This window comes from Salvia hispanica, chromosome 4 (assembly GCF_029641045.1).
Source record: "Salvia hispanica isolate PSC_SH4W2 chromosome 4, Shi_PSC_v1, whole genome shotgun sequence".
Lineage (NCBI taxonomy): Eukaryota > Viridiplantae > Streptophyta > Magnoliopsida > Lamiales > Lamiaceae > Salvia > Salvia hispanica.
In genome coordinates, this window is record NC_142695.1 from 10,560,801 (window position 1) to 10,847,197 (window position 286,397).

General features: G+C 36.4%; 19 protein-coding genes, 4 long non-coding RNA genes and 3 other non-coding genes across 39 annotated transcripts; 15 read left to right on the plus strand and 11 right to left on the minus strand.

The window, feature by feature from the left end:
• Positions 1 to 49,188: 49,188 nt before the first annotated feature.
• On the plus strand, positions 49,189 to 49,940 carry LOC148927229 (uncharacterized). Its single transcript, XM_089069955.1, has 2 exons — positions 49,189 to 49,804; positions 49,912 to 49,940. The coding sequence occupies exons 1-2, from the start codon at positions 49,303 to 49,305 to the stop codon at positions 49,938 to 49,940; spliced, it is 531 nt and encodes a 176-aa protein (XP_088926081.1). The 5' UTR covers positions 49,189 to 49,302.
• A 5,993-nt stretch (positions 49,941 to 55,933) lies between these two features.
• LOC148927230 (uncharacterized) lies at positions 55,934 to 57,112 on the plus strand. Its single transcript, XR_016137742.1, has 3 exons — positions 55,934 to 56,122; positions 56,480 to 56,559; positions 56,939 to 57,112. It is a non-coding gene; the product is annotated as an uncharacterized LOC148927230 (long non-coding RNA).
• Positions 57,113 to 62,351: 5,239 nt separating this feature from the next.
• Positions 62,352 to 63,327, minus strand: LOC148927231 (uncharacterized). Its single transcript, XR_016137715.1, has 2 exons — positions 63,079 to 63,327; positions 62,352 to 62,686 (listed from the first exon to the last, which is right to left on the minus strand). It is a non-coding gene; the product is annotated as an uncharacterized LOC148927231 (long non-coding RNA).
• A 13,780-nt stretch (positions 63,328 to 77,107) lies between these two features.
• Positions 77,108 to 90,884, minus strand: LOC125196665 (ferredoxin-dependent glutamate synthase, chloroplastic-like). The gene is made up of 32 exons (XM_048095270.2): positions 90,378 to 90,884; positions 88,637 to 88,949; positions 87,587 to 88,029; positions 87,375 to 87,506; positions 86,882 to 86,980; positions 86,566 to 86,636; positions 86,125 to 86,221; positions 85,220 to 85,312; positions 84,948 to 85,093; positions 84,502 to 84,661; positions 83,461 to 83,571; positions 83,137 to 83,352; positions 82,749 to 82,906; positions 82,108 to 82,237; positions 81,917 to 81,975; positions 81,730 to 81,835; positions 81,551 to 81,647; positions 81,333 to 81,448; positions 80,925 to 81,122; positions 80,568 to 80,678; positions 80,211 to 80,450; positions 80,031 to 80,129; positions 79,843 to 79,938; positions 79,512 to 79,709; positions 79,213 to 79,416; positions 79,026 to 79,124; positions 78,684 to 78,826; positions 78,402 to 78,495; positions 78,055 to 78,293; positions 77,886 to 77,964; positions 77,727 to 77,810; positions 77,108 to 77,615 (listed from the first exon to the last, which is right to left on the minus strand). Exons 1-32 carry the CDS (start codon positions 90,660 to 90,662, stop codon positions 77,457 to 77,459), a joined length of 4,875 nt encoding a protein of 1,624 aa, XP_047951227.2. The 5' UTR covers positions 90,663 to 90,884; the 3' UTR covers positions 77,108 to 77,456.
• Positions 90,885 to 101,806: 10,922 nt separating this feature from the next.
• On the minus strand, positions 101,807 to 105,215 carry PIP5K5 (phosphatidylinositol- 4-phosphate 5-kinase 5). Of its 7 annotated transcripts, none has more exons than XM_048092894.2 (8): positions 103,999 to 105,215; positions 103,706 to 103,873; positions 103,460 to 103,625; positions 103,281 to 103,388; positions 102,975 to 103,168; positions 102,799 to 102,896; positions 102,602 to 102,674; positions 101,807 to 102,246 (listed from the first exon to the last, which is right to left on the minus strand). In XM_048092894.2, exons 1-8 carry the CDS (start codon positions 105,135 to 105,137, stop codon positions 101,958 to 101,960), a joined length of 2,235 nt encoding a protein of 744 aa, XP_047948851.2. In that variant the 5' UTR covers positions 105,138 to 105,215; the 3' UTR covers positions 101,807 to 101,957. The 7 variants fall into 7 exon arrangements, with proteins under 7 accessions (XP_047948851.2, XP_088913620.1, XP_088913621.1 ...); XM_089057494.1 differs by having other exon boundaries at positions 102,760 to 102,896; XM_089057495.1 differs by having other exon boundaries at positions 102,602 to 102,677; positions 102,760 to 102,896.
• Positions 105,216 to 113,959: 8,744 nt separating this feature from the next.
• Positions 113,960 to 118,149, plus strand: LOC125197371 (amino acid transporter AVT1A). The gene is made up of 11 exons (XM_048096107.2): positions 113,960 to 114,360; positions 114,852 to 115,138; positions 115,411 to 115,625; positions 116,005 to 116,028; positions 116,119 to 116,299; positions 116,380 to 116,599; positions 116,681 to 116,816; positions 116,906 to 116,925; positions 117,016 to 117,161; positions 117,336 to 117,379; positions 117,744 to 118,149. Exons 1-11 carry the CDS (start codon positions 114,185 to 114,187, stop codon positions 117,897 to 117,899), a joined length of 1,605 nt encoding a protein of 534 aa, XP_047952064.1. The 5' UTR covers positions 113,960 to 114,184; the 3' UTR covers positions 117,900 to 118,149.
• A 637-nt stretch (positions 118,150 to 118,786) lies between these two features.
• Positions 118,787 to 121,971, plus strand: LOC125191742 (nudix hydrolase 16, mitochondrial-like). Its single transcript, XM_089069967.1, has 4 exons — positions 118,787 to 119,162; positions 119,830 to 119,941; positions 120,817 to 120,900; positions 121,395 to 121,971. Exons 1-4 carry the CDS (start codon positions 119,092 to 119,094, stop codon positions 121,671 to 121,673), a joined length of 546 nt encoding a protein of 181 aa, XP_088926093.1. The 5' UTR covers positions 118,787 to 119,091; the 3' UTR covers positions 121,674 to 121,971.
• Positions 121,972 to 122,777: 806 nt separating this feature from the next.
• Positions 122,778 to 122,849, minus strand: TRNAN-GUU (transfer RNA asparagine (anticodon GUU)). Its single transcript has one exon. It is a non-coding gene; the product is annotated as a tRNA-Asn (tRNA).
• A 1,189-nt stretch (positions 122,850 to 124,038) lies between these two features.
• HRS1 (Histidyl-tRNA synthetase 1) lies at positions 124,039 to 130,192 on the plus strand. Its single transcript, XM_048094385.2, has 11 exons — positions 124,039 to 124,388; positions 124,586 to 124,681; positions 126,312 to 126,400; positions 126,583 to 126,712; positions 127,306 to 127,398; positions 127,730 to 127,804; positions 127,973 to 128,090; positions 128,446 to 128,588; positions 129,318 to 129,446; positions 129,611 to 129,774; positions 129,917 to 130,192. Exons 1-11 carry the CDS (start codon positions 124,077 to 124,079, stop codon positions 130,053 to 130,055), a joined length of 1,488 nt encoding a protein of 495 aa, XP_047950342.2. The 5' UTR covers positions 124,039 to 124,076; the 3' UTR covers positions 130,056 to 130,192.
• A 1,010-nt stretch (positions 130,193 to 131,202) lies between these two features.
• Positions 131,203 to 135,510, plus strand: LOC125193970 (uncharacterized). Its single transcript, XM_048091942.2, has 7 exons — positions 131,203 to 131,349; positions 132,324 to 132,771; positions 133,468 to 133,520; positions 133,704 to 133,768; positions 133,855 to 133,933; positions 134,711 to 135,019; positions 135,152 to 135,510. Exons 2-7 carry the CDS (start codon positions 132,344 to 132,346, stop codon positions 135,304 to 135,306), a joined length of 1,089 nt encoding a protein of 362 aa, XP_047947899.1. The 5' UTR covers positions 131,203 to 131,349; positions 132,324 to 132,343; the 3' UTR covers positions 135,307 to 135,510.
• Positions 135,511 to 135,568: 58 nt separating this feature from the next.
• LOC125193971 (Ubiquitin-associated (UBA) protein) lies at positions 135,569 to 139,106 on the minus strand. Its single transcript, XM_048091943.2, has 8 exons — positions 138,945 to 139,106; positions 138,730 to 138,830; positions 137,844 to 137,984; positions 137,547 to 137,613; positions 136,771 to 136,922; positions 136,517 to 136,618; positions 136,231 to 136,362; positions 135,569 to 136,017 (listed from the first exon to the last, which is right to left on the minus strand). Exons 1-8 carry the CDS (start codon positions 138,967 to 138,969, stop codon positions 135,847 to 135,849), a joined length of 891 nt encoding a protein of 296 aa, XP_047947900.1. The 5' UTR covers positions 138,970 to 139,106; the 3' UTR covers positions 135,569 to 135,846.
• A 4,288-nt stretch (positions 139,107 to 143,394) lies between these two features.
• LOC148927232 (uncharacterized) lies at positions 143,395 to 146,948 on the minus strand. The gene is made up of 3 exons (XR_016129077.1): positions 146,827 to 146,948; positions 144,709 to 144,836; positions 143,395 to 143,803 (listed from the first exon to the last, which is right to left on the minus strand). It is a non-coding gene; the product is annotated as an uncharacterized LOC148927232 (long non-coding RNA).
• LOC125192242 (uncharacterized) lies at positions 143,458 to 146,836 on the plus strand. Its single transcript, XM_048089756.2, has 8 exons — positions 143,458 to 144,374; positions 144,451 to 144,583; positions 144,663 to 144,878; positions 145,032 to 145,187; positions 145,266 to 145,518; positions 145,588 to 145,967; positions 146,056 to 146,172; positions 146,239 to 146,836. Exons 1-8 carry the CDS (start codon positions 143,458 to 143,460, stop codon positions 146,572 to 146,574), a joined length of 2,508 nt encoding a protein of 835 aa, XP_047945713.2. The 3' UTR covers positions 146,575 to 146,836.
• A 1,373-nt stretch (positions 146,949 to 148,321) lies between the features above and the next one.
• On the plus strand, positions 148,322 to 150,327 carry LOC125194307 (Ribosomal L18p/L5e family protein). Its single transcript, XM_048092452.2, has 2 exons — positions 148,322 to 148,464; positions 149,765 to 150,327. Exon 2 carries the CDS (start codon positions 149,770 to 149,772, stop codon positions 150,124 to 150,126), a length of 357 nt encoding a protein of 118 aa, XP_047948409.1. The 5' UTR covers positions 148,322 to 148,464; positions 149,765 to 149,769; the 3' UTR covers positions 150,127 to 150,327.
• Positions 150,328 to 150,508: 181 nt separating this feature from the next.
• LOC125194306 (DNA gyrase subunit B, chloroplastic/mitochondrial) lies at positions 150,509 to 156,449 on the minus strand. 2 transcript variants are annotated; one of them, XM_048092451.2, is made up of 21 exons: positions 156,189 to 156,449; positions 155,746 to 155,884; positions 155,560 to 155,640; positions 155,343 to 155,456; positions 154,985 to 155,041; positions 154,324 to 154,425; positions 154,071 to 154,221; positions 153,861 to 153,937; positions 153,624 to 153,734; positions 153,390 to 153,460; positions 153,072 to 153,213; positions 152,889 to 152,987; positions 152,677 to 152,805; positions 152,421 to 152,535; positions 152,251 to 152,318; positions 151,759 to 151,872; positions 151,524 to 151,640; positions 151,349 to 151,402; positions 151,128 to 151,233; positions 150,908 to 151,038; positions 150,509 to 150,824 (listed from the first exon to the last, which is right to left on the minus strand). In XM_048092451.2, the coding sequence occupies exons 1-21, from the start codon at positions 156,368 to 156,370 to the stop codon at positions 150,756 to 150,758; spliced, it is 2,229 nt and encodes a 742-aa protein (XP_047948408.1). In that variant the 5' UTR covers positions 156,371 to 156,449; the 3' UTR covers positions 150,509 to 150,755. The 2 variants fall into 2 exon arrangements, with proteins under 2 accessions (XP_047948408.1, XP_088913188.1); XM_089057062.1 differs by lacking the exons at positions 155,746 to 155,884; positions 156,189 to 156,449 and adding an exon at positions 155,721 to 155,739.
• A 1,703-nt stretch (positions 156,450 to 158,152) lies between these two features.
• TRNAC-GCA (transfer RNA cysteine (anticodon GCA)) lies at positions 158,153 to 158,224 on the minus strand. The gene has a single exon. It is a non-coding gene; the product is annotated as a tRNA-Cys (tRNA).
• A 486-nt stretch (positions 158,225 to 158,710) lies between these two features.
• On the minus strand, positions 158,711 to 161,696 carry LOC125192555 (uncharacterized). The gene is made up of 6 exons (XM_048090162.2): positions 161,325 to 161,696; positions 160,398 to 160,490; positions 159,843 to 160,076; positions 159,635 to 159,737; positions 159,329 to 159,558; positions 158,711 to 159,083 (listed from the first exon to the last, which is right to left on the minus strand). The coding sequence occupies exons 1-6, from the start codon at positions 161,609 to 161,611 to the stop codon at positions 158,852 to 158,854; spliced, it is 1,179 nt and encodes a 392-aa protein (XP_047946119.2). The 5' UTR covers positions 161,612 to 161,696; the 3' UTR covers positions 158,711 to 158,851.
• Positions 161,697 to 169,396: 7,700 nt separating this feature from the next.
• LOC125197381 (putative auxin efflux carrier component 1b) lies at positions 169,397 to 171,945 on the minus strand. 2 transcript variants are annotated; one of them, XM_048096117.2, is made up of 6 exons: positions 170,720 to 171,942; positions 170,410 to 170,653; positions 170,231 to 170,316; positions 169,986 to 170,143; positions 169,835 to 169,911; positions 169,397 to 169,752 (listed from the first exon to the last, which is right to left on the minus strand). In XM_048096117.2, the coding sequence occupies exons 1-6, from the start codon at positions 171,762 to 171,764 to the stop codon at positions 169,686 to 169,688; spliced, it is 1,677 nt and encodes a 558-aa protein (XP_047952074.1). In that variant the 5' UTR covers positions 171,765 to 171,942; the 3' UTR covers positions 169,397 to 169,685. The 2 variants fall into 2 exon arrangements, with proteins under 2 accessions (XP_047952074.1, XP_088912523.1); XM_089056397.1 differs by having other exon boundaries at positions 170,410 to 171,945.
• Positions 171,946 to 184,619: 12,674 nt separating this feature from the next.
• Positions 184,620 to 185,948, plus strand: LOC125197366 (uncharacterized). Its single transcript, XM_048096100.2, has 3 exons — positions 184,620 to 185,049; positions 185,146 to 185,375; positions 185,630 to 185,948. Exons 1-3 carry the CDS (start codon positions 184,761 to 184,763, stop codon positions 185,906 to 185,908), a joined length of 798 nt encoding a protein of 265 aa, XP_047952057.1. The 5' UTR covers positions 184,620 to 184,760; the 3' UTR covers positions 185,909 to 185,948.
• A 561-nt stretch (positions 185,949 to 186,509) lies between these two features.
• Positions 186,510 to 188,552, plus strand: LOC125196310 (uncharacterized). 3 transcript variants are annotated; one of them, XR_016129123.1, is made up of 5 exons: positions 186,510 to 186,699; positions 186,768 to 186,886; positions 186,978 to 187,560; positions 187,656 to 187,818; positions 188,260 to 188,552. It is a non-coding gene; the product is annotated as an uncharacterized LOC125196310 (long non-coding RNA). The 3 variants fall into 3 exon arrangements; XR_016129122.1 differs by having other exon boundaries at positions 186,768 to 187,560; XR_007171860.2 differs by lacking the exon at positions 186,978 to 187,560 and having other exon boundaries at positions 186,516 to 186,699.
• On the plus strand, positions 186,609 to 186,711 carry LOC125197712 (U6 spliceosomal RNA). The gene has a single exon (XR_007172238.1). It is a non-coding gene; the product is annotated as a U6 spliceosomal RNA (small nuclear RNA).
• A 13,023-nt stretch (positions 188,553 to 201,575) lies between the features above and the next one.
• Positions 201,576 to 203,845, minus strand: LOC125192108 (serine carboxypeptidase-like 45). The gene is made up of 10 exons (XM_048089565.2): positions 203,534 to 203,845; positions 203,365 to 203,466; positions 203,204 to 203,299; positions 203,043 to 203,135; positions 202,897 to 202,967; positions 202,522 to 202,803; positions 202,318 to 202,442; positions 202,149 to 202,241; positions 201,954 to 202,071; positions 201,576 to 201,860 (listed from the first exon to the last, which is right to left on the minus strand). Exons 1-10 carry the CDS (start codon positions 203,787 to 203,789, stop codon positions 201,663 to 201,665), a joined length of 1,434 nt encoding a protein of 477 aa, XP_047945522.1. The 5' UTR covers positions 203,790 to 203,845; the 3' UTR covers positions 201,576 to 201,662.
• Positions 203,846 to 223,188: 19,343 nt separating this feature from the next.
• Positions 223,189 to 226,449, plus strand: LOC125192545 (putative mediator of RNA polymerase II transcription subunit 26b). 2 transcript variants are annotated; one of them, XM_048090154.2, is made up of 9 exons: positions 223,189 to 224,077; positions 224,205 to 224,273; positions 224,374 to 224,456; positions 224,806 to 224,858; positions 224,960 to 225,081; positions 225,189 to 225,216; positions 225,348 to 225,709; positions 225,808 to 225,895; positions 226,024 to 226,449. In XM_048090154.2, the coding sequence occupies exons 1-9, from the start codon at positions 223,610 to 223,612 to the stop codon at positions 226,143 to 226,145; spliced, it is 1,395 nt and encodes a 464-aa protein (XP_047946111.1). In that variant the 5' UTR covers positions 223,189 to 223,609; the 3' UTR covers positions 226,146 to 226,449. The 2 variants fall into 2 exon arrangements, with proteins under 2 accessions (XP_047946111.1, XP_047946110.1); XM_048090153.2 differs by having other exon boundaries at positions 223,190 to 224,077; positions 225,805 to 225,895.
• Positions 226,450 to 237,832: 11,383 nt separating this feature from the next.
• On the plus strand, positions 237,833 to 242,087 carry LOC125191649 (stomatal closure-related actin-binding protein 1). 3 transcript variants are annotated; one of them, XM_048089045.2, is made up of 13 exons: positions 237,833 to 238,093; positions 238,996 to 239,293; positions 239,468 to 239,596; positions 239,689 to 239,781; positions 239,860 to 240,000; positions 240,115 to 240,183; positions 240,270 to 240,353; positions 240,440 to 240,620; positions 240,738 to 240,854; positions 241,136 to 241,194; positions 241,293 to 241,427; positions 241,603 to 241,752; positions 241,831 to 242,087. In XM_048089045.2, exons 2-13 carry the CDS (start codon positions 239,015 to 239,017, stop codon positions 241,867 to 241,869), a joined length of 1,476 nt encoding a protein of 491 aa, XP_047945002.1. In that variant the 5' UTR covers positions 237,833 to 238,093; positions 238,996 to 239,014; the 3' UTR covers positions 241,870 to 242,087. The 3 variants fall into 3 exon arrangements, with proteins under 3 accessions (XP_047945002.1, XP_088913921.1, XP_088913920.1); XM_089057795.1 differs by lacking the exon at positions 237,833 to 238,093 and adding an exon at positions 238,194 to 238,203; XM_089057794.1 differs by lacking the exon at positions 237,833 to 238,093 and adding an exon at positions 238,657 to 238,765.
• A 3,339-nt stretch (positions 242,088 to 245,426) lies between these two features.
• On the plus strand, positions 245,427 to 247,612 carry LOC125193054 (G2/mitotic-specific cyclin-2-like). Its single transcript, XM_048090759.2, has 8 exons — positions 245,427 to 245,595; positions 245,688 to 245,838; positions 245,924 to 245,981; positions 246,074 to 246,271; positions 246,358 to 246,471; positions 246,554 to 246,961; positions 247,049 to 247,230; positions 247,314 to 247,612. Exons 1-8 carry the CDS (start codon positions 245,559 to 245,561, stop codon positions 247,450 to 247,452), a joined length of 1,287 nt encoding a protein of 428 aa, XP_047946716.1. The 5' UTR covers positions 245,427 to 245,558; the 3' UTR covers positions 247,453 to 247,612.
• A 25,390-nt stretch (positions 247,613 to 273,002) lies between these two features.
• Positions 273,003 to 276,167, plus strand: LOC125194648 (protein FAR1-RELATED SEQUENCE 5-like). The gene is made up of 3 exons (XM_089055962.1): positions 273,003 to 273,946; positions 274,580 to 275,595; positions 275,692 to 276,167. Exons 1-3 carry the CDS (start codon positions 273,186 to 273,188, stop codon positions 276,078 to 276,080), a joined length of 2,166 nt encoding a protein of 721 aa, XP_088912088.1. The 5' UTR covers positions 273,003 to 273,185; the 3' UTR covers positions 276,081 to 276,167.
• The last annotated feature ends 10,230 nt before the right edge of the window (positions 276,168 to 286,397 follow it).

A 286,397-nucleotide genomic window follows, 5' to 3' on the forward strand; every position in this document is an offset into this window, starting at 1 on the left:
AAAAATCAAACCTTTCCCGATTCTCTAGATAGTACTCAACGTTTGTTCGTGGTAGTTAAGTTGATACAAATTTGTCTCTGTGGGATACGATACTCTTGCTTGCTAATTGCTACACTAGCCCAATACACTTGCGGGTATCACTTGTGTTAAAATAAGTCGGGTCAAGTTTTTGGCGCCGTTGCCGGGGACTATTTTGTGTCGTTAGAGCTTAATATCGTGATAATAATTGAGATTACGAGTGTAGATTTTATTTGCTTTATTTTCATTTTTATTTTTGAAGTTCTCTAATCTTGGTGTTTCTTTTCTCAGGTTGTATGCGCACTCGTTCTAAAGGTCCACCTTTAGAATCCATCGATCCCGAGATTGAAGCATCCAACAGGAGGAAGAACGCTCAGAGGAGGTTGAACCAGATGATCCGCGTATCTTCACCGGGTCATAGGCGTCCACCCTCCCCCGTTCAGAGAACTCCATTACCTACTCCTTCTCCACCTCCGTCACCTATATAGTACGAGCATAATTCTCCAATCCTAATGGAGAACGAGGAGGAGAACCACAATGAGAATAACAACAATGAAAACAACAATGAGGATCCTGTTATTCGCCTACTCCGTGAGCAGATGGCTAACATGCAGAGGCAGTTGGATGAGCAGAACGCGAGACCACCAATTCAGCCCGTGCAGAATCTGTATGCATATAGATGGGTTGCTAATCCACAAATGAATAATGCCGGGATTGCGGCCACTAGCTTTGAGTTAAGGCCGGGATTGATAAACAGGGCAGAAGCACATGGATTTGGTGGAACAGGTTCTGAAGATGCCAACAAGCACTTGACCAAGTTCATACAAATCAACAACACAGTGAAGGCTAATGGGGTCTTCGATGATCAGATTCGCCTCAGATTGTTCCCTTTCTCTTTGAAGGATGATGCAAGGGATTGGTACGATAACATGGATCCTAACTCGGTCGCTACTTGGAATGCGATGGTTGAGCTTTTCTTGGATAAATATTACCCACCTAGCGAGACACTCAAGCGCCAAGCTGAAGTAATCTCTTATGCAATGCAGCCTTAGGAAAATATTCATGAGGCATGCAAGAGATTCAAATACCTGATGAAGAGATTCCCCAACCACGGGTTAAACTCGGGGCAACAGATCGTAACTTTCCACAGGGGAGCCACTCCGGAGGCAATACATGAGTTGAATATGAGCGCAGGGGGGTCACTCCTTAAGTTGGGAGAAGGAGATGCATTAGAGGTGATTGAGAGGATGGCCTCCAATGATTATAGGTGGAAGAATGAGAGAAGCAAAACCTACAGGGTGGCGTTGACTCATGCTAAATTTGCAATAAATATGTCACCCACAAGTGTATGGGGTATGTAGCACGTGGCAAGTTGAAATTATCGATGCTCGAAGACTAAATGCCGGCTTGAGTATTACAATGCAACTTTGAACACTATCTAGACTAATAGAAGGGGTTTTTGGGTTTTTTCTTAACTAAGATCAAAGAACAAGTAAGTAAGTAAGAGCAAAAGGAAATTAAGACAAGAAAAAGGATAGTTTTCACTCAAGTTGGAAAGATAGGGATATTGATCCGTTGGTATGGATCACGGGTGTTCACCTAGGGATCATGCTCATCTAAATAGTCCTATGTGTGGCTAGGAAGGTCGGGTTAATTGGTTAGACCCCCTCTCGGGTGCACCTAACGCGTTGATCGGCCTCTAATGTCGGAGTCTCCTCCCTACACTTCGAAACCAACTCCTACAACCTACGGACCCAAGCCCTCTCTCTAGCTATGTCTCTCTCGAGCACATACAACGCACGGAGTTGTTGGTCATTTAACTATCTAATTAAGCATCTTTCAACGACAATAATTAGAATAAGACATATCAAACTGGTAGCTAATCAATTGGATAATGAAAAAGCACAACAACCAACAAAACCACCACATAAGACATAGATAAGCATAAATCAAGATTTAGCCCATGAATTCCATACAAACTTCACCAATATCCCTAATAAGAACTTAGCTACTCATAATGGAAGCTAAGACAAAAGAAAATACAAAAACTTCAAAGGAAAACATAGTAAGAAAAGGTAATAGAACTCCCTAATGTAGACTTGATGTTGGGGAGGATCTTTCTTCTTCAATCTCTTGAAGATGGAAGCCTCCTTGCCTTCAATGACTTGTATCTCTCGATTTTTTCTCTCAATTTGTCGTGGGGAAGGTTAGGGTTCGAAAATGAAGAAGAACCCCTTTTATGCTTGGAGAGAAAAAGGGCAAAAACGGATACTGCGTAAAAACGCCCGATCGGGCGTTAGGCAATAGGTAAAAACGCCCGATCGGGCAACACGGAATTGTCGCGCTGCCTGCCAAAACGCCCGGTCGGGTTTTTTCTCGGACGGGAAATGCCCGACCGGGTTTTCTCTCTGGAATCCAATGCTCTTCAAAACACCCGATCGGGCTTTTTGTCGGATGCGAAAAGCCCGATCGGGTTTTCTCTCTGGACTTCAATGCTGCGTCAAAACGCCCGATCGGGCGTTTCTTCGGATGAAAAACGCCCGATCGGGCGAAGTCTCTGGAATCGTCCATTTGCTCCATTTTGCTCCGTTTTAACATGTTTTTACTTCAAAACTCCAACAAACTCATTATTTCATCTAATTAACGACTATATGGGTGAAAACCTATTATAAACACCTTAATTCAATAAAAACATGGGTTAAACACCTCTAAAACCATACGAAACTATGAGTTTGTCAGGCGTCTGCATCGGATGTTGACAAGATGGACATGATGTCCAAGCAGCTGGATTTCTTGACTATTGGCTATAGGGAAACAAAGCCAACCGGGCTCGAAAGTGAAGAGGTGAATTACGGGCATCAAGGCGACAACAATCGGAATTTCAACAACAACTACCTCCTCAATCAAGGGGGTGGTAACTTCAACAACGTGGAATTCTCACCACTAAACTACAACTTTGCCCTGCAGCCACCTCTAGGGTTTCAAGTGTCGAATGGACAAGTCGTTGAGTCGAAGAAGAATGAGCTTGGAGATGTCTTGATGGCGTTTATGAAGCAGACATGGGAAATTATGACCAATTATGATAAGAGACTGAAGCAGGTAGAGACAGATGTGTAGTGCTTGAGCATTCACATGAAGAGCATCGATACTCAGATGAGCCAGATTTCACAGGTTGTGGGTATTCAATATCAACCGGGCCAGTTTCCCTCACATACCATTGTCAATCCCAAGGACTGCAAGGATTGCAAAGCCATCAATATGAGGAATGACAAAAGCTATGAAGGTCCAACCATGCCTGCAGAGAAAGAGAAGATCTCGCAAGAAGAGGTAGTTGTAGAAGATGTGGTGGAAGAGGAGGAAGAGCCAGTGGAGGAAGTACCGCCTCCCAAGGCAAACACTGTGATACCTGCACCCCCAGTCGAAGTTAAAATTCCATTCCCACAACGTGTGTAGAAGAAGAAGCTAGATGATCAGTTCTCTAGATTTCTTGACATCTTCAGAAAGGTACACATAAACATTCCGTTGGTAGATGATACGCTTGGATTTTGCACTATTTTAAGGTCGTTATTTGGTCTGTTTTTTATGTCAAAGTCACTCTACACGTCCATTATTTGCATATTTTGTCTATTTGGGTATTTTGACGTGTTTTGTGAGAAATGTGCATAATTGAGCCGAAAAAGGGAGCCAACGCAATGTCTGGAAATCTTGAGTCAGACGGCGACCGACGACTGCCGCGGAGGTGTGCGGCGACCGCCGGCGCACGACGGGCAGAGCAATGCAGTGGTCCGCCTCGGAAAAATACGCTTGGAAGAGAAGTCTCGCCCGGCGACCGCCGGAAGTCATGCGGCGGTCCGCCGCCGGAAGAACAGACTCTCTGGACTCCAATGCGACGACCGCCGGCCAAGGTGCGGCGGTCCGCCGGAGAAAGGCGGCGAATCCGAGATGCCCTATATTTGCTCCAAGATTTACCATATTTTGAAGATCTTTTCCTTCTACAACAAGGAATGGCTTTCCCCTATAAATAAGACCTCAAGCTTCGTCAAATTAGAGAGCTTCTACTTGCAAAATAATTCATAGAAATCAAAAGCTAGAGTACTTCACTTGTGCAAGGAGTTGGAGAAGGATTTCAAGAACATCAAGAACGACAAGGATTCAACCTACGGGTTTTATTTGCTTTAGTTTTATGTTACAATCGTCTTCCCTTCAATCTATGTGTTTAGCACATTTCATCATGTGTAACTAAACTCATAGGATTCTAGGGATGTGTTAGTAACGATTTTGGTTATACAATTCCTTTTCCTATTTAATATCCATTTTGTTTTTACTTTGTTTCTTCCCTAAGTAATTCTGATGCTTCATGATTGAGTGACACAATTGTGTATGATTTAATATAACTTGCTTCATAACTGTGAGAGAGTTCTAGCGAGTTAGATCCACTTAGTAGATGCTACAGTTAGCTTCCCTTAAAACGACACTGTTAATTGAGAGTGAGGACTTTTCAAGGGTCTTAGGAGCTATTTGGAGTTACGTGTTAGGATTGACAACCCTAATCTTGTAATCAATGTTTGCATCGCATGAGCATAAGCTAGGCGACTCGTCCTATCAAAGTAATAACTGTGCTAGGGTATTGTAGTTTGGAATTTGTATAACCATAACTGTGAACGCACATCCCTGGGATTCCCTTATATCTATCAATTATGTCTGTGTTTTATTCGCATTTAGTTGTTAATTGCTTTTTAATATTGTCTGTTTTCAAAGTGTTCAAAAATCTCTTGTTCTTCCAGATAGTAATTCAGTCTTAGTAGAGGATAGACACTTTGTGTTTGCCTTCCTCGTGTTCGATATCCCGGTACTGACCTTTAGCTATACTATATATACTATGTATACTTGCCGGTTTATTTTGTGCTAATAAAAAGTGCATCAAGTTTTTGGCGCCGTTGCCGGGGAAGACAATTCACTTTGGAGTGATATCGTCAAACGAATAATTTTACTAATTTGGAATTTAATTGCTTTCAGTTTTAATTTTAGTTTTTAATTTGTTTTTGTTTTTGATTCTTGCAGGTTTTGTATGCGAACGCGCTATGGGAAGGACAACCTAGAACTGCTCGATTTAGAACTTGAAAGAACTCGTAGGAAAATAAGGAGTGAAAAAGGATCAGGATCGATGGGTGACAAAATGGAACTCGAAAATTTGCAGGAGATGGCCAAGATGTTGATGGACGAGAGAGATGCGGAAAGGGCAGCCCGAGAGGCGTTGGAGAAAAAAAACAAGGAAACTCTACCCGTGATGAACATGTTCAATCATGGGAATACTGTTACTTTTCCCGAAGGCCCTCGTATTGATGCTAATAACTTTGAGTTACGCATGACCCTTATACAAAGGGTCGAGCAAACTCCTTTTGCATGTAGGGCCACCGATGACCCTAACCGCCATCTCTCCAAATTTGTGAAAATCGCGAACACGCTCAAGTTAAATGGTGTCGACTACGATGCCATAAAGGTAAGAATCTTTCCCTTTTCATTAACTGATTCCGCTAAAGAGTGGTTTGAGTGTATGCCACCAGAGAAGGTTTCCACATGGAAGGACATCGTGGCTGCCTTCCTCGACAAATACTATCCGCCATGCACGATATTGAAGCTGAAAAGTGAAATCTTTCAGTTCATCCAAGGCCACGACGAGCCCCTCTATGAGGCGTGTGCTCGTTTCAAAGCTCTCCTCCGAAAGTGCCCTAACCACGGTTTCACCGTGGACCATCAGGTAGGAATCCTCTATAATGGATTTAATGAAAAAATTTGTGCTATGTTGGATTCAGGGGCAAACGGAGGCTTCTTGAGAAGGTCGGGAGAAGATGTCATGGCAGTGATCGAGGAATTCGCCGCCAACAGCAGGGGGTGGTCAAAAGAAAGGCACAACATCAAGAGGATAGCTGCAATTGAAGAGACTGAGGAAAGTTCTTTTGCGAAGGAATTGGCCTAACTCAGAGTTAGGGTGGACCAAATGGACACATCGAGGAAGGAGGATCCGATTCCACCAACCTCCATTATAGCGGTCTCTAAACCCGAAACTCCTGCCCCGATAGTGGAAGAAATCAACTACATGCAAGGAGGCGGTTCCAACAGAAACTACGACAATAATTATCGCCCTAATCAGGGGGCAGTAATTTCAATAATTATAATGGAAACCGAACTCATCCTAATCTCTCATATTCTAACAATAATTTCTTGCAACCCCCTGCAGGATTTAGCGTTGGCAAAAGAGGAGTAGTTGAAACAACTAAAAAGGAGGAGAAGTATGACCAAGGGATCACAAGGATCTTGGAAGTAATCACACAAGACAGGAAGGTTAATGACACCAAGATCGGAGTGGTTGAAACTAGGATAAACAACCTCGAGCCAGGAATGAACACGATCTCAACTGCCATAGCCAACATCAACACTCAAATGGAGCAAATCCAAAAGAAGCTGGATGAGGATAGGGCAAAAGCAGCCGCACGAGTAGATGACATCAACAAGAAGTGGATGGCAAAGCAGAAAACTAGGGACTGCCCAGTCGCCGGCGGACCGCAGCACACCCCGCGGCGGGCCGCCTCTGAGACGGCAGAAGAACCTTCTCAACGGGGACTCGTACGGCACAACGGGATTGTGCTACCTTTCCAACCAAAAAGGAAGTTTAAACTCGAAGAGCAGTTCAAACATTTTTTGAACATGTTTTGTAAAGTTCATACTAACATTCCTCTAGTTGAATCGTTGCAGGAGATACCTAAATATGCGAAGCTACTAAGGGAGGCGGTGATGACGAAGAAAAAGCCAACAAAAGTTGACCTTAAGCTACCGCATCATTGCAGCGAGATCATCCAAAAGGAAAGGGAAGTGAAGCAAAGAGATCCGGACCAATTCATTATCAGATGTCGGATTGGAGATGGAAAGGTTGACAAGGCCCTGTGCGATCTAGGATCTTTCATCAATCTCATGCCACTGAAGTATTACAAAAAGCTCAACATTGGGCCGCTCAAAACTTCAGACGTGACACTAAGGTTGGGCGATAACTCCTCCATCAAAACTGTAGGTATGATTGAGGATGTCTTATTTAAAGTCGATGATTTTATTTTCCCCGCCGACTTTATTGTGCTTGACATGAAAGGAGACAAGAACGTCCCACTAATCTTAGAGAGAGATTTTCTTGCCACTTGCAAAGTTTTGATTGATGTAGGTCGTGGCGAGATCACAATTAGCGATAACTATAGCCACTCCACCTACAAGATCGGGAGCGAGATGCTCAAGTTTGAGGAGGCAAAGCGGGTGAAGATGGAACGACAGTGCAGGACAATTACGAAAAAGAAGCAAAAGAAGAAGAAAGCACCCAAGGAGGACCCCGAGATATACGTTATCAAAACCAATATGGGGAAGTACAAGTGGTGGAAGAAGCTAGGGACCAAGTTGATCCCTTTGCCAATTTTCAACACTCGGGTCGCTGATCCGCCCAATTAGTGGGTCACTACAAGTCGAGCTAACGACTAAACACAAAAGCGCTTGTTGGGAAGCAACCCAATTTCTTTAATTTTGTTCTTTTCATTATTTTCGTTTTTCTGTTTAAAAAATAAAATAAAATAAATAAAAAAATTGACGAGTGGCGGTCGCCGCATTTAACACGGCGGTCGCCACACGTGTGTTCACATGTGCAGTATAGGTCGGGCTTAGGGCAGGCTTAGGACGGGCCGCCGCAGTCCACCAGGATGCGCCGTTTACGAAGGCCCGTGCGGCGGCCCACCACGCAGCGTGCGACGACCGCCGCGCGCAGTCCAGAAACGAGAAGGCCATATTTAAGGTATGTTTTCCATTCCTTTTCCCATTCCTTCCTTGCACACAACCCCCACCATTATAAATCACCAAAATCACACATCCACACTCTCATTCTCTCAATTCTCTCCAAGTTTAGAGTTCTTCTTCTACAATTCATATCAACAAAAGGTATGAATCCTAACTCAATTTCTGAGCTTTGTTTCAATTCTTTCATGGATTTTGGTTTATATTGGATGAATTATTCGGTAGAAACTCTTATTATATGATGGGGGATGATTGTGTGTGCTTATTTTCAAATATCCATGGTCAATTTGTGTTTTGGTGGTGACTTGAAGCTAGGTGAATAGTGAATCCCTCTTGTTTATACTTGTTCATATGTTGTAATCATGTTCATAGCATTGTGAGGCTATTATTACTTTCATGAATTGAAATACTTGTGATTTCTAAGAGATTGTTGATATATATTGTTGATACGTCTCTGCATGGGGATGAGTTCACGTTGGGGGATGGATTTCTGTTTCCTAGTTTGGATGATTATGCTCTACATGTTTCCATGCTACCATCTAGGATGCCATGAACCATAAACTTGCAACTATATGTTGATTCTTTGTTATTGCTTATAGGAGTGCAAGTTTGGGGGAACCTTTGATTGCCCATTGTTTGGTATACTTTTTAAGTATTGTATTCTTCTTTTGTAGGAAACTGGGATCAAAGGGAAAGCCCGAAAACGCGAAAAACTATGGCATTAGCCTTGCCTCGGATGAGCAAAAGGCTATGTGGAAGAAGTTATCGGCGCGAGAGACGGCGCCCTCGAGGTACCCCCACGATTTCCCTCTCTAAACTTTGGGGATCGCGGAGGATTTTTGGGCGTTGTGTGACGTGGGCGATGGGAACGGCCTTTGATACATGTTCTAGAGGAAGTGGCCGTCTTTTAGGAAGTACACTCTTGAGTTCCTAAGCTCGTTGAAGGTCACCAAGGACCGCCGGCAAAACATCCCACTTAGCATCGATTTCCGCCTAGGCAACCGATGACACTCGCTCACCATGGAGGACCTTTGTGGGGTGTTCCATTGCTTCGACCCCAACCCCAAGGCCGGCAATGACTACGACTTTGATGAGGTTTGCGGAGCGATGATGAATGAGCACGAGCACGCCGTGGGCAATGCCAAGTCTTCTTCGATTCGCAACCCGGTTTTGAGATACCTCCACCGCGCAATGACCCAACTCATGTTTGCGCGGGTCGATGGGGGAAGTGTCTCCCAAACGAAGTTGAATGTGATGTGGTGCCTTCTCAACAAGAAGGGATTCGATTATGGAACCTTTTTTACTATCTATGTGGACCGGATCACGAAGAAGGATGAAGGCGTTATATGTTGTGGGGGCTTGATCATGGCGATTGCCGAGCACTTGAACATATCTTTCGCCGGATTGACGGAAGATGGTGGGGAGTGCTTTATCACCTATGAGGTGCTCTTTTCGGTGGGGCTATTGAAGTCCGACTATTGGGGTCAGGAATTTTTCCTACAAGTGGCGGGTGATCACTTCCTCGTTCCCATCCCGCAGTTGACTAAGGTCGATGTTTGGGCGAACCAAGTCAATTGGAAGCTCAACACTCCGGCTCACCGAAGAGCCATTGAGGCTAACCCCATAAATGGGGAGTTTAGGAAGAGGAATGTCCCGGATCGCATCCCCATCTTTGCGGCTAATGATGACTCCGCCTTCGATGCTATTGATCACTATAATGAGGAAGGGGAGCACTCGCATGCCCAAGAAAGTGAAGTGCCGCTGCCACCACCGCCCCAACATCGCCAAGAAGAAGAAGAAGAGGAAGTGAAAGGCCATGGCTGCCGGACTCGAGCAAACCGCCGCCGCGGAAGGCCAAACCCCGATGATGAGTTCCAAGAAAACACCTCCGCCCAACTAGGAGACATCTACTCCTACATGCAAAACGTGTCCAACACTTGGGACACCCGTTGGGCGGAGCAACAAAGGGAGAACGCCTACAACCGCCAAGGATGGATGGCTCAAGGCGATTGGCGCACGGCGGAGCAACAATTTTGGGAGCAACAACAATTGGAAGACGTGCATCGCCGTTAACAAATTGAATAGCTCCAAAGGATGGTCGCCGAGGCTCGACAAGAGCGTCAAACCATGAGTGGCGACATCACTTACCTTATTGGTGCATTCGACGACCTCAACGCCCGTTTCCCTCCTCCTCCTCCTCAAGATTGAAGAAGTCAAGCTCAATGACTTTAAATGAGCATTTGTGCCATATTTTTGGATGTTTTAAGACAATTTTTTTTTTAATGTTTTTGACAATTTTTTATTTAATTTTGAGTATTTTTGGTTTTAGTTTAAATTTTGTGCTTTGAAAAATTTTCGCAGGGTCTGACCTCTACGTGGTGACCGCCGTATGCGCTGCGGCGGTCCACCACCAGCTCGCTGGATCAATCTGGAGCTGCGCGGTGACCGGCAGATATGCCGCAGCGGACCGCCACCTAGGCACAATTTCCAGCGTGATTTTTCGAAAATTTTCGATTTTCGCCCAGTCAAGCCTCGACGTGAAATTTTTCAAGGTACGTTTTTTTTTCAGTAGTTTACTCACGTCCCTACCGACTCTACAAACTTATCTTACACTTTGTTGTAAATAAGTTTGGAGGTATGAAGTGGTGGACTGTGAGTTTAGTTTTTTGTTTTAGGGTTTTCTTGTTGCTTTAAGTTTTTGTTTTTGTATTTGTATTTCAAAATCCCGTAGGAGAATTTTGTGTTCGAAAAATGTTTTCTTGAAACCATGTCGTGAACTTAACATGAAGAACTTAGAAACACGCATGCTTAGGGACGCATTTTAGACCGAGTTGCCGATGATATTACATTCCATCTATGTTTAAGTGTGGCTTAACGTTTTGATTTGATGGTTTGGTGAAAAGGTGCATAATTAGTGAATTACTTGTTCGTTTTGAATCATGCTTTATACCTTGTAAGGATTTGAGCTTTAATTTCATTCTTGTGTGATTTATCTGCATTCATGTATATATTTCTTGAACTTGCTCCTAGTCTTGCCTAAGTTTACATAGTGTTTAAGTTGATTTAGGAGGATGATTGACCATCTTTTCTTAGCCTACTTTTATCCAAAATTTTTTCCTCTCAAATTTTATTTTCTCTTTGGAGCCAATTTTGAGCCTTTAAGCCTTTTCTTTGGAGGCCAAAATAATGGGGGACAATTCCTTGGGTTAGTTAGTTTTGCTATCTTATTTTGTAAAGGAATTGGAGAGATAAGGGGGAGAGTATAAAAAGTAGTGTGTTTAAATTTAGAAAAGTACAAGTTGTGAAATAGAAAAATTCCAAGTACGTGCTTAATCTTAGAAAGGATGCCTATGAAAAAGAAAAAAAAAGAAAAGAAAAAGAAAAAAAGAGAAAAAGTGTGAAAGGTTGTGAAAATAAAATAAATCAAAGGATTGGAAAGTGAGTTGAAAGAGGAAAATAAAGTGTTAAAAGTGTCTTGGGTTTAGAAGAGTGGAGTCAATTTTACTCTACTTGGGATATTTTTATCTTTAGTTACCTTTTAGCCAAATATTCCTCACCTACCAAAGAGCCTACATTACAACCAAAGATAAAGACCTTTCAGACTTTTGATGCTTAATCACATCTAGTAGAGGAGGGATTAGACTTTGAGTAAGCCTATGGTAAACTTTGCATGATGCATGATTTGAGTGCTTATAAACACATTACCCTTATACACTCTGAGAGTGAGAGAACACTTCCCATCTTTGGAAGTTTGCCACATGTGAGGGCTTGAATTCAAGGTGTTCCACGAGTTAGTAATGAAAGTGCACTAATAAGCCTTGCTTGATTTGATTGCGTTAATCCATGCTTAATCTGCTCTTTCATCTTTTGAGACAATTATGACGTCTAGTCCTTATGCATTCCGTGCGTCTATTTTTGTGTCTTTATTGTTTTGTTCGAGGACAAACAAAAATGTAAGTTTGGGGAAGTTGATACGCTCGGATTTTGCACTATTTTAAGGCCGTTATTTGGTCCGTTTTTTATGTCAAAGTCACTCTACACGTCCATTATTTGCATATTTTGTCTATTTTGGTATTTTGACGTGTTTTGTGAGAAATGTGCATAATTTGAGCCGAAAAAGGGAGCCAAAACGCAAAGTCTGGAAATCTAGAGTCAGACGGCGACCGCCGGCGCCCGGCGGGCAGAGCAATGCAGCGGTCCGCCTCGGAAAAATACGTTTGGATGAGAAGTCTCACCCGGCGACCGCCGGAAGTCATGCGGCAGTCCACCGCCGGAAGAACAGTCTCTCTGGACTCCAACGCGACGACCGCCGGCCAAGGTGCGGCGGCCCGCCGGAGAAAGGCAGCGAATCCGAGATGCCCTAGATTTGCTCCAAGATTTACCATATTTTGAAGATCTTTTCCTTCTACAATAAGGAATGGCTTTCCCCTATAAATAAGACCCCAAGCTTCATCAAATTAGAGAGCTTCTACTTGCAAAATAATTCATAGAGATCAAAAGCTAGAGTACTTCACTTGTGCAAGGAGTTGGAGAAGGATTTCAAGAACATCAAGAACGACAAGGATTCAACCTACGAGTTTTATTTTCTTTAGTTTTATGTTCCAATTGTCTTCCCTTCAATCTATGTGTTTAGCTTATTTCATCATGTGTAACTAAACTCATAGGATTCTAGGGATGTGTGTTAGTAACGATTTTGGTTATACAATTCCTTTTCTTATTTAATATCCGTTTTGTTTTTACTTTGTTTCTTCCCTAAGTAATTCTGATGCTTCATGGTTGAGTGACACAATCGTGTATGATTTAATATAACTTGCTTCATAACTGTGAGAGAGTTCTAGCGAGTTAGGTCCACTTAGTAGACGCTACAATTAGCTTCCCTTAAAACGACACTGTTAATTGAGAGTGAGGACTTTTCAAGGGTCTTAGGAGCTATTTGGATTTACGTGTTAGGATTGACAACCCTAATCTTGTAATCAACGTGTGCATCGCATGAGCATAAGCTAGGCGACTCGTCCTATCAAAGTAATAACTGTGTGATAAGTCGTATTCTAAGCCTTGTTTACTGGTCAGTATGTCGTGAAATGCATGTATTATCTGCAAAACAGTTGCTCAAGTGTGCAGGATTAAAGGATCCAAGTCAGTAGGAGACGATTCAGGTGACGCAAGTGAAAAGGGCGCTAGAAGGGTGCAATACTGACCAGGATGCATGCCAGAGAAAAGGCTCGAGATGGAGAAGAAGGATAGCTGGGATGATCATTAACAAGGGCATAAAAGTCAAAACTTGAAGGAAGTCTACCCTAAAAGCAAGGGCAAGCCTCCCTATAAAAGAAGCCACTTGGAGAGAGAGAAGGAGTTCGCCTTTAGGGTTGGTTCCTTAGAGTTCGGTTAGGAGTTCTAAGTTCTCGGTTCTCAAAACACACTTAGTAGAATTATCTCTAGAAGATCAGTCCTTCAGCATTGTCCAATCTCTCATTCCTCGCCACAGCTATGGTCACTTGACGTCCAAGAATCTGCCGGAGAAGTCATCGATCCACCGTTCCAGCCAGTTGCCGTAGTAGTATAGCAGTATCATCGCCCGAAGTGGCCAAACAATCGTTATTTTGCTTTTTAGTTTAATCTTTACTTGTTTTCGTTGTTGGTTTTATTGCAAACACTCATCGTTGTTGCCTTTTGAAGCACTTTGTGAAGTTCCAACGCTTAAATTATGAAGTTTCTATTTCGTATGTCGCTTTGGTTCGAGTTTGCTTCATTCTGCCTAGGAAAATTAGATCTAGTTGTTGCTTTTAATTTCTAAGTGTTTTCTTACCTGGAGTTGTCGATCTGAAGTTGTAGTTATGTTTAGTCAAATTTTCGTGCATGAGTTTCTGTTCTGCGCTGTGATGACCGCCTTGCATGTTAGTCAGTAGGAGTAAAATTGCAGTTTCACCGTTTATTTTAAGTTTGAGCATTTTAATCAATGGATCTTGAGTTTGAGGTTAAGAATCTGAAGTTTAGTTATGGTGTTTGTGTTCATCTGATTTTTGTTAATGCTTGGTGAAGAAGAAAACGTCAAAATCAACTTTAGTTTGGACCACTTTACTTTTAAGTTACTTTTGCTTTTGTTCCCTACTTTTCAGTTGTACTGTCCAGACCTGTCAGAGAGCCACCCAGCCACCAGATATGCCTTGTAGTCTAAATTTCCTCTTTTTGTAACTGTCTACTTTTCATATGCCTCTGAGACACCTTGTCCCCTATTTCCACGAACACCACCACATGCCTGTTATTTTCACACCCACTAGTCAGTAGAGTACCTCCTTTATTTCTTGCCTAAGTAAAATCTCAACCCAAGCGTGGTAGCTAACCAAAAACACCCAGGAAAGTCACCGCAGTTATCCAAACGTGTCCATCCTTGTGGGATTCGACCCTTACCTCCACTATACTAATCAGTAGAAGTGGGTTGAGGAAAATTGTTTGAAGGCAGGTCCCGGTTGTCGCACCAACGACTCAGCTGGGTCGGGAATCTCTTCCTGATCAAGTTGGATACACTCCAATTTACATACAAAAACCGACTAATAGACCACCGAGAGACCCCTTCACTGTGCTAGGGTATTGTAGTTTGGAATTTGTATAACCATAACTGTGAACGCACATCCCTGGGATTCCCTTATCTCTATCAATTATCTATGTGTTTTATTCGCATTTAGTTGTTAATTGCTTTTTAATATTTTCTGTTTTCAAAGTTTTCCAAAATCTCTTGTTCTTCCAGATAGTAATTGAGTCTTAGTAGAGGATATACACTTTGTGTTTGCCTTCCCGTGTTCGATATCTCGGTACTGACCTTTAGCTATACTATATATACTCTGTATACTTGCAGGTTTATTTAGTGCTAATAAAAAGTGCATCAGTAGAGGCGTTGCAGCAAATGCCTAACTACACCAAATTTTTGAAAGATGTTATCTCCAAGAAGAGGAGATGGGTGGAGCACGAGACCGTAAATTTGACGGAAAGCTGTAGTGCTATTATCCAGAAGACATTGCCCGTTAAGATGAAAGATCCTGGAAGCTTCACTATATCGTGCATAGTAGGGGATAGCCAAGTGGGCAAGGCACTGTGTGACTTGGGAGCAAGCATTAATCTTATGCCGTTCTCGTTCTTTCAGAAGCTGAAGATTGGGACACTGAGGCCCACCACCATCACACTCCAGATGGCCGACCGATCTGTGTCGTATCCGAGGGGGATTGTTGAAGATATACTCGTCAAAGTCAATGACTTCATCTTCCCTGTGGATTTTGTGGTGCTTGGTATGGAGGAAGACCGGAATGTTCCTCTTATTTTGGGAAGACCTTTCTTAGCTACAGGGAAGACAATGATCGATGTGCAGAAGGGAAAGCTCATACTCCGACTTAATGATGAGAGCGTCACAGTCTCCATCTACAATGCAATGAAGAGGCACGATGATGAGGATGCATGGAGAGTGGAGCACTGCAACATGGTTGAAGTGGTCGATGACTGTGCGAAGGAGGTGGCCCAAGCCATCTCGCCACAAGACCAATTGGAGCGATGCCTATCGCAATCTATCTTCTCTCCTTATTATAATAATATTAATGAGCTTAATAATGAGTTGTTAAATTTTGTAGGATCTCTTAATTCGGCGGAGGAGATTCCAAGGTTTCGACAGAAGTTTTTACCATTAAGGGATCCGAATGAAGAAGAGAAGAAGGAGGAAAAGAAAGAGGAGCTGAAGCCGTTGCCGTCACACCTTAAGTATGCATTTCTCGGGGAGAATGATACTTATCCGGTAATCGTATCATCCTCGCTCACTACTAATGAACTTGATAAACTGCTTAGAGTGCTTAGGAAGCATAGGGGTGCAATTGGGTGGTTCATCTCGGACCTTAAGGGGATAAGTCCTACGGTTTGCATGCATAGAATTCTTCTAGAAGAGGGGTCTAAACCCAAAGCTCAAAACCAAAGGAGACTTAACCCGATAATGCAAGATGTGGTGAGGAAGGAAATGCTTAAGTGGTTAGATGCTGGGATTGTCTATGCTATCTCGGATAGTGATTGGGTAAGTCTCACCCAAGTGGTAGCTAAGAAGGGTGGGATGACGGTAGTAAAAGGGGGAGATGATGAGATGATAGCCACTAGGTTGGTAACCGGGTGGAGAGTATGCATAGATTATAGAGCCCTCAATGCTGCAACTAGGAAGGACCATTTTCCCCTCCCATTCATTGACCAAATGCTAGATAGATTGGAAGGGTATGAGTACTATTGCTTTCTAGATGGCTACTCCGGATATAATCAGATCTTAATTTCCCCAGAGGATCAATATAAATCTGCTTTTATTTGTCCTTATGGTGTGTATGCTTTCAGGAGGATGTCATTTGGCCTTTACAATGCCCCAGCCACCTTTCAGAGGTGTATGATGTCCATCTTTCATGACATGATGGAAGATATAATGGAAGTCTTCATGGATGACTTTTCCGTCTTTGGTAGCTCCTTTGATAATTGTTTACGAAATCTAACTCGTGTTTTGCAGAGATGTGAAGAGACACACTTGGTGCTCAACTGGGAGAAGTGTCATTTTATGGTGAAAGATGGCATTGTGCTTGGGCATAAAATATCTGTAGGAGAACTTGAGGTGGACAGGGCCAAGATAGTGGCGATTGAGCAGTTTCCACCACCATCCAATGAGGAGGCTATGAGGAGTTTCCTTGGTCACGCCAGGTTTTATAGGCGGTTTATTAAGGATTTCTCTAGAATTGCTAGGCCTTTATGTCATTTACTTGCTAAGGAAGTTAAATTTGATTTCTCTCTTGAATGTTTGCAGGCCTTCGAGACTTTGAAGAAGGCGCTTGTGAGTGCACTCATGCTTATCTCACCGGATTGGTCATAGCCGTTCGAGATCATGTGTGATGCTGATGCGGCCGTGGGATCTACTTTGGGCCAGAAAAGAGACAAGATTTTCAGGGTGATCTACTATGCAAGCCGGACCCTAGATGCGGTGCAAACAAATTATACTACTACCGAGAAAGAGATGTTGGCGGTGGTGTACTCATTCGACAAGTTCCGTACCTATCTCATTGGGGCGAGGACTATTGTGTTCACAGACCATGCCGCCATCCGCTCTTTTCGCCAAGGTGGATGCCAAGCTGAGACTGATACGATGGGTCCTGCTTCTACAGGAATTTGATCTAGAGATTCGAGACAGGAAGGGATGTGGGAACGTGGTAGCTGACCACTTGTCAAGGTTAGAGCATTGTTTTGAAGGGGAGAATTTGAAGGTTCCCATCAATGAAGAATTCCCCGACGAGCATCTCTTCTATGCTCAAGGCTCATCTCCGTGGTTTGCAGATATTGTGAACTTTTTGGTGGCGAAGATCATTCCCGAGGATTACAAGTCATATTAGAAGAAGAAGTTCTTCCACGACGTCAAGTTCTACTTTGGAAACGAGCCATTCTTGTTTAGGCGATGTGCCGACATGGTGATACGAAGATGCGTTCCCGATGATGAATGGAAACATGTGATGAGGAAGTGTCACTCTAGTCCTAGTGGAGGGCATTTTGGAGCTAACCGAACGGCAATGAAGGTGCTCCAATGCGGTGTCTATTGGCCGAGTATCTATGGAGATTGCCATACCTTTGTACTCCATTGCAATGAGTGTCAAAGGACCGGGGGAGTTTCGAAGAAGAAAGTGATGCCCATGACTACTATTGTGGAGGTGGATCTTTTTGATGTAAGGGGGATTGATTTCGTGGGTCCCTTTCCACCTTCATCCGGGCATCAACACATACTTTTGGCGATCGACTACGTTTCGAGGTGGGTAGCGGCTATTCCCACCCACGCCAATTCCTCCAAGGTCGTGATTAGCTTCGTTCAGAAAAATATCTTCACAAGGTTTGAGGCTCCAAGAGCGTTGATTAGTGATGAGGGGTCCCATTTCAAGAATAGGTGGCTCGAGCTCGTGTTGCAAAAATTTGGTGTCAAGCACCAAATCACCACCCCCTATCATCCTCAAGCAAATGGCCAAACAGAGTTGGCTAATAGAGAAATTAAGGAGATACTTGAGAAGACGGTGAATGCTAATAGGAAGGATTGGTCGATGAAGCTTGATGATGCTCTTTGGGCATATAAGACGGCGTACAAGACGACGATTGGCATGTCACCATATCAATTGGTGTTTGGCAAATCTTGCCATCTTCCGGTGGAGTTAGAGCACAAATCCTATTGGGCGGTGAAGCAATTCAATGCAGACTACTACAAGGCGGCGAAGGAGAAACAACTTCATCTCAACCTTCTCGATGAATTCAGAAATGAACCCTTTGAGAATTCCTCCATCTACAAGGAGCGTCTTATGACTTAACATGATAAGATGATAGAGAAGAGAGAGTTTGCCCCAGGAGATTCTGTGCTACTCTTCAATGCACGAATGAAGCTTTTCTCCGTAAAACTAAAGTCTAAGTGGTCTGGGTCGTTCAAGGTGAAGACGGTGATGAAGAATGGAGCCATAGAGCTTCAAGGAGATGACCGAAGAATTTTCACGGCCAATGGCCAAAACGTGAAGAAATTCCATAGCTATGAGCAGGAGGAGGAGGTGTTCGTGCTCACATTGGATCGCGCCCAATGAGCTTGTTGAAACGTCGAGCATACGACGGTAAAAAGTTTCGCTATAGGGGAGGCAACCCCTAGTAGGTAATTTTATTGTTTTTGTGTGTGGTTGTGTTTTATTGTTTTGGTGTGTTTTTCCTTTTGTTTTCCTCCATAGTTCATTTGTTTTTGTTATTTTCCACCTCTTGGCGGAAGTAAATCTCACTTGGGTATTTTGGAGTTTGGTGCAGGGACATAAAAAATGGAAGAGATGCAATTTTCGGCAGAAAGTGCCCAGAAAACAGCACACGGTCGAGTGAATTAATATTTGAAAAATCCTACCCGGCCGGGTCGTGTGCAGCAGACATTAGGAGTCCAGAGAAGGATCGAAAAAGAGCACCTGGCCGGGTGAATTATCAGTGCAAAAATACACCCGGCCGGGTACTGTGGAAGCTGCATTCGTTGTCCAGCAATGGGTCAAAAAGTGTCACCCGGCCGGGTGAATTTTCTATACAGAAATTCTACCCGGCCGGGTCCTGCGTCGCGAGCCCTAGGTTTAAAGAGGTGTACTAATTTTTATCCTCTTCTTATTTCTTCTCATACCGGACGCCTCCCACCCGACTTCCTCCCCTCAATTCCGTCCTTTTCATCACAAATTCACACACAGTCACTAAAGCCACCTCAAATCCACCCCACCCATCACCATTACTTGTGATTTAAAAGAGTTTCACCGATTATTTTGGGGGTTTTGCTCAAGAAATCAAAGAGGAAGCATAATTTTCGAAATTTCTCTACATCTAAACACCAAAGGTATGATTTTCTCCTCTAGTCTTCATTCTCCATGGATGTATTATGAAATTTTGTAGTGGGTATGAAGTTATTTTCACTCATGAGTTGGATTGTGAAGAGCTATGGTGTTAATTCGTGAATTTTTTAGCTTGAGGTGAAGCTTTGACTATGAATTGATGAATTTTGGTGTACATTGTTCTTGAAAGTGAGTTGATGCTTGATGTTGGGTGTGAAATTCATGTTTTTGTGTGAAATTGAATTGTTTGTGGTATTGTTGATTGAGTATTTGTTACATAATGGGGGGAATATTATGATTTTGTGAGCTTTAGGGATTGAGTCTATCTCCCTTTTGATGAATGTGTAAAGAAATGACATAGGGATTGAGTCTATCTCCCTAATTTGATTGAATTGTGATATATAGGTTTTAGAAATTGAGTCTATCTTTCTAAAATCCTACTTGTTTGTTAGCCCTATATGCCTTGTTGGTGTTAGTGCTTCTGATTTTAGGAATTGAGTCTATCTTCCGAATTTCACCTTATCTTGCCTACAATTAGAAATCTTTGATTATGGACTAAAGTTTGTGGAAGTTGGCTGTTTGTTGTGGTTTATTTCAAGTACAATCTAGGATGGCCAACATTGCTAACCCTCGGAGTGTGAACATGACTTTAAGAGGCAAGGAGGAGAAGAAAAGATGGGCATCACTTGCACTTTTGGATGGTATGCCCTCCCGGTTCCCGATCTTCGACTTGATCACCGATATGGGCATCCAAGCATCGTGGGAAGGCCTCTTGCACACCGTTATGGATCATACAAGGCCTTAACCTTGGAGTTCTTGTCCACTCTCCGTGTGAACAACATCAACAAAGCCTTGGTCTCCATCACCTTCCGCTTGGAAAATGTCGAGCACACACTCACGTTGGCGGAATTCAACTCCATCTTTCATTTGCTCGATGGAAATGAGGACGGGTACACTGAAGAGCCTCAAGACTATGACATGAATGATTTCTAGGGGCGCATTACACTAGATGAGGCCACGTCTAGCCAGGGTCATATTTATGCTCCCTTCCGCGCCAAGATAAACTCCATCCGAAATCCGGTCTTGAGGTACATGGCCAAGGCCTTAGTATGCTTCTCGTTCGCTCACAAGGAACTGGGTAGCATTTCTTCTAACATACTATTCATTCTATGGGGCATCATGGCCCACCTGAGGATCAATACCAGCTATTTCATGATTAAGCATATGGAGAGACAAGCAAAGAAGACGGGTGGGAAACTATGTTGTGGGGGCGTGATCACCCGTTTGGCCCTCTATTTTCAGGTCGATGTGGAGGAGCGGGCTCCAGATTCGAGGCCCATGTCCATTGATTAGGATTTTCTGAAGAAGTCGGGTATGATCACGGTAGACAGTAGGGGCGCCAGGTACTTCATTCTAGGCCCGAAGACAGTTTTCCGATTCCCCGATCCTCTGTTTACTGCTGTCGGGGGGTGGACTTATTAGGATAATTGGAAGATGAACTCAGATGATCATTTAGCGAGAATGGCGAGTGACCCTCTGATGGGTTCGGTCTGGGTCTTATGTCCTCGATGGTTTCGCATGTGGAATTAGAGTGTATCCAACTGATCAGGAAGAGATTCCCGACCCAGCTGAGTCGTTGATACGACGACCGAGACTGGACTTCAAACAAATTTCCTCAACCCACTTCTACTGATTAGTATAGCGGAGGTAAGGGTCGAATCCCACGAGGATGGACACGTTTAGATAACTGTGGTGACTTTCCTGGGTGTTTGGTTAGCTACCACGCTTGGGTTGAGATTTACCTAGACAGGAAATAAGGTAGTACTCTACTGACTAGTAGGCGGGAAAATAACAGACATGTGGGAGTGTTCGTGAAACTAGGGGACAAGGTGTATCAGAGACATGTGGAAAGTAGACAGTTACTAAAAGAGGAAAGTTAGAGAACAAAGTGTATCTGATGGCTGGGGGCTTTCTGACAAGTCTGGATAGTACCTCTGAAAAGTAGGGAACAAAAGTAAAAAGTAACTTAAAAGCAAAAGTAGACCAAATAAAGTTGATTTTGACGTTTTCTTCCTCACCAAGTATTGACGAAAATCATATGAACACAGACACCATAACTAAACTTCAGATTCATGCATTCAAACTCAAGATCCATCGATTAAAATGCTTAAACTTAAGTTAAACGGTAACTGCAACTTTACTTCTACTGGCTGACATGCAAGGTGATAATCACGGCGCAGAAAATGAACTCATGCACGAAAATTTGACTAACTTAGCTACAACTTCAAATCAACAACTCCCGAATAGAAAACACTTAGAAATTGAAAGCAATAACTAAATCTAACTTCCCTAGGCAGAATGAAGCAAACTCAAACCAAAGTGACATGCGAAATAGAAACTTCATAACGTAAATGTTGGAAAATAACAAAGTACTTCAAAAGAGCAACAACGATGAGTGTTTGCAGAATAACTAGTTGATGAAAACAAGTAAACTTTAACCAAGAAAGCGATTAAGATTGTTTGTGCTACTCCGGGCGATAATACTACTACACTGCTACGATAACTGGCTGGAACGACGGACTGATGACTTCTCCGGCAAACTCTGGACGTCAAGTGACCATGGCTGTGGCGAGGAACGAGAGGTAAGATAATGCTGAAGGATGGATCTTCTAGAGAGAATTCTACTAAGTGTGATTGTCAAACTCCGAACCGAACTCAAGCCGAACTTCTTCTCTCTCTCCAAATGGCTTCTTTTATAGGGAGGCTTGCCCTTGCTTTTAGGGTAGACTTCTCCCGCATTTTGACCTTTTTGCCCTTGTAAAATAATCATCCCAGCTATCCCCCTTCTCTATCTCGAGCCTTTTCTCTGGCGTGCATTCTGGTCAGTGTCGCACCCTTCTAGTGCCCTTTTTCACTTGCGTCACACGAATCGCCACCTACTGGCTTGGATCCTTCAATCCTGCACACTTAAGCAACTATTTTGCAGATAATACATGTAATTCACGACATACTGACCAGTAACCAAGGCTTAGAATACGACTTATCAAACTGCTCACACTTACCACATGCTTGTCCTCAAGCGTGAAGACAAACAAAAAGAAATAAGTCGAATTCGAGCCTAGTTACTCCCCTGACCGACTCTACCTAGCAAGACTCAAGACTCTGACGCAAAAGAAAAGAAAACACTAACGACACAAACACATACACATATAGTTAACTTAAACACATAGAACATGCTACATTTTCAAGCACCCTTCCCCTCGAGATCAGGTGCAATCCGGCCTTAGGCAGCCTTGAACTTCCGCCGCCCCCCTTTTCTTCCCCAGTCAGTATATCTGCTTGTCAAGATCATCCAATCCTAGGCCAAACACTGGGTTCACTCAGTCACTCATTCCTCACAGGGGATGTTAGGACTGTTTTCTCTCAATGCTAAACCACAGATGTTTCGGAATCAGATCTCACATGCAGCTCCCGAAGGTCTTTAAGGCTTGTAATGGGGCTAGTGGCTTGTAGCGTTTGGGGTAGATGTCCCTAAGGCTCTAGGTTCAAAAACTAACTATTTACTTTGATGAGGGAGAACTGTGTGCATTCGGGCTTCTGGCTAGGGCTTCTTCTTCGGCCGGACAGTTTCTGACATTGGCTTCCAACTGGTCAGTAGCTTCTTCGTGGCTTCGCCACCCTTATTCCTTCTTCTCCTTTCTCTTTTGTGGTCAAGTATCTGCGACCATTTTCTTCAATTTTTCTTTCTGTGGCTTCGCCACCCTTATTCCTTCTTCTATTTTTTTTGGATCTGGAAACTTCAGATCGATTTTCTGCTTCTTTCTTTGCTTTTCCCTTCTTCAGCTGGTTCCTTTTTGTATGTCCTCCTGGTCAGTTGCCTCCTTGCCTCATGCCTTGCACGCACATAGTTCCAGTGGCTGATGGTTTATTTCGGGGTATAAATCAGGCTAGAAAGTGGGGTTCTAAGGGTAGGTTTTTTTTTTTTTTTTTTTTTGGGGGGGGGGGGTTTCCTACTGCCTTCAAGGTTTGCTACACGCGGTCACCTTGCCCTAGACATCATGGTGGTAGCCTCTCTTCTTTTTTTTTCAGTATTTAGTGGAAAGTGGTTCCACCTTAGGCCTTTAACTCGCCTTTTAAGAGGGCTTTCGTGTCTGACCTAAGGGTTGGGTTTTTCCTTCATACTCGCATCATCTATACTGACTAGGGGTTACTGGAGGGGGTGGTTTCCGTTTTCCGGCATGTCTTATCTCCCTCAATTCCCCTCACCGTCAGTTCGAGGCAGTTGAGTTTTAAGCCCATTCATAAAACATAACACATAATTCCTAGACCTAACAAACCCTAAAAAGAAACTAACAAACCCTTAAAAGATACTAACATGCACTGACTCAATAACACATATATACATGTCATACTGGCCATTAGCTCCCCCCTCTCACTTCACAAGTGTTTGCCCCAGATACGGGCTGTGAAGTGAAAAGTGGGAATGGCTAGTATGACGGACAAACACTTATAACAAACACATATTATATCTAAAAACTTCTCACACTTAGACTATGCAATAGGCTAAGTGGGAGAGTTTCAGATATAAACATAGATGTACAAAACAGAACAAAATATTTACAAACATGAAATATAAACATATAACCTCCTCACACTTAGACTATTGCAGTAGGCTAAGTGTGAGGTAACATGCTCACGACTAAACACAAAGAAAAACATAAAAACCATAGCAAACCCTTTACTTCTCACACTTAGACTATTGAATAGGCTAAGTGTTATGAATGGGGTCTGCATAGAATTAAAACACATAAATCTACCTATTTAATAAAAGTACGAAAACATAAACAAAAGAAAGACTTAAAAAAATAAAAAGAAAACTAACTGGTCAGTTGGGGGTGGTTCGGTCAGATGTTCCTCCTGCTCCTTCTTGGGGCAGGGTTCTGTGCAGGTTGGTCCGTTGGTTCTTCCTCAGCAGGTTCGGGTTGGTTGTCATCGTCCTCCTCTTGCTCATCACTTTCTTTTTCCTCAGGTCCGGTGGGTCCAGCTTCATTGCTTGCTTTTCCTCTTGCCAACTCCTTTAGTACGCTCTCCATTAGGGCTGTCAATTTCGCCATCTCTGCCCGCGATTGTCTATTCTCCTCAGCCAGCTCAGTCACTGCCCTCTCCAGATTCTCTTGTCTCAGCCTCTGTGCTTGGTCGATCGGGGCAGCTTGCACCTCCTGGCCTTGTTGTGCCCTTCCCCCAAGGGCTTCTCCCATTGGGTAGAACTGGGGTACTTCTTCTCTATAATATACCAAGTTGGTGCGGACAAAGAAGGGTACATCAAATAGGCCAGGAGCGTCGACCATGTACATTGGAGACAGGTCCTCTGCCTCTGTTATGATGATGTTGTTGCGCACGAAAGCTCCTAGGATGTTGCAGAGGGACAAGTTTCTGGCTGGGTAGGTGGCTATTAGATGGCATTGGTAGGCTGTCCAGAATCCCAAGTGTAGTTTTCTTCCACGCTTAGCACACCACACTAGGTACAATTCTGTCATGGACGTTCTGGCGGCTGAGTTACTCTGCCCCAACAGGTTGTAGCCTAAGTAGAGCTGCACCAACCGTAGCATGGAATTGTTGAAGTGGGTGGATCTGGATTTTTTGTGGATGCGAACTGGCCAGCATTGGGGTGGGTTAACTCCTCCCAGGCTTCCTGGGGCTCAAATTCTATATGACGCCTCGGTACCCCCCTCTCACGGCTTCTCCAGTCCGGCCCTATAGCCTCCTCCAGGCTACACATTCCCAATCTGACAGTCCACTCTATCAAACTCATCGACAGTTCACCACCGAATATCCTAAAGGAGATTGACACCTCGTCTAGGTCTGTGGTTACTTGGAACCTAAACGTGGTGAAGAACTCCTTCGCTAATCTCACAGATATCTCTGGGTCCCTATTCTCTAGCAGCCATTCAAAACCCAATGCTTCTATACTAGCCAGGAAGGAATCACGAACAGACAACTCATCCAAAGAGGGTATATGGAGTACCTTTCCGCATTTGACTTGCTTGCTACTGTCATCCTTGTCGTCAAATGCGTCCTGAAGCTTTTGGGTGTCGAATTGCTTCATGTCCTCCATAAGCTCATCAGTGAGCGTTACCCTCCACCGCCGGTATACAATCCTCTCTACCGGAGGGTGGACTAGTTCAAAGTGGTTGTCTGGGAGCTGCTGCTCGTGATAGTCTTCTCCTTCCAGAGAGATATCACTCTCTGAGTCAGAATCCTCGCTGGAAGTGTAGTCTGTGTCGCTTGATCTCTCTTTCTCTTCTGGCTCTCTGATCACTATGCTTGCATTGGCAGTGCGCTGCTTCTTCTTTACTTGTTTCTTCTTGACAGGGGCTTTCCCCTTCCTCTTCCTTTCTTGAATGTACTTAGTCTCTTCGACATCCATTGCCTCTGCTTCCTCGTCGGCTTGTGTTGAAATGTCCTCCTGGGCGGTAGGCTCGACCACCATGCGGGTACTAGTATCACTCCTTGCTGCCTCCTCCCGACCTACTGACTCTGATGCGAGGTCCAGACCCTCAGCCACCTTGTCAGTATTTTCCTCCTGGTCAGTCGGCGTTGTTGATACTGTCCCTGTTGCCAATTGGGTGTCCTCCTGGCTAGCATTCGAGGGCTCCTCCCCAGGTTTTGTAGGAGTAGTCTTCTCGGCATCACTCGAAATATCCACTGCATCTGCAGCGGTGTTTGCTCCTGCCTTGTTGGACGTCCACTTTCCCAAACATCTCTGTGACACTCTTTGGGGTTTCTGCCTTTCCGCCTTGGGGTCGTTTTTCAACACTAGCCTCCTCTTTACTGGTTTGGGTTTAGTCACCACTGAGGCTTCCTCTTGAGGTGTTTCTGGTTCTCGTCTCTCCTCTTCAAGTTGTTCGGCTCTTTTCGGTTGTTCGTCTGTTTTCTCCTCTATTGACTGGTGGGCTACCTCTTCCGACCTTTCCGCTTTCTTTGTTGCCTCCTCATTCCCTACTGCCTGGGATGCGAGGTCCAGTACCTCAGCCACCCCTTCAGGGTTCACCACGATTCGATCCCCTTTACCCAAAACCGCTTGAAATTCTTCCTCTGTCATTATCCCTTGCTTCCTGGCCGTTTCGTTCAGATCTATCTCCTCCTTCTCTGCATCGATATCTGCTTCAGTGGCCCTAATCTCCTCTGCTTCATCCTTCTTGCTCTCGCTTGCCTTCCCTCCACCTCCCTTATCTTCCGTTTCTCCCCAGTTGGGATCTTGATAGGCGGAAAGAGGGCTGACGTCCAGCGGCTCTGTTTGTTGTGTGAGAGAAGGGTGTGAGGGTTCTGCTTGTGCAGCAATTGTTGGGGAAATATTTTCGGACGTCGGAATTAAGGTTTTTGGGGTGGTGGTGGGTGGATTTTCTGTGGTTATGGTTGGGGTATGGTTTGATGCCGCCGGTATTCCTCCGATTAAGCCAAATCCGGCTAGGGTTGCTGCCCAGTCTCTGTTGGGGTCCTGTTGGCTTAGAAACGCCGCCAATGCGTCTAAAGGAACCATCGCCGGAGTTTGTGTCGTCGGCGGTGGTTGTGCTTGTTGTGGGCTTGGCGGCCTTGATTCGGCTGCTGTCTGGGGTTCAGACGAGGCCCCGCCGGCGGTAGATGCTCGGTTGACGGTTGCTTTCTTCCTTGCCATGGCTGTGCCGGTGTGGTTTGCGGTAGTTTCTGTAGTGGGTGGTGGTTTCTCGGAGTGGGGGTGGTGGTTGTGAGAGAGATAGTGCAGGTAAGGGTTTGTAAAGTGAAGGGGAGTAGGCGGTGGGGTGTTTTATAGAGGGGTGGGCAGTTGAGGGTTTTGACCGGTTGTAGGCAGTCGCTCGGTTGAGACGCTTCGTGTGGGAGGCGGTTGTGCTTGCTGACAGCCGATTGGACGTTGCTTGTCACGTCCTTGCCTCACGTGCCTCCCAGCCTCTGCACTCGCCTGCAAAGCTGCAACACAGCCAAAATTCAAACTTTACTCAACTCCCTCTTCTCAATTAGCTAGAAATAGAAAAAGTAAATAAAAGGTTCTTTAATATAATTCAGAGTTTCACCTAAGTGGCATCCTTGTGGTCAGTACGAACTCCGAATTAATATTTAAGATCCGAAAAAATCTTTTTGTTGTTTTTCTTTCTCAATTTAAATTAAATTACCGAATATTTACAATATTTACATCAATATTTACATATGACGTTAACCAGGTGGAACTTCAAATCCCTTTCCTACTGGTCATTTAGATGCTCTTAAAGTGTAGTGGAATTTCTTCCACTACACACACTTCTCCGTTTTCCCTATATATTTTTAATCTATGTCCATTAACGACAAAAGGTTCAGAGTTAGGGATACTCCCTGAAATCTCGACCGCTCCATTAGCACGTAATGCAGTGATAATATAGGGTCCTGCCCATTTTGATTTGAGCTTCCCAGGCATCAGCTTCAATCTTGACTGGAAGAGTAGTACTTTCTGGCCAACTTGGAGATCTTTGGTTCTCAGATTTTTGTCGTGCCACATCTTTGTTTTCTCCTTGTACCACATGGCTGAGTCGAATGACTCCAATCTGAGCTCTTCCAGCTCCTGTAGTTGTAGCTTCCTTTCCTCTTCATAGGCCTTAGCATCCACATTAACCTGTTGTACTGCCCAGTATGCTCGGTGCTCAATTCCCACTGGCAAGTGACACATCTTCCCAAAGACGATGCGGTAGGGGGACATCCCTATAGGAGTTTTGTATGCTGTTCGATATGCCCACAGAGCGTCTTCCAACCTCATGCTCCAATCTTTTCTGGAGGGGCTGACTGTCTTCTCTAAAATGCTCTTTATTTCCCTGTTTGAGATCTCTGCCTGCCCGTTGGCTTGGGGGTGGTAAGGACTGGATAGGCAGTGATGAACTCCGTACTTCTTCATCAATGCTTCGACCGTTCGGTTGCAAAAGTGAGTCCCTTGATCAGAGATGATTGCTCTTGGTATCCCAAACCGGCTGAATATATGACTCTTGAGGAACTTGGTGACTTCTTTGGATTCACAAGTGCTTGTGGCCTTGGCCTCTATCCATTTCGACACGTAGTCAACTGCCACTAAGATGTAGGAGTTTCCATAAGATGAGGGAAAAGGACCCATGAAGTCCATACCCCAGATGTCAAACACCTCACAAACTATCACTGGAACTTGCGGCATTTCATCCCTTGCGGAGATTCCACCGGTCAGTTGGCAACGGTCACAACCCTTGCAGAACTCGTATGCATCTCTATTCAGGGTTGGCCAGTAGAATCCGCTATCTAGCACTTTCCTATCAGTCTTCCTAGGTCCGAAATGCCCTCCACATGCCAAGGAGTGGCAATGCGTCAGTACATCCCGATGCTCCCAGTCAGGAACCCATCTTCTAATGACCTGGTCTGCTCCTGCCTTCCACAAGTATGGGTCGTCCCAGAAATAATACCTTGCCTCGCTCTTGATCTTCATCCTCTGAGCCTTTGTTACGTTTGGCACCATTGGCAGCTCTCCTGTTACCAAGTAGTTTGCCAAGTCCGCATACCAGGGTTCCTGTCCCACTTTCTCCTTACCCTTGGTTGTTGCGTCCTGACCAGTAAGTCTCATCACTTCTTCCCAATTGATCTTCCTTGCGGAGAAAATTACTTCGCATAAATGCTCTTCCGGGAATCGATCCCTTACATCTTCACTGTTCCCTTCTTGTATTATTCTGCTCAAGTGGTCCGCTACCTTGTTCTCAACTCCCTTCTTGTCTTCTACCTCCCAGTCGAATTCTTGTAAAAGCAGCACCCATCTGATTAGTCGAGGTTTTGACTCCTTCTTCGCAATGAGATACTTGATCGCCGCATGATCAGTATAGACGATGACTCTGGATCCCAGTAGGTACTGCCTGAACTTCTCGAATGAATAGACAACCGCCAACATCTCCTTCTCGGTGGTGTCATAATTCCGTTGGGCTTGATTCAGGGTTTTTGATGCATAGAATATCACGTACCTTTTTCCGTCTATCTTCTGACCCAGCACGGCCCCCACTGCATAGTCACTAGCATCGCACATCACCTCGAAGGGGTGATCCCAGTCAGGAGCCTGAATGATTGGTGCAGAAATCAACTTTTCCTTAAGGAGGTTAAAAGCAGCCTTGCAATGCTCATCGAAGACGAATTCCACCTCGTTCTGGAGATGTCTGGTGAGTGGTTGGGCAATCTTGGCGAAATCCTTGATGAATCTTCGATAAAATCCCGCATGGCCAAGGAAACCTCTTATTCCTTTCTGATCAGTAGGGAAGGGTAGTTTGGATATGACATCCACCTTGGCTTGGTCCACCTGGATCCCTTTTTCCGACACCACGTGTCCTAGGACAATTCCTTCTGTAACCATAAAGTGGCATTTCTCAAAGTTCAAGACCAGACTCTTTGCTTGACACCTTCCTAGCACCATATCCAAATGTCGCAAGCACGAGTCGAAAGAGTCTCCATAGACGGTGAAATCATCCATAAAGATCTCTATACAATCTTCAATCAAGTCCGAGAATATGCTCATCATGCACCGCTGGAAAGTACCGGGGGCGTTGCATAAGCCAAATGGCATACGCCTATACGCATAGGTTCCAAATGGGCACGTGAATGTGGTCTTATCCTGGTCCTCCGGGTCCACATAGATTTGAAAGTATCCACTGTACCCATCCAAAAAGCAGAAGTACTTCCTCCCAGCCAGTCGCTCCAGCATTTGATCGATGAATGGCAGGGGGAAGTGGTCCTTCCTAGTTGCAGCGTTCAGCCTTCGGTAATCTATACACATTCGCCAACCAGTAACTAGTCTGGTGGGCACTAGTTCATTCCTCTCATTCTTAATCACCTGGATCCCTGACTTCTTGGGGACCATATGGATTGGGCTAACCCATTCACTGTCTGGCACCGAGTATATAATGCCCAGTGAGAGCAACTTCAAGATTTCCTTCAGTATCTCTTCTCGCATGTTTGGGTTCACCTTTCTTTGAGAGTCCCTATGCGCCTTGGCTCCATCCTCTAGCCTAATGTGGTGCATGCAGACGTCCGGGCTTATACCTACCAGGTCCGTAAGGCTCCATCCAATAGCCTTCTTGTTTTTGCTCAGCACGGTCAGTAGTCTTGCCTCTTGTTCTTCAGTCAACCCGTTGTTGATGATTACGGGGAATGAGTCTTCCTCCCCTAGGTAGGCATACTTAAGGGTTGCCGGCAATTTTTTCAACTCCACTTGCGGGGGTAGTGTGTCTGTAGGTAAAGGGTTCTTCTTTGAATCCTCCTCTTGTTCCTGTTCAGTATCTAATTTTTCCTCCATATTGGCCGGTACCACGGCCCCTACGGATCCTGCTAGCTCTGACTTCTGACAGAATTCCATAATTGCCTCCTCGATCTCTTCGTCAGTCAACCCTCGGCTACTGATCAGATCACACCATGCGGCTGCTTCCACGTCAGCCTGGGCATACACATCCAAGGCTTGGAGCTTTTCCTGCAATAATTCGGTCTCAAGAAATTCTTGGACTAGGGGGTCAATTACATCAACATAACATAGATTTTCAGAATCTATTGGTCTCTTCATGGCTTCGTTGATGTCAAAGACAAATTTCTCACCATTAAAGTCAATGCATATTGTCCCTTCGGCCATATCCACAATTGTCTTAGCCGTTCTTAAAAATGGTCTTCCTAACAATATCCCGCTAGACTCCCTAGCTTCTGGTTCACTCATTTTAATGACATAAAAATCAGCGGGATAAGTAAAGTTCTGTATCCTGACCAGCACATTTTCTAACACACCCTCAGGATTGATACATGACCTATCAGCCAATTGGATTAACACCCTAGTATTCGACAATTTTACCCCCTTTAACCGATTATAAATGGATAATGGCATAACATTGATAGATGCTCCTAAATCACACATTGCATGCTCGATTTTCACATCTCCAATCGTTATGGGCAGGGTAAACATACCTGGGTCGGCTCTCTTGGGTGGTAGCTTCTCCTGTACAATGGCCGATGCTATTCCCTCCACCATGATCTTTCCATCTTCCTGGGCCTTCCCAGCTATGAACTCCTTTATAAACTTCCCCAGAGGGGGCAGTCTCACGGCTTGGAGGAACGGTATAGTGACATCCAGCTTCCCAAAGATCGACATGAAATCCACCGGGTTTTCTTTCTTCCTCTTCGTCACAAACCGATATGGGAACGGTTTTTCTCTCTTAGCCTCTCCAGTCAGTCCTTGTGGAATTCCCGTTTGAGCCTCCTGGGTTGGAGGTTTCAATGTGGGCATTACTCCTCCCGGTTGCTCATTCCCAGGTTGTGTTTCTTCCTCCTTTCGTTCCACGGTAGGCTTCTCGCTTAGAAAAAACGGGTCCTCCATCTGAGGCAGAGGCCTCTTGAGCTCTTCCGCTGGAATGACGTCGCTCAGCACCCTTTCACCATTAGACTCCCCAACAGGGTTCTTGAGCTGAGGTCCATTATAGGCTGTCCCGGACCGCAGTGTAATCTTGCTCACATTTGCCTTCTCAGGTACATGGACTGTAGATGGGAGTTTCCCTGAGTTCCCCTTCATTTCGCCCACTGAGTTAGCGAGCTGGGCCAACTGCCTGTTTATCATATCCATATTTGCCCTATGCTCCTTCTGGGCACTTTGCATTCCTTGCATTGTCTCATTACTGGATTTTTAATGCTTTGCTGCGAGGCAAGCATTTCTCCCATCATGTCCTCCACGGACTTCCTCGACCTGTTTGGGTGATGGAATTGGCTCGAGCTCTGATGCTGGTTATACTGAGGTGGTGGGTTTGACTGGTAGCCTGAGAAATTTTGTTGGTTTTGGTTCGGTGGGTACTGGTTATACTGGGCAGGAGGGTTATACTGATCGTGGTTGTGCTGGTATTGACTTTGGTTTTGGTGGTGGGTGTTATGTTGAGGCCCTGGGTTAAATTGGTGCTAGTTCTGGTTTTGATTGTGGTTTTGGTTTTGGTAGTTTCGCTGATGGGGTGGCACATAGGTAGGGTTCGGGTTCTGGTTTTGAGAGTTTTGGTTCTGAGGATGCTGGTTTCTTCCTACCCAGTTAGACTGGTAGTCAGGGTTTGTTGGTCCGCGGTTGGGATATTGGTTCGGCTGGGGGTTGGGTTGATTTGGAGCCTGATTCTGTTCTGATTCTGATTCCCATCTCCCCATCGGAAATTTTGGTGGTCCCTCCACGGTGCATCTCTTTGTTTCCCCGGAATCCAATTGCCGTTGGAATTGTAATAACCCGCGGCATTCGCTTGCTCCACATCCGGCGAGTTGTCCGGCTGATCATACGGTAGTGCTGGGGCTTCTTGGCCTCTAGTTGGAGAAGGTGGTAGAGTGTTCTGCTTGATTGCAGTCAGCAGTTCCTTCTTCAATTCCTCCATCTTCAAGTCCATCCGTTCCTCCTGGTCAGTAGCCGAAGCACTCGCTACCCTTTCTCTGCTGTACCCATCTCTCGCGTTGTCGTACGTCTTCTTCGCATTCAACAGCTTGCGTAGCACCTTTTTGGCTTCACTCACTCTCAACTGGGTGAAATCTCCTCCAGATGATGAATTCGTCAGATCCTTGGTTTCCTTGTTCATCCCCTCATAGAAGGTGTGATGCACCTCTATCTCCTTCATGCGATGGTTGGGGCATGACTCCAGAAGGCTCATGTACTTCTGCCAGTACTCGCTCAGGGTTTCATCATATTCTTGCCTTATGCACGATATTTTCCTCTTCAATGCACTTGTCTTCGAAGATGGGAAAAATTCGGCTAGGAATGCGGACTTGAAGTCGGCCCATGTATTGATGGAGTCGGCTGGCAGGCGCATGAACCAAGTGTTGGCCTCTCCCTTTAGGACAAAAGGCAGGGCCTTCAGTCTGTAATCGTCCTCGCTCGCTCCTGCTGGCCGCCTCTGTGCCTTACAGATTTACGCTAGGAGAAGAGTCTCGCCCGGCGACCGCCGGAGGACATGTGGCGGTCCGCCACCGAAGGGTCAGAGTCTCTGGACTCCAACGCGGCGACCGCCGGCCAAGGTGCGGCGGCCCGCCGGAGAAAGGCGGCGAATCCGACCAGCCCTAGATTTGCTCCAAGATTTACCAAACTTTGAAGATCTTTTCCTTCTATGATGAGGAATAATCTTCCCCTATAAATAGGATCTCAAGCTTCATCAAAGAGAGTTTCACACAACAAGAACACATTCATAGAGAAAGAGAGTGACTACTTGCAACATTCATAGAGATCAAAAGCTAGAGTACTTCAATTGTGCAAGGAGTTGGAGAAGGATTTCAAGAACATCAAGAACGACAAGGATTCAACCTACGGGTTTTATTTGCTTTAGTTTTATGTTCAAATTGTTTTCCCTTCAATCTATGTTTTTAGTTTAATCAGTCATGTGTAACTAAACTCATAGGATTCTAGGGATGTGTTAGTAGCAACTTTGGTTATACAATTCCGTTTTCTATTCAATATCCGTTTTGTTTTTACTTTGTTTCTTCCCTAAGTTAATCATGATGCTTCATAATTGAGTGACACAATTATGTATGATTCAATACAACTTGCTTCATAACTGTGACAGAGTTCTAGCGAGTTAGATCCACTTAGTAGACACTACAGTTAGCTTCCTTTAAAACGGCACTGTTAATTGAGAGTGAGGACTTTTCAAGGGTCTTAGGAGCTTTTTGGAGTTACGTGTTAGGATTGACAACCCTAATGTTAGTAATCAACGTTTGTATCGCATGAGCATAAGCTAGGTGACTCGTCCTTTCAAAGTATTAACTGTGCTAGGGTATTGTAGTTTGGAATTTGTATAACCATAAAAGTGAAAGCACATCCCTGGAATTCCCCTTATCTCTATACTTTTCTCTCCGTGATTTGCTTGCATTTAGTTGTTTACTGTTTTTAATATTTACTGTTTTCAAAAGTTTCCAAAAATTCTTGTTTCTCCAGATAGTAATTGAGTTCTAGTAGAAGATAGACACTTTGTGTACATCTTCCCCGTGTTCGATACCCGGTACTAACCTTTTGCTATACTATACCTACTCTGTATACTTGCAGGTATTTATAGTGCAAATAAAAAGTGCATCAACAGGTATGAACGCCATCCATCCCCGGCAACGGCGCCATTTTGATGGGTTCGGTCTGGGTCTTATGTCCTCGATGGTTTCGCATGTGGAATTGGAGTGTATCCAACTGATCAGGAAGAGATTCCCGACCCAGCTGAGTCGTTGATACGACGACCGAGACCGGACTTCAAATAAATTTCCTCAACCCACTTCTACTGATTAGTATAGCGGAGGTAAGGTTCGAATCCCACGAGGATGGACACGTTTAGATAACTGTGGTGACTTTCCTGGGTGTTTGGTTAGCTACCACGCTTGGGTTGAGATTTACCTAGACAGGAAATAAGGTAGTACTCTACTGACTAGTAGGCGGGAAAATAACAGACATGTGGGAGTGTTCGTGAAACTAGGGGACAAGGTGTATCAGAGACATGTGGAAAGTAGACAGTTACTAAAAGAGGAAAGTTAGAGAACAAAGTGTATCTGATGGCTGGGGGCTTTCTGACAAGTCTGGATAGTACCTCTGAAAAGTAGGGAACAAAAGTAAAAAGTAACTTAAAAGCAAAAGTAGACCAAATAAAGTTGATTTTGACGTTTTCTTCCTCACCAAGTATTGACGAAAATCATATGAACACAGACACCATAACTAAACTTCAGATTCATGCATTCAAACTCAAGATCCATCGATTAAAATGCTTAAACTTAAGTTAAACGGTAACTGCAACTTTACTTCTACTGGCTGACATGCAAGGTAATAATCACGGCGCAGAAAATGAACTCATGCACGAAAATTTGACTAACTTAGCTACAACTTCAAATCAACAACTCCCGAATAGAAAACACTTAGAAATTGAAAGCAATAACTAAATCTAACTTCCCTAGGCAGAATGAAGCAAACTCAAACCAAAGTGACATGTGAAATAGAAACTTCATAACGTAAATGTTGGAAAATAACAAAGTACTTCAAAAGAGCAACAACGATGAGTGTTTGCAGAATAACTAGTTGATGAAAACAAGTAAACTTTAACCAAGAAAGCGATTAAGATTGTTTGTGCCACTCCGGGCGATAATACTACTACACTGCTACGATAACTGGCTGGAACGACGGACTGATGACTTCTCCGGCAAACTCTGGACGTCAAGTGACCATGGCTGTGGCGAGGAACGAGAGGTAAAATGCTGAAGGATGGATCTTCTAGAGAGAATTCTACTAAGTGTGATTGTCAAACTCCGAACCGAACTCAAGCCGAACTCAAGCCGAACTTCTTCTCTCTCTCCAAATGGCTTCTTTTATAGGGAGGCTTGCCCTTGCTTTTAGGGTAGACTTCTCCCGCATTTTGACCTTTTTGCCCTTGTAAAATAATCATCCCAGCTATCCCCCTTCTCCATCTCGAGCCTTTTCTCTGGCGTGCATTCTGGTCAGTGTCGCACCCTTCTAGTGCCCTTTTTCACTTGCGTCACACGAATCGCCACCTACTGGCTTGGATCCTTCAATCCTGCACACTTAAGCAACTGTTTTGCAGATAATACATGTAATTCACGACATACTGACCAGTAACCAAGGCTTAGAATACGACTTATCACCCTCCCCAGGGCGACGATTTACTAGTCTGCGCCCGATGCGTGTAGGCGCGCATCAGATCCCACGCCCCGAGATCCCCGACCAGCGCCTAACATTTCAAGAGGCAACGCCAAACAGGGAAGACGAGGAAGACGAGGACGCTACAGAGCATGAGGCAGAGGATAGCAGCCGGCCAAAGAGAAGCCGCCCAGTAGGCCACCCTTCTAGGGACAGCCGAATGGCATATATAGCTTCAGGGATCCAGCGACTGCAGCTGGGTCAAGACAACCAATGGGAATTTATGTGACGATGGCGACAGGAGAACCAGCTGTGGATGGCTCGTCAAGAGTAGAGGTAACCTCCATCTGAGTAGAGGTAACCCACACCATCCACTTCTCTTCAAACTTATTCCTTCCTTCGCATTGAATAAGTTTGGGGGGGTTTGACGTGGATTGGTGATGTTCTCCCTCCCCACTATCTTTGGTGATGATGAACTTCTGGATTGGTCGATTATTCGTGAACTATTTTGATCTTTATTTTGTTTCTATTTGATTTGTGTATGTCCCTCCTATGGGACTTGAATATGGGAATGTAATGATCGTATACTTAGCCATATTGTGAGGTGTTTATTTTTGGGCGCTTATGATAATTTCTTTTTGTTGTCTGGAAAATGCTTTGTGAAAATGGCAGGAATATACTTAATTGGTTATGATTTGCTTTTGAGTGAATTGCTTGTTTGCTTGTTCAATGCCAATTCCCAGTGAGATTTGAGCCTAACATTCGTTTCTGTGTGATTTTATCAAGTACTTGTTGTTTCTAGAACTTGCTCCTAATCATTTTTAAGTCTACATAGTGAATGTGAATTTAGGAGATGGCGTTAGGCATTCCTTGTTTTTCCCTTCACAATTGTAGATATTTTGTCTTAATCCTTAGTCAGCCCTCCTAGCTTAAAAAGTGTCAATTGTTGATTAATTGTTAAATCACTCTCAAAAGTGACAAGCCTACAAACTTAGAAGCACATATGGGGCGTTGTACGAAAATAGGGAGGTATAAGCTAGACAAATTCTAGAGTGAAAAAAAAATAAAAAATTGTGGAGGTATTGGGTTTCTAAATAAGTGGGAATCGGATGGGAGGAAGAAGTTCGACAAAGTCGCACTTATTTGAGCTTTGTATGGGAAATGGTGTTGTTTGGGAATCGTAATATGTGGGTACTTGTGCTTCGTATTCTTTTCAGCCACTTAGCCTAAACTTTCTCTACCGTCCAAAGAGCCACATACAACCTTAATAAAGTCCTTTCTTATTTTAGATTCACTTTCACACTCTAGTAGAGGAGATGTTTGATTTTGAGCAAGCCTATGGTAAGCACTACTTGTATTTTGATTTGAGTGATTATTATTGAAGCCTCTATACACTTGAAAGTGAAAGAGACATATAAAAAATTACACTTCATAAACCTGCGAGGGCATTGGAAACAAGTGATACACGAGACAGTAACTCAAGGAAAAGTTTGATTGATTTGTGTATGTTTCCATGCCATGTCTTTTAAAATCTTTATCTGAAGCAAAGCCCAATTTCACCTCTTGTATGAGTTTATTGTTGTGATCTTCTTGTTCTTATTTAAGGACAAATAAGGTTTCAAGTTTAGGGGAGTTGATAAACTCATGTTTTAGTCGGTTTATTTGGTTTGTTGAAGTGTTTAATGTCAAGTTTAATGCTTGAATTGTTTATTTCCAACCAATTATTCTATCTTTTGGAGTTTTATGTGTTTGTTGAGTATTTTAGAAAAAAATGGATGGAAAAGGAGTAAAATGCAACAGATTGGGAGTATTCTGCTACACCCGGTCGGGTGAGTTTCATGTGTAAAAATTACACCCGGCCAGGTATAATGAAGACAGCGTCATGAGTCCAGAAAGGGGTCTAAAATGGCCACCCGGCCGGGTGGATTTCCAGCAAAAATATTCCACCGGTCTTTGACCTAATCGAGCTTTTGGGAGTTAGGGGTTTTAGGATTAGAAGGGGACTTCAATCCTAGCACCTAATCTGTAGGTTTCTCACCTCAGGAGGGGGTTTAATCTATAATTGTGGTCGACTTAGTAATTCTAGAGACACCAAAAGGTAAGGCAATTTGATTGGATAAGAGCTTGGAATTGTGCATCGGATCCTTGAGTTCTACAATTTTCTTCATATTATCTTTTCACTCCATGTTTACTTTCTTTTACTTGTTTACTTGTTTATTATATGCTTTTATTAGTGTTGCGAAAAAAATGAAATCTTTCCCGATTCTCTAGATAGTAGTCAATGTTTGTTCGTGCTAGTTAAGTTGATACAAATTTGTCTCTGTGGGATACGATACTCTTGCTTGCTAATTGCTACACTAGCCCCGTACACTTGCGGGTATCACTTGTGTTAAAATAAGTCGAGTCAAGTATACAAAACAAGTATTTAAAAGTATAACTTCTGCACGTATGCAGATGTGCAATGTAATATAAAAGGTGTCAAACCCACGTGAAGGAGATTAATTGCTAAAACGATTAAATCTAACTAAAAAACGGTAAAATAGTAGTACAAATTTGTGGTTTTATTCACAACTTTCAAAATTTGTGAGCAAGTCTACATGACTAAGAAAAGTTTATGTATTAAGTTATCGATAAATGATAAGGCTAATTTCATGCATCGGTTATGTGGTGAAAAGCACTATATTTTACTGGGTCTAACACAGTTTTTAAGCCAGGTGTGTGACGGAATCGCTAGATCCAGGAAAAGTCGGAGGAAACGGACTAGCGAAGGAAATGAAGGAAAGTGAGCAGAAGTGAAGGGAAAAGAATGGCTAGAAGAAGAGAGTCAATAGCTGAGGACAACAAAGACTATCTACACAAAAAAACACACACTTGGGAAATGGGAGTTCTGGGGTAGTTTAGGGTTCTAAGGGTTTCATCTTCCGAGAAAGTCAGTCGTAACACCGTCCTTGCGAAGGGCGAAGAAACAATCTACTTACATTCTGTTTTTGCACTTTATTTCGTTCGAACTTCACATTTTGGAAGTCGATTTGGTTGTTGCTGTTACCGATTATCTATGCATTCAGTTTGTTTTTGTCATATTGGTGTTATCTTGTGTTGATCTACGTTGATTCTATGTTGTTTGAAGTTTTATTTCGGCAGTTGCATGTTAATCTCTATTTTGGTCAATTCTATTCTTGATCTGGGGAATACGGCGGTAGATCTGTGTTGTTGTTGTTGATCGGAAGTTGTTTAGTGATCCTGTAGCTATGGGTATGTTTTTGGCCGGAGTTCGTGTCGGATGCTTGGATCCGGAGTGGATTTAGCATCCGAGGTTGGATCTGAACAGAGGATTCAAGTTGTGCATGGATTTTGAGTTTTCTATTTCCTTTCTGTCTTACTTCGTCTAGTAGCCGTAGATCTGTTTAGTTTTTAATTGTTCTTCGTTAAATTGCTTAAATCTAGTCTGCTTTGTTTTCCGGTCACATTTCATCTCTGTTTCTACTGAGTTTTTATGCAATTTGATTTGAAGAAGATGATGTCGTTGTTAGTTAGTACTTTAGTTAGTTATTTTTCCAGCTTTTCGTCCGTACTCTGCTTTTTCAGCCATAGTCCCCACCGTCAGTTTATTTCTCAGGTCTAGGTAATTTAGAATAGTTTCTTAGATCTAGTGATTGTCTCAGTTTCCAGTTTACATGCATGATTTCCGTTTGCCTAGATCTAGCTGCTAGCGTAGCAAATTTCAATTCCAAATTAGTTTAGCTTCCTCAACCCAAAAATGCGTGGCAGCAGCCAACCCAAAAATAGTTCCCAAATCCATGAGCATGTTCATTTCGCATCCGTCTCTGTGGGATCGATCCCTACTTCCCTGTGCTAAATTTTAGTATACATGGTTGAGGGTTTTTGAAGTGGTATTTTGTGTGTCCGACGACCGAGATCTTCCAACGATCCGTGAGTTCCTAGACCTTGTGATCTAGTGGATTCACTGGACCTAGGAGACTTGTTATTCCTTACTTTTGGATGCTTGTCCGAATCATAGGATGATTGAAGCGGAGACTTACTATCTGTTTTACGAAGGTACAAACCCTGAGTCAAAGGACTAGATGAATTCCTCAAGCGGGGGAAATTTCACCAAAAATAAAGCAAGTGAAGCCAGAGGACTTTGGGAAGATTGATCGAGGCAAAGAAGGCCTATGCTAACCCGCGGAGCATATTGAGAAGGGGGTCAGCCAATGCAGTAACGGAACAAGATGACAAGAAGGTGGAAGATAGGATAGATAAATTGGAGAAAGCACTGCTGAATGCAATTGAGAAGTATAACCCTCATGCTCCAGCGGAAAATGAGAAACCCCCTGGTCCAGAGGAAAGGCAACTTCAGCCTTATTTCGGTCAGCCCGGTGAAGGGGAATGCCAAGCCCAAGCAAATTCGATGGGGAGCTGGAATCCGGATGGAAGTTGGAACCAAGGAAGACAAAGGGATGCCCCATGGAGGACTCACCCCAATTTTAGATGGACTGACAATGATCAAAGTCAGCCACCCCCGCTGCAGATCACGAATTATGCACACCCTCCGGAGAGGCAGTCCAACTGGTCAGGGAAAAGTCAAGAAGGACAATTGCAACTGGGGTACAGGAATCAGGACCATACTAATTAGGGAAATAGGAATCAGAACAATCCAGGGAGCTCCTATGTGCCACCTCACCAGAGGAATAACCAGGGGAACTATCAGAATTCCCAACCGAATCACCAAGGGAATCAAGGGTCTAGCAACCAGTACAATAACCACCAAGGAAATCAAGGGAACTATCGGCAGAACCAAGGTCAAGGATCAAATTTTAATCAATTCAACTCCAGGCCACAAAGGAGTTTGGATGACATGGTCCACGACCTAGTGAATTCACAGCAGTTCATGCAGAATAACTTGCATTCCAACAACGACGTTGTGCACAAATTGCAAGACGCTCAGTCGGAACATAAAGCCGCCATGGATATGATGGCGAAGCAACTGTCCTAGATCGAAGTCTCTTTGAATGAGATGCGGGGAAATGAAGGGAAACTTCCTGCCACGGTCAAGCCACCAGACCGCGAAAACGGAGCAGTAGAGATCCAGGGAAGTGCCTCTAACTCGGTCCCTTTTCTTGTTAATGGTCATAGGGTGAAAGTCTATAGGGATAATTCTGAGCTGTGTATAGTGGAGGAAGTGCCACTACGCGCACTCTCTACTATCACCTAGACAGACGAGGAGGTATTCTCGATGAATTCCTGGGTCAGGTAAATTGGTTGACATTTTTGAAAATATGCAATGAACCAGGGAATCTCGGGGATACTCAAAAGGAATGTGTAAATAGTTTAACTACTTTTCAAACAAAGGAAAATCCAAAAAAATAGTATATACAATTTAAATCTCCCAAAAATATTTTAGAAGTACCAGACTCCAAAGGACAACCAATTCTTTATTTTCTAACCTTGACCTAGGAGTCTGGCGTCTTCAAATTTTTTTTATGTATAGGGTCATGGTCAGGGAAATCAGCTAGGGAAGGAGAGCCTGGAGGAAGAAGTCAAGGAGAGCCTGGAGGAAGAAGTCAAGGAGGGATGGAGATAATTTGGATTTCAAAATTTGGCCGATATTTATGGGAGGTGTACGGTTTCTTACATCACGCCTGCAACCGCACCATCTTTTCATCAGAAAAGGCGAACCGTCGCTTCTCTCTCCAACAATCCCAATCGACGAAAATTGCATATTCCTCTTCCTTCTCTCTACTTTCGTTATCTCTCTAGAAACACAAACCCTAACCGAATTCGACCAAGTTTCTCTTTGATTTCAGATTTACCATGATGGATCCAACCCAAACCACCGGAAGTTCGCAGCCAATGGTGTATGACGCAGTTCTGTTAACAGAATTGACGCAAAAATTAGGTAGCGTCGAGAAAGCGAAGGAAGTCTATGCTCTGTTCTCCGCCAGCCTAATGACACCCGCGGCGGCCACACCACCACTGACGATTCCAGAGGATTCGGCGGCACAACCAGCAGTTCCCCAAGGAGAAAGGCCTCAAGATTCTGGATCTCAACAAGCAGAAACCGCTTCACGGGAGGCGGATACAGAAGAGGCAATGCATGAACGGCCGGCAGATGGTGGACAGAAGAATGGTGAAGCGGAGATGGAGACCGAAAGACAAGGTAACGGAAACCCTATCTCTGAGGGTAAGAAAGATACTGAGGGGGAAACCCCTGTTCGAGAAGAAAGTACTGAGGGGGAAACCCCTATTGTGGAAAAGATTGTTGAGGGGGAAACTCCTATTGTAGCAGAATTTGTTGAGGGGGAAACCCCTGTTCGAGCGTTGGTAGTTGAGGGGGAAACCCCTATGGAGACTGGGGATGAAACCCCGACGGATTTCAGGGGTGCGACCCCTGAACTCATGGAAGAGGGGGTGACCCCGAGTGATGTTAGGGGGGAAACCCCTGTGTATATTGAGGGGGCGACCCCGATGGTGGATGAAGTCGGGGAAACCCCGGAAAAACTTGTGGAAGAGACAGATCTACACATTACTAGAGTACCGGAGCCCGCAGAGGAAGGGCTAAATTTGATCGTGGACCTAGTAGATGACCAGGAGGAGAGTGAGCCCCAAGTGGACAAGAGGACAGAAAGGAGACTAGCCAGGAGGAGTCTGCTCGACGAGGTTGATGACTTGGTTGATGCTGAGAAAGAGGAGTTCCCTGCCCGAGGGACAGATGCTGATGAGGCAGAGGAACGTCGCCTGGTCAAGGAGAGGGCGAGAAAAGGGAAAGCAGCTGCGACCGGGTCTACACAGTCGAGGAAAGCTCCCTCCGTCAAGAAGGTTGCGGAGACCCTTTCCCCAGTGACCGACGTTCCCTCGACTGAGGAACAAGACAAGCCTACTCCTGAGCCAAATTCTGAATATGAAGAATCTGAAGAGGAGTTTGTTCCAGGACGCCCAGAGGTGTGGCTGACTAAGGAACTGCTGGAGTCGATGAGGCAGTTCGACGATCAGAAACGGGCCACAGTGTACAAGGAGCGATGCAGTGCAGGGGAAATGGCTAAGTCTGGGAAGCAGTACAGCCCCGAAGAACTTCGGTGATTGCATGCGATGAAGACTTCTGCGCATGTATCTATTCAATAGGGTTCGAGTGGTTGCTAAAGCATAGCCAGGAGAAAGTACCGGTGGACCTAGCACGAGTGTTTTTCTCCATATTCCGACTGAAGAACACCTCTGACCTTGACGCGGACTCCATAACTTTCAGGCTTTTTAATGAGGAACACGAGATGAGCATCCGGGAATGGTCCTTGAGGATGGGGTTGTTCACCAAGGCTGAGGATGATGAAGGAATATGGAACGAGAGGATGATCGGTGTGCCGAAGAATACGCTGGGTTTCAGAGTACAAGCAGCATGAGAACTAATCACTCACTCAAAGGCAGGGGCATTCAAGTCAAGCTATTCCAAGGCTTCTCACATCGAGGACAGAATCCTCCGTTTTGCTCAGACGTTTATCAGCTACAACCTAATGGGAACTGCAAATTCAGCTCTGACGACTACCGACCTTTATTTCACTTGGTGCATGGCAAAGGGCGTTAAGGTACATCTGGGTTATTGGCTGGCTCAAGCATGTCATCAAATGACCAGCAACCCTGCTCGACATATGTATACCTACCATCTCCTAGGCGCCTACCTCCAGCGGAACGTTGAAATGAAGATAGCCAAAGCCGCACCCTTGGTCGTGATGTGCGAGCCCCCGGAGGTTTTCAGTGTTGAATACTTTTTCAACAAGGGGTTACTTCAAGTTCACGGAAAACAAACCTTCTTCTACACGGTAGGAGACAAGGTGAAGGCGGAGACTGAGGAGGCTGCGGAGGCCGTACCAAGTGAAGAGGTCGAGGAGCTGAGAAAGGATGTCCAGGATGTGAGAAAGGAAATAGTGAAGGAGCTTGGGGGGATAAGGTAAGAATTGAACGGGAGCCGAGAAGAGATGAAGACCTTGTAGGGCAATATTGCAGACTTGGCAGTGAAGTCCGCTAAGCAAAACGAGCGGATGACGGAGGCTGTGGACCTTGTAATGAAGATGATGAAATGGTTGCAGAAGACACTCCCCTTGACCCAGTCGAAGGTAACTCCTGGGTCCAGCAGCGAGGTCAAGCAACCAGTCCAGAGCAGTCCCTCTGTCCAGCGTGCACCGCACCCGCTCAAGCAGATGGTCTCCCCATCCGTACCCAAGCAACTGTCAATCCCAACGAAATCAAAGTCTGTCATGATCAGGAAGCCAGTATCTGACCAACCAGAACAGGAAGAAGAGGAGCCGGAGCAGCCGGCAAAAAAGAAAGTGAAGATGACCCGACCCGGAATCCCACCCCAATCTGGCTCTCAAGGGAGCCAGCCCCAGAAGTGAATCACCCCCATGACCAAGTAACTTTTAATTTCTGTTTTCAGTTATTTTTCTTTGTTCTTATTGTTTATTTGATATTTGCCATCTGTGTTTGTTTTCTCCCACTTAGTCCAATGCTTGGTCTAAGTGTGAGAAGTTTATTTTTCTGTTTTGTTGTGTCTTCTCCCACTTAGCCCGTTGCTCGGTCTAAGTGTGAGAAGTTTTTCTTTGCGTTTTGTTTTATTGTGTCTTCTCACACTTAGCCCGATGCTCGGTCTAAGTGTGAGAAGTCTTTAAGTCTAGTTTTTGTTTGTGTCGCATTAGCCAGTGAATACAATACGGCATGATCTCCTTAGTGAAAGTAATTGAAAATAGGAGGTATTTCAACTTAGAAGCCTTTTCCTTTAATAAGCTAAGTCAATCTGAATGAAGTAAGAACGATAGATGATGCCTTAACTTACTTAGTTGTGAAGCCCCACTATAAGAGTGAGTTATAAGCCTTAAATAACTTTGAGCTAACACATGTAAAGGGGCCGCCACTGAATACTTAGGGAGAAGAGTCATGAAGGAGAAAAACAGGGGAATTGGGTTATGAAGGTATAAGCTGGACGAAGTCCAGGAAAAGGAGTTATAAGCTGGACGAAGTCCAGAGGAGAGAAGAGGGAAATGGAGGAATAAGCTGGACAAAGTCCAGAGAAAAAAAAATGAAAAAAAAGAAGGAGGTATAAGCTGGACGAATTCCAGGGGAAAGGTGTCTAAGGGCAGGAACAATAATAACCTGACCCGGGAAAAAGAGGAGGAAACTCTCATAACCCGACGCTTCAGTGGTATGGCAATAACTTAAGAGAGAATCGGTCCTGACATCCCTGGTGAGGAATGAGTGATCGAGTGAATCCAACAATTGGGTAAGTAAAAGACTATCTTGACGAACTGACAGATTGGCTAGGTAGAGGAAGGGAAAGGGCCTATTTGGAGGAGTGCAGCCTGTTGGATTGACCTTAATCTTGTGGGGACGGTTGCCTAAAGGTTGAAGCTAGCTCATGCATATGTGCGTCAGTTATGTCTAGGTCTAGGAGTCTGTGTTAAATTAGAGTCTAAAGAGTCGGTCGAGGGATAACCTTGCTTTGAAATTCGCCTTATTCTTTTTTTCTTGTCTTTATACTTGAGGACAAGTATGGTTTAAGTGTGAGCAGTTTGATAAGGCTAATTTCATGCATCGGTTATGTGGTGAAAAGCACTATATTTTACTGGGTCTAACACAGTTTTTAAGCCTGGTGTGTGACGGAATCGCTAGATCCAGGAAAAGCCGGAGGAAACAGACTAGCGAAGGAAATGAAGGAAAGTGAGCAGAAGTGAAGGAAAAAGAATGGCTAGAAGAAGGGAGTCAATAGCTGAGGGCAACAAAGACTATCTATACCTCGTTGGGCCCCACTTCAACGCCTATAAATAAAGGAGCATGCACCACACGCAGAGAGACGAATTTTGCTCTGGGCTCACACAAAAAAAACACACACTTGGGAAATGGAAGTTCTGGGGTAGTTTAGGGTTCTAAGGGTTTCATCTTCCGAGAAAGTCAGTCGTAACACCGTCCTTGCGAAGGGCGAAGAAACAATCTACTTACATTCTGTTTTTGCACTTTATTCGTTCGAACTTCACATTTTGGAAGTCGATTTGGTTGTTGCTGTTACCAATTATCTCTGCATTCAGTTTGTTTTTGTCATATTGGTGTTATCATGTGTTGATCTACGTTGATTCTGTGTTGTTTGAAGTTTTATTTCGGCAGTTGCATGTTAATCTCTGTTTTGGTCAATTCTGTTCTTGATCTGGGGAATACGGTGGTAGATCTGTGTTGTTGTTGTTGATTGGAAGTTGTTTGGCGATCCTGTAGCTATGGGTATGTTTTTGGCCGGAGTTCGTGTCGGATGCTTGGATCCGGAGTGGATTTAGCATCCGAGGTTGGATCTGAACAGGGGATTCAAGTTGTGCATGGATTTTGAGTTTTCTATTTTCTTTCTGTCTTACTTCGTCTAGTAGCCGTAGATCTGTTTAGTTTTTAATTGTTCTTCGTTAAATTGCTTAAATCCAGTCTGCTTTGTTTTCCGGTCACATTTCATCTCTGTTTCTACTGAGTTTTTATGCAATTTGATTTGAAGAAGATGATGTCGTTGTTAGTTAGTACTTTAGTTAGTTATTTTTCCAGCTTTTCGTCCGTACTCTGCTTTTTCAGCCATGGTCCCCACCGTCAGTTTATTTCTCAGGTCTAGGTAATTTAGAATAGTTTCTTAGATCTAGTGATTGTCTCAGTTTCCAGTTTACATGCATGATTTCCGTTTGCCTAGATCTAGCTGTTAGCGTAGCAAATTTCAATTCCAAATTAGTTTAGCTTCCTCAACCCAAAAATGTGTGGCAGCAGCTAACCCAAAAATAGTTTCCAAATCCATGAGCATGTTCATTTCGCATCTGTCTCTGTGGGATCGATCCCTACTTCCCTGTGCTAAATTTTAGTATACGTGGTTGAGGGTTTTTGAAGTGGTATTCTGTGTGTCCGACGACCGAGATCTTCCAACAATCCGTGAGTTCCTAGACCTTGTGATCTAGTGGATTCACTGGACCTTGGAGACTTGTTATTCCTTACTGTGCACGCAGTCTAATTAAACCGAAAAGTGAAGGAGCTTCAATAAACCATAATAATATTGGATATTAAGATTAAGATACATATTAAATTGTGGTATTAAGCAAACGCATAGATTATAAATTACATATTACTCAAACGAATTCTACTGATATTTTGGATATATGTATATTTGAAATGGTTCAAACTAACTAAAACATGAAATTATTCACACTTAAAAAATAATCAGCTTTTCATTTGAGTTCTTATATAAGAACAACTAAAAGGTATAACTGTTTTGGAACATTTTAATATGGTCCAACATAATAGTCTAAAGATTGTATAATATTTATGGCTATTTATTGATTGACCCGATTACGTGATCTACTAAGGTTATATAATTTATAGGGTCAAACGATTATCTATAAAAGTATAAAGACTATTGTGCAGATACTACTTTGGATAACTTTAATTTTGTTATGGGTGAAATTAAAGTTATAATAAAGTTAGGGACTTATTCTCTAAATACATGGTTATGGTCCCCAAGTGCAACTCTATAAATAGGTCAATAGATTCTCATTCCTATTGATCAGACGTAATATCAAGACCCTACAGATTACATAGAATCTGTGAGAGAGCGGTGTCACTTGGAAGACTAGTTTCCATACTTCAGAATCATCAACAACATCATGAATCCCAATCCATGTACGCTTCCGTTTTATGTTTATCAATCGTATTTGACATGTGTGATTTATGTGATGATTTATGTGAATCATTAATTTGATTCCAACCATTGGTATCAGAGCCAATATATGTTGGAACGGATTGATAATTCGTTGATTTATAATTCTGTGTTGGATTCGGTGTATGAAAATTATGTGATCAAATTGATGAAGAATTTTCGAACTAAAATCTTGAAGTTTGTTGAATTTATTCAAAAAGTTTTTCAACTCATAGTTGATTATTAATGCAAGCAAATCGAGATGTGATTGGTTTATGGATTGAGATTTCATATTTCATTGCAATGTGTTTCGGTTAATCAATTCTTTTATTGATTTTATGTAATGCGTTTAAATCTTGCAATGATTTGCGTGAAATTTGTTATGATTTGATTTTTGAATATCTGGTCTACAACTTCATTCCAGTTCCTTTGGGGGATTTTCAAATCAAATTTTTAGAGTCTGTTTACAAATTTTTGATAAAAATTTGTATTCAAAATCCATTAATCAGTTTTCAAAATTCAATTCTTAATGATTTCTGGCTGCCATCTATTTTTTTTCCGACGAACGGAGAGCCGGCAAATTCCGGCGATATCGGAGCGGTTGGCGACAGTTGGGGAGGTGAAACAGTGCCTTGTTTTGTGAAACGGCGTGATACTTCCTGAAACAGCGTGCGCCGATCTGAAAACTTAGTTCAGATATACTTTAATATTTAGGCACAATATTATGATTTAAAAACAGCCAATTATTTCTTTTGAGTAAATATAAAATATGTAAAGTGTTTTGGCCACCTATAATTAATATATGAAAAGGGTCGTGTTTAAATATTGGGGCCACCAAAATTTTTGGGCATAAATTTCCTTTTCTCTATTTATATTTACTCAAAATATCTGCTAAAGAGTCCGGAAGTATTTTTTCAAACAATTAATAGTATTTTTAATTGTTTTTGTTTTTAAGTAATTAATTAAATAATGACTTAAAGCTTTTGTTTTCTACCATTCCAAATAAATTAATTAAAGCATTAACTCACCAAAGTGGGCTTTGATGTGTAGATTAATTTTATTTAGAATGTAAAGATTATTTGTATACTTAAAATACATGCGAATAGTTAATCGACCCAAAGGAAGATTGTTATTTGGCCGTATTTTTTGTGTACTTTGTGGTAATAATATGAGATTATCCTTAAGTCATTGTGGACACTAAGTCGGCTCAAAGGAAGACTTATTGTTTGACAGGAGATGATTATCTATATTTGATTACTACGTATTAAGATATCACTTGCAAGTTAATTATTTTGTCCAAAGATGAAATTTTAATGTTGTGTCGGCATCTTGAAATGGGAATTGTCATTATTTAATTTATTTACATATTATTTACGTGAGCTAATTATTGTCCTACTTGTTATATTTGTTCTTTGCTAGCTCAAGAATCTGCTATTGGTTTTCTAAATTCCATTCCTTTACTAAAAGGCAATACCTATGCATCATGGAGAAGCAAGGTATTGATTGGTTTGGGGATTGCAAATTTAGACTATGCACTTCAGACGGAGCAACCTGCCCCTTTTACTGATGAAAGTTCCGATGAGGATAAACGGACTTTTGAGAGGTGGGAACACTCCAATCGCATGAGTCTTATGATTATGCAACATGCCATCCCTGAAAACTTTCGCGGTACTGTCCCGAAAGAAGCAACTGCTAAGGAATTTCTCGAGGCCATTGATATGAATTTCGCAAGCAATTAAAAGGTCGAAACGGCTTCATTGATGCATAAACTTGTGACTATGAGGTATAATGGCCGAGGGGAAATTAGGGAGCACATTATGGAAATGTCAAACACTACTTCAAAGCTTACGACACTTAATTTGACGATCAGTGATGATCAACTAGTGCATTTGGTTATGATATCTCTTCCTCATCAATTTGATCACTTCAAAGTTAGTTACAATACTGTGAAGGATAAATGGACATTGAATGAGTTGATTTCTCATTGTGTTCAAGAGGAAGAGAGATTGAAGCAAAGTAAGACAGAAAGTGCTCACTTAGCAACAAGCTATAGGGGTAAACGAGGAAGAGACAAGGGAAAGAGGGTTCTTTCCGAGTTCGCAAAGGGGAAGAGGATTCTTACTGATTCCTCCAGAAATGTTGTGGGTCCATCTGCAAAACAGTTTAAGAAGGAAAAATCAGCTTCAGTTTGCTTCTTTTGCAAGAAAGATGGACACAAGAAGAATGATTGTGAAGAATATCACGCTTGGCGAGTGAAGAAGGGTACATTTTTCACTTATGTTTGTTCAGAAGTTAATTTAGCTTCTGTACCTGGACATACTTGGTGGATATACTTTGGTGCTACTACTCATATAAGTGTGTCCATGCAGGGTTGCCTCCAGTGCCGAAAGCCGATTGATGCTGAAAGATTCATCTATGTGGGAGATGGCAAACAAGTTGAAGTGGAGGCAATAGGCATATTTAGATTATTACCGTCATTTAGACGGAATTTAATTTCTATTTCTGCATTGGACAAATTCGGTTATACTTGTTCATTTAGAAATAGTAGATTTAGTCTTTATCTAAATTCAACTTTGGTTGGCACCAGTTCTCTTTCTTATGGCGATAATCTTTATTTGCTTAATACTATTACTTCATTTAATGAAGCCCTGCATGTGAACTCACGAGGTACAAAGCGTAAATTAATAAGTGAGAATTCTGCTACAATTTGGCACAAACGTTTAGGTCATATTTCCAAACGGAGAATAGAAAGACTTGTGTCAGATGGAATTCTTACCATTCCCAATATGGAAAACTTTCAAGTCTGTGTTGAGTGCATTAAGGGGAAACAAACAAATATTAGGAGATTTGAAGGCAATCGGACTACAGACGTCTTAGAACTTATCCATACAGATATATGTGGACCGTTCCCTACTGCATCTTGGAACGGTCAACGATATTTTATTATGTTCATAGACGATTATTCCCGATATGGTTATTTATATCTCATAAGTGAAAAATCTCAAGCACTGGATACGTTCAAGAGTTATAAGGCCGAAGTTGAAAATCAACTTGGAAAAAGAATTAAGAACGTCAGATCTGACCGTGGTGGAGAATACTATGGTAGATATGATGGCTCGGGTGAACAACGTCCAGGACCCTTTGCTAGATTTCTTGAGGAATGTGGAATCGTCCCACAGTACACTATGCCTGGTAGTCCTACCATGAATAGTGTTGCTGAAAGACGAAATAGAACCCTCAAGGATATGGTTAGAAGCATGATCAGTCATTCTACTTTGCCAGAATCCCTATGGGGAGAGGCACTTAAGACCGCAACATACATCCTAAACCGAGTTCCTACTAAAGCAACTGTCGTAACCCCTTATGAATTATGGACGGGCAAAAAGCCCAGCTTAGGTCATTTACATGTTTGGGGTTGTCCAGCTGAAGCTCGCCCTTATAGGCCACACGAGCATAAATTGGACTCTAAAACGGTAAGTTGTTTTTTTGTAGGTTATCCTGAGCGGTCTAGGGGTTTCAAGTTCTATGATCCCACAACTAGATAATTTTTTTAGACGAATAATGCAAGGTTCTTTGAGGAAGTTGAGTTTGGGGGGTAGATAGTATAAAGAATGTTGTCTTTGAAGAGGAAGCGATTTCACTTCCTTTCATTCCAGAAAAAGATGACACTCTTGTAATTCCTGTTCCACCTCCCGAACAACAACATGAAGAACAACCACAACCTCCTCAAGAACATGATAAAGTAGTGCCACTAAGGAGATCCACTAGAATGAGGAGACCTGCAATATCTACGGATGAATATATTGTATATCTCCAAGAGCATGAGGTAGATATTGGAGTGATGGAGGATGACCCAGTCACTTTCTGTCAAGCCATTGAAAGCTCTAATGCTCAAAAGTGGATCGATCCTATGATTGAAGAGATTAAGTCTATGCAAAGCAATGACGTTTGAGATCTTGTCACATTGCCTGAAGGTGCGAAACCCATTGGTTGCAAGTGGATTTTTAAGACCAAACGGGATTCACAAGGCAATGCGGAGAGTTATAAGGCTCGTCTTGTAGCAAAAGGCTTTACTCAAAAGGAAGGCATCGATTTTACCGAGACTTTCTCTCCAGCTTCGACGAAAGACTCATTCAGAATAATCATGGCACTAGTAGCTCATTTTAATTTGGAGCTAGCGTTTCTTAATGGCGACATTACAGAAACGATTTATATGGTGCAACTTGAAAACTTTGTGTCTGGTGACCCAAAGAAAATGGTATGCAAACTTAACAAATCCATCTATGGTCTTAAACAAGCGTCTCGTCAATGGTATGATAAATTTCATCAAGTTGTTGTCTCATTTGGTTTTGAGACGAATCCTGTTGATGAATGCATATACTATAAGTTCAGTGGGAGCAAATTCATTTTCCTGGTTCTATATGTCGACGACATTTTACTTGCTTGCAACGATGTAGATTTATTACGTGACACCAAGAAATTTCTTTCAAGAAAATTCGAAATGAAAGATCTTGGTGATGCTTCTTTTGTATTAGGAATCCAAATACATCGGGATCGTTCCCTAGGTGTACTTGGATTATCACAAAAGTGCTACATCGATAAATTGTTGGCAAGATTCAACATGAAAGATTGTAGACCAGGAGATACCCCTGTGGCTAAAGGTGATAAATTCAGTTTGAATCAATGTCCCAAAAACGAGCTCGCAAGAAAGGAAATGGAATTACTTCCCTATGCATCGGTTGTGGGAAGTCTTATGTATGCACAAGAATGCACGCGTCCGGATATTGCGTTCATAGTAGGCATGCTAGCCAGATACTTGAGTAATCCCGGTATGGATCATTGGAAAGCAGCCAAACGTGTTTTGCGGTATCTGCAAAGAACAAAGGATTATATGCTCACTTATAGGAAATCGGATCAGCTTGAGATCATTAGGTATTCTGATTCGGATTTCGCGGGATGCCAAGATAGTCGTTGATGCACTTTTTATTAGCACTAAATAAACCTGCAAGTATACAGAGTATATATAGTATAGCTATAGGTTAGTACCGGATATCGAACACGGGGAAGACGAACACAAAGTGTCTATCTTCTACAAAGACTCAAATACTATCTGGAAAAACAATTGGGTTTTGAAAACTTTTGAGAAACAAAAAACAATAAGAGCATAATAGATCAACTAAAAGCAGATAAATTAAGAGGAAGACAATAGAGATAAGGGAATCCCAGGGATGTGTGTTCACAGTTATGGTTATACAAAATTCCAACTACAATACCCTAGCACAGTTTATACTTTGAAAGGACGAGTCATCTAGCTTATGCTCATGCGATACAAATGTTGATTACAAGATTAGGGTTGTCAATCCTAACACGTAACTTCAAAAAGCTCCTAAGACCCTTGAAAAGTCCTCACTCTCAATTAACAGTGCCGTATTAAGGGAAGCTAACTGTAGTGTCTACTAAGTGAATCTAACTCGCTAGAACTCTGTCACAGTTATGAAACAAGTTATATTAAATCATACACGATTGTGTCACTCAATCATGCAGCATCAAAACTACTTAGGGAAGAAACAAAGTAAAAACAAAACGGATATTAGATAGAAAAAGGAATTTGTATAACCAAAGTCGTTACTAAACATCCCTAGAATTCTATGAGTTTAGTTACACATAATTGAATAAGCTAAAAACATAGATTGAAAGGAAGACAATTTGAACATAAAACTAAAGCAAATAAAACCCGTGGGTTGAATCCTTGTCGTTCTTGATGTTCTTGAAATCCTTCTCCAACTCCTTGCACCAATGAAGTACTCTAGGTCTTGATCTCTATGAAGTATTTTGCAAGTAGAAATTCTCTCTTTTTGATGAAGCTTGAGGTCTTATTTATAGGGGAAAGCCATGCCTTGTTGTAGAAGGAAAAAATCTCCAAAATATGGTAAAACTGGGTGCAAATCTAGGGCTTCTCGGATTCACCGCCTTTCTCCGGCGGGCCGCCGCACCGTGGCCGGCGGTCGCCGCGTTGGAGTCCAGAGAGTTTGTTCCCTCGGCGGCGGACCGCCGCACATCTTCCGGCGGTCGCTGGACGAGACTTCTCTTCCAAGCACATTTTTCCGAGGCGGACCGCTGCATTGATCTGCGAGCCGGGCGCCGCACACATCCGCGGCGGTCCCCGGCTGACTCCAGATTCCGAAACTTGGCATTTTGGCTCCCTTTTTCGGCTCAATTATGCACATTTCTCACAAAACACGTCAAAATACCAAAATAGACAAAATATGCAAATAATGGACGTGTAGAGTGACTTTGACATAAAAAAACGGACCAAATAATGGCCTTAAAACAGTGCAAAATCCGAGCGTATCAGTCGTAGATCCACGTCAGGTTATGTCTTTATGCTCGCCGGAGGGGCTATATCTTGGAAAAGTGTTAAACAAACATTGATAGCCACCTCTACAATGGAAGCAGAATTCATAGCTTGTTTTGAGGCATCACAACATGGAGTATGGTTGCGAAACTTTATTCAAGGACTGCAAATTGTGGATAGTATTGAAAGACCACTCAAGTTATATTGTGACAATAAGTTCGCAGTCATGTACTCCAACAACAACAGGAGCTCGTCGAAGTCTAAACACATTGACATCAAGTTCCTTGCTGTTAAGGATAGAATTCAGAGTAGACAATTGCAAATTGAACACTTAGGTTCGACTTCCATGCTTGCGGATCCTTTTACTAAAGGTTTACCGCCTTCGGTCTTTCATGAGCATGTATTTCACATGGGTATTCGACCTTGTGATACTTTGGTTTAGTGGGAGTTTATGTTCATCTATGTAATAACATTGAATTTCAGTTATATTAAGTGCACTTTAGTTACTTTGGTTTTAGTTACTTTGAATTATGATTTGGTATTTTCTGATCTACCTACAGTTTCAGAGGACCAGTTGAAAATAGACATGCAAAAGATCACATAGCATGTAATTTTCATGTTGCACACTCATATTTTGATCTGTGTTGCTAGATGTGTTGATATTAGTGATCACTGATGAGTTTAGTCATGTATACGTGTTGTGACTTAAATTTCTTTGATTCTATATTAACATGTTTAGTAGACCGGAATGGCAAAGATGATTGATATAAATAGTTAGCGTGCAACTTTAGTAATGTACAATCATTTGGTGACTTTTATGTTGGCCCAAGTGGGAGATTGTTGGAACATTTTAATATGGTCCAACATAATAGTCTAAAGATTGTATAATATTATGGCTATTTATTGATTGACCCGATTACGTGATCTACTAAGGTTATATAATTTATAGGGTCAAACGATTATCTATAAAAGTATGAGGACTATTGTGCAGATACTACTTTGGATAACTTTAATTTTGTTATGGGTGAAATTAAAGTTATAATAAAGTTAGGGACTTATTCTCTAAATACATGGTTATGGTCCCCAAGTGCAACTCTATAAATAGGTCAATAGATTCTCATTCCTATTGATCAGACGTAATATCAAGACTCTACAGATTACAGAGAATCTGTGAGAGAGCGTCGTCACTTGGAAGACTAGTTTCCATACTTCAGAATCATCAACAACATCATGAATCCCAATCCATGTACGATTTCGTTTTATGTTTATCAATCGTATTCGACATGTGTGATTTATGTGAATCATTAATTTGATTCCAACAATAACGACTTTAACAAACACAACCAATCTTCATTTATAGATTTGCACAAACTATATGTGTTGAATAAAAACTTGATTTTATAGAAACTTTATATAATAATGAAATATATTAAAAAAAATTATTTGTATTTGGGTGTATGAACCGAACGCACTTGGATCAACACATTCTTTCACAATCCTTTTTGCATTATTGTTTTCTCCTGCATCATTGTCAACCAAAATGTTTAGCATAGCACAATCAAATGGCTCAAATGTGCAATCACAAATTATACATAAATTCATGATTTATTATGCAATTTCCATATATTAAAAATTACTTTCTTCGTCCCTTATATTTTGTCACCATTTAACCTGACACAGATTTAAAAATGTAATAGAAAGTGTGTCAAAAAAAGTTAATCAGTGGCATGTGAGTCCTACTTTTATATATATATATATATATAGGGGTGCATTAAGGTCCTTACACCCTCTTAGTCTTAAACATAACACTAATATCAATTCTTGGATTATAGATTTGGATGGTGGTGATTGAAAGTATCCGCGCTACATTAATTCATTTGTAAGCTACATTACGAGGGTGAAATGGGAATGAGAGAATTTGAAGGATCAGTTTTAAACTGCATATCCATGATTTCCGCCATTCTAATTACAACTGACGATACACATTTCCTCTTTCTCACCACCAATTCACAATTTCACCACCAATTTACCATTTCGCCTCCTCAGTTTCTCTCTCTCGTCAAAACCCAAACCTCCCCAATCTGTGAAAAATAAACCCTAGCTTCACTTTTTTGTTCCGATTTGACGATGCCGCCGGACACTGCAGTAGAAATCGACGTTGTATTGTGTCGATTGAATACATCAGATCCACTGGTTGTCCCGATTTGAAGACGCTGTCGAATAGGGTAGGCGAAATCGACGACCTTTGCATCGTTATTTCTAGAAATTTAAATCGTGGCTGACGATCAGGGTAGGAGAACGACGATTGGACTTATGTTAATCAGTGATTTTATGTGATTTTAATCATCATTGCATTGAATCTTGTTGGTTACGGTGCACTGGTATATATTTTTGTTTAGTTATTCATTGATTAGATCAAATGGTTGTCAAATCTACATGGGTATTTACTCAGTTTTGTGGAATTGTAAATCGTTGTTAGTTTTTGTTAATTCTTTCATTACTCTAGTGACTTATGATTTGAATCAGTAACATTACCATTTTTGTCAATTGAATCTTGATAGAGTTACTTTGGTCATTTGCAGTAACATCGTGTAGCAAAATAAAACTGACAACATGGTGAAGAGAGGATTACGTTACAAGAGCTAACCAACTCAAAACACAGGTGATCGAATAGCTACATTATTTACTACTTAAATGTTACATTGTTTCTGCAAAAATGTACATTAAGTGCTACTTACATTATTTAACCCAATTTTTACATTACTTCATACTAATGTGCTACATTAATTTGTATGATAGTATGATCTTTTACTTTTTAAAATTTTTCTATACATTATTTACTCAAATCTGTCCATTATTCATACTGATGTGCTACATTAATGTGTGTTACATTATTTACCAATATTCACACATTGTTGCATCAAATATTTACATTATTTTACACTAATATGATACATTATTATTTCTTATTGGTGGTAATGTAAATCTGTATTATCCAGTAATGTAACATTTTGGCTAATCAATGATCTGTTTGTGAATAGGTAGAAAGAGGGCGCGAGTCAAATTCGATGACAATGAGGAGTTTGCTTGTGTTGGATTTCCTTTTATTTTTGAATTTGTTGTAATATGATGGAAACAAAAAACAATGAATGAGTTGTAACTTAGTTTTTGAAAATAATGAATGCTTTTGAAACTGTTAACTATTAACTAAGAGTTTTGGGATGTAAAAAGAGTTGTGATGTACATTTGCATCTTAATAGTGTAACATTTATATCAAATAATGTACATTTACGATCTAATAATGTTGACATAGAGGATTCCAATATTAAATTACTTGATGTAAAACATATACATTATTATTGAACATACATATGTTGATGCCCCAATATTTTGGTAATGTAATTATACTTCACAATAATGTAGATCTTTAGCAATTAATAACGTAGTAGAATTATAACAATATCATATGCTAATATTATAATGTAGACAACACATGAAATCATGTAAGAGACATATACATTAAACGAATATATTTGTACATTACGATCAGTATGAATTCAAAGAACACTAAGTTAAACACGAGCTTTGATATCTGGGTTGGTACTATGTCCAAGCCCCATGGATAGCTTAACCCTAGGGGATGAGAATTATGTTTCGACCACTTGGCTTACCTATAGGAAGTTGTAGGTGTTATACCCTAGCCCAATGGATAAGCTAACCCTAGGGGAATGGTTCTAACTCCCTCCCTTTGTGAAAGTTGTGTTACTGAGATGGTACTATACCCTAGCCCCATGGACTGCTAAACACTTGGGGAATGGATTTAAGTTTTGGCCTTTAGCGAACAAATAAAAATCTACATTACTCAGTAAGAGACAGATACATTAAACGACTATATTCGTACATTAAAATAAGGTAAAGGTACATTATACAACGAAATTCGTACATTAGACTCTGCGAACTTATCGTGTTTCCATGACTGATGATATCTACGTACATTAAACAAAAACAAATTATACATTATAAAAAATAACAAATACTACTGTTTAAACAATGAAGAAACCATAAATTCGTACAATACAAACTGCAAAATTCTAATTTCTCAAAAAACTGACATGAATCAAAAAACGTTAACCAAACAGATATTTGCATAATAAAAAATATAATTTTAAGAAGAATAACTGTAAACATGAAAGAGAATGCCGATTTAATTAAGTATAAGAAACCATATAATATATTTTCCATCCATGATGGAGAAAATCAAGGAATGAAATAACTGCTACAAAATACGAGTACCATGTATGCCCTTTTTGATTTTTTTAATTAATTAAATCAGTTACATGTGGCATATATTTCGGCCATTAGATGAACAAGATCTTATGGTTCTAATTAGTTTTCTGTTTTACAAATATTTAGTGTAATGACCTGAATACATCCCTATATATATATATATATATAGGGGTGCACTATGGTGCCACCATAGATAGAATAACATCATACCACCAATATCAGTCATAGGATCTGGAAATCCAACGCACAAGATTAAGTTTCGCAAACAGACTACAGATTGCTGTCTAATGTATTATGAATTGCTGGTGGGGGCATTTTAGTCATTTCTTAATTTAAAAATCAAATCAGATTGGGGGATATTCCTCACAATCACGTCATTCTCTACATTCTCTCTCTCTCTCCTTCTCTCTTTCTCCACGCCGCAATTAATTCTTCTTCAACCCTCAAATAATCGATAGAAACCCTAAAATAATGAAAAACTCACACAAAATCTGCCGCCTCCGCCTCTACGCCGTGAATCGGTGATTTCCAGCCACAACTACTTCGATAATTGGCGATTTCCAGCCACAACTACTTCGAGAATCGGCGATCTGAAACCAAAAGTTAATTCCCATCAACGATCGGTGAATAATCGCGATCATGAAGGGACGGCGACGGCGAATCGAAAGGAAACCCTCGAAAATCCTATTTCACCGACGATTAGAAGGGATTTGCTTGGCGAAACGAAGGATATTTGTTGGCGATTGTGAACTGAGTTTAGCTGCTTGTTTCTCCGACTACACCTAGGTAAATTTCTGAGTTACTCTGTTTAGCGGCACAATTGGAGAGTTTGTGTTTCTCAATTCTGAGTTGATTAGTTTCTAACTATGTTTGCTTCTCAATCCTTATTCATGAGTCAATTGCTTGTTCTTTCAAACTATTGATAATTAGAGTTATGCAATCTGTTTAGTATAACTAAACATTGATGAATCTGAATTATGTTGCTTGCTGAATGCTTTTTACTTGCTATCTGATTTGTGGATTTTGTGCTTGATTCTTTTTCTTTTCTGTTTTTTCTGCTAGCTAATTACTTTGATTAGGAAGATTTTGATTATGTTATGTTCATTTTGGTAGGTTTGTTATTCTATTTTATGTTGTTCATGTTTGTTTTGAAAAATAGCATGTCTTATATTAAGTGATTGCATACTAATGCATTATATAGTGCATGTTTGTGGTTATTCTTTGAATATCTGGTTTCTCAATTTCGATCCATGACTCAATTGTTTGCTTTCTCAAACTATTGAAAATTCTGAGTTATGTACTATGTTAAGTATTACTAAACTTTGATTATTACTAAACATTGATGAATATGAATTATGTTGCTTGCTTTATGCTTTTTGTTTCCTGACTGATTTGTGGATTTTGTGTAGTGCATTGTACCCTATTTTGAATCCATGTGTATTATGATGTGCATCTTGCAATTCCAGTTTCATATATTTCATCTTTTACAAATTTGTATAGTTGCATGCCTAAACAGTACTGAGTTGTGCTTGTTAAATATGTGATACTAATATTGCAGTTTTGCTAGTTATATATTGCAGTTTTGCTGGTTATATATTGCAGTGCATCATTTACAATATTGCAGTGCACCATTTAGAATATTGCAATGCACCATTTGAATATTTCAATATTTGGTTATCATGACGGAAATACTCTTCTTTTTTTGTAGTTTTGGTGAAAGTAAATAAGGGGGTGAAGACCCTGAGCCGGAATCGTTTGGGAATATCGTGGAATACTTAAACTTGAAGCAGAAGAGGGATATTATGGAAATGGCTTCGGTGCCCTAATCAACTTCAAATTGAACTACATACCTCCGAGACTCGGGTATTGGCTTGTAGCATATTTCAATCCAGTAGCTTGTGGCCTACCTATAGGAGGGTCTGAGACTGATTGCAAGCACATCGACAAAGTTGATGTGAACTCTTGGTGTTTTGAACATGAATTCTGGTTTGGTTGATGTATATTTGGTAGCTACTCGTACTGAAAAATGGTGGTTTTATTATGATGTAGACAATGTTGGAGATGTAATTTGAATGTCCTTTGTTGTGTACTTGTTTGATCTTCTATAATTCTATAACTTTTGGATGCTTAATGTAGTCAAAGAATAAACATCAATATTTTGATCTCATGTACATCAAAATATAAAGTGCAACAGGATAAAATGAAAAGACTGATCATTAGGCAAATCATATATAAACTGCAATTAACCATATGGTAGACTGCAATATGTACCATATGTTGGAATCTATATACTAAAAAGCATTTTTCGAGTTTTTGAATTTGATAAAATGCTTGTATATTGTAAACACTCTTCATTTAATGAGAATAATAAATGTTTTCTTCACACTGTGTATTTTACTTTAATGGGTATTGACCGTATTTAATTATATATTAAATTATATAATTAAAACGCCGGAAAGTAAAATCAGTCTAAGTCTTCTACATTGAAGGTTGGGTCGTGGAACAGGTCATCACAGTAGGTGGCCCAACCGGTACCTTGTAGAAGTAAAACTTTTTCACAACCTAGATAGGCTTTGACTACCTATCGTGAAAGGTTGCAGTGTCCATCCGAAAGTCGTCTTTACCTTGAGAATGACTAGTGACACTGGTGTGGTATAGCATTGAACGGATCTAAAGTATAGACACGTCTTTGTTGCTATCTACTGTAAGACGATGTCTTGGAGATTTAATATTTCCTAATCTTTGTAATAATATAGGACACACGTTATTTAATCATACGCTGCTTTGACTTATCAATAGGTGCGGGTTTTTCGTAACCCAATATTCCTGATATCTTGGGTAGTAGTAATTAATAACTAGAATGGTGTCAGTTTTATTATTACATTGAATCGTGTGCCCGCGTGGTTTGACTATATCCCCAAGAGGTGTTCGAGAGAAGTTCTATTATTCGGAAACCCGGCCGGTTTGGATTTAATCCAAGAATAAATAGAAAAGGAAAAGTATATTTTAATATACATCTCGTACTAGACAAACTCTTGGAAATAAAAAGATATTAATTAATTTAAAGTCTATAGCAGACTACAAATTAATTAATGGATATAGAAAGTCTTAGACAAGGGAAATAATATATTAAAGAGGTTAACCCGGATTGCTTGTAATCACGGATTGGAATATTTCTTCTATAGTGGCACAAGAAATATTCCATTGGCCTTATATTAAATTATGGGTTATAATTTAATTAGTAAAGAAGGTGCAATGGGGGAGGCCCAATCCAAGCCCCATAGATCCCTAACCTAGCCCATCATAAACTCTATAAATAAGAATGCAAGGAGATGAGACAAATGTTATCACAAACCCTAGCCTCCACATTTGGCTTTCTTGTCTTCTCCTTCAAGATTCTTATAATTTCTAAGAGATTCCCCCCACAAGGAATTTAGATCTATAGAGTTAAGGGTCATAGGTTAGAAGATCTTTGGTCTTACATTCATAATCAAGCTTCAAGATCTACACGTGGAGAAGTAGCAAGCCACTTCAATTCTTTGGAGAATCATTGTTGTAAGTATTCAATAACATAATTTAATTTAAATTATGTGATTAATTGCGCAATTAAGTGTTTCTACATGTTCAAGCATGAAATTGAATCGACCCACATAATCACCTAAATAGATTCTTATGTGGATTTATTTAATTTGCATTTTCCGCTGCGATTATCCCCAACACCGTATAATGCAGCAATCTGGTAAAAACAGAGTATGACCATAAGAACTGAATCAAAAATGAACTAGAGCGAATTTGGGCAGCAAAACACCATGTAATTTCGACACAAATCGACACACACAACTGAACAAGTCCAATTAACCATTAGGCAGATTATATATAAACTGCAATTAACCATATAGTGGACTGCAATATGTACCATATAATGTAGCAATCTGGTAAAAACAAAGTATGGCCATAAGAACTGAATCAAAAATGAATCAGAGCGAATTTGGGAAGTAAAATACTATGTAATTTCTACACAAATCGAATATACAACTGAACTAGTGCTAACAAAAAAAAGATAGAACCAAATTTCAACAATAGTCATTGAACACATAGAAAATGAAACATCTATAACATGGAGCAAGAAGAGATTCATAGAAATCAAAGGGGAGAATACGAAGTAAATTGCTGCAAATTTGAGCAGATTAAATTCACGGAGATCAATTATAGATCAAAATTCATGGAGTTCAATTACATATCTCAACTTGCATGATGAAATTCACGAAATCCATGGATTTCAATTAACAATACACTCCAAAACTATGCACACAATTGTATATGAAATTCGTGAAGTAAATTTGTCGGCCACAGTTCCTAGAGTCATAGTGACCCAATTCTCCATATATTTTACACTGATATAATGGTTTGTTGTTCAACTTTATAGCATTCTCTCTCATGGGCACCAAACGGCTTGCAAAAATCATTTGTTGAACCTTTGGGTCGAATATCGTCGAGGCACGCTGGATCACACGATAAAACAAAATTTGAATTAGTTCAAATACAATTGAATGCAAATAACAATTAGGTGTCTGCAATATTTAATACATAAACCTGCAATATCTAATACATATAGAAGACCAGATTCAGAAACAGAGTATTGACATAAAATCATAAGAATCACATATCAGAATACATCATAAATTCGATGAGTACTCAATTTCTAAACGCCATCAGAGTCAACATAACTAAGTTTCAAAATCAAAACTAATTTCAGATAAAAAAATAATCACTAAATTCATATAAAAGTAAAAACTAAACCCCGATGATTTGCAACATGTAATTTCGTAATAAATCTAGGAAATAATTATCCAAAATCAAAACTATTTGTTGTCTACAAAAAGTAATTGCTCACCTTCTGGAAAAATATCCAAATCAAAACTGAGAATCGAAACGCATGTCATATCGTTTGAAATTTGAATCGCAATGCAGAATTGTCCGGTTTCCCTCAAATTTGCAGAAACTTAAGAAATTTGATTGAATTGGAATAAAAATTGCAGAACAAATTATAGGCGAATTGATTTGGTGGAAACAAAATGCAAAATCGTGCCCAAATTATCACCGATTTGGAGGAAATCTGGAACCATATTCGTTGGAACTAAGAATGAATGTGAGATTGAATAATTGAACGACTAATTAGAGAGAGATTGAATGGGATGAGTGAATTCTGTTGGAATAAATAATTAAACTTGATTTTGTAGTAGAATTATCTAGATATTAGTAGGTATTAAAATATCTAGATATTTTAAGAGAATTCTCTAGATTATAGATATTTTGTAGAATTCTCTAGAATTAGGATGTATTAAAATATTTAGATATTTTAGTAGAATTTCCTAGAATGTTAGGAAAATATCTAGATTTTTATGGAGAAAAAATCTAGATATAAAATATTATAGAGAATTCTAGAATATGAAGTGAATCCCTATAAATAGGGGAGAGTTGTAACATTTTGTATAAGTTTAGAAGTTGTGAAGTTGAGAAAGTTTGAGAAATTGAGTGTTCTTTCCTTCCCCACATCAAAACATCTCCTAAACTATTTCCTACATATTCCACCCATCCTCCTCTCAAATATTTCCTCCAAACTAAATTATTCCTCCAACATATATCCTATATATTTCCAACAAATTCAATATTTATCTTCATCATCACGATGAATATCATATGAGATTTGATGGAACAAAATAAGGAAAAAGATCTGTCATATGAGATTTGATGGAACAAAATAAGGAAAAAGATCGTGAATGAAGGATGGAAAATAGCGCTAGAATTGTTAATTTCGTAAATGCCCTTTTTAATTTTTTTAAATATAATTTCGCCTGCCATGTGGCAGACTATGAACCATTTGATTTCTAAATCCTAGAGCTGATATTGGTGGTATGGTGTCATATTAAAAGGTGTTGTCATTTTAATATACTCCTATATATATATCTATATATATATATATATATATATATATATATATATTCGTTTTATAATAAAATGTGAGTGATAATGAGGCCCACTACAAAAAATAGTAAAATTGAATGGTGACAAATTTTTAGAGACGGACGAAAATGGAAATAAGTGAAAAATTTTCAGGGATAGAGATAGTAATTTTTTTTATATAAAATTTGGATCTATGTATGATCATACCTGGTGGGGCATATTTAGCGCACAAGGTTCGGCACCCTCTTTCACAACCTTAGCTAGGGAAATTTTTGGCTATGCATTCTTCGTAGCAATTATCAGCATTATTACCAATCACTCATTGTTGTTAATCACAAGAATTAACACAACAAAGACAATCAAATGTGAGAATTTCATGTTGGATAATATTTCTAGAAATCTTTTAAAAAAAACTATTGTCGAAAATATATAAATATACTCCATATGTGATGAAAAAGGATGATATTTATTTGATGATGAATACATGGCTATACATAGAGGTTTAACATTTAATATGGGTAAATTGTATTTAAGGTTATGGGATGAATTTAACCATTGTGTATAGTAAGATGCCATTGGTAATAGCATAATTATAATTATACTACCACCATTCTTGAAAAATAAAATCTTGGAAACGCGGGGCACGAGTTTTAATTACACAGTTGCTAAAGTAAAAAATAGGAACGAGATAAATGAATATAGCAAGAGAGAAAGAGAAAAAGTAGTGAATTGTATCCACTTTCTAAAATAGAAAGTTTCTATTTTAAAGGAATAAATCAAAATGAAAATAGTTTTTAATTTTACGAGACGAAGGTAGTATCATTTTTACAATTGGTCAAATTTTCTCGTATATTATTCTCTCTCTTCAGTTTAGCTAATACTACTACTTTAGAGTGAACTACAAAAACAGTTCCGAACTATGAGTTTATTTCACCAGCAGTCCCTTAATTTTGCTACAATCACTCCGAAGGTACTTTTTCACTATTCATGATGATTTTTGGGCAAAAATACTCTCAAAAGTAATAATACATCCTTCTCCAAAGAGTATGAACTATTTCCTTTTTCGTCTGTCCCTAAAGAATATGAACTTTCTAATTTTAAAAAATTCAAACAACATACTACCCCTAAACATAATTTTATTTACAACTTATACCATTACCATTAACACTTATACCATTATAATAATGTGGACTCTACTCTCCACTGACAATATTACCACTACCCTTTCTCTCTCTCTGTCTCACACACTTTTCCCCTTATTTATTAAAATCTGTGTCGAACCCAAAGTTCATACTCTTTGGAGACGGAGGGAGTATCACAGCTGGAGGGCAGTTTTGTCCATTAATAAAACGGGATACTTGGGTACCGAGTTTGATATTTTCTTCAACTCTCTCTAGTATTGGGTTTAATATTTTCTTTTAATTTAAGTGCTCGAAATGATATTTTTCACTTCACTTTTTCAACTTTTTCAATATATGTATGTGAAATCCTCTTTTGCTTTCTTTCTCCAAAACTTTTAATAAATAAAAAATAAAAATAAAAATTAGTAGTATGATATTATTAAATATATTAATTATAATTAAAATTTTAATTATCAAAATATTTTGTTACTCCCTCCGTCCCTAATAATTTGACACCATTTGACCGACACGGGTTTTAAGAAATGTAATAGAAAGTGGGTTGAATAAATTAGTGGCATGTGAGTCCTATTTTGATATGTATCAGTTTTATAATAAAATGTGAGTAAGAATGAGTTAGTGGAATATGATGTCCACTACCAAAAATGGTAAAAGTGAAAGGTGAAAATTTTATAGGGACGGACTAAAAAGGAAATAAGTGACAAATTTTCAGGGACGGGGGGATTATTAGATTTAATTTTGATTATGATTTAATATTTTTATTATTAAAAAATAAATATTTAGTTATTTAAATAACTTTTAATTAAACAAGATAGTTGAAAATAAAAACATATACTGAACCTTAATTATAAATAAATTGTATAAAAATAATAAAAATCTAATAAAAAATCTAATAAAAAATGATTTAAAAACCGACGTGTAGAAATATAAGAAGACGTGCAATGTTTGATGCTTAATTAACTCATCGAAAAATGTACAAGTAGATTGTAAATGTCATTTTGATAATTAAATTTATAACTTATATTTAAAAAAAAATATTCGAACCATAATCGAAATTTTAAATTTATCTACAAGTCATTTTGATAATTAAATTTATAATATTATTTTTATAATTAATGTATTTAATAATGTCTTACTAGTATTTTTTTATTTTAATTTTATAGTTTCTAAAGGTTTAAGAGAAAGAGAGTGAAAGAGGATTTGACATAAAGTGAATGAAAAAGTGAAAATGAAAAATATTATTTCAGACACTCAAATTATAAGAAATTATCAAATCTAAATTAGCTAATAGTACTAGAAAGAGATAAAGGAAATGTCATACATAGGAAAATGAATTAGAGTTGCAAGCATATATATGAACTGCACCAACTCTATTAGTATAAGACATTTTGAAAAGTAACCAAGAGCAAAATCGTGAGGGTTATTTACCCAAAGTGAACAAATTATATTGGTATGGAGTTCGGATATATACTGTCGATGCTTAACAAAAATAAAGAAAAAATATTGTCCATTAAGAATTTGAACAAAAGATCTTTTCAGCTCAACCACAGAAAGCAATTAATTAAGCTCTCCATTTGGGTCCTCTGTGTAATTTTGCATAACAACCCCTGTATTTATATTTAACAGAACCAGATATAGTTATAATTTGTTTTTCCTTAAAAAAAAATCTTTTATTTTATCTATTTACTATATATTTTATCTATTTTTTTATTCTTGGGTACCCAGCCCAATCTGTCACCGTGGGTAGTTCCGTAGTTGTGTTCCCAATGCATTGAATTGCAGCTTTTACCATATTGTACAATGTATATTGAAAAAGAAATTGTACTGTATATGTAGTCATGAAAATTTTTTCTCATATTGTACAATGAAAAAGAATTTGTACAAGTAAACTTTAACATAAACTAATCCATTGCATGTGTCCTTGCAAGTTCATTTTCTGCCTACCTAGCTTGACCGTACTATTAAAATTAAATTAATTGATCAAAACATTTTCTTTTAGGAATAGAGATTAAAGAAAATAAAAATTGCAGATATATACTAGTACTCCCTTCATTTCGTGGCAGAAGAACCATTTTGTTATTTTAAACATTCCATATTAAGGGATTCATTTCTCCTTTTAGTAGAAATCAACACATTTCTTTTCACTTACTTTACCTTTTTCATTTCATACTTTATTTTTTCCTTACATAATTCATTTAACACATTATTTTTTAAATCGCGTGCGAAAAAGAAACATTTCCACCACCGGCTGAAGGAATAATATAGAAAGGAAATCAAGATGAGTTACTTTTAGATGTTGGAAGATAAAAAGAAACTCTTCGTGTGTTTGATTTTGTTCGAACATGCACTGAGCCAAAAAATGACAACAGTCGTAATATTCACACCTGTCTTTTGATTCCTTTGTGAAACATATTGATATAGTACTATCGTAATAGCCCTATATGGTACTGTACTACACTACTACTGTACTTGTATATGTTTGTAAAAGAAGAGCAAGTAGTGCCCCCTATTCATAGGCTTTATAAATTGTACTTGTAAAACAAAAATGATGAGATATATATTTTCTCCGTACCACAATAGGAGTCACATTTTGTCATTTTGATATGTCCCACAATAAGAGGTACATTTCAATTTTATCATAAATTGTTGTAAGTCACAAATTTCATTAACTCACTTCAATCACTGTATTCTATTATAAAATCAATATACAAAAATAGACCTAATATTCCACTAATCTTTCCAATCTATTCTTTAATTTTTTAAAATCCGTGTCTACGTCAAATGTTACTCCTACTTCCTACTGTTAGACGGACGTCAAATGTTACTCCTACTTCCTACTGTTAGACGGAGGCAGTAGTATTTATTCAAAATATGGGCTTTGCTCCGGACTTCGCGCGAGCTATTAAGATAAGTTAGTTTATCTAACCTATCAATGGGTCCCTTATAAATGGCATTCACAATAAGCCCAAAATTCCACATCCGCCACATTTTGAGGCCTTATTGCAGCTCAAAAAAAGTGTCGGCCGCAACAGCGTTTCGCGGCTAAAAATGCGGCCATATTTTATTGTTTTCAGCCGTGAATGTGCCAGAAATAAATTTCTTAATTTGTTAAGTATTTCGTTATTATTTAATTCTAATACATTAATCTATCTATGCATACCTCAATTTTTGTCATCATGAAAAAAGTTATATTTGAAATTATTATGATAGGGTTAAATCTTAACCAAGTAATAGTTTTTATATTGTATTCAGTGTTTTTTAAAATTGTATTGGTATTTTAATTTATGTCCTTTAATTTTTATATCAAAGATTAAAGAAAAATATAAAAATGGGGAAATAAATGGTGGCTGAAATGGGGCTGAAAATATAGTTGGCTGCCTTATTGTAGGTGTTGTAGATGAAATTAAAAATGATTACGTGACGGAAGAAAAATGAGTTGTAATTAATTTTTGTATACATTATTGTGAATGCCCTTAAAATGTACACAACACTATAAACCATACAAATCGATATATACATCGTGAGAGTTAATTTGATAGTAACATTATCAAACGGCGCATTAATAATTGTGACTGATATACATCGCCTAATTGGCTGACTTAAGTGATGTACGAATCCATCTACTTTGCTAAAAAAAATAAAGATGCATGAATGTGACATTAATCTCTCATGCATGTATGCCTCACATTTAATTTTCCGCACACTACTTAATACGTACAACCAGTACTAAAAGAGGAGTAATTATTCTGCACATCTAAAGGCATAACTTTACTTATTATCAACTCACTTTAATTTTAACTTAAATTACTTGTATTACTCATCCAGCCTTAAAACTTATACTACTAGTACAAATTTTTCTGAACATATAAGGTTAATGCATGGAGGTCTAGGTTTATAAACTTTGCATTTATAAACTTTTTGTGCGAGGTCTAGGTTTTAAAAGTTAATTTTCGGACGTTGATCGATTAAAGAAAAATCTTGATATACCCCCCCCCCCCCCCCCCCTCCTATCAATCCATGAAAAATAATTTCATTGTCATTTTTTTATTTCGATGAAATATAGTTTCATTTCAGAAACATAAACTCTCTCTCATAATTTAATTAGCAATTTTTCTTCTTTTCTCTCTTACTTTTTCTTTTATTTCTTACTTTAATAATTTATCATTAAAATCATGCCGTTCATAAATGAGACTATATATCATAAAGGGAGTAGTTATTGTCTCCATGACTACACACACTCACATATGTGTGTAGTATGTATATTTATTTTATTTTATTTTTTTTAAAAAGAACTACTCCATGTATGTATAAAAATAATTGTGATTAATTGTGAATGTGAAGGAAATGAAAAAGTTGCGACTGGTTGGTGCAATGGATGGATGAAGGTAGGAGAAAATGACTTGAGAGAAGTGGTACCTTCCATCCACCAACACTGTTATGCATGTAATCACTATTCCCTTTAAATTTTTTGTACTGGTTTAGAATGAGTGGAAGAAGAAATAAAATTATGCAAGAACAATCATCAACAATTGCCATTACTGTTTCTGATTTATTTCACATACTAATATAATGAAACTACTGTACATACTCTAGTTGCTGATTCAATGAACTGAATTAATTATGAATTATCTTTTAAAAGTAACTCTACTACTAGTATTTACTCACTTCCTCATTTCATTTAAAAAATTGACATGGTTATGGTTTCAAATCGACTCGTTTCAAATAGTTGGAACCGTTGTTTATTAATGTTGAGTTAAAGTGTACATCAAAATAAAATAAGATGCAATTTTAAACTAGTCAAAATATTCCTGTGTAAAAAGTTGTTTTTATAAAAATAATTTCTCACCTGAAATTGGAATTTCATATCTTATCTACTCCGTATTTTATTTTGTTATTATGCTTTTTTGTGTTATTTGGATTTCTTAATTACAAATTAGTACTCACTCCGTCACATTACTTGAGTCGTTTCTTTTTTGCACTCCGTTTTGAAAATAAATAGTTAAAGTGGAGATAGAGTAAAGTAAAAGAGAGGATAATGTAGAGAAAAGTCTTCTCATTCATATTCTCTCTCTTATTTTACTCTCTTTCCACCTTAACTATACTATATTTTTCCAAAACGAATGCAAAAACAAAGTGACTCAAGTAACTTGAGACAAATAGAGTATTAAATTTGTACTTCATTTATTCGATAAAATAATCAAATGGAACCTAAATATTTGAGATAGGGAATATACAAACTTTATTATGCACCCTATTGTTAAAAAAAGTTGTAGTTCATTTTAAATTAAATTAATGAACTACAAATATAAATAAGATTAATGAATTTCCCAGACAGGCATTGCACTTCCGTGTATCCATTTCCCCAAATAGCCCAACACGGCGACACCATTCATTCCCCCTCCTATTTTGTAATTGTAGATGATATATGATTTTTTTGGTTGAAAAATATTGTACTATAGTCTATATATAGAAGTATATGAAATACTACTAATACATGCTCCAATTATTAAAATAGGGGACTTACTATTTACCTTTTTATTCACGCCCACTCCATCCATTTACGTCAGAACAGAAGACGTTGACATGTCCAAGAATTAGAAACACAGTCAAAGTATTGATTGAAAAAATTGATGGAGGTTGAGAATATTTAGTATGTTGTGTCTTTATTGGATGAATTTTGAAAAAACACACACATTAGTTGTCTGTTATCAAAAAATCTAGCATTAATTATACAAGACGAACTTGCCCTTCTTCTCCATAAAAATGAAATTGATATTTGTGTTTTACTATTTTTGATCAAAGAGTAATATCGATCTAATCATCAGCTTATACTGTACAGTACTATGTAATTGTTTCACTTTAACTCAAAAATCTAATTAAAGTGAAATAGTAATACTAATAAAGTAATAATGTCATAGTTAGACTTCACTTACAAATACCCAAAGGATATTTAATTTCAGTGGTTCGAATTTAAGGTTAATATATCAAGATTGAAATTTAAAGTAAACATTCAATTTAGCTTTGAAACAATATAAAGATTGATGGGATTAGAAATGCAAGTTGTGGGGCTGACAAATTAAATATTGAGGGTAGTTTCATGCATCCTCAAAAGTAGCCACTTCCTTTTATCTATGATTTCCTTTTAAAGCCAGATCATTTTCATGTTTTGCTTATTTCAAGTTGGCAGGGAATTTAGCCACAGAAAGAGGTATCAAATCATTTATTTTGATAAATAATGATCAAGTGGGTGCTCCACACCACTGCTGAATAAAATCTAGCAAGTGTTTCTGTCACACATAAAAAAAACACTCCTTAGATACTATGAATCCAACCCAAACTTTGACGTTACGTTTTGTCTGGTCTGCTTGACGTGTCATTTTGACATTATGCTCTCAAACCTCCACCCTCACTAATTCTTGACTCCAATTTACTCTTTTTTTCTGTTTTTTACCCCACTGTAAGGGTGTTTTGGTCATTTCAAAGTGCTCTTGTTTCTTCTACTTCAACATTTTATTGTTACTATCTCATTTCTTTCCGAGCATTAGCAATGAGGGGACTTCTCACTGAGTCGTTCTGAATGTTTTTTTTTATTTTTAATTTCTACTCTATATACTTAATTGTTGTTTTCTAATTAATAGGATCGGATTATGTAATTCAGGGATTTGATGTATATATATCTTTAAAAGAATTGAATATTTAAAAATCTTTTAGAATTATCGAAAATTGTAACTATATGATCGATTTCATAGGCTTCATCACAGTAAGGATATCAATAAGTCAAAATTTATATTTTCATGATGAAATTAAAAAAATAACTACTACGTACAATTTACATATACCTGAATCATGTGATTTATTAATTTTCAAAAGCCATATGAGTTATTATCATTCCATAAATTAATGGATTAAACCATCAATTCTAGTAAGATGTTAGTATATGTAATGAAACATAATATTCATATCTTTCATAATGCTTAAAATATGGAGTATCACCCTCAGACCATATCATATGGTTAATTTGTTTGCCCATGGATCCTTAAAAGATCTATTCAAACCCCCTTTCTGAATAGATATCCACGTTAGAACTTATTAACTTCATATTCTTTATAAATTTTGGAATTGTGATTTATTAATACTCCTTTCTAGGGTAGAATTCATAATGAAAAGTCGAAAATACCCCTTACGGTCTCCTTTAAATTCTGAGCTAATTCCGACGATTGCAATTCCCCAAGTCGCGTGTACCACCTTCAATCACATTCATCTGTGCGTGTATATTAAAATTATACGTATAAATATGCAGCAATATGTAGTAGTCCCGGTTTGAAGAAGATGGTTTATAGTAGCAGAATTGAAGAACGGCTCTCATTCGAGCTGAATCGAAGCGCAAGGAGGAAACCGCCGTCGACGTTGATGTACAGATATTTCAGCCTGAGGATGGTGGCGCTGATGCTGCTCCTCACGGTTTCCTTACTGCTACTGCCGCTGCTCCTGCCGCCCCTTCCGCCGCCGCCTCTGACGCTTCTCCTCATCCCCGTCGCAATCATGGCGGTGCTCGTGTTTCTCGCCTTCGCGCCGCCGCAGCTGCCCAATGTCGCTTTCTGATCATCCCTACGTACGTATAGCCGATCGAGTACACTTAATTCATAACTACTTTTAATTAATCATGTTTTCAGATTTCAAGAAATATTGTTAATAATTATGCGGATTAATTAGGAGAAATGTTTTGTTAGATCGGTAGGGGAAGATATTGATTCCAGATTCAATTGCTTCTAATTAACAATACTGTTTTAATTCATTTTTTTTTTTTGTTGTACATGAAGCCCACCGTTTTGAGACGAGGTTTATTTTCCAGGTGCATTGTATTGGTTTGACATTTTATGCATGAGAGAGAGAGAGAGATCAATTGGTCTAATATATTTTTGAATTAATTGCTAATTTAATTACATTTCTCGAGTGTCTAGACCTAGAATGTAAGGTACAGTAGTAATAATTATTATTATTATTTTATTTTTATTTTGTTTTATCATAGCTTATGATTGATAGGTGTAAAGAAACCTATGTTGCTACTGTTTTAACTTTAACCTTACAGTCAAAATAAAGTAGCGAAAGCGGCAGCGTTGGGGTATCATTTTTCACTGTTGAAATATATGTACAGTACTTATTTAATATAGTAAGTAGGAGTAGTTGATTTTGGGAATTTTTTTTTTTTTTCATTTTCTTGATAATGCATAATTTTGATTTTTCAATTTGATTCAGATTTTGTGTCAGGTTCGATTTTATTCAGATGTAGGTTTGGTTCAGTTTCAATTTTTAAAAAGAAGTTTAATTTTATAATTAATTATTTTGTAAAATTATCTAACCGAAAATCGAATGCTCATATCTAATTTACACTCAACTTCTTCTTTCTAATTCAATACCTCAAATGGAGCAAATACCTCCAATTTCAATAATTTTAATTTCAACATAAATACTATGAGGTTGGGCTAAATAGTAACTGTCGGCAAATGATTAGGATCCAAATAAACCTGGGAGTTGGAACAAGGAGATGGACAATAAAGGAAAAATATGAATTTTGAGAATAATTAAGAAACAAATGGAATTAAAAATTGGGGTAGTTAAAGTTGCAATGAATATGTTTGTGGGTTGATTTAAAATTTGATATAGCAGCTGAAAAATAATGAGGTTGTGTTACTAATGACCTTATGATGATTTCATGTTAAAATCAAAATTAAATTGTACGGAGTATAGCAGTTTCGATTTTCAAAAATTTAGAATAATTGTAAAAAATATTTTAGCTTCAGGTCATATTTTTATAAAACCATATTAACTAATTCAGTTTTAAATTTAAATATTTGTATGGGAATAAAGTTAAATGGTTTTAATGTTATTCTCTCCCATTACGTACTTACTATGCCCATAAATAATTGTCTAATTTTGAATCATTTATTTAATAGGAATTTTCTAAAATTAATATGAGTGGGAAAAGTTAGTGTACTGTTAGCTCTTTTTTATATAATACAGTAATCCACAATTGAAATACAGTAATTCATGCCTTTGAGTATGGAGCAGCTTTAAATCCTTGAGCCAGTTGTCCCACCCATTGAGGTGCTTACAAATCAGCGCGGGGAATAGTCACTGGATCCGTCGGTGGATACCCTTAGTAATTACCCAAAAAAATATTAGTAGAAAAAATTAATGAAACCTTTAATAATAGACATTTTATAATAAAAATGAAATAAAATATTTAATAATGGATATTTTAAAGTGAGATCCGAAGCTTCATATCAATGATGGTACGTTTTGCTGCTACAGCAATTTTGTGGAAATTTCACTTGTTTCATTATTTGTAAATTTGACTTTGTGTATTCTATGGTCCATCAAATAATGCTGAAATTCTGAAAAGAAATACAAATTCAATGCACTAATTACTTGCTTGGAAGTTGGAAGTTTAGACATTTATTTTGATAAATAATACTATATGTATTTTATTTTAATTATTGCATGACTGTACTGAATTTTAGGCTAAAATGTTGACAAATTGAAGGTACTGGACATGTTTATAATATACTCCCTCCGTCCCAGAGAAGTTGGCATACTTTGAAAATGGCACGAGATTTTAGGAGGTTTTGTTTTGTGTGTTAAATGGAGAGAGAAAATATAATTTTTATATTCATGTGAGAGAGAACTTTTTCCAAAAAGAGAAATGTGACATCTTTTATGGAACAAACTAAAAAGGAAAGTGTACCAACTTCTCTGGGACGGAGGGAGTAATAATTATAACCTGCGTACAACTAATATTTACTTAATTTTCTATGAAATTTAAAACTATCAAACTTTATTTTATTTATTTATAAATTTAATGACAATAACAATAATTATCACTTCTATAAAGGCATCAATTAGACAGATCACATTGTAGAGAATCAATACAACTAGCATAAAAACAAGACATATGTTGTTTAATATAGAAACCTCGTCCACTTTTTGAAATCGAAACTCTCTAAAAAACATAACCCCATTTTATATTAATTTTGCTTTGATGATGATAAGAACTTATAAAATACTCCAAATTCAATTTTCGGTTCGATGTACGTAACAACCTTAAACCACATGAGAAAATTTTTAAAAAAAATGAGTTGTAACACAAGTCATAATTACTAATTGTGCCAACACGCACGTGGTGGCCATACTCAATATGGATTTCAAAATATAATTAAATGAAATAAAAAAAAAACAGAGGTTGTCTGTGGGCTATAGATTCACAGTACTTGGACTTCGCCGGCGCCGGCAGGTGGTTTAACGGCGGCGCTCTGATTTGGAATATTATTATCCATTTTTTAATAAATTTGATTGGTAGGTGGTCAAGTGGATTTGCATAGACCCCACCTGTACGGATGCATTAGCAACTGTACGGTCACACATACTTAGGTTGGAAATCACGATAAAAAAATTGCTTCTCTTTCAAGTTATATTCGAAATAAAATCCCTTAACACTAAATTCATTTTCAAGAAAAGATGTAAGGTCTCATGAGATTCTATTTCTAATTTGAGATTTCATTATTTTTAGTCCAGGGATATCAATCGGGTCGATCCAGCGGGTTTCGAGTCAACCCTATTTGAGTTGCGGGCTAATCGGATTGTATTTTTTCGGGTTTTAAAAGCTCAACTCTAACCCTAAAAGCTCGGATTTCGAACTGGCCCAGCGGGTTAATCGGATTGATACCCGTAAAATTAACATGCGATCAATTCAATAAATAATGATAAAAATTAATTATATTTATAAAATGTAAAACATTTAATTACGATAAATTTGAGATACTCAAACATTATTGGTACTTTGAGATTTATGCAAAATGGAACATAAACATATTTCGAGAAATTTTAAACCATGTTTTAGAATTATATATTTTTGTAGTGAATTTTAAGTTTCTAATTATTTATCTATTATTATATTAAAAAAAATTAATATCTAATTTATATATTTTATATAAAATTGAAAGTTATTTTTTTAGTTATCTATTACTCCCTCCGTCCCGCTCAAGATGACACGTTTTCTTTTTTAGTTTGTCCCAACTAAGATGACACATTTCTTTTTTTGGTAACTTTCTCTCTTCAATTAATACACTCAACCACTTTTTCTCACTCCTATTAAAATATTCATCTTTCTTTATCTCTCTACTTTAATACTTACACTCACCTTCTCTCTCTCCAATTAAACACTTTAACCAATAACTCCTAAAATCCCGTGCCGGCTAAGCAATGTGTCATCTTAGCCGGGACGGAGGGAGTATATTATAAAAATAATCAATGAAGTGTCGAATTAGGAGTCAAACAAATAGAATAATAGAAGTTTTATCCGGTTTTTAGGTTTGAACCTAACGGGTTGCAGGTTAATCAAGTGCGGGCTAATCGGGTTGCAATTTTATCAGGCTAGAAATTTCCAACCCTAACTCTACAAATTTAACGGACTATTCGGGTCAGTCCATGGATTGCGGACTGCATTGACATTCCTAATTTTCACCAAGCGGTAGAATTTGGTTTGATAGTTTTTCTTAATTTCTTTTTAGTGTTGTTTGATAGTTAAATAATAGGAATAGTATGGGACAAGCTAAGATAAAATTTATCTATAACTAAATCAAGATTGGACTGTTTGTTGTTGTTTGGTAAAGTAAGTTAATATTAGAATTTTGATAGTATGGGATTAAATTAAGATACTTCTAGTAACATATTAAAATGCTAAGAATTTAAGCTTATTTATATGTGATAGTGACTGACACCTCATAAAATACTGACATTAATTATCAGAATCAAACCATAGGATCAAAGCAACAAAAAGATAAATTATGGAGTAATTTTCACTTGCATGTGCAGTTATATTGATATAGTACATACATATACAGAAGTTTATTGCTCCCAACATAGATTTGTACAAGTGCCAATCATCAAGCATAAGCATCCTGTTTTTATCTCCCGAATTGATGGGGATTTCAAATCTGATTTCCAAATTCTGTAATCTGTTTGATCCTTAAAAACATTCTAGAAACAGAATCTATATGAATCTCAAATTTCTACAGAAACACTGTACAAACAAACTGCTTGTATCCTAGGTGAGGATGGGTTGGTTGCTTTGTTCAATCATAAGCCATCGCATTGTGAAGGTTGGCCGATCCTATGCTGACTGCAGAGTGACACCCGCAGTCGTCTGATCGTATTCTGCACATGCTTCTGGAGTGTCTTCTTCACTTGGAGGAACCAGTTGCCAAAACAGTGGCAAATATTTGTCCCATTCTTTCAGAATTTGAGACCCTTTGCTGCTACCAGTTTTTTCCTACGCAATAAAAATGAGCCCATTTTACCACTTTGAATAGAAACCATAGACTAGCCAGATTAGTGTTGCAAGATTTGCAAGATTTTATAACACAATAAATCATCTACTTACGACATGGGCTTCGATGAGGCTCTTGAGTTGCATCTGTCCGACTGGAGCAACAACTCTCTGGATCTTGACGATTTCCTTGTTCACCTGTTGACATGGTCACGTCATTTTAGTAAGGGGATTTAAGACTACCAACGGGTACAAATGTTGAACCGTACCAACCTTGGGGATAAGGGTGTCGTCTTCGTCAAGAATGTAGGCCAAACCTCCGGTCATGCCTGCAGCTACGTTTCTTCCAACCCTGGTGAGAGCAAGACAATGAAGGTAAATACTACTATTGACAGTTGTAGGCTCATTTCAGACATAATGTGGGACGTAACCCGATACTCACTTTCCTAGGATGACGACGCAACCCCCAGTCATATACTCGAGGCAGTGATCTCCGGTTCCTTCCACGACTGCTTCAGCTAGTGAGTTCCGGACAGCAAAACGCTCGCCACCTTTCCCATTAACAAAGACTTGGCCGCCAGTTGCTCCGTATAAGCAGGTGTTTCCAACTATAGTGGCGTCCTCAGGGGTGAATCCGGGATTTTCGACAGGCACAACTACGAGTTCGCCTCCAGCCATACCCTTAACATACACAGCATGTTAAGCTGATACTACCATGAAAGAGTGATTATAAAAAACAATGGCCGGCAAGTATGAAGCATTTAGAGCTAAGACTACCGATCCACATACCTTTCCAACATAGTCATTAGCTTCTCCAATTAACCGGATGTTCATGCCGGGTGTCAAAAAGCAACCAAACGACTGACCTGCACTCCCTACAAACCTGAGAAAAAGATAAAGAGAAACATCATAAGTCCCAAATGGATAACTGTCTGGACGAATAGCAACATTTTTTTTTTCTTCTTCTCAGTAATGGTTCCCCATTACCCCCGAATGACTCGAACCCCCAACCTATTGGAGAGTGACAGTTGATAGCACATTATAATTTTAAAAAAAAGTGATCTTTCTTACGTTATGTTCACTTGACCAGCAAACCCGGTGTCTCCATATTTCTTTGCGATCACACCAGCAACACGTCCACAAACTGCCCTGTCCACGTTGTATATTTGTACAGTCTTATTCGCGACTGTTTCATTCTCAATAGCCTTGGCTATCTGTATCAGAAGAAACAAGAAGATAATAAGACAGCAGAATGGTATAGTTGCATGCACACCAGGCAATTAACTCTAGCAGAGAATGTTATCAGTTTTATAAAATAAACTTGTAAATCTGAAGATTTGAAGAGCATATATACAAAATAGTAGGTAGGGAAGGAGTGCCAAGAAAGTGTTTGTCTCAATTACAAAGTATTACCTCTTCGTCTGCAAGCAACGTATCATCCAGAACAGGCCCGTTACTATGCACTTCCTGGTTCCTTATTTGAGTGCTGCTTAATTTTGGCAATCCGACATTCTGAGATGCAAATGTGTTAATTATTTACAATAACCCACATTTTATATTATGGGCAATGCATCAGAACAATATCTTCTTGTATACTTACAGAGAGAATATAACTAAGGTCTAGATGTTGGGTCTTCACTAATGAAATATCTCGAGGTCTAAGTAGCTCGGTGTGACCAATTATGTCGTCGAGTTTCTCATAGCCAAGTTGGGCCAGCACACCTCTCAACTCTTCCGCGACATATAAGAAATAGTTGACGAGGTCAGCAGGTACACCGGGAAAACGAGCTCTTAGCTCTTCCCTCTGCAGAAAATCAGTTGGAGAGATTGTTGAACCCAGCCAAATGCTGTGAAGAAGAAATTCAAATGAAAAGGATAGCATTATTAATGAATCTTTACCTGACTGGCTACACCAACGGGACAGTTATTAGTGTGGCATATACGAGCCATGACACAACCAGTAGCAATCATGGCAATAGAACCAAATCCGTACTCATCGGCACCCATTATTGCAGCCATGAGAACATCAAATCCACTCTTGAACCCACCATCGACTCTGAGAATGACCCTTTCTCTAAGCCCATTTGAAATGAGTGTCTATATTAACCGGACAAACCAGACCACCGGACGCACCACGGATTAGGACAAGGAACATTGTAAGTAAACGAATTTCATAGAAAGAACGTACACAATAAGAGATTCATATCCCGAAAGAAATAAGAAAAAATACCTGATGTGTTTCTGTAAGCCCAAGTTCCCAAGGACCACCAGCATGCTTAATAGAGCTTACTGGGCTAGCCCCAGTTCCTCCATCATGTCCTGATATCTACAAACAGTAACGAAAGAAGAATTAACTAACTATCTAAGAATTTCAACATTAAAAAACAATGATGTTGACCCAAGTAAATGATGCTTTACCTGTATAATGTCAGCATTACCCTTGGCAACTCCAGAAGCCACTGTACCAATGCCAGCTTCTGCAACTAGTTTTACCGATACTTTAGCTCTGGGGTTGACCTGTTAATTAAATATTCTTACCATCTGATTGTCCCAGATTAAAGCAATTACACAAGCATAACAATGTATTGATCAGCTCACCTGGTGAAGGTCATAAATCAATTGGGCAAGATCCTCAATAGAGTAAATGTCGTGATGAGGAGGTGGAGATATGAGTGGTACACCTGGCTTCGAGTTCCTTAATCTTGCAATATAAGCACTGACTTTCTTCCCTGGCAGTTGGCCACCTTCTCCTGGTTTTGCACCTTGCGCGATTTTGATTTCTAGTTGGTCAGCATTAGCCAAGAAAGTTGGGGTGACTCCAAAACGCCCTGAAGCGACCTGAAACATCACATTAGTTTTGTTAGTGCAGCAAAAGTATATATTGTATGCATTTAGATGAGCATTTCAATAACAGAAAAAAATGAAAATAAAAAACAACACTCAGGGTATTCAGACCTGCTTTATGGCACTAGTAGCAGTATCACCATTTTGAAGACCTTTAAGGTGAGGTAATGTTGGAGAGTACCCATCAACGACATCTGTAAGCGGAGTCCACCGAATTGGATCCTAGATGAACGTCAACCCTTGTGTCACAAAGTGTTAAATAAAATATTGTGTGAATTACCGTGAGTAAAATATGACCTATATTTTCCAGAAATCATTTCATTGGGTGCCTTCCCTATCACCAAACATTATTAGAAGTCTGTATACCTCTATGTGAACCAAATATTTTCTCCCACAACCAATCATGAAGCTCAATTCTGGATGCTCTGACCACAACATATAAGATTACACAATGATAAGGTTAATTACCTCTCCCCCTTCTCCAGAATTAGATTTTCCGCCTAATCTGTTCATTGCAATGGCAATCGCCTCATGAGTTTCTCTGGATATTGCACCAAGTGACATGCCACCAGTACAAAACCTCTGAACAATAGAGGTAGCGGACTCAACCTTTCCAAGTGGAATTGGAGACCGATCACTTTTAAGTTCAAAGAGATCCCTGAGAACCTGCCATCAGTAAGCATAAATTCGGTCAATGATGGTGAATTCTAAATGTGAAGGTATCAACTTCACACATATCAGATTTTCCAATGAATAGTAATTTGAAATAACTCACGAGCAAGCCCCACCGAAACAGAAAGGGCACTCTCGAATACCAAGATTAGAAAATAGATGAAAAAGGTAAACAAAGAAGGAACCAGACAAAAAGTGACTCACATTCACTGGTCGGGTGGCCAAATGCTGCTGATAAATTGAATATGCAGTTTCACTTTTTTGTCGTACGGCTTTGTGAAGAAGCTTTGACATCTCTGGATTATTTCCATGATATTCTCCTATTATGTAGGAATATGAGGATTTAGCACTTATGGATGCAACCGTAAAAATATTGAGTAATTTGAGGGTTCTGATGATCAATATGGAACTTTAAAAAGTACCTCCGGGCCTAAACTGTATGAACCCAAAATTCTCAAGTCTTTTAGCAGTGTCTTGGGAGAAAGCCTTAACCCAGAATGACAATGTCTCTCGTGCTAACTGCAAAAAAAAGTTTGTAGTTCACTTATCAATAAAAGAAAAGCAACAAAAACTCAAATGCATCTTCGAACTAGTTTATTACCTCATCTAGTGTTAATCCACCAATTTTCGACACACTCCCAGTAAAAGCAATGTCAATTATTTCTTGGCCCAGTCCATAAACTTCAAATATTTGTGCGCCACAGTAACTACAGACAAGTAAAAGTAGAATGAGAAAAAAAAAATTCCATAGCCACACCGAAGAATACTTTAACTAAGAGTTTAAATACCTGGAGAGCAATGAGATGCCCATTTTTGAGAGAATCTTCAGAAGGCCAGATCTAACCGCCTGAAATAGAAATAAGAAACACTTATTGCTTACCATACCCAACCAAGTATATATTATAAGCATTCAAGTTTAGTACAGACAATTGTAATCCAACTATATGCAGAAGAGATGCATAAATAGTAGGATATAAACCTTGCAAAAGTTCTTCTGAGCCTGTTCAATTGTAACAGTAGGCATTTTTCCAGTGCGCATCAGGTTAACAGTTTTAGTGCTCAACCGCCACTGACGACATGTCTCCAGTGCCAGGTATGGGCAGATAGCACTAGTAAAAGCCATCAAATTGGTATATGAGAACTAATCAAAATATTTAATGCAGCACATTAGGGTCAATCAGAAGCAGCAACTAGCATTTTAGTTTTCACTTTTCATAATATACTAAATCCAATTTGAGATAGGATTGTAGGATTGATTGATTTAGAAGGTTGAAAGTGAGTAAATCCTCATATGCTTCCTTTACATAAGGAGACATGTGAAGGAACCAGAATATCTCTGTTGACAATTTAATGCCTCAGAGGTCGCTGTCTTTTGCCCCGCATATGTCATGAGCCTAATTAGTTGAAACATTTTAGTTAATTTGTTGGAATCATTTTTAAAGCTGGAATTATCAATTTCATAATAATGTCAAAATCAAGAATATGTTTAATCTATAGTCGATAAATAAATATTTCACCATATCATGTGTATCTGATCAAATGAAATGTTAAAACTTACATCACGTATATCAAACAGTCCATGCACATAAATGCATAAATAAATTAGAAAATAAGATATACCTCGCGCCATATCCAATTAGACAGGCAAATTGATGAGTACTGAAGCACTGAGCTGTATCAGCAACAATGGAAGCTTGCATTCGCAATCCATTCTGAATCAGATGCTGGTGAACAGCACCAACGGCTAGAAGTATCGGGATGGCTGGCCTAGTTGCGTCCTGATGGAAGCAATCAGTTGTTTGGATGAATACTCAATCACAAAAATGATATACTAGCAGAAAGGCAAAGCCATTATGTGCACAAGAAATTAAAAAATAATAATAATAGTAATAATAATAATAATAATAATAATAACAATAATAATAATAACAATAATAATAATAATAATAATAATAATAATGACGACGACAAAAATGACGAATGTAATGCACATGAACAAAAATCTTACCAGCTCATCAAACCTGTCAGAGAGAACAAGGAGCTGGGAACCATTTCTAACAGCTTCATCAGCAGCTTCACAGAGCTTGTTCAGTGTTTTCTCTAGCGAACCTTCGACTCCTCTCCTTATGTCAAAATATGTGGGTAAAACTTGGGCTTTCAAGAGTGGATCTTTCAGTAAAGACTCCAGCTCCCCTTCATTAAGTACAGGGTTTGACAACAAGACCTAATTGAAAAAGGCAGAATGTACTACTGTGAGTAAAGTAATGCACGGAAGAATTGTGTGGTAATTCCTTTCCCAGTCATCATGAAAATCAAAGAAATGTTTAAGTACCTGAGAAACGTTTTCTGGGCCAACTTCTAGTATGTTGCCTCGCTTCCCAAGGTTGACTTCAAGAGACATGACTAGTCCTTCTCTGAGAGGATCTATAGCAGGATTGGTAACCTGGTTCATCAATATGAAAACATTTTGTGAATTGAATCAGCTTTACAATACTGTAAGAAAAGGTTTAGAAGGTAATTCATGTTTGAAGTCTGAATAATATCCGCAATACAAAAATAACAGTACAATACAAAAAGGCCACCATATAAGAACATATTGAAGTATTGGAACAGACAGCGCCATTACCATATCATGTAGGAGTACTTACTCAGATTTATATTTCATGCTACATCATACATTATCACGTCTAGATAAAAAATATTATACTCTCTCTGTCCCATTAAAAATGTAACGTTTTCCTTTTTGGATTGTCCCACTAAAAATGAAACTATTAGAAATGGGCCACTAACCCCTTAAAAGGCCTTATAAGGGGGAGGGTTATCCACACTTATATAGATTAGATTGGATCTTCACCAAGTCGATGTGGGACGGAAAGGACATCAGTCTTCCATCACGTGGGTAGGCAATGCAAGACGGAAAGGACATCGGTCTTCCATCACGTGGGTAGGCAATGCAAGAGATAAGAGAACCATCATCGATGTGGGCCGGAAAGGACATCGGTCTTCCACTCGTGAGGTAGATAAGAGACAAAGAGATAACCATCATCGACTTGGGCCCGCTCTGATACCATATTAGAAATGGGCCACTAACCCCTTAAAAGGCCTTATAAGGGGGAGGGTTATCCACACTTATATAGATTAGATTGGATCTTCACCAAGTCGATGTGGGACAGAATTTTAGAGAGTTTAACAGAAACGTTTCCTAAAATAGAATCAGCATCATCTCTACTTTTTCCCTCTCTTACTTAATTCTCTCTACGCTTAACTCACAAAACAACACTACATAAAATCATGTGCCGAAAAGCAAATGTTTCATATTTATTGGGACAGAGGGATTATTAGTTAAGTGCTAATAATAATAAAACTTACAGACCTGAGCAAATCGTTGCTTGAAATAATCGAACAACATGTGAGGCCTTGTGGATAACGCTGCCAAAGGGATATCATCCCCCATGCAGAAAGTAGGCTCCTTCCCTTGGGAGGCCATTGATTCAATCACCATCTGGACGTCTTCACTAGAATATCCGTATGCCCTGGTACAACAGATAGGGCAGTCAGCATAGTTTCTATAATCCACCTCTAAGTAACTTCTATCCGAAGAATGTCATACTTTTGAAGAAATATCTTTAACTTGTCAAAATAATTACTCCACTTCAGTCAGTGAAGAAGGATACGTGAGGAAGAATGGGCTAAGCAATGAACTATAATCTCTCCTCTCCAGACTACCTTTCCAATTAGTTCCAAAACAAACAACACTGTCTGACATGTGGTTTCAGGCTTATAAAACATAAAAGAAAGGATAAGTCGCCAGTAACTTACTGTTGGCGCCTTAAAATTGTTTCATTGTCCAAGACAGTCGTAGACAAAAAGTGTTCAGCCTTCAAAGGACGGAGATTTTCCTTCACCCATTTCCCATAGGGATTAGCTAGTGCAATTCGCTTTTTAACCTCAGTATTTTCAAATACCTATGCACAAGAAATTGTATGCAGGTATATTAGCAAAGAGACATAATTTTGTTTACTTGTGGCATCTACGAATCTGATTTTAGTAGGGTAACAGTTTCATCCATACTAAGATCACATACTACGTACCTGTCCACTAGTTAGGTCGACAGAAATCATCATTCCAGGGCCCAAACGTCCTTTCATTACTACTTTCGAGTCATCCGTTGGTAAAACACCCACCTTGAAAATTGGGAAGAAACTGTAATCAATTTGGGTCCTTGTGATTGTTAAGGTAAGTACTAAATTTAATATAAATCAGAAAATGCAGAACCTTTGACAGTTTAAAAGCAGTATCAATTTTAAAATTCAAGATGTATTGGTTAAAGAAATTATAAGTCTCACTATTTTTCTATTTACCAATAAGATCTACATGAGTATACTTTTTTTGAAGAAAACTAGTTCATGCCTCATTGACCACCACTTAGTTCGAAATAAACGAGAGAGCTGTAGCAACTGATCGGCTAAGAAAGTCAAACTGGGCTTTTTATACATTGTTTTCTCAATTTATAGCAAATTTGAAAATGACAGACCTTCTTTTGTATAGGGAGAATTTTATAATAAAAATCCACACATACTGTCGGGCTGGGAAAGATATCTTAACTCATATAGCTAGTAGTAGTATTTCCACCAGGCATTTGAACTTTATAGTGAAATGCAGGGTGATATAGTGATCCGAATGCCTTTCTTGAGGGGAGAGAATACAGCAGACAGTATTAGCTCACAGCCAACCTCTCCACTTTTAAGTTCTAAGAATTTATGTTATTCATATTATTTACTTAAACTCTAAAAGCAGCATTAAATTAATCTCTGCCAGCACAACTAAGTAAGAAGCGATTCACCTAAGGAAATATTCAGCAGTGTGTTTCATTAATCAAACTACCACAAATGCCTATCAAATGTTTCCACGGTCTCAACAACATGAATGGAGTTCCCCATCCAATTATGCGTATGTCCTCAAACAACCCAGTAAAAAGAATGAAGAGCAAGCAAACCTCAGATGCCACATAGACAACATTGTCTACCGTCCGCCAATATCTAGCAGGGCGAAGTCCATTTCGGTCAAGACAAGCTCCGACTGTTTTCCCGTCACTGGAATACATCCAGATAAAAGATAGAGAAATTAAAGCATCACAACAGATACTCAACCAGTCGCTCAAAGAAAAGCCACATATTACTAAATCAGTATTTAGATCTGTATTTAAAACCACATGATGGAAAATATATAGCAAATCCGTAGTGCAGTCACTTTATACGTAAAACAAAGGTCCAACAAAAAGTTGATATTTTCAGAAATGTGGAATGGACAATACGGTATGGATATGATGGAATCAGAAGATCCATTTTACTATTTTAGAATACTGAATTACAATTTTAACACAAAAACTCATCCATAAATGTCAAAACAACAAAACCTACTTTTTGGGAAAGTTCACCTGAATAAGAGTAAAGCAGGTCCATCCCAAGCCTCCATTTGACCCTTGTAGTAATCATAAAAATCAATAGCCTGGAGCAAACAATAACAAGTTAAATCTACCAGTACTTACATGTTGAAGTCACAACAGGCACACTGCAGAGCTTGAAATAGCATTAATGTTGGTTAGGTGAGTACCATTTTGAAGACTATTAATTCAGTTATTCGATTATTAGAGGGATGGGTTTTTATCAGCAATGGAAAAAAAACTATTGTGGGGGAAATTACTGGTATCAGAACTGAACAGCGCATATAAATTTGTCAAAGAAACATGATACCTCAGGATATTTGATCGACAGAGTTGGATGGTTTTTGTATGCTTCAGGAACGAGGAGCATCAGGGCTTCCTCAGGAGCGCGTCCACTTCTTATCAACAACTATACAAAACGCAGAGTAGAAACATTAAAGTATGAAAAATGAAAAGGCACAAGCAAAAAACACTTGTTTCCAGTGCCAAAAGTATGCAAAGAGCATTGTTCTAGATATTATTGGTGGATGCTGGAAGAGAATTTCTGATTTCAGCGACAAATCAATGCCAGTGCATCAATATAGATCAGAAGGAAAAAATCTCATGCCCTCATTTAAAACCAACAACAACATTGACCATTTCTTAAGATAATCAATCAGTTAACACTTCACAATGACATGCTGCATCTTCTAATGAAATGAAACTGTCTCCAATAGACTCTTTCCTTCCATTATTTTCTTATTGATAATTTCACAAGTCATTCCATCCAAAGCACATAGAGCATTATAAGCAGGTGGCTATACTTCTGCCGCACTGTCAAGGTTTGCAGAGTCTGATGCTTTTGAGTTTCCAAAAGGACGGAGTTCACTTTCACGACCGCGCCAAACTGGTGATTTAAGTGAAGTCTCCCGAGACTGCATCCAGTTCAAATTACCCTGCAAGATTATTTTAGCTTTAGTATGCTGAACTACCAGGTAACCATGGCTAAGAAAACAACATCAACTGAATACATAACCTGTATTGTGTTGATCTCTCCATTATGACCAAGGAACCTCATTGGTTGAGCTAGAGGCCATCTAGGACTAGTATTTGTACTGTACCTACGATGATATATAGCAAAAGGAGTTTTGTATAGGTCGTTCTGTAGATCATAGTAAAAGCGACCAAGAACCTCAGATCGCAGCATTCCCTTGTAAACTATAGTTTGATTCGATAAGGAGCAAAAGTACAGCTCATTTCCCCATGTTTCAGAGCTGGCTAATCTTTCGATCAACTTCCGACAGATAAAAAGTTCTCTTTCAATGTCATCTATATTTTCTTCCTTCGGAATTTGAACAAAGACTTGCTGTATGTTTGGCATAGCTTCTCTTGCATAGTAACCAACCACAGACACATCTACAGGTACTGGCCTCCAGCCAAGCACTTCAAGACCCTCTTGTTCAAATATTTTCAAGATTGCTGCATAAGCAGATAACATGTCAAGAGAATGCATAAAGCAATTAAAGAGTTTTTTAAAAAGAAAATAAAATCATAAGGATTACAGTTGAATAGTCAGAGCCTACTTTAGGATATAAATCTCGAGATCGAGGACACCATATATTAGTACATCTCAAATAGATACCAAATATTCAAGAACTATTGGACAAGCAACTTGAATGTGTCAGGTGGCTCATAATCATACATTAGTATCTTATTGCGGACTTTAAAAGAAAATTTACTAACCTCACCAGCCACATGTTTTAATATTTAACTTTGCGGATTAAAGTTCTTATGATGGGGCCGGAACATGTGCAATCTAAATCCAGATTAAGCTAATCATTAAGACAGATAATGTACCAGAAGATAACTAAATATTAACAAAAAACCCTTTTAATTGAAAAAAAAAGTAGAATACTAGGAGCTTAATTTTATTCTATAAACAACTACTCCCAACTTTATTAGTTCCTTCCTGCATTATCATACCTTTATGATTTTGATATGAACATTTTAGATTGTCAGGAAACTAATACTTGTCGAAGATGCATCAATAGACTTGAAATCATGTATACCCTGCCACTTGACTAACCTGTTTTGGCCTGTTTCATGAGGTCTTCATCCTTCGGAAGAAACAACATCCCAACACCAGTGTGCAACTGATCAAAGGAAGCAATCCCTTGTTCGTTGGCCCAATTGTTGAGAAGGTCCCAGGGAATTGAGGTCATAATACCTGAACCATCCCCTGAATCATTATCTGCTCCACACCCTCCACGATGTTCCATGCACCCAAGAGCTGTTAGAGCGTCCTTGACAATTCCATATGATGATTTGTTGTCCAAATTGGCAATAAACCCAACTCCACATTCCCCCTTTTCAGCCAATATATCTTCCAAGTTTGCAACCTGAGATGTATAAATTGCATAGAAAACATTAAACAGATGAAAAGACAGTATTAAAAGCACTTGAAACACATTAGGAAGGATTATAATTACAGGTCCGGAGAGGTTTCCTGCATCACTAAACTTTTTATTGGACATTTCATGATTAATATGAAATGATGAAACTTTTACTGTTTGATAGCCGAGCCTCACTTAAATTATTATTTTATTTCTTTTGACATCATTTACTAACACATGCTTCCAAACGATATAGGAGTAAAGCAACACAATTACATACTCCACACTCTAGAAAAACTCCCTAGATCAGAAAGCGCACAGAAGCTGGTTATGAAACTTCCGACGAAAAAAAAATAGATGAATTAGGTGATGGTAAGTGGTAATCAATACCACACATGCATAGAAAGATAGAGGATCACTCATTTGGTCATACTTTGATATATTCACACAGATCAACTGCTTATGAAGCATTCATACAGGTTAAGAAAAGGAGAAAAACTGAGAGAAAAGGTTACTTCAGAGACGGGAGACCAATTACATATAGCTATATAAGCACCTTAACAAGGACAAAATGAATGCTGAAACAATTGACTTATTTACCCTCTACTGTGAATTTCTAAACCAATTCTAGACCCTTTCAAATGAACTTTTCCTTGGTTTCACAAGTTTATATTTTATACTACTTACTTCTTTAGATCAAAACTTTCTGACACCGCAATCCTTGAGAATAGTTCATCTCTAAACTCTAAAGTCTAAAACACACAAATAATGAGCCCTGACGCAGAATCAGTCATTGCGAAAACAATCTACAGAACCTAAAGCTTAACTTAAAGACTACTTAATTGCAATGCCAGCACACAGGACCACGCCCCAAGCTGTAGGATAGCCTCTTCTGAGGTACTGTTAACACTCCTCAACTGCAATACGTGATTGGTCTTATAAGTAATAACTAGCAAAAAACCAAATGACAACAATCTCTTCAGCCATGGACCTAAGAAAATGATCTAAATCATTCTGCCACCAATTCATTGTGGAAGCTTGTATCATTTATGTTGATTGAAAACGCATCCAATATGAAGACAAGTACATATCCTGATATGATGTCCAAACACATCCCTATGTGTGAACCACCGTAGAATGGCAAATAGAACTCAAGAATGAGCTGAATCACTGAGGCAGTCAACGTTAGAGAATCCCAGTTACTCATGTATAGTGAACCAAAAAGACCAATCTCAGAGTATATCCACAGGACCACAAAAGCACAAAAAGTGAGTCAAACAGTTCACACCATAAATACATAAAAGAAGCATACAAGTCCATAAAAGCTTGCAGCAGGGGACATATTTGATAAATTTGAAGGGTGGCAGCTGAATAATCATGCAATCAAAATCCAATCTTTGCAATAAATCAAACAAGAAAGTCAGCGCCTCAGACCTTCGGCTTGGGATCAGAAGAGCGTTTCTGTGAGTCGGGTTTAACGCGTTCGAGATCAAGAACCGACTTAATGGATGAACCCCAAGTTTTCCCCGCCAAGCCGCGAAGATTATTCCTTTGAGAGCTGCGAGTATTTACTCCAACGCCCGCTCTCCGACGACCCACATTTTTCTTGGCACCGCACAAGCCCACGAAATCGACAAAGACCAAGTCTTTTCTACAATTGTCGGTGATGCTGAAGAGCTTCACCGACTGCACTACTTGGCCGGCAGAGTGCAGAGACATCTCTCATCAACTACTCAGAATCACACACACACACGCAATTAGTGAGTGGGGATTGTGTGTGGAGTTGAGTGTGTGTCTGGGAGAGGAGAATGGAGATAGGGGAGGATGATGGTTGGTGTTTGTGGAGTGTGGTGAATGTGTGGAAATGGGAAATTGTGGATTTGGAGATAAAAAGAATGGAACGTCGGGAGCCACCCGCCTCCAATTTCAATTCTTGGTGAGTGTTTTTGATGATGTTTTTGTTGGTGTTCGATTCGTGTTAGTTAATCTATAGTGTGACTGATACTGATTGGATGTTGACCTTATGATAAGCCCAAAGGTCGTCTTCTTTAATTTTTTAAGGTATAGGAGCTCCCTTTGGTAACCTCGTGAGTTTCTTCAATTGCCAAATGCATCAAAACGGTTATACTTTGCGGATGCATTATGGACACCACTGTATATGCCCAATCATGTGCCATTTTCGTGCTTCTGCGCATGCTTAAACGCGTTATGAATACCGTCAATGTAACTTTCGTGTTCAAACACGTTGTAAATATAGCAATTCAACTTTATAGAATTTTATTGTTATTCCAAAAATTAACTAATGAATTTAAATTTAATTTCAAATGTAGATAAGAGCATACACAACGGTACCTGAAAAAGTTAAACTCTTGCCGTCGGCATGACACGTGACGAGCTCACTGTTGTGCTCGTATCAGTGGCACAAACACGCTCTTAGCTAAGAGCGCCGCTCAGAGGCAAGAGCACACGCGCTCAACCCACGTGACATGTTGTAGGCTGGATGTGACGCTCACTCATCCCCCGCAAGCGGGCGTCGTTTTTACCTTTATACTCCCTCCGTCCCACTTTAGGAGTCTCAGTTTATCATTTTTCGGTGTCCCACTTTAGGAGTCCCGGTTGAAATATTCCAAAAATGGTCATATCAGTGGCACGAGCACGCTCTTAGCTAAGAGCGCCGCTCAGCAGCAAGAGCACACGCGCCCAGCCCACGTGACGCGTTGTGGGCTGGATGTGACGCTCACTAATCCCCCACAAGTGGGCATCGTTTTTATCGTTATAATAGTTATTTTTTTAAATAAAATCATTCAAATTCAAAAAAAATCAGAAATTTTTTTTTTAAAAAGTTTTCAACTTCCAAAAATATGACCGCTTTATGGAGAAAATATGCACTAGTATAGACATACCATATGGCTGATATGTCTATACTAGTGCATTTTCTCCATGAACTATATCACTAATAAAATATTCATATATTAATGGTAGTTGACTTAATTTAATTAATAATGGCTACGCACTTTATAATATTATAATGAATTATTTTCAGTTAAAGTAGTTCTATTACACAAAATTACTCGTAATTTTAAAAAAATAATCGAAGTTTTTTTTAATCATTTATACACACGTACATGGAAACTCTAAAATAAATATATCACTAATAGAAAATTTGTTATTATAGTAATTGACTTAATTTAATTAATAATGATTACGCTGATTTTATAATGATGATCCATCATTTTCAATAAACCTAATCCTATTGCACAAATGTACTCATAGTTTAAAATGTACATGCTATTAAAATAAATTAAAATTAAAACTTTTAATTACTCTCCCGTCCCACAATAGGAGGTACTCTTACTATAGCACGAGTTTAAGAAATATAACAAATAGTGGGTTGTAAAAGTTAGTGAAATATGAGATCCACTTTTTTATATTGATTTTACAATAAAATATGAGTGAAGTGAGCTAGTGGAATGTGTGACCTACTTACCATTTTTGATAAAAATTAAGTGTGACTCTCATTGTGGAATGGACCAAAATGGCAAATGGTGACTCTTTTTTTTAGGACATGGGGAGTATATGCTAACAAAATTTGGGAAAGTTTTCCATATTTTAGAATTATGAGTAGATTTAAATTTGCATTTATTAATTCTATATATAGCTCTCCACTTGTTAAAATTTTATTGATTGGACATACTGAAGTCATTGGTAGCTAGACTGTATGCACAGTAAGAAATATCAAGTTTCCTGAGTCCAGCGAATCCACTACATTACAGGGCCTAAAACTCACGGATTGTTGGAAGATCTCGGTCGTCGGATACACAGAATACCTCTTCAAAACCCTCAACCACGTATACTAAAATTAGCACAGGGAAGTAGGGATCGATCCCACAGAGATGAATGCACAAATAAACATGTTCAAAGACTCGGGAACTATTTTTTGTTGGCTGCTGCCACGCATTTTTAGGGTTGAGCTTTACTTCCTAGACTTAGTAATAGAAATATGTTACCCTAACAGCTAGCTCTAGGCAGAAACAGGAAACATGCATATAAACCTGAACAAGCGAGACAATTACTAGATCTAAGAAAACTACTTCCTAAATTTACCTAGACCTGGGAAAACAACTGACGGTGGGGACCATTTACTGAAAAAGTAAAATACGGAAGAAAAGCTGGAAAACAACTAACTAAAGTACTAACTAACAACGACATCATCTTCTCCACAATTGGCATGAAACATCCAGTAAAAACAGAGTGAGAACGTAAATCGACACGAAACAGACGGAATTAAAAGCAGTAAAAACGAAGAACAGTTAAAACTAAGGCAGATTTACGGCTACTAGACGAAGTAAAGTAAAAGAAAGCAGAAAGTTCAAAATCCATGCACAACTCGGTTTCCCCTGTTCAGATCCACACTTCGAATGCTAAATCCACTCCGGATCCAAGCATCCGAAACAAACTCCGTCCAAAATTATATCCATAACTACAGATTCGCCGATTCACCACCGATCAACAACAACAGCACAGATCCACAACCTATTTCCCAGATCAAGCACAGAAACATCCAAACAAAGAATAACATTCAACCTCTGAAATAAAACCTCAAAACACAGAATCAACACAAATCAACACAAAAAGAACACCATCGTGACGTAAACTAAATGCATAGATAAACGGTAAGTAGCAAACAACCAATCGACTTCGGAAACGTTGAAGTTCGACGGAATAAAAGTGCAAAAACTGAATGTAAATGATTGTATCTTCGCCCTTCATGAGGACGGTGTTGCAACAGAATTTTTCCGAAGATGAAACCTCTAACTACCCCAGAATCCCCATTTTCCCAAGTGTGTGTGAGTGTGTGAGCTGAGAGCTAAATCATGTATGTTTCGTGTGTTGCATGCTCCTCTATATATAGGCGTGGAAGTGGGTCCAGCAGGGGCTCTCTTGTGTGAATAGTCTTCTTTGCCCTCAGCTTTTGACTCCCTTCGTCCAGCCATTTTCTCCTCGAATTCGCTCACTTTTTCGCCTTTTTTCTTCGCTGCTCCACTGCCCTTCAGTTCTTCCTGGACCTAGCGACTTCCTTCACACACCTGGCTTAAATAATGCGTTAGACCCAGTAAATGATGACTTTTCATCATATAACCGATGCATGAAATTAGTCTTATCACATACCACCTTATATTGCCACGTGATATGTCTAGACTAGTGTATATTTTCTTCGTTTTTTATGACTGCTTTTTTTCCAAAAATTTTATTTTTTTTATTTTTTATCCTCAAATCATCCAAATCATCTATAAATACTCATTATCACTAAATTTCAGATTACGAAATTTCTTTTATATCATAAATATCCCATGAATTTTGATTTTAATAGATAAATAAACTATACTCCCTCTATTTCCTAAAAATAGAAATTTTCCATTTTAGGAAATGGACCACACCAATTCACTAACATTAATTACACTAAATTTTCTTCATCTCTCTTACTTTACGAATTTTGCATTAAAACGCATGTCATTTCCAAAATTTTAATTTTGGGAAGCGGATGAAGTAATAAGGTATTTCATGGTTTATGTTTTCATTTGTAAATTAAAGGTACCAAAGTTCGCTGGTGAATGTTTTGACTTTTCATCAAGTTGGTAGTGACGTTGATGTTTACAAACTGTATTTATGATTTCATAAATTTTTTTTCACTTGGAGAAATTGCATTTCCTTTAGCTATTTGTCTTATGAGTTTGTATTTTCGACATTTTAGTGATTTTGTGCAACTTTTGATCACTACGCCAACTTAAGCTGCAATTAAGATTATTATTAGATCCGTAATGATTGTGAAATACCAAAACCGACGAAGTAATATGCAACAGTTCTAGAGCTTTTCATGCCTTCTGTATGCACTAGGATGGTCATAATATAAGTTGTGACAATTTTGTTACTAAGGGCTCGTTCGATATGTTGGTGATGGCAAGATATGGCCTAGTATAGATATATACCTGTTCATTTCAGGTGTTTGATAACAAATTGTATAACCATAGTGGCCCTTGTTTTTTTGCAAAAGCCCAACTCGGCCCATAGATTTTTCAACAAAATACAATGATATATATCTTCAAAAAAATAGAATCGAGAAGCGTACTCTGTTTCAAAAAAATATCACTTTCATACCCATCTTGCTCAAGCCTCATTTTGTGAAACCTTCTTCCGATGTCTGACGATCTCCATCAAAATTACTTCATGGAATGGTAAGAATTCAAAGTGGTGGGTGGGACCGACGAAGTTGGTTGTCTCATTCTAGGCATTGTTTTTTGGAAATTATTTTGTGAGATTTACTCCGATTCAGCGCGTTTCTATTTATCAAGGCAAATGTCAGATTTTTTTTGGGGGGGGGAGGAGGGGATTGGGCGAAGAGCACCCTTGCTTCAGCGCGCCTCATCCCTGTGATGTAGTAATTTTTTGTTTCCTAAAGTGAAGGAGTGTATGAGTTTTTTTTGGGGATTTTAATTAGAACACATTTGTGCCTTGTAGGTGTTTGAAAAGTTGCTTCTTATTGGTTTTGTAGGAAAACATGTAACATGTGGGAAATTCCTAAAGGCTAGGCCTTTGGCCTTTCATATGGTGTAACCTCCAAAATGTTTATGGAGTGCCTTAATACCAAGACCTTTCATGTAGGCTCCTCTATCCTATAAATAGGTGTGGCTTTGAGAGATGAAAACACACCAACAATCATTCTCTCTTCTTTCTAAGCTCTCAAGCATTCTAGTTCGCATCTTAGGAGCATTGCATAGCTCGGTTCTCGACTTCAATTCAAGTTCGCCGGAGCCTACGAGTTTGAGGTGCTTCAACTCGGTAGGAGGAAAGTCGTTTCATCTTTGGGGACGTTGCGCCAATCCGTGAGCACTAGCCGGGGCGTATCTCGTCTTGCGGAGAGAGGGTTACCTCGACTCGACTTGAAGAAGACAATAGTTTGCATCTTGTTCTTTTATTGTATTTCTTTTGTTTTATTTACCTTCTAGTTTTTGGTTCTTTTGTAATAGCAAGAGTTGCCCGTATAAAGGCTACACTATTTCCAACAATCGCAAGACGAGATAGTGTACTCTTGCCGAAATCATGTCGACCGAAGCTGAAGGGAACGGAAACAACAACATTGGATCGTCTTCTGCATCCGCTAACACCTCAATGATGGCACCTGTTTCGACCTCAAGGGTCATGGCTCAAGCTGACAAGCCTGAAAAATTCAAGGGCTTGGATTTCAAGCGTTGGCAACAAAAGATGTTGTTTTACCTAACTACGTTGGGTGTTGCTAATTTCCTCAAGGAGGATGCTCCAACTGTACTGGAGGAGGAGACGGACTTTAATGTCCGGGCTGCCTATGATGTTTGGCATCAAGGAGATTTCTTGTGCAAGAACTATATCTTGAACGGCTTGGGGGATAGTCTCTATTCCATCTTTGCCGGGGCTAAGACCTCCAAAGCTTTGTGGGAGGCTCTTGACAAGAAGTATCGCGTCGAGGACGCCGGTACAAAGAAATTTGTAGTCGTAAAATTTCTGGACTACATGATGGTGGACTCTCGCTCTGTGGTAGAGCAAGCTGAAGAATTGCAAATCATTATCCATGATGTCCACGCTGAAGGGATGGCCTTGCCAGACCAGTTTGTTGTTGCATCAATGATCGAGAAGCTTCCTCCATGCAGGACAGATTTCAAGAACTATCTAAAGCACAAGAGAAAGGAGATGAAGCCAGAAGACCTGATTGTCCGTCTTCGTGTAGAAGAGGATAATAGGCGGTACCATCAGAAGTCAGGAGGGCCTGAACATGCCAAGACAAATCTGATGGAGAAGGGAGGATCTTCCAAGCGTCCCCGCCCAAGGGAAAATGACAAGGGCAAGGGAAAGGTAGCTGCTGTCTGGAAGTTTGAAGGCAACTACTTCAATTGTGATAAGTCGGGCCACATGGCGAAGGACTGCCGAAAGCCTAAAAGGATGAAATTCAAGAAGAGTGCTAACATGGTCGAGAGAGACTTCAACGATGATGACTTGGCTGTTGTGGTTTCTGAAGTGAACCATGTTGACAATCCGAAGGCTTGGTTTGTTGACACCGGAGCTACTGTGCATGTGTGCTCTGATCGTAGCCAATTTTCGACCTACAAGCAAGTAGAAGGGAAGAAGCTCCACATGGGAAACCAAGACTCGTCTTTGGGATGGGAGAAGTGAAGCTATTAATGACATCTGGTCGTGAGCTGAAGCTGAAGGATGTGCTGCATGTCCCAGACATCCGCAAAAATATTGTTTCTGGTAGTTTGCTTGTTAGTCATGGCTTTAAGCTAGTGTTTGATTCTGACAAGTTTATGTTATCCAAGTTTGGTACTTTCCTTGGAAAAGGTTATCTTTCCAATGGCTTGTTCAAACTTAATGTAATGGCCACTGGTCGTGTACCGAATCAAGTGAATGATAATAAGAATGCTTCTTCGTCTTACTTGCTTGAGTGCGCCGATTTATGGCATTGTAGATTAGGACATGTGAATCTAAATGCTATAAAAAGATTAGTAAATCTTGATTTACTAAAAGTTGATGAGTTTAATTCACAAAAGAAATGTGAAGTTTGTGTTGAAGCAAAAATGACCAAGCTGTCGTTCCGCTCGGTAGAACGGAGCACCAAACCTCTAGAGTTGATCCATACAGATATATGTGATTTAAAATTTGTGCAAACTAGAGGTGGTAAAACGTATTTCATCACATTCATTGATGATTGCACAAGGTATTGTTATATTTACTTATTAAGAAGTAAAGATGAGGCAATTGAAGCGTTTAAAGACTTCAAAAATGAAGCCGAAAATCAACTTAATTGTCGAATTAAGTGTGTTCGAAGTGATAGAGGTGGTGAATATGTGGCGCCGTTTGCAGAATTATGTCATGCAAGTGGTATAATTCACCAAACCACGGCTCCATATTCTCCTCAGTCGAATGGTGTTGTTGAACGCAAAAATCGAACACTGAAAGAGATGATGAATGCTCTGTTGATTAATTCGGGTTTACCCCAGAACATGTGGGGGGAAGCTTTGCTAATCGCAAATAACATCTTGAACAAGATTCCACTCAAAAATAGGGACGTGACTCTTTATGAATTGTGGAAGGGAAAGAAACCTTCATATACATACCTCAAAGTGTGGGGGTGTTTAGCAAAGGTACAAGTGCCGCCTCCAAAACAAGTTGCAATTGGCCCTAAAACAGTCGATTGTATCTTTATTGGATATGCATTGAACAGTAGCGCATGTCGCTTCTTAGTTCATAAGTCAGCTATACCTGATGTAGCTGAAGGAACAATAATTGAGTCAAGGAATGTTGTATTCTTTGAGAATGTGGTTCCTTGCAAGAAACAAGATGATCATTCTAGTGAAAGAATGATGGATGAAACCACTAGTTCTAATTCTCCAAAAGTGACGAGGACAAGTCCCGAGGATGTAGAACCAAGACATGGTAAAAGAGTTAGAGTTGCTAAGACTTTTGGTCCAGACTTCATAACTTTTATGTTGGATGGTGAACCAAAGTCACTATCAGAAGCACTGTCTGGCCCAGACGCAGTGTGGTGGCTAGAAGCTATCAACAGTGAAATGGAATCCATTATGCTAAATAACACATGGGTGTTAGTAGACTTGCCGGAAGGCTGCAAGGCCTTAGGATGCAAGTGGATTCTGAAAAAGAAATATAAACCCGATGGTACTGTAGATAAGTACAAAGCTCGCCTAGTGGTGAAAGGCTTCAAGCAGAAAGAAGGGCATGACTTCTTTGATACTTACTCACCTGTTACAAGAATAGCTTCCATCCGGGTGCTTCTTGCGATTGCTGCGTTGCACAATCTTGAGATTCACCAAATGGATGTGAAAACTGCGTTTCTGAATGGTGATTTGGAAGAAGAGATATACATGGAGCAACCTGAAGGGTTTGTTGTGCCCGGGCAAGAACGCAAGGTATGCAAATTGGTAAAGTCTCTTTATGGATTGAAGCAAGCGCCGTTGCAATGGCACTTGAAGTTTGACAATGTGATGTTGACAAATGGATTCACTATCAACGAGTGTGATAAGTGTGTTTACATTAAGAACACAGATAACGGGTTTGTTATTGTGTGTCTTTATGTTGATGATATGTTGATAATGGGCAGCAATAGTGCCATTATTAACGAGACAAAAACCATGTTGAAAAGAAATTTCGATATGAAAGATATGGGTCTAGCTGATGTGATTCTCGGAATCAAAATTTTGAGGACTAATGAGGGAATTGCCTTAACGCAATCTCATTATGTTGAGAAAATGCTTAAGAAATTCAACTCGTTTGATTGTAAGCCAGCAAAGACTCCCTTGGAGCTCAATGTCCATCTAAGCAAGAATATGGGTGAGCCTATTGCTCAAGAAGAGTATGCAAAGGTCATAGGAAGTCTGATGTTTATCACGAACTGTACTAGACCAGATCTTGCTTGTACGGTGAACAAGTTGAGCCGATTCACGAGCAATCCAAGCAAGGAACATTGGAAAGCTCTGTGCAGAGTTTTGAGATACTTGAAGTACACTATTGACTTTGGACTACACTACACAAGATATCCCCAAGTACTTGAAGGGTATTGTGACGCAAATTGGATCTCTGGTTCTAAAGACTCATTTTCAACGAGTGGGTATGTGTTCAATGTGGGGGGTGGTGCCGTTTCGTGGAAGTCAGCGAAACAGACGTGTATTGCTCGCTCCACCATGGAATCTGAGTTTATCGCCCTGGATAAAGCAGGGGAAGAAGCCGAGTGGCTCAGAAATTTCCTAGAATGTATTCCATGTTGGAAGAAGTCAGTGCCCACAGTAGTGATACACTGTGATAGTAAAGCAGCTATAGGTAGAGCACACAGTGGCTTCTATAATGGTAAGTCTCGACACATTCGTCGACGACATAATACCGTAAGGCAGTTGATCACAAGTGGTGTTATCGCAGTTGACTATGTTAAGTCAGTGGATAACATAGCGGATCCATTAACAAAAGGTTTAAACCGTGATCAAATGCATAAATTGCTAAAAGGAATGGGACTGAAAACCACATCTTAAAAGATGAGTATAGTGGTAACCCAACCATACGATTGGAGATCCCATGGGATTGGTTCAATGGGAAACAAAGCTATACAAATCTAGTTGTAACACTCAGAAGATTTTAATCTTCGCCCATTCTTCAGAAAGCGTTGAGTGTTGTAACCTGCACGTGGTAAGAGGTTAAGTCTTTTGACTTTTAATGATTCTTGAAATCTCAGGGAGATGAAGTATGGCAGGATACTCATGAAAGAATCACCTATGTAAGTGAGAAGTGGGGCCGCTTCGTGTGTGTGAGTCACTTATGAATTCCAAAGAGGTGTTCCATGGCCGAAACGGACACAAACGTGAGAACTGATGGAGTTGAAACAATATTGTGTTGATGCTATTGACTAGGCATACACCAAGGAGGAATAGTTCAAGGCATCGCGTCCACTAGCCCGCCGGTATGTCCGATAGTGTTGACTATGGAAGGTTCAAAACCACAAGTTACCTTTCCAAAGACAGTATCGTTTCTCGAGAACTGAGCAAAGAGTCTGCATACATGCATTTGTGTCTGGTGTTGGTTTGAGCTTGCGGCGCTCTAACCAATGTGGGGGATTGTAGGAAAACATGTAACATGTGGGAAATTCCTAAAGGCTAGGCCTTTGGCCTTTCATATGGTGTAACCTCCAAAATGTTTATGGAGTGTGCCTTAATACCAAGACCTTTCATGTAGGCTCCCCTATCCTATAAATAGGTGTGGCTTTGAGAGATGAGAACACACCAACAATCATTCTCTCTTCTCTCTAAGCTCTCAAGCATTCTAGTTCGCATCTTAGGAGCATTGCATAGCTCGGTTCTCGACTCCAATTCAAGTTCGCCGGAGCCTACGAGTTTGAGGTGCTTCAACTCGGTAGGAGGAAAGTCGTTTCATCTTTGGGGACGTTGCGCCAATCCGTGAGCACTAGTCGGGGCGTATCTCGTCTTGCAGGGAGAGGGTTACCTCGACTCGACTTGAAGAAGACAATAGTTTGCATCTTGTTCTTTTATTGTATTTCTTTTGTTTTATTTACCTTCTAGTTTTTGGTTCTTTTGTAATAGCAAGAGTTGTCCGTGTAAAGGCTACACTATTTCCAACAAATCTTGCAAAGGAAAGGGAATTGTGATTCCCCCTAGGGATATTTAGAGAGGAAAATTAGAGGGAAAAATGAGGGGGAAATTAGAGAGTTAAAAATTAGAATGAAATTAGAGAGGGAAAAACGCGAGGGAAATTAGAGAGCTGAAAATTGGAGGCCAACTTATGGACGTTGCATATCAAACATGAGTTAATTTAATCTTGGGCCTGCAGACTAGCTCAATAACTTGGTGATGTATCTCACCTGTGCATAACCCAACCAATATATCAAACGAGCCCTAAGTATATATACATTGGGTTGAGCTTGAATTTTCTAAGATTATTCCCATATACAACAAATTTTATACAAATAGAAAAGGTTGGTAGAAAAAACATGTCACGTGACAAACTGGTAACATATATTGGGAATCGGTGTTCTCCTTGTACCTCTCTTCTCGTGTTAAATTGGGCTTGAATATGACATATATATAAAAAAGAACAAGTGAATACTCCCTCCGTCCCACCACAAGTGATGGATCAATTTCTTTTGGGCACGGGATTTAAGAAAATGATATATATTGAGTTAAAGTGGAGAGAATAAAGTATGAGAGACGAAAAAGTATGAGAAATAAAGAGGGAATAAAGTAAGAGAGAATGATTAAAGTAAGAGAGAGTTAAAGTTTTGTCTTTTGTTTAAAAAGGAAATTGATCACTTGTGCTGGGACAACCCAAAATGAAAAGTTGATCACTTGTGGTGGGACGGAGGGAGTTCAATATATGAAGACAGAAGGAAGAAATTTCACATTTTATGTACCTAGTTCATATATAGATACTATTAATCTCAACAACCTTAGATAAAACAATGTACTTTCATGTATCTTCTGCAAAGGCTTTGAGCATGTAGTCTCTAAAACGTCTTGCATATTGCTTTGGGTCAACTGCGGATATGGAGTTCGGGTCATACTGGATGGATTTGTACGCGTGTTCGAGCTTCTTGGTGATGTCGTAGTCTTGAAGAATGTCTATGATCCCAAAGAATAGTACTACATCATAATACTCTCCTGTTGGCTCTCCGATTAGCTGAAGCTCTGCCTCATTTGTTCTAAGTGTTCTTTCCACTCTTGCAGGCATACTGATCCCCAATCTAATGCTAGCCCACCTGAGATGAGAGTGTGTTTGAACATTTCATGCAAATATTGTAGTAAAATGGTGAAGATTAGCACAAAAGTTACTCCCTTCGTCCACCATTTAAAGAACCATTTTTTCATTTTGGGTTGTCCACTATATATAAAACCATTTGCTTTATTTCACTTTTAGTATACGGACCACATATTCCACCAACTTTTTACACTCACAATCCAATATAAAAACCAATACTTTAAATGAGTCCCACATTCCACTCACTTTTCCCATTTACTTTTCTTCACAAAGTTAAACAATTTCTTAAAACTCATATCGAGTCAAAAGGGCTCTTTAAATGGTGGACTGAGGGTGTACATGTTTTTGGTTCTTACCCTGCAGGGTCTAAAAACATATGTTCTACATTCGATAATTTCGGAATTGAATCACTTTCTGAATCACCATTATCTGCTCAAGAAAAGTGAGAAGGCATGAGTTGTTTAGGAGTTAATGTTCTACAAGAATTCAAAATAAGAGTAAGACTGTAATTTACCAATAACCGTCTGATAAGAGGGCGTGACAGAGCGCTCACCAGTTGATGCCGATGCCTCTGTGAAGTGAATACCAACTAAGAGACTATAGTCCATGATTCTTTCCTGTTCAAGAAATTCACAATCTTTGTCGACTTGTCTACAGAGGAAACATGTAGAACCTAATTAATACGAATACAGAAACACGAGTACGGAAAGATGGGAGATATTTCTTTACCTTCTAAATTCTTGATACCATGTCTTTTGTAGACGAAATATGAAGTTGAGATCAAGATCCTTGAGTGTTGTATTGGAGTCAATTTCTGATTCTGGCTTATCAGTCAATCTCCCAAATGTGGAACCTTTCAGGTCATATCTTTTATGGATCAGATACTCGGTGCAGAATAGATTCCCCATGATGATGAAACGAACCTAACACAAAACTACCACATGTTAGTCATTAAAAGAAAGAACATAAATGCAGAATAACTAGCAACAACAGTAGCAGTCTTTGATGTTGATGTTCCACCACTAAGCTTCTTACCTTCTGGCCATTTAGCCTTACACAATGCAGACCAAAGTATTTGGTGACAAGGGTGTTCTCAAATGAACGAACGTGGTTGTAATATGCACTTAGCATCCTTAAAAGCACCTAAACCACGACACGAAATGATGAGAAACATATTGTTGGTGTTGCAATGATTATGCAATCTTGGAGCTCACTTTTACTTCAGCTTTCTTCATTGTCTTGATCATGTAACGATCGTCGTTGGTCAAGTAGAAGAAGCTTCCACTTTTACCAGGTGAGGACAACTCTCGAAGAGCGTCATCGCCACAAATAGACAACATGTAATCTGCTGGATCCACCTTGAACAACATCCTCAGTGTTCTGTAATAACAAGCTACAGTGATTTCTAAAGTTGAAATTCAAGAATTCAAGACCAGCCAGCATTAAACTCGACCTTTTACCTGAACACTTTAGGGCAGTAGTCTTTCCATTTAAATTCACGTGAATTATGTGGTGGCGTGATCTTGGAACCTTCTGGAGGGAACTTTGTCCAAAACTTTTCCTTGGGATCAAAGGCCGATGTCTTCAGATCAAGCGATGGAGGCGGACCTGGTCTCCCCACTGAATGCCTGTTGCAGCATAAGACATAGTTGATGAAGCACCAGTAATTGCTAACATAGAAACAAACCCAAAAGTTTGTGAAGACATCTAGTGCCATTTAAGCCAAGGAAAAGATAGAGAGATAAACATATACCTAATTCCAAGCTGTAAATTAAGCATTAGGTCATAATTTCTATGCCCTTTGGAGATGGTCTCTCCTTGCCTCTTAGCAATCTGGGGCAACTTGATAGGCACGGGGGACATCGTTGAGGATTCGTCACCATCTCTCATTTCCCCCGATATCCAAGCTGAGGGTGCAGCCCCATCGGACAAGCGCATCCCCCCTAAATCTCTATCCACCCCAGAATCTATCCTTCCATCTACAGACATCCTCCTATGCCTCACACTCGGCTCCGCTCCACCCTTTGTAGACCTCCACACGGCCAACTTCTTTTGCGAGGGCCACATCGGTATCTTCTCAGTTGGGCATATCTTGCATTCCTTCAAATCTTCACTAAAAACTTGTTGAGGATCCCACTCAAGTGCATCATCACCCCCTTCATTATGTGCAGCTGAAGGATAGTATGTCCCATTCTGTTCCTCAGGATCACTACTCCAGTTTCCCACATACGAGCTCCCATCCTCCCATCTAAATGTCCCATTTCCCTTAGGCAGTCCCTCATCCCAATCCCCCTCATATACATTTCCATTAGGCCAGCTCATTTTGCCCTGCCCACAAATCTTGCCATTTTTCCATTCTCCAACATATGTAGTCCCAAGTTTCCATGTATACTTCCCATGCCCCTCTTGTGACCCTCGGCTCCATTCTCCCTCGTACACATCCCCATTTGGGTAATCCTTTATTCCAAAACCATGCTTCAAATTCATCACCCAAGACCCCTTATAGGTGCCACCTATGGCCCCTGTATAAATCCCCTCGCCATCCATAAAACCGCTCTTAAAATTCCCTTCATACATGGCGCCTGATGGCCAGCTAAAAGTCCCCTTCCCCATCGTCTTTCCCTTGAACCATTCCCCAACGTACATGCAGCCATCCGTCCACCAATACTTTCCTTGTCCATGGGGAAAGGTGTCAGACCAATAGCCAGTGTAGTAATCCCCGTTGGGGAGAAATCTCTCAGCGTGAAAAACCTCCCCAGGTGCGTGGAGCTCCTCTTCTTGATCAGAGGCGTCTTCATCAGTATCCACTACGTATGACGTTCCAAATATGGTGTTGGCTCGCTTCTTCGCCGCGGCTTGTGTTTTCCGTACTGTTGCCTCCCATGCCTTCATGGTTCTACCTCTCTCCCTCCTAATTCATGCACATCATCGCATGCATGCATTAATCAATCATCCATCTCAAATTCAAGATTCATTGCAATTTTTTTTCATTCTCTCTCTCTTCTCCTTAGACGCGATGAAAATGGGCAAATGGAGACAAACAACCTAAACCCGATAAAATGGGAAGGAAAATTTTATGTCTGACATTATTTTCACATAATCATATGTGTTGCTGCGTGTTGACATGTAATGTGAAAGAGTAGCCAATGGTTGTGCATATGTTTTGGATGTAATGGCCAAAAATGAAATTTGGGTGGACTAATACGATCTAATAATTAGCTTCCGACAAATACAGATTTGATGTCCAACAAATGACTTGTTCATCAGCCACTAAAACTGCTGCAGACAAGACATTTGCGACTTAGACGGATCTATTCTCCTAATATAGGACACACAATATTTAGTTGGTTGTATATAAATGTGTATTCTAATTCTCTCTAGAATTTATTTTGTTAAGATTTTTTAGGAGAAGAATAAAGGTTTAGCTCACATTTTCAAATTCAAAATACTATTTAATAAGTCGGTGTTACAATGATCGAATATTTTATAATCTATATTACCTCCAATACATAATGTTTTTTTTAAAAAAAAAATAAACAATAGATTGCATTAACTAATTAAAAATTTATTGGATCTAACTTTGCTTGTTATTAATAATATGAAAAAAAAAAAATGCATAAGTTTTTACTCTATAATACTCCCTCCGTCCCAAAATAAGTGACTTGTATTCCTTTTTGGGGTGTCCCACTATAAGTGACCTATTTCCATTTTTAGCAAAAAGTCATCTCTCTTACTTTGGGTACGGGTTATTCGGGCTGTGGATTTTTCGGGTTGTAAATATTTGTCCCTAACCCTAATTCTTCGGGTTTCGAGCTAACCCACGGGCTATTCGGGTCAGAAGTGATTTTATTTGTTTCTTTCTATCCAATTCAATATTCTAATTTATAAAAGAATAGATTGTCCTAAAGTGAAGAATTATCAAAGTGATTAAGAGAAGGAAAATAATAGCTTTTGAAAATTGAAACAAAATACATAAACATATCGCTCAATTAGTAGCACATGTGAATCTGAAGACAATTAAATGGAAATTATGCATTTCAAAAGGAGTTGAACGACATTCTTAATTGTATATCCAAAAATTAAATTCTAAGAAGTTAAAAAAAGATTGCATAGATAATAGTATGTCAAAAAAAATTCTATGGAGTTGAATGACATTCTTCTATAATAACAACTTTTAAATCTTCAACCGGATCATTGTCTTCGAGCTCGTAGTCTTCATCATCATCTATTAAAAAAAATTATATTATTATATAAATTTTGACAATTTAAGATTTCAAACTAAAAAGAAAAGTTACCTTTAGAAAACCCGCGCAACCAATTACGCGTACAAATAATAGCTTCCACTCTTTTAGGAAGAAGTCTATTTCTGTATTTGTTCAACATATGTGCTCCAATACTAAATGAAGATTTTGAGGCTACTGTTGTTATAGGAATGCTAAGCACATCACATGCCATCCTAGCAAGGTCTCCAAAGCGCGATGCATTATCTCTCCAATAATCAAGCAAATCAATTTCAACACTTTCATTCATCGAGGGTTCCTCCAAATAGACATCCAACGATGACTTTGCATCAAAAGTTTCACCTTTGAAATTCTTGTATAACTACATCAATAATATTAGTAAATGAGTTAAAACATAAATAAAATAAGTATAAATTGAATACAATTATAAACATAAATGCATGCAAATATTTACAGAAAAAAATAACTTACAGCAAATTCATCTTCATCCCAATTCAGTCCTCGTCCTATTTCATGTCTTTTATTTCCTGTTTTTTCCATTAATTCATGTTCTCTAGCTTGAGAACAAGAGGCAGAGCTTTCACCATTAACCTGAGGTTCTTTAAACAAAGACATACCAACACTCTTTTTCTTATACTCATCATACAAAATATACAACTTCATCTTGAGTTTATCAACTTTGTCCCTACTTGAAAATAGGATCAATTCTTGAATAACAATACTCCAAAACTTTCAATTTCAACCTTGGATCAAATACTGCTCCCATGGAGAGAATCTCACTATACTCTTCCCAATATTTCTCAAATTTTGAACTCATCTGAAGAGACATTGACTTCACTATTTCATCTTGACTTTTTGAGTTTCTCTCCAATAGACATGCAATCTTCCAAACTTCCATAAAATACAAATTCGAAGTAGGATAAGATGAACCAGAAATCAAAGTAGTGATATCATAAAATGGCTTCAAGAATTTACACATCACTTCTCCTCTTTCCCACTCTTCTTTAGTCGAACAATGCTTATAATTTAAATCTTCAAATTCAAGCATGTTAAAAACACGTCGATATTGAATTCCACTGTTAAGCATCAAATATGTGGAATTCCAACGAGTAGGGACATCCAAGCAAAGTGAAGAAGTTACTTCAATACCTATTTTCTGAGCACATTCCTTAAACTTCATCATTCTAGCTTCTGATCCTTTTACATATTTGACACTTGCTCTAATCTTTTCTAAAGCACCACTAGCAACTTTCAGTCCTTTTTGAACTATAAGATTCAAAATATGTGCACAACATCTAACATGAAAGTATTCACCATTACACAATAGTGAATCCTGCAATTCAAGTCTACTTTTCAATATCTTCACCATAGCATTATTGGCAGATGCATTATCCAAAGTCAAAGATAAAACTTTCTTATTTATCTTACAATCTACCAAAATCTTTTGAGCTAGTTCTGGTCCAGAATGTGGAGGAGGTAAGGAACAAAATGCAAGTATTTTGCTATTCAATTTCCATTTATATTCCACGTAATGTGCAGTCAAACAAATGTAACCCGAATTAGTACAAGCAGTCCAAACATCAGAAGTCAAGCACAACATCCCAGAAATACTATTCAATCTAATCCTCAATTTCTCTTTTTCAGTTCATACATATTCATCACATCCGAAGTATGAGTATTTCTAGATATAAATTTGACATTCGAGTTCAAGTACGCAAGATAACCTCTCACATTCTCAAATTCAACCCAATTTAATGGAAAATCATGTACAATTGATATCTTAGTCATCCACTCCCGACATATTTTCTGGTCAATTACTTTACTCTTAGCCTTTAACTTTCCATCATGATCAAGAAACATAGCACTCACATCTCCAAACACGGGTTTCTTTTTACAGACTCTCAAATGGCGACTAAAAGTTGAAGTTCCATTTTTCGTACCTTCATATGTGTATGATTGACCACAATGCTTGCACTTGACAATTATCTTTCCATCTTTATCAGATTTTTCCTCTATAAAATGATTCCAAACTTCAGATGTTCTTCTCTTCTTCGTTTTAGAATCACCTAAACTCTTAATATCCTCAACACTTTCCACAATAATAGTTGGAGACGAGGCTTCCATCTTAATCACCTAAAACATAGAAAAAAATATATTAAAATCCATCTTGTGTGTAAAAAACTGCATGCTAACATTGTGGGAAAAAATAAGTTATTTTTATCTCTTAAGCTTATAAATATTACTCCCTCCGTCTGCGAATAGGAGTTCCGGTTGAGTTGGGTGTGGGTTTTAAGAAAAGTTTGAGTGTAATAATTAAAGTGTGTGATAGTAGAATGTGGGACCCATTTATATGAAATCTAACATTAAGAGAGAGAGTGAGAAATTGCAATCAAAGTAGATTAAAATTAATTGCAGCTTCTAAATTAAGGGAATAATGAGGTCATTTTTTATACTCCCAAGATAAAATGTCTAACCGGGACTCCTAATGGCGGACGAATGAAAATGGCCGACCGGGACTCCTATTCGTGGACGGAGGGAGTAAATCATTTAAAACGCAATTATTATTGCTGTCGGAATAAACTATTGGTTTACGTAGATTTGTTGTTCTTAAAATAATAATTATGTTGAAAACATAAACACTTATTCATATAAAGCCAAAACAACGTATATATGATATTTAAAATATATAGTGCATGATTTAGAAAAAATCAAAAGCCTACAATTAGTCAATGACCATAATCGATATAGGTAATAAATAAAAATAAAGTTTGTGATTGAGAGAGAAACAGCAACAAGCCTACAACTATGAAACTGCAGTTTACAAATCAAATAGAGTAAGCAATAACATAGTAGCAGAACCTTGTTTGACGATGAAAACGGAAGAAGTAGAATTCAATTTGAGAGGAAAGACGTTATGTTGCGGCGTTTAATATGATTATATGAATACATATTATCATATTAATATACTCTATATTTAATGTAATCCTATCTTTTAATCGAAAAATAAGACATAATTACCATATATTTTATATGCCATATATATTTCATATACTATAAATATATAAGTATAACCCAAAATTTGATAATATTTTTTTTAAATGCTCAACCCACGGGCTAACCCGCAACCCACCCGGACCAGCCCGCACAACCCGCCGACCCAAACGGATCAGCCCGTGTAGCCCGGTTATGAATCTGGGTTACAATTTTCCAGCCCTAACCCTATAATTTTACCGGGTTATTCGGATCGACCCGCGGATTTTGGGCTAGATTGACATCCCTACTTAAAACCCAAGTAACAATGTCATAACCTCTAAGCCTAATCCAAATTAGAAAGAAATATTGAAAGAGCCCAATAAGCTAATATCTCTCTCAGGTAACCGTAAACGAGGTAACTCTTATCTGTCGCCATCTATATTCCAAATGCAACTTCGTTCCAATGTTATAATATCTATTTTTTCTTATAAATCTAAAATAGCTATATTGACTTTTTTAATGACTTTCTTTCACATTTTATCACAAAATTCAATCTTTTGCTGTAAACACGGGTAAATTCACTTTTCCTTGTATAGTAGCGACACTCGCAATCTGTGTGCTTCTTTACACAAAGTGCGCGCATAATATGCATCTATTGTCATGACTTTGAGTCCAATTCATGGAGTACTTTTTTTTATAATAAGAAAAGTCCGACTTGATTTTTAAAATAATATTTTACTACTTTTTTTTTATTTTTGACGTCAACAATAATATAAGCTGGAATAATAAAAAGTACTTTTCTTATTATTTTTACGTCAACAATAATATTATTTTTCTTATAAAAAAAGTACTTTTTTGATGTCAACAATAAAGTACCCGATACCCGATACCCGAGTCGAGGGTCCGATACAATAAAGTACTTTTTAAATTATTTTCACGTCAACAATAATACAAGCTACCCGCTAAATATAAGAAAAGTACTTTTTATAATAAGAAAAGTCAACAATAATATAAGAAAAGTATTTTTTTTATAATAAGAAAAGTTCGACTTGATTTTTAAAATAATATTTTACTACTTTTTTTTTTTATTTTTGACGTCAACAATAATATAAGCTGGAATAATAAAAAGTACTTTTCTTATTATTTTTACGTCAACAATAATATTATTTTTCTTATAAAAAAAGTACTTTTTTGATGTCAACAATAAAGTACCCGATACCCGATACCCGAGTCGAGGGTCCAATACAATAAAGTACTTTTTAAATTATTTTCACGTCAACAATAATACAAACTACCCGCTAAATATAAGAAAAGTACTTTTTATAATAAGAAAAGTCAACAATAATATAAGAAAAGTATTTTTTTATAATAAGAAAAGTTCGACTTGATTTTTAAAATAATATTTTACTACTTTTTTTTTTTATTTTTGACGTCAACAATAATATAAGCTGGAATAATAAAAGGTACTTTTCTTTTTTTTTTGACGTCAACAATAATATTATTTTTCTTATAAAAAAAAGTACTTTTTTGATGTCAACAATAAAGTACCCGATACCCGAGTCGAGGGTCCGATACAATAAAGTACTTTTTAAATTATTTTCACGTCAACAATAATACAAGCTACCCGCTAAATATAAGAAATGTACTTTTTATAATAAGAAAAGTCAACAATAATATAAGAAAAGTATTTTTTTTATAATAAGAAAAGTTCGACTTGATTTTTAAAATAATATTTAACTACTTTTTTTTTTTTTGGCGGCAACAATAATACAAGCTGGTATAAAAAAAGTACTTTACTTATTATTTTTACGTCAACAATAATATTATTTTTCTTATAAAAAAAAGTATTTTTTTGATGTCAACAATAAAGTACCCGATACCCGATGCCCGCGACCCGGGTTGAGGGTCCGATACAATAAAGTACTTTTTTAAAAAGTACTTGCTACCCGTTAAATTATTTTTACGTCAACAAAAAAAGTACTTTATTGTATCAGACCCGCTACCCGATAAATACAAGCTGGAATAAAAAAATACTTTTTAAAAAAGTATTTTTTAAAATAAAGTACTTTTCAGCTTGTATTATTGTTGACGTCAAAATTTTGACGTCAACAATAATACAAGCTGGAATAAAAAAAAAAGTACTTTATTAGTGTCGAAACAGGTAGCGGGTATCGGGAAACCCTGAACCCGACCCGCTACCCGGCGGGTAGCGGGTATCCACTACCCGACGACAATGGGAAACGGGGCGGGATCAGGTAGTTTGTTTTAAATTTTTGCGGGTATGGGTATACCCGCTACCCGCACGGGTATACCTGCTAGACCCAATAATACCTGTTATTTTTAGAATTAAGGTTTTCAAATACTTTATTTTAGTTAATTAGTTTCAAATCTATATATACTCCCCAATGATATACTTTATCTCCAATTATTTGGTGAAAGTAAAATTTTTATTAGTTTAGTGTCTTTAGATTAGAGTTTTAAAATATTTTACACTTTTAGTTGAAGTTATTTATATTGGACTTTTTATGAAAGTGAATTATTTTTTATTTTATATTAAACTTTTGAATGGTGATTTAATTTTGGACATGCTTGATGTTTCTATCATATTTGCTTATTTGAAATTTGGATTTGCATTATATTTCATACATAATCATATTATATTTAAGAGATGAGAAATTAACATATTTGTGCATAGTTAAAAGTTATGCAAATACAACAAAGTAAAAAAAAAAATACAAGTCTAAAATCAAAGTGTAGCAACTAGCAACAATCCCAAAATTCATTCTAAAATTTCAAACATGCACATAAAATTATTGTATTAGATGACTAGCATTAATGATAAGCGAAAACTAAAAAGTATAATACCATTGAATTATAGTACTCCATAATACACAATTCAAATTATGCCTACGGGTTTGGGTACCCGCAACTACGGGTTTGGGATACCCGATGCGGGTATGGGTTACCCGTTTAACTATACAGGTCGGATTTGGTAGTATAATATTGAAGTTTTCAGGTATGGATACCCGCAAAATCGAGTTTGGGTACCCGCGGGTACCCGTTTCGACACCCCTAGGTTGGATGTTCTTCAAAATACAATGCATCTTATTACACTACAGTTACCTATTAAATCAGTTGGATATTATTTAAAATGCAATGCACCTTTTATACTACCGTTTAGCTATTAATTTTTCTGTAACAAACACAAGCACAAAATACTCCAATTTCCGGCTAGATAGTATGTCAAATGCAATGCATCTTCTTACACAACAATTTAGCTATTAATTTTTCTCTAACAAACTCAATCACAACTCGCACACAAATACTCTAATTTTTCTTTCATATCTTATGTCTTTTACGGATTGTTTTACACAAACACAAATACTCTAATTTTGTTACTAAATCTTATCTCTTTCGTCTCTTTTTTTCACACATTGTTTTTATGGGGACTGATTAAAATCAAAATATATCTTTTTTCAAAATTCATAATTATAGAAATTTCATGTGCATGTAATGAATATTTTGTTTAAATATGATGGACTACCTCCTTCCTGTAATGAACATAATGTAGATAAACAAAATGTCCATCACAAAGGCATGAAATTACTTATAACAAAAGATAGAGCTATATTTTTCACCACTCCCTTAAATTTTTATATTATTGATACATGTGCAAATGACATGGGAATAATTTAATTCTCTACTCCTTAGGGTATATTTGAATTGGTAGATAGGGATATTTAGAGTGTATTTAATGGCTCAATTGATTTGTTAGTTAAATTTTCTAATAATGGGCAAGGGTCCATTGAATTAAAGTTGGGAATGATTGTTTTATTATCATGAAAAATTCAGTGATAATAATCTATGCAACATTGTTTCAATCTTAAATTAACTGAAATTACTAATATAGTCCCTAGTCTTGGAAATATAGAAAAAGTCAAATGATAGTTTTAGAATTTCTTATTATAATGTGGCTTTATATAACTAACCAAACATGTGTTATTAAGGACTATAAATAGCATATTATCAATTCAAACACCACAAGTAAAAATTAAAAACCAAAAGTATTACTACACAAAATGATTATACTCATGTCTAAATTAAAAATAAACTTCAATTCAATTATTCAAATCACTATGCCCTTAAAAATGAAAATCCTCCCTAACAAACTTAAGATATTTATGTTAAGAATCGTGTCAATTTTAATGATTATTTTATTATAAAAATGATGGTAATTGATAACATTTGAAGCAATTTAACGCACCCTTTGAAACTTTAATATATTTTTGGTTACTATCGTATTCGTATGGTATTCCATCTGTCGAAATGATATAAATGATGCACATGAATCATAAAATGCGACAAAACACTCTAATCAAATCCTACTACAGTACAAAGAAAAAATAAAGAAAAAATAAAGAAAAAATAAACGTATCATCTTTTGTCTCGACAAATCATTTTTGTGATAGTGTGCTGTCTATCCATCTAAAAATTCACAACACATAATCACATGGTTTACTATTTTAAATTTAATTTCTATATCAAGTCATCCAGCTTGAACAAACCTGTAAATTTTATCGACTTGATGAATCACCACTATCTAGAATCACCCCTCCCAATCCCTTATATATATTGCTTCTCAGTTGTCAATTTGTCATTGCCTCATGCAACTATTCACATTCTGCTTAAAGATTGAATTTTTACTCTGTTGAACGGCAAAGAAACATGTCAAACCAAGCTGAAGATTCGTCGGAATACTTGTTGGATGATATTGATGACGCTGAAGAGAATGACAACAAGTTTGATGCCGGGAGCTGCAGCGATGTAGACGATGCCGATGGTGATGCTGATGTCAAAAGTTCTTCGCCCTTCACTTCTCAGCAATGGCCTCGAAGTTATATGTGAGTTAGGGCTACAATTAGTTTTAGTTACTGAAATTTTAGCTTCTTGATTTTCCATATTAGCAATATTTGGTTGATTCTCGTGAATGTGAGGCAGTTGATTTAAGATGTATTTTGAACTTTTAAGCACAAACTAGTGATTGGTCCTCTGTATTGCATGTTCTCCTAATTTGATAGGTATGTGTATTTTGCAATCTTCAATAACTCGATTACATTTCCGGTTAAGAATTTGATTGAATGTGTTATTCTGTTTATCCGAGTTGTGTTGCTTTGTGAAAATTCACTGCCCTTTATATAATAGGCTGACTTGAGGTCTAAAGGAATGATTTGGGTTACTGCAACTATAATGTGGATAATGGATGAAGGGTTTTGCTTGTTTTTGGCCCCATTGCTTACTAATAAGCAACTGACTTGCCAGTGTAATAGCTGCCCTTCTTCTTCTTTATTTGATTTTTTGATTGTTTTGTGTGTGTGTGTGTGTGTGTGTGCAGGGAGACAGCTGACGCTTACTCAATTTCCGTATCCCCAAGTTTTGGCACCTTGAAGCATCGTTCGAGCTCTAGATATTCGTTTTCTGAAGTGAACAACAATGACTTCATGCAGTCTGATGCAAGAAGAAGTTTGCTATCAAAAGAAGAATCAGTTGATGAGAAATACGACCCAGAGAGCATCTCTGTGGCAGGGTTATCATTGTCACAAAGGGCTTCATTGTACGAGCAACTTACTGGAGAGCTTCCGATCGGTCGGGGGTGCAGCTTTTCTCAGACTATCTTTAATGGTAGGAAATATGATCAAGCATGGAGTAGAACATTAGCAGCTATTTTGTTGATTTGTGATATCTCCTGAAGAAACTACAGTTTCTTGGGTGTATACTAAAAGAAATTGTACCATTTTTTCATAATAATGAATGATTTCTAGATATTATAGCTGACATTTTGAAGTTTGATAGAAACTCACAAGATTGGCCTTACTTTTTATTTCTTTCCCTTCATTGTTCGACTTTGGTGTGTGAAGCTCTCTTAAGCAGTTACTGATGCTGTTCTGGTGCAGGGGTAAATGTTCTGGCTGGGGTTGGACTACTCTCGACTCCGTACACAGTGAGAGAAGCCGGCTGGAGTAGCTTGCTAGTCCTGGCCCTCTTTGCTGTTATCTGTTGTTATACAGCTTCTCTTATGAGATGCTGCTTTGAGAGCAGGGAAGGCATCATAAGTTACCCAGATATCGGAGAAGCAGCATTTGGCAAATATGGGCGGCTTTTCATCTCGGTACTTCACATATATTACATTACACATCATCTATAACAACTCTTGTTATGCTAGAATATTGCTTTTTGATCAATCATTTCATGTGATTATCGATAAAGATTCTTCTTCCCTGTTTGATGCATATTCCTTCAACACCACAAGACTTAACCATTTTGAGCAGCAATGGAGTTGATCTCTAACTTCAACATCTCTTCTTGATCTATATTGTTAATCCAATCTTTTTCTTATTGCTTCTGTAAAATTTCTTCTTACATACGTATATAATGATTTATAGTGCTAAATGATATTATTAGTAATGAAATTTAATTCTTTCTAGGAGGTTTAATATATATAAGCCTCAACCAGTTGATACTTACGCCTCATATGCATCTTAATGCAGATCGTGCTGTATGCTGAACTATATGTAAGTCAAGCGTAATCAAATTCTATGTTCAATGCTATCCGTTTTTATCTGGCAAAGCATATTCCTTTAACTATTTCCCCGTAACTGCAGTCATATTGTATAGAGTTTATCATTTTAGAAGGAGACAACATAACCAGCATATTTCCTGGAGCAAGTTTGCAGTTGGGAAGCCTTAATCTCGACTCAGTTCACTTGTTTGGTATTGTTTCAGCTCTTATCGTTCTGCCAACTGTTTGGTTGAGGGATCTTCGAGTGATATCAGTTCTTTCAGGTGCCAAATGATTTCTGATTCATTGTCTACCGTTGTTTATGACTTATGAGAATCCATTAATATTTCTTGTTTTTGTGTAGCTTGTGGTGTTCTTGCAACTGTAGTCATTGTTGTCTGCTTGGTTTTCCTTGGAAGTTTTGGTGGTATTGGCTTTGATCATACTGGAGAACTGGTGAATTTGAAAGGGATCCCGTTTGCAATTGGTGTGTATGGATTCTGCTACTCGGGGCACTCCGTATTCCCAAATATATATCAATCAATGGCTGACAAAACAAAGTTCACAAAAGCACTAATAATATGGTAGACATATTCTGACCTTTTCAAACCTTGCAAATTCAGTAGTATTTCTATGAACTGACCCTGTTTCTCTTTGTCGTGCAGCTTTCTGATATGCTTTCTGCTATACGGTGGTGTTGCTGTTGTGGGTTATCTTATGTTCGGACAGAGCACACTGTCTCAGATAACTCTCAACATGCCACCTGATTCAATCCTTTCAAAAATTGCAATATGGACAACGGTAGATATCTAGATTTTGCATTTTGTCTTAGTTAATGACTATGAAAATTTGGTCAAGTTACTTATACAAATCTGGTCTATTCTTTGCAGATCATAAACCCTTTTACCAAATATCCTTTGATTTTTATTTATTTTATCATTTAAACATGGCAATATTCGAATTGATTTAAAATCCTGTTGGCTTCCTTAATACTGTGCACATACGCCTTGTTGATGAATCCTTTGGCGAGAGGCATAGAGGAGCTGCTTCCCCCGAGGATCTCTGACAGTTACTGGTTCTATATTCTTCTGAGAACAGTACTCGTCCTCTCCACTGTTTGCTTCGCCTTCGTTCTTCCTTTCTTTGGTATGCAATACAAAGATCTGATTATATTTTTTTAGAACTGCAATTTTTGAAAAAAATTTGGTCATAAGGATTAAGGGTCCATGATGTTCACATGTTGATGATCAAACTTATTTGATGGTTTTGACAACATTCAGAATATGGATTGAAGTTTTGGTTTGTTCTTACAATCTGCAGGTCTTGTGATGGCTTTAATTGGCTCTCTCCTCAGCATACTTGTGGTGAGTGTTGTATTTTAAACCTTAATAATAAAATCATTCATCCTTAGCGATTCCATAATAATAAAATCATTCATCCTTTTAGCGATTCCATAATTTGTGACGTCTTCTATGCTTTATATTTCTCACAACATTAATACTACTTCGTATCGATCTTCATGGATCATCAATCAAGATGGCCTAGAATGATGACATAATGCTTGTGTCTTTATCTCCACTTGGAAAGCATGATGATAGAAAAATAAGAAGGTTTTAGGTAATGATGTAAACATGTTTGTGTTGGCACAAGCATTAGTGCAACACTACATTACACTTGTTATAGTTTAGTTTAGTTGTTTGGTTAAAGTAATTACACTACTTTTTGCAGGCGGTTATAATGCCAGCTTTATGCTTCGTGAAAATAATGGGGAAGAAAGCGACGAGAGCACAGGTGATAACGAGCTTGAGCATAGTGGTATTCGGTGTGATAAGTGCAACTCTTGGGACATATTCTTCTCTAGCAGGAATTGCAGATAATTATTAATTGAAGCTTGCTTGCTGCCCAGATGCATTATACTAGTATTTTAGTAGTTTCTTGTCACAATCCCATTGAGGATTGACTTTGGTATACTAGTTTGAGATAATAATTTTCACAAGCACATATAATGCTGTGTATTTTTACAAGCACATATAGTGCCGTGTTGCATCAAGAACAGAGATAGATGGGGGCCTATGGTGTGATTTTTGCAGCACACACAGACATATATATGCACTAATAAATGTTTACTTATGTAGATGACAATTGCAATGAAAATGAATTATGGTTCACAAATTCTGGTAAATCTATAAGGTAAAGATGATTATGTTCGTGAACAATTTTTAAATTAATGAAAATCAACTCAAACAAGAATTACTGCTAAGAATATGACAGACTTTATGAGATGGACGAAAATAAAAATATAAGAGAATTTTAATAAAGTAAAGCAGAATTGACAGATGATCTGATACTTTCCGTAATTCCCTAAAATCACAATTTTAGATGGCATTACAGATCTCTAATATTCAAATTAATGAATTGTAAAGTTCAAATTGATTAGAATTAAAAAATTCAAAATTTTTAAATTATGATATAATATAAAATTATTTCAAAATTCTAAATTGTATATACTCCTACATATGAAGAAAACTAAAAATTGAAAAGATAAAAAAATTTAGAACATACGAACATTTGAAATAAAATCTTTTTATTATAGGAGTACATAAAAATATTAGGTTTAAATAAAAAAGAATTAATATTTATCTAAAACATTATCTGAAATAATATTAAAATTAAATTTCGTATCTGTATAATTTATAAATAAAATTATACACTTAAATATTTTAATGTGTTCCATATGAATTGATACTTTGGAGATCGAGAGGGCAGCATTGTGAATTTGATGAATATGGAGTGAAGGAGGAGTAAATTTTAAAGGGTAACGCAGCCACTATTTAACCGACCTTCCAAAAACGATTGCACCAAAATTGACTGCGGATTTGCAAATTCTTTACCCCTAAAACATGCTCCGATTTTCTCGTTGCGCTCCCACCATTCAAAGATTTTAATTTTTCTCTTCCGTTCCCGAGAAATTGAGGGATTCCTTCTTTGCAAATGGATACTTCGTTTTCGTAAATCCGAAAGCCATATTCTGATTTCTATATATATAGCCTAGATTTCTGTTCCATTTTTGGGATAAATGTCTGAATTGGTAGCGCGGACTGGACGGCAGCAGCAGCGCTACGAGGGTGGTTACCGCCTCATTGCTGGGTAATTTTGTTATTCTTGTTCATTTTTGTGGCGTATCGACGTCTACATGCATGTGTGTTTATTGATGTGCTTTTGGTTGCATGAGGAATTTAGTTTGATTTAGGGTACCGTGGGGAATTTAAAGCTCGTTTTTTTTGGTGTTGTTTGGATACGTGTAGGTGTTTGGAATGTGGTTGATAGGAATTTTAGAGTTTGAGGTTCATTTGGTAGTCATGGGGGTTTGGGTTTGTGGGCTTTGTTTAATTAGGAGAATCCAACGGAAAATTTGGATATTTTTTCTGCGGATTTGTAATGGTGTATGCTTGTTCGAGTGAGCAGAATTTGTTATTGATATTATTGTTGAGGAAGAAAGGCACAAAAAATTGGTGTGATATTCATTCTTTCTGTACCTTTTGTTAGATAAGAGTGGTTGAATTGAGTTCATGTTAGTGTAGAGAAAGTGGTGCAGTTCCAAGACAGGGAAGATAAAATTTAGGTTTCTCTAGTTTATATGAAAATAGAAGTTATGATTACTTCAATGTGATGTGCTTGTTTTCACTTATTTATAGATGCCTTCTTGTATGCCAGTGAAGGTATAGGAATCTCCAGTTGATTCATCATTTCTGATAACTTGATTTGTATAATCAATCATACATCATCTGTTTTAATTAGTAAGATTGCTTTCCAGGTGTATTCCCTTCAAATTCAGGAATTCAGAAGATGGTGATAATTCACCTGAGAAGGTAGTAGAGGTGCTGATGATCAATTCAACTAGTGGACCTGGTCTTTTGTTTCCAAAGGTGAGACTTGTCGCATATGCATTTTCAGATAAGTGGAAGTACATCAACCAAGCAGTCTGTAGATCATCTTTATCTAATCTAACAAAATGTAAAGTTTTAACTGTACTGTTACTGAAAATTTTAGTTGGTATTGTCTGTCATTTCACTTGAAGCATTCTTGTAAGCATCTCCATACTCTGTGTTGTTGAAAATATGTTATTAGTATTAGTAGATAATTAGACAATCTGGAGTTGGCATAAGAGAGACTGCTGCGGCCCTTTTTCGGACTTGAACCTTAGGGTTGTGTAAAGAGTTGCGCAGCACTGACTTGTGAAATGTGGATGAGAATGATGCAAGGAGACTTGTAACTATTCACATGTTTCCTTTTCCCCTTCTCTTTTGTAATCCTTTTGAATTTATATTTCTCTAGTTGTTTTGAGCTTTGTGGTGTATATCATGGATGAGCTTTTTGATGAGTTAATATTTGTTTTTATACTCTTCCTCAATTCAAATGAACTATAGCATTTTCGGTTTTGCATGTGGTCTTGGCTGTCGCATCTGATTTCGGACTGGTTAGAGCACATTTCAATCCCTTGACCCATAGTAGATGTACTTCATTTCACTTTATCTCTTCCAGCATGTGATGGTACTAGCAAATTTTTTTGGATTTTTTTTCAAGTTCACACTATGCACTGATTATTTTCTACAGTCCTAGTACATCAGACTGAGAATGGTTAATTGAATAGATGAAATACTTGTCATGTCGTCATCCAAGGAAACCATGGATCCTGTAGCATAATTGAAGTTAATTATGGATCCTGTGGATCTTTTGTGTACTTTCTCTTGTATGCTTGACACCACACTTTCTTGCATGTCGGTGTTGATCTTTTTCCTAGGGTGGATGGGAGAATGATGAGACGTCTGAGGAGGCAGCAGAAAGGGAAGCCATGGAAGAGGCTGGAGTAAGAGGCGATTTAGTGGTAAGAAAGAACACTTCTCCTTCTTTTTGCTTAGGTTCAGTTTTGCTGCTTAGTGGTTTATCTTACCTACCTCGTTTCATGGAGGTATTAAATCGACATCGTTTGTAACGCAACACATTATATGATATACTTCTTTATCCATACCAAACATGAATAATCATTTTATTGCCATTAATTCATCTTATCCAAGTGAATCATAAATCAAGAGACACGTGTATTTTCCAAAAGGTTTCACCAGTCTTTTCTGGACACTCCCCATATCTATCTGACTAAGAAATCTGGACCCTCCCTTTTGGCTGCGATTTATGTTGATGTGAATTTGTTGATCATATGTAACATATGCCAAAGCTCATGTTCTAGTCAAATAATCAGGTGCTAGTTTATGTTATAAGGTAGTACAATAGTACTAATTATTGAGGCTAGTATACTTCATGCTTGGGTGAACATCAAAACCTGTAACTCATTTAAAATTAATTTGATTCTTTTGTCACCAGCATTATCTGGGATGCTATCCTTTCAAGAGCAAAACCCTCCAAGACGCGTGTAGCCCGCAAGGTTTATGCAGAGCTGCCATGTATGCTTTGCATGTGAAGGAGGAACTCGAGTTTTGGCCAGAGAAAAGCCACCGGGAAAGAAGATGGCTGAGCATCCCTGAAGCCACTGGATGCTGCAGACATGTCTGGATGAGAGAGGCTCTCGAAGAAGGTTTCTCAAAGTGGTATGCCAATGGTATGATCAGTACTTTACCTAGCAAGGACTCTCCATCGGATTAGCATCGAATTTTCTTGTATGGTACCACAAAACTGATTTTGGTGCCAGTTTCATTTTAGTCTCAATATTCCCTTTTTTTATATGTAGCGTTGTTTCTCAATGAGAGCGATAAGCTAATCATTTTGGAGAACCTTCGTTGAGTTCGTCTACATTTTGAAAGAGTTGGAAAAGATGCATAGTTTTTGACGGAATCTCCTGCTTTTTAGCTCTTCTGCAAATTGCTATGTGCAGATATCATATTCATCGTACAACAATTGTATATTTATACACCAATACATGCAATCAAAATGCGTTTTTTTATCTAGGTTGTATTTGGTTTTTCTTTTTCTTTTTTTCTTTCTTTTTTTTTTTTTATATATTTAGTTGAGCAAATTCAGTGATTGCACAACATATTAACAAGTTAGAATCCTTTGATAATTAATGGGCAAGCTTTTAGAGCCTTCGCAGTAGGGGGAGCCGATTGGCCGCCCTTCGATCAGCTCCTACTGCAGACGGAGAGCCGATCATCAGTGGTTGCAAGAGGAGTGGGCATAGCCGGAGAGAGATCAGCGTCATATTGTGTGCACCAATCTCATTTCAATTTATTTATTTATTATTATTTTTAAATGTTTTTCTATGTTTTTATTTATTTATTTGATTTTTGTTATTTTATATTTGTTTAACAATTACAATGATTATAAAGATAGTGAGATAGGCTGCTCCGCCTCTCATGCCCCCGACTGATTCTACCATAGGCCGGTAGAATCAGTCGGGGGCATGAGAGGCGGTGGTTTATCCTGCGGCGGATGTCAGCGGTCGGCTCATGGAAAAACTTCATATGGGTTCGATGTACTTTTATCTTCAACCAGCGGCCCAGCATTCAACGCGGGCTATATTCTATTCGTAATAATAGAAGAATTATGTTCTTAAGAACAAAGAGAAGCAGATTTATTCTATACTCGATAAGTACCAATATGCAATGGTGGATTGATACCATTTTCTATGAGTAAAAGTGTCCATCCTTCATTTATCATTAGAAGGATCTATTCGTAAAAATTTTCTTCAATTAGGCAAATGAAAGAAAAAAAACTTAGGCATTCTTTTAGCCCTTTCGTTCTGAATCAAATCTCCCCAAGTAGGATTCGAACCTACGACCAATCGGTTAACAGCCGACCGCTCTACCACTGAGCTACTGAGGAACAACAGGAGATTAGATCTCATATAGTTCAATTTTCGAAACCCGTTGGAAGGAGCAGTGCAAGAGAAATCGTAGAGAAATGATCGAATCTTCAGACGCCCCGAAAATACTATGAGGTGCTCGGAAATGGTCGAAGTCGTTGAATAGGAGGATCACTATGGTACGAGGAAATTGGGGATATGTTGTGAGATGGGTTTTGACTTTTGTAAATGCTCTCCCTCATTGTAACTATAAGAGTGACCTTTCTGTTTTGCTATTCGATTTTTACCAAAAACTGAATCACACAAAAAATCAATCTTTAAAAAAAATGAATCAAACAAAAAATCGAATGCCATTGAATCTAAAAGATGATATTTTGCACTACTTTTGTCTAAAGTTAGTTGAGCGTATTCTTTTTTTTGGATTGTCCCAAAATAGTTGGGTTATTTTTTTATTTGGCAAAAACTTTTTCATATCTCACATATATTTTATTCACTCTTTATCTCTCTTACTTTACTCTCTCCATTTTACTACCTCCGTCCACCAAAATTTGTCTCATTTTTTCATTTCTGTCCGTCCCCCAAAATTTGTCCCATTTCACTTTTACCATTTTTGGTAGTGGACCTCATATTTCACTAATTCATTTCTACTCACATTTTATTATAAAACCAATATATAAAAATAGTACCCATAATCCACTAACTTTTTCAACTCACTTACCATTACATTTCTTAAAACTCATGCCGGATCAAAGTAGGACAAATTTTGGTGGACAGAGGTGGTAACTTTTAACACATCAATTTAATAAATCCTGCTCCCAAAAAATGCCTCAACTAGGATGGAGGGAGTATATAAATGTGATAATTAAAAAATTACCCCTCTATCTCAAAAATATAAACTTTGAAAATTGGATGAGTTTTAATGCAAAATTGGTAAAATAATAGAGATACAAAGAAAATTATGTGTTGGAAAATGAGTTCCATCTAAATAAAGAAAAAGATAAATAGAAAAAATTATATTTTTAGGGGACGGCCAAAAATAATGAAAAAGTTTCTATTCTTGGGCGAGGGAAGGAATGAGTATAATTTAACGACCGATTAGATCAACTGAGTACTGTACAACTAATAGTTGTTTATCGACTTAAATAAAACAAATAAATTCACCGTGATATTTCATCTTCTCCATCTCTATTTAATTAAGTTTATTTTTGTGCGCTGAGCTGAGTGAGTCCTGAGTGGGTTGAGGCAAAATGCGTGCGATAACCAACTGTTCCTTCCTTATCCATTACCGCCACCCCTCCGCCGCCGCCGCCTTCCTCCGCTCTCTTCGCCACCCTCTGCCCCTGGACGCTCCATCTTTTTTCAAAAACAAAGCTCTCTCCACTTCCGCCTCCTACTCTGAACTAGATAATGCCCGAACCGGTCGATCCAGCTCTCTCACCTCCCATCCGCCTTCTTCTGATGTCACGCAGAAAATCGACGTTAATCCGCCCAAGGGAACTCGAGATTTCCCTCCTGAAGAAATGCGGATGCGCACTTGGCTGTTTCAGAATTTCAGGGAGGTCATTTTCCAAAATTACCAAAACTAAGATATTTGATTTACTCTGCTATGCACTGTTTGGACGAAATTAACAACTTGGGATAACTTTACCTGAAGATATTGTTAATGCGATTTCTCAATTATGCAATAGGGAAGGATTTTGAGTTATTATATTAAAGGATGTAGTCTCAAATGTGCGAGGATTGTTGAATATTTTAGGTATCGCAGTTATTCGGTTTTGAAGAGGTTGATTTTCCCGTGCTCGAGTCGGAGGCACTGTTTGTGAGAAAAGCTGGGGAGGAAATCAAGGACCAGGTTCTTCTCGTTTTAGTTTCATGATATATTGATTAATATGCTGTTTTCTTTCCGTGAAGTCAATCGACTCAATAAGTAGTATTTCATTTTTTATGTCGAATTAAAAGGCAATAAGCTGATGTGTGATAATGATCTTCTATCTTTAATCAAACACACACCTCTCCCTTCATGAAGTGTCCATGTGCATTGCTATAAAGAAATTTCTGGTGTAGATTGACTGATTTTGAATTGTTAGTGCCCCCTGATTTGTGGGCCGCTCCCCCCCATCTCCTCACGCTCTGGATTCATACCTAATCACTCTGGTGCGTCGACAAAAATGATTGATAGCTATGTGGCACTGCACATGACATGACAGGAGGGCTCTTTCTCCGTTTACATTGCTATTTTTGAAGCCTGTCTAGCCCAAACACATGACATTCCTGGTCATCAACATGTAGGATTTTTCTATGTGTATTAAAGCCTAGCATTCACTTGCAACTTAAGAATCTGAGCATCATGAGTTATGCCTCTGCACAAATGGACAAGCTGATTGTTCACTTGTTCTTGCTATGCCCCGAAGCCAATTGCACGTCTTCAAGTTCCATTGTCCAGGACTGTACCAACCTGCAACGATGCTACGCCATACTCCAAACCACCGTCTTCTCCGGAGGCCCTACTCTCTCTCTCTCTCTCTCTCTATCTTTGTTAGCTTCTTAAGTGCCATACTCATCTTTGCCCCCTGCACCTGTCATTTAATGCCGTAACAAATGGGGAATACAAGTGTAATCAGGCATCCAACACCTGTTTCCTCTGTAGCCTTAAGTACAGCCTCACTTACCGTTGTCCCTCAATTTTGCAAGTTATGGTAAATTGTTCGGATGCCTTCACAGTTGATGACAACCTGTTTCCAGCCAGCCCGCGTCACAAGATTACGTTAACGGTGAGAGTGACGTCTTGCCATGGGTGGTTCCGCGTCCACCATGAGGACAAGGCTGTTTCTACCCCTGGAGCAGGTTATAACGATCAGCTGTGGTGTCATCCTTATCTTTAGTTGTTGGTTATTATGTTACGAGTAGGAGTCCTTTGTTTAGTAGATTTTGTTGCTTATCTTTAGATTTTTGTGTTTATCTTTATTCTTTAGTCTCTAGTATTGTAGCAGGAATAGAAGTCTTTAGGTTCAATAACCTTTGAGGTTAGAAAGGGGGAGGTTGTGTTTTTGAAGTAGCTTGTATTGGCATAGGTGAATGCCTTACAAGTGGAGTTGGCATTCTTGTTCAGATCAATTTCATTCGTCTTGCACTCATTTATTCGAGTAATTTTCGTGTGTGGTTTGTTCAAATAGTTTGTGCTCTTATTTGCGGTCATTTTTTGCCAACACTTAGTGTGCATTCGGTCAGAGCCAATAACAATGTGTAACTAGACATGGGTTATCGGCAACTTCAATCATGGAATGGGAGACGTGATTGCGGTAAGAGTCGTGCGATGATGATCTTACCTGGGGTGGTTTTAAAGTTTTTCTGAAATAAAATTTTGTTAGAAACCTGAAATGCACTATAAAGACTTAAAAATCTCAAGATGACATTTTTATGACAGAGTTCGTAATTTTTTCACCAGGTTACTTACAATATTCTTTCTTCTTGTATGGATGAAGCTTTATTGCTTTGAGGATCGGGGCAATCGTAGAGTAGCTTTAAGACCAGAACTCACTCCTTCTCTAGCGAGACTAGTGCTACAGAAAGGGTAAGTTTTTGACATCTTATATCTCATCTTTCACTATATTTGGTAACTTAAGGACCACTGTGGTTCTTTTTCCAAAAATATTTGAATGTGCTGGAGATAGTTAATATTTTTTTGATAATTCTTGTATCCAGCCTCAGGTACATATGCCAGATTTTGATCTCCATATTTTTCTCTCTGTCCAGAAAATCAGTATCCCTTCCGCTAAAATGGTTTGCCATTGGACAGTGCTGGCGATATGAGCGAATGACCAGGGGACGCCGTCGTGAGCATTACCAATGGAACATGGATATTATTGGTGTACCTAATGTTACAGTAAGTTAACTAATTATCTCATAGCTTTTTGTGGTTACCACATTCCTTTGAGTAGATCCACATAAAGGCTATGTAGAACCTAGGGCCATCTAAGCGTGCAGATTATTTGCTCTGTCACTTACTACCTGTAAGGGAGTTATCTATTTTTCTGAAATTGTACCCTGCCTAGTCTACCAAGACTAATTTTCATCTTAGTTTTCTCAATTATATTGAATTGAGGCAGTTTTATTTTTGAACTTTAAACACGTTATCTAGTCTGGAAATACTTGGAATTGTGTGTATACGGATTCTAATTTACTTAGCTGTTATGAGTCAGCATAAGAGGTTTTTTTCTGGTCATTTTCTGAACATGATTGTGACCTTGAAGGAGGACAGTTTCTCGAGCAAACTTGGCTGTGCATGAATATTTGAATCTTCACGATCAATAATTAAAACAAGACTGATTTCAAACTATGGTAACCTGAATATGAGATGTGCAGTATCACTATCTTCTATTTTGTCGCATATCTAGGTTCTCAGTGCCATTCAATCCCAAGTCAGAGCTCTATGATTAAAAAATAGTATATTGTTTCTGATGATCCATGCACTATCAGGCTGAGGCAGAGCTGATTTCTTCCATTGTTACCTTTTTCAAACGCATTGGAATTACAGCATCAGATGTTGGGTTTAAAGTTTCAAGTCGGAAGGTATGAAGGTAGATGTTTTTTCATTTAGATGTATACTCGGAGTCCAGGATATTGAAAATTAGAATTTATATGATTCATTTTCCCCTTTCCCTTTTTGTTTTTGGTTGGGTTCGGGAGGGGAGGCATTGCTATGAAGGTTTATTTAATGAAAACTAAATCACTTACCATTTAGTTCAAAGTTTGTGATTCAGACTTCAGACATTAAGTGAAAACCTTTCTACCTACCAGAGTGGGGTATATCATTACCAATAGAAATTTTGTTCAGTTCTTTTTTTTTTTTTTGTGCAGTGATGGTTTGCCTTAATATATTGTTATTCTTGCTTTTTTGCAGGTTTTGCAAGAAGTGCTCCAACGCTACTCAGTACCAGATAGCTTATTTGGTAGGGTTTGTGTAACAATAGACAAGGTCAGTTTGATAATGAAATGGTCATGTGTATATGCACACACATTTAATAATTTTACATAAACACTTTTTGCATCTTATTTCCATCCATCTTTCTCATGCTGAGTTTAATATTATATTCTCTGACCTGTCTTGTTACGCTTTTATTTGGTTGTTTTTTATTTTTAACAGTTGGAGAAGATTCCCATTGATGACATCAAGAATGAGCTCAGGGCTGCCGAGTTATCAGAGCAGGCGGTTGAAGAGCTACTACAAATCCTTACAGTGAAATCCTTGGAAGAGTTGGAAGGTAGTATGTTAGACATAATGTGAATTTTTGTTTTGCGTTGGCATCATAGAAATTGAGATTGACATTTGATCATCCTATTTTGAGGCTGCTATGAAAAGAGGAAAGGGGCTAACTTATATTAAGTTAGGAGGGCTGGATATGTAGAAGCTGGGTAGACCAGTGCAATTATGGTTTATTTCTTCTGTATTTTGATATCTTGTCAGACTTCTGATATTGACTGAAGTTACAAAAAGTTATTTGTCAACTTTGGGACTGACAGACGAGATAAAACTGTTAAAACTGAGACATTTTTATTTTCCGATGTATATGAAGAAATTGCAATGTTAATGTTTTGTTTGCTTATGCATCATTACAGAGAAACTAGGCACTTCATTTGATGCTCTTACTGAGTTAAAGCAACTATTCTCACTTGCTGAAAAGTACGGTTATTCCGAGTGGATCCAATTTGATGCATCAATTGTCCGTGGCCTAGCCTACTACACTGGAATTGTTTTTGAGGTATAGATAGATTATAGTAAATCTGTTAAGCAGATCTTTATATGTTTTAATGGCTTACTTGATTACTATATATAGTTGGAACTTGTCAAAATAATGACACCCTCGACTTATTAAAGTCATCTAAGGGTAAGGCCATAAATGTTATACTATGAAGTAGAGATAATGTAATATAGCAGCTCTGGATTTAAGATGTGAAACAAGTTAAATTGAAGTGATCTGTGATCCCAGTGAAAACTATGTTAGCTTTCTTCCACATATGAATCTACCATCTGAGCCTTTTCTAAGTATGACTCTTATAGGTTAGAGGGAAGTTGCAGTCTCTAAACAATATACCTCATACTGGTAGGTAGGAAGCATATTTGTGAATTGTGATACTTTTCCACTGCAGGTTTTATAATAACTACCACCACTAACCAGAGTTAAAGCATAGAGGTCAGCTTGATAAGTAGTGGCTTGAACAAGTGCGGAATTTTAGTATGAACCATGGCCATCTAGGTTCTAGTCTTGTATGAATGGCACATGTTCAACACATTATTTTGTCTTAATAATATAGCCATATAATTATCCACTCACCACCCTTTCTTTCATTTGCAACCCTCTTCCTCTCCTGCACATTAATGATGCACTGAGAGCACATCTATGATCTATTAGCTTGAGTATATCGGACCTTTTGTACAAGAGAATCTATAACTCTTTTGCTTTCAACTGATACCATGGTTCTCTTTACAGGGATTTGATCGAGAAGGAAAGCTGAGAGCTATTTGTGGCGGTGGACGATATGACAGACTACTGTCCACTTTTGGAGGTGAAGATGTCCCAGCCTGTGGGTTTGGATTTGGGGATGCAGTTATTATAGAAGTGAGTACAATTTATTCCATCTCCTCTTGCAGATTAGGCTTTTTGGCATCAGCATTCAACTGCCACAATACAACTCCATTCCCTTAAATCAACCTTTCTTCTACAACCATCTAAAGCATCTTTCTTGATTTTTTGATCCCCACCCAACTTCATATTCCTTACAGCTGCTAAAAGATAGAGGACTTCTTCCAGAACTTAGCCCCCAGGTACAGAATGTTGTCTGCTCGTTGGGTCAGGATCTACAGGGCGCAGCTTCTCTTGTTGCTGCTAGACTCAGGGAAAAGGGCCAAACTGTCGACTTGGTTTTAGAGAACAAACCACTTAAATGGTAAGTGTATTTTTTGTCCGAGCATCTGATAAATCAAAAGAAAAAAATCTTCGAATGTTTATACCCTCATATGGTATACACCAAAAGCTGTTTCAGATATCCCATGTTCTTTCAGTCTTAGTTCTTGACTCTAATATGACAGGGCGTTTAAAAGAGCAGCAAGAGTGAATGCCCAGAGACTAATAATAGTGGGGAGTTCTGAGTGGGAAAAAGGCATGGTTGGTGTCAAAGTTCTTTCATCTGGTGAACAGTATGAGATCAGAATTGATGAACTAGAATGACAGTTGTAGATTTTAATATATATTTTCTGGAAATAGGTTTAACATCATTATTACTACTCATTTTTCTTTTCCTTTTTTAATGCTAATACTTTTAGTGGCCTATTCAGTAATAGCCATTACAGTTCACCTTTTTTCAACATTACTTTCTTGATCTATTTTCAGTGTGCATAATAAACTGAAAGTCAGATATTCCCGCTGTTAAAATACTATACATCCGTCACGAATGTAGATATCATGGTAGAACTGTAGGAGATGTTGTTTTGTGTGTTAAGTAGTGAAAGTAAATATATATTTTTTATATGTTGTGTGAGAATTTTATTTATAGAAAGAAAATGTGACATGCTCTGTGGGATAAACTAAAATAGAAAGTGTAATATCTACCTTTGGATGATGGATCAATGGATGTTCATTCGTGCAAATTTGTGTTCTATGGGTGGACTTCACAAAAGATATATCCACTTTGTCCGCCAATGCTTGTCTTGTTTTTTTTTTTTTCAATTCGTATGCAAATATATGTCTCATTTACTTTTTGTTACTTTTAGTAAGACCTCATATTTCAATCATATTTTATATCAAAATCAATATATAAAAGTAGGATTTACGTTGTATAAATTTTTGTCATCAATTTTTCTTTATATTATTTCTTAAAATTCGAGTTATTAACTTAAGTATTGGCAGATGGACGATGTATTTGTTAAATAAAGAAGGGGGTTATTGAGGAAACACTTCAAAGATATTTTCCACAACCTTTCCTAATCCAGCAAGAGAGAGTGTATTTTTTGTTGACCTTGTTTTTCAGTAGTGGAGTACTTTTTTTTCTTCTTTTGTTCTTCATCTTAATAACCACAATGCAAAGCCCAATGCAAAAAAAAAATCGGCCTAATTTTAGCCCATTAAGTATCCAATTTATAAATTAAAGTTGATTTAGTTATCTTTCTATTTAATTCAAATTAAGTGATTTAATTAAAATTAATATATGATCTTTTAAATTCCCACGAAATTCTGAATATTAGAATTACTTTCTCAAATTTTCAAGATATAATAAAATGTTTTTTACTTATTCAAAACATTTTCTCAAATTAGAGCTCCCGAGGTGGAAAGATGCCATTCTCCTAAAAAGTAAACAGGCTCGCACGTGCCGCAGGATTCCTTCACACGTGCGAAGGTTCTATAAAAGTTCAAACGCGAGTGGAAATCGCATAGCGAAAAAGGAACAGGAATATTCAGCTTCCTTATTCGTTACCCCGCCAACACTCCTCGGCGAATCACCGGAATATCCCATCTCCGGCCCAAGGTACGGTGCATGCCTTTATTGCTAATTTCATTTTTCTAGGAATATTTATCATAGTTCAAGTTCATCAATGGATTGCTTTGTTCCACAGCCTTTTTTTCTGTTCGGAGGCGAATTTAGATGAGTTAGATTCTCTGTTAATCGTATTTATTTTGAATGATCATCTTCAGTTTGGATTCGGAGTTATAAAATGATGATTTATGCTGCCTTTTCTGTTTCGAAAATCGGAAAATGTAACTGTGTCGCGAAGTTGCTGATATTTAGTTAAATTGAACACCTTTATTGATACCTGAAGATTAAAGTTTCTGCACTAGCTCGACGAATAGTTTCTTTGATACGTTTGACGATAGTTATGTTTTTTTGTAACTGTGACTAAAGAGGTACTCCCTCCGTCCATGATTAAATGTCCCATATCTAACCGGCACGAATTTTAAGAAATTGTTTGACTTTTTAAAGTAAAGTGGGTAGAAAAAGTTAGTGTATTGGATTTATATAAAATGTGAGTGGATTGAATTAGTTGAATGCAGAGTCCGCTTACCAAATATAGTAAAAGTGAAATGAGACATTTATTGGTGAATGGAAAAGGAAAAATGGGATATTTAATGGCGGACGGAGGGACTATATGTTATCGTTGCTAAGAACCAGGGTCATCGAGATTTAATAGTAACGGTTAATTAGAGTAAATTAAGCACGATGGTTTATTTATTTCTGTATTTAGAGGTGGTGATCATAGAAAAAAAGTTAATGGCGAAGAAGTGTGATCCCTACATCCGGGATTACACCTGTGTGAGAGTGTCATATTTTTTTGTTAAGGTCTTTCTGCTTTTGTGACAGCTAAAACTATATGGTGTGAAGTGGCTGCTAGTTTTTTAAGAAGTTCTCATTTATTGTATTAGATGGACATTTGAAATCAGCACAAGTATATGACTTTAAAGTCTTTTATTTCTTCTCTCTAAATTCTCTGTCCATTTGGATAGGTGCAAGTGTTCGTGTTGGTATGCCGTACCTGGTGCGTGAGCATTTATTTATTGGCAACATTGGTGATGCTGCGGATGTTCTCCAGAAGGACTCTAATGAAATCACACATATACTGTCAGTTCTTAGTTCAGAATCCATTTCTTTCTTCTCGGAGTGGCGTAGTGGGATCTCAATTCCGTGCAAAGAAATCCGGAAGGTCTATGCTGGGGACTCAGGATCGGAGGATGTTCCACATGACATGTCAAAGTCTGCTTTATCACCAGATAAGCTGCTTTATTCACTGGAGTATGCTGGTAAGGATTTGAAGATTGTGAGGATGGCTGTACCTATAAGGGATATGGAAAGTGAAAATTTGCTGGACCATTTGGATGTGTGCTTGGATTTTATTGAAGATAGTAGGAAAGAAGGTTCAGTTCTTGTCCACTGCTTTGCAGGCGTATCAAGGAGGTGTGGAATATAATTTTGACTATGTCATGTCTCTAATTATACTAAACCTACTTAGGTGGTTTGTTGGTTTGCTCTATGGTTTTTAGACATCATAATATTAGTACTAACTTCCTTTCCTTGCACTAATAATTGCCTCTACATTATAATATTAAGCATGACTACAGAATTATTTTTTTGATAAAGCTAAAACTTCAGTAATTTTTTATTCTGATGAGAATGAAATACCAAAAAGGGTGGCTAAAAGCTTACAAAGATCGAAAAGATAATAGAGAACTGGAAAAGGCGGGCTTGGTCAAGTGCCTGATAAATTAGTTTATATCTAAAACTTTAATGAAAATTTTCCTCAGCTGTTCGTCTTTCTCATGTAGATGAAGAAGGTTCCATTATTTACCAACTTCCAAGTTTTTCAAGAACTCTATTAGCTATTTAATACTTAGCGAACACATGCCTAGCATAATTGTTTTCCTTTCCCCTCTCATGGAATGACTTCTTTATTTATATGTAGACTTGTAGTTGAACATTTATATGTCGACACACTGATTTATACAATATTTTTATTGACGGCCAGACTATCATGGTGTTAAGGTCAGACTTTTTAATTGAATTATGCGTGTACCCGGTGTTGGCTTATTTACATCTTCTTGTTATCACTCTACTAATTGTCATGCAAAATATTAAAATTAGTATTCATTGCAGTGCAGCAATAATTACAGCATACCTGATGAAATGTGAACAGCTACCATTAGAAGGTTTGGAGCTGTCCTTTTATTGTTGTTTAAAGTGCATGCACATGCCATTTTACTAAATATATTTTTGATTTATTTGTAATTAAGCATTTTTGTGCTGCTACTATCAACTTAATTTATCTACTTTTGTTTTTGTTTTATTTTGAATGTGTTAAAACTCTTTTTGGTTCTTCTTGTGATTATAAGATGCTATTGAATCCTTGAAGCAGAGCTGTGAATCAGTGGGCCCTAATGATGGTTTCTTGGAGCAGGTATTTATTTTCAAATCTGTGTTAGTTCATAATTATTAGTGCATTTTTAGGTTGTGCGTGTTACTCACCTGTCACCGTTGTCGCAGCTGAAAATGTTTGAACAAATGGGGTTTAAAGTTGATCGTGCAAGCTCCATATACAAGCGCTTTCGGTTAAAAATATTAGGTGAATATTTTTTCCTTGAATGATTTTGTTGTACCCCTTTTCACGTTTATTGTTTTATTTCTATAATTCTGATACCGTATTTCTTGATTTGCTTAATTAAACGAAGTATGAAATGTTCTAGAAAAATATTACGTGGTGGTTGTACTCATGTAGTAGCCAGCTGATCACAATTCACAGCTAGTCTCTGACTTGGGTTTTAGAGCTTAGTGGGTCGTTGCAATTGTTATTCAAATTGATCTACTTCAAGTCTTCAACTAAGAAAGAATTATGTACTCTCTCATTTGTTGACAATCTTAATATTTGTCATTCAACCTAAAAAAGTTAATTTATAAGAAGAAAAAAAGCAGTTGTTTTGCATCATAAGATTAGTTGTATGAATATCTGATGTATATTGATTTCATTCCACACGTCTCTATACTCTAATGATACAAGAAGATTCCTTTAAAATTAGCTTGACAATTGCTAATCACAATAACCTACTCCTCGTTCTTTTTTTCTTGGAGTCCAGTAAAATGGGCAATGGTTAGGTATGTTGATAAACATATAAGATAGGAAGCCCTAACTTAACCCGAAACCATGGTCAAAGGTAAAAGGTTGACTCTCTCTTATATGCTATTCCACGCTTTCGTGTGAAACCGATGTGGGATAGTATCATATGTCCTCTATGGACTGCATGTACTGAGGTGCATTGAATACTAATTATGTTGAATTATCTTTTCCAACACCATTTTTTCATTCATTGATGCCTGCATGGGGTTCTTCTGAACGGAATAACAGGTGATTCCTATAATCGTGGGGAACAAATAGATGGTTCGAAGTTTGGTGCAGATCCTGGATTGCCAGCAGGAACTGTTTCCTCAAATGCTGAAGCATCACCTGGCATACAGGCCCCTCCTACTCGTGCATTCCGATGCAAAAAATGCCGTAGAGTCATTGCATTGCAGGAAAATATTTTGGATCATGTTCCAGGAGAAGGTGAATCATGCTTTGATTGGCATAAAAGGAGGGGTGGAAATCCTTTCAGAAGACCCAGTGACGAGGAGTGTTCTTCCATCTTTGTTGAGCCTCTTCGCTGGATGAAAACAGGTAGGATGACTTAAGCTATCTCATCCAGATTTATGGTTATTTGTTCAGTCTTGGACTTTCTAAAACTGCTTGTGACACTAATTCCTTGAACTATAAAATGGATAATTGATGAGTGTTTTTACAATTTGCCAGTGGAAGAAGGTGGTCTTGAGGGCAAGCTGACATGCGCCCACTGTGAAGCTCGACTAGGTTACTTCAACTGGTCAGGGATTCAGTGCAGTTGCGGGAGTTGGATCACACCGGCCTTCCAGCTTCATAAAAGCCGAGTGGACATCAGTACTCTCTAGATCCAAACTGTGGAAGTTCCATCGACTGCATTATATGTGCTTTGGGTCTTGCCTCAAGCTATGATCTCATTTAGTCCACTCAATCATACGAGTATAAAATTTGTTTGAAAACGGCTCTTTCCTACTTGTGTTTGAATAATTGCGAATTTGCCGGTCTATTCTGGCATGAGTTCGATTGATGAAGTAAATTTTGTGTTTCCTGCTTGTGATTAATGTGCATCTTCTGCTTGCCTTAGTTTCAAAAGAAAAGAAAAGGAAAGGGTTGAAACGAAGTCAATTTAACTTTAATGAGATCCATTAGTTTACTTGGGAATCTACTGTACTACTACTGAGAAACAAACTGCACATAGCATCATGTTTACAGCTATTCAATTTCCTTCCTTCTTAGTGAGAGAAGTCTAGTTTTGAAAAATATAACAGTGATAAGAATTCTCCTGCCACCCGCAAAATGCTTTGTGGAAACATGTTGATGCAACTGCGTGTGTCACCCTTGAATGGAATGCTTGTCCGGTTCTTCGAAACCGTAGTTTGATGATTTGCTTAATGCCCCTGAGACTCGAGGAGGATGTTGGTGGCAGCATTAACGTCGTTTCTGGCGCGTACGAGGGCTTGCCTTGCTGAGTTCCTGTCGAAGCCCATTGAGACCAGTGTGGCTATGGAGTCCTCTGGTGGTTCCATCGATGTTGACAGGGTCGGAGCTGGATAGTTCCCCTGGAGCCAAAGAAACCCAATAATAGTATGTGTCAAATACAGCTACTAGAGAGAGATATTACATAATTCGAATTCAGAACATCCAAAACCTAAGCCACCTAATCAGGACTAGAGCCATGTATGTAACAAGGTTAAACGAGTTAGTTGTATTCATCTTCAGAGGTAATAAACCAAATTCATTTCTTGAACAAGGAAACCCGTGATAGACTTTACCTCCATCTGGCGACCAGGATAGGTTGGTGCGCTTCCTACAACATTCCTAGATGATCCAGTGGCTGGCGTACTACTTCCCATCGATGATGGCAAAGACAATCTTGAGAAGAATGAAGCAATAGCTTCAGGAAACTAAAAATTGGTAAGTACAAGCTTAGTCAGTAGAGCTCAATAGCAATTTTATGCCATAAAAGAATCTGTACGTGAGGGTGTGAGCCAAAATGCATTGTGGAGGGAGATGAAATCATAAATTAGAGAGCACTGATCACAAGAAGATGGATACAACCTTCATCCTGCGTACACGGAGAATATTCATGCGATACAGGGACCCTGCTAAAATACCACAAATCCCTGGCACCATGGATCTTTTCCAAGATGACAAAAATAGCTGCAATAAGGAAACAGGGCACCATATTTACAGACATCAGCATATGATGCAAAATTAAAAAAATATATGTAAACAGTAAACAGGGCTATGCCTTGTGTTTAATCAAATGAGTTGAGGATAGTAATAGAAAAACACCAATACTGGTGAATTACCTGAAGACCGGCTAGATAAATAAAAGTCTTGTCGGAGAATTTGAGGTTAAGCACATGAAACCGCGTTGAAACAGGAATGTCAAAAAAGAAGGGTACGAACGAAGAAAATATAAGGCTGTAGGGTCCAGATGTCAGTATATTCAAGGAGGGATCTGCCAAAAAAAATAAGGACAAGTTACCAGAAGGAATAACATGCGTATGTGAAATGTACTTCCGACAAAGTCTGTCCACTTCACTTCTTAAGTACAGAACTATATGAGAGAGTTATTCAATTTGATATAAATAGGGAATTATTTTTTGGAAAATGCTCATTAAGGAAACAGCACATGACCAATTAATCCATGAAAGAAGGCAACTGCATGCAGTAAATGCTACAAATCCTAACATCAAAGATTCAAATCTCCAAAAATGACTAGGAAAGTCAATAATTAAGTTAAGAGTTTTCCAGACATGGTATTGTTCAACCAAAACATGTTCGTTCTAAGAACTAGGGCGTTATGTTGAAATTAAGTTAAACAGCCTTGTGACAAAGAAAGCCGGTGATTGGGTGCTGACACACTAGGCAGTTTTAACATGGTTTCAAATGAATAATGATACCCAAATTTGCATTTTACGAGTAATTTAATGAAGTCATGAAGGCATCCCTCAACAGTGTGTCACTACTCAATGCATCATCTAAAAGGATTTGGGCTTCAGTTTTCCCGTATTGAATGTGCATGTTGCTTAAAATCAAATTCAATACAAGGACATATAAGGAGATTAAGAAAGTGTTGCACCTTTAAGTAGTAATAGCGCAAATACTTCAAGCAGTACCGAGATGGCTATGGAGAATATGATAAAAACCTGTAGAAAAGAATATCACAAGTTTCACAACCGCCAACCAGATAAAGTATCAACAGAATTCAGGGTTCATTATTCACTTGATTGAAACAATTTTTCTCCTGAGTTATTTTCTGATTTCATCAACTTCATAGGGATATGGTTATATAGTTGCAATATAAGATTGATGAATACTTTTTATCTGACATGGCACATATTGAGATGCATAGAACTTGAGCTTGAACAAGGCTTACAGTGTATTTATTAGAACCTATCTGCCTCTCAAATACACGGAAGTAGTACAGAAGATATATTCCAAATAAAAGTTCTGGTGTAGATGAAAATCCAAAAACTGAAACTATGAGCTTCCATATTTGAAGTTTTCTGAAGATGTCCTGCCAGTATAAGAACCAAGTTAATGACGCAAATAAGTAATGTGTAAAGTGTGAGCAAAAGTAATGCAGAAATGACGAGCATGTTAGTGACAGTACCACGAATGCATAAAGTTTAGTTATTTGCCAATAGGGGCTGAAACAAATTGAGCCAAGCCAAGCACACTACAACTAATCATTTTACTACATACTGTCAAGATCATATCTAAGCTTGTCTATTTGAGCTTTACCAGCTTCAGTAAAACTCAAACTTGAATGAGCACAAGTAGTTTAATCTTCGTAAACACATTTAATGTAATAATTGATGTTCATCTAAACACTTTCAGAATTTTGTATCACCCCCTTTCTAAAATGCATTTAAGTATTCCTATAAACTCTGGAAGTCTAGCTATCACCAATTCAATGGGACATTAAAAGCAAGGGGAAAAGCTTCAAAGGTTTGCATAAAATCAAGAGCACATTTTCACTTGGGAATTGGGATGCAAAATCTTCAAGTCTGCAAGTAAGCCAGCCTCCCACTCCATCCAAGCCAAAAATATCCCAATTAGCAATCACATTAATTTAATCAGTTCAGCAAATTTTTCAGTTCAAACTACAACTACATCAGACAAAATATGAAGCCAGCATCTACAACCCGCATAAACCCGACTAAAAAATATAAAATAACACAAATAATAAGAAATACAAATAAATTGGGCGATAAAATTCAGAACAAAAAAACTAATTCAAAGGAAAATAAGAAGAGAACCTGATATGACCAACCGAGGTTTCTAGAACGACCTTGGATCCCAAAAATGATTGTAAAAAGAGCACTGACAATCACAATCGTTCTCGTCACCGGCGCATTATCTGGCAACAGAAAAATGTTATTGGCAAAAAGTCGATTTCCAATAGCTTCAAAAAACGAAAAAAATTCAATCTTTAAAACCCAAAAAAAGATATATAATCGGCAGATAAACGTACTAAAACCAGAAGGGCCGCCGTTCATTTTCTGGGAGAACGAACGACCACGCCAATTACTTGAATCGATGTCTTCTAAAGGTTGTATTGTATTTGTATGTGTGTGTAATTTCTTGGATTTGTCCCAGATAATTTCTCTCTCTAAATCTTTCTCTCTTTCCAGGTCGTCGAAATCGACTAAAATCATCTGGTTTCACAAACGGGTTCGGGCTGCTCCAATCTTTAATTGGGCCGGTAACATCTACAAAAATTAGTCATATTTATCTTCAAAAACTTTTTTATATTATACTATGTTAAATCTGTTAATTTTTTTATTCTAAAAGAATATATTTTAATCCAAAATAAATAACTCTTCTAAAATTTAACGGTCAAACTTGTGTTTTGGTTGATGGTTGAGATACATTTAAAAGAAAAGGTTCATGTTAATTGAGGCCAATGTATAACATATTGTTTTGTATTTATCAAAAACTAACAGACTTAATATATAGGATTGAAATTATTTTCAAACAAATATAGATGACCGATTTTGAAATTTAGACGTACGAGTAATACTTTTAATTTCAAAATTGGTTCATGTCACAATATTTTGAACCTATTTTATGCATCTTTTTACATAATTTTAACATAGTGGTCACAATACCAAATTATAGATATATAACCCCCGTTCAATAAAGAGATATTTGCGCCGATATCAAAACCAACACAAACCCTATGATCAATAGATATCTACACAGGTTGATTATCAGTTATCACCATCTCCTCTAGCTTATTTTAATGACCATTAAGGTAACGGACTTAAATTACAAGTCATTGCTTTAATTTCAAATCACTACAAAGTTTAAAATAAATCATAGAGAATCATGTCTCTAGATCAAGTGAATCCATGTATTCTCATGAATATCAACCATGTACACAAATAGAGAGTAATGCCTAAATCCACCATTAATTTGCAGGCATTGGAGCAATTGGGGAAGGATTTCAAAGCAAATTTGTACTCCACTAATTAAACCAAACTGAACTTGAAAGTATAAGATAATGTTATCTAAAAGAAATTATAGGGATAATAATAGTCGAGCTGCATTATTTGACTAAAATCAACTCCCTCCATTCTGCGGTAGTTGAGTCATATCATTTTCTACACTCTGTTTTGAAAAAAATGATACTATAAATAGTTAAAATGGAGATGGAGTAAAGTAAGTGAAAGAATAACTTAGATAAGAGTTTTATCTGCATTATTCACTCTTATTTTACTTTTTCTCCACTTTAACTATTTATTACTATCATTTTTCTAAAACGAGTGCAGAAAATGAAATGACTCAACTACTATTATTAGCCGAGCTACATTATTAGATTAAAATTTTACATTATTAAATGACACGTGACATTAATCTAACCGTTAGATCACAAGATTTGATGGACTGACTAATATTTTGTGTTTTACATGCATATATTTTATACTCCTACTATTTTCTTTATCAATTTTTGCAAAATTTTCAATTTTCTTAATAAATGCTCCACCTCAAAACACTTAAAAATTTCTTTGTTATATTTTTGCCCCTTCTGGATTGAATTCTTGGATCCGCTCTGACACCAACCCATGCTCCACTTTCCTTTTAAACGTTATATAAGCACTTCAAATAAATGGATAAACTAACAAGCTTTGGAGAGATACATAAGTGTGTTAGTTCTATTAATTTTTCAATTCAAAGAAATTATCGTAAGATTCATAACAAAACAAAAGTAAATAAAATATTTGCTATTCCAAAAACATAGTGGTTCTCTTCTTCGGTGGAGGGGGCAGCCATGGCGAATTTATAACGGGGTAAGGGGGAGATTGGTGTTCAGGAGGCCCTCCCCTGGATCCGCCATTGATTTGACGGAGAGAGAGTGCAAGAATGGGGTTGTGTTGTGAGCATCGCTATATTTAAAAGCAAAATTATAGGGAAAATATTAATGCAGGTAATCGTGTATACCCAATACTCAATCAGATATACCAGATATCCAAAATGTACAAATATACTAGAATACTTGTTGAAGACGACTTTTGTGGGTATTCAATACTTGTATTACTCGACACCATACTTTCGTTTTAACAACATAACAACATTTCAGAAAAATTAAAACTTCGTAGATATTCTATTGGCAACCCTTCATCCAAAGTTCAACGCAATTTCGTATTTAAATAACAAATTGCACTTTTGTTTTCTTTTGTTTTTAACAATGCAATTTCATCATACATACACTAATTTGGACAACAAAAGTAGGAGTAATATGGTATTATAGGAAAATAAAGGGACCAATAAGACAATCAAGCTAAGAGTATTACAATTTCAGCATTTAACTTGATCTAAATCCTTCTTGGATTGGCTCCTTCCTCTGGATCTTGATCTCGCACGATTATGTTTTCCCTTCGATCTGCCTCTATGTTCTGTACTCAGTGCTGACCACGAAGCAAACGATTCTGATTCTCTTAGTCGAATTTCTTCATCAATCATCATTACTTTGTCAATATCATTTTTGCCTTTATGGCGTTGACAATTGTCACAATGTCGGCCCAACTCTCAGACAAGGACGATAGCAAATTAGGACATGGTTTTCATCAGCGAATTTTATATCAATTGAGTTCAATTACGCAATAATCATGTTGAACTCGTTGAGATATTGTTGCACCAACTTTCCCCCTTACATTCTAAAATCAAATAATTGTCTAATTAGATAAACCTTGTTTGTCGTTGATAGTTTCTAATACATCTCCAGCACCAAGGTCTTCATCATCACCTTCGTCAACATTGTTGTAGTTGTGTGATACGCCACAAAAGCAATAATCTAATCACGCTTTGCTTTGCTGTCCAACAACTCCCACTCTTCATGTTCCATCTTTTCGGGTTTGATTTTAAAAAGTTTCCATATATCATTACCGTACAGATAATCCTCAATCTGCATATTCAAGCATCCAAAATCAAAATCGTCGAACTTCTCTACAACAATCTTCCCATCGATCCCCATCATAATTTATGCCTCTTGAACATTTGGCTCTTGATACTGGAAATAAACACAGACAATCACAAATATAAAAGAGATAAACACAAGAAATTGTTTACTCATTTCGGTACGATGTGTATCTACATCTGGGAGCAACGTCAAGCTAATAATTTCACTATATATTGGAAAATCGATCTCCATGAGAAATCCTACATGCAAATTTTTTAAGTAACAACTTTCAGCAGTTTTTGTAAAATTGACATAATATATAATTTTAATTGAATTATGCAAGACATGCATGCAATGCTCTTTTAAAGATGAAGAGATTGTGTTCAAGGGGCCCTCATAATATCAAAAGATATCTTTGGAGATCGTAAAGGTTAATATCCTTCATTACTTCTAGTTGCAGTGATAAGTTGAATATATGTCCATAAATCTTAATTAGTCTATCCTTGATAAATCATAACACCCCATGATCCTATAATCCTATCCCTATCAATATTCTCCTCAAAACTCCCAATCGAGAATCGACTCTTGTTGAAATCATTCCCAAAATCTCTATTCTAGTGAAGATTGATAGAAGGGAATTGAGTTGAAGAGGGAGCTGAAACGACGGTGTGTAAGGTTAGAGTTTTCTTTTTCTTTTTTTTTTTAATATCATAAATCAAAACAACTCTACATTAGAAGAGAATTGTAAGCGCAGTAAAATTTTGGTAGAAGAGAATTGCAAAAATTGAAATTTTTTATTTTGAATTCAAATTTCAAACTTTATGTAAAATTAACAAATTCGCAATTTGAGTTACTATTTAGCTCCAAACTCTAATATTTGGGCCATGTTAGCTCCAATGAATCTGGAGAGTTGCAATGTGAAAGCATCTGACGCATATAAAAGGGCAGATACAATCTAAGAAACCCAATTTCTTGAACCCAGACAAATTTCAACATAAATCTAAATATTTCACTATTTGTACTCTTCTGAACACTACTCATTTGTGGAAGGGGAAGAATAGTTACTATTATTACTAAAGTTAGAAATCATCAATTGATGTTATTCCCTACAGTGTTAGAATTTAGGATGAAATCATTTGTCGGCCTTATTTACGTCTTAATGCATAAGGAATTGTATCTTTCTAGAAACTCGTCTACATTCAACTCTACAATAGCATTGTCATCATCCTATCCTACAATAGATGTAATAGTCAAACTTTGCTTACAAGGAATAGCAACCCAAAATTGAAGCTTCAATTTGAATTATTCTTTTTTTGACAAAAATCAGAAAAAAGTATCCGTATTCAGACCCTTCTCTCCCATCTTTGGTTTTCCATTTTCGATCTTCGATTTTACATACATATACATTACATTTACAAAGTCAAATACTAAACAACTACAAATAAGAAACTTGAGAGAATGAAGTCAAAATAGTCTTCCCTTTCGAATCAAATACTACTAACAAAAGAAATTTCACCCAAGAAACCAGACAAATATAGCAGTACTATATATATAAGAGCTGTATAATGTAAGAGAAATAGATACCATGACATCATTCAAAACAAGCAAGAAACACCATAAACACATCAACAACCCTTTCCCCTCCAACCCAAAGACTCTACCTTTAATCCATGGGAGTCTAGTTTTCGATCCAAAAACACTTCCCCCACACCAAGTCTACGACATAGGCCATGATTTCCAGCTCAATTGGTCGTCAAGCAATGGCGGGTCTCTCTCAGTTTGCCGCAAGCCCAACCTCTCAAGATCCATATGGTCCACTGTCCCGGGCCGGGCTTTCGTCTCTGCAGCCGCCGCTGATACAGAGGTCCAAGAGAGTAGGGGATCATTCCTTGTCAAAGACACCAACATCCGCCTTGTGTGCAATCACCAAACTGTAGAAGAGATCAGAGTCATTCAACAATCTGATCTTCAAGAACCTGCTCTGCTGATCAAAGGGAGGGTTTTTAGTGGCAAGAGAGGGTGTGTGGAGAGTGGGAGTTTGGAGCTGGTTGAGAAAAAGATAGGTGCATATGCTAAGTATTGGATGGTGTTTGATCAGAAAAACAGTGATCAAGTGGCATTTCAAGTGAGATTTGGGAGGCCGAATTCGGTAGGGGAGAAGAAATTCTCTCCAAGAAGCTATGGATACAGAGGCTTTGCTCGAAAACTAGGGAGAATCCGGAAGCTTCGAGTTGGATGGTCTGGCTATTTCTTGAGGAAGAGAGTGGTTGTTGCGTTTCCTCTAGAAGAGGAGAATGTGGTGATGAAAAAGGCACCTTGTCTTGATTTCAATAGGATTTTCCTCACTTATTCTAGTGAGAGGAGTGAGAGATTCTATGGTTTTGGAGAGCAGTTCTCTCACATGGATTTGAAGGGAAAGAGGGTCCCAATGTTGGTTCAAGAACAAGGGATTGGAAGAGGGGATCAGCCTATCACTTTTGCTGCTAATTTGGTTAGCTACAGGTGAAGATCGAAAAAAATAAGATTGAATATTTGAATGATGGTTATGATCATAAACTTTTCTTTTGTTCAAGTGCAGGGCAGGAGGTGATGAGAGCACAACTTATGCTCCTTCACCTTTTTACATCACTTCAAAGATGAGATCACTTTATCTTGAAGGGTATAACTACTCAGTTTTTGATCTAACAAATGATGAATCAGTCCAGATACAGGTGATTTCTGATAATCCCATTAGTCAAGCTATGATAACTTAAATACAAGACTTGAACTTGAACCTCTAATTTTCTGCAGATGTATGGAGACATGCTTGAAGGTAGAATCTTGAATGGAAACTCACCGCTTGAACTCATTGAGCGCTTCACGGAAACCATCGGGAGACCCCAAGAACTTCCTGAGTGGATAATATCGGGGGCTGTGGTGGGCTTGCAAGGAGGCACAGATGTGGTTCGTGATATCTGGGAGCAACTGCAAGACATGGAGACACCAATATCAGCATTTTGGTTGCAGGTTGAAATATACATTTCCCTTCACAAAGTAGACAAACTTGATATACATTGATTGATATCATATTATCCTGTGTGTGCTTGAAAATAGAATCTATGACGTTTTTTGAGTGTTTTAGGAGATGTCTGTAATTCTTATTTAGAGCTTGTTGTGTAGGATTGGGTGGGGCAGAGGAAGACAGTTATCGGGTCACAACTATGGTGGAATTGGGAAGTGGATTCAACTCGGTATTCGGGTTGGAGACAGATGATTGAAGATCTTAGTGCTCAGAAAATCAAAGTGATGACATACTGCAATCCTTGTCTAGCTCCAGTAAGTAGTGAGCAGTAGTTGATTAGCGATTGTAGATTTTTGTTTGATGACAGTCACACTCACCATTCATCAATGCAGATGGATGACAAGAAAAATGTGGGAAGGCACCTCTTTGAGGAAGCCAAGAAGTTGGATATCTTAGTGAAAGACAAAAATGGAGGACCATACATGGTTCCAAACACAGCTTTCGATGTTGGGATGATAGACTTCACACACCCGAAAGCAGCAGCTTGGTTCAAGCAGATCTTGCAAGAAATGGTGGATGATGGAGTCCGGGGTTGGATGGCTGATTTTGGCGAAGGCCTTCCCGTAGACGCTTGCCTCTACTCAGGTTGGTGTAATCACATCAAATGCTTTTTTACCTATAACAAATATGACTAAAAGATCAAATGAACTGCAGGAGAAGATCCCATCACTGCCCACAACAGGTATCCGGAGATCTGGGCTAGGGTGAATAGGGAATTTGTGGAGGAATGGGAAAGCAGCCGACCAGGCGAGTCTTTGGTTTTCTTCATGAGGGCTGGCTTTCGAGATAGCCCAAAGTGGGCTAGCCTATTCTGGGAAGGGGATCAAATGGTGAGCTGGCAAGCAAATGATGGGATAAAAAGTGCAGTTGTAGGTTTGTTAAGCAGTGGGATATCTGGCTATGCATTTAACCATAGTGATATTGGTGGCTACTGTGCTGTCAGCTTGCCGTTTTTCAAGTACCAACGGAGCGAGGAGCTTCTGCTCCGTTGGATGGAGCTCAACGCGTTCACCACTGTCTTCCGTACACATGAAGTGAGTGAAATTTTAACTCACAACAAAAGCTCAATACCACCAGTTTTATGATATGATACTCATGTGTTTGTTGCCATTGTGGATTTAGGGAAACAAGCCATCCTGCAATAGTCAGTTCTACTCCAACCAAAAAACTCTATCTCATTTCTCAAGATTTGCAAAGATATACAAAGCATGGAAGTTTTACAGGCTGCAGCTAGTAAAGGTCTCTTAAATCTTAATATCTATAGCTCTTACATAGAGAGCAAAAGCTAATTCTATGTTTATGCAGGAAGCGTCGGAAAAGGGGCTTCCCGTGTGTCGCCACCTCTTCCTTCACTACCCGAAAGACGAGCATGCTCACAAGCTAAGATATGAGCAGTTTCTAGTGGGCTCAGAGATCCTAGTGGCGCCGGTCCTCGACAAAGGCAAGGAGGTTGTTAAGGTGTATTTCCCACAAGGGGAGACTCATGTGTGGAAGCATGTTTGGACAGGAAAACTACATCACAAACAAGGTTTTGAAACTTGGGTGGAAGCTCCATTAGGATATCCAGCCATTTTTGTCAAAGATGGATCCCAAATTGGAGAAATGTTTCTACAAAACCTTAAAGACTACAACATCTTGTGATACACTAATAGTTAGGATGGAAAATTATTTCTCATTTTACCATGTGATTAGTATTTGTAAAGTGTAAATAGCATCACTTCCTCCAAAAAAGATCATGATTCCTCTCAAGAAAGATTCTTCTTTGCTGTTCAAGTCTGCTTTAAAAAATCAATCTTGATTCAGCTATAGTAGAACAGTGACAATGTTTTTTGTAACTGGTTAAAATGTAACCAGAAAGCAGGCAATTAATGAAGTGAAATGAGAAGGACTCACTTTTATGCAAGGCACCTGCTTGTAAAGATGGAGGATTTTGATTTTTGCTTGGTTAATACGTGAAGGGTTGTCTATGTTGTTCTGGTACTTGTCAATAGCAGCTTATTCGAATACTTGTGTGGGGGATATTCCCTCTCTCCCCAATTTATTTTACACTCCCTTAATCTTTGATTATTTCGAGTTTGAGTCCTTAAAAATATATCTAAATCAACCATCTATATTAACGACTAGGGATCTCAATTGGGCCAATCTGTTCGGGTTCGGATAGCCATTTGAATTGTGAATTTTTTTCGTGTTATAAATTTGGGAAATTGGTCTCTAAAATCATGAACTTTGCCTAAAATTTGGTATTTCCCATGAACTTTGAAATTGGTACTCCCTCCGTCCCAAGGTATTAGACCAACTTTCCTTTTTGGGATGTCCCAACATATTAGACTCATTTCCTTTTTTAGCAAAAAGCATATATCTTATTTTATTCTCCACCTACTTTTTTCTCTCTTCTCTCCCCTACTTTTTCTCTCTCTCGTACTTTACTCTCTCCACTTTAACTATTTAAATATCAATTCCTTAAATCATGTGCCCAAAAGAAGTAAGTCTAATACTCCGGGACGGAGGGAGTATATAATATCACGAACTTTGCATTTTGTTTGGTATTTCCCACGGCATGTTTATTGCTATATTTGACTAACTTATGAGACTTTTTTATCATACTTGGCACAATTAAATCAACGTGGTTTTCAACGTGACTTTTTATGCTACATGTTATGAACTTAAAAAGTGGTTTCAAATATTATAAAACATATCAAGGTTGCCTATGTTAAATAAGATTTTGATGAAAATATATTATTTGAGTGGGTTTGGGAAATACCAAATAAAATGCAAAGTTCGTGATATTATATACCAATTTCAAAGTTCATGGGAAATACCAAATTTTAGGCAAAGTTCATGATTTTATAAACCAATTTCCCTATAAATTTTCAACCCTAAACTCAATCCATTCTTCAGGTTTCTCTATTAAATGATTCTAAAATTTAGATATTTTATATTCTTTGTTTTAGAATCACATAATATCGTAAATAGCGACACATGAAATCCAAAAAGACTAGAGAATTGCGACACATGAAATCCAAAAGTGCAGGAAAACTCTAAAACTAGGAGTAGCATTTTTTAAATTAAAACTACAATCCACCGGGCCAACTCATTTAACCTGCCAACTCTAATGGGCTAATCCGTTTGTTTTTGTATTCGACTTATGAAATTATAGCCTTAACTCACTAATTTTATCGGGTTATTCGGCTCAATCCACAAGTTTCAGATTATATTGACATCCCTATTTAGTGCGGGGGCAGCCAGAGTGGTTAATTTAAGCTAAAACAGAATAAACATATTTGTATGCATAATTGAATATTAAACATTTGACTGTTGGTACTAGTTTTTTTTTTAAAATCGATTTTCGTCTAGAATAAAAAAATGCCTCTCCCGATTTAAAATAAAAACAATACTCCTATGAAAAATCGGTTTTAAGAATAAAGAAAAAATAAAATTCGATTGCCTTTCAAGTTTCAGCCATTAGTATAAGATTTGTGGCTGGCTCTACACTCGCCGCCGCTCTCTGCAACAGTCTCACTCATTTCTCCGGTAAGCAATCCCATTGTTTTTTCAGTTATATATAATTCTCGTGTCTGTGACGCTTTTCTGAATCCTGAAACGGTGGCTAATGTGCGTCGTATTTTTCTCAAGGGGTTTCTGCTTTAGCTATATATCTTCTGGGACTCATAAATTTTCCAACTTTTTAGTATTGGGGTTTCGTATAATTGCAAAATGTTGCCCATTGGTTAGATCGAAGATTTTATGAAAAGAATCTACGTTTGGTTCTTTAAGGCCTGGATTGATTGTTTGTAAGTAATGGTGCTTTTAACCTAGCTGCTGAAATATTGTAGACAGGCTACTATTGTGATTCGAGTTAGATACTAAGTTCAGTTTAGCATATTTAGGCTGATTGAATTTTTGGTTAAGCATTCAGATATCCATTTCCGTAGCAGTACTATTGTTTAGACATTGTTGATGGTATCTGTGTCTAATCTGTCGTTGAAAATGTAATTGTGACGGTGATAATTAGGGGCGTGTTTGATGCCTATCTATAATTATTTGGTATAGTTTTATGTGTGTGGTGACTGCGCAATCAGATGCCGATGCAGTTATTAGGTGCATATCTATGTGATTGTTTCTTGATAAGATTTCTTGTCGGATGTTTTCTGAGAGAAAATTACATTCACTTGTGGGTCACAATCATCTCTCTTCTGGAATATGAATGTGATTTTAGCCTGTTCTTAATGATACTCACAATACAATTATGCTGTTAGCCTATTAGGGGTTGGTTACCTGCTGTTGTCCCTTGCGATTTGAATGTGTGTGATGCTATATGCTATGTTGAATGAAGATTGCTTTTTCTGAATCACTTTATGATCCATGGTTCATTCAGATTTTGTTCCTTTTAGCAAAACATTTTATTCGTGTCCTAAATGATCCCATCCCAGCTATTAGCCACGGGATTTTACAAACATTCTAACCATCAGTTACATGCTTTCCATTGATTTGTCCGTTGTATTAAAATCAGTCTTCATTGTAGAGATATTTGAGATATCCGTATGCTAGAATCCCTTAGTTCTTGCATTTTGACTATTAGAGAAAATAAAGTGCACGAGAGGGACACACTAGCATGTTCGTTCATCAACCCAAACTATTTTTTTGTATTGATTACTTTTTCAATGATGGAATGCTTCATTAAGTAGATTCAAGCATCAGATAGATTAGATCCCAGATTCTATCTAATGATTCGTGATTAGAGATGATAAAAATGATTGTATTTTAAAGAAAGTGGCATTCTAGTTCAGCCAATGGGCTTACCACATGTTTAACTGTTTGTATTTTTCTGTAGCAAAAATGGTTGTCCCTCCCCCAGTAAGGGCTGAAAGAGTGACGAAGTTTCTCAAACCATACGTCCTAAGGATGCACTTCACCAATAAGTATGTGAACGCACAAGTTGTCCACACACCAACTGCAACAGTGGCTGCTGCTGCTAGCACGCAAGAAAAAGCCCTAAGGTTGGCCATGGAGAAGGAGAAAGAGAGCACTAGAGATGTCGCTGCTGCTGCAAAGATCGGCAGGATACTCGCACAACGGCTGCAGGTCAAAAACATACCAGCTGTTACAGTGTTCTACAACAGAGATCAAAAGTACCATGGCAAGGTGAAAGCAGTAATTGATCAGTTAGTAAATGCAGGGGTGAAATTGATATGAATCCAACGTTGGCATTTTTGTTAATCTTGCATCTGATGATGGTTGTGAATCTTGCATCTAATATATCACTTAGTACTTGCATTTTTGAATATTTCTGGCTCTAGAATTCAATGTTTTAAATAAGCATTGCCAGTATCATTGTTCAGGTTGCAGACTAAATAGTTAGTTGTTACAATCACAAGTTACTTTTGCTTCTTTCTATATCAACTACTATCATGACATGCTGTTACCTATATATAAACATTCAGATTTGTATAAAAACCTTATGATAACAGTTCAAAACATTAATGTGTTTTTGATCAATTTTGTTTTGTTGAATGAATAAATCAAGAAATGATCAAACTCTGCAGCTGCAATTACTGTCCGTCAAAAACAAGGCTGATTCTGATCTAATTTGAAAATTTAGATTAATAATGCAGCACCTTTTTCAATCAATTGGATAAAACGTACAACCAATTTATATGCCAAGAAGTAATTTTGTTGAAACCCTCAATTTGGTAGGGATATTTTGCTGATATTTTACAAAGAAAAAAAAAGGGAATGGAGATGAAATCATCCAAACGTCCTTGCTGCAAAATCCCCAAATTGCACTCACAGTCGAAATGCCCTACAAATCCGCGACATCGCATTCATATATCGAGATGACCAAGATTGACCGCATTGGCTGAGTTCTGAATGAGTTCTTTCCTGAAATCAACCTAAAAAACAAGGCACTACATCAAAATCATGGACCTAAAGATTGACAGAGAAGTAGAAATATACCCATTCATGATTCACTTACTCGAGATCCCATGAGAGACGAAAAGACAACATTGGCCTCTGCCACATCCTCTACTCTTAATTGCTTCAGAAGTCTAGTCTCGGGATTCAAGGTAGTTTCCCACAGTTGTAAAGGCATCATCTCCCCAAGACCTGCAAATGTGTAGGCAACGTCTCACTGAGAACCTCCTTGGCTAACAAATAACCATGTTATCGACAAAAAAAGTGGAATTATCAGCTACCTTTGAATCTCTGAATGTTGTATGATGCATTTGCAGGAAGTGAGCTCTGAAGTTTTCTGAGTTCCGTTTCATCATAACAGTAGTGTGCTTGCTTCCCCCTCTCAACCTGAATGTCGACACAGAAATATCAAAACCTGATCAAACTTATGGGAACGAAGCTGTCCCTTTTTGTATATCAAATTCAGAGGAATGTTCCTCATCGGGAATCATCTTCGAGATACCTTATATAGTGGAGGAACACCGACGTAGATGCAACCTTCATCAAACAAAGCTCTCTGCAGGCAGTCAAATCCAACCAAAAACAAATTAGCAACAAGATCCACAAAACACCGGGTCTCTCATATCAAGAAGCCGCACAATTTTGGGTGTCTCAGTCTTACAACCCCCATTACGTACCTGATACCTAAAGAAGAAGGTTAATAGCAGTGTCCTTATGTGAGCACCATCTACGTCAGCATCTGTTAATATTATAATTTTGTGATAACGGAGCGCATCCTTCCGAAAATCTTCACCCTGATAGTACAGAAGTAAAGAAGTCGCCTCGCCATCAGATAGAGGTAAAGAAGTCGCCTCGCCATCAGATATAGAATAACAGAAAGCAAGATACAAATAGTATTTTAAAGACTAACACCTTTACTCCAAGTCCCAAACCAAGAATTAGATTTTGAATCTCCTCATTTTTGTACATGGAAGCTTCGTCTTTGCGTTCAATGTTCAAAATTTTACCTCGTAGAGGTAGCACTGCCTGCAAGACACCAGCATGTTTCAAATTCCATTTCCTATCTTAGGCAAAAAAGCTAACAGGGCATTTTTAAAATAGTCCAGCAATCCACATGACAAAGATATTTGGTTATTCCTTCTGAACATAGATTAGAATCACAAATGTTTCTTCCTTATATTACATTATCTGCTAGTATTATTTATTAATATTTCAGAATTGATAATAAAATGAAATGGAAAAAAGAATTTGTAAGTCCAGAGTCTCCAGATGACATTCAGCTCAAAATGTGATGGAAAAGCAATAAATAAACAAGAATGACAGGAGTTGAGATGGAAGATCTTTTACATAAATATTACTCTTTTCTTTTTGGCAGGAAATGAGAGCAAAAGAATTTGCTATCACCTGAAATCGGCGGTCACGACCTTGTTTAGCACTGCCACCAGCTGAATCTCCTTCGACTATGAATATCTCTGAATTTTTTGGAAATGAGTAAAAATGTAAACTTCTTATCTTTTATTTCTTAATCATCATCATTCCCGGTATAGTACATAACATAAAGGATATAACCATACCAGCTTCTGCAGGATCAGTAGCTGAACAATCAGCAAGCTTCCCGGGAAGGGATGATGATTTTAAGACACTTTTTTGTCTTACCAGTTCTCTGGCCCTCTTTGCCGCTAATGCTGCCTAAAAAACAGGTCTTAATACAATTTAATGTGGAAAAATAGAATGAAGAAGAAAAGAAATAAAGAAAAAGGTCACTTTGTGAGAAATCATAGTAACAGCTTAAATAGATGCATTTTATACTACAGATGATGCTGAAGATACCTTCAGAGCATTGAGGGACTTCGACAGGATAGCATCAAGGACATCAGGATGCAACTCCAGGTACTCAGTAAGATACTCTACAATAGATTGATCAACAATCTTCCTCACCTCTGGGTTTCCTAATCTCGTCTTTCGGAAGAAAAAGATGTATAAGAAAAGCTTCTAGTAGAAAATGTTTAAGCATTAATATGTACTATGTAAAAACAACACACCTTTGTTTGTCCTTCAAATTCTGGGTTAGGAACTTTCACGGAAATCACACAAGTCAGGCCCTCTCTTACATGTTCGCCACTTAAAGTAATATCTTTTTCCTGTAAAATGAAATAAAGTCTTTTGAGCAAATATATCAATTGTAATAGAAACTAGCTGACGTTATTAAAGTTAATATAGGATACCTTAATGACTTTAGACTTCTTTGCAAGATTGTTCAAGGTTCTAGTTAATGAAGCTTTGACACCATCAATGTGAGTACCCCCGTCAACTGTTCTAATGCTGTTAGCATATCCTAATAATGTATCTGAATAAGAATCCGAACACCTGTGCGTAGATCAACTAAACGCAATTAACTTCCCAAACAAAAACAGGTACATCACATCCTTCTTCACTCGACATTATTGTTCCTTGTCGTTAACAAGACATCACAAGAGTCAAGAAGGTTAAAGCAAAAGAAAAGGAATATTACATTTTGGAAAAAGGAAACTTAGAACTATTACCATTGAAGTGCAATATCAATTGAGACTCCCTCTATTTCTTTTCTGAATCCCACGACTTCATGCAAAGATTTCTGGACCAGAAATATGTAAGTCATATCTTACAATAGGTAGCAGAAAAATATTAAAGCATATGCTACATGATTTAATAAAAATGAAACGAAGATTATGTAACACTTTGCAGTAGTTACACCGCCAGTCAAACACAAAACTATAAGCCATAAAAGTCAAGCATACCTTATCTGTATTAAGCCATTTCACATATTCAATTAATCCTCCAGCATAGCTGTACACATTATGCAGCGTCTTCTCTGTATCCACATTCTGTTTCTCAAGAGCAATTGTAACCTAACAATTGACAAAATAAATCGTTAAAAATTGGCAAATTCTATGAATATGCCCCGTCCCATATCAGATTCACAATGAAAATGTTAATAAATCCACAACCAAGAGCAGATGTGAGATAATATCTACCTCAGGATTTAGAAAAGCAAGCTCCCTGATTCTGCTAGATATTGTGTTGTAGTCAAACTCAATTTCTGTTGTAAATACTGTAGTAAAAGAAAAGCTGGTTATTGTGTTGTAGCCAAACTCAAATTCAGGAAGCTTTGTTGAATTCATTCAAAGAATTTCACCAAATCCTCCAACACAAATAAACTAAAGATAATATAGAAAAAGGTTGACCTTCTTTGTCCGGCCAAAAATGTATACGAGTCCCTTGCTGGTCCTTCATATCAGCCGGAAGCTCACGAGAGATCAATTTTGCCATAGGCTTCCCACGACAATATTTCTGCTTATACTCCTTACCATTACGCCATACTGTCACTTCAAGGGCCTGGACACAAGCAGATAGAAGGATTGATATTGATGGGGTTAATATTGTGATAATTACATAAAAAAGAGACGTCATGGGCAGCAAAAACTTCAGAATTGATACCTCAGACAATGCATTGACAACCGACAAACCAACACCATGTAGTCCACCAGACACACTATAACCACTACTGGCACCACCAAACTTGCCACCAGCATGCAAAACCTGCAATTATGTATTAAGAGCGTCAATTAACTGCACAACTCAAACATTCAAGGGGAAATTCCACAATTTAGTTTATCATCACAAAATATGAATCAAACATGCAGGTAAGGGTAAACGAAAACTAATCAGTACACAAATCCAAAACAAAATAGCATGCTGTAAAGATTTACACCTCAAAGTTCATTTTTGGTCAATTACTACAGAGATTTATAAGCCAGGCCAAACAAGGCTTAAGTGACTGGTCTAAACAGCTGTGCTTCCTTCTCTGGTGTCCTACTTTGCGATCTGCAGTATCAAATGTGGTTTGCATGCTTCGAATAGCGAAGAGTCATGAAAAATCTGTAATTCTGTACAATCTTTCTTCAGACCAAGAGTTTAACAAAGAGAATATTTTTTCCATCTAATCCACTGGGTCGACTCCAAGAAAATCCTGAGTTATGCTGTTTCTATAACTGTTTTTTCTTTAGCCTATTAATTTTTCTAATATTAGGAAAATGAGCTGCTGCAAGATATTCTATGCAATTCATAACTGATAATGAGATGAGAGAAAAAAGCATACCGTCAAGACAGTCTCCAAAGCAGACTTTTTTGTCGCTGGATGCATGTCCGTTGGGATCTGTAATGCAAAAATGAGTAGACTAAAATATACTCTTATAGTATGAACCGACAAGCGCATGCATAAGTAGCATTCTCATAGAACGCCTCAAATCAAATTCAACAGTGAGCAGCTAGATATAATGTACAGTTGTACACTGCACAAGTGAATACACGACAAGCTCAGTCTGCAATATTCTTCACTGTTATGTTAACTGACCAAAATTTTGTAACACAGTTCGAGGTAATGGTGTTTTAAAACATAATATTTTCACTTATGCATACAATTATACTTCACTCAGCTCATAAAATCAGGCACATACCCCTCGTCCATTGTCAGTGATGCACACCGAATTGTCTGCAAGCAAAATGACATCAATCTTTGAAGCAAATCCTGCTTGTGCCTCATCAATAGCATTATCCAAGATTTCATAAACCTTCAATGAAAGCATCAACAACAACAGAGTAAGTAACAGTATAACGAACTTCCTTTGTATCAGGAACATGCAAACCAGCAAGAATAAAAAAAAAGGAACAAACCAAATGATGAAGGCCACGAGAACCAGTGCTTCCAATGTACATGCCCGGTCGCTTCCTTACAGGGTCTAACCCTTCCAGTACCTAAGAGAACAACATCATGATTGCTACTGGGAAACAGAAATTTGAAACCAAACTGTACGGCAAGATAGTCCAGTTATTACATGTTCATCAAGGCAAGCAGTTCACCTGAATCTGATCCGAACCATATTCTTTTGAGGCCTTACTCTCACGAACAGCCTCGATGCTGACGCTTGATGACATAAATGCTCTCGGAACCACAGCATGACATGGTGGATAGTTGCTAGAGACCTTTTTCAATGCATCACTAACCAAAAAAACAAAAACAAAAACAAATATTTACACTTATGAATGCAAGAAACAAATAACACGAAAAGGTTCTCACTTTCAGCTAGACGAATGAGCTGTCAATCAAAACACAAACGCAAAACTTTGAAAGTAAAAATAACCCAAAATTAATTTTGAGAAGATACTGTTAATCCACCACTAAATTACTAATCTTTTTCAAATAAAACTCACAGATTAAAGGAAATGCCACTTGAAACACTAATACATGCATAACAATTCATACAAAACCGAGCAAAAAAGAAAAAGGAAGCATAAATAATTACCCGGTGGTAAGAAATATGAAAGGGGGCGTAGGGAGAGAGATAGAAGAGGATAGAGCGAGAGTGGAGCGGGAGCGGGCACGGGAATGGAAGTAATTAAGAGAAGAAGGAGAAAGGGCATTAAAACGAGAGGCCATGCGTTTAAGCGAAGTAATACTAGGCTTGAGATTGAGAAGAAGGGCCATTCATAAAATATGTGGCGGTGTTCTTGTTTCAAAATTCAGGTTTTGGGTTCAGGGTTTTACTGAACAAGAGATGGGGAAAGGGATGAGATGAGGCTCCTTTTTCTTTTTTCTTTTTTTTTTTTACTCTTTCTATTCCTAAAAAATATTGGGATATTAATATCACGACACTTTCAAAAAGTTGGATTTTTCCCAGAAACTTTAAAATTGGCAAATAATATCACGAACTTTACCACGTGTTTGTTTTTTCCCACGAATGAACAAATTTATTTTATTTTAATAGATTGAAGAATAATTTTTGAGGGTGTGCTTCAAGAAAAACTATCTTCAAATATTGAAAAACTTGAAACTTTCGAAATTGTTGTTGAGAAATTACGAAAAAAATCGGTATCATAGTATTATTTATGGGAATTTTTTCATTCGTGGGAAAAAACAAACACGTGGTAAAGTTCGTGATATTATTTGTCAATTTTAAAGTTCGTGGGAAAAACCCAACTTTTTGAAAGTTTCGTGATATTAGATGCCAATATCCCAAAAATATTTAATCCTTGAAATTGTATTTAGACTAAAGGTCCTTTTTGGTCCTTAACATATGGAGATTTTTTGATTTTGGTCCAAAACCTTATCTTTTGAATTATTTGGTCCCTCACAAATAAAAACGGGCCACGTTTAGTCCGAACTGGATGGAAATGGTTAAATTTAACGGTCAACGAATATTAATTTAATTTTGACCAGATTAAGTTAATAATTAAGTTAAGAATTAAGTTAAATATTACACTGGACGGTCCCCTCTCCTCCGCCGCCGGAGCCGGTCCTCTCCCCTCTACCGTCGGAGCCGGTCCCCTCTCCTCCGCCACCATCTCCGCCGCCGCCATACGGTATCAACCACCAGCTCATCTCTCTCTTCTTCCCTTCCACCGCGAAGCACGTCCGCAGCGCGTCGTAGATCGACACCGGCAAATGACCCATCCCTGCGCCGCCTCAATTTTCCTGAAAATGACCTTGGCCCTTCGGCTGGAGAGGCTGCGGTTGGTCTTCTTCTTCTTCTTCTTCTTGGATTTGACTCTGACTTGGCCGATGTAGGTTAATTTGGGGGAGAGGGCTCGGGGTTGTCGAGGCGTTTCTTGGGGAGGAAAGGGGAGGCCTTGTTAGGGCGGAGGCGGTGGCCGGGGCTGAGGATTGATTCGGAGAGTTTCATGGAGGAGGAAGAGGAGAGGCAGATGAAGAGCTCGCTGGTGTTTTTGCGGAAATGGGCTCTCTCTCTCTCTTTCTCTCTCCATTTCCTACTACTAATTATTGTTTGTTACTTTGTTAATTTTGCTGGAAGAGGAGGGAGATTGAGCTGGTGGTTGACACTGTATGGCGGCAGCGGAGATGGTGGCGGAGGTGAGGGGACCGGCTCCGACGGCAGAGGAGAGGGGACCGGCCGGTGTAATTCTTAACTTAATATTAACTTAATTATTAACTTAATCCGGTCAAAATTCAATTAAAATTCGTTGACCGTTAAATTTAACCATTTCCATCCAGTTCGGACTAAGTGTGACCCGTTTTATTTGTAAGGGACCAAATAATTCAAAAGATAAGGTTTTGGACCAAAATCAAAAAATCTCCATATGTTAAGGACCAAAAAGAACCTTTAGTCTTGTATTTATTGGTAAATTAGCTTTTTTAGCGGTATAAAATACATATAGTAGCTGCTTGTTTGCAGGTATGAATTTGCATTTTCGACCACAACATATTACTTCTAAAATAAAAATAAAATAATTTAAATAAAAAAAAACACACAGGGCCCAACCGGGTTCGAACCGGTGACCTATTGATCTGCAGTCAATTGCTCTACCACTGAGCTATGGACCCTTATATTGTTTTCCTGGCGATTCAATTTTATTTGTAACGAATCATAATATAACGCTAACGCTAATATCTTTACATTCTGCCTGTGTTCTGTAACTTTGCTATATTTGGTTTGGAAAAAAAAAAAACTTTTCTATTTGGTTTCAATTATGCAAGTATTAAATCGTTTGAGATGATCAATTTTACTTTTGGTGGCTCTAAATACATACACATTTTTTGTTGTTTTTGTTGTAGTACAAAGTATCATGGTAGTACATCTTTTGATAGTTACTAGACAGTTTACTAGTATTATAATGCAAAATGACCTTAGTTGCTTGAAAATTAACGCTAATAAGTTGGTAAATAAATTAGCATGAAAACATATTTCAATATTGGTTCACACAGTATATATAAGCTTAATTAGCTCATTCAGCTTATATGGAGTATATAATACTATGATACTATGTCATTACTCTGAAATTGTATCCATAAGTGTGGACCAGATATAAATTACAGGAACCAAAATTTATAGATACAGAATACTGTAACATTTTTCAAATAGTTTGCAAGTATCAACAAAATAATGAAAAAATTAACAGCACAAACATTCTTGAAATAACAAAGAGTGACAAAAAAATTTGAGAATTATGGTCAGCAGTTCTCTCCTTCCCCTTCTTCCCAGCTATAAACAGGTATTTGCCATATTTTGGTGTTCTTTTTGGGATCATCTGTCAGACTGAGATCCGTATCGTCTTCCTTGTATGTTCGAATGAACTTTCTGGCTCCCGTCATAATAAGCCTCTCCACCATGAACAGTTGGTAATTGTTCTCAATTATGGGATCCAAAAGACCGCTGTAGTTTGATGAATAGGCCAATTTGTACCTGCAAATAGACTAGGATATGAAGAGTAGCTAGAATGCATCTCAGCAATGCTAATGAGTTTAATAGAACTCAACCTTGTTTTGAGATCATCAATTAGTAATTAGGGCCCAATCACCAAAAAATAGTACTTTTCTCTTAAAAAGGGACATCTTAGCCCTTAATTATAGATTGATTTGAGTTTTGAGTGACAGTATTCAGGCTGTAGAAATTAATACGGAGTATATAAGTAACTGAGATATAAGTACCTTGCAGATAAAGGTGAAAAGAATCCGGGAGCCCTCTCATTGGATGCAATGAAGAGAGTTCTACCCGGGGGAACCCATTTGGAAATTCTACAAAGAATGAACTCAGGACGTGTATCTCTGTCAAGATGAGGGTGTAGGGTTCGATCAACCCCAAATCTGTCCTTCCTAGTTTTTATTTTATCACCTCGCCGGACATGAATAGCATCATAATCTCCAAGATGTGCCTTTATCTGGTTTCAGCAGCAATTTTTATTATAGCAGATATTTACTTAAGATAGAGAAAATTAGCTAATTGCAGTGGATCACCTTTTCCGCAGCATCTCGTAGCTTCTTTGCAGCCATTGATGGAAGAAAGGAATACGGCAACATAATAGAACTGCGGTTGTTTCGATCCTTGCATTCCATGAACCTGAATGACTACCATGATTAATACCTACACAAAAATTATCGAGATTCAAAAACTAATAGTAAGAAGGAAGAGTAGTTGGATCATTAGTAACTGTCTGTTACCTACCATGAGAGAGGACTGGCAGTTCGATTTATGAGTAAAAGATTTGAATAATTTTTTTTGTGTTTGAGATCAGTTCGACTAATTCCTTCCACGTGTGCTATCCCTCTGGATCCCAGTTTCATGCTTGTAGTAAGGACATGGTGCCATGTCTTTGAATTATCTAAAATCACAGGCACCGTGTTGGACATGAAATCAAGATCATACAGAGAATCCATAGCACAAGAGTTAGCTGCCCACCTAAAAAGAAAATTGCTTACATCATTAAACAAAAAAATGCACATGTTTGTAGATACTGCAAAGAACTCGAAGCAAAAAAACAGTGTACATTCTATAATCAAATATTTTGACAATTTCTGAAATGTCTAATGTTCCCTAATTCTGTATATGTTTTGGACATCAAACACTATCTTATTTATTTCGAAGCCATGATTCAGCATCACAAAAACCCAAAAAGATCATATTCTGGCTTAAGTACCACTAGTAAACAACCAAGAATCTCATAATTTAATTCTTCTGTGATCCGGCACTGAGTGTTCTAAACTGCACAAGAAAACTCACCCTTCCTCAGAAACCATATTTCCAGATTGATGGAGAATTCCTTTCTTATTGTGTATTGGATTTATACACAACCTGGAAGGCATTACAAAGGTCCTGCAACAAGAGGAGAAGGAAAATATAGAGAAGATGGTCAGTCCGAAAGCACAAAATACTGCCAAGAAGGGTATCCATTCTCAGCAAGTCATCAGCCCAATCAAAAATGTTATAACACATGAAACGGCCTTAACTCAAGATGCAGATCTAAAGGGACTCCGATCTTCTCATGTCTTAAATAAGAGTAGCTAATAAGTAAGATAAGATACTACGAGTACGAGCACCATAAAACAACTTCAACCATTCAACTCAGTTGTTCCCGAAAGAAATAGACATGGAAATCAACTGCTAGTATTAATATTGCTGTGCATTATTAGGAAACTAGGGTTCTTTCTTCACAGAGAAAGAGTAACTGGAGACATGTTAGTTCACCTATAGGCATCCCCAGATCTACTAAGTATATATAGCACAGTTCATTAGCAATCGCGTGCAAAATTCAAATATCCGGATCGGCTATATGAATTTCACTAGAGTTATAAAATCATAAGTTGCAAACCAAAATCGACAACCATCAAAGAAATGAAGAGGTTTTTCATCAATAGAAACCACGAGTGAACTTATCAAGGCCAAATTTTCAATGTTTGCAGGAACAGGGACCTATAATTACTTCCTCAAAACAAATATCACAAACCAAGTTGAAATCATGCAATCAACCATTACTAATGAAGAAAGTCACTACTAAAATCCCCAAAATGAAGATTCACAGCAATCACAACTCAGATTAAATAATGCAATTATCCATTACTAATGAAGAGAAACAAAGATGATAAACTCAAAATTGAGAAGAAATCCACCACTCCAAATCCCAAACAGATTAAATCTCGAAAAATGTACCTGCCGAGAAACAATGCTTCCTCAAGGGCACACCTAAGGCTGGACTCTTGGTGACCTAAACCCTCGCAGGAATCGCAGTGCTTTCCGGGGCAGTCAATTCTGCTCCCCCAATACAAGTACTTGTCGTGCAAAGTGTGGCGATTGGGGGGCACGATATTCTGTATGCTGGCGGGTGCCGAAACTAGGCAAGCCACGAGGTACAGCACTGCAATGCACGCGATCGAAGCTGTGAGTATGAAGATTGAAGATCTGGACTTTGCTAATTTCGATTTTGGGTGGATCGCCATTGAGCTCGAGCCCTCCAATTTTTGTTCAGTTTATGATGGCGGAGAGCATAAAGCTTAGATTTTTCTGTATTCCATTTCTTTAAACCTCATTCATTTATCCTTCGCTTATATTTATTTATTTATTTGTCTATTTATTTCATCGTTTTTAATGGTTGACTAATAACACATGTAAATTCTCGTGGATTGGATCGGTAATATGCATACTGATCTTTATTGCTTCATTTCCTTTCTTTCTACGTTTTCTTCAAAATTTAAATTTCAATAAACCTGCAAATTTAATAGGGCAATAGTAAAAGTAGCAATCAATTCATTTAGGATTATAAGCTAATTAATCATCAATTATCATCATGGTAGAGAGAATAATAGTCATGATTAAACTTTGAAATTCAACAAAACCCAAAACCCGGCCTTGTGCTTTATTTTGAGAGTCCACCTTCAATCCTTGACACCACACTTTCATTTGATATAAAAGTGATTTTACCTTTACAGATGCAAGATTATTTAAGCTCAATTCTGAATATTATTAGTGTTTAATGTGTTTAATACAAATTTTGTTGGCTCTATAAATAGTCATGGCTCGCACTATAGCCTTAAGAAATCTCAATTTTTATTTCTTCTGCAAAGGGTGATAATTATAACAGCACTGGAATTCATGTCAAGGATTGAGAATGAAATACAATTTCTATCTTAGCTTTTTAGAATCCCCCAACTCCAGGTGCATATTCGTCCACCCACAATAAAATCTCTATATAGAAAAATTAAAAATATTTCCCACTTGTCAAAACATGGCGGCTTGGCCTAATTCATGGAAACCGAACACCTATGAAATGGTTTAATTGTGTGAGCCCATAATCCACAATTCTAACCAACTTTAATTTCTAATCTTGGCTCTCGGTGGCGCACACTCAAACTCCACACACATTAGTATGATATTATCCGCTTTGGGCAAAGTCCTCATGGTTTTGCTCCTGGATTACTTCCCAAAAGACCTCATACTAATGAAGTAGAGGTAGTCCATTTATACACTTGCAAGTCTTGTTCATTCTCCGATGTGGGATATGGTTTGCTCCCTTTCAATCCTCCCCTCAAACCAAGACCACCAGACCACAGACCACATGCCTACCGCATGTTACATGTCACTAGGTCACCACATGTCTTGGTCGAGCTCGTCACATAGGAGAACTTGCAAGCGCAACCACCGAACCCCGAGCCACACAGGCCCAGCCTTGAACCAGGTCTCTGATACCACTGTTGGGTCTCGGTGGCGCACACCCGAACTCCACATTAGTATGATATTGTCCGCTTTGGGCAAAGCCCTCACGGTTTTGCTCCTGGGGTACTCCCCAAAAGGCCTCATACTAATGAAGTAGGGGTAGTCCATTTATACACTTGCAAGTCTTGTTCATTCTCCGATGTGGGATATGGTTTGCTCCCTTTCATCCAATAATATAATCTCAAACAAAGTGAGCACGCCTTAGCAGTAGTAGATATTAGCTTCATTTACAAATTTCATTTCTATGGTTCACTCTTTTCGTAGGCATTTATGGAATTGAGTCAGATAACTTTATTTCATTGAGTCTAAAATGATGAATTATTGGATTATAAAAATAGGGGAAATTTTCTAAAGGTTGCATGAGCAAAAACTTGAGGTAGTAGCGATGAAATTGGAGAATGCTCCTGACAATAATCAGATGATTACTCCCTTAGTTCAAAAAGAATTGATAAATTGTTATGGTTTTAAAACTACAAAAGTTATTTTGACCGATATTAAAATCAAAATTTATCTTTTGGTTGATGAAGTACGCGATGCATTGATAAAAGAGCAAATTGCTTTAGTTCTGAGATATTTTAACAATGATGGAGAGATTGTAGAAATATTATTGTCCTTAGTTCATATCACTGATACCACAACAAAATTTTGAATGAATGGATTGACTTTAATATTTGCTAAATATGGATTATCTTTGTCACGATTAAGAGATCAAGGTTAAGACAATGCATCAAATATGCAGGATCAGAACAATAGTTTAAAATCACTTATATTGAATGAAAAATCCATCTACCAAGTACATTTATTGTTTTGTCCATCAGCTCCAACTAGTAGTGGTAACTGTTCAAAAGAACATAGTGTTGTAAGTGATTTTTTAACATTGTCAGTTTGTCACTATGATTGTCAACACATGTGGAACATCTTGTAAATGAAGGGACAAATAACGGCAATTTGTGCATGAAAAAATTGTCGAAGGTCTAGGAAGTGGAGAAATTAAAAGTGGAAGAGATTTAAATTAAGAGATGAGTTTAAAGCAACCAAGCGACACTCGATGGGGGTCACACTTCACCACTTTGCTTCGTTTAAAAAGCACGTGGTTATTGATAATTGAAGTGCTTGAAAACATGTAAGAAGATGGTATCAATCTGGATAATAGAGGTATATCAAACACATTAGTTATGAAGATGGAGAGTTATGATTTATTTTTATTTTACACTTGATGAAGAGTTGTTTGGGATAACGAATGTTTTATCAATAATTCTACAACTTAGGGATCAAAATATCGTCCAAGCTACGTCTTTGTTGATACAACCAAAGGATTTTGCTAGATTTGAGAGAGAATGGGTGGAATCAATTCATGGGACAAGTTGAAGAGTTTTGGGTGGCTAATTTGATTGACGTTATTAGTATGAATGATACTATCGTTCTTGTGTGCGTATGAAGCAAGATTGACGTGTTACTAATTATCAACATTATAAAGTGGAGATTTACTATCAAGTAAGATTCACATTTTATTTTTCAATTATGATTACAATTAATTATCAATTAAATACGAAAGTCACATTTTTTTATTATTAGGTTCTTGATTTACTTACTCAAAAAATTAAAATACGTTTTTTAAAAGTGAGTACGGAATTGCTTACTTGCATTAATTGCTTTAGTCCAAAAAACTTATTTGCTAACTTTAATGTCGACAAGTTGGTTCGTCTTGCAAAACTTTATCCGGGTGACTTCTCGTCTACTGAATGTACTAGTGTTAACCCCCGTGCTATGCACAGACCAAAGAATTTTCAGCTAATGAATACAAATTGTAAATAATTAAAAAAATTATCATTATATACAATTTATAAAAAAAAGAAGAAGAATGGTCCTAATCTAAAAAATATAGTATTTCTTATTCAAAATAAAATTTAATACATTTATAATTTGTGAGAAGAAACAAAAATTACTCAGTCAGCTTAGACTTTTAATATACATAAATTTAAGAATTATGGAAAATTTTAGCCGAAATAGTTGAACGCACAGTACTAAACAATGCAATTTCAAAGGTTACATGTGTAATATCCCAATCTTTTAGAAGTTAGAATTAGAAATTATATTTTTTATTAGTGACTTTATATATGTATATGCTTGTTTTATGTGAGAAAGATAGGAAATAGAAATAGGATAAATTAGAATTAAGAAAAAGAATGAGATAAGGATCGAAATTAGAAAATAAGAAAAGAAAGAAAGAAAATGAATAGAGGGATATTAATGAGTAGGAAACGTGTCTTATGGGGGTAATTAGGAAAAAAAAAGAGAAAAAGAAAAAGGAAAATAGAAAAGATTTTGAGATGGGTTTTGAAAATCAGATTTCATACTTATCTCTCTCTACGTAAACTTCTCCCCTCTCTGCAAAAATTTCGACAACTTCTCTACTCCATTCGAACAGCCACCGTGATATCTCCAATCACTCCACCGGGAAGCATGTAGTACCCACCGCCAATCCAAACTCTCAATTCCCCCTAGTTTTTCTTATTTTTGGAGCTCAAGTTGAAAATCCACCTCCACTTAGTTTTGCAAATTAGTTGAAATTAGAGGTTAGACTCCTCCATAAAGTCCTTAATCTTGTTTCTAAGCATAGTAGTGATGTTAATTTGATTTGATTCTTGTTGTGGGAGTCGAAATTAGGGTTCTTGAGTTTGGGGGTTTTGGTGCTTTGATGCTTTTGTGTAAATTGACTATGGAATTATGCAATTGAAAGTATGTTAAGATATTTAAGCATGAAAGTGATAGAAAAAGCTAAGTTTGAGGATGATTTGTGACCATATTCTCTTTCCATGGGTTTTAAAGCCACCTTCTTGATGGTTTGATATTATATAATGTTGGGGCTGATCTTGTTGTGAAGTTTGATGTGGGCTATTGATACTTAAGTAAGCTGGAAATTATCAAAAAAAAGATTGGGTGAAAGGGGTTTAGATATTGGTTGTTATCAAAAGGTTTAGAATTGAAGTTTTAGCTTCAAGATGTCAAAATTTTGAGTTTAATTTTAAGTTAAAGTTGCTGTCACATATTTTTAAAATTAATTAAGTTTGTTTTATGGAGGAAAAATGGAATGATGAGGCTTATATTTTTGGGGCAGCTGGGTATAGCTTTCATTTTCCGAAACTATTGAATAGTATTATTGAATTACTTTGCTTCATACTATGAATTTAATGACTTAGTAAAAAAACTTAAAAATGATATTTTCTCTCTTAAGTGTAAGTAACACCAAGTGTATGATCTAGCGTCAAGAAACTAACACATAGTATGCGTTTTTATTAATAAAAATGTTCTTGTGATAGTGATGCAATATTATTTTTTGTTTAATAATAATATTAATTTAGCTTCACTTTTTATAATTAATATTTGATTTAGGTAAGTTTAAATTTAATATATACATATCTTAAAATTTTGGAAAGTTTAAAAGATAAAAATATGAGTAAATCAAAATAAATTGAATTCTATAAACTTAAAAACTTATTATAAAAATAATATAAAAAATATATATTGTACAAAGTCTAAAAATTAGAAGTTCAAATTAAAAATTGTATAGAAAGATTGAGTACATAGTTTTATAGTACCACTATTTGAAATCTAAATTATACTCCAAAATTTAAAAGCCATTAAATATTAAACAAAAGTCCAAACAATATACAATATACAATAAAGTATCTTAAAAGTTAAAACCCTATTGCAACATGGCTCGACGCCTCCATTTCCCTCCCTCCAACCCTCCCTCATCCTCCCTAATCGGCGGCGGAAATCATCTCACCGGCTAGAGCATTGTTCCTTCTTCCTCGCCGACTCTCCTTCCACACACCACGCCGTCGCCCCTTCCTCCCTCGTGGCGCTGCTCTGCCTTACTCGCCATGGCTGGCCGCCGCCTCAACACCCAGATCCGTCATTCCCCGACTTCGGCGGCGGCGTCGTTCCCCGACTCATGACGTACTCCGTACTCCAGATCCAGCTTCCCGCCGGATTCATTTAAAGATCCGACTCCGGTGCTTTTCTCTTTCTCTCATTTTTCTTCTTCTCCAGCGTTTAAAGAACGGATCTTTAAATGAATCCGCCGCCGCCGTACTTCTCTCTCTCCTTCCTCTTTTTTTTCGTCTTCTCAACTTTCCTCCCCATCTCTCTCACTCCGGATACCTCATTTTCTCTCGGCCAGCTGCCACTGTCCCGTCTCCCTCAGCCTCGCCACTACTGTCCCGTCTCCCTTAGCCTTGCCGCCCTCTCATCGGCGCTGTCGCCGGATTCCAAGCATCTTGCAATGCTGCAATCAAGAATTCTCTCTTTCTCTCTCTAATATTTTCATTTTGTAAATATTTTGGAATACTCAAAATAAATAAAATAAAGAATAAATATTGACACATCATCTATTACAACATCAACTTTCATTTTCCCTCCAAAAAGGACATTAAGGTCTTTTCACCAAACTGTCCCTTTAGATTAGTATATAGATGTCTCTTCCAACTCAACTTAAAACTTATATCAGTGATATAGTTGATAAAGTTGAGTTCTCCAACATTGAAGATTTGTGAAATCTTTCTCCCAGAAGAGATAAAGCTTACCCTTTGTTGTACTGTTTGATTGAATTGACATTGATCCTCCGATTGCAATAGCTTATGTTGAGAGAGTATTTTCTTCAATGAAACTTATTAAGCCTTTTTTTTTTCAAAATTGAATGAGGAATGAATGAATGATATATTACTTGTATACATTGAGAAGAGAATTTTCCAAAAAAATGTAAATGAGACTATTCTTCGACGATTTCAAGACATGGCGACTCGTAAAAAAAAATTATCATCAGTGTATCGTAAAAGTTGAACAGATATTACATATAAAATTTATTATTTTTTCTAAAATTTCAGTTCCGACTTATTTAATTTTCTGCTTCCACCACTGCAAGCAATATTATAATAAAGTTAGTGAAAGTCAAACTAATTCTAAGTTATAGTACTACTCCCTTTGTATCAGCTAAGATCGCATTTTTAATGGATACAAGATTTTAAGAGTTATTGGCTAAGATCATCCGCAATAGCGGATAAGAGGTAGGACTAGTGGTTAGTTCGTGGGGGGCGTCCGCCTGCAATAGTGGATAAGAGGTAGGACGTCCTGAAGTAGGACGAGCTCTCGTCCACGCCCGAAACTGGACGTCCTACCTCTTGTCCGCTATTGCGCGGACAAGAGCACGGATGTCCCGATTTTTTTAATTTTTTTTAATTTTTTTAATTTTTTTATTTATACTCAATATTTGCAACTTATTGCACTTCATTTTTTGTATATTTGATAAACACCAACAATTAAAATGAATTAATAGTATTTTTCAATTTGTCTTATTAGCTAGGCCATCGGCTAGTCCTAGTGACGTGGCAGGAGATGTTTTTGGGATGTCCACACTACTCTGGATGCTCTAACATGTTTAATTAGAGAAAAAAAGTAAATGTAAAGTACTTCCTCCGTCCCACAAAAGATATCACACTTTCTTTTTTAGTTTGTCTCACAAAAGATGTCACATTTCCCTTTTTTGGAAAAAGTACTCTCACATAAATATAAAAATTATATTTTCTCTCTCTATTTAACACACAAAACAAAACCTTCTAAAATCTCGTGCCGTCCCACAAGTGTGACATCTTTTGTGGGATGGAGAGTATAATAAATTGGAAAAGAAACGCTAAATATTTTAATTGGATAGCAAAAGTAGTTTAGTACATTAAAGCGAAATAAATATTTTACTATTTCCAAAAATATAAATGTATCATCCCATCTAGGATAGATAAAATATTTTTCTTAGTAATAAATCTAGCTAGTACTTCCTCAGTTCCATAGTAATAGAAGCGTTTTTTTTAGCATGGAGATTAAGAAAAATTGTGTTAGATGAGTTAAGTAAAGAGAGAATAAAGTGGAAAATGAAAAAAGATGGAGAGATAAAGAGAGAAAAAAGTAAGAAAGAGTAAAGTAGTTGTCGAAAAATGTATTGACTTTTACTAAAAATGAAAATGAATCTATTACTATGGAACGGAATATCCGGTGGAGCTGGCAGTTAGAAAAATAATGCAGATAAAATGTAAATACAGCTGGGCCAAACGTTGCCTCGTGGGAGACCAGCAGGACAGTAAATGAGCCGACACGGCCTAAAACCTAGCTATAGCTCCGCCACCCCAATTAAATCTGTCGCCTGTCTCTCTGTCACCCACCATCACCTTGTTTTCTGCCAAAACCTCAATACATACACAACTCTGTGTTTGTACGCAATTATTCAATGCAAACACAATCACTTACTCAACCAGTCAACCAACACAACCTTGACTGAAAAAACACACACAACCCACTAGCACGAACTAAAATTCTGGGATCAAAATTATACAGCCTTGAGCAGTATAATGAAATATATTTGTGTCCAACTTTATACCTTGAGATGTTCTTGTTAGGTAACACATTTATTTGACTCCATCAACAAATCAAATAAAAGTTCAAAAAAACACACCCAAAAGTAGTGGGATCACAAACTCAACTTTCTTCATTGAAAAGAGCAAAAAGTATCAAGTGGGGCGCGGCCGAGTTCAGCAAAAGAAGAGACAAAAAAACAAAATATATTACTATCACTACCACTAATTCTGCTACCTGTCTCTAATGATGTTTCTTTTTCTTTTCTTTTTTCTTTTCTTTTGAGAGAATTCTTGATATTTGGGGTCTGCAATATTTCCAATAACCTTCTTCTAATTCGTCTCTTCGGTTAGAAGCCCAAAAAAAATGCGTTAGTTGTAGTATGCAGGTTCATCTTCAGAGCCCCAGCAAAATGTAGTAGACAAGAGTGATGGGAAGAGCTATTAACATCCCAAATATAACACTGCAAATAATAACAAAATATAAATAAGTAGGGAGTAATTAAACTAGCATTTAAACATTGTGAGGGAAAAATAGTGACTAACCCAGTGCTGAGTATATCAGGGTGCACATTGTACTCTTTGGCAAAGACAAAGGGAACAATCCCCTGAGGCAGAGAGGCCTACAAAAACATTGCAAGATTATTAATCAAAATTCACCAATCCTGGGATCAATGAATACCACATTATATCTCACCTGAACAATTGCAATATGCAAGAGAACGCCGCGAAGACCTACAGCGATGGAGGCGGCAGCCATGACTGCAGGCCCCGTGAGAAACCGGACGGCCATGGACAACGCAGCCACGGATTTGCCACAAGCAATGATCCTAGGCTGCAGAGCCATAAACAAACCTGCAAATCAACCACATAGTCAAAATTGAATTAAAAAAACAATCTTGCATCCATCAAAGTAATAAAAAAATTCTCAATCTCCCTCACCAAGACTGAACATGGCCATTCCAAGACCAGCATCAGACAGTATAGAGATTGATTTGGCAACAATTGCAGGCATCTCAACATTCCATCTACAAGAAACACAGCACAATATGATCCAATCTTGAATACTTAAAATAAAACAGCTCTAACTTAATATAATAGTGATGAAAAGAAGATATTACTTGAATGAGACCAAGGACCACGTTAGGCCAATCAAGCTCGAGTAGGTGTTAGGATTCCGGATGAGTTTCCGCCACACCATGATCAGAATCAGCCTAGTCATCACACTAGTTGGGGGCATGGCTGTGGCCTTGGCCTCAATCGAAGCCTTCGGGTTGAGCTCTGCCGTTGAACTCGACCCGAGCTTCGAAAGAACCGGTCCCTCGCCCCCCGGTTTATACCCATCCCGGCCAAAATCATCGTAATCTGCATTTATTTTTAATTCAGCAAAAAGAAGGTACAACAAGAAAAGCGTGCATGAGGGAGTTGTACCTTTGGGATGAGCTCCAGTAGCAGCAGCAGCAGCATACTCGGCGCCTCTAAACACATGAATCCCTCCCTCCGACACCGGCGAGGCGCTGGAACTCCACACAAACATGTGGAGATCCTTTCCGACTTCAGCTCCTCCGTTCGCCTTCTTCTTCGGCGGCGGAGGGTAGCCGCGGGGCTGATTCGCGTAACCGCTCTCTTCGTCAAGCCCAAAATTGGAATGCCTAGGGCTCGCATTCTTCCCATTCACCATGGAGTAGAAATCCGTGTGATTGAAGCTGGATCCTCGCGGCGTGGGATTCCGCGACGATTGAAGCGAGTAAATCTCAGCATTCGTCAAATTGGAAGGGCGCGGAGTGAGAGAGAGGGCGGAATTAGGGCCGTGGGATCTCCTGGAGAAGATTTCCGATCTGGAACTCGTGGATTTCCTGACAGTGACGTGAAGCTTCCCATCCTGGCCGACCTCAGCCTGCGTCTCCAGCGGCTCTTTCCCGTCGAGCGAAATGACATCCGTGTCGACGCGGAAGGAGATGATTGAAGCAGCGGTGTCGGGGAACTGCTCGGAGATCAAGGATCGGGCGCCGCGGTACTCGAAGAGGAAGAGCATGAGCGTGTACCAGATGATGCACTGGAGGACGACGATCTGGACCATGAGGCTGCCGGAGTCGGCGCCGTACATGCCTTTGAGCAAGGGGATGCCCATGACGAGGGTGTTGGGGAGGGTGGAGAGGGAGAAGAGGGTGATGGACCAGTCGAGGGAGGCGCGGGCGCTGATGCGCGACCAGACGGCGAGGACGGCGAGGACGATGAGCTTCTGGAGCGTGTCGGCGGCGATGAAGCGGTAGTTCATGGCGTAGGGGTTGTTGGTGGAGATGAAGTGGAAGGAGAGGAGGGGGACGGCGAAGAGGGCGACGAAGCGGTTGATGCCGGAGCACTGGTCGGGGGTGAAGATTTTCCACCATTTGACGGAGCCGTAGGCGAGGATCATGGCCACGTAGAGGGGCACCACGGCGGTGAGGACGTGGTAGAGGTCGGAGATGGTGATCATGGCGAAATGGTTGTGGCTGTTTCAGTTCCGGCGTGGAGGTGTGAAATTAATGATGGGAGGCCTGATTTTGGGGGTGAGAAATAATATGGGAATAAATGGCAGACAAAGAAATAAAAAGATCAGGCTTTAGAGAAGCTTTTGTATAGTCTTTTGATGGCGATCATCATAAAAGAAAAAGGACTACTGCCGCTGCGACCAGACACTTTAATGCATGCATTCCCTTCTACTCATTTTCTTTTCACTTATTTTTTCTAAGGTACTCCTCCCTCCCTCTCCCCTTCTGCGATTAAATTTCTTATATTTGACCCGTCGTAAATTTTAAAATAAAATTTGACATTATAGACTAAAGTGTGTAGAAAAATTAATAGAATCTGAGCCTACTTTTATATATTCTCTATATTCCAATTAAAATGAAACGTTTTTCTTTTTATTTTGTCTCATTAAAAATAAATTATTTTTAAATTAAAAACAGCACCATCTCTACTTTTTCTTCTCTCTTACTTTACTCTTTTTTCATTAGAGCATCCACAATGGATGTCATAGTGGAAGCCCTAGTGAGAGCTCTAGTGGTTGCCACATCAGCATGCCCTATCTTTCTACAGTGGTGGAGTCCTAATGGATGCCCTATCTCTTATCCATTTCTCATTTCAATTTTAATATTAATTTTTTTATATTTTCACATATTATAAATAAAAAAATTAAATGAAAATCATGCATTACTTAATTTTAAAAAAAGAATTTGTAAATTTCATATTTAAGTTTAATCAAATAAAAAATAGCAAAATATAAATATACTATTATAGAACACAATAAATTTAAATAAAACACTTACATTAATCAAATAAAATGAGAAAAGTATAATAAATAAAAATATGTTGAGTTTGGGACTTGAACACAAAAACTCTAGTATAATTTAACAAGATACATTTACCATTAGGCTAACCTAGATTATGTAATGAAATCAAACAAATTTTTACATAAAGCAAAAAAAAAAACTCTCTTTTAAGTGTAAAACTAATTGTCCCACATCGAAATCACAAAGAAATTTGGAATTGTAAACCTATCTATAAAACTACCATTTGTCCCACATCAAAGTCACAATGAAAGTTAGAGTTGAAAACTTATCTATAAAAGGTTTACTCAAGTAATGCAAAACTTGCTCACTAATTCACGGATCCATCTTTTAGTACGTTCGTTGTGAAACTATAGTTTTTTTATTGCAAGTTAAAAAATGATTTTTTATTTTAAAAATCAATTTTTTAGAATTAAAAATCGGTTTTTATAATTAAAAATTGATTTTTTTATAATTTTTTTTTTAGATCGGGCTCGGGCGTTGTGCAGCAATGGGCGCCCGATCTCACGCCCAATCGATCGGGCGGGCGATCGGTCGCGATCGAACTCTCGGTCGCGCTCGGGCGTGACCAACGCCTGCAATGGATGCCCGACCACGCCCGAGCCCAATCTCGGCCGATCGGGCGCGCGATCGGGCATCCATTGTGGATGCTCTTAACTCACAAAACAACAATGCATAAAATCCCTTGTCAAAAACTAAATGTTTCATATTTATTGGAACGAAGAGAGTATTAGTTTTATAAGAGCAATCTCCAAGGGGAGAGGTGAATGGAGAGGTAAAGTTATATAACTATCATATTACCTTTTTTCATGAGAAATTATTCTCCAATGGGAGAGGTAGTTGAGAAATTATTATACCTTTTTCCATTTTGAAAAGGTATCTTTACCTCTCCATACCATATTTGTCTTCTTTTCATGAAAAACCATTCTCCAACGGAGAACGTATTTGAGAAGGTATCACACTTTATGTTTTTTAATGCATTTTATACTATTATTTTATGTTTAAAAAATCATTTACCTTTCTATATACCTTTTTATTTGGAGTATGTTTCTTTTTGAAAATGTATATTTCACTTTTTGAGGAGGTATATAGATGATATACCTCTTTTATTTACCCTTCCTTGTTGGAGATGCTCTAATAAAATGTGAGAGAAATGATTAAGTGAAATGTAGGGTTCACTTACCAAATATAGTAAAATTGAAATGAGACATTTATTCGCAGACGGATGAAAAAAGAAATATGAGACATTTAATAGCGGACGGATGAAGTACTACTGCTCAATTACTCGTAGTACTAAATTTAAACTCATTTATATACTAAACTCAAACTTAAAACAATATATTCTATTATTTATAATTTTTCTATTCTCAAAATTTAAATTTTTTTATTTTGTTTTACTATAAACCTAAAATTAAGTACTGTTTTTACTCAAAAATAAAAAATGAATAAATCAAATTGCCTACTTCACTTTAGGTTTTATTATATCAATGGAGATGGTCATTGACATAAGATTTATGGAAAAAAATTAATGATATAAGAACCTTTTTTTTATATATATACTACTTCATTCGATAGTTTTAGAGACATTTCTTTCTAGCACAGCGATTCAGAAAAAAGGTGTGTAACGTAGTATTAAATAAAAAGATAATAAAGTAGAATAGAGGAAAAAATAGATAGAATAAAGTAATAGAGAGGTAAAGTAAAAGTGAGAAAATGTGTTACTCCCTCCGTCCCACTTTAGAAGTCTCGGTTTACCATTTTTGGGTGTCCCACTTTAAGAGTCCCGGTTGGATTATTCCATAAATGGTATTAGGCCCCACATTCCACTAACCTTTTTCCACTCACATTTTATTATAAAACTATTATAAAAAAGTAGGACCCACATTCCATAATCTTTTTTCACCAACTTTCCTTTACTTTTCTTAAAATCCGTGCCGAGTACTATTTTTACTAAAAAATAAAATGACTATACTACTATGGAGTACCCAAAATAGAAAAATGACTTTACTACCATGAAATTGACTCGGCACAAGTTTTATTTCTCTCATTCCATTATTTATAGTCTCATATTGACTCGGCACAAGTTTTAAGAAATTGTTTAACTTTGTGAATTAAAATGGAAAAATGAGAAAGTGGAATCATTCCACTTTTATATATTAATTTTATTTTATAATAGAATGTGAATGTAATGATTTAGTTGATTAATAAATTTTATTATTAACTTATATTTTGTATAAAATTGAAATGATATGAAATTGAAATATAATACTCCGTACTATAATTTTATTATAATATAAAAAAGATGATATTGGAGTATAATTTTATTATAATATAAAAAAGAAGATGGGAATGGAATGAAATTTTAGGAATCGATATTCTCAATTCTGATAAGGAATAGAATGGCAGTAATTCCTAAAAAATATATACTAGGAGTACCAAGCAAAAGAATGATGAAATTAGGAATATATTGTCCCATTCCCCCATAAGCCCCTATAAGTCTTAAACAAATGAAAAATATGTGTTTATGTGTATAAAAGAGTAGAAAGCAGTCTGGCTGTTTATGCGTATGAAAGAGTAGAAAGTAATCTGGCTCTTAAAATGAGATTGAACTATTCATTTAGCATATGATGGCTCTTGAGTAATAGTCCCTCATGATTATTTTTATAGTACTATATAATGATTCATCAGAACGAAAATTGCAATTCATATTTTGATTTAAGTTAAATTAGCTAGCACTAGCAAATCATTTCAGCATAAATAATCGTGCCAAATGTGTAATGATGGTGAATATTTGTATGTATTATTACATACATTCACTTCAATATTGTTTTATGGAAATCGGTTTCTTGTAAAGGAATCACATCATATCGATCGAAATGTGAACTATCGTTTGAAGTTGTTTTTTCTTCACTAGCTATAAAAGAATCATTACAATCGGCCTTTGTGAAATCTCTCTCACTACTCCAATTATAAGTATTTTGCTGTAACACAAATACTTTCAAGTTTTTCCAAAATTGAAATCACCATATGTTATCCAATTCGTCAAATGCAAGCAATTTTTTCAGTCGATTTATTGGATGCACTTGATTGAGGATAGAAAATGAGACTTTGTCTCCTTCATTGTAGATTGGTTGTGGAACATTTCATCAAATTAGGTTACACATACGACTCCTTGCAAAAGGAAAAAGAATTTCACAACTAGGAGTGAAAGTCGTTTTACAATTATAGACTTTAACTACATATTGCATAAATGTTACTCCTATATTGTTAGTCTGGAAGTTTCCACACATTTGAAAACTAGCTATATTGGTGTTGTATAATACATGAAGGATGCAACAAGGAGATAACTTTTTGTTTCTGATGTACAGAAAGACGAGCTATTGAAATTATTAGGAGTATTTCTCAATCTCTGTAGTTAACAATTAGAATACAGTACTAGTTATAGATTGCTTTGATTTATCAAAACACGGATTTTCATTACCTAAACTAATCATGATATCTTGGGCAATTATATTTAATGCATATTTGTGCTAAAATTGTTATTGCGCTAAATCGTGTGATGACAAAATCATTTTGATTATATCCAGGCGCGAACGTAGAACTGAACATGGAAAGGTTCTAGATTTTGAAATCTTGGTAGTAATGATAATATTTTAAAAATGAATTTAATAGGGGCCGGAGCCCCTTGCCCTCTCCAACCCATGATAATATCCTCACGAGGGGTTCATAAAATGCTTTTCGGAAGCATGGGCGGCAGGAATAATTCCATGAATAATAAATAATTACACGAACCGGACGTTTAGAGCATCCGCAATGGTCGGCTAGCGACCGACTAGCCGATTCGTCGCGCTGGCTGATCGGCTAGCCGAACCATTGCAATCGGCCAGCGCAAAATCGGCGAGCGGATCGGCGTGGGCTCGCCGATCGCTCGTCGCTGGCCGAAACGCTACCCATCGGCTAGCCGCCATTGTGGAGGCCCGATCGGCCAGCGATCGGCCAACGCCGATTTTTGATTTTTTTTTTTTTAAAAAATCATATATAAACGCGATTTTCGTTTCATTTTCATTTGCACCACTTGTTTTAACGAGTTTTCTCTCTCTCTAACTTTCTGTTCAAGAGCATCATCGAGTGATGGATCACAACAACGAGTCCAGTCCGGCGACGAGCGGCTCTCAGACTCCCACAGTACCCGTGGGATCTGGATGGGGGCAGATGGGCCCGGTATTTAACATCCCTTGGAATCAGATGATGGGGATGATGGCTGGTGCGCCGGGGGGGGGGCGATGGGGGGAACCAGGGGGGTATGCCGGGGGGTGTGCCGGGCGGCGGGCAGTCAGCGCCCGGGTGGGGGGGTATGCCCCAGATGCAGCAGCAGATGATGTTGCAGCAGATGATGGGGATGATGTGGCAGGGGGGTATGCCGGGGGGGGGGGGGGTGCAGGGGTCACCGGGAGGGGACGCGGTATATCGGCCCTCGCTTGATTTTTTGACGGCTTCGTCTCACACGTCGACCCCGGTGGAGACGCAGTTCTCTGGCGATGACCTTCTGTCATTGCATGATATGGGGATCGATCTCGGGGACGATGATACTCCCGTTCGAGCGACGCCGGCCGCGCCGAGGAAGAAGACGAGGGGGAAGGGGAAGGGCAAGGCGGTCGGCGAGTCATCGCAGCCCACTGCCACCGGCCGGAGGATGAGTACGCCGCGGTGGCCAAGGGGTGGTTGGAGGTGTGCGACGATCCACTGGTTGCGAACAACCAGCGGGTCGTCAACATGTGGGCGAAGATCAGGGCTGCCTATAAGAACCACTGCCCGCACGGGAAGGACTTCAGTAACGAGGAGGTCCGGAAGGGGTGGGAGCGCATCAGGGCCGCAGTGGGCCGTTTTGCGAATTTGTACGCCAACGCCCTCCGTCAGCTCAAAAGTGGACAGACTGAGGACGACGCCCGGAGGATAGCCGCGAGTCAGTTCCCCTTGGAGGGGAAGTATAAGGAGTTCACCTTCTGGGAGTGCTTCTTGTTGCTGAAGGGCTCGGAGAAGTTCCGGGCGGGGTGCGACGCTGGGTGGCCGAAGAAGCAGCGACTTAACTATAGCGGCGACTACAGCGGCAGCAGTGGCGGATCCCACGACCTCCCCCCGGATGCTGAGGAGTTTCCATCCCCTCCTTCATTTACTGGTCGCCCCCGCCCGGTTGGACAGAAGCGGGCGCAGCGGGCTGCGAGGGGCGGATCCCCCCTATCGCCCCGCGAGGTCCAGTCCTCCGCCCTCCCAGCCGCCCCACTCGAGTACACTCTCCATTCGCGTAACCAAACGCGGGCTCAGATGTTACAGGTCTTCCGAGAGTGGAAGAACGCCACTGACCCCACGGAGAAGAGGATTCTTTTCGAGATGCTCGAGAGCATGCGTGCTGATTTAGAGATCGCGAGGTCACGGCTGGGGGGTTCCGACGTGGGCTTAGATACCACGGGTGGCGGCAGCGGCGGCGGCGACGGCGGCGGCGACGAGGAGGGCGACGGCGACGGCGATGTGGAGTAGAGAGTGGCGGGGCTCGGGTGTTGAAGCCCTTTTTTTAAAAAAAAAAATCATGTACTTTTTTTTTTTTAAATCTTTGTACTTTTTTTTTAATGGAATGGATTATTTTTCCCTTATATGTGTCGTAAATTTAATTCCGTATATCGCAATTTTAATTCCGTAAATGTAGTATATTTTGAATTGTTTTTATTGCGGCTGGCCTATGGCTGGCCTAAATCTGACGTGGCAGGTGGTTTTTATAGTGTTGCTGACGTGACAGAGGAGAGAATGGCTGGCCTATGGCTGGCCTATTAACCATTGCGGATGCTCTTAACTAATTAAGAGTTGAAAAACTTAAATAAATTAATGTATATTTAAATCTTAAATATGAGAAATTACTAAATAAAAGAGTAGTAGTACTATTAATGAAAATGAAGTTGCAGACCAGTGCTACATGATCAGTCAGATTGTGCATACATATTTACTTGACAACTGTATCATCTTTAGATTGATAAGAAATGTAATACTCGTATCATAAACCAAAAAGATTATAAACATATGGTGAAATTGTTTGTGATTAATCCAAGGAGAGAATTGGGAGACAACACCAAAACAACATCAGCTTTCATTCTCCATGAGAAGGATAGACCAAACATCATCACAGAGAAAAGGAAAGGACCCTAACATAAAGCAAATGTAAACATCAAACAGCCAAGTGTTCAGAGTGTGCTTCACAGGGAACCAATTTTTAACCTTTAAATAGTAATTTAGATATATATTTTTAATTTATATATCATCCATTTTGGTATTCTTTCGAGTCATTGTACATTACAAATAATTTTTCTTGTTTTTATTTTTATTTTTGGGCAGTCTGAAGTCTGAACAAAAGATTTTATTCCATGACCCACATACATCAATAGTTTGTCACTTTCTCTTCCTTTGTGGGGAGTGGGATGGTTAGCATTTCTTTTATTTATCCTATTGTTAATTTTATTCCTTTACTTTTTTCAATATGAGTTATGGGAATATATAATGTGCTTTGAATCATATCACATGACCCTATGGGACGACGAACACGATTTAATTAGTAGTAGTGACATGTAAGTGATTACAGTATTTTTATAAATAAATTGTAAAAATCATTACTATGCACATAAATATTATAGTAGCAAATCTTAATCAATAAAAGAAAATTTTTAATTTAAAACTTAGTAGTACTACATATAAGAAGAGATGGCATACATGTATTTGCACTTATGAAGTAGACTTTGTGGTAACTGGTAAGGTATGAGTATTTTTATAATATTGGTCCTACGCTATTCCTCTCCATTATGCGTTTAAAAATAGCATAAAGTGTTTGGAAAGTTTAAAGCTCATTAAACTCTTATTAAATCGATCTTAAATTAGGCCAATATAGGCTATTGCGTTCTCATCAAATTTAGTGTTATCATAAAAAACAAAAGTGACGTGTATGATTTTTAATATGGTTAGACAAATAGTAATTAGAATTAGGAAAGTTGCATTTGCACCTTTTAGTTGAAAGTTCATTACCAACGTTAACAATCTACATGTAGTGTGAAAAAAAAATACTCCCCCCAAGTCCGCACCCACAAAGTTTATCCCAATTTGATCTAGTGCAAATTTTAAAGAATTGTTTAACTTTATATTAAATGGAACTATATAATGGAATAAGGATTCTTCATTAAAGAGAATGAGCATTGTACTTAATGTCTATTTTTCAATTTTTCAAAAGATTTTAATTGGGACAAACTTTGTGATACAGACGAAAATAGTAGTATAATGAAACAAACTACGTGGGACGGTGGAGTACTACTTTAAAACCAACTTTAATCTCAACATTTTCATTTGTTTTAATTGTAAAAAACCAAGAATTTTATGATCCATACAATGCAAACAAACATCAAGAATATTCATTTCAAAACCACAACACCAAATGAAAACATTTGAATACTATGGATGAGATGACGATACCATATTGTGATCTTTTTCGATTCCAACACTAAAAGAGCGATAGTCAGAGAAGAGAATAAGAACAATGCACAATAAAACCAAACCAATGTATGGAGAAGGAGAAATTGACAACTGAAACAATATGGTAACAATATTCCATTTTGTGTGGTCCTTGTAGGAATTTTGGACATCAAACTCAAATATCTTTTCATCGATGGAACATAAAACACTTTTTTTTTCTTTTCTTTCTGAAATATGGTATCGATTTGTATGATAAAGACACAAAAGAGGCTTAAAATGAATGGAAGAAAAGCAAAGATGAAAAGGGATAAAAAGCATAGAGTGAGAGTGATGGAGCAAGAAGGAAAAAATGAAATGAAAACAGAGGAAAAGGATAAAATGCTGGAATAATAAGGGCAAAGGGGGCAGGGCAGGGAATCTACACCAAACATAATCTGTGCTGAGGAAAAAAAGCAAGCACGTGTCACAAGCCTGGGTAATCATTGTATGGCATGCAACTATTGTAGCCGTTTTAAATGCACTTGCTACTACACGTATTTTCCTGTCCTATAAAAAAAAAAAAAAGGTAATGCTATGTGATCACATTATGGCTAGCCATAAAATGACATTTTAGTAAATTTAGATGCTATGACTATTAATGTTTCAAATAAGTCATTTATTGCTCAAACAATTTTACATTATTATCCTTCTATTTAATTCTAGTTGTTTTTTTTTTGTTTCATTTCTCTAATCCAAATTTTACACTTTCATACGTATTTCTTTTATTAGATTCATTCATTCTTTAATTTTCTGTTTTCAAGAATTTATTTTTACACTGTTTTTTAATTTAAGATTAAGTTTTTGTCCTTTTAAAAATGTTTTCTTATTATACCAAGTTGGAATCAATATTAACTAAGTTGTGACACGAAACGATTAATTATACTAAAAATATAGTATATTATAATATAATTTCATATATCGATATACTAATAATTGTTTTATAGCTGTGTTTATATAATTTTCTCTTTTGTTTTTTATACTCCATTAAACACATTATATCATATTGCGACTTGAATTTTATTTTTAAAATAATAAAATCTTAAAATAGAATTAATTTTTTTTAAAATCACATGAAATTTCCCGTTCCCTTTGAGTCTCTACTCTCTTACAAAAACTAATCCTTCCCACATTATTGCATTAGTATATTAATGTATCAGCGTATAATATACTAAATGAAACATTATACATAATAGTTTATTATATTAATATACTTTCCAATTATAAATTGTGATATAATCTAATAATAATAGTAACTAATAGTATTATGTTAATATAGATTAGAATATGTTAGAATTTTTTCAATTTAAATGAAATTGAAAACTATATTTAACTACCACACCATTCTTTATTCAAAATAATGTAAAACGCATAATATCAACATGAAATTTATTTTTAAGAAACTTTTTACCGTATTTTGAATTACTACTTTGTTCTTGGCATACATGGATGAGGGTAGTTGTTACTTGCCTTTAGTGCATTTTTTTTATCACGAAGTTGTTGTAATTGTATAGTTTTCAATAAATTGCAATTGCAAATGAATATTATACTAGATTCACTTGATAAAAAGTTCAGTAATTTAATTTAAATAGAAGAGATTATGCCGAATTTAATTTCCATTTAAAATAATAATTAAGAAATTTAAATAAAAAACATTAAATGAAATGAAATATAAAGTTTAGTACTACTCCTTATGAAATAAATTGATTTAGGAACTAATTTGATACATGCTCTGTAGTTTAACGATCATTTATAATATTAACCCATGATTATTAATATAAATAAGTACGTATACAAACATTTCGAGTATTTTAAGTAAATATGAAACATAAAAGTATTATCACTATGCGTTGGTATTATAAATATAAGAAAGAATTAAATTAATTATCATTAACCTTAATAAATGTTGATTTTTGTTTATATAAATTTCATGCAATAAAAAATGAACCAATTGAATAAATTATAGTCTCTTCATATTTATATTTCATAACTAAGGGTACAGTTGTACAAATAAAATTGATACTTTTTAGAAGAATTGATTTCAACGAAAAGGCATTAAATACACTATCTTTTATTAATATTTTATTTTTATGGCTGGCCATAATGTGGCCATTTAGCACAATTCTAAAAAAAATACGGTATTTTTTTTGGATATTTGGCGCATAATATTATAGAACTTTTATTAAATTGGTTTTTTTCATGAATTTTAAATTTGGCAAATAATATCACGAACTTTATCTCGACTTTGTTATTTCTCACCGATAAAAATATTCCGGCAAATAATATCATGATACGATTTTTTTTTCATAATTTCTCGATAACAACTTCGAGAGTTTCAAGATTTTCAATATTTGAGAATAGTTTTTCTTGAAACACACCCTCCAAATTTGTTCTTCAATCTATTAATATATAGCCGAAATTTTTCGCTGATGGGAAATAACAAACCTAAGGTAAAGTTCGTAATATTATTTGTCAATTTCAAAGTTCGTGGAAAAAATCTAACTTTTTAAAATTTCCATGATATTAGGTGCCAATATCATCTTTTTTAATGCATTTGCAACTACACATACCATCCTTCGTCCTAAAATAAATATTTTTTTAATATATAAATAAAGTAAAAGAGATGGAAAACGAGCTACTATATACTCTGATTGAACATCCCTTACAATAGTTGAAGTAGAGCTAGTAGATCACATTATTAATGGCGTGTAACTGGTTAAAAACTTTTCACATTTAAACTTAGACTGATATATCAGTCTATGTTTTGCACACAATATCACATTACATGACATATCCATTTTCTATGTTACACAATATATACTCCCCCCGTTCCACAAGAATATTCACTATTTTCTTTTTAGTCCGTCCCACAAGAATATGTAATCTAATTTTGAAAAGTCTTTTTTCTCTAATGAGATTAGACTCATTCTCCACCAATAATACTTTACTTACTTTTTCTCTCTACCTCCCTTTTACTTTACCAATTTTACAATAAAATTTGTGTCAAACTCAAAGTGTATATTCTTTGGGGACGGATGGAGTAGTATGTAATACTCTCTCCGTCCAATAGAAATATGGACTTTGAGGATGACACGAGTTTTAATGAAAATTGATAAAGTAAGTGAAGTGGAAAGAAAAAGTGATTGAAGTATTGTTAGGGGAGAATGTGATCCACCTCAGAATAGAGAAAAACTTGCCAAAAATGGAATATGACTATTTTTGTGGCCTGGCCCAATGAAATAAGAAGACTATTTTATGGGGAGAGGAAGAACATACTACATTCATCTTCACTGCTGAGACAATTCTTTTTAACACAGTGTTGAAAAATGAATGTTTAATATGCTAAGTGTGTATAATAAAGCAAAAAAAGTTTATAAAATAGAGGGAATGAAGTATGATATTACTCCCTCCGTCTCAACTAAGTTGGGTCAAAACTTTTGAAATTGGTGATGGAATAAAGTAAGACTGATTATATGTTATGTTTTTTTGTTAGAAAAAAGAATGACTCAACTTTGTTTGGATATTCCAAAAAGGAAATACGACTCAATCTAGTTGTGACAAAGATAATATTATATACGGAAATGACTAAATTATTAAGGAAAAAATGACGTATCTATGAAAGAACTGAGGTAGTATTACATATTTCTTCCATAATTTTAGAATATAGTACTCCCTCCGTCCCATAATAGATGTCACACTTTTCTTTTTAGTTTGTCCCACAAAAAATGTCACATTTTCTTTTTTGAAAAAAATTCTCTTTCACATGAATATAAATATATTATTTTCTTTTTTCACCTAATACACAAAACGATATCTTCTAATATCTCGTGTCATTCTCCAACTATGCCATCTATTATGGGATGGGAGAAGTACTATCTTAATTTTAATGAACAATGATAGTATCATTTTTATTTGAACAAATTAACAAATATTGTCATATGACATACAGTAGATAAAATCGAATGAATATTTTCGATTATTAATTCTCATTTTAAACATGATTCTGAATTGATTACATAACTTTACATAACTAGATGAATGATACGATACTTAACTATTTATACGTATAGTATTTGACATAAAAAATGAATACGTGTAACGTGCTAAATGAAAAGGACAGGTGTTGGGCCGTATCACACATCCTTATTTGCACCGTGTATATTTTTTAGTAACAAGGCCCAACATTTATGGGCCTAAATTTATTATAAACTATTAGTACTTAATATTTCACGATTAAAAGGTCATTTGTCAATAATCACGAGCCCAAATTCATCAACGGTATTTCCATCCAATAACTAATTCAGACTGCCAAGAAAGAATGATATTGAGAATGTCACGAGCATCTCGTTTAGTGTAAGATTCCCTTTCAGATGTTATGAAATGACCATCAATTACTTTTTCTATGTTTAAGTATTAATTTATAAATGAGATGAATTTATAATACACTCAGTTATGGAAATATTTGACTTACATATGTACTCCATATAAGAGGAAAAGAATAGTTAATGCAATTTGGCAGAAATAGAAAAAGATTTGATAGTGCAAGCGCTTTCCTCACTATATATTCCAAGATTTGACAGGTGGTCTAGCATTGGCATCGAGAAATGGAGGCGTGGGCGGAGTTGCGAGACAAAGTGGTGCTGGTGACGGGTGCATCGTCTGGGCTCGGGCGCGAGTACTGCTTGGACCTCGCTAAAGCCGGCTGCAGAATCGTGGCCGCAGCTAGGCGAACCGAGCGCTTGCTATCACTCTGCGACGAGATCGGCGGTGGGAGAGCCGTGGCGGTAGAGCTGGACGTGCAAGGGAGCGGGGACACCATCGAAGCCGCGGTGAACAAGGCCTGGGATGCTTTTGGGAGGATTGATGCTCTTATTAACAATGCGGGTGTTAGAGGTAAATACATTTGTATTTGCGTGTTTTTCTTATCATGTTTTGTCTTATCTTATCTAAACGGGTGATAAATAAGATATGGGATTGGATTGGTGATAGGAGAGGTGCATTCCCCATTGGAGTTGAGTGAGGATGAATGGGATCATCTGTTTAGGACAAATGTAAAGGGGACATGGCTGGTGTCCAAGTATGTTTGTCGCCGAATGCGCGATTGCGGACGTGGCGGCTCCGTCATCAACATCTCTTCCATAACCGGCCTTGATCGCGGCCAATTGCCCGGGGGTCTAGCTTATGTTGCTTCCAAATCCGCCCTTAATGCCACCACCAAGGTAATTAATTAATTACTCCCTTGGTCCATGATTAAATGTCCTATATCGAAATGAAAGAGTTTTACAAAATTGTTTGACTTTATAAAGTAAAGTGGTAGAAAAGACTAGTGGAATATGAGTGAAATGGAACATTTATTAACGGATGAATGAAAAAAGAAAAATAAGACATTTAATGATGGACTGATGGAGCAATTAATAATAAACTAGTACTCACATGTGAAACAATTTTGATATTTACAATTAAGTGCGTGCAGGTTATGGCGTTGGAATTAGGAGAGTATAAAATAAGAGTAAACAGTATATCTCCGGGGTTATTCAAATCTGAAATAACAGAGGGTCTGATGGTGAAGGATTGGCTGAATAATGTGGCTACGAAAACAGTACCTTTGGGAACATTTGGGGAATCAAACCCGGCGCTCACATCGTTGGTGCGATACTTAATCCACGACTCATCTCAATACATCACCGGCAATATATTTATAGTCGATGCCGGAGTCACCTTGCCTGGTTTTCCCATTTTCTCCTCCCTCTAGTCTAGACAATATATCATATTAACGGTACTTTTCTTTATGATGTTTAAGTTTGCATCCATAATCCAACAACTTTGCTTATAAATCAACTTATTGTTTTATTTCATACTACTAATATATGGATGTATGATGGATCTTTATTTCATGTAAATGGCTCTCAACTTCGCAATCCTAACTCTAAACTCTTTTTTAACATACGAGTACAACAGTTCAATTTTTACATGCTATAATCTTTCAGGAATACAATTAATCCAAACGTTTTTTCATCATCCAACGCTGATAAAAAAGAGTTTCATGTTGACAAAGACCACAACAATACTAACAAATACGAAAATCCATGAATAAAATAAGTTCAAGATTTTAAAATTCACTTCCCAACAACATATTATAATAATCTACTTCAATAGCTTCCAAATTCCAATAAATAATGGAGATTAATTAATATGTTGAAGCTTCCATAATTGAATTGTCCTAACTGCAAAAATTAGTGTTGTACAAAGAGTAATTCAATTGAGGTATATGATTCATAGCGATTAATACGTACATCCCATCATTTAAAGTACTTTACAAGTATATAAATTAATTTACATAGTAACAGAGAAAGCCCAGCCCAATGCCACAAAATGGAAGTTGTAGTTATCCCACATCGGATAAGCATACCGCTTTCTGTGTCTTTATTAATCACTACGCAGCTGCTACGTTCGTCCCTTCGGGGACATCCGATAAAATTGGAACGATACAGAGAAGATTAGCATGGCCCCTGCGCAAGGATGACACGCATAAATCGAGAAATGGTCCAAATTTTTTTAGTTTTTGTTGATTCTTGTGCTCAGTTTGAAGGAATTCCTATTTTTTTTTGCAGTTGATTCGATGTCGTTGCTGGAGTCCTTGGGTAAATTGCGGAGATTTAGGTCAATTCGATATACAAAGTATATTTCCCCATTTGGCCTTGTTATGAAATGGATGACATGCTCATTTTAGGTATTTCAAGTTTAACGATTGGAGAGTTAGATTTATGTTTGCTTATTTGTGGGCATGCTTTGAGATTTATGTGGAGATTTTGATTGTGCAGAATTAAGTATTTCATGAAATGCATCAAGGGGAAGAGGTTGTGTTAGTTGGTGATTCACCAAGTTTGAATTTTTGTGTTTGATTGTAGTTGGAGGGAGCATTCGGTTGGAATGTTAATTTGATGTTGCAGTGACCTAATTTCCATTTTTTGGGAATTTGGGTATTTCACATTTTGCACTTACATTACATGTTTATGCCTTCACTTTTTTCCATTATTCCAAATAGAAATTTTCTATGTAGAAATGAAGAAGAAGCATCTTTATCAAACAAAGAACTGGGATCCTGCATAGTCAATCGTCATTATAGCTCCCTGCATCATACTGGAGATATCCAGTGTAGATGAAAAAAGCTTATCTTGGACATAATTCACTGTTCCTAATGGCTTTAACTGGAGTAGATACTACTTAATTGGTGCTAGAGTAATCTTCATTGCTAGATTGTTATGGTTATGGTTATGATACGCTATTTTGGTTTGTTGATATGGTTAAATGTAACTACAGTCTAGCCTTTGCAAATGATGTAATGTGTCAGCCATTCAGGGCTTTGGGCATTCTAGATATGCTGTTTTAACCCCAAGTCTCAAAGTAAGAGCATTTTATATGATACTAACAGTTACAACCTTCATATGCTGTATTAAGTGGTAGAAGATTCCTTTTAATTCCTCATTCCATTGTTCAAGGGTTTTGAGGCTGCTATGGCAGTTGGGGAAAAGGAAGTGGCAGTGTTTGCTGCTGTGTCTGAGTCATTTTCCAGATCAAATTTAAATTGCAGCATTGAAGATAGTCCTGCTCTGTACTGTGATGTTGCCCTTGCTGCTAAAACCACAAAGTTCCTGTTCGTGGGTATGCCTTGACGCCTTGCTCTTTCTACTTCAAAACTTATTATTTGAGATGGGACAGTGTGCTATATTGGTAGATTTCATGTTTACTTGCTATTGTTGTGCAAAAGCTAGTATCTAGAGACTAGGGGTTGTCTCTGTTGCTATTTCTAAGTTTGAACGATCTTTGTTTAAGACATAAAAGTTCGAAGTTCTGCTTGTATCCATCTTCGTTTTATGAGGGAGTAGTTGGATCATCGGATCACCTTAAGAAACATCCTCCAGTAATGTAATAACTAGATATTGCTTTACAACATGGTTCTAAATGCTGACAATTTGAATTTGGGAATCACAGAACACACTGTTATTCACTAACAGGTCTTTATTTGATTTATGGTTGATCTTGCTATTCGAACTGATACAACCGATTTTCTTTGTTTAAAGACATTATGGTTAATTTTTGCAGATATATATCATGTGTTGTTGGTTGTCCTATGGAAGGAGTTGTACCTCCATCAAAAGTAGCATCTGTTGCTGAAGAACTTATAAAAATATGGGTTGTGCTGAAATATCCCTTGGTTAGACGATTAGGTGCTAGCACTCCCGGTATAATTTTAATTTTTTTTTTATCATAGAAGTTCAAACTGCTGAGCTGGTTCTTGTAATTTATATAGAGATTCTTTCTTGTCTTGTAGTTGTAGTAGGCTCCAGACACTCATTCAAGAACTTCATACTACATGAAAAATATGATCTGATCTAGCGTTTTTTGTTATGTAGGTTGCTAAGTAGTACTAAGATTAGAAGAAGATTATTAAGTCAGAAGTATGGACTTGCTAGCTTAGCTACAATATGTTTGTGTATGAGTATCTAGCTGTCTTTGTTTGTTTTCCATCATCTGTTACAGAAAGAGGTGATGGATGACTGACAACGGGCAGTAAAAACTGAAAATATAAATGATATGTAAACTGGAACAAAATAAATGATAATCCTCTCACGAGGCCCTATGGTAAATTGCTCTCAATCCTCAAGTAAACTACAGCGTAATTCTATCAAAAGACAAAATTAAAAGGTAGACTTACAGACTTCTAACATCTGAAGAGAGACTTCTAGACTTCTAGCTCTTGATGTGTATCATCATCTAGGTACTGCCATTCTGTTATCACTGAAAGTGAGCTATCTTCCCCGGCTAGTTCTCAAGTTCCTAAGAACTAACTGTTCCTCTTTCTGTCACATCCCTTTATAAATTTACCAAATTTTCTTGAGTTTTGTAATTGGGTGGCGTTGGTTTTGTTATATTGTCATTAGATATTAGATTAGTGGTTTCATCTGGCAGATGGGCTTTTGCACAGCGGATGCCCATATGCCAAAGGTGCTACTGAAAATGTTGTCACTGAAGATGTCGTTTATATGCTCATCGGTCTTGGAGTGAAAGTACATGTGGATCTCGGAAAACTCATTATGGCTAGAGATTGTATTTCTAAACATGTGGGTCGACCATCGAGTTCTAAAGCTTTGATTTCCTTGCGCATAACCTTGACTAATGCTTCTAAGCTTTAAAGCTTCCCTGCTGCAGTGCACGGCCAAAAAGGTTTATAACGTCTCTTCTCCTACCAATATGCTTTCGCTCTATTCTCCCCCCTCTCCCTTGCTCTCTTCTCGTTCTCAGTGTCTTTTTGATTTAAGTCTATAAGATGCCTATTTTGTTATCTAAATTCTAAGCATATGCTTTATCTGTTTATGGAAATATAGTACCTGTTGTGAACATGGATGCTTATAGCTTAGATGCTGGTTTACACTTGAGTTGAGTGGTGTCTGCATCTGGAGTTTACGACTGCGTCTCTGAGAAACTTGGCTGATACAGTTGCATGATGATCTCTAGTCATGATTGTCATTCACAGAAAGAAATGTGATTCTGATCCATATTTATGAAGGAAATTGATAGGTTTGGCACTGATAGGACCCTTGCAGAGCATTGATTGTCCCCGTTTACATCGATCCGAGCATCAGCAGCTCGCTGTCAGCTAAGTTTGATCATATCTCTCATCAGTTTCAGCTCCATGTGTCCTGAGGTGTACTTGGGAGTTGCTCCTCTTAATCCGACCGCACTCTCTGGGTCGTAAAAAAAAAAAAAACTAGGGTGTATGATAATGTGTTTGGATTTTTATAAATTTGTTTACATGTGGGCAAGGGCCCTGGTTGTGCAGGAGTCATTTAAGTAGTGTGGTGTCGTTTCTGAGTCAGTTCTTGTTATATATGGCCTTCACTGTTATGTGACAAACAAGCATTTATGAAGCATTTTATGCAGTGGTCCTTTTCCTGTATAATCACACCACACTCCCTATACATATTTGGTAGTTGGCTTCTCTTTAATACTAGTACATGTTACGTATACGAAGGTCGTCTCGTCTCCTAGTTTATACGACGGAAGGATCTAGAGAGAGACGTCTGTAATGGATTATATGGATCCTCAGACATGAAAAAGAGAATGCAGATTTTATTTTATATAATGTGTGACTTTGATAAACCTAGAGAAATCGACATTGAAAAAATGTAGTACTACCTTTTTTGAATTGACTACACACTTTAAAGGGTTTAGTCAATCACATTCATTCAAATTTCAACGGTGTTGGAAGTGGAATGATGGAATCATTTTGACTAAGCTTTTATTTATTTATTTCCAGAGAAAAATTCGTTTATGTTTATTGGGATGGATGGTGTGGGTAGGGTAATTTAACTTTTGAATTGAATTATTATTGAAGTTTTGCACAAACATATTTTCCGAAAAACTGGTAGCAGTCTGTGTTATTGTAGCATGAAATAGGTGGATTTGTGGTCCATGCTTCTTTACAAATCAGGAAACATATTTCGGTTTCATGTTATTTCAATTTCCTTTTTTTATGCTCAATTTGACTCTGCGTTTTCAGTTTTTATATAGCAACTGTCTCCAATTTTGATCCTTTAACTCTCTGTTAACACATGTAATACAAATAATAAACAGAATCATCAATACAGCTTTTGTCTGTCATGATGAAAGAAAGGGAAATACTCCCTCCGTCCCTAAAAGTTATAGTACAATATTTGAAACGGCGTAGATTTTAATGCATAATTAGTAAGGTAAGAGAGAGATAGAAAGAAAAAGCGATTAAAGTATTATTAATGAAGAATGAGATTCATCTCAATAGACTAAAAAAGGTTTTTTTAAATAAAATTGATCTAATTTTGAGGGACATTCCAAAATGGTAATTGTCATCTAAGGGAAGCATGGAGTAATATACATAAAAAGAGGTGATCTGGTGTAGCCTCAAATATATTTAAAATATATATAAGCAACAACAACGTCAACATCAAATTATCATTTTCAAACTAAACTGTGCCAATTTAGAAGTGATAAACACCTAAATTTGAGGGGGTTAAATATGTGTGATGACAGCATGACCTATTGATGAGGTACATTTCATTCCTTTTATTAGACACGATTGTTATTAAACAACTCACCTAATCCAAAGACAAAAGGTTGGACTAATTCAAGATATTGAAGTTTACAACTAGATTTTCAAATAGGTCTCATATCATATAGGTTTGGTTTGCCTAAGAAACAAATTCAAAATCTTGAAGAAGAGTAGTTTGTTAGATTGTTGTTTGGACAGATGATCTAAGCTAACCTATTTTTTAAATCAAAGGTTGTGTATTCATTTTGGAAGATGTAAGAAAACAAACAGACAAATGGGGACAGCTTGAATCATTAGAGGGTGGGCGCACAAATTAAATTTTGTAAATAAGATTGAGTAAATTCAACTCTACACACCATTTACAGTTACAATCATTTTGAAATTTCAAAAATATTTACAGCTACTGATTTATGGCCGAAAGGAAAGAGCTACATTGATGTCGTGGGTCCCAAGTATTTTGGATTAAAGATACTTCTAATATACATAAATTTAAATAAAAACAAAACTTGCATATGTTTCATAGTATGCATGACTGCCCTTTGCCTTATTTATTTATTTATTTATTTATTTAATTTTATTTTTCTCATTCATTTTTCGAAGATATAGGTGCACGCTCGAGTAGTACCTAGCTACATGATGATATGTTGTTTTCATGTATTTTCGCATATGAACATCCATATGTAGACATGTCTACTAATTATAATGTACGTGTTCTAAAAAAACAAGAATTTTACTTCGTTATTACTTTCCTTCAAGTGATAAATTAAAAATGGAATGATTAAAAATCAAATAATATTCTTTCCTCATACAAACAATATCATGGACTAATAATATTGGAGAGACAGGCATTTAAATATTTCTTCATCACACCAACGATCAAACATTAATTGATTATTCAGAAACCATGGCACATATGGGGTAGAAAACACAAAACAATTCAGGTTTGTGTTATTTATTTATTCTTAAATCAAACAAAAATTAAATAAAAACATGACTTTCATATACAAGGCTGATCTCTCTCTCTCTCTCTTCAAAAACAATATTCCTTCTGTACTGAGGCAAAGCATAGAAAACAAATGGAGAAGAAAACAAAAAATAAAGAAGAAGAAGAAGCTAACATTTACTCCTTGAATGAGAAAATCAAGATTTATATCTCATACAGTAATATAATTATTATTTTTTTGTTTTTGGGAAATTCCCACAACTTCTTACCTGTTGTGTAGAGGATTAGGACCAGTGTATACTCTTCTCTTTTCACCTCCAAACACTCCATCATCCTTGTCTGAAACCACTCCTCCTTTGTAGTAATTTCTGTCGATTCTTGCAGGATTTAAGGTGGTTGTTGATGATGATGGTAAACCCTTTTTATTAGCTTGAATGAATCTTCTGCTCCCATCTGCACAACATTGATTCTCCAACACTAAAAGCATGAGCACTAGAAGAAGCCACACTACTTCTCTTCTTCTACTTCCCATCTCAACTCAAACTTACTTAGCTCAAACCAAGCATGAGTTGTTTAACAACATTAAGTCAAAATGGTGGGGAGAGAAGGACAAATTTGCATGGAATTTGCAGCCTACTAATAGTAGAAATTTCTATCTGAAAAACTCTACTTTTCACTCTTGCTGATTTCAGAGCCTATTTTGTGCACAGATCCACACACACATACATGAAAAGCTCAACAAAAGAAAATGATTTTTTTCACTAATATTGGGTCATGTCATATTTTTGGTTTGGTGGAGAGAGGCTATTTGTTTTGATGGGGAAAGTTTCTTTTTTTTTCTTAGTGGAATTGGCTTATAAGTATGCTGTCTGTGTAAAAAGTTATGCCACTCACTTTTTTGTGTGGGAAGGCAGCAAAATATATGTATATATATAATTTAATTTTTGGGTGAAACTCATAAGTTTGACATCTGAAAAAGTTGTTTTCCTTTCTGTTGTGAAATTTTGGCTAAAATGGTGATGAATTTAATATTTTTAACTGTGGAAGATCTTTTGGGATATTGATAAATAGTTAGTGAGATGTAATTTGAATAAGTGTTCTCACACCTGCCACATGCTAACATTATAAATCTGGTAGTAAGTTTCCTTACATGAAAGTTATTAATTAGTTTTTTTCCTCAAAATTTTCTGATACTTTTGTGTTGAATACAGAAGGCCTTTTTTAGAAAAATGTATATATCTATTTATATAGATGTGCCATATGTTTTATGTTGCATCATGAAAATTTGTATTGAGATGTATGGATATCATGATTCATGAGAAATGAGCACATGTAGTAGAAAGGTAGAAGTCAGTCTAATTTTCTTATTACATGAGAATTGTTGAGAATATAAGATATGACAAAATTTATTCAGAAAGAAAGATCCGGTGAACATAAATTTAGAATACAAAATCTGATATTTTTTTATTGCTATTCAAAATGGAAGGTACAACTTGATGCATTTGGCTTGTTGCATTTCCTAAGTACATAATAATTTGATACTAGAATACTTTTGATTTAAAGCATTGAAATTCTTCAATTATTCAACATTTGGTGTCATATCAAGAAGCCGTTCCTTTGTTTTTAGATAGGAATTAGGATTGATATAATTATTTAAATTCAATCACATAATTTTATTGTTGAAATGCTTTGCACTCCATCAAACAACACAATTATCAATTTCACAATAAAAATACTCATTAATTATTTTTTTGAATATATATAAGAACATCTAAAATGCATCGTCTCTTATCCGTTCCTTAGTTTCTTAACACTCACAAATCACAACCAACATCTTTTTTACTTACACTATTCATGAATTTCACTCTTTAATTCTTTTTATTTATTTATACTATTGCTCTTACCAAATTGATTAAATAAAATAATTATGATAAAGGCAAATGACAAGACACACATTAATATATCATTTTTATATTTCTTTATCAACTCCAATCACATCTATTCGAGAAAATAATGGCTAAGAGGGAATGATTTTTACAATATTGTGCAATAAATGTAGTCGTCTAACAACTGCTGCAATCAATTAGTCAAAAATATAATGAATAGAACTTTGTTAAACTTTAATGATAGCCATAATGATGATATCAATTTTCCTGATTTTTTTCTCAGTGAAGACTGAAGAAGGAAGGGCCTGCTTTCACTACAGAGATCTTATCATTCTTCCCCTCAACAAATTAACGTTAATCCACAGTTTAATTACCATTAAGTTAAACCCACAATGTAAATTAATCACCAAAAATGCACATTTCTATATATTTTGGAATTTGGATGCCACTACAGCATTAGTTTCTCTGACTTACATATTGTAGTATTTTCTCAATTTTATATGAAGGTAAAATTATAGGTGTATTTTGGTTCAGAGAAGCAAGAGCAAAAAGGAATTTTAACATGCATGGTTTTTTTAATTGTTTTCTTTTATTGCTAAATTAAGTATGGCCACATAATCATTAGATAAAAGACTAAGACAAATAAGACTTAATGAGGGGCCACAAAGATGGGATAGGAATATCAGAAAATTAATATACATGGTGAACACTTTCTTTGTGCAAATGATATTGTCTCTACATCCTTTCCCATGCTACAAAGTTACAGTCGATACAATTTTGTATTTTACATCTTTATTTTTCCCAACCACCAAAATAAAGTTGCACCCAACTATATATGAATGCCCATTCCATTCTCACAACTCCGCCAACACATTTCTGCTCACAACTAGTTTAAATCACTTGTATCAAAATGGGAAATAATATATATGGAGATGGAGCTACAAAAATATGATACATTTCTTTAAAGAAATTAATTGATCATCATGCAATTATATTGTGGGACGGGAAAAGCAATACATTTTCAAGATATACTAGTGTTATGAAAGTGTGTATTTTTACCCTTTTTTATATCCAAAATAGTAACCATTCATATAATAGTTATATGTATTTTTATATTGTATAAGCATTTTTTACATGTAATTTCTTCAAAAATTATGATAAAGTTAATCTATTATAGTACTATATCTATAGTATTTATAATTGCTGTAACATGCTATTTCACTAGTTTTATTTTAATATAAAATAGAGGCAAAGCCTTATATGCTCAAGCCATAACGATAGGTGAGTGAAATAACGAAGACAACCAAATAAAGAAAAAGTATCACCTACTCTACTGCACGTTCCAAAAGACACCAACAAAAAAAGACACCACTAAAAATAAAAACTAAGCAAAAACAAATCGCAGAATCATACACTTTGAAAGCACCATTAAGCACAACAAGACAACAAACTAAAACAGTAGAAGGACCTCAAAAAGCTAGCCAAGTGATCAAGATAAGAGCGAAGTAACACACACCTCCGGAAAACAAAGTTAACTTCTTTGCAGCTTCTAAGTTCACGATGAATCCGAAATTTCAACCAAGCTATAAAAAAGTGTGAATATACACACAGATATACGAGTGCCTTACTTCGAATATTTTGATTAATAAATCAATAATGAATGTTGTTCTAGTCAATCATAAGTTAGATTTATTCTTAAAAATTAACATACCGGAGAATTTATCTAATCATTATGAACTAGATCTGACATTCCTTATTTAATTTAACAAGATTTAGATGGGACAACTGCCAAAAAATTGAACTAATTACAGTTGTTAAGCTATAATTAAAGTTAATCTTAAGCTGGTGTCAACTTAAATCCTATACGTGAACAAATCAGAGTAAAACCTATAGTTTGCTGATTTGGTAATTACCAGTTACATACTGTACTATATTTGCTTGGTTCATTGAATTCTTTGAAATTCGTATCCCACCAAAATCAATGTACGAATCTCTGTTTTTTTCCTTAAAATCTAATTAAAATTCCGAATTATTAAAGTTGGTTTGGCAAATTAAAATCAATTTTGACCTAATTTCAATTAAAATAACAGAGACATTATTTTGATCGAAACAAAATTATTTTTATAGACACGTCATTTTCAATTTTGGCAAATCAATTTTAATTGGAAATCTAACTGATCGAAAGTTCATGTATTATTATTAAGAGTGAACTACAAAATTAGCCTCTACGTATAACAAGTCGAACGATAGAAGTACCCATGTTTAAAAAAATGCATTGTAAGCCTCTACGTATGGGTATAATATCATTTCAGACTTTTTTCACCATTTTGAGTCTTTTATACCCTTTTCCCCTCAATTTTAACCTAAATGTAATTCCAATGATGTTTTAGTCTTTTTCATTTTTATTACTATGTACTATGTTTATTTTATTAAAATATTATTTTCATTTAATCCATAAATATTATAAATTTAATTAGATTGATAAATTAAAATAATTTATGTTTTTATTTTAGTTAAACTAAATAGAAATGGATTGTCGAAATATTAGGATTTACGTTTGATATTTTAGTTAAACCTCTTCTATTTAATTTTAATATTAACCTAATTGAGAAATTATGATTTATTTTAGTTTAACTAAAATATTTTACTTCTTTTTAATAGTTATCATAAGAATAATTTATGTTTTTATTTTAGTTTGATAAGTATTTTAATTTATCAATTTAATTAAATTTATAATATTTGTGGATTAAATAAAAATAATATTTTAATATAAAATAAACATAGTACATAGTAATAAAAATGAAAAAGACTAAAACATCATTGGAATTACATTTAGGTTAAAATTGAGGGGAAAAGGGTATAAAAGACTCAAAATAGTGAAAAATGGTCTGAAATGATATTATGCCCATACGTAGAGGCTTACAATGCATTTTTTTAAACATGAGTACCTCTAGCGTTCGACTTGTCATACGTAGAGACCTATTTTGTAGTTCACTCTAGCTAGAAAAACTAGTAGAATTTAGCTCAAATTTATTGTTTTAGCATCTTACATTCTAGTTGATTAGAAATGTTTTCTTCAAACCTCGCAATTTTTTATAGATCAAACACGGACAAATAAATTAATACTATGATAATCAAAATTTAAACTCGAATAAATACAATTTGGCAATGCATAAAAAGTCTGTCTATGAAATATAAACGATATTCCTAAGTAATAAAAAAATAAATGAATCATTTATCATATTTGGCGGTGCAGAGGTGTGGTAACCTTGAGCTCACAGGTTCAAACCCGCCATTCAATGAGAGACTTTCAATCTTAATCCGCAAACTCTGTTAAACAGGATTAGTCGGATTCCACCAAATGCGGGTTAAAGATTTAAAGTTATGGTCAAACAAAAAAACGAGTGAAGTTTAACCCTACAATAATATTTCATGATATGCAAAAAAAAAGTTTGTTGAGATGCAAACAAGAATGGCTGGCAAGGCAAGTAGCAAGAACCCTATAGCTCTTAGTTTAAAGTGGAAAACAGACAGCATCATTAAAAGTAAAGGATAATCAATATTGCTCTACAAGCACCTCAGCCTTCTCTTGTTTACTTTTTTTTCTTTTTAATTATCATTTAACTACTTCTTTATTCTTTTCTGCACCATTTTTATTTTACTATGTAGTACTACTATTTTATTTTCTTTTCTTTGGTCAAACTCATGGTTTTGGCATCATTGGATCATCACATTATATGGCCTTCAACTCTTTGGGGTGGGCCGGTGCCCACCTTTCATTATTAGTACTACCAATGCAAATTCAAACCTTTACTCTTTTTTTTCTAAATCGAAACTTGGGGTGTACGATAATTAATCGAAACTTGAGGAATAGATATATAGATATTTCTCAAATTTTCAATTAGGCAAAAAATCTCGGATCACCAAGAATTCTTACATCCTAACCCTGTTTAGAGTGAGAAAATATTCACAATTCACGGATACGAAAATGACACTAGAACTTGGTGTGTTCAATCAAAGATTTTTTTTTTACCAAATAGAAGTAAAAGGGCTCAAAATCAATTAGATTTACAAATCACGGAATTATTTTTAAGACATTAATTGAACCACTTTCGGTAGAAAATTGCATAATATTTATATATGGACATTACCGATTGCCTTCCGTACGTAATTGTACAACAACACTATATTAGCATTGTTTGAAATCGTATAGGTATAATTTTTTTCTTATTTATTTTTATATATAATTATATAAGTGAAAAGCGAAGATAAAACAGAATAGTTAGAAAATTAGGTGATTTTAAATTTAATGAAAGATTATAAACTTATCAATCCACACATTTAAAATGACATTTATTTATTTAGTTACTAGTATATGATAATTTACATTCACATACATATGCAGTCTTCTAAGTGACCCTGGCTATCACGTACGCTTTTAATAGTCTAACTTTTATTCTATTGTAATACTGATTAACACAAAGATAGTCGCCGCAAAATAAGTATGCATATATATTACATATGGGACATAAAGATAGTTACCACAAAATAAGTATGTACATATAGGGCTACGTTAAAATGACAATACCTATTAAAGTAACACTATATCATTATTCCTAGCCAATCATTTTACACGTGGACGAATAATCAGTTGCCATGTAGCAATCATAAAAAATGTTCAAGGGTAAATTTTCTCGGCCAGCAATATTCAATGCACTAGACAAGAATATCCAATACACTAGACAACAATTTACAACAATTTTTTCTCGGCCAGCAATATCCAATCTAGCATTTATACTATTGCTGTGTATATTGCTGGTTACGTGGTGTCACAGTGTCACTTTAAGAGGTGTTGTCATTTTAACACAAACCTGCATATATATTACATATGGGATACAAAGATAGTTACCACAAAATAAGTATGCATATATATTACATATGGGAGCCGTAACATTTGCTAATTTCCATATAAACATGATTTAATTTTCCATAAAAAGTGGTTCAATTAACGTCTCAAAAACAATTTCGTAATTTGTATATCTAATTGGATGTGGACTTCTATGCTTTCATTTGTCAAAAAAATCATTAGTTGAATACACCAAGTTATAGTGCCATTTTAGTATATATGGACTAGTGAATATTTTCTCGCTCAATAAGATATGTGCGGATAGATCTACATTGTCGAATTAGATAAGAATACCAACATAAGTGGCTGATCTGGGAACTGGAGGGGCCCAGTGCGACTAATTACCCCCGACCAAAACGTAAAATAACCATGTTCGCCCCTTTCATTTCTGAATCCTAGATCCACCATGTTGCGCTAACTATCAATTGAACTCTTAGCTCTGGTTAATTTTACCTTCTCTTGTGGCGGTGTTGTGTGTTTTGGCGTGGTGACGCTGTGGGTTTAACTTTGGTTTAATTCTATTTTGGAGCTATTTGGTGTTGGGATGTTTTTGCTTCTTTTACTTTCTCTTGCTGCACTTTGGATTTCCTACCCCGGGGTTTCAAACTTCTTGGTAATCGCAGACGATTTAATTACGCGATGGGGTATTGTAAGCGGCAGAGTGGCCTTGCTGCCACGATCCACCGAGATTCAGCCCTTTGTCGCTATGGGAGCACGGCCAAATACTGAACTCGTTCGCATAAAGCGTAGAAAGCTTGTTTGTGGAGCTCGACCTATTGCCCATATTTTATGGGACGGTGGGAGTATCTAGCCGGGATTCTGATTTAGAGGCGTTCAGTCATAATCCAATACACGGTAGCTTCACTAAATAAAAAAAGAAATGGAAGAGAAACGAATCGAAGTGACAAAGGACTAAATCTCAGCGGATCGTGGCAGCAAGGTATCTTAAATAGTTTGTCGTATTGTACTTTCAGCATTTGATTTTTCTTATAAAAAAAAAGTGACCAAGTAATTGAAGCACTTGATACGCAATCGATCGAAATTGAAAATACCAACATAAAGTATTACGGAGTACTATTTACAATCGATTGAACTACCCCACTCTTTATTTACTACTATAACATATCTTGATTTTAATAATTGTAAGTTGAGTCTTGTTGTATGTGCAATATAAATGTTGGTCACGAAGCATGGAATGTTTGCATCAGCCCACTTAAAATGAATTGGAACATTTTCTTTTATAGAAAGTCTTCAGCATTTTATTTTTTTATAGAGAGCCTTCAGATTAGAAAATAAAATGTCGTTTTTTTCCTTTGTAATTTATACCCACAAAATCATATGATATCAAACTAGTACAGCCACATTTGAACTATACCCAATAATAGTCATAAAGTTTAAAGGCCGTGTCACTATTGGTTATGGTGAATGAATGCTAGTTCGATCCAAAATCACCCTTATCTTGAATGACGATCATAGTGAAATGTGGTATATTGCAAAAAGATAAGTGCTTATTGCTGGTTTAATCCAAGTACGACATCTCACGATCATAGTGAAATGTGGTATATTGCAAAAAGATAAGTGCTTATTGCTGGTTTAATCCAAGTACGACATCTCAGTGGTAATTTAATTCTAATCTATAAAAATACCAATCAATATACGGTGTTGGTGCATCTCCATTCGTGCTCTTAAATAAGAGCACGAAGGTGGACCCGGACCCACTTTTACTCCTTGTCCTTAGGCAAGAGCACAACATCCACATCCGTACTCTTCCGCAAGGACAAGCTCAAGGGTCCCACTATTCTATTATTCAATTTAAATACTTCAATTACTAAAAACATTTCTACAATATAAAAATACATTAAAATATAAAAATTACATAATTAAATCCTAAAAAATAAAAAGTACATAATTAAAATTCGTAAAAAATAAAAATACATAATTAAAATGTGAATTTTGGGGAAAAAAATTGAAAAATAAATTAAAAGTGTGTAGAAAATAAATATAATTTATTGAGAAGTAGAAAAATATTTTTTTTTATTTAAAAATAATTTTTTAAATTAAAATTCAAATTTTAAAAAAAAGTAAAAAAAAAATGAATTGCCGTTGGCCAATCGCGTACCGCCATGTCAGCCTGCTCAGCGGCACGGACGTGCTCTTATTTAAGAGCACCGTCCTGCCACTGGCAAGGACGGACGGCTCGCAGCAGCGGACGAGCGGCGTCCCCGCCGCTGGTAAAGACGGACAAGAGCCTGCTGCGGATGCTCTTAGGACTTAGATTGCGGTAACTAGCATAGGAAAAGAGAGAGTTATATTGTTATTCTATATAATCGTGTCTTGGTGCGTCAGATATGATATTGTCCCCATAGATTAGATATCCTAAACAAAGATTTATTGTACGAAAATCTGGCTAGTTGTGAACCATATAAATAAATGCTTGTATGTGTTTGTTCTGGTTCCCTTGTAACTTCTCTTTGTAATTACAAGGGAACCAGAACATCAGAGAAGTACTATTAAATTTGGATAAGCATTGTGTTATAACATTGGTGTAAATCATGGTTAGTTGCTTGTGTCTCAACTATATAATGACTGAAGATATACTGAATCTGAAACCCAATCACACATCATTGCAAAAGAATGTCACAAGAAAGCCAATTCAATACCATGTTTATTTCTTCCCTTGAAGGTTTACACAAGTCTGTTCATAGAACTCACTGTGTTCTTCCCCTTGGCCAACCCATTAACTCGCGGTAGCGGCTTTCCCTCGACAAACGACCTGAAAAGAACGAGTGATCTCTCTGGCTGAGAAAACGGGGCTTCGTGAGAGGCTCCTCGTATCGTTGCAAATGATAGAAAGTCACCATAGACTTGTGTCCATCCACCAACCTGCAAAATTGCAGTTCATAATCAAGATTCATCAATAAAAATTTAGACCATTCCCCAAACAAGAAAAGAAGGTGACTAGTTTGAATTCCTAACCTGTCCACCTTCAAACCAAACACCATAGGCCTCAGTTGTGTTCAAGCCCAATTCTTTGGCAAGTGCATTAACCAGTGTTCGAGTTCCGGTGAGTGGGAGAATAGAATCTTGATCACCACTGGAAACCAAAAGGAAACCTTGCATCATTAATATATGTATCTGAAAAAACACAAGTACAACAAGCAATGGCTTTACCTGTAGACTAATACTCGAATGTTCGACTTGACAAGTGCGCCCACAACTTGGATAGTCGGTATCTCGAGATCCTGCATATTGTACTGCAGCACTCTGCAACAGAGTAGAGTGAGTTAGAAAGAATGGCGAGGCGGATTTGAGTCTATGCATATGAAAACGATAAAATTACTCGCTGCAGACGCTCCATCTGGTGGCATTGGGGAGTCGGGCGTGGAACGCTGCCTGCACGTCTTTCCTGTTTAAGTAGACGATCGTCTCATCCTCCACACACACATTCACTTTAGGCTCATCTTGCTGGAAGAATGAAAAAACAAATTGAGTTAAAAAAAAGCATCTTAATCAGCAAAGTAAACAAGGATCAATGATCAATTACCATTTGATTGAGACGCAGAGACTGCAGCTGGAGAGAGGAGAGGCAGACGTCGAGGGTGACATCGTAGGCGTCTATGAAACGGCTCATCTCAGAGGAGACGAGCTTGATGACACGACGGCAGACTGGGGTGAGGGCTCCTGAGGCCGCCTGCCTCCTGATCTCGGAGTAGTTGCAAGCAAATGTGAAGTCATGCAATGTGGCATCGGATATTAGGCCGTGTGACCATAAATACTCAGCCCTCGAGTTGAAATCCGTGTTGAATTCAAGAAGAGGATTTCCTATCTGCAAAACAAAACAAGATTATTATGAATTCTAAATTTCTAATCATTTAGTAGGAGTACTATTTCATCTTTTGTGTGATTTACTAATACTCACTGCTATTCCTTTGAGATTGATCTTGGGTTTGGATTGGAGAATGAGATGTGCTAGCTGTGGGACATAATGCCCTGCAAATGCAAATAGCCAAGATTCAAAATGCTAAACTTAAATGAAAAAAGTAGTAATTCGGAGATGGATCATACCACCATAGCTCTCTCCTGATATGTAAAATTCTGTGTTGTTGAATTCTGGGAATCTCTTGAACCAATTCTCGAGGAAAACAAGGTTGTCTCTTGCTGTAATAATCTTCATTAACTATCAAACTAAATGTGGGATGTTATCAAGATTCAAGACCACCTCGTACCTGTCATGTCATCGTTCACGGATTGGTAGAAAGATTGGTTTGCAGAGTAAGAGAATCCAACTCCAGCAGGTGATTCCAAGTACAACATATTAGCCACTGTTCAAAACAAAAACAAAAGTTAGAGTAAGAGTAAAAAAAGGAGAAAAGGAAAAAGAGAAAACCTTTATTCCAGCTGTAGTGATTTTTGACCAAAGAATTGCCAGAGGGTTGAAAAGGTCCGTGCTCGCTGAAAGCACCGGCTCCAATGGAAGAGCAGCCCGGCCCTGCACCATTTCATTTCCGCTCAATTTCTTATCATTCAAAAATTTATCTTTATCTTTATTTACATACCTCCATTCAACCACAGGACTAGAGGCTTTGAAGCACCCTCGCTTTCTGCTTCCACAAAGTAGTAAAAATACAATCTTTCTTGCTTTTCGTCCACGCTTATGTAGCCGGAATATTGCCGGAAATTGACCGCCGGTTGGCCGGGAAAACTTGCTATTTTATCAGCATCTTTCTGGGATGCAGATGCAGCAGCTATCACTACCAACAACGCGCATACTGTTCTTATTACCAAGATTGAGTAGTGCTGAGATGATGCCATCGTCACCCCTTCTCTCTCTCTCTTTCACTGTGTGTGTTTGGTGGTTTTGAAAGAGAGTGGGATCTACCTAGTTATAGATATAGATATGTTGGTCTAATTTGAATCTACTTCTTGACTAACATGAAATTTTAGAAAGTGTGGTTAGTTGGAATAAAGGAGAGAGGAAAAAGACAGTTGAATATAATAAGGAGAGAAGATATTATTTTTAAAATTAGAAAGTGGTCATTTTAATTGCGAAAAAAAAGGGAAGATGATCATGTTGAATGAGACAGATGTAGATGAAGTATTTGATTTAATTAAGCATTATCAAAGTGTGAGCTAGAGCGTGGATTTCTAAGTCTTATCTAATCAAGGACCATTGTTAATTAACACTACCATTTCAAGATTATCATAGTAGTGAAGTACTTTATGGCGTGTAACATGGGATTTTTGAATTGGGGATTTGTTTTGATTAAAAGTTAAGACATAGGTGTGCCCACAAGTTGTGAATCTGCTTTGGAATTTTGAATGCAAGGCAGCCCTTTTTGTTGATTTTTTTTAATTTTTGTATTGTAGCAGGGGAAATAATTGAGCGGCGTGTATGTCTTCAATCTTGTTAGACACACGTGACACTCAGAATTAGTGGGAAATAAATTGGTTTTGGCTTCCTCGACGGTTTTGCTTAGTCTTATGACGATTTAATTTCGCGCAAATTTTACTCAGAAGCGTAAAATTTGGATTGAAGAAATGTGGCGAAAAAATAGTAATGCTTGGGGTCACAGTTATATGTGATACTCAACGTGCACACTATTTTTAGAGTAAATTTCAAATTTAGTGTACGAAAAAAGTACTTCTATATTTTATTTTATTTGTCCCATAAAAATAAGAATATTTCTATTTTAGAGTGTCCCATAAAATTATCTCCTTCTATTTTTAGTAACTTTTTTCTCTCTAATAAGAATGAGTCTTATTTTCCACTAACAATACTATAATTACTTTTTCTTTCTATCTCTTTTACTTTACCAATTGTGTATTAATTTTTGTGTCGTAACAAATATCTATATTTTTATAGGACAAATAGAGCATATTTTAAGTTTTTGAACTAAAAAAAGTATCTGATTAAAAAAAAAAAACTGACTTAAGGTTTTTAATTTCTGTTTTTACCATTGAATCTTAAAATTAGCATAAGAGACTTCTTTTACTTTTCTCTTTTATTTCTCCTCTATCTCTTTCTAACACAAATTTTCTATTCTCCGTCTTCCTCTCTCTCCTCCTTTACTCATTATTCTTTTCATCTCTCTTATTTTACCAATTCTTCACTTACTTTATCAATTATACACTAAAATTCGTACTATTTCAAATGTTTCTATTTTTTAAACAAAGATGGAGTATAATTTAAATTATATCACATTAAAAAATAAGATTAAGTTAATCATCAGTTCCAGTTTAATCAAATGAGTTCAAGACTTAGGTCCTAAAGAACTTGATAATTTACTGAAGAAAATAGCTTCAAACATAAAAGCGATTGATGCTTGAATATTGCAAGTCAATATTTGAAACCATGCTGATTTAATGTTTTCTATGATATCATAAATATGATGATAATTTAATCACATTTTTCAGTAACAGAATAATTATTACTCCCTCCGTCCCGCTTTAGCAGTCCCATTTACTTTTCTGCCTTCTTTTTGTAAAAATGATAAAAAATAGTTAAAGTGGAGAAATGGTAAAATAAAAAAGACAATAATGTAGATAAGACTCTTCTCTATATTATTCTCTCTCTTAATTTATCATTTTTCCTCTTTAACTATTTTTTATCATTTTTACAAAAACATGGCAGAAAAGTCAATGGGACTGCTAAAGCGGGACGGAGGGAATAAACAACATTGATATTCCAAAATTAATAATTTGATAACTAGGAATTTAAATAAATTCAATAATCTTATTAGGTTAGAAGTGGATCGAAGGTTTCTCATATATATATGTTTGAGTAACTACACATACATGTACGCTTGAAAGGACTTTTAGTATAGAAACTTCAGCAGACACAACAAGACATGCGATGCTTCAGCCACTTGCACCGACGTCGCCGGTTATCTCATGCCGGTGAAACTTCTTCCTCTTTTATTTTATCTTTTTCTCTCTCTAATGGTAGGAATCATGTTGAATTGATCGCTACGTGTTTGTGTTGTGTGTAACAGAATATTCATTTTTTTCATTTATGAATTATTTGTCCTAATAAACAAAAGCCATGTTGATAGTGTGGGAAAAAAATGATTTTAAAGTGTGAACTAGCTTCCAATCCATGTCCAAAACTAAAGTTGGAATTAATATGAAAAGAAACTTAGAAGCCAAGCCTAAAACTAAGATTACATGTGACATCTCTATAGAGAAAATGCGACGCCGCAGGAACTTGAGTTAAGGATGGCAGCCGATGGTAGGCATTATCGGCGCCTGGCGCCCTACAGTGGGATCGGTTGGCCCACCTAGATCAGCCGCTGATGAAGCCGACCCGTAACACTCTTTCTTATGTTCACATTTGCATCTTATTGTTCAAGGAGCTTCGATTGTCTCAATCTTTCTTCTAGGTGATAGATCATGGGCTTGTAAACTCCGCACTTTTCTCCAGCTCACGTGTGTCTTTGACTCTATCACTCATCATCACGTCCACAAGTTGGCATAACAACAATCCACACGCGATCGGCAAAAATATTTTTTGTAACTTCGAAGGGGAAAGAATTCGGTTCATTCACAGATGCTAAGTTGGGCAAGAAAAGTGTAACAATAAAAACGATAAAAAAATGGAACAACTTTCCATAGACCCGTACAACACTCTTTCTTCGCATAGGAGCTTTGATTGTCTCGGTCTTTCTTCTAGGTGATAGATCATGGGTCTTATAAACTCCGCACTTTTCTCCATCTCGCGTATGTCTTTGACTCTATCACTCATCAACACGGCCACAAGTTGGCACAACAACAAACCACACGCGATCGGCAAAAATGTTTTTTGTCGTGTAACAATAAAAACGATAAAAAAAAATGGGCAGAATCGGTTCATTCACTGATGCGAAGTTGGGCTAGAAAAATGTAACAATAAAAACGATAAAAAAAAAATTGGACAACTTTCCATAGAAAAAAAGTAGGGGAAGAATTAGCTTGAAAACCACTTTTAGATTGAAAAGAAAATGACACAAGGAAGCTGACCTTCTCGATTTTCAGTCGGGGGAATTAGATGGTCGTGTCAAAACTTCGTCCTCCCCTCACAAGCAAGTTGATCCTTTGTTTTTTGAGTCGGAGGAACTGGATGGTCGAGTATGGAATCCGTTCGCAATTCATTACTTTGTTTGTTCATATTTGTTACTAGTTCTGTGAAGATTATGAGTAATGCACATGCTTTGATAATTTGAAGTCTTTTTCTGGCCACTTTAAATATGATAATTGAGGAAGTTCAAAATTTTTGTAGCGTCTGGATTTTCTTCTTTCATTTATAGTTCATAAAGAAATTAAAATATTGGAACATATTGCTTAAAACTAGGGATATCAATCGGGTCACCCCAACGAATTTCAGGTCAACTCTACTCGGGTTGTGGGTCAAGCGGGTGTGGGCTAATCGGGTTATAAAAGTTCAACCTTAACCCTAATGGTTCAGGTTTTGGGTTGCCCACCAAGCTAATCGAGTCACTGCCAATAAAATGAATATACAATCTATCAAATACATAATGATGAAAATAGGTTTCCAGGCAAGCCCATCGGATTTTTGGGTTAGCCCTATTCGAGCTTCGAGCTAATCTAGTTATGATTTTATTGGACTAGAAACTTCCGACCCCAACCCTATAAATTTAGCAAACTCAGGCCAACCCATGAATTGCAGGCTGCACTGACATCCCTGTTAGAGTATAGTATACTGGAAAAGCATCTTTCGTATGCTTGTATATGTAATAACTCTTCTATCCAGTTTTACCATTTAATGAGAAAGAATATTTTGTTACAATGTGTTTTGCTTATTGGTTACTTATGTATTTATGAGATGTTGAAATATGTTTTCCATTTAAATACATAGTTTAAGCAAAATGAGACTAAGTCTTCTGCATAGTAGACGAGTTGTGAGCGGCGTTCACAGTGGGTAACTTGTCGGTTCTTGCAGTAAGAAAAATGTTTCACAACCTAGATAGACTTTGACTACCTATCGTGAAAGGTTGCGACGTCAGTCCGAAAATTTCCTTACCTAAGGAAATGAATGACGTCGGTGTGGTATAGCACTAAAAGGATCAAACAGTGAGATAAGTCTTTCTTGGCTATTTACTGAAAGACGGGGTCTCGGTGATTGTCATTTCTTAATCATTGTTGACATAACATTGAGCATATGATATTAATTGAAACCTACTTTGACTTATCAAATGGTGAGGGTATTTCGTTGCCCAAGAATCTTGATAGATTGGGTAGTGATCATTAATGTCTAAGTGGTGCTAGTATTGTTATTGCAATGAATCGTGTGCTGGGAGAGACCAGTCTGATAATATCCTCAAGAGGTGTTTAGAAAAAGGTTTTATTATTCAGAAAACTGGCCAGTTGGAATTTATTCCATGAATAATAAATAATGTTTCTGAACTAGACCACTCTTGGAAAAAGAAATTATTTAATAAAAGTCAGATAGCAGACTTGATATTAATTAATGGATATTTATATCTTTAACACGGGAAATGATTTAATTAAAGAGGAAGTCCCGGAATACTCGTAATTTCGGTTTGGACGGGCAGTCAATATTATATCTATAGTGGATGATAATAATATTTAAGTTTGGGCTTGAATTAAATTAGTTTTATTTTAATTAGTGAAAGCCTAAACTGTGGCCCAATCCAATCCTCCACAAATCCCTGGTCTGGCCCAAAATAATTAACTTAATATAAAAGGGAGAAGAAGAGAAGACAGATAATAATTCTACCGAATTTTTTTCGTTCTCTACAGTCTGTGAGAGAGAGTGAATTTTCGGTATTTAGGGTTCTTCAATTCTTCTCCGGCTTTTGAGGATTTGACAAGCTTTGCCCACACAAAGGTCAATTCCAAGTTAAAGGGAACAGATCGGAAGATCAGTGGTAGAGATCAATTGAAGAAGGAGTCTGAATTCAACTCTTGAATTCCTACGGTATGTTGTTATTAATTGCATATATTCAGTATGATCTGTGATTATATGCTTATGAACATGTTTCTAGTTTACAATCTGAAAAAGCATGTTTAGATGTAAATCTTTCAATCAAACTAAATAGATTTCCGCTGCAAAACCAACAATTGGTATCAAAGCCTGTTTTTAGGCTCTGATTGTTTGATTTACTACGTGCTTTGATTGTATGAATAGCATGTTTGTGGTTTTCGATGCATGTTTTAGTGTTCAATTAATTATTTGTTGAATCTAGAACTTTCGAAAAGAATTCAATTGATCGTGCCCTTGGGTAAGACGATTAATTGTGCATTGATCAAGGTCATGGCATGACAACCATGACCTAAGTGATCGTATGTTTTTCACGCATGGACAAAATGAAGCTGATGGCCATTCATGGCTGAGAACAGCCCCATGCCATGTAAATTCAGTGGGAGCTGCCGGTTTAAAAGCCGAGGGCAGTTCCAGATCACACACGTTTTGTTTTGACGGGAAGCAGGCGCCGATGGTCGACAAGTTTCGACCATGCTACGGGGCTAGCTGGTCGACAAGGAAGCGGAATTAGTAGGAGATGAACGGCGTTGCTGCCTGATTTTCAGGCCGAGAGCGGCGCCGCCGATTCCCGTGGTATGTGGCTGACGGAGGAAGTTGCTGGTCATTATTTCTGGCCGAGAGCAGCCTCTTGCGGCAGACACGAGTCCAACGGAGTCGATTGGTGGTTGGTGCTGCTGACTGAGTATTCTCGGGCGAGAGCAGCACCAAGGCTGCCTGAACGACGATCAGTTTCAAGCTCCGACGGAAGCTACTGCTGGACGTGCTTGACACATCCGAGAGCAACGCTGAACGTTGCCGCAAGTTTGGCAGTTTGTGAACTGATTGGTTGAACGCCTACTTTTTGCAACAAATTACGTAAATTATGGAAGATGGGATGTTTTGTTGCTTGAATGAATTAATATTAATTTGTTTTGTGGACTTGGTCAATGCTTTTTGCGTGTGAACTGTGATTACGAGAATTGTGGAAATAATGGGATTCCAAATTTTAATCCAATATTACGTGTGTAATGCATGACAATATTTGTGAATTACTACTACATGTTTTGTGAAACCAATTTATGAATATTGTATTGGTTTCTTGCGTAAAACTATTTTGAGACTCCTATGTCTTATTGGAATTAGTTTTGGTAGTTTTAGTTAGCATTGATACTATTGTAATCGGCCAAATGCTATGTAACTAAAACTAAAATTAATTATTATATGGAATATCATTAAATAAATTTATTAAGATTTAAATAGGTTTGAAATTTAATCTATATCTTTGGGATTTTGATAGATTATATCTATCTAGATATATCCTAGTTAGATTAGATTTAGTTGTTCAAATAATGGAATTCCAAATTTTAATCCAATATTACGTGTGTAATGCATGACAATATTTGTGAATTACTACTACATGTTTTGTGAAACCAATTTATGAATATTGTATTGGTTTCTTGCGTAAAACTATTTTGAGACTCCTATGTCTTATTGGAATTAGTTTTGGTAGTTTTAGTTAGCATTGATACTATTGTAATCGGCCAAATGCTATGTAACTAAAACTAAAATTAATTATTATATGGAATATCATTAAATAAATTTATTAAGATTTAAATAGGTTTGAAATTTAATCTATATCTTTGGGATTTTGATAGATTATATCTATCTAGATATATCCTAGTTAGATTAGATTTAGTTGTTCAAATTTAAATCTAGGATTCCATTTTTATGGAATAAATAAATTGGAATTTAATGTAGATTATTTCCATAATATATACTTATCATGATATAGTTAGGTTTGAATTATAATGCTTATCTATAAGATATTGGATAAAGTTTATTTATCCAGAATATATCTTAAGATGATTTGGATAAGTATTTTTCAACTAAATCCTATTATATCTAGATTTCCTAAACCTAATGGAAAAAGATAAGTATTATAATGAATATTATTATTATTATTTAATAATAATCGATTAATATTAATTAAATAAAATATTTGATTAATTATTTATAATTAATTAATTATTAATTAATCAAATTATTTAATTATCTTAGTTTAATTTCATGGATTTAATAGAACTATCTATTAATTTGAAATTAATATAAGTGAACTTTCTACCTAATTCACTTAAGTGATAATTAAAAGAAAAACCATATCTTAATATAACTAAGCGATAATTACGATCTCTGTCGTATATGGTCTCCAAAGAATTGGTTTATGTATGAAGCAGTTTCCAATATTAACGCGACTCACCTTAGTGGGAGCCTTAATCCTAAGAAACAGCAAGTTCATTGGTTAGACTTCTCAAATTAAGTTCAATTTTATCTAGACGTGATTTCCAATATTATCGCGACCCACCATAGTGGGAGCTTTAATCCTAAGAAATTGCAAAGTTCAGAAGATTGAATTGACTTGTGAGATAACTGTAGAATTTTATTTGTGGCGTGCGACCTTCCTTAGAAGGAGTATCAATACGGAAATGAAATTCTTGGTGTGAATATTCAATGGTACAAGCTTAGGCAACGTTTGACGGCCATGCCACCTTAGTGGTCTCTGGACTATTCGTCGATGTTGTGACCAGAATTTTGTTAAATATGAATTTTTTACCTGACCTCCCTAGAGGCGTATTTAATTCTATTTGACTGTTGTGAGAATCTAAACTGTTTTAATGGTTTTTACTCTTTAGAATCTTACATAGTTTGTAATAATAAGCTATTCTTTTTCTCAGCTAAATCCAAACAAGATGTCGTTCAATCCTCTTTCCGCTATTCTTAAAGAACACAAACTCGAAGGTCATAACTATATTGCATGGAAACAAAACTTGGATATCGTTGTCACTGCCGAATAGTACAAATATGTGCTCACTACTGATGTCCACCCGTACCTGCTGCAAATGCTTGTGCAGCAGTGAAAGAAACATACAGGAAGTGGTGTAAAGCCAATGAGATGGCGAAGTGCTACATGTTGGCTTCTATGTTTACAGTACTTCAACATCAGCACCAAGGCATGAACACTGCTACTGAGATTATGAACAATCTTAATAACCTTTTTGGTACTCAGAATCGAGCGGCTAAGTCTTTAGCCTTTCAGAGCATCATGACTAAGGTTATGAAGGAGGGCACACCTGTGAGGGACCATGTCCTCGAGATGATGAGCCACCTCAATCAAATTGAGGTTTTGGGAGGGACCATTGACCCCGAGTCCCAAGTAACTATAATCCTTCAGAGTTTGCCAGCTGGCTATCAGCAGTTCAAGCTCAATTTCGAGATGAACAAGAGGGCTTACACCCTAGCTGAACTGTTGACTGAGTTGCAGTCAGCGGAGGATCTTATGGTCCAGACAAAGGCTGCTATGATGAGTTCTAGGCCGTCTTCCTCAGGCTCTAAGCCAGGTAAGGGGAAGAAGAAAGCCCAGAATGTTGTAGCACCTAAGATAGCTAAGGGCAAAAAGAAACGGGTGAACACGAACAAGAAGCAAAGCGGCAAGTGCTTCAAATGCGGCGAAAAGGGGCATTGGAAGCCGGATTGCCCTAAAAAGGGCAATGGCTCAGGTATGCACCAAGCTTTCGTTGTAGAATCATGTTTAGTAGTTGTATCTACTCAGCAATGGGTGGTTGATACTGGAGCTACTGATCATGTTTGCTTTGATCCTGATATTATGCAGGTAACAAGGCAGTTGAATGAAGCAGAGATCGAAATCCAGCTGGGCAATGCTACGAGAGTGGCAGCTGTTGCAGTGGGAGACGTTTATTTACGTTTTTCTAGTGATAGAATTTTAGTGTTAAACAATGTTTTGTTGATACCTTCGTTTAGAAGAAATTTAATTTCAGTTTCTAAACTTATTTCTGATGGATATTCGATTTCATTTGATGATTCATGTATTATCAAGAAATGTGGTTCTTATATCTGTCGCGGTATCGTGGAAAACAACCTCTACACTATAATGTCTACACAGTATGTGCAACATAAAACTGAATCTAACTCAACATCGAAAATTTCTCAAAAAAGAAAAGCTCCTTCTGTTTCAATGAACGACACGTACTTATGGCACCTTAGACTTGGTCATGCTAACCCTACTAGGATTCAAGCGTTGATAGCCCAAGGTCTACTTAAGGATCTAGAAATAGAACCTTATACAACTTGTGAATCATGTTTGGAAGGCAAGATGACTAAGAGACCATTTAAGGTCAAGGGTAATAGGGCCAAGGAAGTACTTGAGCTCGTTCATTCTGATGTGTGTGGACCAATGACTACTCAAGCTAGAAGCGGCTTTCAGTATTTCATCACCTTCATTGATGACTACTCGAAAGTTGGATATGTCTATTTGATGCGTCAAAAGTCAGAATCTTTTGAAAAGTTCAAAGAATTCAGGGCACTTGTGGAGACGCGACATGGTAAGACAATCAAGTCTCTACGGTCTGACCGTGGAGGTGAGTACCTCAGTAGTGAGTTCTTGGACTATTTATCAGAGGCGGGAATTGAATCCCAATTGACTGCGCCTGGCACACCCCAGCAGAACGGCGTAGCTGAACGAAGGAATAGAACCCTCTTAGAAATGGTTCGATCGATGATGAGTTATGCTAAGTTACCTATTTCGTTCTGGGGACACGCGTTGCTCACAACAAGCTATACCTTAAACAACTTACCATCCAAATCAGTACTTACAACACCACATGAGTTGTGGACTGGACGAAAATCTAGTCTAAGACATCTCAGAGTGTGGGGTTGTCCAGCACACGTGTTGGAGAAAGATCCAACGAAGTTGGAGTCTCGTACTGAGGTATGTTTGTTTGTAGGGTATCCCAGTGGAACGAAAGGCTATGAATTCTATAGTCTACGAGATAAGAAGGTATTTGTTAGCACAAATGCTAAGTTCTTAGAAGAAGACTATGTGATGAATCATAAGCCCAGTAGTGAAGGAGCTCTTGAGGAACTAAGAGATACTTCAGTTTCCACAAGCAAGGATCCAATAACACAAGTACAATCTATACCTGAGATATCAACTTCTGTACCACAAATTGTAGAGCCTCGTCGTAGTGGGAGGGTTCCTCGTGAACCAGAAAGGTACATTGGTTTGGGTGAGTCATCTGACTTAGACCCGGACGACAATGTATTAGACCCATGGAACTTCAAAGAGGCGATGGCAGATTCAGATAGTCATTCCTGGAAAGAAGGAATGGATTTTGAACTACAATCAATGATAGACAAAGACGTTTATGATTTGTTAGTCCTACCTGAAGGTTGTACTGCCATTGGGAGCAAATGGATTTACAAACGTAAACGAGGACCTGATGGACGAGTTAAAGTCTTCAAAGCAAGACTAGTAGCTAAGGGTTATACCCAGAGAGAAGGTATCGATTACGATGAGACCTTTTCGCCAGTAGCTATGCTCAAGTCAATCCGAATTCTTTTGTCTATCGCAGCCTACATGGATTGGGAAGTATGGCAGATGGACGTCCAGACAGCTTTCCTAAATGGAAGTCTTGAGGAGACCATCTACATGGAACAACCCGAGGGATATGTAGTCAAGGGCAAAGAACACATGGTGTGGAAGCTTAAGAAGGCCATTTATGGCCTCAAGCAAGCATCTCGATCATGGAACATGTGTTTCGACCAAACTGTGAAGTCTTTTGGCTTTGAGCAGTGCCCAGATGAGAGCTGTGTGTACAAGAAAGTTGAAGGTAAGAATGTAGTGTTTATGGTACTCTACGTAGATGACATACTGTTGATTGGAAACAGTAAGAAAATGTTGTCAGACGTGAGAGATTGGCTATCAAGTCAATTTGAGATGAAAGATATGGGAGAAGCTGGACACATCCTAGGCATTAAAGTTCTAAGGAACCGCCAGAAAAGGATGTTGTGCCTATCTCAAGAATCTTACATTGATACGATAGTTAAGCGTTTTAGCATGCAAGATTCCAAGAAAGGTTTTCTACCTTTTAGCCATGGAATCACTCTGTCTCAGGATATGTGTCCTAAAACACCTATTGAGATAGAAACTATGAGAAGGATCCCTTATGCATCAGCAGTTGGGAGTCTCATGTATGCTATGTTATGCACAAGGCCCGATATTTGCTTTGCCGTTGGCATGGTAGCAAGGTATCAGTCTAACCCTGGTCAAGGACACTGGACTGCGATAAAGAAAATACTCAAGTATCTGAGAAGAACTAAGGAGTATTCTCTAGTTTACCAGGCATCCGAGATGTATCCTTTGGGTTACACTGATTCAGATTTTCAGTCTGATCGGGATTCGAGGAAATCAACCTCTGGATATGTGTTTACTTTAGGAGGTGGAGCCGTAATTTGGAAGAGTGTGAAGCAGAAATGCATCGCGGACTCTACCATGGAAGCTGAATATGTGGCAACATCAGAAGCCGCAAAGGAAGCAGTATGGTTCAGAAACTTTCTTATTGATTTGAATGTGATTCCGAGTATGCCCAAGAGCATCACTGTTTATTGTGACAACTCTGGTGCTGTGGCAAACTCAAGGGAACCACGTGCCCACAAGGCAAGCAAACACATAGAGAGGAAATATCACATCATTCGTGATATAGTGCGGAGAGGTGACATTGAAGTGGTCAAGATCGCATCAGAAAACAACATGGCAGATCCATTCACAAAGGCACTTCCAGCCAGGACGTTTGAACGTCACGTGAAAGGATTAGGTGTTCGATTGACCTAGACCCGCTTTCAGTATAAGTGGGAGGATTTTGCAGTTTTGGTATACTCGAAAGCTGTTTTTGAGTATAAGTGGGAGATTGTTAGAGTATAGTATACTGGAAAAGCATCTTTCGTATGCTTGTATATGTAATAACTCTTCTATCCAATTTTACCATTTAATGAGAAAGAATATTTTGTTACAATGTATTTTGCTTATTGGTTACTTATGTATTTATGAGATGTTGAAATATGTTTTCCATTTAAATACATAGTTTAAGCAAAATGAGTCTAAGTCTTCTGCACAGTAGACGAGTTGTGAGCGGCGTTCACAGTGGGTAACTTGTCGGTTCTTGCAGTAAGAAAAATGTTTCACAACCTAGATAGACTTTGACTACCTATCGTGAAAGGTTGCGACGTCAGTCTGAAAATTTCCTTACCTAAGGAAATGAACGACGTCGGTGTGGTATAGCACTGAAAGGATCAAACAGTGAGATAAGTCTTTCTTGGCTATTTACTGAAAGACGAGGTCTCGGTGATTGTCATTTCTTAATCATTGTTGACATAACATTGAGCATACGGTATTAATTGAAACCTATTTTGACTTATCAAATGGTGAGGGTATTTCGTTGCCCAAGAATCTTGATAGATTGGGTAGTGATCATTAATGTCTAAGTGGTGCTAGTATTGTTATTGCAATGAATCGTGTGCTGGGAGAGACCAGTCTGATAATATCCTCAAGAGGTGTTTAGAAAAAGGTTTTATTATTCAGAAAACTGGCCAGTTGGAATTTATTCCATGAATAATAAATAATGTTTCTGAACTAGACCACTCTTGGAAAAAGAAATTATTTAATAAAAGTCAGATAGCAGACTTGATATTAATTAATGGATATTTATATCTTTAACACGGGAAATGATTTAATTAAAGAGGAAGTCCCGGAATACTCGTAATTTCGGTTTGGACGGGCAGTCAATATTATATCTATAGTGGATGATAATAATATTTAAGTTTGGGCTTGAATTAAATTAGTTTTATTTTAATTAGTGAAAGCCTAAACTGTGGCCCAATCCAATCCTCCACAAATCCCTGGTCTGGCCCAAAATAATTAACTTAATATAAAAGGGAGAAGAAGAGAAGACAGATAATAATTCTACCGAATTTTTTTCGTTCTCTACAGTCTGTGAGAGAGAGTGAATTTTCGGTATTTAGGGTTCTTCAATTCTTCTCCGGCTTTTGAGGATTTGACAAGCTTTGCCCACACAAAGGTCAATTCCAAGTTAAAGGGAACAGATCGGAAGATCAGTGGTAGAGATCAATTGAAGAAGGAGTCTGAATTCAACTCTTGAATTCCTACGGTATGTTGTTATTAATTGCATATATTCAGTATGATCTGTGATTATATGCTTATGAACATGTTTCTAGTTTACAATCTGAAAAAGCATGTTTAGATGTAAATCTTTCAATCAAACTAAATAGATTTCCGCTGCAAAACCAACAATTGGTATCAGAGCCTGTTTTTAGGCTCTGATTGTTTGATTTACTACGTGCTTTGATTGTATGAATAGCATGTTTGTGGTTTTCGATGCATGTTTTAGTGTTCAATTAATTATTTGTTGAATCTAGAACTTTCGAAAAGAATTCAATTGATCGTGCCCTTGGGTAAGACGATTAATTATGCATTGATCAAGGTCATGGCATGACAACCATGACCTAAGTGATCGTAGTTTTTTCACGCATGGACAAAATGAAGCTGATGGCCGTTCATGGCTGAGAACAGCCCCATGCCATGTAAATTCAGTGGGAGCTTCCGGTTTAAAAGCCGAGGGCAGTTCCAGTCTAACACTAGTATAGATGGATTTAATTTGATTAGGTTGTCAACATAAGAGGCATCAACTAATGTGAAGATTCATACTATATTATTTAATTCACATGGACAAATACTCTCCTACTTAACAAAATTTCAATGTGAATTCGTCAAAAGAATTGTAGCGTTTAGGGAGTAAGGAGAAATGATATACTATGTGAACACCAATCATAAGCATTAGTTCACTATTGTTTAATGCACATTTAAAATTGAGTGAACTATAAAAATAGTCTCTGGACTATGCGTTTATCTCGCAATTGAACCCTACACTTTAAAAATATCTTCAAACAACCCTGGACTAAGCGTTTATTTCAAAATTGGTCATTTTTCACTGTTTCGTGACAAAAATACCCTTTTAGAGGGTTTTGGGGGGTTTGGGCAATTTGGTCTTTTTACACTTTAAATCTGATATTATTTCAGTGATGTACTAAATCTAATATTATTTCAAAATTATCATTCTTCTCATTTTTTCCATTCTTCACTTTGTTTCTTTATTTCAATATTAGATTTAATTTTATAAAATTAAATTTTAAATTTCAATTTTTAAATATCAATAAATTTTTATTAATTATTAAAATTACTATTAAATAAAAAATTAATAGTTTTAATCAATATTTGATAGTATCTAATATTTAATCAATAAGGTACGACGACGCCTTAGTTTTAATCGATATTTAATACTCCTTCCGTCCACGATTAATAGTCCCATTTCTAAATGGCGCGGGTTTTAAGAAATGTTAAGAAAAGTGGATGGAAGAAAGTTAGTGGAATAGGAGTCTCACTTGTATATATTAGTTTTAAATGATATGTGAGTGGAATGAGTTAGTGGAATTTGAGGTCTCTTTACCATTTATGGTAATTATGAACCGGGACTCTTATTCGTGGACGGACCAAAATGAAAAAACGGGACTCTTATTCGTGGACGGATGGAGTAGTTTTAATCATAAATAGATCATTGACTCATGCTAAATTTGCAATAAATATGTCACCCACAAGTGTATGGGGTAAGTAGCACGTGGCAAGTTGAAATTATCGATCCTCGAAGACTAAATGCCGGCTTGAGTACTACGATGCAACTTTGAACACTATCTAGACTAATAGAAGGGGTTTTTGGATTTTTCTTAACTAAGATCAAAGAACAAGTAAACAAATAGCAAATTAGGAAAATAAAGCAAAAGAAGGGTATAATTCACTCAAATTGGGAAGGTAGGGATATGGATCCGTTGGTATGGATCACGGGTGTTCACCTAGGGATCATGCTCATCTAAATGGTCTTATGTGTGGCTAGGAAGGTCGGGTTAATTGGTTAGACCCCCTCTCGGGTGCACCTAACGCGTTGATCGGCCTCTAATGTCGGAGTCTCCTCCCTACACTTCGAAACCGACTCCTAAAACCTACGGACCCAAGCCCTCTCTCTAGCTATGCCTCTCTCGAGCACATACAACGCATGGAGTTGTTGGTTATTTAACAATCTAATCAAGCATCTCTCAATGGCAATAATTAGAACAAAACATATCCAATTGGTAGCTAATCAATTAGACAAAGAAACAAACACAATAACCAACAAAACCACCACAAAAGATATAGATAAGCATAAAACAAGATTTAACCCATGGATTCCATACAAACTTCACCAATATCCCTAATAAGAACTTAGTTACTCATAATGGAAACTAGGACAAAGGAAAATACAAAAACATCAAAGGAAAACATAGTAAGAAAAGATAATAGAACTCCCTAAGGTAGACTTGATGTTGGGGAAGATCTTTCTTCTTCAATCACTTGAAGATGGAAGCCTCCTTGCCTTCAATCTTCTTGAATCTCTCGATTTTTCTCTCAATTTGCAGTGGGGGAAGTTAGGGTTCGAAAATGAGTGAGAACCCCTTTTATATTTGAAGCTGTCAAAAACACCCGACCGGGTGATTTGCAGGTGGCAAAACACCCGACCGGGTTTTCTCTCTGGAACCCGCTAGTTGCACGAAACACCCGACCGGGTTTTCCGAGAATGGAAAACACCCGGTCGGGTTTCTTCTCTGGAATCAGCCATTTGCTCCATTTTGCTCCGTTTTGACCTGTTTTTACTTCAAAACTCCGACAAACTCATTACTTCATCTAATTGATGACTATATGAGTGAAAACCTATTATAAACACCTTAAACCATCAAAAGCACTCTCTAATCACCCATAAAACAAGCCTAAACTATGAGTTTGTCAATCATATAATACGATTTATTCTGAGATAAATACGCATCTAATGTAAGACTAATATAATTTTCATTTATTAATTTGAAAATAATCAAAATTAACTTGAAAAGTTCAACAAAAATTCTCCTATATCAAATTTTTAGTCAAATTCATAATTTTTAATCACAAGCAATTATAACAACCGAACGAAGGCTAAATAGAATAGCTCTTATTTTTCCATCATGATTAATCTGTACTTCTTCAATTCAGCTGAATATTACTCCCTCCGTCCCCAATTAAGAGTCACACTTTTCCATTTCGGTCCGTCCCCAATTAAGAGTCACACTTCATTTTTACCATAAATAGTAAGTAGGTCTCACATTCCACTAACTCAATTCACTCACATTTTATTATAAAACCAATATAAAAAAATGGATCTCACATTCCACTAACTTTTTCAACCAACTTTTCTTTACATTTCTTAAAACCCGTGCCCGGTCAAAGTGTGACTCCTAATCGGGGACGGAGGGAGTATATTAAATAACAAAAATTAATAGTTTCAATATTTATAGTGTCCATGAATTAATAGTTTTAATTAAAAAAATTTATTGATATTTAAAAATTGAAATTTAAAATTTAATTTTATAAAATTAAATCTAATATTAAATTAAAGAAACAAAGTGAAGGATGACAAAAGGGAAGAAGAATGATAATTTTGAAATAATATCAGATTTAATACATCACTGAAATAATATCAGATTTAAAGTGTAAAAAGACCAAATTGCTCAAACCCCCAAAACCCCATAAAAGGGTATTTTCATCACGAAACAGTGAAAAATGATCAATTTTGAAATAAATGCTTAGTCCAGGATTGTCTGGGGATATTTTTAAAGTCCAGGGTTCAATTGCGAAATAAACGCATAGTCCAGAGACTATTTTTTTAGTTAACTCTTTAAAATTATTTGTTTTATTGTACACATTTAGTGTTATTCTAATGGAGTATATTAAAAATTGTTATTATTTTTTTTAATTTTTGCTATATTCATAAATATCAAAGCTAAATTTTATCAATTTATTCTTTTATTTAAAGCTATAGTAAAACTGAACAAATCAAACTTTGATATTTATGAAACTTTTAAAATTAAAAATCAATACCAACCAATTGGAATTTTAATAGTACGAGACAATTACTACAAATGATACATAAATTATGGTTTGATAAGCTATTTTTTAGAGGATTGCGTAAAAGTCAATTAAAAATTACTCCAGTATGAATAATGTTTTACTGATTATTACTATTGAATATTGACATTTAATTATCATACCAGCTATATATATTTTGAAAATACCCATCGAGTGTTCAAGCAATCGCCGTAAATGGTGGATGATGTGAATGAAAATCCGAAGTTATAAAGTGGCCCAACATTTTTAGTTGGGACCATCAATATTTTTGTTTTCACTACATAACTTTAGCGGATGTTGGTTTAACTTTTAGTAGATACCAGATTAGAAGTTATAAAAATCGTTAGTTATCCTACTAAGTAATGGATTGTTCTATTTTAAATGATATTGGCACCAATTATCGTAAAATTTATTAAAAATTTATTTTTTCCCATAAACTTTAAACCAGACATATAATATGATGAATTTAAATAGTTTGTTCTATTTTAAATGATATTGGCACCAAATATCGTAAAATTTATTAAAAATTTATTTTTTCCCATAAACTTTAAACTAGACATATAATATGATGAATTTAAATATTTGTTGAAATTTTCCACTAGCAACAAATTATGATTATATTTCATTTGTTATTACATCACATAAGATACAAATGTAAGTGATGTGAGTTATGTGATTACAAAGTCCCTAGAGGCCAGTTACGGTTATCCATCTCATTTTTAATGTAGTTGGATTTTGTCCTCGATGAAAATTCAACAACTATTTAAGTTCGTGATATTATATACGAAATTCAAAGTTCGTGAATTTTTTTTTTTGAAAAGTTTCGTGATATTAGGCGCCAATATCTCATATTTTAAATACTTAATTGGTTTAATTTATGAAAATGTTTATATTTGATTTAGATTGTAGTTGAATATTGTGCAAGGGGATAAATTTTCTTTATCGAATTTGTCCATGTGCCAATATTCAATATCGTTATATTACCAAAATTCGGTGATCATATTTTAACTCTATATTGTATCGACATCTGGTACACCATAATTTTATGATGTACTGGATTTTGTTACAAATTGCTAAATCGAAATCTTGTGTTTTTTATCATTATTATATTTGGTATGATATGAAAATTCGATGTATATTGTATTATAATTTATAAATATATTTCTTCAGTGGTATATAACAAATTCGGTATATATAGTAATTTTATGGTATATTTCAAATTTTTTGGTAATCGCATTATATCATGCATGATATACAGATATGCAAACTATTATTGTACCAAAGTATTTTGTTATGGTATCATATGTATTGAAAATACCGGCATATATAAATTTTAACATTTTTTATATTTTTTGATTGAATAAGTGTGATACTCCACTATATTTTTCCCCCAAATCACGAATAACTAATGGTCTATTTAGTGTAATATTTAAGGCATTGGGGAAGGATAATTGAAAGTGGAAAATAATTTAAAACAGGGCTATTGTGACCGGTGACCAAAAATTCGTCTGTATGTAACATGCACATCGCGTCACATACTTATCAGAAAATGATACCACGTGAAATACCATAAAACTGATTTTAATTAAAAAAAATACAATGACCTCTTCTCTCTCCAAAAATAATACTCCTACTAATAAATCCAACTAAAGTTTAACATACAAAAAATTAAATGCATATTAAAAAATCATTTAATTCAATTTCCAACAAAATAATACTACTACTAGTATATTTAAAATTAATATTATTATTGTGCTGTTTCTTATTGAAAGTTGAAACATTTTATTAGTTGTGTTCATATAACTTTAAAAGTCGAAATCAGAATTTGCCTCGAATAAAACGTGGGCGCCTTAATTATTATTTTTTTAAAATTTTTTTTGTGGTTGATTGGCCTCAAATTATCTCCGCCGCCACCTAAAATTGAACCTTTTAAATATTTTCATCGAGTACTATATTAGTATAATAAAATCAAGCAAAAAATGAACAGTTTCAAAAATAATGACAATTTATGACCCTTTTAACTTATTTTCCTTTATGTCGATATTTTCATTAATTATCTAATTAATTGTAGATGATCATTAATTTAAGCTCATAGATCCGCTTCCATCTCAAAAAATATACGCCCGCACCATGCTAGAAATTATAATTGACCTTAAAATAGTAATATTTCGTTTTTAAGGGAATAATTAAGACTTTAATAAGAAAAATCGTTCTTCCAATTTTACTTTTTCAAATATTTTGAAAACCAACGTAGAAAAAAAAAGAAGCAAAAATCTCTCTCTCATGACTAAAAGTAAACAATATAGACTGCGGTTTGAAGTGGTTTCCTTTGTGTTGATCACCTGCCATTTTTTCTCAATCTCCCATCAATCTTTAATCCTACCAAAAATATCTACGTTCATTATTATTCTAAAAATAAATTAATTCTTCTTCTTCTTCTTCCCCAGCAATGCATCATCCTGAGATGATTTTCTAGTGAGGAGAATATCTCTTATTCCCTTTTGACATATATTCTAATTCTCATCAATTATTTATCGAATAAAAACCATTCTCCACTGATTCACTGCACAATCGAATCACTCTTCATTCGACTAACTTTTATTGGTCGCACTAGAAAATCCTGCATTTCATTGAATTAAATAATCTGACGATCCCCAAACTTAGAGAAGAAGAAGATAACAGAATCGTCGCGATCGAATTTCGAAGCTAAAAGCTCGATTCGTTGATATCAAAATTCAATTCAATTTTTAGTCTGTCGCCATGGCCGACGCCGCCGTGAGTCTCGAGAAATGGAGAGGTTATTTCCGGAGCGCGAGCTCCGACATTTTCAGCATAATCGAGCATGCGATACTGGTTGCTGCATCCGATTGCCCCTACGATTTCAGATTGAAGAGAGATCGGATCGCGGAGATGCTGTTCACGTGCAAAGCGATCAAGTGTTTCGGCTGCGACAAAGTCGAATTGGCGGTGCCGAATGGCGATGGTTTGGGTAACAGTGAGGATAAGTTGAAGAGCGAGATTGATGCCGGAGGCAGTAAGGAGAGCAAGGTGAATAGCAGCAGCAGAGACTACGATGCTGAAGTTATGGAGATGAATACGAATCACGTTGTGAACTACAGTGATGGCGATGCTGAGGCTGAGGCTTTGACTGATGATATTGAGGCGGAATCGCACTTCTATGGGGAGGTGTTGAGGATAAAGGATGTTGTTGATAACTTTGAAGAAGAGGTTTGATTTGTGTTTATTGAATCTATTTGCTATCTAGTTTATATGGAATTGATTCTTGTGTCTAGTTTGAGTTTAAGCCAATGTTAGTTTTGTTGATATTGATTGTTGTGCATTTTCCCCTTGGCAGTCTGATGCATTGTTGTTTGATTGTTTGAGGAAGCTTCAACTGATGCCTTTTTCGGTGGAGATACTTAAGGTTCTACTTGAATGTTTTTGTTGATTTTTGCAGTTGCCTTTCTGCTTTAGTCTTGTTGACATTGATGGTAAGAGTTCTTGAACTTATCTGGTTCAATCAGGCTACGGAGATTGGGAAGTCTGTTAATGCTCTGCGGAAGCATAGATCAAAGGAAATCCGGAATCTTGTGAAGATGTTGATTGAGTAAGGAATTTGCTATTAACCTTAATACTCTGAAAAATAAGTTAACTAAGTGATTTCGTGTTTGAGATCTTAGAAGTTTTCTGCATATGATTATCTCCATCTTGTTACATTGCTCATATTTGGTCAATATTATTGAATGGCACATATATGATTATGTTATTCCTTTTACATCATACTGAATATTAGAAGGAAAGAGTTTAAACTTATGATTTCGTTATTCTTTAATCGTAAATGCTGGGGATGTTATGTATGTATCATTTATGGAATTGTACCATACCTTTTCCTTCATCAACTCTGCGTTCCTAGGTTGAGAGCCTAGTTGCTTATAGTTTGAGCTTTTGATTTCCAGGGATTGGAAAGTGATGGTTGATTCGTGGGTTAATGCTACGGCAGCTGTTACAGGTGGTTTAACTTGAAGTTTTCTTGCTGAAATGATAGCAATCAGATATTTATATCGGTTTTGATTGAGGGAATTAATCAGTAATCGCATTGTAAAACTGCAGAAATGGCAATAGAATCTGTGAAAACATCAGCTGTTGAAGAAGAAGAGGAAGAAGGGTTACCATCTCCTCCACTCGATGAAGGGGCATTCTTTGCCACCCCTTCTTCAATGGAACTGTCACAGGTGCCATATCTCGTCTCATTTTTAGTAAAACTATGAACTTTGCCCAATAATTTGCTAGTAGAGTGACTTGGTTTTGCTCCTTTTGCATTCAACTGGTATTCATGAAGTTCTTTGATGGCATGGATGATGATGGAAGTGAGTTTCCTCCCGATGTCTATTCTTATGCTTCATTTTATTCTATGGGCTTATGCTATCCTGTTCTTAGTCGAATTCCCCACTAGAAAGGAACAAAGATGGATTATTTCTTATTGAGGATGTTGTTTCAGATCCTCGATGCAGTGGGGGGTTCAACAAGAATCGAGGAAGTGGCAGAAAGCCGACTATTCCAAAAATAGACTCCCGTAACTCGAGATGTCAGAATCCGCATGACTCACGTGCTCCTCCAAATGACAGGAAACCCGAGCCCAAGAGAGAGGAAGCTACATGGATGAAACAAGGCCCTTTAAAGCCACATAGGCCTTCCAGTGATGCATCTGGACCAGGAAGACCAAAGCCTCCGAGCATTGAATCCGCCCCTGGTAGTTTTAAACCATCTCTAAAACCTAAGGTTGAGTATGAGACTATCAAAGTCCAGCAGAAATCTGAAAATCACCCAACTCAGAGGAAACTAATGCCTCCACATCAAGAGGTTGGTGCATTGCAAAAACTTCACTGGTTGTGTCTATCTATTTGTGCTATATTATCTCGTTTCTCATCACACGGTTCTATCTTACTTCCTGCTAGAAGGCAAATTCCAAGGACGAGGCTTCAGTACGTATGAAATTAGAGGCTGCCAAAAGGAAACTGCAGGAACGCTATCAAGAAGCCGAAAATGGTGAGCTTGCTCTACTCTCAACTCCAACAAAATTTAAATTCTACTTTGATCATTCATGAATGGCATGAAAAGGATCATCTGTGTGGTTATGTTTATCGTAAATTGTGGCTACTCGTCGTCTGAAACAGCCAAGAAACAGAGAACCATACAAGTTGTGGAGTTGCAAGATCTCCCAAAGCAAAGCCAACAAAGGAATCCGCACATGAGGCCAGGCAACCACAACAGGCAATGGGCAAATGGACGAAGATAGCCTTAAGACTACTACTAATAAATACAGTGGTAATAATAATTCTCGAATCTCTTCCAAAGTATACTGGAAGGACGTTGCTCACCAGCCGATTCATTTTAGTCCCCCTTGGAGAGGGCAGGGGTATTTTGTTCTACTTCTTGAAATCATGTGGTGTAGCAATAGCATAGACCTTGTAGTTGATCACTTAGGAATCCATAAATCTGTCCTCATAGTCATAAGTCCTTACTCTATTCCTTACTCGCCCTTTCCATTACAATTTGCACATAAACTTAGAGCAATAAATGAATACAAAACTTGAATAACTCTTAGATATATTTCTATAATTAGAAATCATTTTGTCTTTGGATTTTCAGAAGTGTTCACAATCATCAAATAGAATAAAGGTGGAGTACATTTAAATCGTGCAACTGCAACTCGACCTCGATTCCAACTTAGCTACGCTACCAATCAATTTCGAATTTATGAACTATAAGTGGGATTAACCTATAGCTATTTTTTTTTAATATTGTAGAAGAACCAAATTTTGTCACCTGATAAGAACGATAAATGTGGTTGTGCCCTTATTGTGCATGCTCTAAAGATTTGTTTTTTGTTCCAGTTTTTAATTGAAACAACCTCCAGAATTGTCACTGCTTTTTCAGATATTTTGTAAAGAAGTCGTGTTACATGAGTGTATAATAAATAATTACAATTCTAATAGTCGTGAATAACGTCCATGAATTTAACACATGTTCGATTTATTGTATATGTATTTGGTAGTGTATTTCATGGTGTGTGTGACTATGCGTGCGAAAGCAATCTTATGGTCCAAATCAAATATAGCAGTCACACACAAGGATATTAAGTCACTTTCCTGCGGGGAATTTAGTCTGCTTTATTGAACGATATTCTTAACCTTTATACGAGTGAAGTAGTGAATATATCTTCTAAAAATGATACCTATTTCCATAAATTTGTTAATTTTGAATTTGTATGCACCTATAGAAAAGCGTGTAACATAAAACTTGTCCTTTTTTATTTACTCAAAATTTTCTCATCGGTATTCAAAATCAAAGCATCTCATTTTTCCTGCATGCAACAATGTAATTTATCTCAGATTTTATGTTTAACTACTAATTGCACTTCTGGGTTCCGGTAATCGACATAACAAAAGAAGTAAGCACACACATATAATTTACAAATGGAAAGAATCCGCAACAAGTGTAATTAACATTTAATAATTATATTAATGTATAATTATTTTAATTAATAAACTAATATGCATGAGCGCCCACTAAAAAATTTCATTTTATAAATTGGGCGAATTCATTTATAATTTATAAGTATTAATTTTAAAACAATGCTAAAACAAATAATGATATGGACTAAATGTAGTGGTGTACTATAAGCCAGTGTTGGATTCATATTTTTATTTTCAGATTGGATTATAGGTAATGGGCCAGTGTTAGAGTATGTCAAAATCAAAGGTAAGAAGGTCCACTAAGTAAAGAATTTTGACAATTTAAAAAATGAAAATATTGGTTTGGTTTCGAAGATATTCAGAATTGATTGTGGATTGGTGTCCATATCTAACTCAGACAATTTTTACCTTGTTCATCTAATCAACCTTATGCATTATTTACTTATCCATTCGAATCACATGAGAGTAAACCAATTTATGCTCTTAATAAAAATCATATACTTTAGGTTTTAGACGAGTTGCCAAGATGTTCATCAAACCAATTGAGGTTTTTTTATTATTTTATAATTTAAGTATTTACGACTAATTACTAGATATTAGTAAAATGTACATGGTTAGTAAATTTCTTGTTCGCCTGGAATCATATTTGAAACTTTGTGAGATTTTAACCTAATATTTATTTATATTATAATTTATCTAAAATTAATTTTAACACTCGAGCTATGCACGGGACATAAGAGTTTCAAATAATGAATATAAAATATAATAAATATATAGAAAATAAGAATTGAAAGAAATATGGACATAAAAACATAAATCTACTTATCCCGTCTCACTCAAAATGAAGAATTTACTACTCCCCAGTGAATGAAACATTTTTGCAATTTTAATTTATATTCTAACTGGTGTAAAAACAATAAAATTAATGACAAAAATAAAATACGTGACTAATGATTAAAGAGTATGAATTAATTAGAATAAGATATACAAATAAAGAAAATATGTTTAAGTAATGATGTTTATTAAAAGTGCTATACAATTCATTAATCCAAATAAAAGGTAAATTAATATATAAATTTAATAGCTTAATTTATACAAAATTAATTTGAATAAAATATGGAATATCAATGGTCACATTTTAGTTGACTATTTCTTTCTTTCTTTTAATTTCAGACCATAACATAACTCTTGATATACATTGACAAAGACTAAATGAATTTTTTAAATTGAAAAGAATAAATTTCTTACTTCCCGCCACATATATGTATAAAAATAAATTACTACTATCACTTAAAATAACGATAATATTTTATGCATCTTGTTTGTTTTGAATAATGTGACAATTTACACTATTCTTTATATTAAGAAATACAAACTTTATAAGTTAGATTTAATTTTAAATATATATAATTTCATCTTATTCTTTAGTTTAATCTATAAATTTAGTAGTATTGTTTAATTGGAGGCGAATTAAATATAAGAATTAAAAACTTTAATAGAGTAAATATAGGATGAAAATTGTAAGCATTACATATATGTGTTGTCGTTTAACCTGTGAATTAATTCAGAGAAAAAATATTGCAATAAATGATTAAATTTTAATTTTAACCTACATAAATGGAAGGCAATCTAAACTCTCTAGCACAATTCCAATTTAACTCAAATATAAGGCTAATTAATATATAAATTTAAGAACTTAATTATAAATAAAAATTAATGGTAGTGCACTATTAATGTGTTTTAAAACTTCTTAAAGAAGTTAGCATTTTATTGGGCTATTATTTGTCCAATTATTTTTGCCTTAAAAAGTTATTTTTGGATAGAAGATACCCCATCTTTTCATTTTCCCTCCAAAAAGGGTATTAAGGTCTTTTTACCAAACTTGCACTTTAGATTAGGATAGATTATATGACATGTTTCTAGACCTTACCTAAAGTTTACCTATTTGGTAGATATATTAAGATAACACATGATAATTAGATAATTAGAGTAAGATGTACCTTAAAGATAAAAATGGGCTTTACGAGCGTCTCCAACAGTACTGCAAAACTTAAAATGCAATAGGAAAATACCTCCAACAGTACTGCAAAACCAATCCAATTATAGATTTTTGATGAAAAAATACCTATCTTTAGGTTTACACTAAAACTATACCAAAAAACCTTTTAGATTTTAATTTATTGCATTCAAGTCCAAATCATTTTATATTTATGAAATGAACAAGGGAAGGTAGAGAAATGAAAATGCAAGAAGAAAAGGAATGGAAAAAAACTTTCAGTATTTCAGTAAAACACGCAGACAGCAGGTTGGAGAAGAAGATAACAAATAAAAACCTATATAATTCTATTAATGTTATTTAATTATTGATTAGTGGGCTGGCCCATTTCTTTATACACGTTTTTTTTATAAAATTAATTCAAAAGCAAAGACTAAAAATCTAAAATATGATTAAAAATATAAAAATATAAAGACACAACCTAATCAAAATAAAAATATGCATAAAAAGAAACGTGACCTAAATAAAATAAGATTAAGAAGATACAATAAACTTAAAAGTTATATTAATAAGCTAAATATGAAAAAAAAATAGAAAGATTAATAATTAAAATTACACATTTTTTAATTATATTATATTTATGTAATAAATAATAAATTTTATATATAGTCATATTAATTAATAAGTCTTATTATGTTATTTAATAGTATAATTTAATTTAATCAAAGTTATTGACAAATTGCTATGGGGTTAGTGTGCAATTTAGATAAAATATATAGATATGATTGCAAAAATATAAAAAGTAAGTGAGTGGAGAATATTCTTTTTGGTTTAAATTTAATGTAAATGGTTGGAGTAAAATCAATATTTAGTATAATATTTACACTAAAATAGGTTTGAGTTTAGTGTAATGGTTGGAGATGGTCTAAGTGCCCAGTATAGATCTCACCTTATCTACTCCACTAAATAGTTAAATAAGCACATGTAACTAATATATATTTGCTTTATCTAATCTACTAAACAAGCACGTATAGTTTATCTTTACCAAAAGATTAATCTAGTAACATGGAAAAACAAGAAGTAAAATAATGTTGTCCTATCAAAAGTGTTTTAACAGAATTCTTGTGGCTTAATAACTTATAGTGGAATTGAACCTACCACCATTATAATATTCAGATTATTCCGTAACAATAAAGTAGCAATAGGCATTTTAGAAAAGTCAATTCAGTATGATCGAACAAAATATGGGGAGATTAATAGAAACTTTACAAAGCCGATCGAATGAAGACTGTTTATTTTTCTTTACATAAATCACTTACTGTATTACAGTTTCATGAATATATGGCACTTTTTTCTTATTTTAAGTTGGGTGTGGAGGAATGTAATCATAGCTTGTCTGGCTGCCTCCTCATCCTTTTCTAATTGTCCTCGTCTTTTATATGCTCACAAGTGGACAAAACAAATTGCTTCCTCCAATTCATAGACTAAACAAATAAATCTACAGATTCTTTATATACTCGTTTAAGGCAAATAAATAGTCTATTCCATTAAAAATAAAATATTTTAATTTTCAAATTATCCTATTAAAAATAAAAATATTCTAAAATAAAAATAATATTATTTTTATTTTTTTATTTTTCTTTTTTATTCTTCTCATTAACTCACAAAACAACGCTATATAAAATTTCATGCCAAAAAATAATTGTCATTTATAATAGGACGGAAGAAGTATTATAAGTTTCATGCTACACAAATATATGAACCATTAAATAGTTAACTATTTGATAAATTAACCTTTATAATTTTATTTCCCATATTTCATAATTATAAATTATATTTTGTAGACTTTTGTACGTGCGTGTAAAAGGGGGGGGGGGGCTGTTTAATTTCTATTTCATTCAGCTCATTCACAGTTGCTCATATTCGAATTATTGCGATTAAGACACTTGTGCATAAAAAAACAACATAGATATATAAAAAAAATAAAAACTAGGAAACCAATCTAATCCAATCTAATTCAATATGCAATAATAGTCAGTAGACCGTATCGCAGTCACATGATGCAATTTACGTTTCATATTATTATTCTTTTTCGTGCATCACGCTTGCTATAATGTTATACTAAATCATGACATGCAATATGAGACCAATATATAGTTTTAAAAATTTATCTTTTGTAATTCTCGTGACAATGATCATATGCAAAAGGCAAGACTTTTTAGACCTTAGACTTAGCTGTTACGTAATACTTAATTTTTTTTCAATTAAAAGGAAATAAATTAGGGTGGCAGTTAACCATGTGAATACCAATTATACCATATGATTTAATAAGTGTGGAAATTGGACACAACACAATTGATGAGGATTAAAATAAGTTAGGTAAGGATTAAATAAGTTAAACAAATTAATTCCAAATTGGATAGCACTATTCGTGATTTTTATATTTGTTATAGTTTAATTTTATTTAAATATCTAATATGAATAGATGGTAAATGGTCTCCATCGTTGGGTAGTGGAATATTTTAACATCGGTGGTAACGAATTAAAATCCGGATCCACCCAACCAAATTAACGGTTCAACCCGGGCCCACTAAACATAACCTTTTTATTTGGGCCCTACCCACGTGATATCTTCAACGTTTTCAAGAATTTATAGGTTATAATTAAAGTGTAACTAAATATACAACTATTTAAATTTTGAAACTGGTCTATCTAGATGAGTTGTATGGGCATGGGTCAAGAAAGTATACATGGGCCCTCATCCTCTTCATTGACGCCCAGCCTTAATATTAGTACTAGTAGTACTTTATTTTTTTCTCCAAACTCTCTCAATGGATATGTAAAAAAAAGTAACGTTTCTTAAATAAAGGTGTATTTCCTTTCTGTCGTGATTATTTCTTGGGCGGTATAAAGTTTTATATAATCTTATTTTAAAAAGTTTAAAGAAAAAGAGAAAATGTTATTAGGTGTTTAAAAAGTGAATTTTAATTTTTCAGAGACTAATTTTGAAGTTCATTCTTAAGAAATACTGTAAAAAAGATGAAAAAAAGTAAAGGAGAGAAAATATTTAAATATTTTTACTATTTTTAAAATAAGTAAGGAATTATCTTAATTGAGACGAATGAAAAAATGAAAGTGAGTCATTGGCTGTAACAAAGGAAATACATAATGATTACTAAATACTAGTATGAGAGAATTATTTTTGAAGTGATTGATTTGGAAATAATTCTCACAAACTTAATTCTTTAAGGATTTACGAGGAAATTAGACGATTCCAATTCTGATATTTTAGTTTCTTTATGCAATATAATTGTGTATCACGTTCGAGTAGACCTTTTTTGTGTGAGTTATTTCCGTCGTGTTATTATTATTTCTTAAAGTTTGCAAATTGCAATAAAAGTGCTAGAAAAGTAAAAAATGAGCATCACAAATGGGTATTGTTCAAATAAGAATCCTTATATATTAATCCATGCACGTAAACCCATTCTAAATTTTCTATGTAGAAGATCCAATCATTAATAGGGTTTGGATCCTCCTTTCTGGCTAATTGCGCAGCAGGTATTTTTCATAGCATAATAATTTAATCATAAAATAAATATTAATTTGTTAATAAAATATTATGAATGTGAGAAATAAATAACATCTCCTGTTGTACAATCAGCCACAGTAGGAGATCCAAACCCATCATTTATCTCCTTACTTGTGGAGTTGACAATTTTTATGAACACATACGAAATTAATATTAGTGTTAAAACCTTATAGTGTTCATATCATTATTAATCGACCAGATTACACGATAAATTCGGATTGGATTCATATTGGTTTTGTTCACCCATTGAATATTATTGTTATTATTATTATTATTTGCTTATTTTTCATATGGCACATTAATTCTTTGCCTTCATATTTTGTTATATTATTCATATAAAATAGATAAATTATTTAATATTTTATATAGTATAATATATAAATTTAATTATACTGTACTTGGTTGTTTTTTATTAAAAGGAAAATGACTCAAATATAATAAAGATGGCGGAAAAAAGAATACGATTTAATTCAATTATAGTACTAGTAATTGACGGGGTATTTTATTTAACCAATCGCTATATCAATACAACTAATTGTACCCATAAATCAATAGCTCGATACATTTAGATCTAATGTTAGCATATTAGTTGATAGTTCTCACTGTTTTTAACTTTATAAGGAAATTGCGCAAGAACGGACCCTTCATTAGTATAAACTCAAATCTATCTTCAATATTTAAAGTGAAACATTCAGTTCAAGAAAAGTATACGAACTTCTCATTTATTAACCAAGATGGAAAGGTATTAATTCCATAATCCACTAAATTGTTGTTTTTATATTATAAGATAAGATTCCACTTTTGTACCACCCGTCAGTTGTCAAAATTATAATAAGAGATAAAATAAATTTACGTAAAGCGTATTTTAGAATACCTCTTAATTTAGAAATGGATTAGATTGATTTTTGTGTTTTGTTTTTTTAGTGATTTCAAAATCAGTTTAAATCATTGCTCTTAATACTGACCTATGTATTTTCTTAACGCAACAGCAATTAATCAATAACAAACTTGATGTTAACATTTCTCATTCACCTAAAGATTCCAACGTCATATCATCAAATTCATTTTCAACTAATCATTTAAACCATTAAAATTTGCTCTGTAAGTACTGCAATAGTCTATATTATGTGCTGCGAAATTTGATAGTATAACATAACAAATTATATATCGAGGAAATAATTATATAGATACTCCAATTTACGTGGTACAATTATTTATGGAGTACTATTCATATATATCCAACTTACACTCTAATTAATAATTTTTTCAATCAAGTGTTAGCAGCCCCACATTTGTTGTAAACAATATCTAAAGTTTTAGGAAAGCTTTGTTCATTAGCGAAAGTTTATCCTTCAATCATCATTAGAAACATCGCATCACATTCCTTTATTTGGCCATTAGGTAGACTTCATGATACTCTCAGAGAAAATTTGTTAAAATATAGTACTATAAATAAATATAAGCACCTAATGGTGGTTTGGTTGGATCCTAAATTTAGGTCAATAATTAATAGAGTATCCTTTTCTATGCAATGTATATGATTCACTTGAAAAAGAGTGTAATTCTATTAAGAATGTTCACTATTCGTGCGCTCACAAACACACATAGTTATTTATATACTCGGATACTCCTCCTCTCCCTGTCTCCTAAAAATAAGAATTTTTGAAACGGCACGAGTTTTAATGCAAAATTGAAAAAAAAACAGAGAGGTAGAAAGACTAGTGTGTTAGTGAAAAATAGATTTCACCTTAATTAGAGAGAAAGATATTTCCTTAAATATAAAGTTTTTATTTTTAGGGGACAAGACTAAAAAGGAACGAGTTTCTATTTTTAAGGGACAGATAAAGTATTTGGAAGTTAGAACAAGTGTATCCTCCCGGTATACCCAATGATTCTGTGTTGTTTTCTAAGCACCTAAAAGGATAAGCAATTGATCTAACCTAATGACTGTTTCATATGCTGATTTGTAAGTAATTATTTTCTTTGCTAATTTGTAATCATCTAGAAGGGTAAGACAATTGATTTAATCCACTGACTATTTCATGTGATGATTTGTAAGCGCATCGAATAATCAGATAGTTGGCTCGAAGATTTAAAGTTACTTCATATCTATTTCGTTTAAAATGTACCAAGTCTTATTAACACTTGAATGCATCCCTTGATTCATAGATATGTATTCATTCGTATACATTGAGGAGGTGGATGATTAATATTTTGCGAGACCAAAATGACTTTTCATTTAGAAGCACTAAAACCTTTTTAATGAAGATTAATGATTGTAAGATAGGACCCAAAGCCACAAAAAGTGGTTGTCTCCAGCTTGATTTAATTAATAAGACTTGTCATTAAAAAATATCATTGTGGCAAACCAATTATGGCTATTAATTAAGAGTGCTTTCATGCATTAGTTAATTGTAAAGATGACATATTTGGACTGCAATTTTTCATTTTAATTTATAAACTTCATCGCTTAAACATCATGCAAATCACAAATAATACACACTACAACCTATAAGTTAGTACTAATCATATTCAAATTTATAACTATTTTTATTGCAAATCCATCCATCGTACCTACTTAATTTGTGATCCCAAGGGGTGAGAAGGGGGAAACATTTTTTTTTTCCTTTTCTTTTAAATTATAGTTTCAAACTATGTTATTCTTGTTTGATGGAGTACCTAATTTGATTGTGAGAAGATACCAGTTATTCTCTTAGCATACGTCTTTAATTTGGTATCAAATCTCCATTTCTTTCTATTTTCTTTGAAAAAAAATCCCTTTCTTACTGTATAATTTTGTCTAATACTATCAACCACCCTGGCATTAATTACTCCACGTCAAATAAAATACTTTTATGTCATATAGTAATATTTTTGGACCATGGGTCAGTGGAACTATTTCCAAACAAAAAGTTATACAACCCCTCACAAATTGAGAGTATTTGATCCAAATAAGTTCCATAGAAATAAGTGTATTTTTTCATTCAATAAAAATATGCATATTTCTCTAATTTGTTTGTTCATTAAAAATTTTAGTATTACTCTATAGTATCATAATTTATTTATAATTACTTTATATAATAAAAAAAATAAAGAAGACTCTTTCTTTATACAAGCTACAGTATTAGATTTCTTAAGATTGTGCCCAAATGTAATTGGCAACTTTTTCATGAGTCAACATCAAATTTGATCCTTGAAAAATATAATTTGTATTTTTAAGTTATTGAATTAAGAAAAATATCATCACAAGTCTCTGAATAAAAAAAATCCTTTAAATTCCTTAATTTCAAAATTTACCTTTAAATTCTAAAAATGGCATAAAAGACTTTTTTTTTTCTCCCATTCTCTCCTCTAGTCATATCCGCTCTTTTCACTCTCTGTTCCTTTTTTCACGTGATCTACTCCATCTGTCCGCCATTAGAAGTCTCATTTATGAGCGACACGCGTTTAAAGAAATGTTAAGAAAAATGAGTAGAAAAAAGTTAGTGGAATATGGTTCTCACTTGTATATATTAGTTTTAAATGAAATGTGAGTGGAATGAGTTAGTGGAAGGTGAGACTCTATTATCATTTATGATAAAAGTGAACCGGGACTCTTATTTGCGGATGGACTAAAATAGAAAAACGGGACTTTTATTCGCTGACGGAGGTAGTATATGACAATTAAATTTTCGTACTTTAAAATATCAAAATTATATAATGTGCTCCTCAATAAATATCTCCCTATATGACTATAATGTGATTTAAGTACAATTTTATATAATATCATTCGATTGAAATTCAATATTTCAGTATTGTGTAAATGTGATTAAATACAATTTTATATAATATCATTCGATGAACTGAATTGACATCAATTTTTTCAAATGCATAGAGTTGTAATGATATTTTTTCTTAATTCAGGAATATAAAATGTATAAAGTGCATTTTAAAGGGACTAAATTTAAAATTCACTTTTTTTTATCATTTTATAAAAAAATTAGTATTCTAAAAATTAGTATGAAAATTAGGAAATAGTAAGTATTTAGAAGGTCCTATAGAGATAGAATAACGTTGTAAAGAATATAAAGTAATAAAGAAGAAAAAATAAAATAAAATATAAGAAAATATTTTTTTTGCTAAAAATTAAAATGATTTAACAAAAAGTTTAACTATCATTCCCTTCGTTCCATAGTAGTTGAGTCATTTTGCCATTTTCATATATTCCATAGTAGTAGAGTCATTTTTCTTTTTAGTAAAAGTCAACATATTTTTTGTTATTTAATTTACTTTCTATCTTTATTTCTCTACCTTTTTCATTTCACTTAATATAACTTTTCTTAAATTACATTAAAAAAGAAACGCATCCATGCTATTGGAACGAGGGAAGAAAATAAACAGAAGAAAATAAACAGAAGAAATATTGGATACTGAGAGAGGTTCACGTGCCCAGTCACGTGCCGCAGGGGGCATCTGTTAGGTCAGCCGAAAAAGCTCAAAACCAGGACAATCGACCCGACCCGCAAAATGCGGCCCGCCAAAAATATCCTGCCCAATTCCACTCGCGCGTATCCCACGCGCCATCGATAATTGCGCAACGCACGCTGTAAAGTCGAAATCAAAGCGAGTGGGGACAGCGCGTGGGAGTATTGGATGAATAAATCCTTATTTTTACTCTTGATTCTTTTAACTGAAAACTACAATCATCATTTTCAGACAGCATTTTCTTTTTACAGGTAAGTCCGACATGTGAAATTTCTTGATACAGCCACTCCCAAACTGCTTCTTCCACTATTCTCTTTCCCTTTTCAACTCAATTTTCATTTGTCACTGCTCAATTTAATTTACTTCCATAAAAATCTGACGAAATAGTATCTCTAATTTTGTGATTGCTTGAGAAACTGTTACGAGATTAAGCACTTGTACTTTTTAAATTTCTGCAGTTAAGAGTGGAGTGAGTGAAAAAGGTGTGGCAGGGGTGAGGAGCTTTTCCTTTTCAATTTGCTTTGAAAAAGGAGACATCCATTTCTTTCTGATGCTTCTTCGACTCAGTTGTTCACATCATATTTCCCACCCCACCCCCTTTTTTCTGTCCAGTTCTTTAGAAATTGAGTTCTTGAGGAAACACAACTGTAAACTTCATCCAACATGTTCGATCTCTTCCTCTTCTGATTCTCCTCTCACTTCTCGTCTTATATTCTTCTGTAAGTACCATTTTCTAAACTTCATTCCTCTAGTACTGAATCAGAAAGCTTTCAAGTTCATTTTTTTTATATTCTGATGCTGATTTTTGCTCTGATTTTCAGGAAATGTGGTAACTTTTTGTTGTGAATTTTGTGATAATGTGAATATTTTGGCCTTTTTTTGGTATGTGTTATCTAGTATCGAAATCAGAAAGCAAGATTGTAAAATACTGTTAAATTGTGATCTCTTTAAATTGCAAGTTCACCATTTCTTTCTAGCTAATTTCATAGTTTTTTTGCTAATAATAAGTGTAATGCTATTTTTGTTGAATAATTGGAATCAACCAACATCTGCATTAAAAGTATTTTCTGAAAACTTGTGAATAGATGAAATTGATGTGTGAAGATAGAATATTCTGGCTGGAAGAAGTAAGCTCTCTGTGTATGTTAATTCTTTACTCTGTTTTTTTCTGCATTTATTATGAGTATGACTCTCCTGTTGTCTCTATTTCAAAGCCTCTACTATTTCTTTTAGTTGCAGTTCATGGCCTACTTTTCACTGCTATCATGATAAGGTTTCTCTCCTTCAATTCTTGTTCTGGTCTAATAAATCTCCCCTTTCCCAGTTTGCCTGTAGCCTTACTTTTTTTTATTATTCAGCATTCTTTTCTTATTTCAATCTTCCCTTATTGTGTAAGCTTGTTTTGTTGTACTAGTATTTATTTAATAATATTGTTACGCTGATTAATGCATGCATCAACTGAAATTAAGCTACATTGTAAGGCTTAAATTTATTTTCAAGTATGTGTGGTTTTCATAGTTTTTTTGTAGATTTTATACTACATTTGTATCAGATTCAAAAGTAAAGATCTGATCTTGGTTGGACTTCTTAATGTTTTGCTCATGAATAGCTTCTCTTGCAGAGATAGAATTGAGGCAATTATGACGAGGGTTAGTCCAGATTTTGGAGATGAGGTCCAGGCAGTTTGGACGGTATCAGCAGATGTCAGCTTTCAGACTAATCAGTTCCCTAAATACAAGTTAGGGCCAAATAATGAAATTCTAGAGGAGATCAAAGAGGACAGCAAAGGTCCCCCGCTGAAGGAGGTTGTTGTTCAGGAAATTAGCCAGCTAACTGAACAGCACAGGCGTTTATCTGTCCGCGACCTAGCAAGCAAATTCGACAAGAACTTGGCTGCAGCAGCGAAGATGTCAGAGGAGGTTTGTTTTCTAAGACCTACCACTCGATTTTGCATCGTTGTAGCAGTTTGAAATCAGTAAAGTTTCATTTTTGTTTATAAAACAATATGTTATAACAATATCATTTTCTTCTTGTTTGGAATTTTAAGAAATGATGTCCCTAAATGATAGCACCAACGTTGGTCTTGATTCCAGGCCAAACTTAAGGAGGTTGCATCTTTGGATGGACACGTGCTTTTGAAGAAGCTTAGGGATGCATTGGAATGTTTGAAAGGAAGATTAGCTGGTCAGAACAAAGAAGACGTCGAAAAAGCCATCTCTATGGTTAGTTTCTGGAGTTATGTTATGCCTTTCTTTTGCTTGCCTTTAGAAGTTTGAGTTACCTTTGAATGCATGTTGCCTTATATCTTTCCCAGGTGGAGGCTTTGGCAGTTCAATTAACTCAGAAAGAAGGAGAGCTTATTCAAGAGAAATTTGAAGTGAAGAAGCTAGTGAATTTTCTCAAGCAGGTTTTGCTACTTATCTCTTTCTCTCCTTGTATTCTTCTAAATGCAAATAAATCTTACTAATTTGCTTCTATTCTGCAGGCTTCTGAAGATGCTAAAAAATTGGTCAACCAAGAAAAATCTTTTGGCTGTGCTGAAATAGAAAGCGCGAGGGCAGTTGTTCAAAGAATTGGAGAGGCCCTTGAGGAACAAGAAAGAAATCAAAGTTCAGGCAAGCAACAGGTAACTTCACTTCACCTGATCTGTATCTACCATTTTACATCGACCCTGTGTTCGACATGTTACTTTTTCCGTTCAATTTCACCACAAAAGCATAATATGGTAATACCTGTAAAGGAGTTGGAGGAACTAATTGAAGAGGTTCAAGAGGCCAGAAGAATAAGACTAATGCATCAACCAAGAAAGGTGCATGCAAATTTTTTTTGTCTTGTACATTTTCATAGTGGTAAGCTTTACACTTCTTGAACTCCATTGTTGTCGTTATTCGGAAGGTTGCGGATATGGAGAGTGAACTTCGGGAACTAAGACTTCAAATTAGACAGAAGTGCACAGTTTCAATTAAGCTGCAAAACGAGGTGTGCTACTTATCTGCTTTTCCACCTCACTGTTCTAACATTTTGATCAGCAGCACTTTTTGAATTATATCCCCGAACTTGTACAGCTGGAAATGAGCATGAAATCTGAGGATAATTCACCCCGGCTTTATGAGATAAGTGGCTCTGAGAAGTTAGGTTCTATTCTAAGGATTCAGTCCTGTTCAGATGAAGCAGTAGAGCTTGCAAAATGCTTGATCCAGTGGTATCGATTGTCATCTCAATGCAGCCGCAGGGAACCTATTTTGGGTATAGTTTCCTAATTAGCATATGTAACTGTCACAAGATTCCACACGATTCCTAAGTCACAAGATTGTGTGCAGCTCCTCCGATTTCTTACTAGGGTGGTTTCTTTTCTGGTACCAGGTGCTAACAAGTGTGTTTATGCTCCCGAGCCAATTGATGTAGGGCGAGTTCTGCAAGCTGATATAGCATCAAACGGCCTAAAGGTCACGTTGACAACTGATGGTGCTATTGAGCAAGGTTGGTGAACTATAAGGAGTCAGTTATGTATGATAAGAAATACTCCCTCCGTCTCACTTAATTGGACCCGTATTTTTTGTCTGGTTGTCCCACTTGTGTGTGTGATTCACACACCTTAACAGTACAATCTTTCTCTTCTAAATAGCCTCAAACAATTCAGTATCACATTATCAGTTTATATAACACTGGCCTAATTACTGAATTGGAACGTACAGAAACTCGTGTTTGTTTTCTGGTAGAGTGAGCAGGTTTGAGTCATATTCTCTGTTTTATCTTTACAGCCTCAGACTTGGGAGCTTATATAGATACACTTTCGCGGAAACCAAGCCTCGACTTCAATGTATGTCAATCCATCCTCTCTACAGTTTGGAACAAGCAAATAAATGACTAAATGCCAGTTGATTGCGTTGTGTGATCCTTACAATTACAATGTTACAGGTAGTTATCTCCCAAATGAACGGAAGGAACTATTCGTCACATTCGGTGCATTTGTTTCATATTGGGAAAACAAGGATCAAGCTAAGCAGAGGATGGATCACCAAGGCCAGGGATTCCTACTCTAAATCTATGCAGGTATTAGGAAAGAATAGTTACTACTATCATCAAACACGTCCATCTTCGTTCATCTTTATTCTTTACTTCTGTATCTACAGTTCCAAATTAAATGCACAATACTGTTTTGAGAAATTCTTTCAACAAAAACATGCAAAACGTAAGCATAAGAGAACTAACTATGATGTATTTCCAGCTATGTGGATTCAGAGGAGGCGGCAACTCTGCTGCGAAATCCCTTTTCTGGCAAGCACGCAAGGGGCAATCGTTCGTGCTTGTTTTTGATTCAGAGCGTGAACGAAATGGAGCCCTAACCTATGCCAGAAAATATGCTCTCGACTGCAATGTAAGTATCATCGTGTTTTACTCCATGCTCGTTGCTTCTGCAAATATGTCCTTCTAAACGTAGATTACATAATGGCAGGTGTTTCTTGCTGGTCCAGACGACGATGCTCTGCTGTAAAGACTGACTTCTTCTTAGCGTTCGACTAATGATAGTAGTTTTTTCAAGTGTGCTGTTTTTTTTGGGTGTGTGGTGATGATATGTTGTGGTTTTGCAAGTCTAATATTTGGCTTCGATTTGTAGTTGCATTTGTTCTAGGCATGATTTTTAGGTTTGCCTAAGTCATTTGTTGTAATAACCTATTTTTTTTCATGGCTAATCAATGAGCTGTTTGTTAATCTGCATTTGTGTTCATCTGTTCATTATATTTGTGTATAGTTTGTAATCACATTAGGGCTTGGCTTGTTTGTGTTGCATATGTTATGTAAAGAGCTGTCAAAAACGAATTTTTACACCAATGATTTGATATCTTATGTTGATAATATTTGTAGCCGTTTAAGTTGTAAAAAAAAATATATATAAAGACAATTACAAGTGAAATCATAATTTATAACAATTGAATACTCATTAACAATGGAAGATGTTGATTAAAGTGAACTTCGGATTCCTAGAATATTCATAAAACTACTTCCTCCATCTACTAATAAACGTCCCATTTTATTATTTTCATTCGTCCACTAATAAAATTAGTGTATTTATGAACTATTCCTTCGTTCTCCAATAAACGTCCCATTTGCCATTTTTTCGTCTATTAATAAATATCTCATTTGTTTTTTTACTACTTTTGGTATTGGAAGATGACACATTTATTTTTCACACTCGTTTTGTAAAATGATACTTCCTCCATCCGTCCCAGAAAAATATACACTCTTTCATTTTAGTCTGTTCCATAAGAATATGCATTTTTCAATTTTGGAAACTCTTTTTCCTTCTATTGAGGTTGACACATTCACCACTAACAATACTTTAATTACTTTTTCTTTCTATATCTCTCTTAATTTATCAACTGTACATTAAAACTCATACTCAACCCAAAGTGCATATTCTTATGAGACGGAGATTGTAATAAATAGTTAAGATGGAAAAAAAGTAAAGTAAGAAAGAAAATAATGTATAAGAGACTCTAATCTATATTTTTCTCTCTCTTACTTTACCATATTCTTATGAGACGGAGGGAGTAATAAATAGTAAAGGTGGAGAAAAAAAGTAAAGTAAGAAAGAAAATAATGTAAAAGAGACTCTAATCTATATTTTTCTCTCTCTTACTTTACTTTCTCTATACTTTAACTACTATTTACTGTTTATTAGGACTATAAAAGTAGAACTCCACTTTTTTTTTTTACCCACGTTCTATTACTCCCTCCGTCCTGACTAAGATGATACATTTCATAGTCGGCACGAAATTTTAGGAGATGTTGGTTAATGTAGTCATTGGAGAGAGAAAAAGATTTGAATATTCAATAGAAGAAAAAAAATGATTTGATGTTTTAATTGGATAGGGAAAGTTACAAAAAATAGAAATATTAAAAAATAGAAATATTATCTTAGTTTGGACGGAGGGAGTACATCTCGTGTCATGCCAAATGCGAACTTGTAATCGTGGATATAGGGAGTAATTACTTTCTTCTATTCAGACGACGTCGTTTTAATACACTTGCCTTTTGACATGCTGGCACTTCCGGCAAATATACGTTTGCTTTAATCAAAAAAATTTAATATTAAAGAAAAATTAGTAAACTCAAGCAGTTAAATTCAAAAGTAAAATTATAAAATATTAAAGCTCATTTATTTACAAACAAATAATGCTTGTAATATGATTTAATGTTTGAATTAATTTTGACAAATTCAAACAACGTACTACCCCTATATATCACTTTATTTATAACATATATTATTACTATTAACACTTATATTATTATAATAATAATGCGGACCACACTCTCCACTAACATTATTTTCACTACCTTTCTTTCTCTCTCTTATACTTTTCCCTTTATTTATTAGAGTGAACTACATAAATGATACCTAATCTTTCACTTTTGTACATGAATGGTACCTGATCTTTATTTTATAACGTTTTTGGTACCCCATGACAAAAATAACCCTGGTTACCAAATATGAGATTTTTTTATTATAGAGGATATTTTTGGAAATTTCAATTAAATAGAACCAAATATGTAATTTGTTTTCTTCCTTTCTTATTTCTTTTTTTCTTCTTTAGTTTCTTCTTCTTTCTTTTTTCTTCATTTTATTCTTTCTTAGTATTTTATCTTCCTTTCTTCTTTCTTTTTTCTCCTTAGTTTATGTTTCCTCTTTTTTCTTTTATCTTCTTTCTTTTTAGTGTTTTATACATACATCTAATTGTATTCATAATATAAATCAAGAACAAAACACCTAACTAAATTAATTATTTAAAGTAATTAAATCAACTGAATATTTTTTATTAAATTACTCCCTCCGTCCCACTTTAGGAGTCCCGGTTTACAATTTTTAGGTGTCCCACTTTAGGAGTCCCGGTTGGAATATTTCATAAATGGTATTAGGCTCCACATTCCACTAAGTTTTTTTCACTCACATTTTATTATAAAACTAATATAAAAAAGTAGGACCCACATTTCACATTCTTTTTTCACCAACTTTCATTTACATATTTTAAAACCCGTGCCGAACTCAACCGGGACTCCTAAAGTGGGACGGAGGGAGTATTTTATACTCATTTTAGGGTTGAAACACCTAACTAAAATTATTCAACTCTTTATATCATTATCAATACAATTCACAGTTTTAATTTTTTATTAAGACTATATTGATTAGTTTAATATAAATAATAATAATAATAATAATAATAATTATTGTTATTATTATAGATATAATATTATATGATTCAAAATTTAAATAATTATATATAATTATTTATTAATTACTACTACAAACAATAACATTATTATAATAATTAAATATAATTATTATATTTTAATGATATTAAAAAATAAATTAATTATTAATATATAATATTAAAATAATAATATTATTAATTAATAGTAATAGTATAAAGAGTGAGGAGAATGAAAGAAGTTACTTATAATAACACCTTTAGTACTAGTTTTGTTTATGCCCAAAATACCTTTCATGGCATAAATGGAAAAATGCGTTTGTTTAGAGGGCATTTTAGGTTAAAATCTTATCAGGTAGTACTAGAAATGTGATTAATAGGTACCAAAATAAAGACCAGGTACCATTTATGTGCGAAAGTGAAATATAAAGTAGCATTTACGTAATTCTATTTATTAAAACTAGTGCTGAATCCAAATCAGTATTTCCTTATTTATAAATCTAATTTATTCATATAATTAATATAATTATACAAAAAATTTAAGAGATAATGATATATTAATTATTTAAAAGTAGGAGAATATTATGGAAAGAAATTAAAATTGTATAATTAGACGTGGCACAGCCTAGCATAGTGGATGGCGCGCTGGATGAAATATTTACCGATAAACCCACACCGGTATCATAACGGTAACTTTTCAGCGTCGCAACGGCTACAGCATTCGACATTTTAGGAATTAAATTAATACCGTTGGATCCACTTTCCATCGACGGCCATAAATTCAATTGCAAAATAAGACCGTTGGGGTGTGTACGAGCGCCTACTTCATCTTAAAAGAGGCGTCATTGTCTCCCACTTTCTGAATTCCCTGTTCGCTTCTTCGCTTGGCGGTGCCCCTACAGTGAGAGACTATAGGAGGAAGAAGAAGCAGAAGAGGGTTTCAGATTTCTCCAAGGGAGTTTTCATTTGTTCAAGAATGGCGTCAAGACAGGTGATTCAACAGCAGAACAGAGGTATTCCACAAATTAGGGATTGCAACGTGGTTTAAGGCATTTAGGGATTATTGCAAATGTTATTGATTGAAGTATAATTTTGTTGATTATAGGAGTGGAGGCAGCAGTTCCGGTTGCTAACAAGCAGAAAAATATGGTGGCGGAGAGGAAGAATCGCCGCGCTCTTGGTGATATAGGAAACATGGTCACTATTCGCGGCGTCGATGGCAAGCCGCTTCCACAGGTTTCTCGACCTGTTACCAGGTATTATTATTAAAGATTACTTATAATCTAGTGTAGAGATTTGGTTTTTTTTCCATTATTTGATAGTGTTTTTGATGTTTCTCAGGAGTTTCTGTGCCCAATTACTGGCTAAGGCGCAGGCTACAGCTGCTGAGAATAACAAGGTTTCATTTCTTGAAATTACAAAATGTGCCTTGGATTTTTTGAACAAACATTTCTTGATTGTGGTGTGTGGCTTCTCTTCTCTCTTTAATAGTGTTTGGCAGCGAATGCCAATGTGGTGGATGGAGCTCAGCCAATCAAGAAAGCTGTGCCTCACAAGAAAGCTGCACCGAAGCCAAAGCCGGAGGTGATTACAGTAATTAGCCCTGATTCTGAACAAGTTGTGGAGAAAGAGAAGCCCTTGAAAAAGAGGGCTCCAACTCTTACATCAACACTCTCTGCTAGGAGCAAGGTTGGTATAAATAATAATTTGTGTTTGTCTCAATTCAATGATGAAATTGGTTGAATGACATTGGTTATGTGATGTGATGTGGACAGGCTGCTAATAAACCAAAGGAGCAGAAAGTGGACATTGATGCTGCAGATGCCAATAATCATTTAGCAGTAGTTGAATACATTGATGAAATTTACCAATTCTACAAATCAGCTGAGGTATGTTGTATGTTGATACTGATTTAAATGCAATTTGATTGTGTTGTGTGGTTTAATAATGCAACGAACGAACGGCCTGCAGCACGAGGGCAGGGCTCGCGACTACATGGATTCACAGCCTGAGATCAGTGCGAAGATGAGAGCGATCCTGGTTGATTGGCTGGTTCAAGTCCATAACAAATTTGAGCTGTCTCAAGAGACCCTCTACCTCACCATCAACCTGGTGGATCGATATCTTGCATCGAAGATCACTGCAAGGAAGGAGCTGCAGTTGGTGGGATTAGGGGCAATGCTGATAGCCTCAAAATACGAGGAGATATGGGCGCCCGAGGTGAATGAGCTGGTGTTCATCTCGGACAAAACATACTCCTCTGCTCAAATCTTATGTATGGAGAAGATGATCCTCGGACAGCTTGAGTGGAGCTTGACAGTCCCCACTCCATACGTGTTCCTTGTCCGGTTCATCAAAGCATCCATGAGTGATGCAAAAGTGAGTGTGAGAGCAAATATGATTTGATGATTGATTCATCAATGTTGGGGAATGAAGCTAACTGAAATAATTTGATGAATAATGTAGGTGGAGAATATGGTATATATGTTGGCTGAGGTTGCAATGATGAACTACAGCACTGCAATAAGGTACAGCCCTTCAATGATTGCTGCCTCAGCAGTCTATGTGGCGCGATGCAGCTTGAACACGGCCCCGGCTTGGAACGAGGCACTTAGGCAGCACACAGGGTTCTTGGAAGAGCAGCTGATGTGAGTCCTTATTTGCATTTTTTTTTTGTTTGTGTTTATTGGTTATGATAGAGTTGAATGATAAAATGATGGTTGATGTTTAGGGAATGTGCTAAGCTGGTGGCGACGTACCATTCGACGTTGGCGGAGGGGAATCTGCGGGGGATCTACAGAAAATACCAGAGCGCAGAGAGGGAGGGTGTTGCTCTCATTCCACCAGCAAAATCTCTTTTGTTGGCCTAATTACAGCAGGAGTCGATGTAGCTAACATCTTCTATGTTGAGTTGAGGGTTTAATATCAGTATCACATTGTGTTTCTGGTTTCTATATACTACTATCATTCTTTGTGACACAAGTATAAATTGAAATCAAACAAATTATGCTGAAATTTTTTGATTGGAAACGACTTCTCTCACCAATGCGGGTGAGAAATGTGAGATAACCATGTTCTTCTTCTTCTTTATGAATTATTGTAAAATATAGTAAAAAAACAAAAACACGATTGACTAATTTATTATCTTTAATTTGGGCCTCCAAAATCTGATTTGAAATGTTCCCACTCTTCATGCAAGAAGGGGGTTAAGCCATCATTTCGGCAACTAAAAGAACCATATATATAGCATACCTCATGTAATTTGTCCACTTTGAATAATCAATGAATCCATCTTTTCTCTCGTTTAATTAGAATAGCAGCTTGTGCACAATGGTGGATCCATAAAGTTTAAATTGGAGGTACGAGTTTTATACTTAGGGGGTGTTTGGTAGCTTAGATAAAACCTTGATTACATAAGTTATCTTGATTTATCTTGATTGTCTACTGTTTATATTGCCCATGATTACATAAATTATTTATAAGGCCCATGATCTAGGCCCATCTCGGCCCGTCGGCCTAAAAAAATTAGTTCATTTTCTTATATCAGCCCAAAACAGGTGTGTTAATTTATCAGAACCATATCCATCCAGTTAAAATATGAAATTACTAAAGTTCATTTTCTTTTATCTTTAATTTTTTTTTGGTAAAGATTATCTTTTATCGTGACAAATCCCCGACTCTTCTAGCCCTAATATCTGGGGAAGCTACTTCCATCTCGCCTCGCCGCCGATCAACTCTCCGACGGATTAGCACTCCGCCTCAAGAGATGGCGAGGCGCGCTCCGGGAGAGAGATAGTGATAGGGACCTGATATTCTATTTTATTCCGGAAGGGAGCTAATATTCTCTCCGTATATTTATTTAGTTTATTTATGTTTTATTTACTTTCCATAGTGGTTAGGATCATTATTTTCTTTTAATTTTACATTTTTTAATTTTAAATTCCTAGTTTATAGGAGATCTTTTTGTACCACTAATATTATTATAAATATTTGTAAATATGTGCAGAGTCATTTATTATTATCAAGTAGAATGAAGAATTAAATTATTAATCTCGTTCTCTCTTTTGGCGTGAAAAAAACGCCCCCTAGAACCTCAACTAGGGTTGTTCTCTTTTTCTCTCTACAAATTCACTCAAATAATTCCTCCGATAGGCTAAACCCTATCAAATTGGTGTTTTCATTAGGTTTTCATCCTCCAATTGATTTCCTTTCTGCCACCATGTCTGTTTTGCTGTCAGACTCCCCTCCTATTGCTCCTCGATTTTCTGGTGTTAACCCCGTGAGATGGATTTTTGATATTCAAGAATATTTTGATTATCACTTGTTCTCTGATGCTGATCGTCTGTTTTTTGTGAGGTTATTTTTTGACAATCCAGCATCATACGGAAGACGAGTATCGGCGCTCAAATCCTAATTCCTCATGGAAAGAATTTCTGGATGTTGTTTATCATAACTTTGATGAGGATGCTATCTACTTCGCCGAGACGAATAAACCTCTCAACAGAATTATGGAGGGAGTTGCATATTTAGCTAAAAAGTAGGCCACATCTGATTCTATTATCGAGCCTGTTGCAAAAAACAGTGATGAGCCAACAACAAGTGTCAAGTCTGATCCTTTCATCGAAGAGACGGTAAAAATGATGATGAATCATCTGAAAAGCTAGATGAGCCAATGGATTTGGTGGAAACCAAATTTCCTCCAAAATCTCATAGCCCAAAAATCATTGTTGTCATCATTTGTTATGCCCCTGAAGTTGCGGAAGAGATCTCATGTCCAAAGATGATTTCTCCATCACTTGTTGCGGTCCCAAACGATACAATTTTGTTAGCAGACGAAGATTCAAACAAAGACAACGAGATGGAAGATTATTTTTCTGACTTCCACCTTGAGGGCAAGGTGGTTTTCAACCTTGGGGGAGTTGATAGAGACCTGATATTCTATTTTATTCTCTCCGTATATTTATTTAGTTTATTTATATTTTAGTATTATTTAGTTGTTATGATTTTATTTACTTTCCATAGTTGTTAGAATTTGATTTTTGTTATTTACTTTCCTAGTTTATAGGAGATCTTTTTATAAATATGTGCGGTTAATAAATATACGTGGAGTCTTTTATTATTATCAAGTAGAACGAAGAATTAAATTATTAATCTCGTTCTCTCTTCTGCCTCTCTTCTGCCGTGAAAACGCCCCTTAGAACCTCAACTAGGGTTGTTCTCTTTCTCTCTTTACAAATTCAATCAAATCATTCCTTGGATAGACTAAAAACCCTATCAGATAGCTGCTTCATCTTCTTCAAATTCGCGTAGATTGTCATCGCCCTGGATTTGGATTTGACCAGATTCTCTATGGATGCTATGTTCCTCTCCTCGTGGAAAAGATAGCGATCGTCGGTGCGGATCGGTCTAGGGCAGTTGGCGGCGGTGAAGATGGAGGGGTCAGTGTTGGGGAAGACCGTGTTGTCGCATCGGGGGCGGCGGCGGAATAGTGTTATGTCGTTTTCGATCCATTTCTCGACTCTGGAAAGCGACGCCGTTTGTGGCTCTGGCTTGCCGTCGATGAGGCGGCAGATTTCGTCGAGGAGAGAGGAGGAGAATGAAGGAGTGTTGCGATGGGATTTAAGCAATGTTTTAAAAACCGGACCGGACCGGCCGGTTCGACCGGTCGGACCGCGAACCGGTGCATAGTCCGGTCCGGTTTGCACTATAAAACTAGTAGCACATCAAACCGCCATGAACCGCTGGAACCGGCCGGCCGGACCGGTCTGGCCGGGAACCGGAAACCGGTTTTCTAAATTTTTAAAATTTTTGTAAAATTTGAGTTTGGTGGGAGTTGAACTCATGATCTATGAGTCAAGAGACCAACATATCTACCACTCCACCACATGTACTTGAATGAAATATTATGAGCATTAATTATTGTTATACATTAAACCTATAATTTTTTGTCCACACAAATTAATAATTTGTGTTTAATTTTATACTTTTAAATAATTACTATTAGTTGTGATATGCTTAATATTAACTATCTCTCACTAAATTTTACTTTTATTTGTATAATGTATATAAATAATAGATTTTATCTAAGATTTAATATTGTACTATATATTATTAACATAGTTTATTACTCCATATTTACTAAATAATACTCCAAACTTATTAATAAATCATGTTTAATTTATGTATTAACTAATAATACTAATATAGTATATATTTATCCAAATTAACTAAAAATTCATGTTTATTTTTATATATTGTCTATAATATTATTTCACCATATAAACATTTTTTAATTAATATAAATTTTATTTATTTATATATGAAAAATATTGTACTTTTTTAGTTATTCTAATTAATAATTTATGTATTTAGTTATTATTTAAATTTTATCATTCACTTATTTTAAATGATCTTCATATTTAATTTATATACAAAGTTTAATAGTATATGTTTTTGTTATATATTACTAATTATAATTTATCACTCATTAAATTTAATATACTTTGTATGGATATATTTAATTATATGTATTTGCAAGGTAAAACGGTTCGACCAGTGATTGAACCGGTCGGACCGGTTGAACCGTGAACCAGTAGCCTCACCGGTTCACCGGCCGATCCAATTTTTAAAACATTGGATTTAAGAGAAAATGGAAAGAAATGAACGATGACATGAGCTAGGGACAAATTTGAGATAGGACTAATGTTATTGGGTTAAATTAGCCATTTTATATCTTTATCCTAATTTTTGTCATTGCTACCAAACAAGAATGCTAAATATATTATCTTAGATTTAATCTCAATTCTTAATTCTTATCTTAAAGCTCATCATTATGATAACTTATACATAACACATTAAAATCTGAAAAATAAAAAACAGAATGATGAAAACTAAAATAATAGAAATCTGATTACAGATTTACCATCTAATTAATACTTCCTCTGTCCACAAATAGGGTCTCACTTGTATATAGTATTAATTTTTAATAATATGTGAGTGAAATGCGTTGATGGAATAATGCAAACCTTTTTACCATTTATAAATAGTTTCAGTTTAGACGATGGATATTATAATAATATATTTCCAATACGTAACCTAATTACACATTTTTGTTATTCTTCCTCTATGCCAAGGTCTGAAATTAATGGTTAGTAGTTAGTTTCATGTTTAGCTTATAATGGTCAGGTCCAAATAATTATACTTTATTTTTTAGATTATGAGCTTACTGAGTAGTAGCATTATTTGTCCATAAAAACTAGCTTAATATTTATATTTTTGTCCGTAAAGTAAAATCAGTTTCATTTCTATTTTTAAAAAAACTTTCTGGTCTCCTTATCTTTTTCTCTCCTATTTTAACTTATTTTTCTCATTTCATCACCAATTGCGCATTAAAAACATTTTTTCATATTTGAAATGAAACATAATTGTGTGCACTCAATTTATGTTTGGTCCCCAAAATTAAACCATATACTGTGTTATAGATCGTTTTTATGTTTAATTAGTTACCCCTATTTGTTCCTATATATATTCTAATCCTTTCCTAGTAGTCCACAGCCAATTTGCCAATATTAAAATTCGTAGGAAAATTCCAATTTTTTCAAAGTTCCATGATATTAGGTATTAATATTTTTTTTAGTCAGTTTTAATTATGTATGTGTTTTGTATTTGGTCTTTTTATCTTTTGTCTAATTGAATAACAAGCCCAAAAATTATATTCATGTGTCACGTTGAAAATTTTATTTTTACTAGTCTCACGCTTACTTCTAATCAGTTAATTTAATTAAAATACACTTCAATACTTTAGAAAAACTAATTATTTATAAAAATTCTCAAATCTTCACAGGCCTAGTATAACTATATGGAGTTTATTTTTAGATTTTCAATTAATTGTTTTCTGTGTGTAAATTAAGTATAATTCATTGCAATTCTTTTCTAATCAATTTTCTAAATTTCTTAAATTAATTACATTTAGTACTACTCCCTCTGTCCCCAATGAATATGCACTTTGAGTTTGACACGAGTTTTAATGCAAAATTGGTAAAGTAAGAGAGACGTATAGCGAGAAAAAGCAATTAAAGTATTGTTAGTGGAGAGAATGAGTCTCACTTCATTAGAGGGAAAGGGGTTTCCAAAATTGAAAAGTGTAAATTCTTGTGGGACGGACTAAAAAGGAAAAAATGTATATTCTTGAGGGACGGAGGAAGTACTATTTTTCTACACTTGTCTTTTTCTTTAATCTTAAATTCTTGAGACGCATTTTTTGCTTTTGAGATAACAAGTATTTGTATTTATAAAAAAGTCGAACGGCTATTAAACGAGTTCATGGATCTCCCAATTTCTATATGTAAAGTTGATTGCTTTAGGCTCCCAAGTTTTAACTAGGCTGTAAAGTAAATTCTACCCTAAAGCTTGACGTCAGTAATGTGTAACTAAAACGCACAATTTTCGCCCAATTTACGACAAGTGTAGCAGAAGCAAAGCAGTCGAGTGTCATCAGAGCTCGGCTGCTTATGCGAGTAACCGATCATATGTTTTTCCTATTACGGTTTTAGACAGCCTAAGATACTATTTGCATTGTTTGAAGAACATTTTTTCAATGTTGATGTGTTCAAACTATCACTATAGAGATTGAGTGAGTTTAAAATTGTCTCATATAATTGAAGTTAATTACTAGTACTATTATACTTATTGAATATACTTGTCTTAATTGTAATGGTCCAAGATCACATGCATTATTTATTCATAGCTTAAATCAATCAATTTGAAATATATACATATATGGTTGAAGTGTCCAACTCATAATTCCTAAATTGAGGTTTGATTTCTACTGAATGCATGCCAATGGGAATCTTCAATAACGAATTGGTGTGGTATATGCGTATAATAGTATAAAAAGTGAGAAATAACATTCTTAAGATTTGAACTCATAAAAAAGAAAATGAAGTTATGAATGAAATCACATATGCAGTACTTATTAACAAAAGATATACGAAATTAGTGGTCATGGAAAAGTATAATATATTACTATGTGTCAATTAGATAGAGAAACACTAGTTTTTAGAAATAAAATTTGATAAATACTAGTATATCTTCTCTTTCACATGGACTGGGAGAAGAAGCCAAAATGAGTGAGCGGCCAACCTTTCTTGGCAATTTCAACAAAAGTTTTGTAATCGGAAAACTCCATTTAATTCGGGTTTTGGATTTGTCGGCTTGTCGCTAACCTCATGGCGCAATCCAAATTATTTAGAGCATCCGCAGCGGTCGTCCTTGCCGACGGACGCCGTCCGTGCCACTGGCAAGGACGCCGCTGCTCGCCGCTGCACGTTGTCCGTCCGTGCCAGCGGAAGGGCGGTGCTCTTAAATAAGAGCACGTTTGTGCTGCTGAGCATGCTTACGTAGCGAGCTGCGAGCCGTTGGCAATTTTGTTTTTTTTTTTTCTTTTTCTTTAATTCAAAATTAATTAAAAAAATCGTTTTTAATTAAAAAATATATTTTTCCACTTCCCAATAAATTATATCCGTTTTGTACACACTTTTAATTTATTTTTCCCAATTATATACGTAATTTTTATTTTTTAGGATTTTAATTATGTAATTTTTATTTTTTAGGATTTAATTATGTATTTTTTATATTTTAATGTATTTTTATATTGTGGAAATATTTTTAGTAATTGAAGTATTTAAATTGAATAATAGAATGGTGAGACCCTTGAGCTTGTCCTTGCGGAAGAGCATGGATGTGGGTGTTGTGCTCTTGTTTAAGAACATGGAGTAAAAGTGAGTCCGGGCCCACCACCGTGCTCTTATTTAAGAGCACGGATGGGGATGCTCTTAGGATTTAGATATGTTCTTTATCGCCATTCATGCCAACAGTAACCGGCCGCACCACCTCTCTTCTGAAGCCGGCGACGACTTTATTCATTATATCTGATCTTATAGTTTCCATTTAATAGATCTAACTTTAATTAACATTGTCAGTAAAATTTAGAGACTCGGTCTTGAAAATTGTATTGTGATATTGCTCCCTCCATCTCGACTAAGACATCTATGTTTTACTTTTTGAATGACATGATATTTTATGAGAATCAAAATATTGTTAAGTGGATAGAGAAAAATATTGTAGAAAGTCAATTAGCCTCTACAGATTGTGGTTATATATATATATATATATATATATATATAGGGGTGTATTCGGATTAAAACCATAATGTATATTAAAACATCAAACCATGTAAAATAATGTACATTATACACACTAATAATGTACATTTTATTCATGTATAATGTACTGTCAGCATAATGTACAGAATTCATATAATGTAAATGTACATTATTAGTGTGTACAATATTTAGAACAGTACATTATACATGAATAAAATGTACATTATTAGTGTGTATAATGTGTTAGAGTTTGTATACTAGAAATCACGTTTCGAGTGATTGAATACTGTAAAACTCTTATTTTATTTTCCAATGAATAAAACAGATTATTTTTGTCATAATGTTGTTATGTTTTACATTTAATGGATGTTAATGCATGTTTAAATGTATAAGTTAACTTAACAAAGTCTAAGTCTTTGTTTTAGTAGACCGGTTGTGGGCGTCGTCCACTTTAAGGTAATACGGTCAGTTCTAAACAAAGAAAAATATGAATTTCACAACCTAGATGGAATTAGACTACCCATCGAGAAAGGTTGCAATGTCAGTCCGTATATTTCTAAGCCTTACTGAAATAAGATGACATTGGTGTGGTATAGCACTGAACGGATCTAACAGCAAGACTTGCCTTGGGCTATCTACTGAAAGGCGAGGTCTTGATAAATATTTATTTCTTAATCAATGTAGGTTAGCATTGAGCATACGGTATTGATTATGCATTGCTTTGACTTATCAAATGGTGCGGGTTTTTCGTAACCCAATTATCCTGATATATTGGGCAGTGGTGATCGATATCTAGCGGTGCTAGGATTGCTATTATATTGAATCGTGCACGAGGTGAGTCTCGTTTGATAATGTCCTCAAGAGGAGCGCGAAACTAAGTTTTATTATTCGGAACCTAGCTAGTTGGAGTTTGATTACTCTATGAATAATAAATAAGTGTTTCATGCTAAGTCCACTCTTGGAATTAATAAGAAGTTAATTAATTAAGTCAATAGCAGACATTAATTAATTAATGGACATATTAATCTTAAGCGCGGGAAATGAAAGATAAACGGAAACCCGGATTACTTGTAATTTCGGATTTGGATGGGGAGAGTTCAATATTACTTCTGTAGTGGCTGCTCGTAATATTCCAATTATAACTTATATTAAATTGTGGGTTCAATTTAATTAGTAAAAGTAAATTGGATGAGCCCATATCCAAAGCCTTCCATAGATCCCTGTCTGGGCCCAAAAGGAACTTAATATAAATAGGAGAATAAAGGAGACAGAAATAACACAATTTTATTTGCTAAAATTTTCGAAAATTTCAGCTCTCACAAGCTGTAGGAATTTTCGAATTCCTCTCCTGTTTCAAAAAGGATTTCTTCTGTCTTCTTTATTTAAGTCCTAGTATTCTAGTAAGATCAGCCCACACTGATATTAGAGTACAGTTCGGGAACCAGAGAGAAGATTTGTGGTCTAGTACTCAAAGCATCACGTGGAGAAGTCGCTAGCCATCTTCAATTCTTTGGAGAATTAAACAAGGTATTTTTCCTGCTCCGTAGAAAAGCATGTTTTAGGTTTCTATATTCTAAAACATGATTGATTCAAGTTATGAGCATGATACATGTGAAATTTGCGCGAATAGCTTTTGTCTAAATAATCTGCTAAATAGATCTGATAATTATGTGATTTGTTTTATGCACCCGCTTCCGCTGCCAGCTCCATCAATTGGTATCAGAGCCAGTCTTTGGCTCTGATTATTTGGATTTAAATTTCGCGAAATTCATGTATGCATGTCTTATTTGATTACGAAGCGTGTTCTTGTTTTATTATTTATGTTTATGCATGTTGAACTCAAGAACATTCGAATCATAGAACTTGAATTATTCGAACGTACGAGATGTGCGATTCGTCGGCGCTTGCGCCGGGACGAATCGCACTACGTGCAATCGAAGTAGGGTTGTCGAATTGAGTGGGAGCCGAGGGAGTCGGGCATCGGGCGACGCGCCGGCGAGCAAGGGCTCGCGCGCGCCGCCGGCGAAACCCGTGCAAACCCTAGCCGGCCCCGATTGAACTCGACGCGACAGAAAAAGGAGCCGAAGGGATACGATCAAGCGGCGACGCGCTGACGAGCAAGGGCTCGTGCGCGCCGCCGGTCTCGACCGCATGCCCAGGCCGGAATCGACTTCGTCGCTGGAGAGGAGATGAGGCACGGTGGCTCGTCCGAGAACCACCGAGGTGCCGAAGCTCTACCGGATAAACCCTAACCCTAGAATCCCTAACCCTAGTCGCCCGTCACCGGCGATGCACGACCGAGAGCAGCTGCGCCTAGCGCCGCAGCTGCTGGTTCGCGCGAGGCCGTCGGTTGAGTGGGAGCTCGCCGGAGCATGGCGGTCAGTGGCCGCGGGATGCTCGGCAAGACGGAGGGAGTCGCGGCATACGCTCGCCGCGAGGGAAGGAGGAAGCGCGCGCCTTCGGGCGCGGCCTGCCGGCGGCGGTCGGGCGGCGAACTTGCCGCTCCGGCGAGCGTCTCCGGTGGGAGTCTTCAAATCTTCGTCGTGTTGATTCGTGCGAACCTCGAATCACTAGATATCGACGAAAGATTATTTTAATGATTATTTAATTTATTAATTAATAGATATCATTAAAAATAATATTATTTAATGAAATAAAATATTTTGGGAAGATTTCCCTAGATTTTAGGAATATTTGGATTATTTTCTATATCTATGAATATTTTATATCCTAGATGATATAGATAAGAATAATTTAATAGTTTCCTAAATATATAATATATCTTGAATCTATAATAAGATAAGATATATGTAAGATTACATTAAATAATATAATTAATCATCTTCCTAATCTTGAACTTGGAAATTATATGAATTTAATTTTTCATGTCTAATTAAGATTATAAATAATGTACTTTATTTTAGATATATCTTATAGTATGACATGAATAAGAATTAAATTCTAGAATAATAATTCCTAAACTAAGATACTAAAGATAATGAAAGATTTAATTATCCAGTCAATTAAATGCCAACAGAATTTAATTAGTCTTAATCTGCCTTAAGGCTAAAGGATAATTAATGAAAAACCATAACTAAAATATCTAAGCGATAATTATGAACTAAATGTTTATATATGGTCTCCATCGGTTGGACTGCCAAATTTTGTGAAGCTGATTTTCTAATATTATCGCCACCTACAGAGTAGGGACAATAATCCTACGAAAACAGTAAGTTCATAAGGGCGGACTTCTCAAATAATAAATAGAATGAACTAGAAAGTGATTCCTAATATTATCGCCACCTACAGAGTAGGGACAATAATCCTAAGGAATTACAAGTTTCAGGGTTCAATCAGAATTTATGAGATAGCTTGGTTTTATTATCAGCACATAAACATTGTTATGGGAGTGTGTTGTAGAAATAAAATTCTGTAATGCTAAATCTGATGGTCATGCTTAGGCAACATTAGGCGTGTTGACCTCCAGAGGAGGAAGATATTGATGCGTCGGTGCTGTGACCAGTAAAATTGTCAAAATTTTAATGCGTATTTACCTCCAGAGGAGGGTACAATTTATTAATTTGGCTGTTGTAAGATTTTGAAAAGTTTTATGGTTAATCTACTCAATTTCCTTACATAAGTTTATGACAAATAGTAAAATCTTCTGTTTGCAGTGCAATAAAATTCGTCAAGATGTCTTTTAATCCTCTTTCTGCCATTCTCAAAGAAAACAAACTCGAAGGCCAAAATTACATCGAATGGAAACAAAACTTGGATATCGTTCTCACAGCAGAAGAGTACAAGTTCGTACTCACTACTCCACGCCCAGCTGTCCCGGCTGCTAGTGCCAGCCAAGCATTGCGAGATGCGCATAGACGGTGGCATAAGGCGAATGAGATGGCTAAGTGCTACATGTTGGCTTCTATGTCATCAGTACTCAAGCATCAGCATTCTGCCATGGAAACTGCCGCCGAGATCATGACAAATCTCGCAAATCTTTTTGGTACTCAGAATCGAACGGCTAAGTCTCAAGCCTTTCGGAGTATCATGACGAAGTCTATGAAGGAAGGCTCGTCTGTGAGGCAACACGTCCTCGAGATGATGAGTCACCTCAACCAGATTGAGGTATTGGGAGGGACGATCGATCCCGAGTCCCAGGTTACTATAATCCTTCAGAGTCTTCCCCCTAGCTTCCAGCAGTTCAAGCTCAACTTTGAGATGAACAAACGGAATTATACTTTAGCAGAGTTGCTGACTGAACTTCAGTCGGCGGAGGACCTTATGGTTCAAGCTAAAGTAGCTATGATGAGTATCGCGCCTAATTCCTCTGGCTCTAAGGCTAGAAGAGGAAAGAAAAAGGCACCGAACCAAGTAGCAGTCAACAATGCTAAGGGAAAGAAGAAACAGCGGGGTGACAAGAAGCAAACTGGAAAATGCTTCAAGTGTGGAGAGAAAGGTCATTGGAAGCCAGATTGTCCTAAAAAGGGCAAGGCTACAGGTATGCACCATGCTCTAGTAGTCGAGTCATGTTTGGCTTTGACATCTACTCATACTTGGGTTATTGATACTGGAGCAACTGATCATATATGTTTTGATCCTGACTTGATGCAGGTGACAAGACGGCTACATGATCGTGAGATAGAGGTCCAGCTGGGCGACGCTACGAAAGTGGCGGCCGTTGCAGTGGGAGACGTTTATTTACGTTTTTCTAGTGATAGATTTTTGATTTTGAAGAATGTTTTGTTGATACCCTCTTTTAGAAGAAATTTAATTTCAGTTTCTAAATTGTCTTATGATGGATATTCGATTTCTTTTAATGACAATTGCGTTATTAAGAAAGATGGTTCTTATATCTGTCGCGGTATCATGGAAAACAATCTGTACACGATCACTTCTACACAATTTAATCAACGTAAATCAGAACTCAATGCTACATCGAAAATTTCTAAGAAAAGAAAAGAACCTTCAACTTCAATGAATGAAACGTACTTATGGCACCTTAGACTTGGTCATGCCAACGAAAGAAGGATTCATGCGATGGTTGATCAAGATCTTATTAAAGGTCTTGAGAAGGAACCGTTTTCGAAGTGTGAGTCCTGTCTCGAAGGCAAGATGACTAAGAGATCTTTTAGATCAAAGGGGAATAGGGCCAAAGAAGTACTTGAGCTCATTCATACTGATGTGTGTGGACCAATGTCAACCGAGGCAAAGGGCGGTTTTCGATATTTCGTCACCTTTACAGATGACTACTCGAAAATCGGATACATCTATTTGATGCGCTACAAGTCTGAAACTTTTGACAAGTTCAAGGAGTTTAAGGCTAAAGTAGAGACGCAACATGGTAAGAGTATCAAATGCCTGCGATCTGATCGCGGAGGCGAATACCTAAGTGCCGAGTTTTTGGACTATTTATCGGTAGCTGGGATTGAATCCCAAACGACTGCGCCGGGCACACCCCAGCAGAATGGCGTGGCTGAAAGAAGGAATAGGACCTTATTAAATATGGTCAGATCGATGATGAGTTATGCACGGTTACCTGTTTCGTTTTGGGGTCATGCTTTGCTTTCTGCAAACTATCTCTTAGACGTCTTACCTTCTAAATCTGTTCCTACTACCCCATATGAGTTGTGGAATGGGCGTAAGCCCAATCTAGAACATCTCAGAGTATGGGGGTGTCCGGCTCATGTATTGGAAAAGGATCCAACTAAGCTGGAATCAAGGACTGAGGTTTGCGTGTTTATAGGATACCCTAGAGGAACGAAAGCTTATGAATTCTATAGTCTCAGAGATCAGAAAGTGATTGTGAGCACTCATGCCACATTCTTAGAGGAAGACTATGTAATGAATCATAAGTCCAGCAGTGAGATTGCTCTAGAAGAGCTAACTCAAGTTTCAACTTCCATTAACCAAGAACAATTACCAAGTGTAACAACAATTCCAGAAACTTCAACTAATACTCCAGATATTGTAGTGCCGCGCCGCAGTGGGAGGGTCTCTCATGAGCCCGATAGATACATTGGTTTGGGTGAGTGTATGAATCACTCCTCGGACAGCAATGTACTGGATCCCTGGAATTTTGCAGAGGCGCAGGCTGATGTCGATCATTGCGAATGGGTGAAAGCAATGGATTCGGAACTACAATCTATGTTAGACAAAGACGTCTACGATTTGTCTGTCCTACCCGAAGGCTGTACTGCCATTGGGAGCAAGTGGATATACAAACGTAAACGTGGACCCGATGGACGAGTTAAAGTCTTCAAGGCAAGACTAGTGGCTAAGGGGTATACCCAAAAGGAAGGTATCGATTACGATGAGACCTTCTCCCCAGTGGCCATGCTCAAATCGATCCGTATACTTTTGTCTATAGCAGCTTACATGGATTGGGAAGTATGGCAGATGGACGTTAAGACTGCGTTTCTAAACGGGAGTCTTGAGGAGACCATCTACATGGAACAACCCGAAGGCTATGTAGTGAAGGGCAAGGAACACATGGTTTGGAAGCTTAAGAAGGCCATTTATGGTCTCAAGCAAGCATCTAGATCATGGAACCAGTGTTTCGATCAAACTGTTCAAAAGTTTGGATTCGAAAAATGCCCTAATGAAAGCTGCGTGTATAAGAAGGTTGAAAAAGGAAATGTTGTGTTCTTAGTTTTGTATGTAGATGACATTCTTCTAATTGGAAACAATAAAAAGATGTTGTCATCAGTGCGAACTTGGTTGTCCAGCCAGTTCGAGATGAAAGATATGGGTGAAGCGGGACACATTCTCGGTATCAAGGTTCTTAGGAACCGAGGTAAGAAAATGTTGTGCTTATCCCAAGAATCTTACATCGAAACGGTACTTAGACGCTTTAGCATGCAAGATGCCAAGAAGGGTTTCCTACCTTTTAGACATGGCATCCAGTTGTCTCAAGAGATGTGTCCTAAGACAGCATCTGAGATAGCAGAGATGAGAAGAATACCATATGCCTCGGCAGTTGGTAGTCTCATGTATGCTATGCTTTGTACTAGACCCGATATCTGCTTTGCTGTTGGCATGGTAGCAAGATATCAATCAAATCCCGGCCAAGGACATTGGACTGCCGTAAAGAACATACTCAAGTACCTTAATCGGACTAAGGACTATGTTCTAGTTTACAATGCAGCCGAGCTCTGTCCTTTAGGATATACAGATTCAGACTTTCAGGCTGATCTGGATTCGAGAAAATCAACTTCCGGATATGTGTTTACCTTAGGAGGTGGAGCTATAGTTTGGAAGAGTGTAAAGCAGAAATGCATTGCAGACTCTACCATGGAAGCCGAGTATGTAGCCGCTTCGGAGGCTGCAAAGGAGGCTGTATGGCTTAAGAACTTCCTTCTGGACTTAGGTGTGGTTACGAATATGCCCAAGCGCATCACCGTTTATTGTGATAACTCTGGTGCTGTGGCAAATTCGAGGGAACCACGGGCTCATAAGGCGAGCAAGCACATAGAGAGGAAGTATCATATCATTCGAGATATAGTGCAGAGAGGAGACATACAAGTGGTCAAGATTGAGTCAGAAAACAACCTGGCAGATCCTTTCACGAAGGCGTTAGCGGTAAAGCCGTATGAAAGCCATGTTGAAGGAATGGGAGTTCGACTAATTCAAGACCTCAATCCGCTTTCAGTATAAGTGGGAGATTTAGACGTTAGCACATTTTGTATACTCGAAAGTGTTTTGAGTATAAGTGGGAGATTGTTAGAGTTTGTATACTAGAAATCACGTTTCGAGTGATTGAATACTGTAAAACTCTTATTTTATTTTCCAATGAATAAAACAGATTATTTTTGTCATAATGTTGTTATGTTTTACATTTAATGGATGTTAATGCATGTTTAAATGTATAAGTTAACTTAACAAAGTCTAAGTCTTTGTTTTAGTAGACCGGTTGTGGGCGTCGTCCACTTTAAGGTAATACGGTCAGTTCTAAACAAAGAAAAATATGAATTTCACAACCTAGATGGAATTAGACTACCCATCGAGAAAGGTTGCAATGTCAGTCCGTATATTTCTAAGCCTTACTGAAATAAGATGACATTGGTGTGGTATAGCACTGAACGGATCTAACAGCAAGACTTGCCTTGGGCTATCTACTGAAAGGCGAGGTCTTGATAAATATTTATTTCTTAATCAATGTAGGTTAGCATTGAGCATACGGTATTGATTATGCATTGCTTTGACTTATCAAATGGTGCGGGTTTTTCGTAACCCAATTATCCTGATATATTGGGCAGTGGTGATCGATATCTAGCGGTGCTAGGATTGCTATTATATTGAATCGTGCACGAGGTGAGTCTCGTTTGATAATGTCCTCAAGAGGAGCGCGAAACTAAGTTTTATTATTCGGAACCTAGCTAGTTGGAGTTTGATTACTCTATGAATAATAAATAAGTGTTTCATGCTAAGTCCACTCTTGGAATTAATAAGAAGTTAATTAATTAAGTCAATAGCAGACATTAATTAATTAATGGACATATTAATCTTAAGCGCGGGAAATGAAAGATAAACGGAAACCCGGATTACTTGTAATTTCGGATTTGGATGGGGAGAGTTCAATATTACTTCTGTAGTGGCTGCTCGTAATATTCCAATTATAACTTATATTAAATTGTGGGTTCAATTTAATTAGTAAAAGTAAATTGGATGAGCCCATATCCAAAGCCTTCCATAGATCCCTGTCTGGGCCCAAAAGGAACTTAATATAAATAGGAGAATAAAGGAGACAGAAATAACACAATTTTATTTGCTAAAATTTTCGAAAATTTCAGCTCTCACAAGCTGTAGGAATTTTCGAATTCCTCTCCTGTTTCAAAAAGGATTTCTTCTGTCTTCTTTATTTAAGTCCTAGTATTCTAGTAAGATCAGCCCACACTGATATTAGAGTACAGTTCGGGAACCAGAGAGAAGATTTGTGGTCTAGTACTCAAAGCATCACGTGGAGAAGTCGCTAGCCATCTTCAATTCTTTGGAGAATTAAACAAGGTATTTTTCCTGCTCCGTAGAAAAGCATGTTTTAGGTTTCTATATTCTAAAACATGATTGATTCAAGTTATGAGCATGATACATGTGAAATTTGCGCGAATAGCTTTTGTCTAAATAATCTGCTAAATAGATCTGATAATTATGTGATTTGTTTTATGCACCCGCTTCCGCTGCCAGCTCCATCATAATGTACATTATTTACATGGTTTGATGTTTTAATATACATTATGGTTTTCATCTGAATACACCCCTATATATATATATATATATATACACACGCTAGACTGCAATATTATAATGACACTGTGACACCACGCTAGACTGCAATATTATATATGCTAGACTGCAATAGTATAAACGCTAGACTGCAATATATAGATTGCAGTCTAGCGTATTGGATATTGCAGTCGGGAAAAATTGCAGTCTAGTGTATTGGATATTGCAGTCCGTGAAAATTTACCCTTGAGCAATTTTTATGATTGCCACATGGCAACTTATTATTCGTCCACATGTACAAATGATTGGCTAGGAATGCTGGTATGGTGTTACTTTAAGAGGTGTTGTATATATATATATATACATATATATATATATATATAGGGGAGCACTAGGGTGCCACCATAGTTATAGTGACACCATACCACCAATATACACCCTTAGATCCGGAAATCCAACGCCCAAGATTGAATTTAGCGAACAGAATTGAGATCCCTGTCTAGTGTATACGAAATTGCTGTCAGGGGCATTTTAGTCATTCCAAACAGAATCAAATTGGGGATATCCCCCAAAAACAGCGTCACTCTCCAAATCCGACTCTCTCTCTACCATACAGCGATTGCTCCCATTCCGCCGCCTCCATATTCACAAATCGAAACCCTGATCCACTAAATCCCGCCGCCTCCGCCTCTACACCGTGAAACTTCGATTTTCAGCCACAACTACACCGTGAATCGCGTGATTTACGGCTAACTTCTAGAATTTCGAACGCCTACAACAGCTAAATGGTGAAATCAGTTCACAAGGTATGTTAAATTGATTCTGTTTGGTGTTGATCGGAATAGGTTTCGAGAATGTTACTCCGTTTGTGTATGCAAATTTATGTATGTGTTTATTGATTTTTGTTCATGTTTCCTTGATGTTGCTGTGAGATTTAAGTATTATTCATTCAATTTATGCCTTGTTTAATGTTTGGATCTGAGGTTTTTGCAAAATTCAGGTTGATGTTTTGGAAACCTTAGATCAGCGAAATTTTAATTTGATGTTTTGAAATTTTGGTTGGTGTACTGTAACCATCAATTTTGGTTGATGTGCCATAGATTTTTACCTAATTAATCACGATTTGTGAGGTGTTGCTCGGTTAGGAAACCCTAGATAGTGAGCAACTGTAACCATCGATTTTGGTTGATGTGCCATCGATTTTTACTCAATTAATCTCGATTTGTGGATGATTTGGTTGTTGATTAGTTGTTAAAATGTAGACACTGAATGTTTTTGGATATTATTTGTATGATGGATGATATTTGATTGATGTTCTTGGTTTAATGTTGTGATAGAAGAATTATAATGACAAGAATGAGAACAAGAACTGAATCAGATGAGGACGAGGTTGAAACAAGTAATAGTGAATGGAATATGAATGAATAAGAGATTGAAGAAAGCAGCAATAACATGAATGAAGTTGAAACACAATCTGTACAATGAGGTTTTGGTATTGCGATACATCGTGCAGATTTCCATATTATATATTGAATTATTGATTGTTAGATATTGCAATATTGCTGATTATATATTGCAGTGCATCATTCACAATATTGCAGTATTGTTTATCACCAAATATTGCAGTGCATCATTTACAATATTGCAGTATTGTTGATTAGGGGTGGCGAAACGGGTTACCCGCGGGTACCCGCACCCGACAAGTCGGGTACCCGTACCCGATTTTAGCTAAATTGGTTGTCCCAATACCTGCCCCGTGATATACCGGGATTACCCGATACCTGTGTCGGGTATCCCGTATCCGGCATTGCGGGTACCCGTACCCGACCCGAAATTCGAATAAAAAAATTGAAAATCATAATAATCGTCAATGTTCCCTAATTTACTTAATTAATATTGATGGTAAACTTTGAATAGATTAAGAATAAAAGTGAGGGGACTCTATAGCTAGTTCCGATGAGTTTTCAATTGTATGTTCGTCGGAATATAAAAATGTTTCAAAAGAACTCTTAGAAACATTTCATTTTCTTCACTCATTTTGGAAAAATAATAATATAAATACTCTTCTCTACATTATTATATCTCTTACTTTATTTTTTCTCCATTCTAACTATTTATTTTTAATTTTTCGAAATGAATGTGTATATGACTATTATTATTTAACTATTTATTTTTTTCTCTAATTTAACTATTTGAAACGCCTCTATTAATATGGAATGGAGGGAGTATTAAAAATGATATATGGCTCTAATACTAATAACAACGGGTATTAACGGGACTAATGGGTATACCCGTACGGGTAGTGGGTATACCCGCTACCCGCAAAACTCTAAAACACACTACCCGATCCCGCCCCATTTCCCGTTATCGTCGGGTATCGGGTACCCGATACCCGGCGGGTAGCGGGTCGAGATGGGAATTACCCATTACCCGCTACCCATTTTGCCACCCCTATTGCTGATTATAGATTGCAGTGCATCATTTACAATATTGCAACGTTGGTTATCATGATGGAAATACTCTCTTTTTTGGTAGTTTTGGTAAATGTTCTAGCTATAGACAAATCGCCCGAAAAGCAAAAGTGAATGTTACAAAAGATGACACAACAGATTGTGGCTTTTATACAATGCGTCATATGGGAACGAAAGTCTCTGCAGCTTCTCATGCCAAATATTGTACAGCAGTGATGTATAACAACGAAAACATGGCCTTTGATTGTGTGTTAAGTATTGTCTCACATCAGTTCGAGGAGGCAAAAAAGAGAGGACCGATAGATGTGGAGAAGATGGTTGCGGAGTACATGAAACCATAAACAATGAATGAACTCTTGGCTTTTTTGAACATGAATGAAATCTTGGTTGTGTGAATGAACTGTACTGAAACATGTAGTTTTGTAGTTTTGTTTTGGTGTAGACAATGTGGGTGACTTAATTTGATTGAATTTTTTTCAATAGTCGTTTTGATTTCAGTTAATTATAAAATGCTTGCATGCTTGAGATTATATATAGGTTAATAACGTGTCTCTACATTATACAGAATATTTTTATTAGGTGCACTCCAACTCATATAGTCATATACTGCAACATTCATTAAACAAAACTGCAACATTCATTGAACAACACAACAATATAATAGTGTAAAAATTTGTAATTTAAAAGGATTGAAGTTACACTTATTGCTGAAATGGAAGACAACCTGGAAACAATAGTATAAAATTAATAATTAATCCTTCTAGAAATAATAGATTGAAGCAAATAGTGTGGTCTGCAATCGTAACATTGACTGCAATATGACGATACTAATACTGCAATGTACAATGTATAAGACTGCAATATGGTGATACTAATATTGCAATATACAATGTATAAGACTGCAATCTGGTAATGAAAAAATGAACTAACAATTTTATTTTCTCTTTTGTCGGCCTCAGTTCCTTGAGTCATGGTGACCTAATTGTCCACATTTTTTATACCGACGCAGTGGTTTGTTGTTCAACTTTATAACCTTCTCCTTCGCGGACACCAAACGGCTTTTAGAATCACTTGGCGAACCTTTGGTCGACACAACTGATGGTGGTTGTACATCAACCACAACCAGCTTTTCAATAAAATAGAAATCTTCAACTGTGTTATCCTTATCTGTTGAAGATAGTTAAGGGATTCTTGTCAAAAGACTCTTTCCAAGCTCATCAATTCCAGCTGAAAAAAAAAAAATCAATGATCGCACTATCACCATCAAATTTTTTCATGTAACTGAAAAAAAATGTCAGCAGCTTTATTCTTTGAGTCCTGCTTTGGATCTGATGGAATTTCAGTTTCTCCCAAACTTCAAGCTGGTCCACGAACAACATCGGCTAACCTTTATAAAAGCCAAAGCCCTCATCTAATGTAAGGACTTTCTTACCAACATATGGCCAGAGTTCGCTGGGGCATGCTGAAACACATACAAATACAACTGGATCACTGAGAAAACATGAGCTGAATTAGTTCAGATACAATTACCTGCAATATACAATAATAAGTAGAACAACAACATGTAATACATAAATCAGCAATTATTGCATACAAAATATGAAATACAGAAACAAAGCACTGCCAAAAAATCATAGGTCAATATTCTGCCTTAAGCCTTATGAAATAGAACACTACGCAACCATATGACAAAACATAAGCCGAATTAGTTCAGATAGTACTGACTGCAATATATAATTACATAAACAGCAAGATGTAATACTTAAAACATCAATTCGTACAAACTACTAAACAAAATAAAAAACAGAGCAATACTCAATCAAAAACTTCTCGTCAATCAAAATCAAAATCACAACCTACTCTTCAATCTGACAAAATCGGCAAACAATCCATCATTGAATCTAAATAATCCATATCGCAACAACACAGAAAATATTGATGGAGAATTGATAATCTGACAAAGCTCACATTCTGGAAAATCATCCAAATCAAAGTTGACAATCGATTCACCCATATTCGAACGAATTTGTGGAGTGAATTGCAGAGAGCACAAAAAGCGATTGCACGGGTGGTGTGATTGCAGAGAAATCGCTTGCAATTCTGGAAGAATCAAATTGAATCGATTGTGTGATTGATAGCTCGAATTGAGATGAATTCAAACTGGATTGAATATGTCGCCCTGTAATTTGGATCTAGATATTGCAGAATCCATAATCAAAATCGAGATTGGTATGGTGATTTGCAGCATCTAGCGTGAGTTTGGGTTGAGAATGATAAGGAAATTGGCGTGAATTGTGTGAAGAAGAATTAGAAGAGAGAATTCCTATTATGCCCTTCAGCCTTTTAATTTGATTAAAGAAAAATAAAATGAGCCGCCACATGGCAGCTTAGCAATCGTCCGATTTCAGATCCTAGGGCTCCTAATGGTGGTATGGTGTTATATTAAATGGTGTTGTCATTTTAACACAACCTTATATATATATATATATATATAGGGATGTACTAATATGCTAACTAATTTTAAAGTGCTAACGTACATCCAATCACGTGTTGCCACGTGGCACGAAAAATGCAATATTATATACAGAAAAATGCAATATGAATTTCGACAGATTGCATTTTTGTTATATGAAGATTGCATTTTTTATTGTTGAGTTTTGCATTTTCGATATTGACTGTTTAATTTGCATTTTATATCTATACGGATTGCATTTATATATGTGAAAATGCAAAACTTAACAATATAAAATGCAATTTATGTGAAAATGCAAAACTTAACAATTAAAAATGCAATTTTCCTATAACTAAAATGCAATCTGCGGAAATGCATGAACAACTTCACAAATGTGTATTGCATTTTTATATATACAATATTGCATTTTTCGTGCCACATGGCAGCACGTGGTTGGATGTACGTTAGTACTCTAATTAAGGATGCGCCCTAGTGCTCCCCTATATATATATATATATATATATATATATATATATATATATATGGTAGTGATATAATGAAAACCATATATATAATGAAAACTCAAAACTTTAATCCTAGCCACTAATTATTAGTTATCAACGCTTATTATGTTTCCAGATTATTAATTTCAATAACCTCTATGAATCTGGCAACAGAGGACATATTAGACATTTTCATAATAAAGTGAATCATTTATTTATGGAATAATTATGCAATCCCGATTTCGTCGTTCTCTCTCCTTCCACTATTCACGTTAATTAATCAGTTTCAATTACTCACAAAATCAACAAAAAAGCAATGTAAGTTTCTGTACGGAATACACCTAAAATCATAGCACAAGATCAACACAAATCAACGCGCAATCAATACAAATTCAGCACAAACTCAGCAGACCAAATTCAACAGCAGAGACTATTACCAACAGATATCAGAATTCAATAGCAGAGACTATTACCAACAAAAATACGATTTCAACTGCAGAGACTATCAGAATTCTACTGCAGAGACTATTACCAACCAAAATACGATTTCAAAAGCAGAACAAAATAATCAAGCAATTTAAACGTAAAAATCAATATATAATCAACACGATTTCAACCAAAAATTCAACATCAACACAGGATCAACGGAATTTCAACGCATAATTCAAGCCATTTCAACTGCAGAGACTATTAGAATTCTACTGCACAGTCTATTACCAACCAAAATTCGATTTCAAAATCAGACCAAAATATTCAAGCAATTTAAACGTAAGAATCAATATAGAATCAATATAGAATCAACACGATTTCAACCCAAAATTCAACATCAATACATGATCAACACAGGATCAACGCAATTTCAACGCATAATTCAAGCCATTTCAACTGCAAAGACTATCAGAATTCTACTGCATAGCCTATTACCAACCAAAATTCGATTTCAAAATTAGACCAAAACAATCAAGCAATTTAAACGTAAGAATCAATATTGAATCAACATGATTTCAACCCAAAATTCAACATCAACACATGAGCAACACAATTTCAACACAAAATTCAAGCATTTTGTTGCGGAAAAAAATTTCACTTCTTGTTTGAACTAGGGTTTTGGTTGTATCAACTTGAATTTTGTGCTTTTTTTCAACCAAGTTTAATTTTTGACGTCAGTTATGTGTTAAGATCTGAAAATTTTTGGTTTTGGAAAGTGGGAGAGAAATCAGGATGACAAACCGTTCAAAAATAATTTCACAAAAATACCCCTTGTTGATAAAATACATACTTTTGTTGAGATTAAAAAACAACGCAATATTAAACACAGATATGTAAAAATTAGTGGCTAGGATTAAAGTTTTGAGTTTTCATTATATATATGGTTTTCATTTGATCACATCCCTATATATATATATATATATATATATATGCGTTAGGCTCCTTTGCACCCTAAATGTCCTATTTCCTTCTTAATCTCAGCCCTTGGATCCTTGAATTAGATGGTTGTGATCAATGCATTATTAGTCTATAATGTTGCATTATTAGTCGTTGTGCATTATTAGAATGAAAATGTGCATTATTAGTCTATAATGTTGCATTATTAGCCGCTGTGCATTATTAGAATGAAAATGTGCATTATTAAATGACACGTGGCATTAATCTGACCGTCAGATGACAAAATCGTGGGGCTAGGATTAAGAAGGAAAAAGGACAAAAGATATGAAAAGGATTTGAATTCATCCATATATATATATATATATATATATATATATATATAGGGATGTACTAAGATGACAATCCTCTTTATACTAACACCATAACACCATTTTAGGCCACTGGATCTGAAAATCGTGTGCTTGTCATGCTGCCACGTGTAAAAACACGGAGGGGTAAAATAGGAAATTTCTAATTTTACGTTACCAGATTGCAGTGCTGTTCATTGAATATTGCAGTCTTACCACAACAATATTGCAGTTTACCACGACTGCAATATCTAATGCAGTAGACTGCAATATCTAATACAGTAGACTGCAAACCCGTGTTTTTTCACGAAACTTAATCCTAGGATCTAACGGACTATATTGGTGCCACCATAGATAGGATAACACCATACCACCAATATAGTCCGTTAGATCTCATCTATGGACGCCTATGATTAAGTTTCGTGAAAAAACACGGGTTTGCAGTCTACTGTATTAGATATTGCAGTCTACTGCATTAGATATTGCAGTCATGGTAAACTGCAATATTGTTGTGGTAAGACTGCATTATTCAATGAACAGCACTGCAATCTGGTAACGTAAAATTAGAAATTTCCTATTTTACCCCTCCATGTTTTTACACGTGGCAGCATGACAAGCACACGATTTTCAGATCCAGTGGCCTAAAATGGTGTTATGGTGTTAGAATAAAGAGGGTTGTCATCTTAGTACATCCCTATATATATATATATATATATATAGGGTAGTGATAAAATGCAAACTTATATATTGTACAAACTCAAAATTCCTCAACACAACTTCAACACAATTTCAATACAATATCAACACAGTGTAAAATTTCAAGATTTTAATGTCAACACAGTAGCAACAAAATATCAACACAACATCAATCATTGACTACTGTTGAAATTCTGCTGACATTTTTCTGTTGATGTTTTTTTTTTATCTGTTGACATTTTTCAATGGTCCAGATCATAGTTTTGAATTTGTACAATATTTAGAGTTTTCATTTGATCACATCTCTATATATATATATATATATATATATATATATATAGAGATGCGATCATATCATAACTCTCAAATCACATGATAACTCTATAACTAAATCTGGACCACACATATTTTATAATCTTGTGGTTGAGATTCAAACTTAGATTTACTTAATAAAAATAGGCTCAGAGGGTAAATATGTCATTTCGCTAATTTAATTTTTGAATTTCGCTCCAGATTCACTCCAGATTTCACGCTCTTCTCATCGGTTTCTTCTCAGCAATTTTCGATTCTCTCATCTTCTCTGTGATTTTGTTTCCATTTTGATCCAGATCACTCAATTTGATTCTCTCCTCTTCTCTGCGATTTTGTTTCCATACTTTTTCGCTTATTTTGTTTCCATAGGCTCCAGATTTGATTCATTTTCCATAGTCTTCAGATTTTGTTTCCATAATTGTGATCGGGAAGATGTTTTCAATTTTGCATTCTTATTTTCATTGATTACCTCTTCAATTGCTGTGAAAATTTGCTTCGATGGAATCTGTAGCAAATAACGAAGGTAACAATCATTATCTATTATTTAGCTTATTGATTGTGTTCATATTCATGTATTGAATTTGATTTTAGATTAATATTAGTTGTTGATTGGTTTATGTTTCTGATGTACTGAAATTCTTATTTGATTATATTATGTATTGTCGATTATGTGTTAAAATGATACTTTTGGCTTATAAATGTTAGGTTTACTGCATAACATGATAGTTTTGTCGGATAAAATGATATTATGATAAAATGATACTATGATAAAATGATACTATTACTGATTTGTAGGTATGTACATTCCTGTTTGTGATGATAGGTTTACTGCATAACATGATAGTTTTGTTGGATAAAATGATACTATGATAAAATGATACTATGATAAAATGATTCTATTACTGATTTGTAGGTATTTACATTCCTGTTTGTGATGATAGGTTTATTGCATAACATGATATTTTTACTGCATAAAATGATACTTTTAGTGCATAAAATGATATTATGATAAAATGATACTATGATAAAATGACACTTTTACTGATTTGTAGGTATGTACATTCCTGTTTGTGATGATGCTTTGAAGCCAATGATTGGTATGAAATTCAATACATTAGTAGAAGCAGTTGGTTTCTATGAACATTATTCTCGTTCAGTTGGTTTTGGCATTCGTAAAATGGGTAACAAATCAGTTCAAGGTATTACTAAGTGGCAGTATTTGGCTTGCAACAGACAAGGCTCTAAGAATTTTATACCTGGTCATGCATCCCAATCAACTGAAGTGTCTTTTAAGAAGCGTAGGTGTCGGTCATTTAGGTGTGAATGTCTTGCTAAGCTCAATTTGAGATATTATTCAGATGGCAAGAGCAGAGGATATGAGGTTTATCAGTTTGTTGAGTATCATAATCACTTAATGGTTGCGGATGAGCATAGGCATTTTATGATGGCCAATCGCAATCTGGATCCTATTCATCGGAGGTTTATGGAGGATTGTGGCAGGTGTAATATTGGTCCCACTCTCACATTCAAACTTTTGAAGGAGATAATGGGTGGACCTGGAAATGTTGGATGTGATATTATTGATATTAGAAATGGTTATCGTGATATTATGTCCAATATTGATGGTTCAGATGCTCAAATGATTTTTGATTATATGCGTTCTCAAAAGGAATCATCTGATGCCTTCTATTATGAAATTGAGATAGGATCTCATGGAAAGTTAACTAGACTCTTTTGGGCTGATGCTATTTCAAGACGAAATTATCATATGTTTGGAGATGTAATTTCATTTGATTCAACATACAACACTAACAGGTATATTACTTTTGTTGCTAATAGACATAAAATGATACTTTTTGCTGATAAAATGATACTCATATCTGATAAAATGATACTCATATCTGATAATATGATACTCATTGCTGATAAAATGATACTTGCAGTAGATAAAATGATAGTTCTTACTAATAAAATGATACTTTTGCATGATAAAATGATAGAAATTGTGCTTTTGCATAATAAAATGATAAAATGATACTTTTGCATCATAAAATAGTATCCCTTCTGTCAATAGCTGATAAAATGATACTCATTGCTGATAAAATGATACTTTTGGCTGATAAAATGATACTCATTGCAGATAAAATGATACTTTTGGCTGATAAAATGATACTCATTGCTGATAAAATGATACTTTTGGCTGATAAAATGATACTCATTGCAGATAAAATGATACTTTTGGCTGATAAAATGATACTCATTGCTGATAAAATGATACTTCTTACTAATAAAATGATACTTTTGGCTGATAAAATGATACTCATTGCTGATAAAATGATACTTTTGGCTGATAAAATGATACTCATTGCTGATAAAATGATACTTCTGGCTGATAAAATGATACTCATAGCTGATAAATATAATTCATTTTTATGTTATATTCTGAAGGTATTGCATGATTTTTGCTCCATTCACTGGAAAAGATAACCATTCTAGACCAGTTACATTTGGAGCTGGCTTGTTATCAAGTGAAGGTAGAGAATCCTATTCTTGGTTGTTTGGCTGTTTTGTTCGATGCATGGGGGTAGCACCCAAATTGATTATCACTGATCAAGATTGGGGGATCAAACTTGCTGTTCAACAAGTACTTTTACAAACAAGGCACCGATGGTGTATGTGGCATATCATGGTTAAGGTGTCAGATAAGTTGCCCAAATCTTTACTTGGTAATGAAGATTTCAAAAAAGAGTTGAATGCATGTGTTTGGTCTGATTTGTTAGAGCCTGATGAGTTTGATATAATATGGAATGATATAATGGAACGGTATGGATTAGAAGACGTGCACTGGTTTGGATCAATGTTTGAAGATAGAGAATTCTGGGTTCCTGCTTATTTTCGAGATTTTCCCATGGGGTCGCTTCTTAGGACTACATCGATGTCTGAATCGGAGAATAGCTTTTTTAAAAACTACACAAAGCCACGTGCAAATCTTGTACAGTTCATCAATTTCTTTAATTATGCTGTGGGAGATCAAAGGAATGCCAATTCACGATTGAACTACTTGGATTACTCAACTATTCCTGATTTGTCAACCCAATTGCCTATTGAGAAGCATGCATCTACAATCTACACTGATTCTATTTTCAAACATGTACAACAGGAAATAAGTATTGTGTGTGAGATTGTTTCTATAACTACTGTTGAGGATAACATCAAGAAGCATCAGGTCAAGGACCAATATGGTAGAACATTGGATGTTATGTATGATTGTAAGCAAGACACATTCGACTGTAGTTGCAAGAAGTTTTCCAGAATTGGTTTGTTATGTTGTCATATATTTTGTTTGTTGAAGAATAAGTCTGCTAATCTCATTCCTGAGAAATATTTTGGTCGAAGGTGGTTGAAGAGCTCTTTACTAAAGGCAGCACATGGTCTACCATCTGAGGAACAACAACCATTTGAACGTGTGTTCCATTTTTAACCTTTATTTGTAAAAATTCTATTTTTCAGTCAGAGAAATGATAGTACTTATTGTAATAATGTTATCTTTTATCTTGCAGATTTGGATGAAAAGCAGGAAGTTAAGAAAAAGTTGTTCTCCAACTTTTATCGATTAGTCCAAAAGTCTGAAGGAAGTATGGATCATTTGTCTTTGTTAAGTGCTGGTCTTGATGATTTGGAACAGCATATGTTTGGAAATTGTGCAGCACCTTCAGTCATTGAAAAGAAGAAGATGGTTGAGGATTTTTATGGAATGGCAGTACCTGATGTAATTGATGTACATCCTCCAGACGTTGTTAGTACTAAAGGATCAGCTAGTGGCAAAGTAGCAAAGAGGCAGAGTGCAATAAGGAAAGCAAATAAGCCTCTACGACGGTGTGGTAAATGTCATGAGATGGGTCGTCATGATTCAAGAAATTGTGGTAGAGTCAATGAGAAGTCAGATTGAAGCCATTTGATATAGTTTAGGTATTTTAGGTGTATAAAATGACATTTTGGCTGATAAACTCATTCTTTTGTTTATAAACTGATAAAATGATACTTTAACCTGAAAAAATGACATCAAAAATGATATATAAGTTGATAAAATGATACTCGCAGTTGATAAAATGATACTCGCAGTTGATAAAATGATACTTCTGACTGATAAAATGATACTTTAGCTGATAACATCATTCTTTTGTTTATAAACTGATAAAATGATACTTTAACCTGAAAAAATGACATAAAAAATGATATATAAGCTGATAAAATGATACTTTTGGCTTATAAAATTATAAAATGATACTCGCAGTTGATAAAATGATACTTTCAGCAGATAAAATGATAAAATGATACTTCTGACTGATAAAATGATACTTTGGCTGATAACATCATTCTTTTGTTTATAAACTGATAAAAAGATACCTTAACCTGAAAAAATGATACTCGCAGCAAATAAAATGACAATAACCTTATAAAATGATGTATAAGCTGGAAAAAATGACATATTAGCTGATAAAATGATACTATCAACGGATAAAATGATGTTTTAATCTCACAAAATGATATATAAGCTGATAAAATGATACTTCTGACTTATAAAATTATAAAATGATACTCGCAGTTGATAAAATGATACTTTCAGCAGATAAAATGATGAAATGATACTTCTGACTGATAAAACGATATAATGACAAAATCATAGTTGTAGCAGATAAAATGATAATTTGGGTGATTATATTCGAAACCACTATTACAAAACGCTATTATCAAGTCATAGAAGTTAGTATACAGGGGGTTTAAATTCTCTAATCATCTTTTCAACATCAATATCTTCTTTTTTGCTGTCATTCTCAAACTTCTTCTTTATCATTGTAAGTGTCTCAAAAGCCTTCTTGTTAGTATCTCCAATAAGCAATGCTTCAGTATATCTGACACGGAGTTTTATGAAAGACTCTGTTCCCTTCTTCGTTAAACCCGAATTCCAGTTACGAACAGGACCACCCATGTAAGTCTCCAAATGGCGCATCACATAAATTCCACAGTCAACTTTATTTGTATCGTTCTGCCATGGCATATTCATGTATCTGGTTTTTGACAGTTTGACAGTTCTTCCCATTGATGGATTGAGTCCATTTCCAAGATAAGTTCGGAAGAAATTTCTCTATTCAAATAACACAAAACATACATGAGGTTGATTAAAAATTATATTATGTTCCATACTGAATTATAGTCAATGCATTTTAACTAATAAATACTGAATGCATTTAACTAAACATACCAGAGTACTTGGTGCATCTTCATATTTCTTCTCAAGTAAATCTTGACTAACCAGAGAATTGTCAATCACATCCATCATTTGCATTTTGAGATTGAAGCAGATGATATAATAATGTTCGTACGCCCAGATTGGAAAGAATATCTAATTTTCAAAACATTATATATAAATGTCATTTTCAAAAATATAGGTATGTTTGTTCTGTAAGGGATGTGATCATATCATAACCCATATTTATTGTGATAACCTAATAACCCTCATTTTATGGATGAAAAGTATCATTTTGTAGAACAGAATATCATTTTATGGACGAAAAATATCATTTTTAGTAAAAATGATACTTTTGACCCATAAAATGATAGGGTTATTAGCTTATCACATAAATATGGGTTACCATTATAACGCACCCTTGTTCTGTAATGTATATCTAATTATGACTTACCAGGTCATAATTTTCCCATTTGAAATTTTCAATCTGTAACACAAATTCATTTAAGTTTGAGCAAAATCTTTCTCGACTCTCTGCTTCAGTCCAACCAGATCTCCTTGCAGTAATGTTGTAAATCTGTCATGTTTACATTTTTGTAAATATATTTTAATTTTTAATGTAATACTATTATTTATTTACTCGTTTACTGTACCGTAGGTGTTGTGTTGATGAAAAGACGACTCGGTGATGCCTTTGATTTGAATTTTTCATTGTAGTTGAGGAACACAGCCCATGCATCTATGATGTTGATCCTGACGTATGAACGTGGAGCAAGGCTGTGGAAGTCAATCTTGAACAATGTGATCTTGTCGTTCTCATAAACTACCTCATAACTGATTTCAAATTAATATTTAATGTTAGTTAAAAGAACTGAATAAGAATATAATTATGTAATTCAAAACTTACTGTTCACTTTCTTCATCTTTCATCAACCAGTACATTATTTCTCTCTCTTCTTTATTCAGCTTTCCTTTTAGATTTACTGCTCTGACATTGTAGGGAGAGCACATTGCTTCAACAATTTTGTTTGTTGTTCTGACCACTTTCTCCTTCTCCTTTTCGACTGGAGGATCTTGATCTTGAGAAACCATCTTCTTCCCTTTGTCCTTATTCAAATTTTCTTCTCTCTGTTTTAAAACTTCATCATCTCCTTTTTCAACATTTATATCCTTGATGACAGTGGATATTATGTTATCAACTCTGTCATGCTTTCATTTAAAAAAAATATAAATTGTTATTGACAGAAGGGATACTATTTTATGATGCAAAAGTATCATTTTATGATGCAAAAGTATCATTTTATCATTTTATTATGCAAAAGCACAATTTCTATTATTTTTTTCAGGCAAAAGTATCATTTTATCATTTTATCATGCAAAAGCACAATTTCTATCATTTTATCAGGCAAAAGTATCATTTTATCATTTTATCAGGCAAAAGTATCATTTTATCCGCTTAAACTATCATTTTATGATTCAAAAGTATCAGTTTTCAAATAAAACAGAACTACCAAAAAACATCATCAAACATATATCATTTTAAACATATAAACAATCATTTTATGTACTTAAACTATCATTTTTAAAAGTTACCTCATATTCTTCATTCTGAACTTCTTTCTCTGAAACTTTTTCCTTTTCTTTTACAGCTGCTTTATTAGTCTTTTCCTTTTCGCTTTCATTCTGTTTCTCTTGCTCGTTTTCCACCTCATCATCTTTTTCCTTCTCCACATCCTTTTCCCGATTAAATTCTTGATTCTCATTAGGACTGTCATCACATTCAGGTATCAGAGTGAAGGTAGGGAACTCATTCTTATTTTTCAATATATATGTCCTCTCAGCAGCTTTAGTTAACTCAATCATGATATCAATCCATTCAGGATCATCAGTTTCATCATTGTTTATAGCCTGTGTCATTGTATCCTGACTTTCTATAACATGCTTCACACCTTCCTCTCTCAATCCCATTGCATTTCTCGTTGTATCACAGATTATCTTAAAGCTATTGAGATTCCTGAATTTATCCGGCGCTGCTTCAAGGACATCAACCATCTTCAACATTGAGGCTTTAACATCCTTTGCAGCTCCCTTCCATTCATTTATGAAATTCTCCCATTCATTGGTTGTCCCCACTTCATCATGATCATGATGATCATTTGTCTTCAAAACTTCTACATCTTGAGATTCATCTTCTTCGTCATCTTTATCATTTTCTTCATGTGGCTGCTTTTTATATCGGTCATACATATGACCCAGACCAAATGTTGAATTCTCCATTTCTGCTCTTTGTCTATCTTTCAACAGTTCTGCAGTCCATCCTTTCACTGTTGGGTAACATCTTGGCACCATTTTTTTTTCAAAGAGAATCCTGTCCACGTAACAAGCCTACATTAAACAAAAACTAAATATTAGTTTTTCTGTAAATAGATTCATAGACAATGGAAAACAAATATATTCTTACCACTACAAAGATAACTGGCCCGGTAAATATCTTTGCTGTGTCTTTTTTCCACCTCTTTTGTGTTTCATGCAATCTGGATATGACATAGCCACACCAATTGTATTCTTTGATCTTCTCAACATCAGCTATGTAATCTAAAATTTTTGGCCTCAAATTTCCATCAGCAGGAGTGTTAATCAAGGCATACTCCATGAGAACCATAAAAGTCCATTTAAAGAACTCACCACCTTCTTTGTCTCTCTCCATCTGCTCTACAACATACTTTGGCACCATTTTTTTCTCTCCACCTTTACAGAATTTAGCAATTTCAGTTTTGATGTGGGTATTTTTCTGAAATTTGCTTTTATTGATAGGTAAAGATCCAATCGGGAACCCAAGAGTTATGTGAACATCTTCATCATCTAAAAACAGTGATTCCCCACTGTTCAACTCAATTGATGAAGTTTTACTGTTAAAGTTGTTGATTAGATAATACGCTAATGCTCTTGGGAAACTTCTTATATTGAAGTTTAGGAGTGCGCCAAACCCAATCTCTCTAACAGCTCTTCTTTGATTCTCGTTTAGAGATTCAAGCATGTCAACGAAGAAGTCAGTATTCCTTCTTCCTGCCAAAGTTGCTATCCTAATGACTGCAATATCTTGAACAACTTTTTTCTTGCTCTTCTTTGATGCTGTCTTACCATCAGTTGTATCGTCATTCTTTCTTTTCTTCTTATTTCTTATATGTTCTACTTCTTCTGCTAATGTTCTACGTTGATCATCATCATCATCACGAATGTTCTTTCCTAATAAACAAAAGATTTTAGTGTGTTAAACAGTTTATGTCATTATATAAAGTCAAAGTATCATTTTATAATCTGAAACTATCATTTTATCAAGGGCAATTATCATTTTTTCTTCTGAAACTATCATTTTCTATATTTCAATGAGTTTAAAAAAGCAGAGAGGGAATAACTTGTCACTTAAGTAGAACAAAACACTACTTACAAAGTATCATTTTATCATTTTCAGAAACTATCATTTTATGCACCCAAAGTATCATTTTATCAAGCAAAGGCACAATTTCTACATACAAAAACACAGAGATACACACAACAACACACACAAAAACACAGCAGCAGTAGCATCAGGACACACACACAAACAAACATAAAGTATCATTTTATCACATGAAACTATCATTTTTTCATTCAGAAACTATCATTTTATCCCATGAAACTATCATTTTATTCCATATCCCATGAAACTATCATTTTATAATCTGAAACTATCATTTTATCAAGGGCAATTATCATTTTTTCTTCTGAAACTATCATTTTCTATATTTCAATGAGTTTAAAAAAGCAGAGAGGGAATAACTTGTCACTTAAGTAGAACAAAACACTACTTACAAAGTATCATTTTATCATTTTCAGAAACTATCATTTTATGCACCCAAAGTATCATTTTATCAAGCAAAGGCACAATTTCTACATACAAAAACACAGAGATACACACAACAACACACACAAAAACACAGCAGCAGTAGCATCAGGACACACACACAAACAAACATAAAGTATCATTTTATCACATGAAACTATCATTTTTTCATTCAGAAACTATCATTTTATCCCATGAAACTATCATTTTATTCCATATCCCATGAAACTATCATTTTATAATCTGAAACTATCATTTTATCAAGGGCAATTATCATTTTTTCTTCTGAAACTATCATTTTCTATATTTCAATGAGTTTAAAAAAGCAGAGAGGGAATAACTTGTCACTTAAGTAGAACAAAACACTACTTACAAAGTATCATTTTATCATTTTCAGAAACTATCATTTTATGCACCCAAAGTATCATTTTATCAAGCAAAGGCACAATTTCTACATACAAAAACACAGAGATACACACAACAACACACACAAAAACACAGCAGCAGTAGCATCAGGACACACACACAAACAAACATAAAGTATCATTTTATCACATGAAACTATCATTTTTTCATTCAGAAACTATCATTTTATCCCATGAAACTATCATTTTATTCCATATCCCATGAAACTATCATTTTATAATCTGAAACTATCATTTTATCAAGGGCAATTATCATTTTTTCTTCTGAAACTATCATTTTCTATATTTCAATGAGTTTAAAAAAGCAGAGAGGGAATAACTTGTCACTTAAGTAGAACAAAACACTATTTACAAAGTATCATTTTATCATTTTCAGAAACTATCATTTTATGCACCCAAAGTATCATTTTATCAAGCAAAGGCACAATTTCTACATACAAAAACACAGAGATACACACAACAACACACACAAAAACACAGCAGCAGTAGCATCAGGACACACACACAAACAAACATAAAGTATCATTTTATCCCATGAAACTATCATTTTTTCATTCAGAAACTATCATTTTATTCCATATATCCCATGAAACTATCATTTTATAATCTGAAACTATCATTTTATCAGAAAGTATCATTTTATCTACATTTAAACAGATCATGCAAACACATAGCAACACACAAAGCAAAACACACATAAACAAAGCAAAACACACACCAGCAGCATATATTGTTATGCATGAACGATATTGTATAAATATAAGAAATATCTACACTAAAAAACTACAGAATCTAAAAATAATCGAGAAAATCATCAGCAAAATGATAAATCGATCAAAATCAAAAGTGAAATAAGTAATAAACTTCATCCAACCTTTCTTCGATGAAAAAACTATGATTTCCTTCGACATATTCCAGAATTGTGATGATTTTTCCTTCGATTCGTAGGGTTTCAAATGCGATTCAGAGTGTTTGAGTGTTTCCTTCGATTCGTAGGGTTTGAAATTCGATTCAAAGTGTTTGAGTCTGAGATGAATTCAGATCGTTTTCTTTTTTCCCACCAATTTTAAAATTGAAATGACAATTTTGCCCTTAATATATTCGAAAATGATAGTTTTATTTGATAAAATGATAGTTTTGTTAGATTAAATCTAGACCACATATTTTAAAAATGTGTGGTGGAGATTTAGTTATAGGGTTATCACACAAATTGGGGTTATCATTATAATGCACCCCTATATATATATATATATATATATATATATATATATATATATATATATATATATATATATATATATATATATATATATATATATATATATCATAAATCGCCCAAACAATAATTATCTAATGATCATATCAATTATATCCATTGTGTAATTGAAGTTGATATATATATATATATATATATATATATCATAAATCGCCCAAACAATAATTATCTAATGATCATATCAATTATATCCATTGTGTAATTGAAGTTGATAATTCATAGTACTATAATTAAGAAGTTGCGCTTAGGGAACTTATCTCTTAATTGAATTAGTCGATCAAATAATGCTTTGCATTAATAGATATCTATTTTGCCATCTTGTTAATTTCAATGATATGGCAGCCTTAACGTTGTTGTATTAATTTTCCTTTTAGTAAGAAAAATAGTGCTACTAGTGACTAATCACATCTAAAATGAGTTGCCCCACTAGTTAAAATCATAGTACGTACAATGATAATAAAGAGTGGGAGTGACGATTGGAAAGAGTTCATGAGGTATTATCGCAATCCTAATTACGTAACCAAGTGTATTTGCATTCCTAAAATTTCATTTTCATGACAAAAAGTACCACAGATGAACCAAAAATTCGGGAAATTAAATATCATGATATTTAATCTGATTCATCCACATGATTATTTAAAATACTACCGCTCTATAGTTATAAATCACCAAAGATAGTGATCGTGAGTTCGATCACGAGTTCAATAAAGCAGTCGGTAAGGACCTGGTACAATAAAAAAAAAACCAACAACGAAGACAAATCCATACAAGTCCTAACCAAGTCAAGGGATATCCGATCAAACCAAAAACACTTGTGTGAACTAAAAAAATCAATCTACTTCACAAAGCAAACCAAAAAATTACAACAAACAAAAATCCCAACCAACAAACCAATCCGAGTGTAAGAACACATTCCCTAGGCGAAAAGAAAGAGGAACATATTCGTGAAGTCACGCTCATCATGCTAGCATCTAATCATCGACTGCAGATTGTAGGATAGATTTTGTGATTCCTTCTCCATCATCTTCTCACTTCAGTCAAATTCCTACCCATTTGTCCCAGCATATAAGAAAATTTGGCACACGAACCTTTAAGTTAATAACTTGAAGGCCCTAAAGTATGTTTTCAGGCAATATAACAATTTTGAATCAATGAAGTTTAACAAAATTATTTTTGAACTCTTCTCTACATAATTCTTACTCTTACTTTACACTTTCTCCACTTTAACTATTTTATATTATTTTTTCAAAACGAGTGCAAAAAAGAAGCGAATCGCTTATCTTGGGACGGAGGGAGTACACTAAGATGGACTAAACAAGAACGATGCTCATAGTCACAGATATCCTAAAATTTTCAGATGATGAACTTTACGTTTTTGAGGTGATTAATTACTCCCTCCGTCCCATAATAGATGGCACATTTGGGGATTGACACGGAATTTTAGGTGATGTTTTTTTTAGTGTTAGGTGGAGAGAGAAAATAATATATTTATATAAATGTGAGAAAGAGCTTTTTCCATTAAAGGAAATGTAACATCTTTTGTGAGACAAACTAAAAAGGAAAGTGTGACATCTATTATGGGATTAAGAGAGTAATACGCAATAACGTGGTTGTAATACTTTTGTACGAGTGTGGATACCTAATCACATTTGATCATATTATATTTTAACCAAATTTATAGATAACAGTTTGAACCTAGACCGTGTATGGATCTTATAATACTTCCTTCCTTCACGTGACCTAATTAGACATAAATGCTAATACTCCGAAAAACCAAAGTCTGGAAATGGTTGCTAAAGAGTTTCATGCTTAGCTAATGGTTATGCCGCGAATAGGATCCCATTTATTTTCAGCACGAGTTTTAAGAAATATTAAAAAAAGTCGGTAGAAGAAAGTTAGTGGAATATGGATCTCACTTGTATATAGTATTAATTTTAAATAATATGTGAGTGGATTAGGTTAATGGAATGTGTGACCTCTGCATTTATAGTAATTATGACCGGGAATCCTATTCGCGTACGGACCAAAATGTAAAAACGGAACTCATATGCACAGACGGGAGGAGGGAGGGAGTACAACATACTATAGAAAATACTTACAAAAATGGTGAATACTAGTTGAATTTTAGAAATTTGATCAGAGAAGTAAAGTGAGTGGGTTTAGCACTTAGGTCACCTACCGCTAACCACTAACGCAGCTTGTAAAATGGATCTGAATTCTACTAAAAAGAGTTGTCTACTTAAATGGATTCAAGTTTAAAGAGGATAAATGAAGATTCAAGTGTGCGGATTTCATCAAAAGAGGAAGGTGCATACTATTCAGTATTGAGTCTGAGCTGAACTAGGAGCATTAAAAACTTGTTAACGGTCGAACTATATAAGAAGGACCAGACCAATGCCGTCGAAAAATAAAAATTAAGTGCTCTTGTTTTTATTACTCCTTTCTTATTTCTAGAAATTGTGGATGAAATTGAAGTTAATAATGTGACGTCAAAAAAATAGAGCCGCGAATTATTGATTTTTGATGATTGTAGTTTTGCTTGTGATAAAAAAAAAAACAAAACCAACACCTCATCATATCTCACACGTTTAAGTAAGTAACGAGGAAGTTACGCAATACATGTGGCGCTCTTAAACCCTACCAACAACCCATGCCTTCTCTCTTTCCACCACCATCACACTTTCCAAAACGCTCCCCCACGCGCTCACGTTTTCTTCTTTGCCCCCAATTTCGTACGTCTCCGTCTACAAGTGATATTCTCATTTTCTTTTTCATTTTAGTCCACCAGTTCACTTTTATCATAAACAAATGATAGTAATAGAGTCCCACATTCCAATAACTCACCCACTCACATTTTATTTAAAAGTAATATATACAAGTGAGACTAATATTCCATCAACTTTTTTCTACCTACTTTTCTTAACATTTCTTAAAATCCTTGCCTCCAAGAGATGAGACTTCTAATGACGGACGGAGGTACAATGAAATATAATAACAAAACATATAATAATTACAATTATTATTAAGATCTATTACAGGAGGAATACAAAATACTAGTAATAAGTTGATCTTCAATCTTATCGTATACGTGAGTCGTGACTATATGATCATTCGAAAAATATGATACTAATATTGTCTATATTGTACACATTGGGTTTGTATTAGATAATTTAATTGATGTTATGTGTCATATGGCCTTTGAAAATGAAAATGGAACCAAATACCGTGGAATGTTTTTTAGCAGATAGGTTAGTTACAAAATTATCTAATTTATAAATGTAAATATGATATAAGTACTAGTTTTCTTTGAAATGTTTTTAGATAGTTAATATTGTGGTATGCTTTTGCGGGAATTACGATTTGCATGCGACGTGGTTGGTCAAGTTTGTCGCATCATTTTGAGAACAAAACGTTATGTAAAAATTCAGGCGATT

What these genes read in the sequence shown, in the direction of transcription:
- LOC148927229 (XM_089069955.1), top strand. Translation starts at nt 49,303, where the DNA reads ATGCATAAACTTGTGACTATGAGGTATAATGGCCGAGGGGAAATTAGG. An exon ending in CGCTTGGCGAGTGAAGAAGG is followed by an intron (nt 49,805 to 49,911) that starts GTACATTTTTCA and finishes GTGTCCATGCAG; the next exon opens with GGTTGCCTCCAGTGCCGAAA.
- LOC125196665 (XM_048095270.2), bottom strand. Translation starts at nt 90,662, where the DNA reads ATGTCTCTGCACTCTGCCGGCCAAGTAGTGCAGTCGGTGAAGCTCTTC. An exon ending in ATTCTGGAGAAGGGGGAGAG is followed by an intron (nt 80,679 to 80,924) that starts GTAATTAACCTT and finishes ACGTTCATCTAG; the next exon opens with GATCCAATTCGGTGGACTCC. An exon ending in CTAATGACTATGTTGGAAAG is followed by an intron (nt 78,294 to 78,401) that starts GTATGTGGATCG and finishes GTGTATGTTAAG; the next exon opens with GGTATGGCTGGAGGCGAACT.
- PIP5K5 (XM_089057496.1), bottom strand. Translation starts at nt 105,137, where the DNA reads ATGAAGGCATGGGAGGCAACAGTACGGAAAACACAAGCCGCGGCGAAG. An exon ending in TGAAGAAAGCTGAAGTAAAA is followed by an intron (nt 103,389 to 103,459) that starts GTGAGCTCCAAG and finishes GTCGTGGTTTAG; the next exon opens with GTGCTTTTAAGGATGCTAAG. An exon ending in TAAGGCTAAATGGCCAGAAG is followed by an intron (nt 103,169 to 103,280) that starts GTAAGAAGCTTA and finishes GTTTTGTGTTAG; the next exon opens with GTTCGTTTCATCATCATGGG.
- LOC125197371 (XM_048096107.2), top strand. Translation starts at nt 114,185, where the DNA reads ATGTCAAACCAAGCTGAAGATTCGTCGGAATACTTGTTGGATGATATT. An exon ending in CAATGGCCTCGAAGTTATAT is followed by an intron (nt 114,361 to 114,851) that starts GTGAGTTAGGGC and finishes GTGTGTGTGCAG; the next exon opens with GGAGACAGCTGACGCTTACT. An exon ending in ACAAAAGCACTAATAATATG is followed by an intron (nt 116,600 to 116,680) that starts GTAGACATATTC and finishes TTTGTCGTGCAG; the next exon opens with CTTTCTGATATGCTTTCTGC.
- LOC125191742 (XM_089069967.1), top strand. Translation starts at nt 119,092, where the DNA reads ATGTCTGAATTGGTAGCGCGGACTGGACGGCAGCAGCAGCGCTACGAG. An exon ending in GGTTACCGCCTCATTGCTGG is followed by an intron (nt 119,163 to 119,829) that starts GTAATTTTGTTA and finishes ATTGCTTTCCAG; the next exon opens with GTGTATTCCCTTCAAATTCA. An exon ending in GAGTAAGAGGCGATTTAGTG is followed by an intron (nt 120,901 to 121,394) that starts GTAAGAAAGAAC and finishes TTTTGTCACCAG; the next exon opens with CATTATCTGGGATGCTATCC.
- HRS1 (XM_048094385.2), top strand. Translation starts at nt 124,077, where the DNA reads ATGCGTGCGATAACCAACTGTTCCTTCCTTATCCATTACCGCCACCCC. An exon ending in AGACTAGTGCTACAGAAAGG is followed by an intron (nt 126,401 to 126,582) that starts GTAAGTTTTTGA and finishes CTCTCTGTCCAG; the next exon opens with AAAATCAGTATCCCTTCCGC. An exon ending in ATCCTTGGAAGAGTTGGAAG is followed by an intron (nt 128,091 to 128,445) that starts GTAGTATGTTAG and finishes GCATCATTACAG; the next exon opens with AGAAACTAGGCACTTCATTT.
- LOC125193970 (XM_048091942.2), top strand. Translation starts at nt 132,344, where the DNA reads ATGCCGTACCTGGTGCGTGAGCATTTATTTATTGGCAACATTGGTGAT. An exon ending in TGAACAGCTACCATTAGAAG is followed by an intron (nt 133,521 to 133,703) that starts GTTTGGAGCTGT and finishes TGTGATTATAAG; the next exon opens with ATGCTATTGAATCCTTGAAG. An exon ending in ATGATGGTTTCTTGGAGCAG is followed by an intron (nt 133,769 to 133,854) that starts GTATTTATTTTC and finishes CCGTTGTCGCAG; the next exon opens with CTGAAAATGTTTGAACAAAT.
- LOC125193971 (XM_048091943.2), bottom strand. Translation starts at nt 138,969, where the DNA reads ATGAACGGCGGCCCTTCTGGTTTTA. An exon ending in CGGCGGCCCTTCTGGTTTTA is followed by an intron (nt 138,831 to 138,944) that starts GTACGTTTATCT and finishes TTCTGTTGCCAG; the next exon opens with ATAATGCGCCGGTGACGAGA. An exon ending in TCCGTGTACGCAGGATGAAG is followed by an intron (nt 136,363 to 136,516) that starts GTTGTATCCATC and finishes ACCAATTTTTAG; the next exon opens with TTTCCTGAAGCTATTGCTTC.
- LOC125192242 (XM_048089756.2), top strand. Translation starts at nt 143,458, where the DNA reads ATGACATCATTCAAAACAAGCAAGAAACACCATAAACACATCAACAAC. An exon ending in CTGTCTTCCGTACACATGAA is followed by an intron (nt 145,968 to 146,055) that starts GTGAGTGAAATT and finishes TTGTGGATTTAG; the next exon opens with GGAAACAAGCCATCCTGCAA. An exon ending in ACAGGCTGCAGCTAGTAAAG is followed by an intron (nt 146,173 to 146,238) that starts GTCTCTTAAATC and finishes ATGTTTATGCAG; the next exon opens with GAAGCGTCGGAAAAGGGGCT.
- LOC125194307 (XM_048092452.2), top strand. Translation starts at nt 149,770, where the DNA reads ATGGTTGTCCCTCCCCCAGTAAGGGCTGAAAGAGTGACGAAGTTTCTC.
- LOC125194306 (XM_048092451.2), bottom strand. Translation starts at nt 156,370, where the DNA reads ATGGCCCTTCTTCTCAATCTCAAGCCTAGTATTACTTCGCTTAAACGC. An exon ending in AATGGCTTAATACAGATAAG is followed by an intron (nt 153,461 to 153,623) that starts GTATGCTTGACT and finishes TTTCTGGTCCAG; the next exon opens with AAATCTTTGCATGAAGTCGT. An exon ending in GTTTGGGACTTGGAGTAAAG is followed by an intron (nt 151,641 to 151,758) that starts GTGTTAGTCTTT and finishes CTGTACTATCAG; the next exon opens with GGTGAAGATTTTCGGAAGGA.
- LOC125192555 (XM_048090162.2), bottom strand. Translation starts at nt 161,611, where the DNA reads ATGGCGATCCACCCAAAATCGAAATTAGCAAAGTCCAGATCTTCAATC. An exon ending in GAAGCATTGTTTCTCGGCAG is followed by an intron (nt 160,491 to 161,324) that starts GTACATTTTTCG and finishes CTCTTGTTGCAG; the next exon opens with GACCTTTGTAATGCCTTCCA. An exon ending in TACGAGATGCTGCGGAAAAG is followed by an intron (nt 159,559 to 159,634) that starts GTGATCCACTGC and finishes TGCTGAAACCAG; the next exon opens with ATAAAGGCACATCTTGGAGA.
- LOC125197381 (XM_089056397.1), bottom strand. Translation starts at nt 171,764, where the DNA reads ATGATCACCATCTCCGACCTCTACCACGTCCTCACCGCCGTGGTGCCC. An exon ending in AATGGCCATGTTCAGTCTTG is followed by an intron (nt 170,144 to 170,230) that starts GTGAGGGAGATT and finishes GTTGATTTGCAG; the next exon opens with GTTTGTTTATGGCTCTGCAG. An exon ending in TGCATATTGCAATTGTTCAG is followed by an intron (nt 169,912 to 169,985) that starts GTGAGATATAAT and finishes ATGTTTTTGTAG; the next exon opens with GCCTCTCTGCCTCAGGGGAT.
- LOC125197366 (XM_048096100.2), top strand. Translation starts at nt 184,761, where the DNA reads ATGGAGGCGTGGGCGGAGTTGCGAGACAAAGTGGTGCTGGTGACGGGT. An exon ending in TAACAATGCGGGTGTTAGAG is followed by an intron (nt 185,050 to 185,145) that starts GTAAATACATTT and finishes GATTGGTGATAG; the next exon opens with GAGAGGTGCATTCCCCATTG. An exon ending in CCCTTAATGCCACCACCAAG is followed by an intron (nt 185,376 to 185,629) that starts GTAATTAATTAA and finishes AAGTGCGTGCAG; the next exon opens with GTTATGGCGTTGGAATTAGG.
- LOC125192108 (XM_048089565.2), bottom strand. Translation starts at nt 203,789, where the DNA reads ATGGCATCATCTCAGCACTACTCAATCTTGGTAATAAGAACAGTATGC. An exon ending in AGATGGAGCGTCTGCAGCGA is followed by an intron (nt 202,242 to 202,317) that starts GTAATTTTATCG and finishes ACTCTGTTGCAG; the next exon opens with AGTGCTGCAGTACAATATGC. An exon ending in ATTCGAGTATTAGTCTACAG is followed by an intron (nt 202,072 to 202,148) that starts GTAAAGCCATTG and finishes TTTGGTTTCCAG; the next exon opens with TGGTGATCAAGATTCTATTC.
- LOC125192545 (XM_048090153.2), top strand. Translation starts at nt 223,610, where the DNA reads ATGGCCGACGCCGCCGTGAGTCTCGAGAAATGGAGAGGTTATTTCCGG. An exon ending in TGGCATGGATGATGATGGAA is followed by an intron (nt 225,217 to 225,347) that starts GTGAGTTTCCTC and finishes ATGTTGTTTCAG; the next exon opens with ATCCTCGATGCAGTGGGGGG. An exon ending in TAATGCCTCCACATCAAGAG is followed by an intron (nt 225,710 to 225,804) that starts GTTGGTGCATTG and finishes ACTTCCTGCTAG; the next exon opens with AAGGCAAATTCCAAGGACGA.
- LOC125191649 (XM_048089045.2), top strand. Translation starts at nt 239,015, where the DNA reads ATGACGAGGGTTAGTCCAGATTTTGGAGATGAGGTCCAGGCAGTTTGG. An exon ending in CAGCGAAGATGTCAGAGGAG is followed by an intron (nt 239,294 to 239,467) that starts GTTTGTTTTCTA and finishes TCTTGATTCCAG; the next exon opens with GCCAAACTTAAGGAGGTTGC. An exon ending in AATATGCTCTCGACTGCAAT is followed by an intron (nt 241,753 to 241,830) that starts GTAAGTATCATC and finishes ACATAATGGCAG; the next exon opens with GTGTTTCTTGCTGGTCCAGA.
- LOC125193054 (XM_048090759.2), top strand. Translation starts at nt 245,559, where the DNA reads ATGGCGTCAAGACAGGTGATTCAACAGCAGAACAGAG. An exon ending in GTTTCTCGACCTGTTACCAG is followed by an intron (nt 245,839 to 245,923) that starts GTATTATTATTA and finishes GATGTTTCTCAG; the next exon opens with GAGTTTCTGTGCCCAATTAC. An exon ending in TTCTTGGAAGAGCAGCTGAT is followed by an intron (nt 247,231 to 247,313) that starts GTGAGTCCTTAT and finishes GTTGATGTTTAG; the next exon opens with GGAATGTGCTAAGCTGGTGG.
- LOC125194648 (XM_089055962.1), top strand. Translation starts at nt 273,186, where the DNA reads ATGTACATTCCTGTTTGTGATGATGCTTTGAAGCCAATGATTGGTATG. An exon ending in TCAACATACAACACTAACAG is followed by an intron (nt 273,947 to 274,579) that starts GTATATTACTTT and finishes TATATTCTGAAG; the next exon opens with GTATTGCATGATTTTTGCTC. An exon ending in GGAACAACAACCATTTGAAC is followed by an intron (nt 275,596 to 275,691) that starts GTGTGTTCCATT and finishes TTTATCTTGCAG; the next exon opens with ATTTGGATGAAAAGCAGGAA.